The 288,358-nt window shown below is 33.8% G+C and overlaps 2 protein-coding genes and 2 long non-coding RNA genes across 4 annotated transcripts; 3 read left to right on the top strand and 1 right to left on the bottom strand.

The window, feature by feature from the left end:
* Positions 1 to 25,044: 25,044 nt before the first annotated feature.
* LOC118683754 (uncharacterized) lies at positions 25,045 to 25,760 on the top strand. The gene is made up of 2 exons (XR_004979629.2): positions 25,045 to 25,283; positions 25,341 to 25,760. It is a non-coding gene; the product is annotated as an uncharacterized lncRNA (long non-coding RNA).
* Positions 25,761 to 38,200: 12,440 nt separating this feature from the next.
* On the bottom strand, positions 38,201 to 40,771 carry Mco3 (Multicopper oxidase 3). Its single transcript, XM_036378020.2, has 2 exons — positions 38,593 to 40,771; positions 38,201 to 38,525 (listed from the first exon to the last, which is right to left on the bottom strand). Exons 1-2 carry the CDS (start codon positions 40,369 to 40,371, stop codon positions 38,286 to 38,288), a joined length of 2,019 nt encoding a protein of 672 aa, XP_036233913.1. The 5' UTR covers positions 40,372 to 40,771; the 3' UTR covers positions 38,201 to 38,285.
* Positions 40,772 to 77,522: 36,751 nt separating this feature from the next.
* Positions 77,523 to 99,636, top strand: LOC138857428 (uncharacterized). Its single transcript, XR_011396502.1, has 3 exons — positions 77,523 to 78,341; positions 87,602 to 88,351; positions 99,518 to 99,636. It is a non-coding gene; the product is annotated as an uncharacterized lncRNA (long non-coding RNA).
* A 22,346-nt stretch (positions 99,637 to 121,982) lies between these two features.
* cpo (couch potato) lies at positions 121,983 to 283,405 on the top strand. The gene is given in 10 exon segments (XM_070113101.1): positions 121,983 to 122,072; positions 148,246 to 149,397; positions 265,826 to 265,903; positions 268,047 to 268,100; positions 268,219 to 268,281; positions 270,905 to 271,049; positions 273,948 to 274,147; positions 274,267 to 274,580; positions 276,389 to 277,406; positions 282,402 to 283,405. Coding segments are annotated over 10 exon segments (3,141 nt in total). The 3' UTR covers positions 282,429 to 283,405.
* Positions 283,406 to 288,358: the final 4,953 nt, after the last annotated feature.

Below are 288,358 nucleotides of genomic sequence, written 5' to 3'. Positions count from 1 at the left end.
TGTTTGAAATTGATCAAGTGGTTCTGAGATGTAGGATTTCACCTAAAAGTAGGCGGTGCCATGCCCATTGTCCAACTTTTACACCGGATTCCATAAAGGCCTTCTCTGCCATCCTGGTTGTGAAATTTAATGCTTATAGCTCTTTCATTCAGTGAGTTATCGCACTTTTAGTAACTGTCAAATATAACCGTTATATGGGGAGTGAGCGTGGTTATTATCTGAGTTTATACATTTTCACATTGTATGAAGAGATGTTGAAAATACTTCTTCTCAGCAAGTTTGGCTGAGTTAGCTTTAGTAGTTTGGAAGATATGTTCATTTAACTATTTAGAGGGCGGAACCACGCCCCCTTTAAAAATTTGGTTAGTCCACAAGTGCCTCACACTACTGCGATCCCCTGTAATTTTTGTTTTGTATCTTAATTAAGTGCTTAGTTTTAATATTATATCTTATAGATATTCATTTAAGGGCATTTTGTGAGCGTGGCAGCGTCCGATTACGACCATTTGCAATACCAACCCTCCTTGGGTGCCAAGAAACATACGTACCAAGTATCATCGAGTTATCACAATTTAAATAATAGACACTCACCCGATTTTTAACTCATCTCGTTATCCTGATCATTTATATGTATGTATATGTATACCATATATAACCTTATAAGTAACTCGATTATCTTTAGGTAATACAAACAGCCGTTATACCTATGAACAACACTATTTTATTCTGTGCAACATATTGCGAGAGTATGGTAAAAAAAGTAACAAGTGAAAACTCCTTCAGCTTTCAAGCGACTTTTGCGATACTGAGAGGCTTACCCATTTCAATATAGTCTTGAAAAAAAGACAATTACATCTATAACTTTAAGTCAAGCACGCGCCTATTTTAGTTAGTTCGTGACTTAAGTTATCACTTTTAAAAATCGAAAATTAATGTTATCATAAAAATTCAGTGTAATCGACCATAGCACATCTTCTGAGTTTGATTACATGCTTGCTTTTCTAAATCAGTAATAAATTATTGAATTTTAGCAATTTAGCAACTAATTGATCTCAATTAATTAACTGTGCAATTAATATTCAGTTAATAACATATTAATTAAAAGTAAATTACAATAATTGTTTTTTCCTCAATTTTACTCATATTACTCTTATTACACGAAAGTCTTCATCAAACAGCAACAAACGTTTCTTAAACTGACAAACAAATTTAGACAATTTACAACTTAATTGTCCCACTTAATTAAACAGTATGGAATATGATGAATATGACCATTCATTATTGTATTATTACAAATAGATTTCATAAATTTTTGAAAGAAGGTAATCTTATGTCTCGGTACGTTGAGTGGTTTTGTTTGATATTTTTATTGTTGCTTAAATTAACTATTGTAAGCTCGAATAAGCTGGTTGAATTTTCAATTTCATTATAATGGAAGTAGTCGTGATTGTGCAGTGATTAGGACAATTTTCGATTAGAGAGTTTTGTAAAGAGAGCGAGGTTGGTTAATGTGCTTTTGATTCGTGGTTTTTGGCGAAAGAGTATTCAGTGCCATATAGTCAAATTATGAACTGATCTATATGCATGGTATATATGTATAAACATACTCGTATATTTGGACTTCTAATTTTGTAGTAAAACGAATTTAAGCAAATCAAGAATAAATTATAGTAGGACAATTAACTGATTATTTACATTTATGATACTTACATATATTCGATCTCTTAAGACGGCGTTGTGTATTCATTCGTTGTTAGTTAAGACTTTAAATTGTAAAACTAGTTAATATATATAATATGTTCATATATTTTTATTTATCTAATGTGTAGCGGGAGCAGTAGGTATGTACATTTAGTAAATATAATGCCATTAGGTCTGTCTAAATATTTATCAAATTTAAAGAGTACATTTATTTTTCCAATATTTGTATGTAGTATATGTATGTATATTTATTTTGTTTTTTTGGTTTCAATTAAATTCATACACCATCACTATATATTACACATAAATATATAAAATAAAACGAATTTTGCACACATGCATACATATGTACAAGGTGCGTTTTAAAGTAAACAGTAAAAGAGTAACAAAGTAAACTCTAGTGGCGCCATCTATATGTCGACTAGTGCGTTAGAATTTGCTATCCTTTATCAACTTACAGTAAAAATTTCATGACATTTCATCTATTTTTTTGTCATCGGTGCGAAAATGCGCTTCGAACAAAGAGCCAACAATAAATTTTGTTTTAAAATTGGTAAAACTTTTACCGAAACATTTTAATTGATGAAACAAGTTTATGGCGATGATTGCCTATCCCGTAGCAGAGTGCACGAGTGGTTTCAACGTTTTCAAAGTGGTCGTGAGGACATAAATGAGAAATGAGCCGAAACCCAAAAAATCGCGCCTGGAGAAGTCAAAAGTGAAGACAATGCTGATTTGTTTTCATGATTCCAAGGATATTGTCCACAAAGAATTTGTTCCACCCGGCCAAAACGTTAATGCGGTATTCTGCCTTGGAGTTTTGAATCGTTTGGTGCGCCGTATTCGACGTGTTCGGCCCGAATATCGCGAAGATGGAAATGGCTTTTTTTGCACGATAATGCGCCGTCTCATCGATCGACGCTTGTGGCCGATTATTTGACCAAAAATCCCATTTTGACAATCCCCCGTATTCACCTGATATAGCACCGTGCGATTTCTACCTTTTCGGAAAAATGCATTTCAAAAGACTTGCACCGGCATACTGGCGGCCATAAAGGGCAACGAGCTAAAACACTCGTTCGACATGCTTTTGGACCGCGAAAAAAGCTGTATTAAAGCAGAAGGAGACTATTTTGAATAAAATTAATTGATTTTGCCGATAAAACCATTTGTTCAGTCTTTTTTTAAAAGTCCTGTTTACTTTGGAAAGCACCTTGTATCTGTAAACATTTATTTGCAAAATTTTTTTGCGTATACTTTCAGCAGATCCACTTCCAGTGTGTAAGTATTTCATATATATTGTTTTTGTTAGAAAGTATCACTTTCCACATAAGAATTTTTTATGTTGTCACATTTTTTTTTAAATTGGCTGCCATTTGCGATTTATTTTTTTGGTTGTTGATATAATTGTTTTTAGTGCGAAAACACTCATAAATTTTTTTTTAAAGTGTTAATTATTATTATAATTGGTATTGGCAGAATTAAAAAAATAAACTATTTATGTTTTCCATGTTAAAAAATAGTTAGAAGCATAACTTCCTGGTACTGTATAAAATCTGTCCTATTGTTTGACAAAATCATGAGTTTCTTCGAAAAAAACAAGCATTAAATTTCTAAGAATTCAATAAAATAGAATGAACAAACAAAGAAAAATCAAAATGTGGGAAAATAATAATTCAATCAAAAAGTATACTAAAAGGCAGCATTTCAAGTGAAATATACTAGAATAAATAAAGAAGCGCCCAGTTAAGGTGTAATTACAAATTTTATTCTTTCGTAAATTGCAAGAATCAAAGGCGGGGAAATATTTTCAGGGGTTGTCAATACGTTTTACTAAAATGCGATATGCGTTATTCGATAAAACTGTGAATGTGAACTGTGCTTTGCGTTATATGCGTCCGAGATATTTATTTAGCAGCCAAACTAATTAGTTCTCTGGGATGTATATATGATATACATAATTTTTAAATCGAAATATTTAATATTATGTTAATTGAAATATTCCGGCTTAGTATCATTGAAATATATTGCGTTAATTTCATGCGATTAAAACTCCACTAAAGGAAAGATATTTAATATATTTGGTATATGAGGGAATAGTTAACGAGCGAGATGAAAATAATTATATCAATAATTATTAAAGCTTTATGGCAAACTCGGTCAAGTTGGAGATCACTATGATATAAATATTAGGGATAGAACCAGTTTCGAGCTGATCGTTTTTACTTTTGGCATTATAATAAAGTATACTAGAAACCGTGATATGGTGGGTGGGTTTTATTATTCAATTTCAACCGATTTCACATTCTATGAGCAAGCTAGAGCTAGAAGAACTTGTAATCAGCTAGTTTGGTTGGTGAAACTTTAGTATTGTAGTTTAGGTGAATGCCTTTCGCTGTTTTTGTTGACCGGCATTTTTTGGGCCGATTCCGTTTAAATTAAGTTTCATCTGAAAATCTTAATTTTTACTCAAGTTATCGCTTGCAAGAACGTACCGACAGACGGACAGTAGCTCGTCTCGCCATTATGATTAATTTTATATACATATCTCTATATCTATAAATCTTGATTAGATTTAGATGTTGCTAATAAACGTTAAGAGAATAAAGCTATTCTACTATGTGCAATATGTTGCAACAGTATAAAAAATATTTTCAACGGTGGCACTTTCAAGTGAAAAATAATAAAATTCAAATTATTTTTTCGAAATTCATTTTTTTATCGCCCTTCAAATTAGCAAACCTTTTCTTGTTAAATTAGACAAAAAATGTATGTTTCTCTGTACTATATATTCACTATCATTTAACCTTAGCTAGGTCCAAATATAACAATAAATACAATGTTTTCACACTATGCAAATATGCACAAACTTTTAAACACTGAGAGTGTTAATACTATTTCCCGTTTTTAAACCGTTTATGTGATTGATGCGCGCGTAACTGGTTGCCTTCATTGCTGATTACAGTGCTTTTATACACAATCTACAACGTTTGAATGTACATACATACATATGTATGTAAGTATTATGATTCGTGAACCGAATGGACTTTTGTCGGCGCCAAACGGCGATTTCAAACTACTTAAACGTCGTGCTGGGGTTAGTGCTACCGATACGATACGAGTGGAGCTGAAGCTCGTTGCTGACTAGCACAATGTTGAAGGTGATGGCAAATGAGTTGCCTTTGTACATATAACTTATGCCTATGTGTGTGTGTGTGTGGTAGAATTTCACGGGGTGCCTCCGATAAGGACTCAGATGGTGGGGATAAACTGGCGTAAATATTCGTGTATTGCCACTATTTTTTGGCATTCGCTGAGCAATAGTGGTTTTGGCGCATTTGAGAGAGCGGCAGTTGAAGAGAATGGGAGCAGTGTGTTGAGTTCGTAGAATTATTAAATAGTGGGAAATCATTTGCGCTGATTTTCTTAGTAAAAATCTTTAAATTATGTTTGTAGTTATATTAAATAAATAAACGAAAAATGAAGAAGAGAAATTTTTATATATAATTTTTACCCCTTTTTTATTTTTTTTTATATTTTTTTTTAGTTAACTTTCTTATTTTTAAATACTTTTTCGAAACTTTTTTATTTATTATTATTATTATGTTTTTTTTTTAATTCAGCTTGCTTATTATTTTTAAAATTATTTTTTATTAGCCAACTATCCTTTTTTTATTTTATTTTCACATATTTCTTCTTCTTCTTTATCAAACTTTCAACCATTATGCTTTCATTATATCCTTAAACACTTTTTGCACTATTCTATTTCTAATTCTAATTATTTATATACGCTTTTTCGTACGCACACATTTAGCCTAATATTTTGTATACAACTTGTCTCTTGGCTCTCGAGACCACTCGCTTGCTCGCATGCTCCTCTAAATAACACTCGTGTTTTCAACTTGCGGCACATCAACTCATCAACATATTAGTAGATATTATAAATTTTGTCCTTTTTTTTATATAATTATGTACTGTTATCGCGTTATTTTTGCAACAGCTGCAGCACTGTTACTATTGCTTATAATATTATGATATTTAAAATTTCATAATTTTATTTTAAATTTTTTTCCCCCTTAAACTTAAGCCCTTGGCTTCACAATGATTTAAATTTTCTTACACGTTCTTTTTTTTGGGCTTACTATATTTTCGGATCTTCTTCGTAAGTATCTTTGTGACTAGGCCGTTGGGACAAATATTTCATGGACAATTTTGGAGCGTATGTGTGTATGTACTGCAATTCTCTGAAAACAAGTATTTTCAGTGTGAATTTTTCATATTATTTTATTTATTTGAGCCTGTGTGCGCCTGTTGTGCAGAAAAAATCGAATTAACACTGAAATTTGTTGGTCTTTGTGTTCCTTTCTATTATATATTCGCTACGTATACATATTTATATTTTTCAAGAGTAGGGGGCAGGAATGTGTGTTTTTGCGTGTGTGTGTGTGTAGAACGGCTACGTCACAGATTTCAACAACAATTTAAGCACTGCATCACAAATTTATATACATATGTATGTATTACAAACAAACACGCGCACATTTTCTTAAAATATTGTTTTATATTTATAATATTTTCTATTTAATCACTTTTTCATATTTTTTCGCTAGAATTTTTCTTCTCTCGCACTTTTTTCCACTAAGTTCGTCAACTCTATGTGTGTGTGTGTATGTAGCGCATGTTTGTGTGTTGCTCTGATATTGCTATATGTGTGCATTTGTATATGTGTCTATATATATATATATATCTATATATATATATGTATATATAACTACGTATGTATATGTAGTGAGCAGTTGCTCTTCTGTGTTCCTTGGTGGTTAATTCCTTAAACGCTGGACGAGCGCACAACGACGACGACGACGACACCACTACAAGACAACGACTACTGCGCGACGACTCTTCATGGCCTGGCTATTTGAGCTGTTGGTCTCGTTAGCTTTCGCCGACTTTAATATTCCTGAATTGGGAGTACACATATATGTAGGTACTATGGCATGCCTGTATGTGTGTGTTGTATAAAAGGTGAGCCCAACATGTTGTGGTGAGTATACGCGCGAGCATAAAAGCAGCTGTTCGCTGTGCTCTTCTACTCAAACTGAGTTCCCTCACCCCACACGCTACTTCAACTTTGTGCTACTTCACATTCGCAGCCACAACACGCATCTATACATACATATATAGTCTGTGGGTGGCAGTTTGGCATTGGCACTCTCTGCGGCCATTGTGCCTACGCCTGCCGTTGCTCAAGTGTGAGTTGGGAACCTGCGCAATACAACTACAGCTGCGCCCATGCTAAGTGAAATGCCGCCACTCCACACCACTCTACTCCACTCACCACAAAAGTTAAGCGCTACGCTAGTATGTGTGTGTGTGTAATAGCATCGGTAGGAAAGGCGGTGAAAATGGCCACTTTGTGCATGCTTATCGCTTACCGTAACACATTTACTTTGTTGTTGCTGTTGCATTATACACTTTGTCCACATTTTTCCATTTTCCCCTTTATGCACTCCGTTACTTTTTAATTTCTCACCTCGCTGCCTGTGCCACTGTTTTTGTTGTCGCTGCTTTTGCCTTTAATATATGCATGTATGTATGTGCGTATGTGCGTATATGCGTATATGCCTGTTGTTGTTATCGTTGTTTGTTTGTAAACCACAAAGTATGATTTTTTTTGTGTGAACGCGCCCATCGTGTCGCGCCCCTTGCGTGAAAATATATATATGCGCGCCACATTTTTTTTATATTATTTTATAATATGTTTTTGTTGTTGGTTACTACTGTCTATGCTGTAGGAATTCCTATTTATAATTATTGTGCTGAATTTCAAGTGCATCCGTCACTCAACCGCCTTTTTATATTTTTTGTTTTGTTTTGTATTAAAAAGCGTTTAATACGTTAAGCTTATGGCGCGGCAATCGACGCACATGCATAATACAGTTAGTGCAATTGCTTTTAAAAGCTTCGTTTAAACTAACGCATGTGTAGGCATACATGCGCGAAGACTTAGCAAATGTAAACAAAGAATTTAGTGGAGTTAGTGTCCACTTTTGAAATATATTCTGGTATTATTCATTGAATCAATTACAAGGATAAAAGGCGGAGTGCAACATAATGTTGATTTTAAAATGCAACGCTGAAACTCAACGTGGATTACTCCAAATTAAAAAATATATTTTTTCCTGATAATACCAAAGTTTCTGCGTATTAAATGTGTTCTTAATTTTAATTGAAATCCAAATTAAAAGCTCAAGAGCCTGTTGCAAACTTTATGCAGCTGCCAAGTTTTGACTACATTGGTAGTTTTTATTTACAAAGTCTATCAAGTTAGTAAAAAATGTTAACTCTACCCGCACGTATGTATGCTGGATCTATCTGAGATCTTACTTCTGTTGGATTTCTGCATTAAATTTTTTTATAACAAAAACAGAAAAAAAAACATGCAAAAGTCGCATTTTTTTCAATTCTTTACCAGAAGTCCAATTTTCGGTATATTCATTTGAAAATAGTTCATTTCATGCATTTGGGCTTACAGATGAAATTGTCGCTAATTTTTTTGTTTCAGATAAGGCAATCAGCCGGAATCTTAAAGGAAGTGCGAGCTCATTTTTTCAAGGAGAGGGTTGTTCAGAACGCTGCAACTCAACTTTGTTTTAGCTTAAAATTTGTATTTATACTGGCGAAATATATGTTAATAAATGATAAATGATAATAAACTTAAAGCTCTATCTACTTACTGATCCCAGAAAAAAAATGTTAAAAATTCCCTAAATAACAGGCCGTCACATGGAATGATGCCCCTTAATCTGTCATCACTACATAACTTATACGAACATCGACCCTTAAATAATCTTGAAAATAATGTTATAAACAAGTATATTTTAGTAATTTATTATTCAATGTAACCAAAAATGTAATTAATATAAAATCTTGCACTGAATTTCATGACCCATTCAATGAAAGATATTAACTTTCTTCGATACAATATAACAGCAATAAACCACTTTAGTCTGGCAGTTTCAAATTTTTTGCTCTACAAAAGAGTTTTAAATAAATTTTTTTATAACAACATTCCTTTAAAAGTTGTACGCATTTCAAGTTATGTACACAAATGTACTGCATTCATACAGTACACCACGCCGTATGAGTAACGCAGAATGTAGAAATCACTTGTACGAATGTTTAGTACATTTGATGTAGAATTTTAACTACGTATAACTTTTAACGGAATGTTTTTATGAAAACCATTAATACAATCTTTATTGTGCAGCGGAAAATTTCGTATGAGAATATTACTTTTTCAAAGTTGTAGATTTGCTTGCTTAATGCAAATTATCAAAAAATCCTATGTTATATACTAGTGACGGACACCATAATATTATATATGTACACACAAAGTAGTTATGATTAAAAAAATTTATTTAAATATCAAATAATTATTAAATTAATGACCTTGAAAACGAGTCACACCTTGACAACGCACACGTAAAAGCTTCATCCAGATTCATTAGCGTTTTCTTATATATACATACATTCATGCTCAAAGATCGGCACGCATGCCAGGCAATTGCTAAGCTTCTTTATGCGCACCGGCACACTGAGCTGTAAATTCAAATCGGTTAGTACAAGAATAAATTAATGTGGGCTATCTCGCTGATGTGTTGTTGACGATTGTCGCGCACACACTTTATTTATATATTACGAGTATTTGTCGCTTTTCGCTTGTTGACGGTTTAAAACTAAAGTACGCCTATGTTCATTATTATGATTAAAAGGAAATGTTTACAAATATAATATTATTTTATGTTCATTAATAATTTAGAGGGAGTGGGCAAAAAGACAGCTGAGCTTTACTTTTCAAATGAAAAATTTCGAGTTTATCCAGCACTACTGTCAACTTTGTAACAATGAGAGATTTTAAAATAGTACCTACTTAAAATAATCATACGTTATGGTGCTGGTTAATACTCATAGTATCCTGAACAGATTGATATTGGTTAGCTCCGTTACAAGCGTACTTCATCTCTCACAGGTCAAAGTATACTACTATGAATGTTGGCACCAAACGACATTATAATGGAAAGCAAAATTAGCGGTGAAAAGGTGTTAACTAATAGTGGTGTTTTTACGAGCTCTCTCCTGCATAGGAACATTGATCGAACTACGAAAATCGAAACTCATTTGGTGGACCAACAATGCAAAACGTATAGAATATAGTATATTCAGTGATAAAAAGAGTAGGGAGGGGGAAAGATCATAGACAATTTCTTACGTGCCCGGAGTTCTCAGGGGGACCCATAAGGCCGTCGCCGGCAGGTACTCACGTAAATCAACAACGAAAGTTGTCCGCGAATATCCAAAGCTACGACAATGAGTTAAAGTGAGGAATTTTAATAATCTGTCAATAAGTGGTGCAAAGCTCTGGTCCAATACAAAAAGCATCAATCCAATCAAAACCATTTTCGATAGCATATCACTATAAATATTTGACTTTGCAGCGCTACTATTCGCAAAATCAGTAAGATGGTATTTGAAAGCGGTTTAAACAATATCAACTAATTTATCGAAATTAAAAAGTCTCATGTAAACGAACTATTTTTTGTTGGAATCAGCGTTGCGAATTTTTTAATTAAAAAATTTTGTATTAATAAATAAAACATCGGGAAATTGATTCAATTATTTTTTGATTAGAGTGAATTACGATTTTATTGAATTACGCAAATGCGGAAAAAAGTTAGCTCCCCAAACAAACTTTAATCATAAATTGCGTACATGTTATGGATTAAAAGTATGCAGTTTTTCAAACCGGTATATGAGAGTTTATTTATTTATTTTTTTTTTTTTTAATCCGGTATATGGGATTACAATATAAGAAAAAAAATTTTATTCAAATATTATTTCAATTTACTTTTTACATTATTTGCAACTTTGTTTAGAATAACTCTATATCATGGAATAAGCAATACTTTTACTCGTATATTTAATTCTATTGTCATGTAATAAGCACAGTTTACAGCGCATACGAGCTTTATTTTTATTTTTGTTTTTTAATATTTTACAAATAAAACTGATTACAAAGCCTCGTGCTAAGCATTAATAAAATGTATAAGTGCGATGGAGTAATACTCGTTTCATATCAGCAATTAATTGATTTATTTACAGTAGCGCACGTATTACACTAGACTAAATAAATACGGTTTGTTCAGAGATCACACGGCATATGATTAATACGGATTATGCAGCACAATTTAGCAGCATATTCAAATCTGCTTGTATTCTCGGAAAACAATTAGTGAATTGTGTATAGAATACAATAATTTACACATATATTTAAAATTATATTTTTTTGATTTCGGTTAGAATCTTTTCATTTCGTCATACTTTATTGCGCGAACTAATTACACTACTCAAAAAATCTGATGGAAAAATTTGCCACTGATGTGCTAAGAGGGGGTATTTGAGGTGTACTGATTACGAATTTGAATTCAAAAATTTTCCATCACGTGCAGCTATTTTTATCATTTTAGTAAATGTTGGCGGTTCGACCCCTACACCGCTTGACTACAACACAATTAATACTACGTGTTAGGATATTTTTACTATTCTTTTCGGTTTTAGCAACCCAAAATTAGCAAGAAACAGCATCTAACATCACATTCGCAAAATGACTGTAAAGTAGTATTATTTATAATTTTGAATATAATAAAATATATGCAATTTGTTAACGCAACTGTTAAAGCGTCAGTCAATATTTCGATTTTGTACAACATTTGTACAAAATAACGCAAAATGTTCTTCAATGAAACTCCAACACATTCACTTACACGCATTCATTTACTATCTTTGTTGCAGTTGTTGTTCATTTAGCTACTTAACCACACAAGTAGTCACGTGCTTTGTTAGCCATGCTGCAGTGCCTTTGTTTTTTCGTTTTCGTTTTTGTTTTTTCGTTTTTTGTTTTTTTTGTTGTTGTTGTTTTTAACTGATTACGATATGTATCTCTTGCGGTTCCTCAATCTATGAAGTGTTGCTTGCTGTGTTCTGCTTCTGTTCCCGCTTCATGCACTCGGCTGACGTCAATGAGCTTTTTCATCGATTTTTTACGCTCGTCAGTATGTAGCGTTCATACCCCAACACCGTCCTCAGTTACCAAACAGATGTCCGACTCCTAGTACTCATATATGTATGTGGCATACATAGACTAAATGTTGGGAAGTTGCGGCAAATACTTAGCCATTTATACAATTACAAATATATCGTGTAGATAAGCGTGTAAAAATATTTATATGCATTGTCATATATATGTGCATACGCTGGTAGCTTTGATTGCATATTAACAACTTTGTTTGCGAGAGTGTATTGTTTGGGTCTAGTAAATGCTGAATTGTTGTTGTAAACATAATTACTATGCATGTTTATGCACATCTATTTGTCGTGACAAACAATTAAATAACAAATTGTGTAAAAAAATAAGCAAATGGAACAAATAAGTTTTTATTTATTGATATGTTAATGAAAAAAACTCCTTAAATTAATAATAATAATAAATATTAGCTAAGGAGTCCACTTAGAAGTCTTACACTGTCAGTAATCATAGAGCGCATGCTAGGTTCGAGTTAATATTCGTTGTATATAACCTTGAATTATACCGTTTTGATGGCGTACTTGTAAATACTTAAACTGCGTAGTATTGGATTACAAAACGAGCCAAAACTTTAATTAACTAGTTAATTTTACTTTCATTCATAAACTTTAAATATTTGCGTACTTCGTAAAATTGGAAATTAAAGACGTCATTTTAGCTGCGTGCGTGGCCTGACTAATCGAAGCTGACAACCCGATGACTTTCAAAGAAGCTATCATATTTGTCAGCAGCAGCAGCCGTTGCTGCCGGATTTTTATTTCTGACGTATTAGAGTATAACTGCTTTCAGTTAATTCTTCGCATATAATTGACTATGGCATGGAATAGCGCTTACATCTTGACAGACGTTAGAATGAGTTTCTTGGTTTTACTACGTCCATTCACGTTCTGGTAAATACAATTGCCTGCAATTAACTTGCATTTTTATTGATATTTTCCGACTATAAAGAAATTTTCTTAAACGTAATGTTTAGTAACTAAAGCCAGTCTTTCTCTGAAGGTGCAGAACAAAAGCTTAAATATACTTATATTTTCTTGTTAATTGAAAGCTTATAGCGACGTAAGTTATATCGAAAATATATTTTACCGTTAAGTCTAATGCTGCAGGTTATGATGAATACAGAAGTATCTATGTGCTAGGGAGCCAGAATTAAATGTCTTCTATACATTTTTGTACTTCTAAGTGTGTTTTTTCATTAAATAATCTTAAGCCTTATGTGAGCTGTGTACAAAAATTCCGTCTTGGCTTTGCCTATAAAAACAACATCAGCAATCCTTTCACTACAGACGGCAATGCTGCCCTTTCTCTATTTTCTCTTAGCAATGTTTCTAGGAGACGTCACGAGCACTTTCACCCTATACAAGAACAGAGTCATTGTATGGAGTGTCATTCGATAAATTAATACTTGGATTTTACTTATGACATTTGTTTCTTATAGTATAAATTCTCTGTCATCCAAGAAAATATCAGTAAAATAAATTGAGCTGGGACGCACTTAAAATAAAAACCGCAAAAAACGAAGGGCGTGAAAATAATATCATGCACTCCAGATGAATGTTAATAAATATTGCTGCAAACAAGATCGAGTTCGACGACAGATTCAAGCAACTACAGCAGCGGATACCAACTCTAGGATGAGCAAGACATAAGCGGCGTTTGGACGACTGCAATCGGTGTATGTAAGCTTATAAAATGAAAGACCCTGGACAGTATCACGAAGTAGTCGAGTGAAATAAGGAAACAGAAATCACCGCCAACCGAAAATCACATGGAGAACGTAGGCACTGCGCGAACTAGTTGATGCTAACAGCCCTTAGTTCTCCAGAGAGGAAAATATCAAGAAGAAAACCAAACAAATAAATAAATGGAAATTAATGAAATGAGTTTGTAAAACAAAAACTTAATTATTTCCATATTTGGTTTTGCTTTTCCTGGTAAGACCATGAGTGTTCGAAGGCAGCGTCAGCTATTTACTCCCGCTGCACTTGTACTGCATGGTAAAGATTCATTAACTTTTAAACTTCTGTAAAAACCCACGTAGTATTGATTGATAATTGCAGATAATGAAAGCACAGCACAACGATTGATAATACTTTAATCTATCATTTCTGCGAAAGCATAACACAACAAGTCATAAGTGACTTGGACGGAAAGCAATTTTCACTCTGTGTGCATATATCCGCACTCAGCCACTAATGCCTCTTTAGAGGAATAATTTGTAGGTGTACTTCGCCATCTTCAAAACCTAGAAGTCGTCAGTTATTACAGGCAAAAATGGCATATGTAAAATACATCTGTTTTTCACTATATAATATGTAAAATATATAGATATGTTACATATGATATATATGTATATGAAATTATACTAGCAAAAAATTGTCTGTAAATATTTCTACTCAGGAAAGTACAAAGTTGTTAAAGCAAGAAATATTAAAGGTATGCACCATTCTTGCAAGTCATATGAAAAGCTTGCTTGGATAAAATAATAATCTAGCAACTTATTCAAACCAGTTTAGCGCTAACATTTTTGTTAGGTGCAAAACAAAACTACATTTTGTATTGATGGTGTGCGTCTTGACTTTATCAAACAAAATGGAAGGTCTGTAAATTTTAAGTAGCCGCGAAACAGTTGATATATTCCAGATGAAATTTTATCTTTTTAAACTTTGAAAATGGTAAAAGGTTAAACAAAAAACATAAGATAAGGGTGTGGTATTGACTTTTAATCTATTTTTGGCACTACTACATATTATTAACAGAAAAAGATGCTTTCTGAGTTTCATTAAGGTACCTCACATACCATCCCCAATGTATAAAAAATTAAGTCAACTGGATGTTTGAAAATCCTGATATTAGTTACATAGTGTATAGGACAAGCTTTCACCCACCAGGCATACAAATGCACCGTTATTAAAAAATACGACCGCTCAATTTTATTAAGGTAATTCTCATATTGCCCGATATATGCGGTATAAAGTCAGCCAGAAGTTCGAAAATCTTTCTATTAGTTATATGGAGCTTGAACAGTTATGACCCGATTTTGACAACTTTTAGACTTGAGATGGTATGTCTTGAAAGTACTCTTTTTGCAAAGTTTTATTTCAATATATTCATTAGTGCTTAATTTGTATACTGGAAAGTCAAAAAATCAGATGGAACTTAAATTTGTGTTATATGGAAAGTAGCGTGGCTATAATCTGATTTCGACAATTTTTGCACTATAATATAGACAGGATAATTTTACTAACCAAATTTAGTTGCAATCGGGCAAATAGATTTCAAGATATGGGATTTCACCTAAAGGTGGGTGGTTCCACGCCCATTTTCTAAGTTTTGGTATTGACTTTTATGAAGCTTAATTTTACTAAGCTAAGTGTCAAATTCAAAGTCAGTGACTTGTTTATTTAATGCGGTATCGCTTTTAAAGCATTTTTTTAATGAAAACCGTTATATGGGGAGTGGTCGAGGTTATCACTCGATTTCATCCATTTTCACGCTGATTTCTACACGTATCGTCGTCCTGCTCATATATGTATATATATTCCTTAATCTAACTCGAATAGTTTGAGGTGATATAAACAACTGTTAGGTTAACAAAACTATTATACATTGTAGCAATATGTTGCAAGAATATAAAAACTAAAATTTGCTAATTTGAATTTTCACATAAATTTTGAGGTTACATGATAAAAGTGTTTTATGTTAACAATATGTTATTTGTTGACTTGTTGAACAACAGGTACATGTTTATTTTTTAACACTTCAAAATTCAACCTCCAACCACTACTTTTTTTTTGTCATTTTATCCTCCTAACATTTTTCATCTTACTATTGTTTTGTTTTTCTTTTCAAAGATTACGGACCTTGATCTAATACTAAACTTAAACTGGGAGCCTATGGGTTATAAATTTTAGAACACTTAATGCCACAAAATTACATAAACTTCGGTTGTCGTCAAACTTACTCGTGCTTTTATTGCTTTATTTGAAGGCTTATTAACGAATGCACAAACCATCGCCAATGCAGTGCAAATTCTAAAATAGGATAGTTAAGTTAAAAAGCTTGAAGCTTAAATGTACTAGATTTTATTTCTATACCTTTCCGCTGTCATGCGCATTATGCGCAGAATGTCAAAAGTACAATTGCAACTGTCAAATACGTCAAATTTGACATTTGAACAAGCAGGGAGAACAATACGCTCACATACCCCAACTCTTCATATATATTTATTTGCACTATAAACAACCCCCAAAAATGTAAACATCGATTGGTGAAGAAGCAATTATGAATTTTCTTTTGTTGGGAAATTTGTACATATATGGATTTTAAAGAAATTATCTATAGCACAAATGTCGCTTAAACTTTTGGTACAAATAAATACTTTAACAATTATGTTAATTGGAACGTCCGGCAAAGGGCTCATGCTTCTATAGCGCAATTAAAAAATACTCTCGCGATGTATTTGTGTGTGCGTGCGTCCACCCCCAAACTACAAACGCCAACGCTTTTACTCTCACTATACGAAATCTCCACACGCCAAAAGTCGGATGAAACGTCATGAAGAATTCATAAATGTAGGCTTAGCATCTTGACGCAGACACAGCATCAGTGAGTAATTCGGCGAAACCGACGGTCTATCGTTTTGGTAACATTGTAGGACCTAAATAAATGAAAAAATTAGTACGGAAACACAATTTTTTTTAACAAGTTAAATTAGCGCTAACTAAATGTGAGCCCACTTCAAACAAATTTTGCAAAAGTGCCGTTTATTTGTGTTTATTGTGTAACTAAATAGCACTGCATTGAGTGCAAGTCTAGAAATACACCGCAAAAGTATAAATTAAATGTGAATGAAAATATGTGAACAGTAGACACGCACACAAATACATTATAACAATTCTGTATAAAAATCAATTGTTGTGAAGTGCGCTTTTAGGCGCTAGTGCATTGTTTTAAAAGTTTTAAGCAGTGAGTTTAAAGATATTAGTGCTTGCTGATGGCCATAAAAATTGAAATTACTTAAAAAACTATGAGCATGAATTATAAAAGCGTGTTTGTACAAATTGTAGGATTTTTTTCGACTGCTCCACCTGCTTATACCGAAAAATTTAGGCGAACATTTTGTATTAGCAACTATTTTGGAAACGAAAAAAAATTTGATAAAAATTACTTTAAAATATGCAAAAGAATTATATGTGGCATACAAAGACAAAAGAAAATTTGTACAGAAATAAAAGCGGGTGTTCGAAAAGGGAGCTTTAAACAGCACCTTCACAAAACCATGAAGTATTGCTGTGTTGAACAAAAGGGGTGTTTCATCGACAGTCATACATATGTATAAATTTTGCGAAATTTGAAATTGGCCTAAATGGTAGTGAGACAAAATATAAGAGAGTCTGTAATTGAAAGAACGTAAGCCTAAGAGAATAAGTTTGTCACACACTGCTCTTCTTTTTTGCCGCTGCGTTATAATATATTGGTGCGAGTTAAAAGTGAAAAGCCGATAGTAAAATTAGAAAATAAGTGAAATATAAAAGTTTTGCAAATATAATATGTATAATAGTGCAATTAAAGGAGAAACAATGACTATATAATAATTTTTATATACAATTAAATTGCAGCAAACTCAGCAAGATGCATCTTACACAATAATTGTACACTGGGTTTAGTCAAAAAAACTCATAAATGAAATATTTTTGTACACAACAGTTTAAAAACGCCATTTTTTTTATTAATTTTTGGATATATTAGGTCTTAATTAAAAAGTTTGTGTCTTATTGATTGTTTAACTAAGCGAGTTTTTCAAACAATTAAAGCTGATGGTATTTCGCTTTTTTAATTAAATCTAACGCATACAATCGGTGCCACGCTAGAACTATGTGTTGAAGCCATATATTTTACTCTAAAACGCCATTCCTATATGATTCTACTCTATTTCTTTTCATTGGTCTAAAAATTCTAAGCTACTGTAGTATGATTATGCCGGCTTTAGCCTAACCCTACTTAATAGAATTTACTTTATCTACATTTAGGCTTTTTTTTTTAACCCATAAGAAACGATAGTCAAAAGTGTGCTGATGCAGTAGTAACATAAATGTTAAAATTACTTTGAATTCTTTTACACATATATCAACCTTATTGTATCATATATCAATAGAACTATTTACAACAATATAGCAAATGAAAAATTAATTTACATAAGACATTATTTTTTTAGAGCAATATACATATCAGAAATCATATCAGCTTTTAAAAGCAACAAATAAAATAAGTTTATCAGAGGAAGGGAAATACTATTCGTAGCATTCCAAAAAAACATGTTTAAATATTAAAAAATTAAATTTAAAAAATCGTACAATTAAACAAACATATCACGCGTTATAAGCTTTAATACATATAAAAAGTTCACAAAAGCAAAAAAAAAAACAAAAAACTAAAAAGTAAACACCTTGACAAATACATGACCCAGTATAGTTATACATATGCATTCAACCGATTAAGTGGGGTGTTCCCTGTTAACTTTTGCATAATTAAAGTAGAGATTAAAGTCGTGGCATACAACAACGAAATATGTATCTTCGTTACGGAAAGCCAGCATAAATAACTGTGAAAATACAAAAAAACATTTGAGTGTAAGTATCTGTGAGTACAATTGTAAATAATTTCTTATTTTGAAATAGATTTTTTATATATATATATATATATATATATTGTAGCAAATTACCACCTTGAACTATATTTGAATTAAATATATATTTTTTTAGTTGTTGTTATATGCAAAACTGAGCTTAAACCTTAGTTTGGTAAAGTTTAATGAATCTAAAGGCATAACAACCAAGCAACTAACAAATATTTATTCTAAGGTAAGCCTATCACATTTCCTCCTTCCTCTAAAATATATAGCTTACATGTAACAATACAGTGTAAGACTATATCCACTTCATCCTTGGTTAGCTTTTCTGCTACTCGCAACAATAAGTTATCCTGTCACTTAGCGATTCGGAAGCAGCATTCCGTTTCTTCAATTGAAAAAACCTATATTCGTAGTGCAGGATTGGATTTTCTTAAAGTAGCGCCTTATCTTCACCGCATGCATTCTATTAGAAAGGTGTTTGAAGAATTGAAGACAGTTTAGTAAGTCTCACGGTAGTCGTTTTCTTCGAATAACTGCTTTAAAAGTCTTAGAAGGGCTCTCTTTAATGTTAGAAAATAATTGTTTAAAAATATTGTTACGGTTTTCTAACCGAGAAACTCCAATATGAGATAAAAATTCTCGAAGCTTTGAGACATTGTTTTCTGGGATAGTACATAACATACTTTCTTTAAAGAAGAACCGGTATTTTAGTAAAAACGGTATATATTCTTGTTTGAATATCCACTAATGCTTTCGATTAACTAGAGCAAATTCAAAATATATATAGAAGGATCCCAAAGATGAGTTTAGAAAAGCGTGAGGTTATTGCCTCGTATACTTTGGATCTAGCAATCCTTGAAAGTGAAATCTATTCGACGTTTGAATTTCTTTGTTTGAAATTTGGAATACTCAGATTGTGATTCCACACTTCATTTAAACTTTTGGCAGAATAGCAACTGATAAAGTTAGGTAGACTTTGTAGCACTAAAAAACGAACATTTACGCTTCTGCTCATTGGCGTCGTTTCAAACTCAGCTAAAACTAAAAGAAATTGTCCAACATCGAAGCGATGATATCATGTTGGAATGCAAAACGGTTAATAGCGCATATTTGTAATGAAGGACGACAGTAAAACATCATAACAACCACAATAATTTTAAATATGTCGTTGATTGTTGTTGTTGCTTTAAGTATAGCCTTGTAATTGCTGTACAAAAGAAAGACGGTTAAAAGTGAAAATGTAAACATTCGGACGCCAAAATGCCTTCACCCACTTTGCATTTTTTGCTTTTTTAGTGAGTTTTAAGTAGGTTTTGCGTGAAATTTGTGGCAAACGGAAAGTATGTAGCGCTGTTGCCAAGAATTTTTGAGACTTATTTACTTTGTTGTACCAGTTTCGCAGCGAATTAATGCGGCAAACCGCAATTGGTCGCAATTTTTCACACGGTGTGGCGCAGAAAGGTGGAATATTCGTGCAAATTGGACGCTTATTGTGCCATAATTTATTGTGTTTTCTGGGCATAATATGTATATCGGACAGTCAGGTGACTGCGTCAATGAATATCGCTTGAGAAAAGAAAGCACATATTCATATACATTTATTTTTAACTTTTATGTATTATTTTTATGATGTGTTTGTCTTTTAATGAAGATTTGGAACTATAAAGTACAGTTATAATTAATAATCTTAAAATTTATAACAAAATCATTTACACCGATTTTCTTTCGCGACGTAAATTTATTTTCAATGGCATTAAATCGATATTTTTGGACCTGGAAAAAAATGTATAAATATTTTCCGAGAAGTTTTTAGCATATATCGACCCAATGTTTGCTTAATTGAACAGATAATTTAGCGATGCAATTTTCATTGTAAAACATGAGTTTTTTTAAAATACTAAAAAATGTCTTGCATATGGTTAGCGGAGCTCTAAATAATGTTACGTGGTCTTTTAGAGGTGAAGATTTTTATACAGGGACAGCTCTAAAACTAGCTGTAAAAGTTGGCAAATTTGTTTCAAATTTGCTTTCAGTATAGCTTTGCCTAATTATCTGGCAAAGGCTTGCACATTGCAGTATTTGGAAAAGTTTTGCTTTCAGAATAAGTTATTCGTCTTGTTAGACCTGAGGATGGAAGCAATGTTAATGACAACCTCTACAGAGATATTATTAATAACTTTCATCGAAAAGTCAATATAAAATAATTAAGTAGGTCCCAGGTGAGATCTTCATTCCGACGACCTTTAATCGTACGAATCATATCAGAACAAGAAAAACTGTTAGCTTCGGTGCAACCCTTCACCCAATATAAAGAACTTAATTTTTATCGGTTAGTTTCTATGTCAGCTATATGCTATAGTAATCCGATCTAGACAAATTTTTCGGAGATTGTACCGTTGCTTTAAACCATAAACCATGCCAAATTTCGTTAAAAGATTTTGTCAATTAAAAAAATTTTCCGAGGTGCGTCAACATGCGATAAAAACATCGAAACAGTGAAAAATCTTGTTTTTGAAAAATCGTCGAACCACTATTAGGACAGTTATATGGATTTTGGCATATCTATCGTCTTATCCCATTCAATTTTCTCAAATGTGTTGGGCAACGTGTAGTAGCGAAGGTTGTTCCGAAATTGCGATAATGCAACAGCTCACACATCAATGCTTATTTGTGATTTTTTGGCCAAAAACAAAACCGTAATCATGCGTCAACCGCCGTATTCAGCAGACTTGGCTCCCTGCGACTTTTTCCTATTCCCAAAACTGAAGAAACCAATGAAAGGAAAGCGTTTTGCCACAATTGATGAGATGAAGTCAGAATCGAAGAAAGAGCTGATGGCCATACCGAAAAGCATATTTTAGAAGTGCTTCGAAGATTGGAAAAAAGGTTGGCACAAGTGTATTATATCCGAGGAGGATTACTTTGAAGGAGAAAAAAATGTACATTGTTGAATAAACAAGTACTTTATACGGTTATAAACTTAAGTCTGCGTATTTATACACCTTTTAAAAATATGTTTGTGCAATGTATTATTTTCAATTTATATAAATAACTACAATCTTCTAATTTTCTTTTAGCCCCTGCATTCAACAAACTCTTAAATCATCATACATATCAAGTAAGTAATATAATATTAGTTATTCTTAATGTTTAGGAATCTTTAACTTGCAAGCGAAATTATTTCCAAAGTCATTAGAAATCTAAGAAATATAAATCAACTCAGTTTGTTGATCCTAAAGTAGCAGCGTTACTTTATCGGCCAGTGACAAAGAAAGTCTGCTTGAAAAAACAAAGTTGGGGTAAAGCAACAACACTAACTTGGCTAGTTTTATGAGTTTAGCTGTATGGATACAAAATGAACTTCAAATAAATTTTATGAAATTTTCCTACACTCCACTCAAAATTCTAAAAACTTACAAAGTATTCGTTTTTTGACATTACGAGTGTGACGGGTATTTTTGAATAGTTTTGCAGAAACTACTTATATTTTAGTGGAAAATTTGTTTGCCAATCACTTACATAAACCTTGTCACGTATTGTAACTTAAAAGATATGACATAAATTAATAAACTACAACTACAACTTTTATGTGAACAATCGACCTATTTATAAGTACAGGAAACACATGCTTATAATATATATTATTTTTAAGAGCAAAAGCGATTTAATTATATTTGGTCTTCCAACATGTCCAATCGTAATTTGCATGTAGACTACGCTTTTACTACACCTTTTGTAGGTGGATCTGCCAGAGGACAGTTGTATGCCCACATGCAAGCGTACGCAATTATTTTTTCGAAACTCGTATATACAAACGCATTAAGGCCACGTTTGTGGGAAAATTAATTTGCCAACAGTTTGTCGATGATAGTGATAGGTAGGCCGGAAAAGCGTGACATGTAGTTTCAGCCTCAAAGGTAACGGATTTTTTTAGACGTGTTGTTTTCAATGAGACAAACCTTTTTTCGGAGTTACTTTACTGTTACTTTACATACATATAATATATACATACATATACTCAGTTTGGTTTGCCATCTCATAATGAAGAGGCTCACTCTAGATTACTCAGATAGGGCAGGAATGTGGTAACTGCATCCACATGTTTGGCTTATTCGCACTATCCTAGGGTTATAGAAATTTCGAAATGTACTGATGAGTAGCAGAGCAGTGGACCATTAGTCGAATCATTGGACTGTTGGAATTACTTTCTCGACAGGATTTTACACGATAATTACATTGGGCTTTATGAGTGAGGTATTATTGGCTTGATTCTTCTCAGCTTTATGCCAGTAATACAACTCTTGACCCGATCTAGGCGAAAGATTAATTATATAGTATTCTAATCAGCCTAATTGACACAGCATATTATATAACAATTCTACACATAATGCGTATGTTAGGCCTTAAAAGAGGCTTGTATTTTCGTATTCCAGTTTGTCAACTAACCTTCTTATTACTTCTTACTTTGTGTTAAAACGAAACGGTTTGAGTTACTTTTGTCTACTCCCACACTAAAGTACACTTTCAGTTAAGAAGTAAAAAAATAGCCCACTTTCTGGAATAAAATATTCAAAATATAATATAATGCACAACTGAATTTATGTATGTACGAGTTTGTGTGTACATGGTCGTGAGCACGTTACTGTGGGGCATAAAGCACCCTGGCAGTATCTCCATGATGCAAAAATAACCATGCAAAAAAATCAACAAAAAACCGCAAGTACATAAAAATGTCAAATAGACTTTCTGGCATGCCTAGCATGTTACAGTACATTATCTATAATGATTGTGTTGTTGGCTGGCTCCTCAAGGGTTTTCACTCTGACAGACGCATTGGGATACATTCGATGATGAAAATGCAAATGTAAATACAGAAATGAACAAAACTTCGTGCTACATTAATTTGAGTTAAATAAAATTTTTGATTGCTTTGCCCACAAATACTTTTACTTTCATTTTATTTTTCATGAACTCAGTATTTTAGGATAATTTGAATATAAAGAATATATTAAAGTTGCGTTAGCGTGCACTTATTCGATGCTGCTTAATTTTTACATGCAAAACACAGATGAGCAATGGGTCGCAGTAGTTCTTTATGAGTGCCGTTATTTTCAGTATTTTCAATGCTCCTCTATTGATTCGAACATGTGAATCGCCTATTGGAAATAAATACGTGTGCATTATTTAAATACCGAGCCATATAACTATCACGAATAATAAACATATCTTTCACTTAATGTCATGCACGCTCTTCACGCCACGTCGGTTATAAAAATATATTGATATCTGAGCGCATTTACTTCACATTCACCCAAGTTGTGGCACTAAATCGTCCGAAAATGTATGTAACGAAAGAAATGTACAAAAGATGTTAAGGATATCGATTGAAGAAGTCTGTCGGAGTCTCAAAAAGAACAAAAAAAAAAAAAAAGCCTAAAAAAAGATCACGAGCGACAACGCAGTTTTTTAATGCTACCGCAAAAAGTTTTATGCATACATAGACAGTATGGTATGTATTTGAAAATGGAAATATTAAATCAAAAGTAAAAACAGTAATGTAAAAAAATCAATAAACTACTAAAGAATGAACGTTTACAAAATATGTACTTATGCGATTGATCCTGCAAGTTGTTTTTCATATACTGGGTGTGTAGTTTTTTTTTATATCCCTATGTAAGCCCATGGGACAGCACGAATGTTTGTTTGTCCTGAGCTTTTCAGAGATTCGCGAAATGCTGCTTTGCGTTTCGTTGAGTCTTAAAGAGCCTCATAAAAGGAAGTCAGTAAAGGTCAAACCTGGATATACGTTGGCTGTACCCTCTTTTTGATGAAGACATCCAGGGAATTTTCTTTGAAGGATTTTCTCGGAAGGATTTTGTTAGAATTGTACAGAATTGAGGTTTCCGTAAAATGTAATATAAACACATTTTATTTTATTCGCAATTTAAATGACGCATCCTGTAAGTATACAGCCATTACAGTATCATTTAGTGTGACGCTCATTTTCCTGTCGCCAAGTTAATTGCTATTGACGTGGGTCGCCATCCATCTCCAACCGCCTTCATGCACTTATTTCAATACCCCGCATTGTCCCTGGGTGATACGTTTCGGAAAATTGCTGTCTCAGTTGTTACTAATTTGCGAGAAATGCTGATGCTTTAATTATTTGTAAGACATCTTTGTTCTAGCACAACAACAATATGTTAATTGACACAAATAACCCTGTTTTCCCCTTTTACCTGTGTTCTTTCAGCGAAATCCTTTTGCTTGGTGCGCTTTAAAATTATTATTAATTGATATGATGGAAGGCATAGAAAATATTGACTTTACGCTTTTTCATTATTTTTAAGTACTAAATGACAACATTTTTTTCCTTTTAGGTCAATAATAATTTTAAGAGAACTTTAAGTAATTTTATCAATTAAAAACAATCCTTCATTAACTTAAATTTATTCGAGGTAGTGGGCAAAATCCAGTGCTTTGTGTGTAATCAGATTGTGTATGTCGAATTATTTAAAAAATTTGAAAGTTATTGGATCATTTGTCTTCGAGTAATCACTAAAACAATTCTAAAAAATGTAAAAAAAAAATTTTTTTTATTGATTGACGGTTGAATTGGCAACTCTCAAATAACAAAATGTGTTTTACATTTGGACTACGTTAGCAAACCTAAAAATTCTTCAATTTCAATTCTTCTTTTCAATTACTTAGTTGCCAACCCAATAGTTTGGAGAAAAACGCATTTAAAGACGAGCCGAATGAACTGAGCGGCCACACTTGGGAAGGCTGTAACTCACAAACTATGTGAAACTCGATTTAATATTACTGGTATGTTCTATTTAACGGTTCGATTTTTTTTAGATTTTAATCTAGGTGCATCCCTTAACCCTCAAGTCCTTACCGAAGATTGAGGAAATATTTTCTCATGAACTAGACTGCAACCAAAATGCAGTCAGTTGGCGAAAACTTTCAGGTTTCTCATTCTTTTCAATAAAATCTACCGAAGACATATAACGGAGATATCGTTAACGAAATGGAGTATCGCAATGCTACGTCATAACATATTTCCAATTGAAAAGTCTGGTGTGAGCTCAGCATAAATAGTGAACACGTATTCCCGTTAAATGCTAATATAGAATTATTGTCAGAGCTCTGAGATTATAGAACACCGTAGAACACTTCGAGGAATAGAACTGAAATAGGGAAAAACAAAATATAAAGTCTAGTAAAACAAAAATCCATTATTTTTGCGTTATTATGTGTGAAAATATATTATTTGAAAGTGCGGCTTCAACAATTTAATATTTAACAAGAAAAAACGTTAACGGCAGCTGCGCCGAAGCTGTAATACCTTTCACAGGTGCATATGTTATAGCGTAAAGCAGTATAAAAGGATTTTTTTCTTGATTTAGCAGCTATATGCTATAGTGGTCCGATATTGGTTTCGACAAATGATCATCAACCTTCGGACTCGGTATTTTTTCAAAAAAAAAAAAAAATCGTGTTTTCATTGCTCTCAAGATAAGAAATTTTAATTTAATTTTAAACTGCTTCGTAACTGACAATCGAACTCACTACCTACCGAGTGGATACTCACACACCACAGCCATTCGACTACGCCGAACGTCAATAACTTGAAATACAAAAATAACCAATATTGAGACAATGCTTCATTGTCAGCCTGTCATTTTGTCACTCAACCAAGCAATCAGTCAGCTAATGTACCTGCCGATGCACAAACACAGTCTCATAATGCCAAGCGAATCATCGTACGACGTGTCTTTTAGTCGGTCGGTCACCTCCTGGTAGTATCCACTACTCGCAGAAACTAAATGTGGGTTTAGTTAATTTTTTTAGTGTTTTGTCATTACCGTTGTTTCCATGGTGGCGGCATAAATAAATACATGAACATAACATGTTGTCTTTTACATAAGCACATGCACTTAAATGTGTATATATGTAAAATCTTGGATATTATATACATAGGTATATAAGGTTTTTCCTTGCGTGCAGTTTTAGTGGAGTTTGCGATTCAGTTAGGTTTGCGTGTATAACATGAACGATATGCGCATTTTTGATGGTAAGCCTTGATGCCTTTCGTTTTGTACATACATATGTATACGTCGCAGTCAATACAAAACATTTAAAATACAAATTTGTAAAAGTTCCTTAGGGATTCAATAGTCAATATTTCACAAATATTTTCCATTTGCATACCAATACTGCTGGGTATACATACTTGTATATTAGATTTATTAGTCGAACTCGTTGGTTCATTTTTATTGATAAACAGAAAAAACTACAAGCGCTCAAAAGTTTATGTACAAACTTTTGCACTATCAGGAACCTGTTTTCGTTAGATATTGGTCGTTTAGTTCCACGAGATTTAATTTAGGGACTTTTTTCATACCAAACTCATAAGCTAGGTTAGGTTAGGTTACGTAAAAAGGCTGATTTATTGTGAAGCCACGAATAATCGCACTGCTTGAGTCGCTTGTCCGTTGTGATGCCCAGAACTCCTAGTTTGGATCAAAAAGGCCTTCGCATATCGACAAAACGACGTTGACAAGTTGTGCCCTCCAAAACCTTTAGCCTCACCGCGTGAGTGCCAATGGGACAGTATCCAGTTAAGGCGCTTATCATGTTAAGTGACCATGCCAAGAGCTAGCAGTTCCGTGGACCGTTACTTTCTACTTTGAGCCAGAAGGCTTAGTCAATCTCACTAGAATTTGGATATGGATATACTTTTTTGCAAGTTCAGCGCATCATTTGCCTGGCACCCAAACAATTTTAGTATGGAAGTAGCTCGATCATGCTGCTAGCGAGATTATGCATTCACTCATGCACTCTTTGACTAGCCTTAACCACACTGTCAGCGAGCTCAATGCATACCTCCCTAAAAGCAGCCACACGTCGTACAAGTACATATGCTGCTACCTTGATGACTGCAACTTCTGCTTAAAAGATACTACAATGGTTACCAATCTCATATAGTCAAAGTTATAAAATGTCTACTTGTTTATTATTATATAGATGAGAACCATTTAAATGAAGCTGTAATTTTTTGCCAAAGCCTTCCCGTCAATTCTTAGCAGTCGATATCCATCGTTCTCTGACTATCTTAAAATCACTTATGCCGAACAACCGTTTTCTCATGTTCATACAAATACATATCTATTTACATATCTACATATATACAAAACTAAATCACTATGTATGATTATTGTAATGATCACGTTGACTCGCTTGCATTACTTCCTGCGGGCCATTTAGTTATGTGCAATTTTAATTAATTGCACCGTTTGTGGCAAGTGCTATTTCTATTGTTATAGTTTTTATATATTTACAGCAAAAAAGTTTGACTCTACTGTAGTCATTGTTTCTGATTACATTTATCAATTAATCTGCCCTTCAGCTTAGATAATTTAAGTACTAAATGAAGGCCTATTTGTGTGTTTTATCTTAAATTGCATATTTTTGTGATGACATTGAAGTTTTACGAGGAACGCTATTGATTTTACCTGTGAAATATGTATCTAGATATTAAATATATGTTTCTTTGTGAGTAATATGGTATTTTTATAATTTCGAGACACTATAACCTAAGATCTAGTTATTTGGTCTAGAAAATAAAATTACATGCCGAAAATTTTTCTCCGACGTTTCCTTCAATGAGCTACAAACATTTTGGCAAACTTAATGCACTGTGTATAGGGTGTAATTTTTCTCTTATTTTTTGGAAAAAGTAATATAGTTCATTTAGTAGCTAAAGAGTAAAACTATACATAATTTGTAGAACCTCTGCTATATCTATTATACATACTAAAGCAATAGTTAACAAGATCAAATTCCTATTTTACGGCTCAATAGAGATGGATAGATGATTGACGCCTACAGTCTCTTTTGACTTATCCTTTATCGATGCATGCTTTAGGTATATCAGTTTCGCTCTCCATTACATTAACCAGGAAACCTCTTGCATTTACGATTACAAGATAAACTTTTCGGAAACAATTAGCTATCAAATGTGTCAACATTATTTTCTTGATCATTATATAATTAGTTAAGAGATCCTTTACTTTACATATACATATATCCACTCTTATATTTAAATTACTGTACAAGTATAATTTCAAGGTGCTGTCGAGAACGATTAGATTATCAAAATCGTTATTGATTCCATGACTTTCGGGATATATTTGTTTAAATATCAGACTACTTTAAGTTTACTTATGAATACATTTGTAGTTAGAGTTGAAGCAAATGTAAAGTGGAAAGAGAAATCAACACTATAGCTTCGGTCATATTCAGGAGTACTTAAGTACGATTTTTCGTAAGTTTCGATTATCGAAAGATTCTTCGCCCATAGTACGATCCAGAATTTTAAATGACCCCGAAAATGTTTAATGTTTACAAACAGTTTTCTTCAGCCAAGGCACATTATATAGGTGGGTAGAGAAGAATATTTGTGGGAGTTTCATATTCATCCAACTTAAATGGTTAGCTATTGCAGTCCTGTTAATAAAATCAAGGTGTGTTCAAAAGCTTTTACATATAAAATATGCAAGTGTTTCTTGAGAAATCATAGGTGCGTATTCTAGAGAACACAAAGGGAGAACAGGGTTGCGAATTTTTCAGTTCAAACATTTGAGTTGAAAAATAAATTTTTTTTGTTTTAAACCCGATGAAATTGGGAACTTATTGCAGAAATAAAAATGTATAATTGAAAGTTACCACTTTGAGGGAGCGCAGTGTCATATTCGCTGTCTTCGATTGATCATTTCTCTGCTCGCTTTTACTCTCTTTTGCAAGCAACAACAAAACTATAGAGTTGAATTGAAGCAAGAGAATATGCCGATACTTACCGTGTTGGTCATGGAAAAATATTTTGACACTATCTTTGTTTGACATGTTCGAGCTGGCGTTTTATTTCGCAGAGCATCGCGTGCCGATGCAATGCCGTGCTAAAAGCGAAATGTTTTCTAAACAAATTTATATTCTGCGGACGGTGACAGCTCTCACATGAAATGGCGGTAGTCGGCGGACATCACTTTTAGTGCTTTTAGTGACTCGACGCTTAATAAATTTATACAACTACTATACTTTTATATGCTTAGCATATACATATATATAGTGTGTATGTGGATATCATGCACCAAATGCAAACAACCAGCGCCAGGATATCTGCTTATGAGAAAAGGAGGAGCAAACGTGTTTTTTCTTCATTTTTCTTTTTAAGAGAGTTTTATTGATACCTGCAGCAGTTAAATGACTTTGTTTGTTGCCATGACATGACATGACATGACTGCAGTGTTGTAAATAACAATTTTATTGACAATAAAAACGCATAATAAAGCAAGCTATGAGAAGTTCAACGTGTTGTTGTGAAATTGCATTATGCCGTTAGGCGAAAGTAAGAAGCAGCATGTCATCAAAAATGTATTAAAATCTTGAAAGATAGTATGCGCTACTTTAAAAGTTTTTTTTCTTCAAGCGCAAACACCATACAAAGCTATTATCCTTGTTAAGCATCACAAAAACGCGCAGAGCCCAAAACTTGTTTTAATTTTGTTAAAGATCAAGTCAATGCTTGTCATAAGATACACACGTAGATACATACATACATACTTATGTAACAATGTATATTTAATGCACAGCATACAAGGCTTGAACATCAGCACACACACACACACGCACGCAAACATACACATAAGCGCATCATTATATAGCAACGACTCATGCCGATGGCAAATTGACATTTTCACTAATTTCAACGTGAGTAAAACCGCCATATTGTATTTGTACAACAACAGCCTGCCCTCCCGCTCCCCTTCAACTTGCACAATCGACTGCGCGCTACGACCTTGTTGCTGCGATCGGTGTGAGGACGAATAATTGCGGCAGGAAACTGCATTGTTTGATTGGCCCACATTCGTTAGCCAACATTAACCGACTCTACAACAATGTTGCGCTCGGCCAAGCATATAACCGTTATTGTATTTTGTCTATGAATATGTGCGCATGTGTATTTTCTGTAGAAATATACACATACATAGTAGAGGTGTACACTACTGAAAGTTAAAAGTGAAATTATGGCTTGACTCGGCACTCGAAGACAATAGCTGCTAGCGCTTAGTTATTCTCCGTAACGTCCAATAGAAACAAGTACAGCTGCTTATTCACAGCTCCACTAATACATGCATGGAAAACGTGAATTCACCACTAATGGCACTCCTACAAATGTGTCGTATGGCCACACATACACACGCCTTGATTTGTTTTGAAAATTGAAATACTTTTACCGGGAATTATCTGACAATTAAATGAATTTCAAAGTGGTCTCAATAATTAATGGTCATGAAGAAAATGTCATTCAAATATACCTAAGCATATACAGGGTGTCCCAAAATTAACGCATGATTTAAAATTTGCCGCCATTTATGCAGTAAAGTGTTGACAACCCTAAAAGAAACAAATCGACAGCTGATGCTCTAGGCTTAGTAAAAATGGAGCGCCACAATATAGAACAACGTATCTTCATTATTGAACAATATTTCAAATATAATGAAAGCTTTTCCGCTGCAGTCATATAGCCCATGAAACACTTGAATTACTGCATGACATATTTCCAGGTCGTGTACTCTGTCTCGTTTTGATGATCAGAATTTGCCCCTAGTTTGTGTGATTTAACACCATTATATTTCTTTTTATGGGTTTATTTAAAATCACAGATCTATTGCAAACAAGTGAGCTTTAAAGAAGCAGATTCAATGTTGCATCAATGAAATTCAGCCACATTTTGGCAGAATAGTCAACGACAAACGAGTGCGTTTGTCTATGGAAAGCCTTGGAGGCCATTTGCCCGACGTGTTACGACGTGTTTCATAAAAAAATTACAATCGAAAGACTAAAAACTGTGTTTTCTATTTAAGTCCAATCTTGCATTAATTTTCTGATACCCTGTACATATGTACCATATGTAGTAGATATGTGAATTAATAAGTACCAAGTACATATTGGTACATGCAATAATTGTTCGATTCCGGAAAACCTTATGTGGTCTGCAATAATTTTCAAATAATATATGTACTGATGGCTGACCTGAACATTAAGCATTCAAGTCATTCTTTTTGTTACAGTTATGAAATATTTATGTAAGAATTCTCATCTGAATGTAACCATCCAACGTTTGAAATAGGCTTGAAATAATGCCTTACTCAAGCCTAAATGGTAATGACAATTACTTCGTATTGAGGATATTTTATGATCTCGTCCTAAATACCTAAAATTATGTTGCCAGAAATTCTAAGACCTAAATGTTTCAAAGAGCGGAGTTTTCAAAGCTCAGGCTAGACTACATAAGGGATGATATATATGACGAAGATTTAGGCCACCTATCGGACACAATATACTTCGATCAGATTGTTTAAAAGGCAAAGGCGTATAAAGTTTGCCACGAACTTTGTTACATCCAAAATTAAACGAGGCCCTATATAAAATATATACAAATGGTCAGCGTGTTGAGATAACTCGATTTAGTCATGTCCGTTTTTCCGTCTGTCGGGACCACTAGGCACATAGCTGTCATCAGTGGCGAATCCACGCGTAGAGGGGTTTTGAGAACCCCCGAACCCCCCAAATCTCGAAGAATGATAGTTCGGTAACAATAAAAGATTGAAGAAAAATTTCTATCAGAGGAAAAATTGAAAGATGTTTTGTTTACAATGTCTAACGCATCGAATGCGATTCGGAAATGCTTGCTGAAGTTGGCTGCTTTCACATCTTAACCTTCATTCATCCAAAAAGATGTTGTGAATTTGCTGCTGGCTGCCATACAAACTAAATGATCAAAATCAAGCCCTGGCATAAAAAATTTCTGTATTTGAAGAGATATCTACACAAAATTTTGATGAACGTTAAAAATCTAGATAAAGATTTTCATAAAATACCCTTTTTCCTTATAAAATAAACTTAATTTGACTTGAATGTTGTTTATATCAAAAATGGGGGCTAGAAATAAGTGATAAGTTTTTTCCAGTAGATGCAAATTATTGGCCGGTAACTTTGTCAGATTTAGTTATACAAATAGTTGCTATAAAAAATGCAGCTGTGAAGGGAATACCCTATATACCCTATATAGTTTCGTTGCTGTCGAAATGATTGTTTTTTCTTATTTTATAATTAAGTTAACTCTACGCTCTTAAACAAATCATTTTTGGCTATGTCTCTCTTTCTGCTCGGGATAAAACTTGTTATCATAATGACCTATGATCATCAAATAGCAACTATGTAGGTTTATTGTTGGTAATATATGTTTTACCATGAAGTGCATTTACACATTCACATTAATAATTCGCCACTTCATTTCATTAATTACATCACAAGTGAAAGCGTCCTTTGAATGTGAAAAGGCTTAAGATGATTATTTAGCACATAGATAGTAGTATATAATACATAAGTGGACATTCACTGAAAACTACATTATCATAAGTTGCGGCTTTTCAAACCGAACGCCGAGGTGCGAAATCAACTATTTCGGTCTCAAGAGACCCATATACCTCTGTTAATTATCTTATATGCCACTTTTATATATAAATAAGTAAGTGTTTTTCTGTTAATGTTGTTTAATTTGTTGTGTAAGAAATTGTACAGTTAATTTCATGGTTTACAAATTTAACGCTGTCAGGAAAATTACATAAATTCTGGTGAACAAAAGGAATTACTTCGAAATTTTTTTTTGATAATTTGCTCCTTTCAATATTATATTCCTTGACAGTTTTACCCATTGCTTATTATTTTGTTATATTAATGATGATTGACAGAAAATACATACTTTGCTAAGTCGTGTGTTTACTAAAACCACTGTAAAATTTTATTATGGCGTTTAGTAAACTCTGAGTTTAATTTGACATCTTTTGAGATAATCTCATTTGAAAACTTTTCAATCGCGCGATCCGACTTCGTTCTAAAAAAATACTAGCGAAAAATTGGTGTTTAATGCGAGTGTAAAGAAAAAACTTTACAATATACGGTATGCTTACTAAGTAGCGTTCAATGCGAAATCATCCAGATGGATAATAAACGCGGGAACTGAGAGTAAGTAGTCCCTTTATTGTCACTGACATTTTCCCAGCACAGTTTTTTAGTTAGACCGTGATCGACGTGATCTGGCAATACACACTCGTATATATTTTCGAAGTTTTAACACACTTTTGGGTTTTACTCCAATACAGATTAATATTGATAATACTAGATAACTCTCTTTAAACTCTCTAATACTCTTTTTAAATTACTTTCTGACGGCTAATTAATGTCTACCGCCTAATTTACGTTGAACTAAATTTAATTTTAATGAGAACATAGCAAATTTACGCGAATGACACTTTAAGTTTCCTCACTTAGATATACCATAACGTGTGATTAACTCACGAATTGATCAAAATAAATTAGAAATGTCAGTTAATGTCCTAATTGAATTTTCAAATTGTAGTTAACTTATCGATTTTTAAACTCACTTCAATTACAATGGCGAAATGTAGGCTACAAACTTTTCAGTCCATACGAAATTTCGCTTATTAGTGGTAACTAGGATGAACTGAGTGGCCTGATAGTCTGAAGCATAAACCTTTTAATCGAGTTAATTGTTTAAATAATGGCAGCATAATTGGTATGACAATTGAAACGGGGAAAAGAGAAGTGAGGTAGGCAAACCTTAACAATAGCCAGGCACTTTAGCAACGCTGGCTGTCCAACTAATGAACGAATGGAAATGCCTGGAAATAGAATGAGCAGCGTACACTGAGCTAAAGTTAAATATTAAACAAAAATAAACAAATTAATGATGATTCGAATATCTGAAGGAAGTCAAAAAATTTGAATTCATTTAGTGCGATGTATTTCCATTGAATGCTCTATGCTCGTGAAAGTTGTAGCGAAACAAATTAAGTGAATAGAAAAAAAAGAAAAAACGTTAACTTAGGTTGCATCGAAGCTATAATACTCTTCACAAGTATATTATTTATAGTATAAAAGGCTATTAAAACATTTTTATTCTGATTTTGATCGATCAGTTTCCATGGCATCTGTAACATATCGTAATCCGATCTGATCAATATATTCGGAGATTGCAGCCGATAATACTTTGGATAATAATCTATGCCACATTTTGTGAAAATATCATGGCCAATAAAATAATTTTCCATACAAGGCCTTGAGTTTGATAGGTAAGTTTGTATGTCAGCTATATGCTATAATTGTTTGATATCGGCGGTTATGACCAATGAACAGTTTTTATGTATGTAAGGGACGTGTGGACAATTTTCGAGCGATATCTCAAAAACTAAGCGACTAGTTCGCGTATATACAGACAGACGCACATAGCTCGCCACTTAGCTGTTCACGCTGATTATTTATAAATATGTTTTTATAGGGTGGGTCTCTGACGTTTCCTTCTGGGTGTTACAAACTTTGTGGCAAACTTAACATACCCTGTTGAGCAAATAAAACGAAAACCTAAAAGCACACAGAATCAAGTAGAAACGCAAACAACAATAACATTGGAGAAAGGCATAAATAATAGAAAAGTACTGTAGTAAATGCGAAGGCGTAGTGCCACAGAATTACAAACGAACAGTCAGAGGAGATCAGCAACGGCGACTGACAAAGCAGACATCAAATAATAAACAACAAAAACTAACTAAGTATGCAAGAATCCAGCCGACCAATTTGAAACAATGGCAATGTGGTTAGGCAGATCTTTCAATTTGTTATCGATGGGTAATGCTTCAGTTTGTACCAGCTACAACAACAACCTTCAAAACTTGTGAACATACTTTTTATGTATATACAAGTATGTATGCGTTTCCTGCTCCAGAAAATTTTGTTTTGTCCGTAAAACTAAATCATTCCTTTGATAAACAATAAACTTGCAGTTAGGATTAATACCTAGTTTTAATGGATCAAAACTGGGGGAAATCCTAATTAATACTACCTTTAAAGATACCGAAATAATGATTAGAGCGACCAGTATGTGTTGGCGCTAAAACTTACAGGTGCATTTCATAAGATATCCGATAATCTAAGTTTGTTCCAGATGAGAGCTACGAAAGCACACGGCTACAAAGTTACGTACGAGAATATAAAAGACGTACATTTCTGAATTGTAGCGATACGAATAAACAACTGGCATAAATGACATATACTGACTATTTGATTATACTCTCTTGCATTGAATTCCATTGCTTAACTTTGTTATTGCTTTTACATGTATTTTTTTTCACAAGAAAAAAGAGCTTATGGATTATGAAGAGAGAAGTGGTAAGTCGAATCGAAACGACTTTTGCGTTGTTGAATCAACAAAAGAGTCAAATTATCATTTATACTGGCATAACTTGTCGCATGTGCGCGCTACCTCACCTCTCACACCCTTCTCCGTCCACTCTTTGGCACTAATGCTAAAATACAGTTTATGCTATTAGAGTTTTTTTCGGTTAACTAAATAGTTTGTGCAGTGTTGGGTATGCTGACGCCCAGCTATAAAGGATGATGACGGCTATTAGGGGCCGCACCACACCTTGGGAAAAATTAAACGAAAGTCATATTTGTTATTACCAAAACGGCGTCATGACAACAACTAGCCAATAACACTGGCAAAACACAATATAACGATTTTACTATATAGCCAATTGCTAGGATACGCTGTGGGCAACACCCAAAACAATAGTCGCGTCGTGAACGCAAAGGAAGGCGCGTGTTTTATGAGCATTAAACGGCTGCCGTTTTCCAGTCTAGTGGAATCATACAGTTTCTACACTTCCAGACAAAACATAAAATGTGAAAACTATTGTTGAGAACAATGGCAGACAAGTAGAAACGTTAAAATTTGCATAAAACATTTTTAGGTGACATTCAGTCAGCAGCTGGTACGAAATTCACTTTATTTAATTTAGTCTCGCGTATTTTCGCACAAACTAACACAGTGCAAACTAAGTGCAAAAACTGCGTGCAGTTATTGTATGGCCCACCTATGGCCGATGTGTAAACGGGGACTATGTCGTTGAGTCAGAAATTGTATAAAATTACGAAATTCACGAGAAGTGTTTGCAAAAAGTTCACCAAGAAAATGCGCAAGGATAACGAAAATGCAAAATGAACGATATTGCGTTAAAACTCTAAACAAAAACACTCCAAATTGATTAAACTCTTTGCATACAAGTGTTGTTGGTGGCGTGTATAAAGTGTTTCACAAACGAGCAAATCAAGTGTTTCTTTTCCCATTACTTGTGAATTCTTATACACAAGCACGTACCTATATGTGTATGCAACACTGTAAGTATCTATCGTACTGTACATATTTGAGTTTGTTTAATCGATTTTGTAAGTTTTTCTACACGACGACAAGAGTAGTGTGTCATCTCAGGCCAGTAAAATAACTTACAGTGTTATAATTAAGTATGTGTAGACTATTATGCAGGAGAGAAGAATTTTCGCGAATTTACATACCTTTACCTAATATAGGGTGTTAAAAAATATCGATTTACAACTGCATAAAACCAATACTATTCATACATAATAATAATAATGTGGTCAAAATACCTTTATTACAAAAGTCTGCAATTTTAATCCAATATTTGTAGATAAGCTTTATATTAAGTCAAATGAAAACAGTTACAAGATAGTTTTATAAATTCACTATGAACTCGCTTAGTGATAGATAGATAGCTATTATTTTTGACTACGTAGTTACTAGTTATTCTTCATGTGCAACCTTACATAACTTGCAGTACATTCGATTATCAAACAAACCCCAATTTTTATGTCGCAGGCATGATTTTTGACAAAAAAAATACTCTTTTAACAATATATTCAATAAAATATTTTTTTATTGTTTTCAGAATTAAAAAAAAAAAATTTTTTTTTAACATTTTGATATATATTTAACATCTTGATTAAGGTTGTATGAATTTTCGACCTCGAAGAAATTAGTACTGTTACACCGGCTTAAACCCCTTTTTTATTTGATACCTCTAAATATTCTAGACTAAAATTAGAGCCTCACAGTACTTCAAATCGATCACAGTTACTGACAGAAATCCACTTTTTTTTTTGTCAGTAACAGTTTCCCTACTTGTATAAAGACAAGGGTATTTTTTGCCTAATTCACTCAGCTGTCCGGACTTGGCTTAAAACTTGTAGGTTCATTAATTTGGCTGAAAAACTCCTTAGATCTACCTTAAATATCAAAGACAGCAAATATAGACTCCAAATATGAGTATATATCGTCGACTGTGTGATGGATCACTCTATTTGGATATATTTTTTGAAAACGCTCTCATATCGTATCTGAGTATTTTTTTGAAGCAAATGTTGAGTAATTAGAAAGAGATGGACTCAAATATATATTAGCGCTCTCTCCGTGGGACGAAACAAGTTACATATATAGACACGAAACAGGTTACATATATACCTGCTATTTTACTTTTCTGTAAGGTTGGCAACCTTGTGCACCATATTCCAACACATAGAAATCGTTTAAAAAGTGGTACGAAATTTTTATTAAAGAGGTTATGCTTTATGACTCTAGAAAGATCTTTTCTATTTTTTATATTATATTTTTTAACAGAACGTATTTATAATGATACAGTAAAAAACGATATATAAATTTTTTTCAATAAATATTGAAATTTATTTAAAAGCATTAGAAGAAAAAATAAATAGGCTAACTTAAAAAAAAGCCTCTGTTATTCTGCTGCTGACGAATGAGTATAAGAATTCATAAATCACTTTCAAATGCAGACACATTTTGATTCAACAGCGCAAACGTGGGGGCACCTCTTTTATTTGATGATCTTCACCGACTTTGAAAATGCCAATCATGCCACGCACGGCCTGACTATCCAAGGAACTATGATACATCCAGTAGCCGGGATTACTGCTATAGAAACGTATGATTGCATAGCCGTGCGGTGGCACCTGCACAGTGTCCTTTTGGATGGGATAATCATCGTTTGAACGTTGCAGCAAACCTCGTCTATCGAGATCTATTATCTGCACGTAAATAATTTTCAATCAATAACAAAAAATCTCACTCCTAACTCTATAACGGAAATCTCACCTGTTTCTCGTTTACTATGCCATCCAAAACATTCTGACCGACCAAACGCACAGTGTAGCCATGCAAATGCACCGGTGTCGGTGCATTATTATTATTGACCAAAACGATTTCTATGGCACGATAAGCTGGTAAATGCACAACATTCGTGCATATGCATTGCTGCGTTTCACACTTTTGACCCTTTGCCGCGAGCATCGAGCGATTACAGTATACGCCTTTCTCATTGTAGAGACCGTTAGTTTGCAGAAGTGAAATTTTCGACATCTTAAAAGTGATGTCATCAATTTGATAGGATACATCATTGGCAGCAGACGTTACACGCGAGCCAAATAACGAATAGTATGTGAGAAATTCGGTGTCACGGTTCCATGGCTGTTGCTCCAAAGCGCTCAAACCAACTGTGGCAACATTCGTGGCTTTGAAGTTAGCGCGTGTACATGCACTTTTCTCGTATGATACAGTTTTCTTCAGGTGTTGCTCATAATCGCCTACGGTGAGATATTCCTCTTTATCGTTATCGCAAAACGAGGTTTTCACCATCGGCTTTTGTGGCAATGCTCGACCTACAACGCTTTTATAGGTCAATATAGCGCCCTGATAGAGGTTTTCCTTGGCGCAATCCTCATAACCGCGGACCCTAATCCAATAGCTACGCGCTTGCTGATTTGCCTGCAGCACGAAATCGAAACGTTCACCAGCGGTCATGAAAAAGCTATCGGCTAGCACTGGTACAATGTCATTGCCATCCGTACTAATCATAAGCATTCGATGGTTTTCCACTGAGAACTCAACGGGACAGTTGAAGAAACTATTGTAGATGATACGGAAGCGGTAGCGCTTACCATTAGCTACCTGTAGGCGCTCATAGCGATGTCGCGGATCGCGATCGGAAAGGCTCGAAGCATGATTTCTACCCTTACCATTGATGAGTAGATTTCTCACACGACTCATATCATAACCGTATACATAGTCTTGTATGAGTAGTGTGTGCTCCGGCAAATCGAAATCGTATAAGTAGGATTGTGGATCGCTTTGTATGGGCTGTCGTATGATGAAACTGCCGCCCACACCCATGTTACGCTGCAAACCAACATGACTGTTATACCAGACGCTGCCCACACGTTCTGCATTAAATTGATAGCGATAACCCTCAGCTGGCTGTATTGGATACTGTGTAACAAATGGTGCACCATCCATCTCGGGTGTACGGAACATCGGCATGCCGTGCCAGTGTATGCTGATCGGTTCGGTAAGGTAGTTGATGACATCAACCACAACAGTGTCGTCCACACACACCTCGATTGGTGGTGCGGGCAGCATTTGATTGATGGCTATTATGGGCGTGTAAACACCATCGCCGTAAATGCATTGCTGTTGCGGACAGGCCGCTGCGTTATTAAAGCAATGTTCACATTCGGCGTTCGACGCCTGGTAATGATGCATCACCAAGCGGTAATAGCACGTGAGCGGTTGATTATTTTGACAGCGACGTTCGCAGGAATGACGTCCCTTGTTATCTGCTACACTGAAATTAGCTGACTTGAGGTAGTGGTTGTGGTTCGCAGTGTCTAAATTGCGCGATATTTGCTCGAAATCAACGGCAAGTCTGAGCTTGTCATCTGTAGCGTTGGCGGTTGTGGTCACATTCTCTTCTCTTCCAATGTGTTCTATTATCTTCTCCTGCGCGGCTTCTTCTAATCCTTGCGCCACTGTTGCCAAAAGTTGGACTATAATCATAAACGTGGTTAAGCGTTGTAGTACACATGCTAAGGTCTGCATTGTATCGTTGTCTAATTAGTACTGTTGCGAATACAATTTGTTGTCTCAAAAGAAAGCTTTAAATTTATTCATTTCACTTTCGCTCTTATTTTTATTCGCCTTTATTTCACAGTTTCTTTAAAATAATAAAGAAAAGCTGTGAGTATGTTTTGCCATTGGTTGTTTGGCCTCCAATTGGTATGCAGAAGACTGTCGCTATTTACCGCAATCGCTGCGTGGAATCCGCAAAAAGCTGGTGTGATGTCGGCATACTAATCAAGCGTCAAAGAAATTGTTGTTTTGATAACTTTTTATGCCTCGAAGTTTATATATATTTTCGATTATCGAGTTATTTCTCTCATTTCTAGTATTGTTGTACAATGTACATTCTTCAAATGAAGATTCTTTTATCAAGAATTCAATGCTTGTTTACGCTACTACAAGTTGGCGCAATCTTTAGGTTTTGACAGTTGACAGCTAGACCAATTGTTTGTTTATTAGTGAGGTAATGAGTAACAGCGCCGCATTTTTCGAAATTTGCGATTTCGTAGTCCCTAAGGAAAGTTTAATTTCCGTTTATTCTAAAAATATTATTTTTCAGTCTGGTCGTGACATTTTCTAATGGACAAGTAAGACAATTTAATTAGAGTGAAATTATACTGTCTTAAATCAGAGGACAAGTTTGAAGTTTTGGAAAATGCCTTCCAATTCCGTAGCCCGCAAGAACGTCATGGCAGGGAATGCTGAAATATTTAAATATATATATATTTTTTGTTTTTTTTTAATCGTTAATTATGAGAGACCAAAAACCAAAAAAAAAAAAAATGAAATTTTCAGCTGCTAATTGTTTGAAAATGTTAAGTTAAACAAGAAACAGCGTTAACTTCGAACAAAAGGTTCCTTAGAAGAACTTGTTCCGATCGATTAGTTTGCATACCAGTTATATGCTATACCGATCCGATCAGAACAATTAATTTCTTGGGAAATTCCATTATTGTCTTAGGTAATAATTGGTTCCAAATTTCGCGAAGATATCTCGTCAAATGTAAAAGTTTTCCATACAAGAACTTGATTCCGGTTGTTCAGTTTGCATGGCAGCTATATGCTATAGTGTGCCGATATCGGCCATTATTTCAAATGGGCAGCTTGTTGGTAAGAAATGGTCATGTGCTAAATTTAAGATCGATAACTCAAAAACTGCGGGACTATCTCGTAAATATACAGCCAGACGGATAGTCTCAGCCCATCATGCTGATAATTTGCATATATACATTTTATAGAGTCTCCGACGTTTCCTGCTGGGTGTTACAAAATTCGTGGCAAACTTAATTAACCCTGTTCAGGGTATAAAAATTCGGGATATAAATAAACACAATATAGACATTGATAACGGCTTTAAGTAAACAAGCTTTTTGAAATATTATATATTCCGAAATAGAGTTGCTCTGTCCTTAACAAATGATTAAAGTTAACAGTTTTTTCCGCCTGAGATAATTTTTCGCAATGTTGCCAGCTGTTTAAAAAATTATTTCAAAAATATTTTATTCATTGATATCATATTATGAAACGTCTCTTTTACATTTATTTTGACTCTACTCAGCTGTCACTTAATAGTAACGCAATATAATATATGTAAATAATAAACTGGTGTTCATTAGCTGTTATATCTGTAGTCTGATTGGTATTTCCGTCCAATGTATGAAATACATATAGTCATTTTGCACCAATTATTTTAGTAGAAAATGATAATCAACGTTTTTAATATCTACAAGACAACAAATGTCATATATATAAATCCTCTCCTCAGTGTAATCAAAGTTTTCGGTGCTGCTAAAGAAGTTGGAATTTTTGAAATATTATTACTTGTTACTATTCTCAGTATATTAAAACTACCAAAACAATTAGTTTATTTAAATTTAGTTCTTATTTGTATCACCCTGTGTTCTTCAGATTAGTGTACCCGTATATATGCGCCTAAAAGTATGTAATTACTTACTTTACATTAGTGTCGATCAGGCAACGTCAGCCGTTACATTAATATATCTATGTATGCATTGCATTTAAAAGTCACTCTTAACACTATAGAACCTTAGCCTATATTTTAAGTAATCGCTTAAGCCAATATATAATTTTTTTTTACACATCGAGTTTTGGATAAAATTCCTAAACGCATACCATTCTCAAACACTTTGTGTTTGAAACAGAATTTTGTTAACAAATGCAAGCATTGCAATTTATTTTCGCATCCGAAGAATTATTGTGCCATAAAAATTGCTTAATGTACCTTTAGATCATATGCTTTTGACAATTGCACAGTTTCTCCGACGCATATTGCACGAACATTTGCTCGAGTATCTTATTTACACCTACAAACATGCACTTTCATTTAAATATATTTTTGTTGTTATGTGTGTGTGTATACATACCTATATGTATATTTACATAAGCATTAGTTGCATATGCCGGAGATATTGCGCTGAAGCACGTTCATCTTGGCTAACTCCTTTGTTATGCAATGCAAAGAATTTTCTAAGTGAAATTGCATGCACTTTTGTTGTGTATGTGTGGGTGCCAGAGTATTGTAGGTATGTACATGCATCTACAAGTAAAGATATGTCTTTTTTAAGCTTAATATTTGTGGAATTGTGCATGATATTTATGCTTTGTCATTTTTGATAAAGTAATAATAGTACAAACCATGCAGAAGATTTTTTGTTTATTTTTATGTTAAACTGTACTTTTGCAGCATTTTTGGTTGCTATGATATTATATGATATAAATTTGCTTTAATGTGCCATGGCAGCGGAATGTATTTGCATATGTACGCTCTTCAAGTATACCGACATAACAATTTGTAATTTTTCCATTGTTTGGAAATATTTTTCACTCAAAAACTTTCATGTCCTTTATTATACGTTGAACTGTGTATATCAAGTTTGCCACGAATTTTTTAACACCCAGAAGGAATCGTCGGAGACCCTATAAAATATATATGTAAATGATTAGCATGACCGGCTGCACACGTTCTTTTCTCAGCAAGAAGTTGCTTATTTGTCGGAATCACCGATGTCGGAGCACTATAGCATATAGCTGCCATACAAACGACGCGATAGGAATCAAGTGCTTGTATGGAAATCTTTTTTAGTTGACGAGTTAACTTCAAGAAATTTGACAAGGATTATTGCCAAAAGCAGTGGTGTAATCTCCGAAGAAACTGTTCAAATCGGTTCAGTATAGCGTATGTATGCCATACAAATTGAACGCACAAAGTTTTTGTAAGAAATGGTTTGTATTTGTGAAGGGTATTTAGCTTCAGTGTAATCGAAGTTAAAACTTTTTCTTTTTTTTATAAATTTTTGATAATGATTGCAATAAAATAAGAGTTATTGAAATTACGTTTATTTTCAATTGAAAAAAGCTCGTCTGAAAAACGTAAAGTTCGCAGAAAGCTTTACATTGATCTACACCTTAAATTATTAAATTAATTTAAATAAAATATCATATATTTTTTTATATTTTTTTTTCGAAAGTCGTATTTTTTTAATGTCATATTATTTTTTTACTTTTTCTGTCGAGAAGTTCTAGGAGAAGTTCAACGCGTTGGCAAAGAAAAAATTACCAGTTTATGACAGAATTAATGCACCAGCCTTTAAAGTGCCACCAGGAAACGTAAGCAGCATGATGGCCAAGCTCTCCAATGCTCTGCTCAGACTCTACTAGTTTCCTTCTCAATGGAAATGTTTTGCGATAATTTTGATTCCGTAGCCTGTTAAATCTGAGCATCTAGTAAATGCATATCGAGCGATTAGACTACTGGTAATTATTTCGCAAATATTTGAAACATTATTTTTGCGCAGACTTTCGCCTCTGCTAGAGGAGAAACAACTCATTCCGGTTTAGCATCAGAAAGCTTTATGGTACAACTCAATTACAACTAGCACTGCAATATGTTCTTTTATTCACTCGTTTATATATTTTTGAGGAGTTTTTTCATATTTTTTATCTGAATTTCTTGTGTACTCACTTTTCTTTTCTCCCACACACTTTCCTTTACAAGAGTTATATAAAATGTATGCTAGCAAGAAACTAATCAACGTTTTACCTTTTCTTAGCGTTTGCATACAAAGGCAGATGTAAAATATGAAGCGTTTCACGGAACTTAACCCTATAGTAACACACTATAGATGAAATCATTGCTATTTTGTACGAGTACTGTTTTCATTATATACTTTATAATAAAGATCGTATATTAATAAATTTTGCGAAGGCTAGAAAGCAATAATTAATAACTGGAATGGAAAAACTTAAATCAGTTACGAGTAAAGTACACAAATTTCATACTCTTTCTGTCTTGATTACCAAATACTTTTTTGACATTTGATTACTTACGGGTTTTGAATGTAACTAGCCTTCTCTTCGACTAAAAATGCGTTTTTTTCCAGTTTTGAGTATTGAGTACCTTAACATTCTACTAAATTCATGCGAGGTCTTAAAAATAGAATATGATAAATCTGTAAGTTGACGCAACGGCTCCCATGCACAGTCGAGCTTTCGTAAACGGAACGAACAGGGACTTATACCAAAACTTTTCATTTTTCCGCTATAACAGCAACAATATAACTTCTTGCATCTTATTTAGAAATGTCTAAGATCAGCGTGGTTGTTGTGGGCCGTGGCCGTGGAACCGGCATTCAAACTCAACTACCGACAATTTCTTATCTTCGAACTCGTCCTCTATGGCTTCGCACTGCCACAATTTGGTTGCATGCCACTAGCACGCCACTTATTTTCTTGCATATACAGTTATTTATACGAGTATATACTTGTATAAAGTAAGTTTTACACGGCGATTTGCCTGAATTTTGATTGCAACTACATGGATGCAGTGCAGCAGCGGCGGAAGCCTTTTAAATGTCAGTTCAGCAGGATGCCGTACTGCTGTGGCAACAGCAAGTTACACACCGATTATCACATACTATTTTACTGACTCAATCGGCAACTCTTGGTTATCGAGCTGAACTATATACCCGTAAATATACATGTATACTTCAACGCAGACTTTCATAGATACTTTTAGCAATCTGCTTTATATTTGCGTCTATTGGCATTCGCTTGGGGCTATTAGTGAAATCGTTCTTCTATTCACTCACCTTGCAACGCCTTCTGGCCATTGCTTTCATTTTAGCTGCCACAAGCTTACGTGCGCACTATTATATGTAAGTGTGTTTGTATTGTTTTGCATGTGTATATGTGTGTGTGTGTTGGCTTTGTTTGCTATGTTCGTGCCACATTGCCACACCAATTTGCAGCAAGTACTGGCGCTTATAATCACGCTGTGCTACAACAACAACGCATGTATACAGTCGTCTATAAAAGTGCAGCATACAAATAACGGCATATGCCGATCCTTGCACCCAAGTGTGTGTGTGTGTGTTAGTCTTTTCCTGTTCCTGCTTTTCCTGCTTGCCGCTAGTATTGCTGCTGCAGTTCCGTGTTCCCGACTAACGTGCTCCGTTGCTTGCACTCCTGTGTTTGCATTCTATAAAATTAGGTCAAAGTTCAAATGCGATAAAAATCGACAGCACAAGTTGTTGAAAATAGAGTGAACGTATGCCGTTAAAAAGCGCGTACTCAGAAATGGAAAGCCGAATGGCGCCGCTAGACGATTGGGATCTTCCTCAGCGAATATACTCTTTCCTCGAATATACCATATGTATGTAATCATACATATATATGTTTGTGCGCCGTTAAAGCTCTGTAAAAGTTTAATTTCAGCATTTTCCTTTTGCAACTATAGTCTTATGGTTTTGCCGGTGTACGTGACTGCGGCGTCGAACTCTTCTTCTTGTAAATAAATATGTGTCAGTTACTTGGCACGTATTGCCCACTGTGAAAATGTTTACGATATTGTAAAAGGACTATTCTTACTGTTTATTTAAGAAGAGTTCATCGCCCAGACAACATCAAAATGGAAACGTTTTAGAATCTGACGCATTGTAGTTACATTATACGTCTTATATAACTAAGAAACCTTTTTAGTAACATCCAGTGTTCGCTAAAACTTTTTCCACGCCAATTTGGTAACGCTTGTACATAAGTCATTCAGAATGGAAAGTCTCTAGGTGACTATCTCCTTGTTTTCTACACAGTTACACACACCATAAGACAACTTACATTCTAGTGTCATTCTTCCATATCTGATTGAGAAAGCCTAGCGAATTTGCTTTCTCACTGTTAATTTGCTTCCAAAGCATCAATCTATACTCAGAGTATGTATATGTGACCTTTGTTGACCTCTATAAACACTGTGATTGGGCTGCTTCCGATTTTTGGTCAAGAAGAGCGAAAGCTCTACTCATACGCATGGAAAATCGTTAAAAATTACCCTTATTTGGCTTTTGTCCCTAAGATAGTTTAGCAAGTCAAAATTTTCACGACCAAACGCTTATGAAGTGCCTTTATGTTGTCAGGGATATACGTAGGTTGCATTTTATATTACAGGATTTGGCAACCCCAGTATTGCAATCTGGCAACTCATAACATAATTTTTGTTGTACGTCATTCGCGTTGTTTACAGTAACTAAAAATATTCATCTCTGCCAAAAAATGGAATAACTCGCGAACATTTTCGCGTGATTATTTTTACAACTTTTGCCGTGGATTAATTCAGTAACAGTGTATCGATGAACTTAATTAAATTTTTAACGTTAAAGCTCCATCAAGAACCAGTGTTTATCGATGGTATAGTGAATTCAATCAAGGTTGTAGAACACTACAAGGCGAATCTCGTGAAACAAATTTGTTCACATTTTGAGTGGGCATTTGTCAATTGATCAAAAAAAGGCTTGTGTCGATTGTTCGAGAGACATTAAAAAATAAATAGATATGATAGCGGTGCTTTGAAACACGTTTATGGCATCATGACAGATGATGAGTAGTGGATTTACGTGTGTGAGCCCGAAAATAAACAGCAGTAGACTGTATGGGTGTCTCCAGTTGAGCGCGCACGAAGCACTTCCACAACTAAGTTCCCGCTGTTTCTCAATAAATGGATCCAACTGTTAGTGGTGAACGATTTTTATATATCCAAAACGTGATAAACTTAACCCAGGCATTAGAAAAATAACAGCGTTTCCACATTAGTGACTTTGTTTATGTGTTATATACTTTTGGTTGTGCGAATATGTTCGAGTTTTTGCCAAATAATTGAAATTTTAGCGAAGTGCTGAATTTCTTCTTTCAGTCAAAGAAATCGGCGGCTAAAGCACATCGGGAACTCCAAAAAGTTTACGGAGGTGCTGCCTCAAGTGAAACAACGTGCCGTGATTCGTTTCGTCACTTCAAAGACAGCGATATATTGGGAGTCACCCGCTAAGCCATTTCAAAGCGATTACATGCGAAAAGCTACCTCAATACCAGGATATGCAGGGAAAAGGGATTCTGCTGCATGACAATGTGCGGCTACACGTTGGCAAAATCTGTTAAAACCTTCCTGAAAGCGCTTATATGAGAAGTCCCTTTCACACGCAATATTTCCCAGATATTGCACCGTGCGGTTGTTATGTATTCCGTTTGATGGCACATGGACTGGCTCAGAAGCAGTTCCACTCACAAGACGACATAGAAAAGTGTTGAACAGTTTTATCGCAATAGTATTCGAGATTTGTCAGTAAGATGGGAAAAAGTTGTAACTTGCGTTTGGCAATATTTCAAATAATTCATTTGTAATCATTTCCTTACAATAAATTAAAATAAAAGCTGGGCTTGTCGCAACCACACCAGTAGAAAAATGCAATACAGTTAATTTTGTGTGATACACTACTATTTGTTTGCCAGTTGACTATCAAGAAATGCAGTAAACCAACCGTCGAAGAAGGATCACTCTTCAATATGGCAATGCAAGCGCTCACACATCGACTGGTCAACAATTATGCGATTATTAATAACGTATAAGTGTTAAAAAATTCAAAATTTAGCTGGTAAGTTATTTAACCGTAAGTGGCGCCCACGGAGACATAACACAGATTTATTGAGATCGTTTTGAGTAGAGTATGGAGATGGTGTATCATTCTATAACTGATTTTAAGAGGTATTTCAATATGCTGCCACTCACATCGTTGCCATAGTTTCGAAAAATCTCCACCGAGCTACCTAAAAATTCGAATTTGAGCCACCAGAAGATTGGATTAAACACGGCCTAAAGCGACGCGATAATAGCGATTTGTATTGTAATGCCAAATTACTATGCAGCCATTGATTCGCTCTTCTTTGAATTTCTCGCGCTCTCATCTTAACTTTTTGTGTCCCGTTACAAACTGAGGCCTAAGTACAATTTCTTTAATAAATTTTTACAACTAATCTTACTAAACGATACAATTTATTTATATTATAAAGAAAGATATACATATGTATATATATGTTTAGCATAATCCCCGATTAATCAAATGGGCGTCATATACAGTTATGTATTTTGCCATATTACATCTACCAGCGCAAATTATTTAGATACTAGCTTATTCTCACTGTTTCTAGATTTCGACAACAATTTCATTAAGCAAATAGCTGTTTCATATACAGTTAGTCGTATTTATATGACACTTATACTCTCCCCCTTCCCACTCGCAACTCATGTCATGGCACATCCTGCTGTCTTGCCTCAGTTACGAAATGAAGAGGCGGAAAATAGCAAACACACTCGAGTCTCTTTGGTTGCGCGTACTTATGTGATTATCCACACAAGCGCACGAACACTTGATAAATGGATTAGTGTGGTGAAATTGAATTTCTGCTGGAGATATCATTCCATTCGACTTACGCTTCTTATGCCATTTCGTCGTTTCTGCCGCTTAGTTTCTATTTACCGTTACCAGTTTTTTTTGTCATATTTATTTCAACCGTTTTCACTTTTTTGTCAGGCACATCAAGATTGTGTTTTGTTTTTGTTGTTGCTGCTGTCATTATTTTTTTTACATATTGAACGTTGATTGGGTAGGCGGCGCACCTGACACTCACGTGTCACTAAACGACAGCCAGCCATACATATCGTACATACACATACGTAAGTCTCGTAGCGGCAAAATAAATCTCTGCAACGAGGCGTGACACAGTGGCAAACAAAATTCAATTCAAAATTGAGGATAAATGTAGGAAGCAAGGTAAGCGGAGTAAAAGCGACGTGCAAACTACATTTCAGGACATTTAGAACGCTTAATGCACTTTTCTAATTAATGACTGAGTGCTGGCTAAAAATCTTTCGTTAACGTGTGAATTCGCCCATGCATTTTCATACATAAGTGTATATACACTTTTTGCTATACTCTTGTATACCTTGTTGTAAGCTCAAGCTGATTGGTTGTAGGATCATATATATTGTGACTTTTAAAAACAAAAAAAAAAACAAGCTCGTTAAGGTTGCATAAGACGAGAAATTCCAAAAAAAACATAAAAACTATTTAATTTAGTATTATTTGTATTAGATTCTAAAAAATACTAAAAACAACTAATATTTCTCCCCACCTCCTTATTTGCCTTATAATATATACTGAAAATTATACTATTTGGAATGAAAAATCTGTAGTTTAGCGAAAGAGCATTTTTAAATGAAAATATGGCTTTATTTAACGATCAAATCAGTTGCATTTATTTTAAGGCTCCTTCACCTTTTTGATACCGGTTCGATAGACGTTTCTTTCTATCTTGACCTTCTCATTTGAGTGAAATCTTTTTCCCAGAATCTACTTGTTGAGCTAAGCATAGCGTTCGGCGTGTGTTTTGAAAATGAAAGACGTTTGTCTCTTTGATAAAGCAAATCCTTTTTTTAAATTTAAACCACTAAACTTCGTTTTAAAAGACTTTGTCTCGCTCATGCTAAATAAAAATTATATTTCCAGCCAAATATTCATATAAAAATGTCTCAGTGATATTATAAAAATATACAGGGTGTGCCAACTTTTTTGTCAGTATGTAAACATTAAGCAGATTTGAAAACATTGGAGAAAAACTTAAAAACTTGCATGACACACATAAAATTTTCATGTGTCAACATGACATATCATAAATTCTTATTTTACATATTTTGTATAATTAACGGCAACATTACAAGTTTATATGTAGATCACTTATAGTCACTTCTCTAACTATTCCTTCTCACATTTTTATATCCTGAACAGGGTATAATAAAGCGCCACGAAGTTGGAAATACCCAGCAGGAAGTGTCGGGGACTCTTTAAAATATATATATATATATGTATATAATTGACTAGCGTTGTGAGCTGGGTTGATTAAGCCATGTCCGTCTGTTCGTCTGTCTACATATACGCGACCCAGTCCCTGCTTTTTTGAGATATCGCTCTGAAATTTTGAATAAATGCTTTTCTTCTGCAAACTGATCTATAAAAATCAAGTTCCTTGTGAAGGGTGGTATATTCGGTACAACTGAAGTTAACGTTTTTCTGTTTTGTCTAAATGATTGTTTTCCAGAATTTTTTTCACATGACACAACAAATTGTTTCGGCCTACTTCCACCACTGCCATCGTTTTGTGAAACTTTGATTTCCCTGCTGTTTTTATTATTATTTATTTACTTGGGATCGTTTTCTTCTGCATATATTTTAATTTTTTTAAATTTTCTATTTCTTTTGCCATTTTTATTGCAGCGCATTTCAAATTCCATTCAATCTTATTCGCCTTGAATTTCTTCAGTTCCATTTTGTTTAGAGCTTTTGTTCGCATTGATTAAATTTTTAGTAGCTAAATACACTCGAAATTTATACATCTCCTTTTCAACAATAGTGAACGCTTAAGTATAAATATGTAGGTACGTATGTATGTACTTATATATGTGTATAAATGTACGTAAGAAAGTAGTGTTCTACAAAGAGCAACTGCAGTTTAGGGTTCGTCGTCGTAACTAACGGCAATGCAGCATATGGTTGAATGCATTCTAGCTTACGCTCCAGGACAAAGCTCGTTAACTTACTCAAAAACTGACGGTGGAATGTCATGACCCAAATGCTGTGCAGTAAAATGATGCTGGTAATGCAATCCATCGCGTTTTTAATTACTTAGATAAATGGATTTCGTATTAAATTTTTTGATTATTTAATATTTTTTGGGCAAATTAAAGATTTTAAATTTGTTAGCATAATTAATTTTATTGTATTTTATTTAAGTACATAGGTAAACGTGCTTAATATAATTTTTTCATTACCTTATATCATATTCAAAGTGATCATATCTTTACAAAAATAATTACTTTACCACACATAGTTCGTCAAGTAAATACTTGTATGTCAGCTGTGATTTTTATTTGTCTCATGACTGTGACACGCAATCAAGGTCCCAATAAAATCTCTTAAGTGATCATGTTGGATATATAGACTTACCCTGTAGCTACAAAACTTAACTATTGAAGCAAGTTGTATAAAGAAACGCTTTGGAAGATATCTAAGTTTGATCTTTCGGAAACAAAGTACTAGAAATACAAAATATTGCCTTGCATTTTATTATCTTTCAAACTTGTTCAGTCTTCGAACAATTCTATCATCGGAATTGAACTTCAGCGATAAGTGTACTCTGATAACCATTTCTTTAAGAAGTTTTGTTGTTTGAAAAATATTTACTTATTCTAGGGTCTAGGAGAGTTCTGTTGCATAGCTGATTTATATTATTGATGTTTGCTTTCCTACTTAAAAGACAATGGATTTTTCCAATAAAATGAAATAAAAACGTTAACATCGGCTACACTGAAGCTATAATAAAAAAGTTTTCATACAATAACTTGAATTTGATATATTTTATATATATATATATATATATATAGCGGCCTGACAAAAATCCCTCAACCACCAGAGGGAACTTCCTTCACCGCATACGCAGATGATTATACGATATTGACGTCACGTAAACAGCTATCACTCCAACCTTTCTTGCTTCTTCTCTGCTAGGAGTTTGATACTCTCATCCACTAAAGCCACAGCGACCATATTCACTAACTGAACGAAGGAGTAAAGACTGGATCTCAATATCACGTCAATGGCATTAAAATTCCGACTGTCTATAACCATAAGATTTAAGGTGTTACACTCCACAGCCTGTGCTCCGGTGCGCTTCTCATACGACCGGGTTTAAAGCAAAGCACAGAGCCGCAATAAAATGCTCAAGTCGCTAGCCGCCAGCTCATGGGGAAAGGACAAAGAAACGTTGTTGGCAACATACAAGGCAGTCGGCCAGTCAGTCGAAACTACGCCGCACCAATGTAGTCGTTTGGATGTAGTGAAACGCACACGAATTCGTTTCAGATGTGTCTAAATACGGCACTTCGAATGCTTACAGGATGCCTCTTGATGTACCCAATTGAAGATTTACACAGCGAGGCCCGCATGCTTCCGGTCAAGGAACATATTGAATTCTTCTCCAAGCAGTTTCTGCTGGGATGTTTTCGTTGAAACCCTCTCCCTCTCAGTGTACGGCGTACTTTGCGTCTAACCACCACCAATTACAGACGAAAAGCTTAAGTTGCCCCGAGAATCCAAAGTGACCATTGCGTAACTTCATTCTGAATTTTGTAGTAGGTTAAGCTCCTACTTATCCAGAATCCAACCCGATATATCAAATATATGTCCATTCGAACTTTACCATCTAAGAGGGAAAAAACTGCTGCAATAACAACAACAACAATAATAATCTAAATTTGATGAATATATCTTCTCAAATAAGAAATTTTTCTATACAAAAACTTGTTTTTGATCGTTCAGTTTGTATGACAGCTATATGCTATTGTGATCTGATAGGAGCGGTTTCAAAAAAAGAACAGAACAAATTTCGTGTAAAACTTAATATAACCTGTTGAGTGTTCTTGGTTCTATCGGTTAGCTATTCCTCTGACGGACTCGTTCAGCTACTTAAATTTAGTTTTATTTGGTGCTTGTGGATATTGTTTCAGCATATACTTGTATACCTAGTTGCCACAACATTTTTATAAGAAAAAGTTCTCAAAATTTTTAATGAAATTAATTCTTAATACTAAAACGAGTTGCTTTCTTTAATTACATATGTATTTTTAATGAAGCTATATGCTTGTCTACAAGTTGGAGATATTATTTATCACCGCAAGGATTTGGTGGATTTGGCCACATTGGTGCATTTACTTTGTAATGAAGTCATTCATTCTATAAGTATATACCATATATGCAGCACTACATTCATTAAAGCATTTAAAAATCAGTCGACAAAGCACAACCAGGCAATAAAGTGGAAAATTTAAGTGCCACCACATCGAATAGAGTCCATACATACATACAAATACCCGCTCATTCATATAACAAAACAAAGATATGGCCACTTATAGTATATGGTCGAGCATTGAAAGCTCGAAAGAAATTCAAATGACTATTACACACACAAAAACGTACTTACAGTACATAAGAATGCACCTGCAAAAAACACATACATACAAATATAGATAAAATTAAAATAGAAAGCCACATTGAGCGCAAGTTGTGAATTCAAGTAGCCCTGTTTTTGTGAAAACCGAAAATTGTAAACAAAAAGTGGCAAGTGTGCACCTATTCAGGCAGGCAACTACGGTACTCTTCCGTGCTTCCATCTATCTATTCACACATTCTTTCATTCAACCGGACAAACGAACCTTCTAAATTCTAAACTCTCGTTCAAATGCACGCTTTGCTCGACCAAAAATAATGCCTTCCGAGCACAACTGTAGTTACTCAAATACATGTGTATGTGTTTGTGTGTTGAATTACATATTTACTTAATTTTGTGAAAACTTCATTTAACCCGGCTAGTTTAAATAGTAAAAAGATGACGGAACTCACAGGTTGCTGGTATATTCGGTGCTGTTGCTGTTGTTTTTGTTGTTGTAGCCAGCATATGGCACTAAAACTTCATTAAAAATTTAACAACATATGGTAAATTTCCGCTGAGAAATGAAAATGGCCAAACTAGCAGGAGCAACGTGAAAGGATCGGCCAAAGTGGCACTAAGAAAGCGGGAAGAAGAGAGGAAGAGGCTAAAAAAGAACACTGCTCTGCTATATTTAAAACATAGAGATACACAGAAAGTACTCATAAGTATACATAGAGGATTCCAAACTCACGTGCTTCCATACATTGAAGCATTTGAGGACCCAGCAGCAGCTGCTATGGCACCCTTTAAAAACACCCTTTGTTTGTTGTGACTACTCGTCGCCTAAAAGCGTTTGCATTGCATAGTAGTAAAAACTCCAGGTAATTGCAGCAGTTGAAGAAGCTTCACTATTCTATTATATTCTATTTGCATTCTCCATTATACTTATTTACAGTTGACCAGCGTTGGTGGGATTCGTTTAACCGCGCCCAAAGGGTTGTGCATTTTATGTTGCGGTATAGTGTGGTGTTCTCGATGTGGTTAAATTATGTGGTCAATAAGAGACTGAGCGGCACTTCCTTGCGATCATATAATACATATATTTTCGTATGTTAAGCTTTAAATTCTGTTTTGTGGGTGGTTAGTGAAATATTTCGTAGTTGAGAACAATTTGGGTACAAACTAGGGTTGAGTTAGTATTAGAGAATTTTGACACTTTATCACTTCGTTGAAAATATTCTCGGCTTTTTTTAGTAGTTTCTTTTGAAATATATCTACGGTAGTGCTAATTTTGTTTCTGCACGAGGATTTACTAATCAACTCTTCGCTTTTCAACTATTTTCAATATATCTTTTTTACAGTGTTTTCTGCATAGAAAATAGTATTAGGCGCAGAACAGCAGTTAAGGGTGATCGATATATACAAAACTATAACCCAGACATTTGTAATAGAAACTGCGTTTCCACATTAGTGACTTTGTTTATGTGTTATATACTTTTGGTTGTGCGAATATGTTCGATTTTTTGTCAAATAATCGTCATTTGCGGGAAGTATTGATTTTCTTCTGTCAGTCAGAGAAATCGGCGGCTGAAGCACATCGGAAACTATAAAAAGTTAACGGAGGTGCTGCCTCAAGTAAATCAACGTGCCGTTATTCGCTTTGTCGCTTCAAAGACGGCGATTTCGAAGTTAACGACCGTCCGCGTGAAAGAAGGCCAAAACCCTTCGAATATGGTGAATTGGAGACATAGTCAAACTCAAGAAGAGCTTGCTTCAGCAATAAGAGTCACCCACTATGCCATTTCAAAGCGACTACATGCAAAAAGCGGCCTCAATAGCAGGAGATGCAGGAAAATTGATTCTGCTATGTGGTACAAATAAACAATTATTTTGGAAAATTACGATTTATTTTTGAACATAGTCTGCCTTTAGTTCGAAACACTTGTTTCAGCAATTCTCCAACTTCATTCTGGAGGTCTTCAAAGTCTCCATAACGACGATAACCATTTGTCAAAAATTTCTGCAAGACGAATAAATTAGTCGAATTTGTAAACAAAAAGAAGTTGTACGGAGCTAAATCTGAAGAATACGTTGGTTAGGGCGGCAATTCGTAGCCTAGTTCGACCAATTTGGCCCCGACGACGGCAATGGTCGGAGCCGATGCGTTTTCATGTTGGAAGAAGACTTTTTCTTCGACAAATGGGACCACTATTTCTGTAATACGTCGTCCTATCGGACAAATAACTCGACATAGTAACGCCCTGAGAATAATTTGCAAGCATCCAAGCAGTCGATGTAGATCGCACTTTCGAAATCTCAGATGGTTATCAACTTTCTGGACGTTAGGAAGATTTACTTACTTGTTATGAGGAAAATGTGCCAAAATTGCCATTAAATCTTGATTACTGCTAACAAGTTAATCAGATATGAGTTCAAAGTATAGTTCCAGAGAGGTAGTGCCCAACTATATCACATCGACCTCTATATCCATTTCGATTCTGTTAAAGATCTACAACAAATAAGCAAAAAATCTCTTAAATCTAACGTTAGCGTTACTACTCATTCTTCTGACAAATTGTCGGACAGACATTCCAGATTTTAAAATATTTCATATTTCATTTCATACAACAATGCATTCAAATATTAATTATCTGTACTATATATGGCTGAATGATTATTGTATGGCATGAAGCAAATTTCCTGTCATGCCCATTTTCCAACTGAACTCATTGACAATCAAAAGTAAATCACTTGCAAGTCATTAGATCATAAAGCGATAACTTAAACGGATTTCAACCGGAACGCAAATAATAACTTTGCTCATGCAAATAATGAGTGAAAATAAAGCAAGAGAGAATAAAATGAAAACACATTTTTTACTCGCACAGTAAAAAAAAAAACTAATTGTTAGAGAACGGAACAAAAAACGGTGCGATTTTTTCAGCCGATTTTCTTTTCTGAAGTCAACTCGGCAGCACGCTTCAAACTTTGGAGATATTTCTTTTCGCTTACCTCTCCATTAGCCGTGCCGCTAACTGGAACTCATGAAAATGCTCCAGTGACATGACTTACATAACTGTATACATATATATACATAAGATATATTTATACTTACATTATGTTTTTGCTTTTGTTTTGTTTCTTGTGTCTGCTGGTTTGCAACTTTGCTATCTGGTTGTACGTGTGGCAGAGCAAGTTAAGTTTGTTCACTTTTAGTTTGTGTTGTTGTTGTTAGTTTAGGAATTGTATGTTTTTATTTGAAGAAATACGGCGAATAGCTAAAACTAACATTAGTTGAGTAGGTTCATGGTAATGCCTTAGCAGTTTAGCAGTTAATATAACTACATGTTCGAAGAACAAGTTTATGCCACAATTTGTGGTGCAGCGCGTGCAAGTGCCGAAAAATATTACAACTTTTAAATGCAACTAACCTGCAGAAATATGATTTGGGTTCATTTATTAAATTTCATTTAACTTTTATTTCATTTTTCTCTTATTTGCAGAGTTAATTGCCATTGAACGCATGCAACAGCAGAAAAGCCAAAGGGAAGCTGAAGAGAAAGGTGAGTGAATCTACTTTCTTATATACATATAATATATATTCTCTTCGAATAGAGCGATGGGCTGCGCTTACTAAGTGCTCTTTTTGTGTGACGCCAGAAAGTCGACAATATTCACTTCACATTCGACAATAAAGCCTGGCTTCTATTCCGTTACTGCATTGGGTCAGATTATACTTCGATACTTATTGTAGGCCTTAATTTTTTGTACAAAATTTTCAACTCAACTTCATAAAACTTCTTGAGTTTCAAGAAAACTCTTCTTCCAAAAAGTTTCCTTAGGCAGTTTCTGATTGCCTATAAAGCTACAAAAGTTGCTCATACAAGTAATTCTTAAATCTTCTATAAATTGTGGATTTTGGTTCAAGAAGAATGCGAATTTCCTGAACCGAAAAATTTAATTTGTTTGAAAATTAATGGTGGACTATAAAATAAAATAGTAGTTTTCTTATATTTGAACATAAAAGAGAATGAACTTCTTACTGTTACTTTGTTGTAGCCTAAGATTTCATATAGGTATGTTACGGTACTAACAGAGCATATGCAACTTAACCCAAACGCTTTGAAAGCTTCCACGGAAGGTTTCAATCTTTCATAGTTAACACAAATTTTTCATAATTCTTTGAAATTTGGCAAATAATTTTAATTAAAGTCAGTTAGTAGAAATTAGTGTTCCTGAAAACTAATTTCGGAAACGTGAAAAGTGGTCTAAGTGATCACAAGCAGTTCTATAGCAGATATTCTCTACGTAGATCACACGTTGTTCGCTTAAGATAACCCTTTTGTAAAATTTTAATCATGTAATGTTCTACCCTTTCTTTAAGGTTTCTCAAAAACTGCTAATTGAAAAAACATTTTAACAGTTTCTTCTTTATTTGCATAAGTTTTTGACATCTATTTTCCGTACGTAAAGTATCATAAGCTTTCATCAACTGACTAAAACGGCGTAACTTATTGTTACTGAAAATTGTTATAATCATAACTTCCATGACACATATTATCTTAAATATTTATAAACACAATTCTACAAAAAAAAAAAAAAAAAAATTAAACACAAACGCGAGCAGTTTTTGCCATTATTGTCACAAACATGTCTGTATTATATAATACTAATACTAATAATATAATAAAGCGATTAATGAAAGCACAAATTCCCTTGTAACTTGTACTTTTCTCATAGTTACTCACTTTAATCCGGTTTCGTGCGAAAATAAACTGGTTGCGCATTGTTTTAGTTTCGTTTGACATAAAAGTCAGTTAACAACGCTCACATTGTGCTTTTGTTTTTGTAATGGCTGTATTTGATTTTCATTTTTATTGCATTTATTACAACATTATTCGCACGTTGATCTTGTGTATTTGGTCATTAAAGGTGTGATTCAATATGTACCGCATAGTTCAATTGCCGACAATTTGTTTGTTTATTAAAAATATTTTATATTTTTTATATAAAATAGTTGCTTTTTCTAGCATTTAATATGCCGGAAAATGTTAAAATTATCAGTGCCAATTTTTGTGAAAAAACATTTAACAAAATTTTATGATATGTCTTACTGCATTTTAACAGAATCACGTCATTTGAAGAGACATTTGTTTACATGCTTAACTAAAATAAAATATAAATGTTTCTCTCTCTCTGTAATATTAAATTTCGAATTTCTATGTATCAATAGTAGTGTTACAGGCCATTATACGAGCTAAAGTTTTCAACTTGAACATTAAAAAAATACGTTCATCTACTTTCAAACGCACCTAATAAAAAAAGCGCCATTGTTTCATTACTACGGATTGAGGGAAAAAAAAGGTTATTATGATAACTGTATCTGTCGTATTCAAGTGTTTACATGGTTTACAGAATTTTAAAATGGTTATCAAGATTTAGATGACGTTCAAATGTTGGCTGAGGGAATGCAAGTAAAAATACTATTTAGAGAATTTTAATTGATGATAATTTAATAGAAAGGTCTGTGTGGGTTTTGTTTCACATGAAATTAATGAAGGCCATAAAAAGTGTGGAGCATTCCAAATACATTGTTGAAACTGCTGAAAACGGTTCAAATTTTCTTTGTTTGATCATAACTGGCACTCAACCCAAGGGTCAATCTGCAGAATGTAAATCCAAAGGCGAGAACAGATATTTTCAGAAGTCTTAAATAAATACAATGTTGATTACTTTTTGTGATTCGAAACGTATTTTCCTCAAGGAATTTCTTTCTGAAGGCTAAACTGTTATTACAGAATACTATTTAGGCAGTTTACATCGTTTGTGGAAAGGAATTGGTCGTGTTAGACTTGAATATCGCGCAGGAAAACAGCCGTTTTTAACACAAGATTAAAAAAGTGAACGAGATTTTAATAAAAAAAATCGGATTTATCTCATTAATCCACACACTCCATGTTCGCCTAATCTATTACTATATGACTATTTTCTTTTTCCAATACTGAAAACCAACACGAAGGGATAATTTTATGATGATATTCCAGGCATTCAAGCAGCCAAGGAGTTGAAGAACATTCTTAGCGGCCACGCCATAGGCTCCCGACGCGAGATAATAGGATCGCTAAAAGTTTTTTTAAATAAATAGTTTATTTCGTCCCACCGTCTTGTTCGAATGAAACGTCGTAAACATCAACATTCTGCAATCTAGGCACGAAAAAGTAATCAATCATGGCTCTATAGTGTATATATGGTTATATGGCCCATAGATCACACTAAACAGTGAATTTTTTTAAGGATGAACGGCGTCGCCATGGCTTCTGATTTTATACGATTTACAAAGGTAGTTTCAAAGTAAGTCTGTTAACAGCTGTCGAAGAGACCAACTCCGAAAGAAGAATTAAAATCAGAGATTTTCAGAAGTTGTGAACGTCTTTTAAACGTTGATCTTACAATCGATATGTTTCAGAAAGCTTTTCGGTTAAGTGGATTAAAATGAACGCTAGCAATGACCGTTGAAGGTTTTAATTCTTTCTGAGTATACAAGAATCAACTTTAGTTGAGTTTTATACTATAGCTTATTCTTCGGACTTTTGTAAAAAAAAAATGCTTTCGAATAAGAGAAACAGGGATCTAATTTTGGTTACTTTAATTTCTAATACGTTTACCTCTTGAAAAAAACACTAATTGGACACCAGGGTTCGGCAAAAATTTCTTGGAAGCGCTTATCATCAATACCTTACTTTAACTGTGCGTAACCTTTGCGACAGCATCTGCCATTCAAGTCAACGGTATTGCAGTAGAATTTCAACGGAAATTAAACTTCAGTTGTAATACTAGCGATAAGCGTTCGTTCTACACTACAATGGGCGCCAATCCAAGAGGCCCAACATGTGACTAACAGAGATAAAGTTCTTGCAGCACGATGCAGAGTACTTGCAACAATTAAAATTCGCCGTATGAATATAGCGCTATAAATAGCAAACACCTACAATCTACACCGCGCATATGTATGTGTGCATACAGCAGAATTGACGCCAGAACCGTTGATGCTCTGAGCGCTGTTGCCTTAGCTACAAAACTCCGGTGGCCACAAGAAATGTAATGTCTCGGTTGGCAGTAAATTTCGAATTTGCAATCAATAAACTGGCTATTTACAAGGAGCCGAAAATGCACACGGTGCTGCATGTGACACCAACAATGGTACATAATCACAACGATACAACAATGACAAAGCCAATAACAACATGAGCAATAACTTGCCACAGTTATAGAAGCTAAGAATCGAGCTCGAAACTGAAACTGCAGCTGAAGCTGAGGCTGATGGTGAGGCTAGGACTGAGGCCGCCTCTCCGCCGAAAAACTGTGTCTCTAGGTGGGACTGGTAGTTGGTGTTGCCGCCTCTGCTTTGCCTGTTACGTGAAGCGGTAAATGTCTGATTCTGTTATGTTTGATATTGGTTGCCGATGTGATAGTTGTTGTTGTTGCAATTAGTTGGAAACTGCAGCCACTATTCATTTACTGCGCTAACTAACGTTGCTATTTGTTGTTGCAACATACATGTTTGTTGTGGGCCCAAAACCGGTTTTTGCTGCATTAGAAACTCAGATTATATTTCGGCTCAAGCAGTTTGCATGTCAGTGACGTTCGGGGGAGGGCGGGCGGCAAAACACAGTCTACATATACGCACATACATACACATAGACAAATCTGTTAATATTTCTGCCAACACGTTATATATCGTCCGTTTGTTGCCTTTGTTTGCTCATATATGTTATGCTACTAGATGTGTGTGCGTGTGTGTGTGTGACAGTCTGCAAACTCAATAATATGACTGCATGTGTATGTAGGTGAGTACGTGCGACTGGCAGTGCCTTATTCTCTGCTTTGAAACCGTCAATGCTTGTTTGTTAGCAAATTATTACTGCTATTGTTGCTTTTGTTGTTGACCACGACTGAGATTAGCCGATATATGAATGCAAGCGTGGCTTACCGCATGCAACATGCTACATACTTCATTCATGCAACACGCCACATATACGCTATTCTACGCCAACAATATACCCCATTCAACGAATCTGCATTGCGCGCGTCACTCTCCTCCTCCTCTTCAAAAGTCGCCAAGCCAATAAGCAAATTTATGCATTTAGAGCTTAAAGCTGGTTAGCCATTGGCGCGGCAGGCAAAGTCGCATTGGATTACTTTGTTCGGACTGGACCAAATTTTATCACACAGCGGAGGGTTTGCTTATAGATTTATATGTGTTTGTGTGTGAACTTATATTAAGTAGCGCGCAGCCAGATTAACTCTGCTTTAGTGATTTTTATTTCAAAATCTCTATTAATGTTTTCATCGTGTAATAAATGCCGTATTTGCAGCGAAATTAAACACCTAATTTTAAAACGTTGTATGTATTGTTGTTTTTGTATTGCGTTCGGTCAGAGCGCGTAGTTGTAGATTACTTTGGGCTAGATTTCAGTTAGGCATACAATTTGTATGCGTACAATCACTCTGCCATTATGGTGGCCGCATGAGTGGTCACATGGTCGTGTTAACGCTTTCAGCTCTGACTCTTTTTCCGAAATTTTTATTTTATTCTAGTAATCTAATTCTATGTCATGGGAATATGAATCGTAAATATTCAACAATAAAAATTTCTATAAGCTTCCACACTAGCCTAAGAATATATGAGCTTTCATTATTTTTCTAAGTTTTCTAGATAAGCTAAGATCAACTTTTTAGGTGTTTTCACTTTTGTTTGAAAACGCTGAGTTTTCACTCTTTTTGTGGTGTGAGTTCACTTTCTTATTTACAGAAAACTTTACAATTGCTTTTAAAGCTTTTTTCGAAGCTTTAATTTTTGTCACTATGCGCCTCCATCTAGGTTTTTAGGGAACTTTAATTTTTATCGGCGAGCTTTCATTTTTTAAGAGCAGTTTTTTTTTGGTAAACTTTTTTTTTTATTTTCTTCCGGAGAAAGCTTCTTTAAAATACAAATATATGTCCAAAACATCAATTTTACTGATTTGCGCTAAAGTCAAATTTAAATTTATATTACCATGAGTATACCCGCTGAGTTTGAGTTACGTCATTATCCCAATTAAGTTTAGTTTAGTGCATGATACCCAAAAAAGATCTTGTGCTTTTACAAAACAACTTAAAAACAACTTTTTGAGATTCATCATAAAATATGGAAATATCGTTCAATAAACAGTTAATGCATTCGTGACTCTTTGCTTTCTCTAATAATAACGTTACCTGGTCTTCTTTACTTTCGGCCTTCTCTCATCAAATTTCTAAAGTAAAATTCCCTATCGATGGAAAACCAATATACCTCTAATGTTGTCATGCGCTGAGTTATATACTCCATTAAAATGCTGAATACTCCCTATGCTCTTCATTTAGTCGCAAGCATAACTATGGAAACATTATCTACAGAAAAATATAAAAATTTTTGCAATTGTTTGTTGCTTTAAGCATGCTTCTTCTTCACATCTCGCAAAAGCAAAAGCGAAAATTTTATGACTTTTAAAGTGAGTAGGTCTTTGCCGCAAGCAGAGTGGTGCTTAAACGAGGCAAATCGCCCAGAAGCATTCTGAAAGTGTAGCCATGGCAACCAATACACTCTGGTTGACTTACGGCTGGACATTGCAAGCTGACCGGCAATGAGTGAGGGGGTATGCGTTTAAATGAAATGAATTGTCTCCAAGTCGACGCACACAGACACTCCATTATTAAACATAGGTACATACAGTGAAGGGCGGCTTAGCCAACTTTGGAGCGCTGAACTGCCGACTGGTCGAGGCTGAATGAATGAATATGAATGACGAAGGCAAGCTCGCGTTGATTTTAGACGCTCTTGCGTTGGAACCAATATAAACATATGTTTGTAAAAGCATATATGAGTACATCTGTTGACTCTACATATGTACATTGCAGGGGCAATTAATGAAGACTGAAAAATACGCAGTTATGTAGTCATAAATTTATGATGACTTTTGTTTGTTTGAGATTTCCAGCAGCGCCGTGTTGGCAGCAATGACATATGCCAAATGACTCGTAGGGCTAAAGGAGTCGTCGCTTGTTACAAGCATGATTCATAAATAATTATGTAGTTAGTTGAGAACACTCAGTAAACATTCTACATGCTCATAAGTGTTTAAGCCTGAAATATGAACTAAGCGTTGTTTGTGTGACTTCTTTGAGCTACACTGGTGCTTTGCACCAGATAACGGTATGTCTGACCATGGAAAATGAACCAAGAATACATAACTGCTCTAAAAGGTTAAGTGAGGCATATCCATATACATTTCATATATGTATATCCGTTTTTTGGTGCTTAGTTTATGTGCTACATGTGTTTGTATGTGCACAAAATTTACAGAAAAATGTAAAAATATGATTTGCAAACATACTTACTTCTGCTAATTCAGAGTCAAGCTTAAACTAATGAATATAATTTTTAGTTGATTAAAACTTTTTTCAGTATTTGCTTGTTTCTGAAATGATTTAACCTCAAGTCAAGCCGGTTTGAACGCTTCAATAACGATAAAACACATTTGGCATCTTCCTACGATTATTTTTATTTTTAGACTTGTTTAGTGTACGCTGGACTCCTCTCTTTTACATGGAGTTCGAGTAAACCATCTCTAGTCGTGTTCAAATATGAGCGAGAATAAGTCAACCAACAGCCAGCTGATATTACAGATCATACTGTTCAGAACAAGACAGAGCAGCTGCATACTTAATTTTAACTTAAAACCATGCGACCGTTGAAGTCGTAGATTTGGAAAACATGCTCCTAGCTTATTTTATGGGTTGATTGAAGAAAATTAACGACAGCCTTTAAACTTCAATTACTATTGCATTACTTTTTAATTAATCATGTTAAATTATTTTAAAAAAAATTGTTTTTCCTTTTAATCCCCCGAGTTCATTGGAAACGTAAAAATCCTTCCAGTAGTACCGATTGCGTAATCAATATAGATGGAATTGACGGACGATCTGTATACGGTATTCTGATTTTTCTACTCGGTTTAGCAATCCTCTCACAACTGCCACGGAATATGTTGGTCCAACTTTAGCTTGTACTGATTCATGCAAATGCAATGGTAACTCAGCAGACTGACCTCAAGAAGTTGCGAGCCACGTTATGGAATTACTACTCCGACAGTTATTGAAAGAGTGTTCATTTGTAATTCTTACCAACTAAAAAATTCACTAAGGTCACTTCAGTGTGAAAGAGAGTACTTGCTACTCTGCAACCATTGCGGGCTCTGTTAGAAGAAAATATAGCTCGTAGATTCGAAGGAATTGATCAGCATTGAATTTCAATATTTTCAAAGCATCCATCAAATTTTTGTAAGCTGTTATATTCTGATTGTTGGTTTTCGCGGGGGTTACTAAAATAACTGTAAAACTCAAATCTACATATTGAATACTCGATAGTGGTTGGCTTATTAGCAAGGGTCCGTTAGGGGAATTATATAATATATAATAGACATGATTAACATGAAAGAGCTCGGCTGTACGAAGGCTTTTGTATTTATGAATGCCAAAGGCGATATTGCAACACATTGTTTTAGCTGTTAACGCTTCTCGACTCATCCAGCTTTCATTGCCTACACACGCAAACTTAATTAAGGTCAAAATTCTCTATTAGTAAATTTTTGAAAATTTATTGAAATTGAATTCAAAAATTAGCGCTGGTTGCATTTACCAGCCTCCTGGTACGCTGCGCTTCAGTGCGTCGACTTGTCCAATCGTCGTTCGTCTCGTCACACATCCGTTCACCCGTTCGACAGACTCTACACATCCGTTTCCGTTGTTAACAGCTTCATTGTTGTGTTATTGAATTTGCAATAAGCCAACAAAACCAAAAACACCACAATCCACACACACACACGCACACATATACATAATACAAATAATTAAACAACAAAATGCAATACTTTGTGATTTTGAGGCTGTCGCCGCTGCTAAAATTGTAGTGTAATTTACATTATCATCAAGCATAGCTTAACCCCATTTTATTAAAAGCGGGCACAAACTCATTTAAAAGTCTCGCCTGCGTCGCACAGCTACCAATTTGCGCAGCTTAAAAGCAATCGGCCGGCCAGCCAGTCAGCCACTCATTCGTAGCCGTCAGCACCGGATTTGGTTACCGGTGAAACGCGTCAATGCTTTGTCTTCTGTGCGGCAACGAAACGGAACAAAAATGTAGATAAATATATGTATACTAGTATATATGTTTATACATATATACACATATAAAAGTATATATTAATGTAGACAAATATATACAGCTATAAAAAGTAAAAGGTACACGTCAGGCGCAGCGAGGTTGACAGCCAGTGGCTGTCAGTCAATTATGTTAAATGATAACGAAAATGTCATAAAGGCCAACAAAAAATGGCGAACGGTCGAAAAATCATCCACATGAGAGCTTGATATAAATGCAAGCAGTAGTTCGTAACGCACTAACATATGCAGAAGCTATTTAATACACGCCATTACAATTTCTGAAATCTACAAACACACAGATATATTATCTCCGCTACTGCCGATATTGCACCCTATCTACATTATTTGAATTAAAGCAACTACAATCTCTGTTAAAAAAGAAATAAAAATAAAAAATAAAAGAAACATTTGTCTGGGGTGAACAACGCGCGGGCGAGTGTCTACACAAATGCGCAACCGACCGTAACCGGCAGTTTGCAGTTTGATGGACGGCTACCCAGGTGTGACAAATAATTACGCGAATAATGTGCACATGCCGGAAAGGAAAAAGTTCATTAAAAAAGTCAAGCTAACAGACACAACAACAAAAGTTCTGTGAAATACCCGTCAACATGAAAACATTTGTACAGGAATGAGGGTAAAGTCCGCACACTATAAATCGGGTGTTTACAAGGTGATTTCGCAAATAATTGCTAGTTCTTCCCTTATAAAAAAAAAAAATATTTTATATTTGTCAACTATTTCAGTTATTTTTTGATATAGACAAATATATGAAATATTTATATAATATTAAGAGGTCCTCAAAACCTGCACAGCTTTGGGCTAATTTTATCCTCAAATTTGTGCTATGCCTTTTCATAACTATTATACGTTTTGTCTAGTCCCTGCATTGTAACTAAAAATTTTGTCGAACGCCAATTGGTAAGATGAAATTATATTGTAACAGCTTTCTCAAAACTAAGTTGGAAACCGCTTCTATCCCACATCTTTGGTATTCCCCGGCGAACTAGCTAAAACCAAATTAGTCGGCTCAACAGATTTGTGACCAATGCAAGATACAAGAGGGTTTTGTTCATCTTAACGAGTTTTATACCGTGAAACAGTACGAAGTTTGTAACAACCAGATGGAAACGTCAGAGACCCTATAAAATATAAATACACATATGATCAGCTTGACGGGCTAAGTTAGCCATGTTCATCTCGTCCGTCTGCCCGTCTGTCTGTATATACGCGAACTAATCCCGTAGTTTTTGATATATCGATCTGAAATTTTAAAAACGGCCTTTCCACGCCAAAAAACTGCTCTTTCGTCGGATTCGCCGATATCGGACCACGATAGCATATAGCTGCCATACAAACTGAACGATCGGAATCTAGTGCTTGTATAAAAATCTTGTAAATTTAACGAGATAATTTCACGGAAGTTGGCATGATTTATTGCCTAAGGCAATAATTGCAATCTATGAAGAAATTGGTTAGATCGGATCACTACAGCATATAGCTATTATGCAAACTGAACGATCAGCATCAATTTCTTGTAAGAACTCTCTAGTATTTTTGAGGGTATAATGGTTTCGTTGCCATCGAAGTTAACGTTTTTTCTTGGTTTTGATATCACAAATTAGCGGTTTAGAAATGTATGATTCCAATGATCTCCATCATCAAAATCAGCCTCCATATCTAACCTAATTTTAATCAAGAGACTAACTTCAGTGAAGAAATGTTTTTTAGGGTCTAAAATATAAAAAAATTTCAATTTCCATAGTTTTTCTTGCGTGCTCAGCTTACTCAGCTTGGTTGGAACCAACGTTCACAAACTTGGAGATAACTATCTGTTAATGCAGTGGGTTATAACATATTTAAATATTTTAATAGAATGTTGCCGAGTTTACACTCCTTTAATACCAATTCGGGTCCATCTTGATTATATAAAAAGTACTGTCATGCGATGAGAAACATTTATAAGTGTCAAAACAATAGTTGAAAATAATAAATTTAATTTTCTATAATTCTTTGTCTTCTCTGCTAAATTTATAACAAATTTTTACTATAGTAAATTTATTATATTATAATACTATTAAAATTTAGTTTAATTGGCTTAAGAATTTGGTTTAATATCATTGTTTGCCAAGCATAACCACTTAACTGCAACTAAGACACAATAGAGCTGCTGAGAAAAAAATTGCAATTCTATGCTATAAAAAATTATTTCAAGAGATATATGTTGCTTTTACTATGGATAGCAGATTTTAGATTATAAAGTAGGATTTGGAACTTCAAAAATTACCTTTGAAGTAAAAATTTTGGAATTTGCAAAATTTGGTTTAATCTGTTATTTCATAAAGGAATAGATATGTCTGTTTTATTCTCTTGTTTTTAGTATAATAAGCTGTTCAGAAATGGCGTTTTGTGAACACTGACTTAAATTTTTTTAGTGAACCATAAATCGGAATATTTCAAAGATTTAATAAATGAACTTATATGACATTTCATATAAAATTTTGGGGTGCATATGCTGGACTTTCAGCTGGATTTCTTTCCGGCAAATTTGGTTGCTGTGAGTGACAAATACAGCGAGACGTTCCATCAGGATATTTTCTTAATATAGAAGCGCTATCAAGGGAAATGGAGCGCCGGAATACTAGCTGATTATTGTTAGAGACTTAAAAAAGACCTTGGAGAAGCCACATATTCACGAAAGTCATAAATATTTTTATTAAGTAATATGTAATAATTTCCCCTTAATATAGCTAATATTTGTACTCTTTAAGGTAATATATGTTTTCATGTTGCTGACATGGCAATTTTTTTCTTTCCCATATTAATGTTTAGTGGTCTTAGTACATTTAAAATTTGATATGAGTTTTCAAATAACAAAAAAAAGTTTACAATTTTATTAACCAGTGTAATTTTTTTATTGGTAATTACCAGTTGTATGTATCACATATCATATGCAAATGAATAAAAACAAAAAATTTCTCACCAAAATATGCATTTAAAGCCGATATAGGCTTTTACAGTAATTATATATATAACCACCCCCAATATGTTGCTTGATATCAAAAATAAAATTTTACACGCAAAACAACCCCAACGAATTGAAATAATGAGAAGAACATTATAAAAGAAAGCAACGAAAACAAAAAGAATCAATAATAAAAATGCGTCAGGAAGACAGGGAGAAGGGGCACACTCACGTGTGTCATATACTATGCCATTTTCTACATAGCGACACACAGTTACAAATTTACTTATATGTATATACATGTGTATCTATGTAAATATGTATGCATGTCGTTATATCATTTCAACCATTTATTCTGACTCGCCTCTCTGACGTCATCTTCAACGCATCGCAACTTGGCATTTAGCAAACACCTGCTTTTAGGCGCACAGCAGCGTTGATGCGGTCACCATTAATTTACAGCCCTTCCACACGCCGCTCTAGCACATGTTCTATTTGGCCAACAACGCATACGATTTTCTCTTTTCATCAAGTGAAGAGCGTAAATTGTGAGAAATTTTAGTGTTAAGAGAAAGACGGTATGGATTAAATAAAGCAGAAGTAAAAACGTCGCAAAGCATTCGGTTACAGAAGAGACAATCGAGCGTGAGCATGTTGACGTCTGCTTGACAGATGGTTGGCAGATATGAGTAGAAAAAAGCATAAACAGGCTAGTCATTCATGATATATGCCGCTTTCATACATACATACATATACTGGTATTATGATATATGTACATATATATAACTATAGAATACAAAAAGAAGAAAATCAAATGAGAAAATAATTTGAATCTAATATACTGTATCTTCAATAGGCGTTTAACGTAAAGATGTGTTTGTACGTCATCAAAGCTTGATTTACAAATCATAAATACATGTTTCAATTAAATCAATATTATGCGTGCATAAGATAAAAAGTTCAGAAGTCAACCTTGAATATATTAACTATATTAACTTTGATTTTCTGACTGTGATCTACTAAAGAAAAGTGACCAAAATAGTAAGCATCGATGGATGCCACATGTACCAACCTATTTGTGTCTTCTGATCGTTTTAAAATCTTATGACTAGATTAAAGAAGAAGCACTATAAGGAATTATTAGCTTTGGAGTATTTTGGTTGACGCTATCTCTACATCTTTGTAAAAGTACATAGAAGAAGAAGTTACTAGCTACCTGAAAGTGTTTCTTGCTGTGTTTAAAGCAAGCACTTAAATTAATCGAAGAAAATATATTCAGTTCGCTTATTAATTTCAAATTAATTTGTTTTCAAGACTCGAATTATTTTATTCATATATAGTAGAACACAATTTTCCTTGTTTTGGGAGTGCTCATTGTCATACCGGCTGGTCGTAGTATGACAATGAGCACTCCCAAAACAAGAAAATTTGCACCGTTCGGTTTCTTGGGACATATACTGATTAAGTAACTTTAACAACGACTTGATATCTAATACTGCAAAACTCCTAGATACCTAAAAGAGGTGTGTAACGACGTTACTTATGCCTTTTCGGCACGCATGTGATGACAGTAGGTTTTAACCTGTGATTAAGCCAACAACCGTCCTTCAGTGCTTTCGAGACCGTGTGAGTTAAAAGCATATGTGACTTCTTCGGTGCTCTTGCACATCATCTTGGTGATGCATGTCCTTATGCCATTTTCTCTCGCCCTGATCCGATTTTCAGGCCTTACGAAAATTTCATTGTATATCGTTTTTAGTGACTTACGTATTTCTTGTACTTATTATATTACTCTACATTGGATTTCAATACTATTATGATTTTCGGTATTTATGCTCGTTCACAGTTTAGTTACTTCTAAGTGTTTGTGGTCAGTACAGTAGTAAAATACAGTGGAGCTAAAGAGCGAGCGCACTTACTATTTGCTCGATGGAAAAACGATAAAGTTCTTAATCCAGCACTTGCTTAACGAGTTCTGCTTTTTAAACCAGTTAAAATAATTAATTAAGTTCAAAAAAACATATATGTATAAGAACAGGCATATCGATCTGATATTTTACACCCGTCTTTTTCTAAACGAGAAGCTGCTCATTTGTCGGAGGGGCCGATATCGGATCACTATAGCATATAGCTGGTATGGAGCACCTTTTGCTTTGACCAGATATCTTCATCAAATTTTGCATGGTGTATTAGCTGAGGCAACAGTGCAATCTTCGCAGGAATTGTTCAGCTCGAGGCACTATAGCATAAAGCTACCATACAAACTGGCTGTTCAAAGTTCTTGTCAGGAATCTTTTGTATTTGTGAAGAGCTATAATAAAGATAATGCAACCAAAGTTTACGATTTTTCTTGTTAATATTCAGCTTTTCAATCTATATTTGATAACACATATATCTTATGAACGCCATATTTGTAAAGAATGTACTGCCGTTATCGATCAAACAATTTTCTGTCAACTTCTTATTTGTTAAATGCAAAATAATAATGCAAAAACTACATTTTTCCCATATAAACATCTATTTGAGGCATAAAATAAATATAATTTTTATATGGCATAAGCACGATAACTTACCAGCGACGCTACTCAGTATTACAATAACAAAATAAACTATCTATAATTTGATAATAATTGCAGCTTGTCAGGACATCAAAGTTGACAAAGTCAAAACAAAATTGTTTGGGTTATACTAAATAACATGTTGTAATGTGGTAGGCGGTTATCTGACAAAATACACAAGTGTATAGATATATATATATATGTATATAAGGGAATTCATATATTATTTAAGCGCATATGAACCTTCGAAAGGCAACTAATGTAGCTGCAATTGTTAAAATACAAAAAAAAAAAATGTAAAAGTTAATTTGAATAAAAGAAAAAAAACCGTTACACTTAATGTTATGTTTGATCGATATGAGTAATCGCTTTTTTTCTCAGTTGACAATTGCATGTCACGAATATTTTGACAGCGTAGTTTCGACATGATTTATAGACACTCTTTTTGAAAATTCCGGCGACATTTGCTGAGCTAATTTGCAACTTTACCTTAGCTATTAATTGCATGAAAAAAATATATATGTATTTACATAACATAACATAACATAATTTTCACGAAACTAGAAAAAACCACAGTTGTAGCACAAGTAGCTAAACTCTACACGTTTAGGCGCTCACAAACTGCCGCAGTTTATTTGCCAAACTGGAACTAGGTGAGGACCTGACAAAACGTGTGCGGCCAATGAGGTGAGGAAAGTGCGTCAAGCGCATATGCCAAGCCGCCACCACAGCAGTCAGCGGCAGCAGATAGGGCTGCTAAGCTGGTTAAGCCGTTGCAACTTGCCTCGCTGACGAATACGCAGACATAGCGACGGTAAGCAGAAACTTGTGGAGCTAACCAACCAGAGAAATAAATAAGAATGCGACAAAATGAGAAATATATAAATACATACATACCATATACGCCCGAGGCACAGGGAATCCAGTCAACTAAGCGTATTTGCAAATTTAATGCCGCAACTTACACTCCCCCCTTACCGCTTGTTGCAATGTTCATGCCAAGTCTTAAGAAAGAGCACAGTTACACTAAATAAACCAAATAAGGTATGCGGCAGAACTTAACTTAGAACTGCCACTGGCGTTACAACAACGCTATGCTAAAGCCAACTAAACTATTTCAGTTTGGCCAAAAGTGCGTCAAGCCAATTTTCAGTCAAGTGCAACACACAGGTGCAGGTATAACGTTGCAGCAGTTTGTTGCAATGTTATGGCGTTAGCGCATATCGGTATGTAAACAGTTAGGCGTACGGGTCTTTGCGGCGGGGGTGCATTAAGGCGTGTATGTGTACGCTTTTGTAGATTTGTCTAAAATATAAATAGAGTTTAGTTAGAAACGAAATTGAGCCGGCAACAGCAACAACAACAACAGAATGTTGTGGCACAGAAATGTCAAAGCAATATATTCGCTAGCGGCTGAAAGGAAAGTGCAAGTGCATTGCAGAGAAATTGCTGCATGTGGGAAAAGTATGACTGAAAGCAAAAATGTGTTATGAAAGGCATGTCGGTTGTGTAGTTGTTGTTATTATATATATACTCTTCAATATAATACAATAGTAAAACATTTTTGTTGGAAAAAAATTGTATTCGCAGGTATGCATTACACCGCCGGTTTGGTGCGAGCGACAGGTGAGAGCAGAGTCATTCTACAAGATCGTTTGCTCTCTCTCTAAAAATATTTGTTCTCTCTGTAGGCGATTCCAACAACGTTCTTGAATGTGATGTCAACCTCTCTGTTGGGCTTAATTATGTTACACCTATTTTGAACAGAGATGTATAGCAAAAGCTAATATAATTATAGAAAAAAGAATATATAAAAGAAAATACCCAATTGTACTTTCTGTTACTGTGTAAAGTAAAACGCTTTTGGATAAGTCAAAGTCATCATAGTTTCTTATTTGATTTGGTGCTCTTTAAAAATCGTCTGTATTCAACTTCTCTGCCGTGAAGCATTCCAACTTTGGCAAAATGACGAAACTTGTATTTGAACTAGCCGCAACTATTTTTAAAGAATTTTTTCTTATCTTCTCGTTTAGAAAAAAAAAGGGTACATAGCTTATCTAATGCAGTCCTGAAAGCTCTTATAAAATACTCTGCATTTCCGCAAGAATTTTACGCTCTTTACCGAATATCAATCTAAATTAGAAACTCTCTATTTACCGGTTTAAAATTCTAACTACCGACAATATATACTTGTATTACTATCGGTTTTTAGAAAATATTAAACTTAATTCTAACGGGAAGAACGGAAATTTTCATACTTATTATTTTTTGGTAGCTTTTATAATCGATTTGAACAGCAATAAAAGAATTTTCTGAGACGTTTCGCTCCAATGGAGTTTTGGCTCTCTAGAGGGTTATTACCAACAGTGGCAGAAGTTTTAACCATCCCTTTGATCAATGGTAATATTCGTCAACGAGGTTTGGGGTGTTCCAGTGAAATATTGTCATAAGATTGAACGCAATATCAAGCCAGTTCAGCAAATCAAAAACCGGACCGCAACATTGTAGACTCACCGGCCTAAAAGGTATTTTTTACTATAACAGTAAGTAGTAACAGTGGATGAAAGAGGACGTCTATTTCATTTTTCTTTGTAGCAAAATATTATATAAAATATGTCAAAGAAACAAAGTAATGGCTCGCTAGTAAGTCGCTGACTAAAAACTACTATGTAGACCAAAAAAGAAAGAGCTGAAAATCGGAAATAGAGAACCTCGACACAAATCGGCTTTAATTACTTAATACTTACTGTACATTTATTTATAAATAATCTGTCGTTTATTTTTCTCACTTGTTTAAAGTAACCCAAAGTTGCGGCACTTAACTTTTTACTGTCTGCAAATACCATAAATCTAAAATATGTGCATTTCCAAGTACTATTTTAAACGATTCCTTTTCTTTTCATATTTCCTAATTTTCCGCTTTTCCCTTAAGGACTTGCACAATTTCCTAAGCCATCCTCAATCTTTAAAACATGATGTTTTTGTTGCGATTTCTACTATGATTTGTTGCGGAAGCGTCCAGTTGTCCCAGCTTGACGACAGTACGGGCATATTGACCGAACATCTAGCTGCCAAACGCAGAAAAGCACACATATGCTTGCAAGCGGAAGTACACAAATAGATAAATACTCACACTCTAATATGTATGTGTGTGTTGGTATATTTCGTTCAATTCACTTTAAAGAGGAAATAAATGCGTAAAAATACTTTAAGCATACGACGCCGATGCGAATGTCTTACGCTTCAAGATTGCCTGCAAGAAATTTTGGTGCATACTGTATTTGGTCCCACTATACAGTTATTGTAGCTGCTATTGAAGGAGGCTAATTTTGTCTATACCCTTTTTAATGCAACAAATAAAATGTAACACACACTTGATTCTTGGCATACTTGGAACTTATTGTCTCGCAATCCCCAGTTGGCAATTGAAAGTCACTCACTTTCCTTTTTGGGCTTTTTACTAAGCATACTTCGCTTTGCGTATAAATGTGTCCATGTGTGTGTGTGTGAAGTGGACTGTCCCAGCATGTGTGCACATTTTTCACATTTTATGCGCCAGTGTGGGTTCTGGCTATTTGCTGCTTTGTCGGTAGTGTATTTTCTTTTCGTTTTTACTGTGATGTTTTAATTTAGTGCTTTGGGCAACTGCTTACACTGGTGTTGTTGGAAAGATTTTTACAGCTCTGAAAATCCCTCGTCGCTTGTAAACACACTTTAGTTCGTATTTAAAGATGTTTTGGTAAAAAAATGATCAAATATTAAAGTGAAAATGTTCAATAGATATTTCAACTTATTTAAGTAGCGAATATTTATTCAAAATAAAAGTATTTTTGAAATCAAAATTTCACTTTTTGAATATTACTTTTGATATTTAAGTTGATTTATAAAAAATAACAAGAAACAACGTTAAGTTCGGTTGAAACGAAGCTATAATACCCATACAAGCACTTGATTACGATCGTTCAGTTTGAATGACAGCTATATGCCACAGTGATCTGACATCAGCGGTTCCGACAAAAATTTCATAACAATATCTCAAAAACTGAGGGACTAGTAAGCGTATATACAGACAGACGGATGCTGATCATTTATATATACTTTATAGGGTCTTCAACGTTTTCCTCGAAGTGTTACAAATTTGGTAGCAAACTAAATATTCCATGTTCAGGGTAAATAAAATTATTCTATCTAGGTTAGGTTAGTTTATGACGTTGATGGTAACAGGAATCTTACTTGAACAGCTTAGAACGCTAGTCCGTTGTGTTACCAAAAACTACTATATATGGTAATAGATAATAAGCCCTTTTGAAATCGATAAAGCGTTTTGAGCCTATCACAAATTTGTATGGAAGAATAGTTTCAGTTTCGGCTATGTCTGCAGGGTTCGCCGAAAGTAAAACCACCGAGATGTTTCAACCTCAATCTAGCAAAGGCTGGACAATGGAGGAAAAATTGCCTATATGTTTTTTTCACACACTTGCAGTCGTGGGTCGCCGACGAGCGTCTGCTAAGCGCTAAGTGCGAGGTATATTGCTGCAGTGCTAGAATGCAAACTGCCAATGGAGAACCAACTAGGTCCCATTCCAATGTGAGCGGCCACGTCACGTTTTGTCCAGTGTAAACTCCTAAATTTAGTTAGCCGATATCAGTAAAACGTAGCACACTTTATTAACTTTGACCAATTTAAAAGATAATATATTTTATATCTCAATTATGTTCGAAGTCAAAGCAGCTCAGAAATAATATATAATACATATTTCTAAACATAAGCGCTTCTACAAAATTCAAAAGAATTATTAATTAAAAAAGTTTAAAAATTTTTAATTTTAAAATTATTAATTTTCAGTGAAGTATTGTAAAATGTCGAGAAAAATATTAAATCTGAACAATCAACGCATTGCACAAAAAAATGAAAAATTTAAAATATACGGAGGAAAAAAAATTTTTCCTCAAAAAGTTTACCGGAAATACGCTTGAAGTACCCATTTTAGTTGTGAAGTGGTGCTGTTGCAGCAGACTAGTCCCCAGAAGGCTATATTTTGCCATTGGATTAACTTATGCAATATCTATAAAAAAGTTTCAAAACAAAACATATCAATTTTCGAAATTTTTACATTTTTAATTAATTTTGGGACGTTATGGGAACTGTACGTTGACTTTGTGACTTTGTCGAATTTCCAAAATTAAATATTTCTAATAGACCAGGTAGATAATTTTGAAATTGAAAAGATAAAAAAACAAGCATTAAAGGAAAATTAATTTACATGCGATCCTTATATATATACTAATGTATGTATGTATTTTTATTCATATGTAGTTACCTATCTATTTACATACATACAATATATATATATATATATATATATATATAATATGAAATTATTTTACTGGTACAAAGAGAAAAAATTAACCTGCTACCCACCTGCGATTTGAAATAGCTTCCACACAAAGCTACATGCAGACACCTACAATTGTGTTTGTGTAGATAAATTGCAGCTGCATATATGACTGCTCAGAACTCACGCATAAATACGTGTAGATAAACGCATATATAAGTTAACAGCATACTGATAGTTTTAAGTTAATTCGAAGCAACCAAAGCAACTTCCTGCCGCAACAAACCAACCACTCAAAGAGAGTGTGGAACGCAACTGAAATTTGCTCTTAGCAATTTATCTACCGAATATGAAAACCACAACAAAGGCGGTGATGAAAATTACTAAGCAGAAAGTAAGCTATTGCGGCGGGTTGCCATTGCAGCTGAAAGTTGATAGTGTATGATAGCATGGAGATAGCTAACTTTTACTAAAAAAATATTTACGTTTATATGAAAAATCTCAAATTAACATTTTGTATGAATTTTAAACATAAATATGTACAGATGTATGTATATGAAAACTGTATGCCAACACCTGAGTAAATGTATTTGACCACCCATTGGAAAAGGTAGTAACTAATTGTAACCAAGAGCAACGAAATGTGTTAGTAACAACCAAACAGCTGAGCGCCAAACTTTGTCAGCCGACAGTGGAGCATACACACACACGCTTGAAAAATATACGTAAATATATATATGTATGCATGTGTGTGTATATAGATATTGTGGAGCCGAAAGCATATGGCAACAAACGAGGGAGCGAGCACAACCGAATTGGCGCAACGATGGTGGCGCTGACACAAACGAGTGCGCGAACGAATACGTTGAAGTATACCCGGTAGATTTGTGGATGAGGCAGGCATCATACATATATACATACATACATATATAGGTATATGAAGGCTTGCATTCGCACTCGTTGTTCGCGGCGCACCGTAGATACTTTATCCGTCGCAGTTATACGAGTCGTCAGTCTAGTGTCAGATACGAAGTTATTCAGCTCAACGTGCGGAAGAAAATTTTTCATTCTCACACATTTGCTTATTGCTAGTAATGTTCAAATGTTTGAATGAACGACAGCAATTGTAGTAGAACAAAAATATTGTTAATAATAGTAAAAATTTCACAATAACTTCAACAGTGTGAGCAATTAATATAACAACAAGCACTAGAACTGGAAAAGTGTAAAAAAAAATTTCGAAATAAATTGAAATACAAAACAAATTGGAAGAAATCTAAGCTAAACATAAAGTGGAAGCAAAATTCAAAAGTAGCGCCACGCCGAGCCGTTACAAAGTGTAAAAAGTTTACGAAAACAAATTTAAAAATTTACAAAAATATTAAAAAATTAACTGAAAATTCACAAAAAAAAAAAACAACTCTACTTACATAAACTAATATTTTATGTGTTAAATGTTTACACTAACTGTAAAACCATTAAATGTATCGTGTTTTAACTAAAATTTCCAGCTAAGAAAAAAATAAAGTAAGATAAAATTTTTTAGCTAAAATATATTAATAAAAAATGTATTTGTTGTGTGCCGTTAAACTAAAAAGTTAAATTAAATAAAATTTAATACACATTAATATATTCATACGGTGACTTTAAAAATAATAATATTAAAATTGTATGCAGTGCAAAAATTTTAATTAATTAATAAATTTAAAAATAATATTATTTTTCAATATTGAAAATAAAAAAAATCACAAAACATAACAAAACAAAAAACGTAATAGATAAAAAAATAAAAATAATATATTTATATGTATAAAATATAAGCCAACAACAAATAGTTTGCGTCAATAAAAATTTGTGCTGATTTGTAGAATCCAACAATGAAAAGTGTTGTTAAATGATACATTTTTTGAAATAATATCGTAAATTCGCGTATTTTTATATTTAAATAACTGCGCTCAATGTTATTCAACCGCGAAGAGTATATGTAGGTTTTTATGCTTCGTTTGATGCGCCTCAGAAAAAATTATTTATGCTTTTCTTATACTTTTAAATAAAGTTTCTGGTACGCCACGCTTTGCTATTTAACCAACCAAGCGTTATGGCGGCGCTTTGCTGCTTTTCTAACGGTATTAATGTGCTCTTGAGTTCAGTTTAAAAAGCAGCCAACTTCGCTGCGCTCGCTTACATACATACATATGTGCGCGTATTAGTGTGGCAATTTGTGCGCCAATTGATTACCCTGCTTTGTTACGGTCAAGCGGGAATACAATTCAAGGCATATGATAATAAGTGGATATGGAAATGCATAATTAGTTAGTAATTATGAATATATAGATAAATTTGTATTTATTTAGCGGTAAGCGTGGAGTAAATGATGCAAATAAAGTGTAACTTATGAGAGCGTGGAATTTACAAAATATAATAGTTGATTTTAAAAAAAGCGATTTTACTTCAAAATAAACCATTTTCAAAGGAGGCTTAGAGGCTTTTCAACTATTTACACTCCCATGATTGTTTTTAGTTAGACCAATAGACTCAATTTTACATACACTGTGGTATAACTTTTTCGATTTCAATTCGAAATATTTCCAAATGCATGTTAACCTCAAAAAAGGCTTCATTTAATTTGACAAATAAACATTTCTGCTCGAAATATATTAGCTTGAAAATAAAGGTTAGAATTTCTTTGATTACATCAAAATGTGTTTGTCAAAAACCAAAAAAAAAAAGAATCTTCATTAATTTAGTAACTTATAATTATTAAATAAACAAATGATCCTTATCCAAAAATATCTCTCTTTCTTTCAATCTTTTCAATTTAAAACCATATTTCTTGCAACTATTTTTTCTCAGTGCATAATTATATTATATTAAACACAACTTAGTTTACTCATCTCTAAATCCACTACGAAGAATGACCTTATTTAACAACAACTACTTGCATATATGGAAAACAGCGCCCACACAACTGAGACAAAGCCAACTTTCTTATTAAAATATTAAATTTTATAAGTTTCTTGACTTCGAGTGTAAAGCTGCTTATAATACAAAATGTTACAAATGTTGTAGGTATTTATCGTAAATGAGCAAGACGCTTAAAGCTAGGGAAAAATCGTAGGCAAATCATATATGTCGTTAGCATATGGCAAAATATACAATAAAACTCTCATGCTTGAGTAAGAAAAAAACTTATTTGTATATACACATATGCATATAGAGTTGACACATGCATTTACATATGCAATAAAATTACGTGTAAAATAAATATGTGTATATTTTAGGGTATTTGCAGTATTTTTTATGAAATGTAAATGCAGATAGCTTTTTATAGCCATTTCAGTGTTGCACTGAAAACAATTCGAAAATATAAAATTGTGTCCACTGGAACTTGATTTACACTCCCATTGTACTGACAGTCTGAAATTCTTTAATGATATTAAGAAACATCTCTCTCATTTCAAAGTCAATATTAAAGAGTGTAATGAAATTTTTTGGTCCCACACGGCGACCTTAAAAAAAACAATATTTTTTTTTTAAAGCTGATATGCTTTTAGCACTTAACACTAGAACTCTTTCTCTCTGAAAATTAGAAGCGTAGAAGCGTAATAATCTATAATATTATTCTATACACAAATTTAATGAAAATCATAACATTATCGTTAAATATGAAATAGGTATAAAGAGTAAATGCTATAAATAAATGATGCAATCGGTCATTTTGACCGGTCGTAGTTTTAGTGTTAAGTACCGCCCTATTCGCAGCAAAAATCGATTTTATATATAATTTACTTGTAATTTTATATATAATCTTGGATTTAATTACATATTTTTGATGCTTAAGTACTTTTAGGTTATCTTTAATATGTTGGTATAAATATTTGAAAAACTTTGTTACGACTTTTTCAAAAATTGGAAAATTTTTTATATATTATATATTGTAAATAATAACTAAAAAAATGTTATTCAAATTAAATATGCTTCACAAATTTGCCACCAGTGGCGCACAGTAACCCATTGAAGTTATGCTTTTATAATGTTATGGTATTTTTTCATTTCTAAACTACTTTTGCAGTTTCCGAAGCCATTTTTCACTTGCTATTTGGTTGTTGTTTTTCCAACAATAATTTAGAAATTTTGAAGAGCCCTGCCGTGTTAACAGTGCTTGGCCGTATAAAAATGCTGAACCGTGTCTGTTACGAAGATTTAACTGCTGTGGGAATGAACGCATGTCACGGTGGTCGCTCAATGAGAGCTATTAGTGAAAACGGTTGGGCAAAGGCGATCAGCTGTTAAATAACGTCAGAAGAATAGCTGATTGCAATTTGCTGAAGCTGCTATCAAACAGTTATTAAATTAATATTAAATTAAAATGTAAATTCATTATTGATGAGCTCTCTTTTTCATTTTGCGGTACAGAAAAATTTATAACTTATAATTACTATAACTGATAACTTAAAGGAGTTTCCAATATTTATCAAATAATAATATTACAATTTTTTCCAAGAAAATTTAATAGTTGTGCTAGGAAATAATTTTTTTGCACTTGTGCATATGGTTGACCACCCTAATGTAGTACCAAAGTCAACTCCCAACTCCCAAGCGAAAAGGAAATAAATTAATAAAAAGAAAAATACGTTAAGTATGTACGTATACTTAAATACTACACAAACTAGAAGTGTTATTTCGAAATCGTGATCGCGTGCAAAAGCGGAGCAGAAAGCAAATATAATGTAAAGCCACACCGGTTGCTGGAAAAATAATTTTTTACTCTTTATATTAAGATAAAAAATTTTAAAATAGAATTTAATGTTCAGGCGAAATATACGTATATATATAAATTTATATATATGGTATACCATATATATACATAGATGTATAAATATGTATGCTATACATACATAACACACATAGTATATCTAGCACCCAGCGCGTTTTTACGTAATAGTACATCGCCTTCAAACAAGCACTGATTTGTAATGGTCTAGACTTGACTATTTTACTGTTCTTTGTTTTTGGTACATACATTTTATATAGAAAAAAACACTTATATACCAACATATATATTTACATATGTACATATACATAAGTGAATATGACTATGAATTTTATTTTAAGTGCGCGCCTGCTACATATGCGTCTAAATTTATTGTTGAATGGTTATTATTCTTCAACTTTTTTCCATAATGCCACAATCAAGTAACTAACGGGCGGTCAGTTGAGTTGAGAACGAAGCAATGTGGAAGTAATTAAGTCTTAATTAAAGTAGTCAGACACACATACACATGCATATGTACTTTATGAAGCACAAATAAAGCTTTGCATAAGTATGTGTTATATACAGCATTATTTGTGTGTAGATATGTGTGCATATATGTGTGTATGGAGCTTGTACATTGTCCGCAAGTAAGTGCTCGCATTCGCACAAAAGTCGAACGGAAGGCGCTTGTGTAGAAACTCAATGAATTATATGAATTATAGGCAAAATCCATAGCACATAGCAAAGCTTAGCGTGAGATACAGTAATAAGCTGAAAAAGTATGCATATGCAGAAATTTTTTATGTGCTTCAGTATATGATATATACATACATACATATTTACATGTATGCATGTATTTGGTCAATAAAGCATATGACTTACTAGCTCTAGCGCTAAGTAGTACTTATGGTATATAATAAAACATATATTGCATTTACTTATTTACTTGCTGATAGTCATATTAGTCATATTAAGCGACATTAAAATACGTTGCGCTGACCTGTAAATGAAAGTATTTATTTGAAAGGCGCCTAGAAGCTGACTTGTACTGCGCAGGTAATGTCGTCATTCCGATGAGAGATATATCAGTTATAACCTTCGAATATATAAACAAAATAAAGCAAATCCTACGAGTCGGTATAGAAAGGGTAATTTTTTTAAAGCAAGTATAAAAGTGAATGTCTTATATACTCACACCCCACATTCAATATTAATTAAGCGAATTGGGGATATTAAAAAATATCAGTATTAGATGAAGACTGGTCCTTTTTTAGGGCGTTGTCCGTAAAGTGAAGTAATAATCTGAAAGTGAAGAAAAGTATTGATCTTTCAGGGGTGTTTTTCAATAATTATTTATCTGAGAAATTAAATAATTTTTAAATTGATCAAGTATGTAATTTTTTTTTTATTATTTGGTATTTATTATTATTTTTGATATTTGGCTCTGTTATTCAATTTACTTGACGCTGGATCCCAATATATGTGTAACTCGCTTCCCAGAGAGCTACGGTAGAAGGGAGGAGTAACAGGACGTAAAAAAGCAATGGGTGCTCGATGATATTTTTCTTGTGTTTTGTTGGCGAATATCTCTTTGATGGTCTCGAGCAAAGTCCTTTTTGCAGAAAAATTCTGATATTAAAATATTATCAAATAAAAAAGAGATGTTTATAAACACTTTTATACAAATTTTCCGAACACAATGGTTTCAAACCGTAATTACGATCACGTTTTCTGTGTTTTAGTCGTTAAAGATTATTGAATGACTAATTTCAAAGTTTGCTTTAATCCGCAGCTTGCTCTAAATGTGTTATGCAACACATATCTTGTATTATCCATAAATATGGTTACCTAAAATAATTTTACGGCAGCTGTGTAAACTTTCGTTAGCTGTGTCTCACTGACATTTTCAGGCAAGTAAATCAGTTGGAAAGGGTTGAATTTTGAAATAGAGGCCTCTAAGTTTATTCTGTTTCTCAGCCTCAAAATAATCAAGAGATTAATTTGAAGATCACATTTTGAAACAAAATGTTTATGTCTGAATTGTAATTCGAATTAGAAGTCTAGAAACTGAAATAAATAATGACTGGCAACCCCTCGTAATAAGCTCGTTAGAATGTCGAATGTTAAATTAGAGAAAACCAAAATAAAAAAAGAGATCAGCAATAAGGCATCCTTTGCAATCTAAGCTTGAATGAAAATTTACATCGCTTCAACAATTTAATGCTATCTTTATTAATTTACCGTTACACAATTGCATTCATTTAAACAACAATCACATTAGCAATGCATTGTAGCTGCAGCGTGTTCGCCGCTACCATGGAAAGCTATCCTGTTAGTTGCAATCTTCGCCACTGCAGCAAAACTTTTTCCTTTCGACATTTCAACGCGCAAATCAAATGAAGTAAATTGCCGCAAAAGTCGAAAACGCGACAAAAGTAAAGAATTTCCGAAGAGTAAATGAAAGGGATGAACTGCCTAAGAGTCTTCGACGCGCCAACTGTTGGGAATATTTAATTTCCGCAGCATTTGTACGACTTTCCATATACCTACAATTGTGTGTGTGCAAGTTTTTTTTTTGTTTTTGTTTTTATAATTTTTTAATCAGATTGGTACAAAATATATAAGCCAAGTTCGCCAACATAACCGCAGACCAAGCCGTTAAGCGACCTGGGAGTTAGCCAGCTGGCCTTTTGGGCAATGGTCACCGCGCCGTTGTCGTTGCGATCGCCGCTCTTCCCTCCTTCTTCCCCTTTGTCGTTTTGGCATTTCATTTCGCTTAGAGTTCTCACTCTATGCGGTGGCAGCTGTTGGATTGACGGTAAGCGGTTGCCACGATAAAACGAATGTATTTGCCTCTCTGACTTATTGTAGACATACACCTGTTCTTTAAGAAATGCCCAGTAGGGAATTTTTAAGGCTATTATGTATATGTATGTATATGGTATAAATAGTATTCTTTCTTTTGCCGTGAGCACTTTTCTTTGTGAATTGACATGCATTTTTAGTCCTTTAGAATACTTTTCATATACCCTGAAAAAAAAGAAACCCGTATAACAATTGATCTTACCTTCAAACAAAAAAAAAATTTACAAACATACATCAATGTGCTGTTAGTTTTTTCGCTTTAGTTCCACTACTTTTCTACCAATTAGTTTTTCATTGTAATTGAAAAATATTTTTCTAACCACTAGTTTTCCTACAAGGCATTTGTAAACATATTTGGTGCTCTCATTTTGGTGTTAATCCTGTCAGCTGTTTTGCTGACATTGAAATCTTCAAGTTTCAATTTAGCATATTGTTTTATTTCTTTTTTCATTGAATTACAATTCCGTGCGCTTCTAAGCATTGAAACCTCAGCAAACCACTTAATTTAGTTGTTCGTCGTAACACGAAATACTCAATTTTACATTTAAGTTAATTGTAATTACTTGTATTAAGAAAAGATTTAATCTCGATGCCCTTTTTGTGTTACCTTGCCGTATTTGCCATTTTAGCCATCTGTCTGCTGTTCTAGTCCGCCGCCCTCTAACTACATAACCTAAAAAACCGCTCGGCATTTTGTCCAGGATGTGCAGGTACGACTATATATGCATTTATATATGAATGCAATTTACAGCTATTTATCACTGTGTCTGCAGCTGGCGCCCCTCTTCGATTCCTGCTCCGCTTGTGTACTTACCTCGACAGCTGCATCGGCAAAAAATAGCTAAAGATTTGCAGTCACGATTATTTATCGTAAGAAAAGTAATAAATTTGGTGTTAATAAATATAAATTATATATTAGAAAAGAATTAAGGAGCTCCAATGATTTATTCCGTTTTAGAAGTAGCAGATTGTTTCAATTTCAAGCTATGGATATTTATCTAGAATATCCGAATGTTCTAACTGAGTTTATTAAGGATTTAGGAACAGAACAGTAGCACCTGACAATATATAAATATTTACTCAAAAACTCGTGTTTATAGTCATTATGGTGTTTAACATTTTAAATTGCTCTCAAAGTGGAACTTTGCAGTGCAAAATCGTTTTCTTAACTCGCCAAACCCAGCATTTTTTTGATTTTTTGCTCCGTATATAATATATTATATAAAAGTTCTATAACACCTCGATTATAGTTAACTGCTATCAATCTCAAAATCTTAAACTCGAGTTTATGACACACGGTGACTGTACTGCATGTTGATTGGCTAGAGGTAGAATAGCTAGATATAGAATAACAAACTTCTAACATGGTTCTTAGAACTCTCTTTATTTTTTATGAAGTTATGGAGAGTAATAAAGGAACATCTGTTATCAAAAACTATGTGTTTTAAAGTCAAAGCTAGGCTTACAAAAATATACTTAAGTGCTTAGTACTAGTTTACATTATACATTTGTTTGCTCTACGCCAAAAAAAAAAAATGTTCTTCAGTATTTAGGTTTGCTGAGCATTTCTGTAAGATTGAACTATTTTAATTTAGTTCGGTATTTTGGTATAGCGGCCAATGATACTTCGCCTGGTAACCCATGAATACTTATTTAGTATATTAACTTTTATTATTACGGTGTTTTGTGGGATATGAAACGCTTTTGACAGACCAGGTAATTTGAAGCTCTCAATTTAGTAGCGCCTTGTATGGCGATGCATTAGAAAACTCTTGCCATTTTCTGCTTCAAATTTAGTCATTCGTGGGGTGTCTATCATTTAAGCTTATCTTCAAAACCTTTAGGCGGACCAAACATCAGCTAATTGACTTCGTTAGCAGCAAATTTTTTACTAAGACTGAGTAAGCAATTAAAGGATGAGTATTACCTTGCTGTTAGGACACTTCGGATTCAACGCACATAACCTCTACCCCCAAGTCGTTTTGTAGATATGTTAGTGCACGTGTTTGATAAGCCAAAATAATAAGTTTATATATACATATGTATATGGTATATACCTTTACATACATTACATCTTCTACAAATTACCAAAATTCTACTTGTGAAAATATTGCACAATATAATTCGATTTATTGCGTACTTCATGAAAACAACCGAAATACTTTGTGTCATTAATTCGACACACGTCGTCGTTGACGCTGTGACTGCACACCATTACATATTTATGGTATTGTTTTAAATTATCTATATGTATATGTATGTGTGTATGTAGGTGTTGGTATTAACGCGAATGTGCCGCTAATAAAAAGTCGCGCACGTAATGCGAGATCTTGACAAATTTGACACTTTTACTTTCAAGCGTAAGCTGATGTTTTTGATTGTTGTTTTAATGTTGTTGTATTATAAAAAATACAAGCACTTGTCTGCAGCTTGCTTGTGCAGCGCGTACAGCCACATTTTGCGTTGTTGTACAACAAGTATTGAATATTATTTTTATTTGAAGATAATAAAACTTAAATAAAATAGAAAATATTGTTGTTGTTGTATTTAATATGTGTGTGCGGCAGCTAAATGAGGTAGCAAATGGCTAAGCAGTTAACCAGTTTCTGCGCGCCAATCAATTAGTAATTAATCAGATGTAGTTTGGCAAGAACCGGTTGCCGTCGTAACTGGGCTAAGGCGCTCAACGGCTACAGTGCATAAAACATGAACTTGTCTATTTTCGGCAGTCGTGTTGATTGTCGAAAATATTGTTTATATGCACATTACCAAAATATTAAACACAATTCCAAGTGATTTGTGGTGTTTGTATAAACTATTACTCAATAAAAATTTAAATGGCATATATGAAGGCACGTTCGACAAGAGCATTAAGGCAAATAGCATGAGAATAAAAGCGCTTGTCCAATAACTATGCGCATAAATATTAAATAATAATAAAATCAAATCAAATGACACCACTTTTCAAAAATATAAAATTCATAATATCGCTAAGTGATTCGTCAAAATCAACAAAAATTTCAACTGAATTTAAGCGATAAAGTATATACAAGTAAACAGCACAAATTTATGTTGAGCTTAAAAAGTTTGCGTTGAAATAATTTAAAATATATGCAAAAAAACATCTATATTTCGCCAATAAATTTTTTGTTTTTTCTATTTTCAGTTTCACACAATTTTGCATTTCAATGTAGAGAAATATTCAATATTCAAATTCAACAAAATATTAATGGGCATCGTAAAACATACCTAAAAACACCTTAATACCAAAAACAAAGCCAAGCTTAAAATTATTTAGTGCATATTGTGATAAATAGAGAACAAGCGATAAGTGGAAAGCGGAAAAATAAGCGCTTATTAAATTTACGAAAAAGCTGAATATTAAACAAAAAATACAAAAAGTTCGCTTTAAGTGACACAAAAATCGCTGAATAGTAAAAACGCGTAGCAAAACCAAAAAGCCGTAAAACAACTATTTGAAAGTGTAGAAAACTCATTATGTTCCATGTTGAAAAAAAAATAATATTTCAAGATAATTAGTGGCAAGTCAATGATGCAAGTGGAAAAAATACATTAGCAGTAAACAACAAAAAAATCATAAAACATAACAACAAATAAATTGCTATACAAAAAAAAAAAATATTTAAAAACCAAAATACTAAATACTTACAAATATATCAGTGTAGTGTAGTTGTGCATTGTGTAAAAATTAAAGCCGATTTGTCGGAATTCGATAGATTAATGGTGAAAACATTGCGAAACAAAATTAGTAACGCAAAACGAAAAGAAAGAAAAACAACAAATAGAAATAAAATACCACTCAGCAGCGATATAAAAATCGTGAAAATTTTAAACTCTGTAAAATAAGCAGTCAAAATATATCATATTGAAATACGAATTTATTCGAGCATAAATGGTAAATAATTTATTTTATTAAGCTTCTAAAAAATATGCAATTTTTTAGTTGTATCTATTACTACTTGGAACATATTATACCTATATAATGTGACAGCTATACAAGACTAGTTAAATGGAGTTCGCTACTGATTGCATGTTAAAAATGAAAAAAGTTAACTTCGGTTGCCCTGAAACTATAATATAATAACCTTTACAAATAAAAAGTTTTCCATAAAAGAACATGATTTTGATAGGTCAGCTTGTATGGCAGCTATATGCGATAGTAATACGATCTGTACAATTTCTGCGAAGATTGTAGACTTGCCTTGGAAAATAATCTATGCTAAAGTTTGTAAGATATCTTCTAAAATGCAAAAGTTGTCCATACAACGACATGTATTTAAACGTTCAGTTTGTATGGCTCAACAAAAATTATAGAGTTGCCTGGAAGAATAATCTATGCCAACTTTTGTAAGATAACTTCTCAAATAAAAAAATTTTCCATACAAGAACTGGATCATGATCGACTAGTTATGCAATGCAGTAGTGGTCCGTTCTAAACAATTTCTTTAGAGATTGCTCCGTTCCTTTGAACAATAACCTATGTCAAATTTGGTGAAGATATATCGTCAAATGAAAAATATTGTATGGAAAGCACTTCATTCCAATCGTTCCGATATCGGCGTTTCCGACAAATGAGCAATTTCAGATCAATATCTCAAAAACTGAGGGTATATACAGTCAGACGGGCGGTAGAACATGACTGAATCGACTCAGCACGTCATGCTGACAATTTATGTGTTTATACATTTCATAGGGTCTCCGAAGTGTACTACTTGATTTTACAAGCTTCGTGGCAAACTTGATATGTATACCCTGTTCTGAGTATAATAATGGATTATAAGCGTTACTCTTCGTATTTTCATATTTAATGGATTCTATTTCTTTTCTAATATTTTCATGATTTATTACACGTTCTTGTTATGGATAATTTTGGTGTTTAATATTGAATACTATTCTCAAAACGACATCATTTAAACTTTTTATTTTAATTCGGCTGCGACACCTCTCATTTTTGGTGCTGCTGGATACGAAGATTATAGTGAACAGGTTAGTTAATGAATGATTATGTCAAGTATCAGATATTTAGTTAAGCCAAAGCCTTTTAAAATACTTAAATTAAAATTTGTGCTTTTGCTTTATAACATGTTTGCATTAGCCAAAGTCGGGTTTACTGATGATTTTGTCGTTTAGCACAAAATATTACTTTCAAGACCATCCTATGTAAAATTTTGTTTAACTTGTCTTCGACACCTCAAATATTTGGTGTTTACAGAATGTTCGCATTACTCCAAATTTTGAGGTTTTCCATATAATTTTGTTCCTTTAACACTTTAATGCGGTTATTGTATATTATTTTTTCGAAATGATTTTCGAACACCAAATTTACAAACATTTACCAAACATTAAATTTCTTTATATAAATTTTGTCATTTAAAAATAAGCTGCTTCAAATTGCTTCTCGCGTATAAATATCTAATAATAAGTAAATATTTAACTTTTATAAAAAATTCATTATCTTCGCGAGTTTGGAAAATGAAGTGTGAGGCGTAACAGCGGCAGTCAAAGTATTAGTTTATTTATTTAAACAAGCATACCTAGTATTTGTTTATAAATGAAATAATGAGAACCAAGACTGAGACCGACACGCCGTCGCAAGTGTTTTTCTGTTTACATATACATACTCGTATGTATATATTAAAAGAAACAAATAAGCACATACATACATGCATATGTAGGTAGAAATATATGACGAGTATATACAATAATTGTGGACAGTCACTCGCTCACTTGCCGGATTGCAATGTTTTGCGTCTTTAAAAAATTTACAAGCCAAGTGGGTGAACGTGTGGAAATAAGCTCATTTTTCGGCGCTGAGTGTGCCAGTGTACATACATATATTTATATACATATATGTGTATATATACATATTATATATATAAATTGATATCTTTATGTGGGTGTGTCTTTTATTTGACTTAGTATATTTGTTGATTGATACCTTTTTTATGAATTTTCTAACCTAAGCGCATTTCTTCTTTAAAATAGGGGTTCCTAGGCATTGTGAGCCAATATGATAGCGACATATGTATGTCTGGTGACAAGTTCCCATGCACAAAAATATCTGCATTATGTGCATGTATTTATATACATTCTTCAACACATCGTTATACATACATATGTATGTATGTTATGCTCGTAGTTCATTTTAATTGACTTCGTAAAATTAAACAATTTTCGCTTTGCCATTTTGCTTTTGAAAGCCTTGCTTGTTTTGTTGCTTTGTAAGCGTTTATTCTGAGTGTGCGTTAAAAAGTTAATGATAGAAAATACATAAATAAAAGAATTGAATTGTAACTATTGATGCCGGCCAGAGATCATTAATTGAATTAATTAAACGAAACTGGCGAATAACTCTGGAAAATGTGTAGGTTTTATTTTATTTACATACATATTTATATATATATGGAGCTATATATTTATAAAATATAAATAATTATAAATAATAAAAGCTTCGGGTAATAATGCTGTTTTCTATTGTAAAGAAAACATAAAAAGAAAAAAAGTTAACTGCGGCTGTACCAAACCTACAACACCCTTCACAGGAGTATTTTTTATACCCACGGTCCAACAAGGTCAAAGGAAAACGTTTTGCTAGTTCTTTCTAAACAAGCTTAAAATCGACTTAAGGTTACTTAAAAAGGAACAAATATCGCTTATGGTTATCTTTATCTTGATTTTGATCGGTCAGCTTGAAGGGCAACTAAATGTCATAGTGGTACGATCTAAACTAGTTTGTACTTGTAACTTTGAAAAGTAGTACATGCTAAAATTCGGGAAGATATCTTGTCAAATGCAAAGGTTTTTCATACAAGAACTGGTGATCGATTACTTTGTATAGCTGCTATATGCTATAGTGGTCCGATATCGGCGGTTTCGTGCAGCTTCTTAGAGAAGAAAGAAAAGGTGCAAAATTTCAGATTAATATCTCTAAAAATCAACATAGCTCTTCCCGCTGATCATTCAACATATGTATATATAATCTATAGGATCTTTGATTATTCCTTCCGTGTGCTACAAACTTCGTGACAAACTTAAGGGGTTACATGGGTTTTACAGCTTAAAAACGTCGTTTTTTTTTGTTGTCTTATTTAATTATATAATATATCTAGAATATTGTCCTAAATGCTTAAGCTGCGCAGAGTGCTAGTTTTGTAGATACAGCCTTGAAAAGTGGCGCACTCGAAGTCAGCTATATGCTTTTAGTCAGTTAAAACTTTAAACGAGTTTTTCTCGAAACTGTGTTTTCAAAGTCGGTTGTCAAGATTGCTCCAGAACTACTCGACCGATCTTAATGAAATGTTACACAATAATTCGAGATATAATTTAGAAGGTCTTAAAGGAAGAAGTTTTTTCTGTCACAACTATTTAAAAATAAAAATATCATCGGGAAATTTTCACCAAAAAAAAACGTCTGTTAAAAATACAATTTTCACTTTTTTTCCCATCGTCCAATACCTAGTTTATGCTCTTAATTAAAACACATATTTTTTTTTTTGTATACTTGTATATATATATATATGGATATGTATGTTTATATTAGGAATAATACAAAGTTTGAATACAATATTTCATGCTTTATATGAAAAAAAAAATGATTGAAAATTTTGTGTTCTTGTCGAGGGTATAACATAATTGTAAATAAAGTTCAGTAGTGTAAATTTGTCAATTTCTCAGAGAGTTAGCATTTACTGCAGTTTTGAGCGATATGTGTGAAGTAGAGAGATTCGAATATAACCACTTTCAAAAACTTTACTTTCTACTTTTGTTGCAATCGTATTGCTATCTAAACTATAATTTTTCTGCTTATGGTACACGTTGTATATGCATTTAAATTTGTGTACAAAAATTTTACGCATTTTGGTGGGACTTATCAGGCTTATTGAGTGTAGCGATAAGATTTGACGACAACAACACTATAAGCATATTTGCATAGTTTAGTAAATAAAAAGAAATTACCTTTGGAACACATTTGCCACTTTTTATATAGAAAGTTATAAGTAAATTTAGATTTTTGCTATCAAAATAAAGATTTTTAAGTTTTTAGATATTGAATATAGTTTTTCGTCTGTTTTGGATTGTGTTAACTGCGAAGTTAAGGCTATTTGTTCTAGTTTGCTTACTTATTCTTGCATGTCGTAATGAATTTTTAGAAAATAATTTTATATAAAAAATAGTTTGGCAGAAAAATTTATTTTGCTCCTAAAAAAAATATAAAATATCTATTTGCTATTAATTGCGCTAATATTTAGATAGAGACTGCTAGTAATTTCTATAAATATAGTATATGGCAATATTTGTATCATATATATTCATATTTGCCACTAAAGCATTATTTTCGAATTCAAACTGCAATTGGTTCATGTCTAATAAGAAAAGGATTCGATAATTTCTTATGTGACATGTTTACTTATTAAAATTGGAGATAAATTTAGCTTAAACCTGATATATATAATAATAATAATAGCAACAACAACAACAATAATAACACTCAAGCACTTTTGATAAGCTCAAAATACAAATAAACTGCAATAAAATTAAAATCGCTACCAGGTGTTCAAAATTTTTTCTTTCTACAAATCACAATCGATGTAGTCATAGTAGCGATAAAATTTCTGCTAATTAGTGCATAAACGAGCTAGTAATTCTGAACAAAAGGTATAAGATATTTGTATGTAGATAGGCATATTTACTCACTTGTAAATATGAAAGTATACATGGCATAAGGCAATCATAGGTTTATCGGCAGCAAAAAAATTTTTTCAGGCGAAACACACACACAAGTGCATAGGTATCTTAATTAATAAAGTTAATCCATTTCATATAAATATAAATAGCTCTTTTTCGGTTGAAATAAAGCGTTTGCTGTGATTTGGAGTAAGTATGCCTCTGTGTGAGTTTGCGCCTGGTGTGCTGGGGGTACTACGATGACGGGCCGTAATTTGCGGACAACGTCGTTATCTCTCGTTAAGGTGTTTCAAGTACTTTGATATTCTTTAAGTGGAAGTAGTTTCTGCTTGAAAGTCTCAGTTAACATATTTGTGCAAAGTCTTAAATTTCGCTTGAACATCCAACATTTGTTTCAAAGTGCAATATTTCGACTTTACTTGTATACCCAACTGGATATATAAACGAAAATGCGGACTTTTTTTTACCAATAAATCAATATAAAATCATAAAATAATCAAAAATGTGTACGAGTATATATGTATAAGATAATAATAAAGCATGAGAAAACAATAAATACGGCCGCACCGAAGCTAAAATACCCTTCACAGGCGCATTTTAGTAGCATTAAAGTGTATAAAACATCGTTATTCTGATTTTAATCGTTCAGCTTGTATGGCAGCTGTTTGCTATAATCTGAACAATTTATTCGAAGACTATAGCGATGTCTCAGATAATAATCTCTGCTAAATTTCGTGAATATACATTGTCAAATAAAAAAGTTATCCATACAAGAACTTGAGTTTGTTCGGTTAGTTTGTATGGCAGCTATATGCTATAGTAGTCCGATATTAGCGGCTTCGACAAACGAGCAGCTTTTTGGGGATGTAAGAACATGTACCAAATTACAGAACGATATCTCAAAAACTAAGACACTTCGACTGAACTCGTCACGCTGATCATTTATATATATATATATATATATACGCGAGCTATCTCGCTCTTATGTTAGTTGATTCTCGACAGCAGCAGAAAACTTTTATATATAATAGAGAGATATATATTTAATTGTTCGGGTCGACGAAGTTTTCTTTAGGTTGTTACAAACAGCGTGGCAAACTTAATTCAGGGTTAAAGAAACTCTGTAGTGCCGCAGTGTTTCACAAACATTTTTTCTGCCCTTAAAGCGCAATTGTATCACATTTCTTTATCATAAGCCATGAAAAATTAATTAGTTTTACTATTGATACATGTTAAAGTGTTAACTTCATTATAATTACCCTGCTCGATTGCACATTGTCAGGTCAGGTGATATAACGCCGGAAAAATTTAAGCTGCTTTGATTTTGACATATAATTTTTTGAGCTTTAGAGGGGTAATGAAAAAATAGTTGACTTTGTAGTACTATGCTCCTTTTCTCCAGTATTATTTATTTTCTTGAAAATAGCAATAATACTGTTATCGCTGCGTATCGTTGTAAACAATGAATTAAATATAATAATCTTAAAATTTGAATTCAATTTTGTTTTTATTTTGTAATCCCAAATACTGAATTAAAAAATAAAAAACTTAATCCCGCATACCGGATTCAAAAAAAATTTAATACCAAAAACTACATTAAAAATTGAAAATAAAAAAAGGTGTATTAAAAATTACAAATTAAAAATAAAAACACTTATATTAAAATTTATTTTTAATTTTAAATCTCACATACCGGATTGAAAAAGAAATAAAAACATTATTTTTTTTAGAATTAATATTTTTTCGCGATCATTCAAATCAAAAAGTAATATTTTCAATTTTAAGTTTTTAGTACCAAACATCTTGGATTTTTATTTGATTTTTTTTTAATTGAAATATTCGCAACCCTGTCGCTGTATAATTTTTGGTAAATTCAAATACCAAATAAATATGAAATATTTTTTTAAACTGATAAGAATTGCCATTTTATTTATCTGTCTGACAAGAAAATCACTATTTGTTGTTGCTTCTTGGCGCCTATGATAAACTTACAGCAGTTTGCATACACATGCATACAAATACACATATACGACGGCCACACGCAGTAAACCCCAAATTAGTCGCTGCCGGCATGTGATTAATGTGTGTACACATACACACAAACATACACATGCATAACTCAATTGTCGTTATGTAGTTAAGCATATACGTATAATTTTTATTGGAAATTTTCTGCGGTTAGTTGTTAGGTCATACATATTTGGTTTATTTTCTTTTAATTCAATTAAGCGCCATTACTGCCACAGATGCAACACGCACACACACACCCATACATGCATACATATGTACATAGAAATTGACTGGCAATAAATTTTAATTGAATTTCATGAAAATTTTCTCAGCCACTTTTTGTAGTTGCGCACATACAAGCGTTTACTTGCTTTTAATTTTTTTCTCTCGTCATTATTGCAATCGTTTGCCGCACAGGCAATCGCATATTGTATATGTATGTAAGTTGGTATGTATTGGTACCTACATGCATACGTACATAAATTCAATTGATTGATGTGAACGTGTTGCCGAAAGTCACAAGCTTCGAACACGGCCCATCAATGACTAACTTCGGGGGTTTACGTTTGTTTCTCAACCATTGCATGGATAATTTTCAACTACCAATGTAGTGGTGACCTTTCATAACACATACCACTTGTATATATTTTATTTTCAATTTTCATTTTGTGTACTCTTAAAGTTGTCATAATTCTTTGCCTCGACGCGCGCTGACATCTTTCCGTGTGGCTTGCGCGCGAACTCCAAGTCAAGTTAAGTCAAATTTTATCATTTGATCTCTATGATCTTGACAGGGTGCTGTCGCTGCTATTATTATTGTTCTTGTTGAACAAATATTGTTCTTGTCACTACGGTTATTCACTTTATATGCTCAAGTGTTTAAACAGTTATTTCGAGTATTCTTGCGCTCTGTTTCCAAAAGTCTCTTCACCCTTGCCGCTCTGGCTGCAACCCACCGCTTGCTTGATGTTTGTGATAAATTGCTTTTGCACGCTCGCAACAATTTGGATATTTTCAAATGCTTTTCACATCTATGGCAAATATACACACATACATCTATGTATCGTGTATATCGATTGCATTGGAAGTTTAATTGACTTTGCATTGTTTGGGCGTGTATTGAGTTCAAAACATGGGTCAATCGAATGAATTGCTCTCTGCGTTGAAAGGTGCATTTCGACCCACGTGTGTATTGTGTAGTTGAAATGACTGCTAGGTCAGCTAAACATATACAAGGATCAGCATGATTGATTGCAAACAATTATTATTTATAATGAAAATTTATGCACAATTTTACTCAAAATGAAATAAAACTTATGTAGTAGTTATAATATAGAAGATATATTCATGTACCTGGCACTTCAAAGTTTATATATATTTAAAGAGAAACATTTTGTTTAAGATTTATTGTTCAAAAAAGTTGCAATCGAGAGCTATACACCCACTATAGCTTTATCTAACTTTTCAATACCATATTTATGATCACATAGAGAGCTTTTGCTGCAAAAAATATCTCAGTCTCGGCAACTACTTACTCAAAGTCGCTAATTTCTTTCCAGCAATCTTTCTCTAGAAGTCTGAAAAAAGCCAAAAGTCGCGAGGTCAGATTTAGAAGCAACGGTGCACGGTGCATTGCCACATGGTCATAAGTTCTCTCGGCGCAAAGCCTTCGCATGCCTAAATATTTTTGGACGATATTTTCGACACCTCATCTTGATACTTTTAGAGTGGTTTGGAAATTTTGTGGATGTTGTTATGTTATACTTGTAAAGCCTGTTTGGAATTTAGAAAACTAATTATGAAGAACTTGTTTCGTCTGGCGCAAAATTTTAACAATACTAATCAAACCACTTATATTATATATGGATCTTTTTAATGTGCTGGTTACTTTACTTTTTCTTTGTTACCACAAACTTTTAACGTAAAAAATAAAAACACTCAGACCGCGAGACTAGTAATCATTAGAACAATTTTTCGTAGCCAGCAACACATCTTTTGTTTTGAGCATTTGTAACATAAAGTTAGGGGTTTCGAGTCCTCAATGCTCATTATTGCTTCTTTGTAACATTCGAGTGTTTATAAATCTACTTCTCCCGGAGAAACATCATCGACAATTTTAACTCCTTAGCGTTATGTTTGCTCTAATATAGTATAACGCCGAGATGTTGACCATGAAAAATGTGACGATTAGAAAAAGAAGCAGAAAAGCAAAATTCGCTTAAAGCGTAAAGTAACCAATATACAGGAGTAGTTTTTGGTTTATCACGAAGTAGTTAAAGCTACTGAAATATATCTATTAAATAATATTGTAAATAAATTATCTTGTGTTTTCAATAAAATCATTGTATGAACCACAATGGTGTGATTTTTGCTTGCAAATAAAAATTTTTTTTACAGAACTACACTCACAACCGAAAAAATTTTGTAAAACTGTTTTTAATGTAAAAAAAAGTGAAAAAATTTTGAGGTAATAAAACAATTCGAGAGAAAGATTTATTGCCTCAAAACAAATGCAGCATTTTTATTCTATATATACAACTGCAAACATCGTGAAGTATCGCCATACACTTGCAGAAGTACTGGAAGTATATAAATATCATTTTACATACCTTAAAACTTCACAGTGTGTATATTTATTATTGCGCCAGAGGTCAGCGCTATAACTTCCGCTACACCTTTATTTTTACTTTCCTCTTTTATTTTTATTGTACTTGTAATTTTCTTTTTTATATAATTTTTGTATACATTTTTGTTTTATGTTTTACTTTTCAACTTTGTTCTCATAACAACTGATCCCCACCTGATAAAATTTTTCTGTGCATCTGTCAACTGCGGAGGGTATAACCGGCTGTTGTACAACACAATATGTACATACATAGTTATTAAGATGGTTCAAAAGAGCGAATATTTGTTTTCTCTGGGTACTCTGAATTAAAGGTTCTTTGATATTTCTAAGTATTTGCTCTTGATTGTAACGGGAATGTGCTCCTCCTTATAGTTCCATGTTTTCTTCTTATTAAACTTGAAAAAATATTTCATTTAATAGATTTTGTGTTCTACAAAACTGTATCTTATTTTTTGTTGTATTTTTTTATTTTTTTCATTTTTTTCATTGATTTTTTACGCTGTATATCTTCTAAACGCTTAACCTAGTCGAGAAATTATACTGAACATTTGTGCAGAGCATTAAATTTCCTACAAAACCGTTTTGCAATTAAAAATAACTTTTTTTTATTTAGTTATAAAATTCATAAGAAAAAAATTTAACATTTGCCCTAAAATAATCAAACTTCAAATGTTCTTACTTTTTAAACGGAGTTTAAATTTCCTACAAAATCTATGAAACAAGATCTTTTTCAAGTAGTTAGAAGCTAGATATGAATTTTTCTATTCGTTATCTTTTTGACCCACCCTAATAATTATACAATATGTGTGAACGTCAGACCCCGGTCTATATTTCTTTAACACGCGCACCGCCAATCAACGAACCGGCTAACAAGAACTGTCGCCGGCGAGCATTTTGATAGAATTCTTATTTGCTAAGGTGCACAAATGCATGCATGTAGGTTTAGGTATGTGTGTGTGCTTGCTTAACATTGCAACAAATTTTACGCTGAAATGCAGTTCAGTGGCCTTTGGAGTTTAGTTCTCAATACATACATATATGTGTATACACTTATATGTACATAACTCAAAAATGTAAGCTATATAATATATAATGCTATATCAAATACTATATAACTACGTACGTAAATTTTTGGACAAATATTATCAGCTGTCAATAAAAAAACTCGCTGCATGCATCTTTACCCAACGACGTCGAGTGTTTGAAAGTTATAAACGGCGTGTGTGAACGCACACCTACTCCATCGTTCGTAATAACCCCAGCTTTCATGGAATGGCTTTCATGGCACTTTATGCAATTCTCAGGCTCATTCACACATTTTAAACCTGTAATGCACTTTTTCCGCCAGTATGTGTGTGTCTGTGAGCCTCTAATGCACTTTTTGTGCCGGTATGTGTGTGTATGTACCTATGACTGTGTGTCCGCTTGGTTGTCCACACCATTATCCTTTTACCTTTAGGCGGTTACTTGATGGACTCGGCTCGTACATTTTGATCGCTACGTATTTTCCGCACATTTTATGTTAGCACGCAACCTGAAAATTAGTGATAAGTAGTTTTGTTATGGACGTGTTATATGTTATCGCACGAGGTTATCAGCCAAAAATATTTCACACTGAGCACTCGCCGAATTTATGCTCTCGAAGGCCGCCTGCTAGGTCTTGCGTTGTCTATGTATTTAGTGTAGTGCTATAACCAAAACACATATGAACAACGAACATATTTTTTCCTCCAACTACAGCTTACAGTACTATTCACAGAATCGGGGCATCGAAGCTATAATACCCCTCACATATACAAAAGGTGGAAAATTTAATACGCCCAGGATATAAAAGGATTCTACCACGTAGTACTGGTTCGTATTGAAGTAAGTATGCTAATGGTTTGCGCAATAGTATTACTTAATATAACATACGGCTAAGTAGCTCAACGTGTGCAACAAAAGCACATAAAAGCGGCGCGCCCTTAATTGTTTCAGTTTGTTAGTGTGCGTGTCGACTAATGTGAAATACTGTGTGAGTGTCCTTAAGCTAATGTAATTATGCCATATCCTAATGTCCTGTTCGTGTTTGTTTGTTGTGCGCGGTCGATTTTCTAATTTACCGTTTTTAAGGTGTGTCACTCACCGACTTATTTAATGATACACACACAAGTTGTACATACATACATATGTATCTCCGATAACAAATATACATATTTCGGGAGAGTAAAAGTCAGTTTGTGCCATCTGCTGGAATATTGTTCTAAAATAAATTATGGTTTATTTTTGTATTTTTTTACCGCTTGGATAAAAACAGAGAGTTTTATAAATTTGCAGTAATTTTTTTTTTAACCAAAATGACTAGAATGAGAAACTGTGCAAACTTTTCGTTAAGGGGATTCAACGACAATTATTTTGTAAGTAGAGAAACTGCAAGCTTTGCATGTCTCTCGACTAAAAGAGAGAACTCTAGTGAGCTTCTTCTGAAACTACACCAACCTTGCAGCTGATTTCCACAACAGAATTTCGCTGGCAGATAAAATATGGGTAACATATATACAACATTTCAGATTCAGCCAACCGCTCGACTCCTATCAAGGCTTGGCAGAACCTACAGTGATTGCGTGGTTTAAAATTGAATTCAGAACGGCTCGTGACAATAAACTAAAGTAGAGCTGCAAACCATTTGCGAGAAGTATATTAATGCAAGTTTTCCCTGGATAAGGTTAGGTAGGGAAACGACGGACTGGAGCTTCAGATATGAATGAATGAGATTATGCCACAGATATATGCATAATGAGACTTTTGAGCTTAACTTCTCCAGTTCTAGCAGGATGCCATATTAAGTGATATTTTTGATATTTTTTCCAACACTTGCTTCAACCCAATCGGCCGCGGCCGATCTAACGCATAGTGGTCTACAAACTGGGGCCGTCACTTGATCTGCACTAACATACTTATTGCTCATAGATCTTATGTTCTAAGGGCTCTACTACGGTCTGCTTAATCGATCTTTCCCTAATGCATGAGAAAACCTGCAGATGTTTATTTCTTCTGCATTTCCTGTTATAAGAGATTATAAAATATATGTATAGCGTTTTGCTCGCTGCAAAATCTTGCTTAAGTCATCAGCATTTGCATGGTCTTTCAAAAAATGCCTAGCCATCCAGCTTATAGCTTTTCCTATTTTCAGCTGATCTCTACAATAAATACCTCACTCATACTAATTGACTTCTTCCTCTTAAGTTGAATCAAGCGCCTTGATCCAACGAGACAAAGTAGAATAAAAAGCGTATATGTACCCAATAAGCAATATAATGGGAAAGGTGTGTGAAATAAGGAAAAAGCTAACTCTAAAGGTGGGCAATATCGGCAAGAACAATGAAATAGACTACAAACTCACCCCAAATACTACACAGCGGAGGTACTTAGCACGCTCATCAATTGCACACAACAGCGGTGAAGACTAACGCACGTTGACAACAGCGACCAGCAACAACCCGCCACCGAAGCCAAGCATAACGCTTTATTTGCGACTTAGGGAGTATGAGGTGCATCAGGCAATGCAGCCGCCGGCAGCTGAAGTGGAACAGCTACATTCCTCCCTCGCAGTTGTGGCGACACAGAATGAGCCTTGCAAAGTAGTTTCCTTCAAGTGCACTGTTAGCCTACAAACTGGAACAGCACATGACGAGAAAGATATCGAAAGAGAAAAGAACAACAACAAATGCAAAACCATTGCAGAGAGATAGCGAGAGGACATAGGGGCGCACCACAAGGATGTGCCGACCGCAGCGTGTGTTGAGCCAAAGTCGGATTTCAACCCCTGACCAACAGATCTCGTTCCATTTAAAGACCGCTTACATATCTACACACATTTATGGTTATATGTGCGAAGGGTTTTTTTTTTTTTTAGTAGGGGGAAGCCGAAGGGCGGAACATTAATCTGCTAAACCGAACCTACAACCAACTCTTGCCTCTCGCACGGAACCACCGGATTTAGTATTACTTCATATTAGAGAAAAGATCATTTAAGTCTCCTCTACGGTACGGACTGACTGGCTCCTAATCTGTTGTAAAAATCTTAGTTTTGTCATAATTAGAGCTGACGCTTCGCTGACAGCTTTTCATTTATCAGAGGACTGACACATATGCGCTGCCAAAGTTTCAACCGATAAACTACCGCTAAGTGTGAATTTTAGCTATGCCCTAATATTTAAAAAACTGGGGCACTGAAAAAAATATGGGCTCAGAGTCTTCTATGCACTCTGTGCACATCAGACAATACGGACTAACGTCAAGATGAATTTGGAATAGATACCTTCTAAAGCATCCATGCCCACTCAGTATTTGGGATGTGCGTGATTTTCGTTGCGGTGGCATGGAAGCAATTAATGCTGCAAAGGTGTTGCAGCAGTCCAAATAGCATCGACCAAAATAGCTACCACACAACAAGACACAATATAGCGCCACAACAACGCCGCCGTGGCAGTGTGGAGAAAACGGTTAATATAAGCAGTTATGTTGAGCATCTTCTGCTCATCCTTCTGATGGCAATTTAAAGTTTTCCACTTAAAAGCAAAGCCAACCACAGAACACACAAAAAAATATAAGCACCGAAATGCAACGACAAGAACAAAGGCGTATGCATGGATTTATTTTCGTTTAAAGCGTGTTTGAGCAAAATGGAAATTTAATGACAGAAAAGGGCGACGAGTGAATTTTTCAATAGTTGCCAGAAGTTTGTTATGAATCGCTCATGTACTACGCACTCTACCGGTGCGGGTGAATTACGAAGTTCTGAACATCATTATAAAAATTAAATGGAAATTAAAAGTTCATCAGTGTGCTAGCAGAATGCAATTTGCTTAAATGTGGTTGTAGTGATTTTTTGCAATTATCAACTTTTCGACTTTTTAAAATGGAAAGATTAAGTGGCTGTAATGGTAGCGTGCAAGCAATTATTAAATCAAACAAACTAGGAAGAGCTAGGCAGTAGCAACATGTTGCAAGAGTATAAATATGTTTCACTAAAAATTAATATGGTCAGGCGTTTCAGCTTGCCTTTGCATTCTTAAATTTAATATGCGTAACTAACTTGCAACTTTTGCAATGAATGTCAGCTACCTAATTTCACATGTCGTCATTCCAAAGCAGAGAAGTCTTATCTTTACTCTGTAATATCTCAAGATTTGGTTAGTATTCTTCAACTTCGTAATTACTTTTTGAATTTTTTACTTGTTGCCTAATAAATAAATAATACCATCCATACAAGCACTTGATTTCGAGCGTTCAGTTTGTTTAACAGCTATATGCTATAGTGGTTCGATCTAAACACTTTCTTCGAAAATGACACTATTGTCTTAAGAAATAAAGTATGTCAAATTTTGTGAAGATATCTCTTCAAATGAAAAAGCTTTCCAGAGAAACTAGATCGCGTATATACAGATAGACGGAGAGAAAGATGAACGTTTCTAAATTGACTCAGCTCGTCACGCTGATCATTTATATATAATATATACTTTATAGGGCGTCCTACGTTTCCTTCTGGGTGTTATAAACTTTGTGGCCGTTTTATTATAACCTGTTCAGGGTTTAATGAATAAAATAATGATATCTTGAAGAAGAACAATTTGGCGCCATTCACTTCTATAAGCTAACTTTTTCTAAACTTCCATTTTTGTATTTTTATCTCTCGAGCGAATAATTAGCAAACACCTACATGCAGATACATCTTAACAACACATATACGCATATACACATATTTAAGTGTTTATTTTTGTGTAATTTCTCAGCTCAAGCTCGCCTTCCATCCATAAAACGATAATAAAATCGCTTTTTAAAAACTTAGTTTCTGATTACATAAATAAAAACACCTACACAGACACGCGAATCGCCAGATGATCGAGTGATTTTTCAACTTTTCTATTAGCGCAGAAACGGAAACAATTCATCATGTGTAGATTTGTACAACAGAAAACAAAAACAAATGCAAATAATTTATAAACTGAACAGAAGACGCCTCAGTAGAATCAAGGCTTCAACAAGTGGCATAAAAAGAGCCTATATTTCTGTAAGTTATAAGCGCATTAAGCGTTTTATATATACTACTATATATATACATACCTGTGTATAAATATATGTATATATGTTTAACTGGTATATATGGTATGTAGAAAAACATCTTTACAAAGCATTTTAAAACAATGCTTTATCACCTTTGTAATTGCCATACCGATATGTGTTGCTATTAAGTGATTGATTTGTGGAAGAAGTTAAGCTCATTTAATCTTATATAATGTTATACAAAATTTTCAAGTTTTAGTTTGTTAATAAAATAATGTTTTCTCTATTTTTTCAGGTGAGTGACTCAGCGGTTCAATACTCGTATATTGGAAAGATGTGTAAGTTTAATACTAAAAACATTTCGAAAATGAAAATTATAGCCGAGATCTATATATTATAGTAGACTTTCTTAAGCGATTATGGTGAACGTTTTTAAAGTATATATGCATATGCATCTATAATAAAAAAATAGAATCCAAGAGTAATTTAAAGAGTGAATGAAAACCCTTTTCTAAGTGATCATCCTTAACAACGTACATTTTAATATCGATAATAATTATCGATGTAATATCGATAAACTTTTGTTTTACGAATGTTATAAGATTTTTAGGTTGCCAATATGTAAATGCTTACTTTTCTTCAGACCATTTTTTTAGAAAAAAATATTTTAGATCGAATAAAAGTCCATAAAAGGTCAAGTAAAACTAGTAACTTTTAATTTATCGATTGAAAATTTAATAACTTCTCGAGATAAGATTGCGTCAGCATACTCAAATAGAGATACAATTTGCTGCTCACATATTGCATATTCTCAGCAAACTCTTAGAGTTTCCCAGTTAAGCTACTACTGCAGTTACAATTTTAGACTCAACTTATCAGCGCTTACTTTTATGCGTTTTCAGTCGAACTTCAAAGAGTAATTACAGAAGTATTTCAATAGCAATGCACTGAGCTCACACCCAAGTATTTAAAAGTGTTTTCTCTCTAAACTTGTTTTGCGCATTCGTGATGCCTTCTACTTCATTCACATATTAATTTCATATGTTTTTTGTTTCTAGCATATTTATTTTACAACTAATTTTTCCCTTTCTGACCTTCAATGCCACGCCACAGCTGTAAGCAATATGAATGCATGCACGAATATTACTTGAGAAAAAATGAACTCTCTATGTGTTAGTGTATATAGAAAATATGCAAATAACTGCGTGTTTGCATTAGGCTGAAGCAAAACTTATAAAAAATTTAAAAATTTAAAAAATGATCTTTCCAAATTTTTTTTTTTAATATTTAGGGTTTCCTCTTAGTTTTCTAGACCGAAAAAACTAAAAATTAAATTTTTTTTTAATATTTAAAATTTAGTTTCAAAATTATTTTCATTTTCAAAAAACTGTGCTTTTATAATTTAAAATTTTTAGTTTCAAAACTATTTTCGCTTTCAAAAAAATTTATTTTTTAAATTAGATTTAGCATTACTTTAATATTTAATTCCCCCCTAACTTATTATTTTCATTAGTTGTATTTTAACACAATAATTTATTTGGACTCAGCCTAAGGTTGTATAATCAGAATTTTTCTAATTTATTTATTTTATTAAAAAAAAAACTTAATTTACTGAGTGCTTTAGCATTTCTTTTCAACTCAAGTCTATTCAATGCATTGAATTTCACGTTTGTTTATGAACCACCTTAATGATCATAACACACATTTGGTTTATCACGTATCTCATTTCGCACACACTTTTTATATACGTATTTGGCACAGAATCTGCTCAGGTGTCTCATTTTGCCTTCTATTTTGATTTGATTTACGTACAGTTTTTTATAGCATTGTAGCGACTACAATATTTCCCTTCAATAAATACAAATAAGCAATAATAATGAAGATAATCAAGCGGGAAGTGAGTACAAACACACAAAAAAATGAAAGGGCAGTAAGCGAATGACTACGTCGCCCTACGAAGAGCAATGCGAGACGGTTGTATATAATTTATATTACATACATAGATACATATGTGTATGTATATATATGCATGCGTGTATATGTGCGTTTGCGGGCTGCGACTGAACTATCAGTCCGCTTGCAAAAGCCAAATATGAAATTTGATGCGAATATTGACAAGTTTGCTGGGCTTCGATAGCTTTATAAGTGTAGCCAACACGCTAGCGCACACTTACATACGCTGCCACACTCACTTACACATACATGAATTTTCATAACCAACACATCTGCTAGGAATTTGCATACAGTTGTTACCACTGGTTACCGTTGATTTCGCAAAAGCTTTTCTTCGCAGAAACTTGCCACAGAGTCAGCCTCACGGACAAGTGGCTTCCAGACCAAAGACATCACAGAATTGAAAATAAAGAATAAAAGCCATACTCAAAGTGGCAATTGTATGGATTGATTGCTGCCACATCGTGTAGCAAATGACAATGGCAGTAACAACAACCGCGTATGTAATAAGAAACAGCAAACCAGCGATATTGGCGATAAAAAAACATGTCAAAAGCAGTTTTTTTCCTCACTCTTTTATTGCTTCAACTTTTTCCGTAAGATACATAACAATTTCTTGCTGGCGCATATTATTTTCATTTCATTTTGTTTTCTACTCTTCTTTAATGTGGCATACTTGCGGCAATGTTGCAATAGTTTCCATTGTTCCGACTTGTCGAGTACCGAAAGCATAGATAATGTGAAGCGATCGAGGTGAATACTCAAATCAAATGGCAGCAGCTAATAGAACAATAGCAACAACAATAAAAAACAGCAAAAAAGCTGCAGCAACAGCTAGCACCACGATTAGCAAGTGACCCTAGCCATGGTATTGGCAATTCACGTGCAACTTTTATTATATACATATGTATGTAGATATATGGACCCATATCTTCTCTACGAAATTTACTGAAAATGGGTTTCGATATTTTCTTTGTAGAATTGAATTTACTTCAGAACATAAATCTTATGAAAACTCAAAAAGTTCGCTTATTTGACCTATTTCTTAGGCTTTTAGTATAAATAACTAGATCGAAATAGTTGCTACCAAAGAGTGGCGAAGCAAGAGAACGAGAGAAAAAAGTAGAAACCAAACGTTTCTTTCTTTTGGTGGTGTTCATGATGCTGTTCTCTGGCAAGTGGAGGGTCCTACTTGTTTTTAGTCAACCTCGAAGAGATTATGGATTTATGATAAACTTTTCGGTTATAACAGTATGATCAAAGTTTAAGTTGCTGGCCGAAAAGCGACTGCTATAAGATATAAGTTTGTTTGGTACTGTTCGAATCGAAGATGGAATCTCAGTTGTTTTTTCTTATAGCGGCAGATCCACACAGATTTTTTAGGTATACTACCAAGAATTCTCGGCCGCATAGAACCCTCGTCTATTTCTGTTTTTTAGACCCGACAGAACTGCTCGAAGCCTGTTTCGGCGTAAAAGTGTAAAAATACTTTAACAAATTGGAACCTCATCATATCTAAATACTAAATATATTTGCTATTTTAGAAATCTTTAAAAATCATTCGAAAAACATGTGTTAAAATTTTCAACTTGACGAAAGATTAAGCCAGTACTTGTATATTAAAATTTTCTTAGAAATATCTATATCGTGAAAGATGCAAGCGATAAATACTTGCATGTTATTTTTCATATTTTCATACTATTATATAAGAGTTTGGTTAGCACAAAAATATAGACAATTTCATAAGTCAGTGTTGAGAATCGAATACGCTAATCATCAAAGCGCAGCCGTTAGAAACCTATTAAGTTGCTAAAAACTTACAACAAATCACTGAACTTGTACATATGTATTTATACACATATGTTATGTAACTACGTCACTTAGTCACATATGGTTTCCAGGAAGGGGAGCTATTGGTGAGTGTTGCCGACTCACTAATAGCCACAGAAAACACTGGGAATAAAGTGGGTATTGCAATAAACAAAGCCGCCAATAACAAAAAAAAAAAAAAATTAACAACAACTACAATGCAAAAGTGCGCATTTCTACATAAACAAATACGAGTAAACCCACTGAGAGACACATAAGTATATATACATTTACTTGTATGTATATATATATAAGTATTTACTGGAATACATAATGCACATTTACTAAATATCACATTTCCATTGTTTCACGCTCGCATTAACACGCTCACGTTATTCGAAAGATTTAGCAGGCCGCTGCCGGTGCCATGAAAAGTACAAAATAACAAAATAACAAATTAATATATTATTGTTTTGAATGTATTTCTGCGGACTTATGTTATATAGGTATGTAAGTAGAAATTATTAATTCAAAAATTTAAGTTTAGACTTAATAACTTAATAAAGTGAAGGCGCAAATGTTGACTGCCTCAAAAAATGTGACTGTTTCCAAAGCAGTTATATAAGAATGTCATTTATTCTACTTGTTAACCTATTAAAATAACTTTATTAAGACATTTTTTTCCGTATATTCTAATATTTGGCTCATTTGATAATTTCAGTCAAATTATTTGCCATCACAGTTTTTTTCACAATTTTCTTATTGCACACCTTTTTTGTATCTTTCTTCATATAGTATTTTGATTTTGTAAAGTAAAATCACATAAATCAGTGTGTTTTCAAGCGCAAATAGCATATTTGTTTTCCACTTCTTGTTTATCACACACTTGGTGGATATCTTTCATAGAGGTGTCAGTGTAAAATTAATTTCACAAGAAACTCGCTAAACCAGGGGTGACTAAAAAAAAAAACACACGACCCATATGACAACAATATCAATAAAAATTACATACTTCGCAGTATGACCAAAAAGACTTCGGCTCAAAACTATACTTCAATATTTCTATCCGACATTAATGACAAAGCAATATTTGCTAAAGCTAAATGTATGTGCGCCAATAACACTGAATTAATGACGATTATCGTGTTAGTTTCGAGCGATTCACCGCGAAAAGGACCCGGCCAGCGCAAGTGAATTCGATCATTTTGCGTATTGTTCTTAAAAAGTGCTTTAATTATTGCAAGATGTTGTTGCGAGCCACACGGAGCTAAGTGAACTATGGCCTGAGCACTGCTGTTGTTGATAACTTTTCGGAAGTAAATTTAAGTGAGCTTGCTCCTGCCATCACTATTTTATGCTCCGCGGTTTGACAGACAAGGTGAAAGCGCTTTACTTGCCATAACTGATGGCGCCTTAATGCTTGTACATTTACTTTTTTTATGGCGAAAGACAATACTTGCTGATTTTTTTCAATATAAATTAAATATGTGGCAGCACAAAGTAAGTTAAGTAGTTACTAAGTAGTTTCGAAGCAATAAAAGTTAAATGTTACACTTTTACTATTTTAGTTGAGTTTAAAAATTAAAAAGGCTATCGATACATTTTTTTATATCTCAACTTTCAAACGTTTGTTGGTGGCAACGAAAGTGTTGAAATAATTCAAGATAAACGATCACTGATTTTGAACTTAAAATTGTTGCAATTGTAGCAAACTTAAGCACTTAACCTCTGATAACATCGTTTACAAAACAATTAATTAATTTAAAAATGTGCCGTTAAAATGTACGAGTCATAATAAATGGCTTCTTCGCTTCTTCACCACTTTGTTGTTGTATATAGCTTGGTATTACAAAGCAAATATAGCCGCAAATTCAAAGAGTTTATACGAATATGCTTATAGATATATGTATACGTATGCCTAACCACACTTTCAAAACAAAAACAAAACCAAAACCCGAGGCGATAAAACGATTAGGCTGCTGTTGAAATGATAACGCTAATTGGTTTCAGTAAATAAACTGAAGCACATAATAACGTTGCATTGCATTAGTAACCGATGTTAAAAAACTGCGTAACCCTTTAGACAAAAAAGAGTCGTATAATAATTAAAATAAATGGAGATAAGAGATAGTGAAGTGTTTACGGCGGTGCGTATATAAAAAATGTGTACAATATTTGAGCATAAATAAAACAAATTTTACAAAAAAAGTTCACTAACCAATGATGGTAAAAATACATAAAAGCGAGTAAAATTCAATTAGCAGGTGTCAAAAATGTAGATTTTAATTGCTATGAAATGTTAAGCCTTCTACAAAACATATACTTTTTTTTTGGTGAGTTGTGAGTATTAAGACAAATTGTCTCAGTTATTAGAAAAAATTAAAGCTTAAGCTATTTTAAAACAATAGAATTTTATGCCTATTAATTTTTAATCGCATAGCTTACAATTACTTTATAATACAATATATTTTTAAAAATATCATGAGACTTTGTTTCTGATAAATTAAAATTTAAAAGTTACGCTTTTAAATAAAAAAAAAAATTTTAGCTATAATTCAGTTTTTTTATTTGTTATATATATAAAATGTTATAATACATATGAAGAATTATGATATAGAAATTTAAAAATCAGCAAAAAAAAACCAAAAATTCTAATTTAAAACACACTGTAAAAACTACAGAGGATAGCCAAAAAATTAAAAACAAAAATCTATTCACGGAATTAGTAATATACGAGTAACCTAATATTACAAAGAGGAAAGATTTAATTGTTTGTTTGTTTGAATTGAATATTATTTCACCATTAGGAATATACACTTTCCGGTGTACATAGGCTATATTATGTTTTCAATATATTCAGTTAGGGATCCTTGCTAAAGCGCATATAATTCAACACAAGGTGTAAAAAAAATTACCTAAAAAATTGCTTACATCGCGTGTGCTGTGAGTACTGTTGATTACAGAACAAAATAATGTATTATGACTTTGGAAAATATTATATATAATTATACACAAAAAAATGTCGCGACAGAATATGTCTAACCGTTATAGTTACGTCACAATAAATGTTCTCTTATTTAAAAATAATAATTAAAATGCCGCCTCAGCTCTTTATTTGTACCTTGTACTTATAAAAATTAATTTCTTTATATTAAACGACTTATTCAGCACCTTTATACAACTTTTTGAATTATTCGATTCGAAAGATATGATGAATTTTAAAATGTAAATATTAAAAAAAAAAGTCGCGTGCTAAGCGGCAACCCGGCTTGACTGCAATATAATATGCGATGTAGGCGTCATTGGGCCACGTTAGATAAGACAGCGGTCGTGTGTGGAATTGAATATAGATAATAATAAAAGTTCATCTCATCGTCAATATGAGGTCATTTTCCCCCAAGTGGGATGGCAATTGGAGTGATATGTTTATAATGAATATTTGTATAGCAAAAAATGTGTTGAGCGCTCTTTTACATATTAAAGCTTATTTTTAAATTAATTTTTTTTTATGTATAAAAAGTAATAAGTATTATTAAATTTTAATATTTGTTGCGGAAATTTGAATATTGTCAATTATAAGCAAAGTTTTTAAGCTTCTTTTTTTAGTAAGAATTCTTAGAAATAGTTTTTAGTAACGTTTCAAAAATAATAAAATTTTGTTTAAATATGTGAAATTAAATATAATTGAAATATAATGCCCAATAATTTTTTTTAATCTTAAACTCTACGCCAAAAATTCCAATTTCATTATATTTGCAAAGTAAACCCCCCTTACCCTATTCCACCTTTATACAACCGCCATTACACTGTGTGCTGACCGCCTTATTATTGTTAAACTAGCCAGAGCGAAGTAACATAAATTTCGATTTAGCTCATATCAATCAGTTATGTGCACATAAACACACATATATACATACTTGTATGTAAATTGTGAGCGATAAATAAAGCAGTCGCTGCTGAGTAAGCATCATAAAGTGTATTAAAGCATAACTTTCGCACAACGAAAGAAAAGTTGAGAAATTGAGAAAAAGCGAAAATAAATGATTACGAAATAAAGCATTATTAACAATATTATTTGGCAAAAAGGTTCATTAATAAATGTATTTGTCAGCATTTCATTCGACACATAATGATTGATAAATACGAAAAGCGCTGGCTTGAGCTTCGGCAACTGCTGGCAAAATATTGAAAAATACTCACAATGCAAGCGCATAAAAAAGCTGTAAAACATTAAAGTGTCAAATAAAAATTAAAATCGTAATGAGAAAGACGCGAATACAGAGTTTTTAACAATAAATCATATTCATTTGGCGCAACTTTTGCTAGCGCCCGGCTTAAGTAGCGTTTTAACTGTTTATTGGTGTTGTTGGCTGCGCGAAATGCACGTGCCACATTACAAGCAGACGTGGCTTTTCGAGTGCGAGTCCAGTTGCGGGTTGGCCATGAATTATGAATATCAGGCTTAAAGCTCCACAATCGCACTAATGGCAATAACGCTGTGCACAGATACGAATACTCTGCTTTGTGTTGCAACAACTTAATGTGTGTGTTTCAATAGCTGCATCGATTTCGATTTGGCGCTATATGTATGAAAGAGATATGTATATATATATATATTGGTCACATGCTGATAACGATGCATATATATTTATGTGTATAATCATAAAAAAACTCAAACTTCAGGTGTATTATTAAGGAAATAAATATAATATGTCATTATGTCTCCAAATATCTATATACATGTGTATGTATGTGTGCATTTTTATCAGCATGAGAGCTATTATACGCTTAGAAAGCGTAAGAAGTCCGTAAAACAAGTATATGCTTTTCAACGTCTTTGCTGTATATAATTTGGTAGCGGTGTTTACTAAAATTTTGCCATTCGGAATTGTTTGACAACGTCGCCGTGGGCACTAGAAAGCAAAATTACAGATTATGACTTGTTTAATTTGCCACATTCGTTCAACTTAAGTCGAAGATTTTTTTCCATATTTATTAAGGTCATGATTTCTGTGATATTTACATAAATAAAAAAATTTGAATTTTTCGAACAAATTGATTTTTAATTTTTGTCAGCCGTAAAATACTATTATTTTTTTTTGTACCCTGCACAGATCGTATTAAGTTTGCCACAAAGTTTGTAACGCCCACAAAGAAATATCGGAAACCCAATAAAGTATATACCTATGTATAATATATAAGGAATCAGCGTGACGAGCTGGGTCGATTTAGCCAAGTTCGTCTGTCTGTCCGTCCGTCTGGCTGTATATGTATATGCGAACAACGGTGTGAACTTCGAAGAAATTGTTCAGATCGAGTCACTATAGCATATAGTTGTTATACAAAGTAAGAAATCTTTGCATTTGTGAAGGATATTATAGCTAGAGTGCAACTGAAGTTTTTTCTCCCTTTACAAAAATTTAAATAATTTTTTAAATTTTATTTTTTTACTACTTTTATTTTCTAACATTTAATATGTTTTTAAGAAAAATGTATTTTTTTTTTTGGGCCAATTCTGTTTACATATAAACGAAGAATATATTATCTACCAAATCGTTCTAAATTTACCTTTTATACGTTGGTGTATGCTTCTTAAAAGAAATGTATAACCACTGGATGGCGCTGAGCACCTTGACACCTTGAAGCAAAGAAATTATGTAGAAAAAGCTTCTCGTCGTCGAATCATTATCGGGAGTAAATTTTTGGTTCGATAGCAACTACTTATATATATTAGGTCAAGCAAAAAGTTCGTTCGGTTTTTTATTGATTTTTCAAAAGATGATAACTATGTGTACATTTGTCCGATTTCAAATATGCGTCGTTTTGTTTATAAACTTGTTGCCAACGAGATGCCATTGAGAGGCCAACTTCATTATACCCCTCTCGTAGAAGGCTGCGTCCCTATTGGCAAAAAACTTGGAGAGCCAACTTTCACAGGCCTCTCTTGAGGCCAACTACTCACCATTAAGCTCGTTCGCATGTTTCCACTATTTCCATGATTTTATCGCAATTTTCGACGACAGGCCTCCCGACGCGTGGTGCATCTTTGACATCGAAATTACCGGAACGGAACCTAGCAAACCACTTTTGTTCTACACGTTCGTTTACAGTATCGGGCCCATAAACTAAATTAATTTTTTCAGCCGATTTGGCTGCTTTTTCTCCTTGATCAAAGAAAAATTGTAAAATATAGCGAATTTTCTATTTGCTGGTGTCAATCTTTGACGATAATGACTAATATTAACAAAAATATGTTTTAATGAGGATAAAAATTAATTGAGGTTTAGTAGAAGAGAACATTCTGTGTTTGCCGACGTATAATTATTTAATATGACGTATAATTAGTTAATAAGTAAAGATTAATTAAGAGAGGTTTGTTTTAAGTATTTTACTTGAGTACTACTCCGGTCGCCTCACGATTATTCACGTAGTTTTAAGGGAAGAAGAAGATTCGAACTTAACTAAAAGTCATATTCCAACCAAACAGATCACAGTAATACTACGTCAGTTCACTTTCTCTATTTTTTATTTTCTCCATATCAGCATTTTGTAACACTAAATTCGTAGATATATATAGATACCTAAACGAGATGGTCGTCGTTTTTCAATATTAAATCGCGTCATGTTTCATACCCACTAATCTCTTTTGTCCTACAGTTCTGACCTCAAACAATTCAAAATGCTGCAGATAAATTATTTATTAAATATAATAATGAATAATTTTAATAAAATAGAATGAAATTTAATAATAATAAATAAATAAACTATTGTAAAATAAAATAATAAATAAGAAAAATTATATATATCAAAATAAAATAAAATATAATAAAATAAAATAAGATAAGTAGAATAAAATAAAATAATATATAAGAAAAAATGTATATATTAAAATAAAATATAATAAAGTAAATAAAATACAACAAAATAAAATAAAAATAAAAATAAAAATAAAATAAAATAAAATAAAATAAAATAAAAATAAAATAAAATTAAATTCAATAAATCAACATAAAATCAAATAAAGGAAATGTAGTCATAACGTAGTCTCAAAGGGTTGGTGGTAAGTCACATATTTTTAATAATTTTCCTGTTTTCCTTATTTATATCTTAAATTTTGGCTTAGTACATAAAAAAAAGATGAAATGTATTTTTTATTTCTATCTACCGCTTTAAGCATGAAATAATACATTCTATGTACATATATGCATACTATACCTGTACCTATATGAAAAGTATACACATAAATATTCAAATGGCAAGTGGAAAAATCTATTTGCTCATTTGCCATCTGAAGCTCTACAATCGACACTCAAATTTCATTGTTGAAAATACAAGAAAATCAAAGCAAATATTGTTAAGCGTTAGTCAGCGCACGAGTGCTGTAATAGAGAAATAGCTGACACTATTATCCTTAAACAAATAGCTACGCACGCAGAAATACATACATATGTAAATTTGTATATACACAAATACACCCACGCACACAAATGCAGTGAAGTGTGTAAATTTTGTCAGAGAATTGACACTCACGTACGGTGGAGATTATTTACAAATCATTAGCAGCGCACGCGCTGAGTGCTTCCATACCTATAAGCATGCCACATGGAAGTCGCTATAGCGCATGGCATAGCTGTGTATATAATTTTATTTTTTTTATATAATAAAGCAACACCGAGAGTCTACAACTAGGCATGCTTATTCTCATAATTTTATAATTTTAATATGATAGCCGCGTATTTGCTTATATATACATAGGTATATATGCATACATACTTATGTTCATATATAAGTTAGGTGATATGCTTTATATGCATCAAACAGCCAGCTCATTTTCTTGTTTGTCTCAATTGACGTTCTGCTCCAAATATCCTGACAAAACTTACTCTAATGACAACTGCCAAGCACCGCGCCGCAGACAATGCGCACCAACACTTGACCGGCTTGTGTGCATAGGTTGTGGAGCCAACAATGCGATGCGAGCGTCTATGTAGCACTTGTAATGCTATTTAGTAACACAAATCAAAAATGTGTACTCTTTTTTTTCAGTCTTGCCACATTTTCACTTTTGTTTCCTTTGCCGCTTTGACAAACAACAAACACATGCATACACACAGCTAAACATATTCAAAGCTATAAAAATAAAAGTAGATGTAGCTATTATGAGAGTCTGCTTGTATTATTTACACGTTCGCTCTCTACTTTATTTTTCCAACGTCATGGCGGAATTTTGCCAAAGCAAGCGTGAAATAGCGACACTGCTTGGGCGACCCTTGCTGTTGCAAGTGCCAACAATAGAGGCAGCAAACCTGTCTGCTGCCACACTGACACACACACACACATGCTTATGTAGTGGCAGCGCAAAAGCACGAGGGTAGCACGTTGGCTTAAGCAGCGTTGGTGAGGCGGTGAATTGTGCACAAAATGGAATGAAAAGAAAGGAAATAAAATAAGATACTAAAATATTAAGTTATATTCGTAAGCTGATATGCTTATATGTTAACTAGTAAATGCTTAGTTATAAGCAACATTGGTACAACGCAGTTGTATGTACGTGCAACAAACGACCCTTTCTCATGTGTGCAACTTTGTGTGAGCTTCACGCTGGTGATGTGCAAATTGTTGATCCTTGTATGCGCGTACCCAATATCCTGTTTTGCTGCTGAGGGTTATCAGCGATTGCAAATAGCCCCAGTAAGTGTGTGCTTCTTGCTTCCGCCTTTTATTTATATTTTTGTGTCTGACGATTTTATTTTATTACCAATGCGTACGCCTCTACATTTTGTTTTGCTTGTTGTTTTTTCTTTCTGTGGGCGTCTTGTGTTACATGCTGGTGGTATTACACAATTCCTTCCTTTATTGCTGCCATCCTGTGAAGAGCGGACGCGCAAAGTGTTGTTGTTGCTCACGTCTTATGGCTAAACACTGGTATAGCGTAGGGGTTGCTGCCTTCCGCTTGATTTGTGCTGCGGCGGTGCTGTTTAAGCTTATCTGTTCCTTCGACTTCGCCTTCGTCTGTCTCGTAACCCTTCGATTACTTGCATTGTAAATTTATGTCTTACAGGCTTTATTTACATTTATTTTTACTTCGCTAGCAAGCCGTTTAGGTAACTAAAGCGCTTAGGGTGCGCTACTTAAGCCGGGTTTCATCGTAGCTGTTGCCTTTGCGTTCAAGTCTTAGAAGGTATTTAAATTTCTTGTTGCCCGGTTTTTTAAGAAAGCAATTGTTATGATGTTGAAAATATTTTTGAGTATTAAATATGAAAAAAATATCTTCTATGTATCTCGAAGGTATTAAGAGAGCTTTAAAAGTTTTAATTTTCGTTAAACTTCAACACCAAAAATTACTTGAATACACCCTTTATATAAGAATATGTATATAAACACAACGTTATGCTTATAAACATACACATATGTATGTATATAAAGCACTAAAGCATAACACTTACAAATCTGTATCTTGTAAAGTTGCTGTAAGCAAAGTTATTTGCAAATAAATCTCATCTCATATTGTTGTATATAAAAATAATGTAAAAAATAAAAACTCTGTGAAATAGTATTGAACGATGTGCTGCTGATAACGTGTATCTGTATTGAATTATTAAAAATCCCTTAGACATATACATAAGAGACTTACTTGTATGAGAGCGGTTGTGTGCAGTTAACTGCATGTGTGATAAACATTTAATATATTCTATTGCATTTTATTTGCGTATTTGCTGGCTGGTTTTAACTTTATTTTTAAAGGCAGAAAAGCATATACACAATATATAATTGTATATGTAGCTTTGAAACATACATACGTATCTACTTGTATCCCACTTATCCTTTTCCTTATTGGCATTTTGCTTTGTAATAGTCCTCTCCATAAGTATCTAGGTGCTGTTGTCTGAATAGTATTATATTTTTACTCTTGTAATTGTTGTTGCCTTTAGAGCTGTTCAATGAATTTGAGTATAATTATGTGGAATGCGACTTTGGCTACACTAGTTGAACGCATATGAATACCTCTCGAATTCGAATAGGTATACCTGACTATTTTACACTTTACTTAACTGTTCGTCATTGATTTGAAGTTCCGATTCAATGATGAAATTCAATCATCCAATCATTCATAGCATGAAAGAGTTGAATAAATACCATCTATGTTACTGTAACAATAAAAACCAGTCCGCATTCTGATATGTTAGCGTTACAATGCCCACAAATTTTATTACTACGATTCATGCAGAAACGCTGAAAGTACGCCTTCTTTTCTTAGCTGATGCTGAAAATAAAATAACAAATAAGTGCTCAAAAGGAAGTGTTATCCAATCTTTGATAGATTTCTATAAAAATAATGCAAAAGGAGCATAAGCAAACGAGAGTTAAAAGAAATTTGAAAGATCTCTAATCCAAAGAGCGTTACTTAGATAAGAAAGAAAGAGCGGAATTTCTTTTGTGAATGTAAGGTCATGAAATGACATTAGCAACGATTAAACAAAACAAGAAAAAAATTTAACTGCGGCTGCACCGAAGCTATAATATCTTTCACAGGTGTATTTTTGTAGCATAAATATTTTTATCGCTCTGTTCTAATGACAGCTATATGTCCGATCTGAACAATATATTCGCAGATTCCATACAAGGACTTGAGTTGGATCGGTCAGTTTGTATGGCAGCTTTTTTTTTTTTTTTTTTTTTTTTTTTTTTTATTTTTTTTTTTTTTTTTAAGTAGGGGGAAGCATCGAAAGCCGAAGTGCGGAACTTTAATCCGCTAAACCTAACCTACTCCCAACTCAAGACTCTCCCACGGAACCACCTGATTAAGTATTACTTCGTGGGAGTGATAAGACATTTAAGTCTCCTCTATAGTACGGACTGACGAACGCCTAATCTGTTCCATATGTCTTAGTTTTGTCATGATTGAAGCTGCCGCTTCGCTGACAGCTTTCCAATTCTCACTGGACTGACACATAAGTGTCGTCAAGTTTTCCACCATAAAACTACCACCGAGTGAAGTTTTAAGTTTTTCCCTTGTACTCGAAAAGCGAGGGCAATAAAAGAATACATGCTCAGAGTCTTCTATGCACTCTGTACACATCGGACAGTTCGGAATAACATCATGATGGAATCTGTACAGGTAGCTTCTAAAGCACCCATGTCCGCTTAATATTTGGGTAAGGTGGAAATCCAGGTCCCCATGTCGTCTGTCTATCCACGGGTGGATGTCCGGTATAAGTCTGTGGGTCCACCGTCCTTTGAGTGAGGTTTGCCACCGCTGCTGCCATATTGATAAGCTTTTGACTCTCTCTGCTCTTTTGGCTTCTAAAGACGACTCTGGTAACTCGTATACTCGCGCGAATTCGTCACCCTGGATGTCAATGGGCATCATACTGCCTATTACTTCCGCAGCCTCGCTGGATATCGTTCGGAAAGCACTGATTACTCTAAGTGCCGACAGCCGGTGCACTGAGTTTATTAGTTTGGCATATGCTTTAACGTTTAGCGCCTGGATCCATATTGGGGCCGCATATAATACAACCGATCTCATTACCTTTGCGAGTAAAAATCGCCGGCTGGAACGCACGCAGCCTTTATTTGCCATCATTCTTGATAAGGCGTTGAGGATTTTGCTTGCTTTACCAGAGGTGTATTCTAAGTGCTCCTTAAATTTAAGCTTAGAGTCTATTATTACTCCCAGATACTTTAGTTGTGATTGAATCTCACACTCCCCTATGGTGAGAGATATTCGTTCCTCCACTTTCCTAGTACTTATTAGCAGGACTTCGGTCTTGTGCTCGGCCAGAACTAAACTCCTTGAGGAGAACCATTGCCGCAGACTATTGACGCATTCATTGCATTTGCTCCGGAGGTCATCAAGATGTTTAGACACTGCTACCACTATAAGATCATCAGCGTATGCGACTAATTTAACGGCTTCTTGTTGGTTTATTCTTAGCACCCCATCATACATCACGTTCCATAGAAGGGGGCCTAAAACCGAGCCTTGCGGTACTCCACTCGTAATAGTGTAGGTCTTGATGCCTTCATCAGTGTCAAATATTAGTTGCCTGTTTTCAAAATAACTTGTAATAATGTTTACCAGATATTGAGGAGCGCGTATCTCATGCAGAGCTTTGATTATGTTTGCCCATTTTGCTGAGTTGAAGGCATTCTTCACATCCAGGGTGATCAGGGCGCAGTATTTTTTAGTCCCGCCTTTCCATCTTTTTCCACTTACTGCGCATTTCGCGGTGCCAACGACATCGTTTAGTGCGTCAATAGTGGACCTCTTTTTTATAAAGCCGTATTGTCTTTCTGATAATCCGCCGGCTTTCTGGATTGCTAACTCCAAGCGGTTTCTTACTATGCTTTCGAACACTTTGCCAATCGTGTCAAGCATGCACAGAGGTCGATATGAGGAGGCTTCCTCCGGAGGCTGATTTGGTTTAGGTAGTAGAACCAATCGCTGAACTTTCCATGGGTCGGGGAATATTTCTTCTTTTAAGCATGCATTGTACATTTTTACGAACACATTTGGTTTTAAACTTATGGCTTCCTTTAAGGCTCTATTTGGTATGCCGTCTATACCAGGCGCCTTGCTGATTTTAATTTTTCCCGCTATGGCCAATAATTCTTCTTCACTAACTAGTAGCGGTGGCTCTACAACTTCGGTTCGTGGTTTACCATAGGTAATCGGATGATGTTTAGGGAATAATGTTTCCACGATATTCTTCATAAAAGATGCGCTTTTGGGTTGTGTTGTCTTATTCTTGAATTTTGACATGCATATTTTGTACGCCGTACCCCAGGGGTCGACGTTTGCTTCCTCACAGATCTTTTCAAAACTGTTCCTTTTGCTGCGGGCAATGGCCGACTTTAGAAGCTTCTTTTGTCTTTTAAAAATTTCCCTGAGAGCGTTTGAATTTCCCCCGCCTTGGTTACGCTGTAGACGGCGTCTAGCTGCATTACAGAGCTTTCTGAGCGTTGCTATTTCTTCATTCCACCAATAGACGGGCTTTCGTTTGTTGTGGTGTACTGTTCTGCGCATAGTTGCGTCGCATGCTGTGACCAGTTCTTTCCGCACTGCGGACACCAAGTCGGTGGCGTCCCCGCCTGGTGTTGTTGCAGAGCTCCAGACTATCTCAAAAAGGTCGGCATCAAACTCCTTTTGTTTCCAGCTTCGTTTTTGGCAGCTGCCCTTGCTGCGGGGTTCCGTCTCTCCGGAAAACGAAACATCAGCAATAATAGCCATGTGGTCACTATTTGTGAATATATCCGACACCGTCCACTTAATATGCCTGCTTAGAGCATCGTTTGCAAACATGAGATCGATTATGGAGCCTTTGTTTCCTTTTTGAAAGGTGTTTTGCGTTCCGCTGTTCATTATAGTTAGGTTCGTTTGACTTAGGAATTCCAGTAGCAAACGACCACGATGGTTTGTGTGCCTGCTACCCCAAGCAGTTGACCACGCATTGAAGTCGCCTGCGATTATGACTGGCGATTTGCCTCTGATTTCTAGAGCAAGCTCCAGGAGGAAGTCTTCGAAGTCTTTGATTGAGATGCTGGGAGGAGCATAGCAGCTAACAAAGTATATGCCACGTATATTTGCCCATGTGTAACAGTTATGATCTTTGGAACAAGATATAAAAGGTTGACCTTTACAAGACCATATTGCAGCCTTGCCGGATATGTCTGTGGCCCATGTGCTTTCCGAACGCTGGGAGTATTGCTCGCTAAGTAAGGCGACATCAATGTTATTTTCAAATACTGTCTGTTCGAGCAGATCTTGTGCTGCAGCGCAATGGTTTAAATTCAGCTGTAATATCCTCATTTCCCTAACGCCTTTAACATTTCCAGGTACTTGGGGCAAGTCGTACTCAAAACTGTGTGTGCTCCTTTGCAAAACATGCAACTAGGATCATTGGTGCATGACTTCGCTACATGTCCACCGGCTCCACAACGTGTGCATAGAGACGATCTGTCTATTGGGTTGCAGCATTTGCGTGCCATGTGCCCTAGGTGAAAGCACCTATAGCAACGGGGAATAGGGGAGTATTCCCGGAGGCGGCAGACGGACCACCCTACTTTAATTTTGCCTACTTTAAGCGCAGTCTTGGCATCCTGCGCGCGCAGGCATATGATAGCTATTTGGGTTCCGCTTCGGGTCTTTCGCATACTTTTAATATTAATTTTCCCCAAATTTTGTATTCCGCACTCCTTTTGTAGTGCCTCGCATATCTCTTCGGGTGTAGTTACCTCATCCAAATCCTTGCACATAATCGAGACGTTGTGAGTTTTGGGCTGTATCACGGCCATTTCCCCGACCACTCCCTCTAAAGCGCTTTGGAATGAGTCTGCTCTCTTTTCTGCTTTACTCTTTAATTCTAAAAGCAAGTCTCCTTTCAAAGTTTTCCTAATGTATGTGACACTTGAACCCAATTCTTCTAATCCGCTGTCACTTTATATTTTGCGGAGAATTTCAGCGTATGATACACCATCCTTTTTGGTAAGTATGATGGCGTCTGGCCTCGATCTGATTTTTTTTTCGATCGGTCTTCTCTTCTTAACGACGTCCACCCATGTTTCGCCTCCGCCAGATATAATCGTGGTTTCTCTGGGAATTAATTCCGCAGCCTCGTTGCTGGTGGGTTACGCCGCTTTATTTGTATGGCAGCTATGGATACGCTAAAGTTGTCCGATATGGATAGCAAATGGGTAGCTTCTTGGTGATAAAAGGAAATGTGCAAAATTTCAGGAGCATATTTCAAAAACTGAGGGACTAGTTAGGGGCGTATATACAGGCGGTCAGACGGTAGGATATATTTTTAGTAAATATTAACACCAATGTTTTCTTCTACAAAATTATATGTCAAATTTACCTGCTTTTCGTTGCCACAATCCAATCACAGCGCGCTCTTCGGATAGATAATTTGAATGTTTGTAGCAGGCAAAAGTCATAAACAACCAAATCCAACATGCCAAGCGATGACTGTTTTAGTCCCTAATTAAAGAACTATGTATTGTTTTTTTTTTTGGAGAAAAATCAGGCTTAATGGTACCAACCAGGTATGGCTGAAGGAAGGTAAACTCTGAATCATTTGAAAATTATCGCTTAGAAATATAGAAAATAAAAAAGCCAAACCACAAAAAAAAAAAACGCGCTGTAATAAGAAATATGATCAAAAAGAAAAACGAATAGAATTATTTAAATAAATAATAATTGAATAAAAATAATTTAAAAAGAAGTTAACGTAGCGCGGATTCTATAGAGCTTGTGCTAAACTGATGTTAAGCGGGTCATATATAAAAAAAAATTGTAGTGAAGCTTACCATGTATGCTTTGAAACAACTTAGTAAACAAGAAGTTTTAAAGTAAGTGGTCCGGGTTGTTATCAAGCATAAAAGGCCACCAATCGTTTATGTTCATCTCATAGAAAGATGTCATATATTTTTATGGCATGCTTTTCTTTGAGCGCATTTATTTTAGAGCATATAAATGTGCTGCTTCTAATGCATATATCATAAATGCGTTATTTTAAGAAACTTACTATATATACTCGTACCAGCCCTTATACAAGTATGTATGCCTTTTCATGTGCCATCAATGAAAAGTTATATGCCTGCATTGCATTGGCGCCTTTTTCCGGCCATATGACTGTCGCTCCTGGTATGCGCCAGTTCACTTGTTTTATTGCTGCAACTGGCACCTGTGTGCAAGTGCCACACACACATACACACATCCTTTCAATAGGCGTCATTAAATAAGGGTGCATTTCTTGACTTTATGCTCATAAGAATTCATGTATTTTGCTTGCAATCCCTTATTTCCTCGTAACAGCCGGCTTTTGTTTATGTTGTTGCAACCTTGATGGCATATACACACGTATGTATTTACATATTTATGCATTATTCACCTGTTCGCCTGTGAAACGGTTTCCCTTACAATTTTTCTTCAGACGTACTTCGTTCGCACAACCTACACTTATCAGCATCTTTGTGTATGTGCGTGTGTTTATGTGTGAGCGCGTGTGAACGCATTTCCTTTGTTGCCACAACTCTTGGTAACTGCACAACAATGGCAGAGTCGCGCGCCGCATTCGGTTTATCTTTCACAGATGTACATATACATATATACGTCTATACATGAGGGCATATAGAGGATACTTGATGCGTTCTCGCTGTTGCCGCGCCGCCTGCAAACACTTCACTTGCACAATTCTTTGGCTTCACATTGTACTTGTATTCAACGGTGTTCGCCGACAAGATTCCTTACATGTGCCGGCTTGTCTTACTGTCTTATTGTGCGATTGCATTCACTTCACTTGTTTGCCTTTGCTTTGCGCGTCTGCTTGCGCACACTCGTCTCTTTGTGTGTGTGTGTGTGTGTGTATGTGGCTTGCTTACATTTTCGGCTCAATTGCGGCTTTTGCAATGACGCGTTTATTTGCCACCACCGGCCGCTCTCTTACCGCTGTTGCTTACTTTTTATTGTTGTTGTTGCACAGCTGCGACTGCAGGTGTCTGCTGACTTCACATTAGCCTTAGTCTATTGTTTACACTCTCGAAACAGATGATTTTCAGAAGTTTTATCTATAGTGCCGCCAGTTGGCTGTGAGTTGTGTTGCGATTGCATTGCGGTAAAACAAAAACAAAAGCGACAATTGCTGTGTTGCCACCAGTTAATGCTGTAATTAAAATTCAAATTGTATTTACTCACAAACACAGTAAATGTTTAGATATTAGACAGTATTGTTCGAACGGCTTTGCGCATCGCTTTAGCAAAGAATTTATGCGCTTTGCTTTATACGAATCGTAGTAGACAACGCGTTCCAACTGGTTTCCGAATAGGTAATTAACGCATATACTGCGAGAAGACACAATCGCGTGCCAAAAACATTCTCAGTACATATAAAGTCTGGCGATTGTGTTTATCATTTGAAGGTTCTAACTAATTTCTTAGTTAATAAAAATTTGTGTAAGCCGGCTCGGGTCATTATACTGTTAAAACTTCACATAGGTCATATTTTTAAATCAGCATGGGGCTATTATGTTCCAGCACAATTCGGCCATATGCAAAATAATCAGTTATCTTACCAATTTCTATTCAGAGTTCATTCTGACTCTCTTCAAATAGCTACAAATGCTTTACATTTAAGTTTATAACTTTCATTGTGACGTAGAAATAGAACAGACATTCTATTTTTATTTTAATCCGATTGTTTTATTCCAAATATGTGTATGATTCAACACTGGATGATACGAAAGAACAAGTTGTTTTCGATATACACACATATTATATACAAGTATCATTGAGAGAGAGAGAGAGAGACGAAATGAACGCGCGATTATTAAATGTATTAAAATTGTATCTGTCAAGCCGCTCAACCGATTTGAACAAAATTTGGTGCACAGTAGTCATATGCTATTTTATAAAAGTGATGAGAAAATAAACAAAATCTGCTGTCAAAACCACTCCTATCTATCTATCACATATAATATCTATGTAAATTTCATCAGCTCATTTATTATTTAAGTGGAATGTTGAAGCTTTTAGATACTAGTTGCAAGTAATAGCGACATAACTTGTACTTATAAAATCGAAAGTTCTTGCAAATTTGACTGGAATCAGTCGATAACTGTAAGTTTTACAACGAGATATCTTTCCATTCGGTCACACCACCTCACAACGAGTTTTTTAAACAATTACTCAGATACTTGATTGAAAACAGTTGTCCAGTTATTCTCGATATAATATTAAAATCAGTTCGAAAATTCGCTAACCTCCGGATCGATATATGTATGTACATTTCTCTTGTTTCTCTGTAGGCGGCAGGCGTCCATAAATTTAAACAGAAGTCTCAGTATCGCTGAAATTCATTTGTACAGTTTGTTTGTGAGAGCATTTGCTAAAAAGTTGTGTCATCCTTATTTTTTGATGCACTGTTTATTATTTATCACAGAGAATTTACTATTGTTTTGAATTGGGAGAGCAGATAATAGCACATAGTTTCTTATTTAAGTCTCGTATACATACCTACTATACTTACATATAATTCGTTGTAAGCCGATTAATTTACGAAACGCTTTGAGTAGCTCAGCTGCTTTTTAATTCTATCAGAAATTCAGATTATTAAATTTATATCTCTTGAGAAGTTTTATGTCGCTTAGGTGTAAAAAATAGTTTAATTTTTTATTTCCATATTTTATTATTATTATTATTATTATTTCGAATCAATATCATAATTCTGAAAACAAAAAGTTATGTATTACTATCTTATTTGCTTGGTTTTCATGCTGACGTGCCTCCTCTATTTTATTCTATTTGCACAACTAACGATTGTCTGCATGAAATCAGCAAAAATTAAGTGTTCTACCGGCACATGCAGACGCAAAACTCTTCGGCCACCACTTGCCAATGCTTTTTTCTGCTTTTCTCTTTCATTTTCCCTCCACGCCATACAATTTAACCACCATGCAAAACCAGTCTGTCCGTCCTTTCATGCTCCAAACAACATCTTCATTTATTCAAGAATTAGTTGCTCAAAAGTTTTTGCTTGCAGTCGCATGGTTAGCCGCTGCCGTTGAATGAATGGCTGGGTGGTGGGTCGGTTGGTTGGTGAATCAGACCGTTGTTCGCTCGTTAGTCCATCTATGCGCGCTGCCAGTCACTTTATTGTTTATACATTTGTCTGTGCTCCGGTTTTTGCGGTGAGTTTGGTAAATTCTGAGCCAAGATAATCAACTTTCAAATCTTTCACGCAAACAATACATTTACAAAGCACATGCATACATGTAAATGAGCTACATTTAGCAACACCCAATACCATTTCCTACTCTTGTGTTCACACAGCCAGGCCTTAGCTAAGTTTTTCCTCCAATATTGGTTGAGATGGCGAAGTGGCAGCATTGCCAAAACAAAGCTACGAGTATAAAGCATTGTTATTGTGGCTAGTATTTGTATGTTACCAATTCTATTGACCGCCAATGCAGGCACATTCTACAGCCGAGATTTTAGTTCCAACCCACCCTAGCAATTTCTTTGATTGTACGCCTGCTGCTGGCACACAGCACAGTTAAAGCATCTTTGGAAATTGCTAGCAGTAATTGAATTTCAAAGTTCGGCACAATTGCAAATCGTTTCGGTTTATTGAATTTGTATGTGTTTTTATATGCTCAATGAACGAATTTTAGACTTGATTTTAAATTTGGGTTACGGTTGAAGATATTACAAATTGATTCAATGTTTTATTGATGCTTACGAATCAACTTCAAACGTTGTTCATGCAAATTTAATAAACCATATTTATGTTGGTTCTCTTTTTCTTTTCAGGTGAGTACTCACTCGATGTTGTGGTCAAGTCGATCGATTTGAATAATTTTTGCGGAGTACATTTTTTTCGAATTAAAGTAAATCGCTTTAAGTGTCTAAATGTAAGTATTTATTTGAAATTTAAAACATCGTAATAAAGTTCAGTATTAAATAGAAAAAATGCTGTTAGTTCTAGAACTTGTATTGTTGAGCCACACTTTTTATTGATATACTATTTAAAAAAAACCCTTGTGGCTTTCTTGTTTGGTGGGATTTTCTGGCTCTGCTTCATAAATAGTTCTCTTTGAGTGCTGATTGCATTGTGTCCAAAATATCGGCTTTTTTACGACACATATCCATGTCCCAAACTCCACCCTAGCTCATTAGGTAATATTCTCTGACCATAAACAAACCGCTACGGGGTTTCAGATCACTAGATGTGTATGATAGATTCATCGAGTTGTTAATTTAAATTAGCAAAAAATTATGCTTAGATTTTCCGATAATCGTACTGCTTCTGCATTGACTTTGGAAATGATGCAATATTTTTCAGGGTTCTTTAAACGTAAAGCGATTGATTTGTTTTTTTATGAATTCTGAGCAGAGCATCAAAAACATAATTGAATTAGCATCTTTTTTTATTTTGTAATCCCGAATTCGGTTTTAAAACACAAAAAAAAATATTTTACTCCGCTATGGATTAAAAAGAAAAAATAGATTCGCGTTTGCGTACTTCATTCAAATTAAAAAATAAAGTTTAAAATTTTCAATTTTTAATTCCAACATCCCTTTTTAAAAAATTATTTAAAAAATTAAAATATAATCTTTAACTCAAAATTTTGGAATTAAAAAATATAGACTCTCATTGGTTCTTTCTTACTCTCTAAGTCTTTCTCTCACATACAGTAAAAGTCATTATATGAGCATCAAAAGTTTCCGATTAAACATTAAATCTGCAGAAAAGAAACTGGAGTGTAATCATAACAAATTTATTACAAAACCGAGTATTTAAAAACTTTCTTCTAACATTGTATCTGTTTTTTGTACTTGTTAGAAAAACTAATGACATTAAACACAGAATATGCTCATAAATATTGACTTAATCTTTGCAAGCCATTGGAAGCTCATGCGAATGTATGTAAAGTAGTTATATTATTATAAACACATTTTTTTGAATTTTTTGGTTTACTTTTAGATAGGTTTTTGTTCCCGTCAAAAACATAACTCAGAAAAAGCTACAAATACATGTTATAAAATTGCCCACCCTCTCGTTGATCGCTTAACCAGCACACATTTAACAAATAACCCACTCATTTGCAAACTGTGAAAAATCAAAGTACTGCACACAAATAAACTTCAGTGCCACACACTTATGTACATACAAGTATATTCTTACAGCATTAAAAACTTTTAAATTAGTGAAGATTAATCGCTGCTCCTTAAGTTTTAGCACTCCGCCAAACAACTTCTTCGCCAAGTCCCAATTGACTGCGGCAGACCAAAAAGTAAACACTTCCAAACTATGTAGCCGTAATGAAAATAGAACAACAACGAAGAAGTTCGTTCGCTGTTGCCAAACATTATAGTCACCTAGCTGAAGCCATGTGGGGGAATGTTTTAAGAGGCCAATCAGCTGGTCACAAATAAAGAAACGAAAATAAATTTCTTTCCAAAAAGTGAGGAAATTTTGTTCAGCAAAAGTATGGATGGGTGGAGGCGTGAACGGGTGTTCGATTGTACTCGTATGTGCGATTGTTAAGCGAAAAGCAACCATGTTATACACACAGATGCGGATAGCTCGATACTAGTGAAATGAAAACTCAACTGGGGAGTACCTTTGATTTACTGACTCGTTGCTGGGAAGCTGGTAGCACAAACAACTATTAGCATTCAAATGAATATATATGCGCGACCTAATGTGCTCAAGTAGTATCAGTGTATTTGTAGTTAGTTTTGTATATGGCGCGAAGAACGCAACCCAGAATCGTCATTAAAAGTCATGAGAAGAAAGTGTTGCTGTGTCTGGTGCACAAACTTTCGTTGTTGTTTTACGCTACTTTTACGGCGTTCTTCTTCTTCTTTTATGCGAGCTTCAAAGCTAAAAGAAGTTCATATAAACATAGATAGTAAAAGTGTGTGTATATCGCCGACTTTTGACTGTGATTTCTTCATGCTGATGATCGACTCAAAGACGCGTAGAAATTACATACGCACCAATGACCTCTCCAAATGCAAAAACAACAAAAACAATAAAGAAAAATTAACTTCACAATCGTTTCTTTTTCTGCTACTAGTCGATTTTACACACTTCTCTTATTTAATTCCCAGTCGAGTGGTGCCTCCATCGCTTTGTGAGTGGCCTTAACCCATAAGTCTGTGGCATTATATCCATAGAAGGCAAGTAAGCCTTAACTATTTCTGCAGCTAAAGTGTGAAAAGTGGTATTTTCAATCGTTTCTTCTTTGATAAAAATATTCTAGTATTACTGCCATATTCTCTTCAGAGAAAAAAATAGTTTTTTTCCATTGCTTCGTACACGAATCGCGCTTCATTTATCACGTTGAGCCATGTCGGTCGCTGTAAAAACTATGTCCAGCTCAAAAGATCGCTTCAACAAACACTCACAAACATATAAATGTATATTTAATTTCTTTTCCACACACTCACACACACACTAACCGAGACGTCGTGCGGCGTGTGTAAGCGGTTGCCACTATGAGTGATAGTCGAAAAAGAAAAGATTTGTAATGGTCATAGAATGAAAAGAAAGCGGCGCATGGGAAAAAAGTGTTTAAAGCTTTAATTGTTTTCAGCGAAGATTAATTAATCTTTTATACCAAAAAATAAGTCTACAAAGATGAATTATGTGCAAATATAAAGCGTATAATTTTAATTTGAGCAACTAAAAACCCAAAAGCGAAGCTTGAAAATGTGAAGAAAGCGTAAAAATCGATGTAATGGAATTCTGTGTGACTATAACTTAAGATTTTAATTTTTACGATTAATTTTGTGAATTTTCGAAAACGATTAACAGTAAAGTTTAAAGCATTAAATGGTATTTCGCAACAGAATTAAATGCTTACAAAACATTTTATTACAATACTAATACATTAACAAAAATTCTGGGGACTAGAGAAAATTCTATAATGAAAATATTGAGTTTTTGACACTTCCTGTAAGTTTCGAACAAATATTGAGCTTTGTCTATAAAAGCTCAGTTTTTATTTTCAGATCGAAACTATCAGAAGGTATAAGAAGAAGAAGAGATTATAGAACATCTTCTATGCGAATGCAAGGCTTTCCATAGGAAAAGAGTCGCAACTATTCGGCGAGGGTTTCTTGACGACTTCTCGGAGCTTGCACAGACAAAAGATTTTGTACTGATGAACTTAATTAAGAACACAGGGTGGTTCCAAACGGACGTAATGGAGTGGGGTGATTTTAGTCCGGTGGTGGACATCCACTCTACCTACCTACCCAGTTTCAGATGCAATATGATTACTGATATGATTGCTGATAAGCTTCAGTTTAATTTCGTTTCAATAAAATATGATCCAGTTCTAATAGAAATCTGGTAGTTAATATACTACTGAGAATATTTTGACTGTAGCGCCATCTATTCGATTTTCGAAACACGCATTGCATTTGTTGTATGTGCATAGACTTGCCATAACTTATAAAATAGCTTTTACGTTGAATTATTTGCTAACTCACTTCACTTGGTATTTATGTTATATACCTTATGCTCTTTTCTTTCTTTTAAATTTCTGAAGTGTGAGATTTTAGCTTAAATGCTTCGGATATTTTTTATCTTTAAAATTTTTTAAGGTCTTCATTGCTAAGTGAGTTAGATTAAAACTACTCTGCATTAAACATTTTTCAATATAGAATATCCACAGCTAACCTCTGTTTAAGAAGCAGATGTCCTTTCGTGTCGCACGAGGATCCTTTGGTTAAACAATTTCTCATTTTACACCGTTGTATTAAATTTACGAGTATATGTTAAACACTTGTTACAAATGTATGTAACTAATGAATATTAAAACAATGTTTGCTACCACAAAAACTAAACATTTCATTAAATGCACAGAATATTTAATGAATTTTACTTGTATAAGGGGGAAAACACGTAACGGAATCACTCACTGCTGCAATTGTTGCACCAAAGCCAATTTGGCCAAAAACCAACTGTTGGCTTAATGGCTGAAGGGTGGTGGGTTATAGAGTCTCAAAGCACATTTATTGTGTCACAATGGCGCACAGGTACTAAAAGCGCACACACACGTTCACACAGACACACATACCAACGCATATATACTTCTGCGGTTTAACATTCAGCTGGAATGTGATATGTAAATTATTTAGATTAAAAATTACACAAAAAAAAATGGAAATGCGGGTACACGTGCGTACAAAATAACAACAACAAAAACAACTACTACAATAGCAACATAAGGGTTTCAAGGCAAACGACATTGCATATTTCCCAAGTGGCCTGCGACAAGGTGCGCCTCGACAACAATTTCCATTAACAAAAACAAAGCTATTAAAACAACAAATGCGTGCGTGTACATATGTATGTACAAACATTTATATTCATGTGCATAAACTATGTTACTTATGTTAGCATACTTAATAAAAAAATGCGAGAACACTAACAACGGCGCTTATGTCCGCCAAACAAATTACAAATATATGCGTTACAACAACAATTAATTTTTTGTTTGTTGTTGTTGTTTACCTACGCGCGTATGCATACAGCATGTTCGGCGGAGTTCCCTACGGCGGCTACGCCCAACGAAATCGCTGTCGCCTTCCGCACCAACAAAATGGAAAACGCCAAAGCCGAGTAGAAAATTAAATTGAGAAACGTGGCAGCGTCCTAACCACAACAACTAACCGTGCGCGGAGTGATCGAATGGCTGCAACCGACCAAACGAGCAAACGAAAAAAAGAAACACACGGGATACAGCAGCAAAAAGGCTGCAGCCAGCGACGTGAGTTGCTATCAAAACCGCGGCATTGTTGGCAAATTTATTTAGCTGCCGCTTGTATTCCCACAACGTATGTTGCCGTCGCACCGCTAGATACATAGGCTGCCTGTGGCTGTAGCGGTTGGTGGCAGCAACAAGAGTCGTACGCATTTGCTTTGCGTCGTGTTGCATGTGTCGTACTGCTTGTTGGCAACAAATATTGCCGCACGCGCACGCACACACACTGTTTTCATCGTCCCTTGCCGCAGCAGCTGCTACTGCTAGACTGTCAACCACGGAGCTGGCGCACTAAGCTAATTTTCATGTTGTTGCAACAATGCGTAACATGAGCAACTTAGCGCCTTTGTACATGCGGACACACATACAGCCGCGCATATACTAACGCACAATGATTTCATCACTGGTTGGACACGTCTGTCACTTGCATGACCAAAATCAATGAGGCGTCATGTGTTGCTGCGCCTAAATGCCACAGCAGCAACTTAGGACAATTCAGCAGCTAGGCTACGTAGCAGCATACACACTGGCATGTGGCATGTGGCGTTTACCATGTGGCATGCAGTAGGCAACGCATGTAACACTTGTACTTATGTATGTATGTGCGTATGTTTGGTGTACATCAAAAGGGGTTTGCTAAGTGATCCAACGCGTTGGCCCTGGCACGCAGGCGCAAATTGCTCGTTAGCCTGCCCGTTGTGCCACTGCTGAAATGTGGCTCACATCTTCCACGCCATCAAAGTGGGATTTGTCAACACGCGGCTCATAGTTCCTTTCATTTCTGTCATGTTGAATGTGCTTTTAATTGTCGAGGGGCGGCGCTCTCGGAGACTCAGGCGCATACGAGAAGCGTCGAGTGCAGAGGCGCACAACTCGTAATCAGTTATTTCTGTTGATTGATATGTCTGTGCAGCGCTTGGTTGGATAGTTGGTTATGTCCGTTATGGTTCGAAGGTGTGCAAACGCGAAATGAGGGGACTAATTTGAGTGATTTGTCAAAAGCAGCTGTACGCGTCTCCCAACTATACGGCAGATTAATAGACAGGATTTTACTGAAAATCAGTGCATTTCGTTAGCTTATGCAATTGTTGTTTGTTTGGAAGGTTGTGAAATGGTTGAGAGACAAGAAGGATAATTAAAGGCGGTGTGACTAAAAGCTTAACGTTGTTTTTGGGTTTAAGTTTCATGCGAAGATGTTACTTCTTCAATGGTGTTTTTTGGTGAACAAAATCTCATCCGCATGTTGGTTGTCATCATAAAAAAAAATACTTTTAGATCTATCGTCTTGCTCTCAGACCGTATGCATTTAGCAGGTGACAGGCATAGAGTAGAACGCAAGAGATCATCGCGCCGCTATCATGGGGTTCTCACTCGACACTGTGTACTTGTCATTTATGCGATACGGTTAAAAAATTTTACCCGATGCTAGCTGTCAAAGTTGTATGGAGCAGGGTGAGGTGGAAACATCCAGGCACTTTTCCTCCACTGTCCGGCTTTTGCAAGACTGAGGCTAGAACATCTCGCGAATTATACCTTCGGTGGACCAGAAGACTAAGTGAGACGGATATTAGCCATGATTAATGACTTTTTCCTGCCTAAAATAAAGCATGTTGATGCGGAAGACCTTTGGCTCCAACACGACGGCGTTTAATGCCATACAGCCAAAAAAAAAATTCAGTTATTGAAGGAAACTTTTGGTGAGCGCATTATCTCGCGTCGTGCCCTCCGAGGTCATGCGCTTTAACACCGCTCGCTGCACTATTTTTGGTGGGGTTTTGTAAAGTCGCTTATCTACGCAGATATGCTCGAGACAATTGACGTCTTGGAAGAGAATATTCAGCGCGTTTTGCTGAAATAGGGCGCTGATTGTTGCAAACACTGGTTGAAAATTGGCTGAGGCAGGAAATTTATTCGAGGAAGGCGCGCCGTCACTTGCCCGAAATCATTTTTAAAACACAATCGCAAACCCCTATTTTTATATTTTAGTTAAATTCTTGTTTATAACAATAAATTATATCAGATTAATTTCTTTTTGAAAACCGCATGTCTTAAAAAACACCCTTTAGATGTGGTAATCGACGCAGTAATGTATTAGCAAAATGCTATTGGCTAACAGTTAAAGCATTTTTTATTTCAGCTTCGATCAATGAATGTTTTTACTCCTTCATTTATTTAGAAGTTCTCTTAAAGATCGAATCTCGAATCTCGTTTAAATTTGTTTCAATAACTCCAAGCATTTGTCTGTTACACCGATACATTAACGCTTATGCTTTCATGCCAAATTGTTTCATGGCTTACAAATTTACTCCCCGATTGGCTCAACATTGCTTTTCGCGGTTTTATCAAAAATTTAAACTACTTTCCTTTAGCAAAAAAGTTTGAAATTCAATTGTATTCTCTGCAGACGCTAGGGTCCCCATTGTTCGTATATCTTTGGCATTTTTGTTTTGATCTTATAACAAAATAATGCGATGTTTATGTCATGACATAACAATTATGATGGTCTCTACCCGCTCTATCTCAATTATAAATTCTTGATTGTAAAATGTTCGATAGTTGGCGTTTTCCATAACGTGATGACCTCAAAGAATTTCTAGTGATTTTCTTGATACCAAAAAATTTTTGACATGGAAATTAGCCACTTTAATTCTTAAGAAATGAAGCTAAATTAAAATGGCTTTACTAGATTTTTTTTTTTTGGTCTTGAATAGATTTGTTAAATGTTATATTTTTTCTGTAAGACCCTTCAATAATATATTAAAGCAAATTTTATCTGTATTTTTTATGTTTATATTGGCATCACACTAAAGCGATCGCTATGTTATTGCACTAAACCTGAGGAAAACAAAGTACCCTCCACTGACTTCAGGAAGTCACAAATCTATACTTGTGGTTATAGTCACAGCAACAATCGCGCGTCAGTTACTGATTCGACGATTTGCCAACAATTGCAGCAAACCGCATAATATTCGAGTACCACAGCAAGTACCGTTGTATTGTAGATACAGGCAACTTCGTATACTACATTGCCATACTGCGAATTGATAAACCGCAAATCCAAGGCTTCCGTAACCGCATTTACCTACATGCTGTGCGCTGTGGCTGAGCTTCCTTCGCAATGGCAATAAACAGATACTTACTTTACAATAATACAAGGCAATTGCAACAACAACGTTGCATGCTATTGAGGGCATAAGCTGCTATGGCAGTATGTATAACAAAGCGCATGTGTTTATATGTGAATAAAGTCGAGTATACATGTAGTTTACACACCCAAACAGATCTGGCAAGTGCAGTTTATTTTGTTTTTGTTGTTTGTTTTTATTAAAAGTTTACACTGTTACGTGGGCAGCAGGTGCGGTGTGTGCGTCGCACCAGTTATTCGGGCTAGTTTTGCAACACAAAATGACATTCGATTTCTAGACGGCAACATATGCTTGTGTGTGCATGTGTATGTGCATGCGTGAGTGTGTGTCCGGTATTGTTCTCTAACTGCTAAGCTGTAGCGTAGCTGCTCTTAAAACCAGCGACTGACTGACAAATCTACGATGGTCGATCATAGGGAAATGCTGTACTTCTGTGGTTGCAGGTAAAGGCAATCAGTTATGACATTTCTTCAACTTTTTTTGCGGTTGAAATTTTAGCTTTTTGCCACGTAAGTTCGTAGTTGGCGCTTTTATTGTTTGTGCAGCTCCTCTCGAACCTAACTTGCCATGCAAATATTTGTCTGTATGTAGATATGTATGTATGAGGAAAGGTGCACCTTCATGTGCACAAAGCTTGTCCTGCAATTTACTGTTTGCTATTGTCATTGCGGTAGAAATTTGAGTTAACAATCACATATCAATATATAAATTATATATGTGTTTGTGTATTACCACAAACTATTTACATACGTATGTGTTTATGCGGTTAACATAGTTGAATACACAGAAGTACATGCAACATTTACAAATATTGTTTTCTCTAACTTTTGAGACATATTTATATAATACTCCGCTAACAAATCCGATATGCAGCGAAAGTGTGCTATTACTCAGGCTTACTGCCAGCGAGAAGAGGTTTTGAATTTACAGCGAAGCGATTTGCGCTGATCAATAAATATGTGGCAATAAGTTGTGAGAGAGGTCTGCTATAATGAAGACAAAAGTATATACATATATAACATATACATAATATACATATGAGACAGAGCAAGCTCAAAAATATATTAAGCGAGATATCGGCTCTTTTTTAACGGCGTTAATAACGCTGATTTGTGCATAAATTGTGTTTGAAAAGAACATTATTTTAGCTCATGATAGACAACAGAGAAAAAGTGTTACACAAAATAGTGCAATATATATATGCCAAATTTTTTGTAGATATCTCATCAAATGAAAAAACTTTCCATACAAGCACTGGATTTTGATCGTTCAGTTTGTATGGCGCTATATGCTATATTGGTCCGACATCGGCTATTCCGACAAAGCAGCAGCTTGTTGGAGAGTAAAGAACGTGCGCAAAATTTCAGATCGATATCTCAAGAAGACGGACAGGCGGCGTTGGCTAAATCGACTCAGCTTGTCATGCTGATCATTTATATATATATTTTTATAGGGTCTCCCACGACTCCTTCTGGGAGTTACAAACGTCGTGGTAAACTTGATATACCGTGTTCAGGGTGTAATAACAATAATTTTAATAGGTTCAAAGCTTTCACAAAACCCTTGACTTATATCAAAACTTATGACCGACCACCTGGCTGCTTTTCTTACCTAATTTTCAAAGCATTTCGTACGTCACTGACAGCTAAACGAACAACACTGTGCGCCTTACAATCTCTAGAAGACTCACTCACTTATATAATTTTTTAAATCCATTATGATTTCCTGCTAATTTTTTAACATGCTAAGTCTACTACGCACAACACACAACAACAATGGTAGAGGTAAAATTATTTACGCCCTTTTGATTTCTCAAAACTCGCAGCAGCTTTCCGTCAGTGACTTGCATTTCACTCGTACATGCCGTACTTGCCGCATTCTTGCTTGCCACAACGTGCTGCAGCGATCATATTGCAGCTGAACTGCATGCCAGCACTGCATCGTATATTTTTGTGGCAGCAACAACAACGCCGTCGACATCAATGTTCGTTAACTCAGCTGGCTATGTGGCAATTGCCTTTACATTTCCTATGCTTTATGCAAGTTTTTACTTCGTCGTCGTTGTTGTTGTTGTGAAAATGCAAATTAAATAAAACGACTATAGAACTATATACAACATTAGCTGGTATAGAAGGCGATACACCAAATGGAAAACAGCTGAAACAAAGCGTACGAAACGACAGCAACAGCTGCGCAATTGAACCACCGCGCACACTCAGCGACGGACAGTGGCGCGGCTTTGTTACATTGAACTTTTGAACTAGTTTCACTTTGAAGGTTTTTTAGCAAGAGCAACACCGCCAAAAGACACGTCAGTCCGACGTTACTTAGCCGGCTATATAATTTTCGACACGCTCCCCCGCCTTTACACAGTTTCACTATGAGGCACATAGTGAGGCGAATGCACGCTTGTATTGTTTCTAACCGCTTCTCAACGTCAAACTCATTATGTGCTGCTGATATATGTATGTATGTACATTGCAGTATGTACCTACATAATATACATAGGTGTATATATATTTACTACAACAAATGGAGTAAATTGGACTTTTCCCGCACTCACTGCTTACTTTTCTTTTATTGTTGATATCTTATTGTTTTTGTTATATTTTGTATTCTTCTTGCTTCTTTCTTTTCAATGCTGTCTATAGTTCAGATCTTTGCTGTAGATCGGCGAGCACGCATAAGTTGTGCATATGTAGGAAAGTCTGCATCGCCGTCTTAAATTACATTAATGATAGATCTACTTGCATTTATTTGCTTGTTTGCATTCGAATTGAAAGTTGAACTTTCAAATTCATGCTTTTCTAGCATTCAGAAAAAATAATTAGATAATCGCGTGTGTAGCAGCATTTCCAAATCGCGCAAATAAACGAACAGTTGGCATTGCATATGTTTAAGGCTGTCTATAAGTATCTACAGTGAGAGCCCGTTCTGTAATTTCCTCAAAACTCGTTTCTAATGCAAATTACAGCTCAATTATGCTGCTAAACACATTGCTGACTTGCACTGCTCAGTTTACTGGGTCACACGAAAAAAAGCAAACTCTCTTCGCAGATATCTAAATTTACTGAAAAGCACACAATATTAATAACCTAAAATTTTGTTTGAGTAAAAAGAAGGACGTTGGAGTTTTCAATAATAATCTTAATAAACATATTTGTATACTCAAAACAGTATTAGAATGCAATGAATTTTGTAACACACAGCAGGAAGACCCTATTAAAAATATATGTAAATGATCAGCATGACGAGCTGAGTCGTTTTAGCCATGACCGTCTGCATGTATATGCGACACTACAGCATATAGCTGCCATTCAAACTGAACGATCACAATCGAGTTCTTGTATGGAGAACTTGTTTATTTGGCCAAGAATATTCAGGAAATTTAGCACGACTATTTCGCTAAGGCATCGGTCCGAACTCCAAAAAAAAAATTTTCCGATCGAAGCACTATAGCTTATAGCTGCCATACAAACTGACCGATCAAACTCAAGTCCTTGTATGGAAAATTATTTTATTAGTCAAGGTATTTTCACAAAATTTGACATAAATCATTATCTAAATTATTATCCGATACGATATCTTAATTCTTACATTGAAAACTTGCACCTGTGACGGCTATTATAGCTGCGGAGTAGTCAAAGTTAACGTTTTTATCGGTCATTTCCATCCTTCAAACCTAACCTTAAAAATGCTACAAAATTTCATAAACTTATACGTGACTTAAAGAGTGTAAGCGTTGGACGAATGTATTATTTAAAATCTGCATTGGCTGTCGCCAAACGAACTGAAATTATGAAATTTTGCAATATTCAACTTATGTGTGCCCTACATAATAAAATAATGAAAATTGAAATGTTAAATAAATAAAATAATTCACAACAACAAGCATTCGGTCTGTATTGTAATTTGGTGTGATCCCTAAGAAACCTTCATATATAAATATATAATAGTTGTCTTCGATTCGTGATTTCTTTGCTCGCTTCTGCTCTCTTGTCCAAAAAATTACATGTAACACAGCAACAAATTTATGGTGTTGAATTCGTGCAAGTGAGTAATCGGATATCTCATTTAAGTGGTATAACCGCTAGTTTCAATGCTACTAAGTTTTCTTTTGCATATTTTAGATCAATTTTACTATTGTTAATGGTTATATGATTAATGGAAATACAAACTTCTTTTATTTTTTTGTATTTCTAAATCTTAACACTTGAAATCACTCAGAGTAATTTATAGAAACCTACAATAAAGAGTTACAGCAACATTTTTTAACCCGAAAAAAAAAATGTCTCCACTAAAAAATAATCATAACATTACTGCGTATGCGTCCGAAGACATGTTAGCGCAGGGTTGCACCTCAAGTGCTGCCCGTTTGTTTGAGCACATGGTATGATTTGTTCGATTCGATACTCCCCAAACCTTGACGAAGTAAACTATTTTATGGCCAAATTTCAGAGTACCTTGTTTAGAAGTGACTACGTAAATATACTGAAACTGTTGAATTATTTTTTTTTTTTTTTTTGATTTTTCAAGCATTCAAGCAATTATTCCAATTGCATAGTCAGCTGATATTTCTTGTACGATATATTTTGATCTTAACAAAATTTTGTGATGATTGGGGGCATATTATATTAATAGCTGTCTTGTATTTGCCCAAAGTTACAGAATGATGCTGAATCGAATGATCTCCACCAGCTGTGCAATTACGTTGGTCTCTTGTTCTAATTTATCCTCTAACACATACGCCAATAACCTTTTTGTAACTGCTTGGTTTCGAGCAGTGATTAGGCCTTATGTCATAGTTAAAAAATTATATATTAATTCAAGTCATAAATAGTTAATATCTGCAAATTAATACGTTTTTTCATATTTATGTTAGTTAATATTATGTTTGGTATTGTCACTTATGTCAGATATTTGACTATTGAGCAATTGAAAGTAGAAATACTTCCATAAAATCTGTAAAACAAAACTTGGTAGCATTGCTACCCTGCACTTTAAATTTTTGATAAGCGATCAACGCTCGTAGATACCGCACAGAAAGAGGCGAATCGAAGAGAACTAATACTTGCCTTCATATGGTTTGTATAAAAGTTCATATTGGAATTTGTAACAAATATTTTTTTTTATAACAATTTAAATATTGACAGTAATTAGCTACACCAATATACTGGAAAACTTAATATTTAAAAAGATTTGAGCACACATATGTAGCTTTAGCCAGCAGCAGAAACCTAGCAAGTTTAATAAAAACTCATTTTCGCTTTTAAGTAGGCAATAAAACCATTTTAATTGTAGCAATTGAGGTGTTAACTATTACTTTCGATGCGATTTTTAGCTTATTTCATTTAATTCGTTAAGATCGAAGGATTTACATTTGTAGATTTAAATTTTTTTTATATACATGCATATAAATATATTTATATATTTCCTTCTGTTTTATAAAATTTGAATGCATATTATTGAGAGATCTTCTAGGCAGTAGCACGAACTCAGGTCTCTTTAAGCTTGCAATCGTTTCTAATAAATTTGAAAAATTAGTTAAGCATACATTCAGGCGCTGAAACGTTAATTTTTAAAATTTTTTGTTAAGTTTTCTTTTTAAATTTTGTATTTGACAACTGCATGCTTCCGCATTTTAATGTTAAAATATTTATAAATGTTGCGGATTACAACTTGTGGCTTCTAGTTGGTTAAAAGGAAGGAAGTTATAATTGTACATACAAGCACAATACTTCCCAATTAATATTTAATTAGTTTTAATAACCGAAAATTTGGCAGCGCATTGATACTACAATATACAGACACATACATAGTAATAAATATGCACTAACGCTTCCAAATATTGCTGATTCATCATGATTTTCTAATCGACTACGAAACTCATTAATATTAAATTAAATGCACACGAGCAAGAAAATATAATACCAATAAAGAAATTATGCAAATAACGGTTTCTTAGTACATAACTATGGGTACAAAATACATTTAATAGATTTATAGTTGCATTATGTGTACCAGAGGGACACCATATCAAGCTGCAAACTGTTTTCTTAATATTTCAACTCATACTCAACCTCGCACAGCCCGATTCAGCTCGTTAATGGATTTTGTAATTTTATATCACTTTGAGCGGTTGCCAGCTCATTTTAAATGCATTTTGTTGTCCCATTAGGGAAGGGTGTAATATTCTTGATTGTTGAGATATGCTTGTAGGTTTACTGTTTGTACGATAGTGTAGTGGTATATGTGAGTAACTAATGTTATTGGAAGGAACACGAATCAATATGAGTAGTAAATACACGTATACATCGATATGTATGTGATAGTTAAATTTCGCTGCGTTGCTTTGAAGACAGTAAACTGATTTTTAAACCTGCACTGATGAAGAATAGCGAGAAGAATTTCATATTTCTTAGCTTTAGGCCGTGCCGTATTTAAATGTTAAAGATATAACGCAAAAAGTAAAAAGTGGCCTATTAGAGTGAACTTACTAATATACGAACTTTTCCGTTATCATGAATTTTCCATTGCTATTGCAACTGTTTAAAAAATTTTCAACCCTTCTTTGTTTGCATAATTTTATTCACAAGCTTGAGAAGACAACTGAGTCAAATTCAACTTTATTAATTATAATACATACAATAATTATAACAAAAACAACAGAAATAGGTCAGTGGTCTTTCTTCAGTTATGTTCCGTAATAATCTATGAAGAAATATTTATATACTTTTGGAAAACAATCATTAAAAATTGTCTTTTTAAATATTATTTCTCTTTAACCATTATATATTGAAAACAAATAGCTAAGTAGAAAAGACACAACTTTTTCAGAGCATTATTATATAATATTATTATCAGAGCAAGGTCTTTATGCCCAAAAGAACAACCAGAAGAAAACGTCGGAGACCCTATAAAATATATACATGAATGATTTGCGTGACGAACTGAGTTGATTTAGGCATGTCCGTTTATCTGTATATACGCGAACTAGTCCTTCAGTTTTTGAGATATCGAATCTTATCCTTTTCTTCTGAAGGAACTACTCATTTGTCGGAACCGGTGATACCAATCCAAAGCAGCGGCACAATCTCTGATCAAATGATTCAGTTCAAGTTACTATAGCATAAGTATAGCTGCCATACAAACTTACTATTCAAAATCAAGTTCTTGTATTAAATCTATTGCATTTGTGAATGGTATATAGCTTTGGTACAACGTTTTGTCTTAACTTAAGCCATACCATCTTCATATATCCGGTGGAAGCTCTTACTTCTCGTTAGCCACCTACTTGCTCAATATTCAATTAAACTTTCGTTATTTTTTTTGCGTTTTTTATTTTTCTTTGTTGTTGTTTTTCCGTTTTGTTTTTTTTTACTTTTTTATTTCTTTATGCGCGGCTTTATGGCTATGGGTTAGCACAATTTGCGTGTTGCCACTTGTTGTCATCATAATCAATGATCACTTCAGCAGACACAGGCCAAGCGAAACACGCGTGCTTTCTGCCACAATCCGACTTGCTCTTTACGACTTTTTTTGCTTCGTTTTTTGAGTAAGGAGTTTTTCAAAAGCTGCCACATACTTGAGATGCCGCATTGTTCATTCAGCCGTGGAGCAAGCAAGTGAAGCTACTGGACCCACGTGCGAAGTGCCTTCTTTTTTGTTTGCTTATTTGTTCTACACAAATAGCTGTAGTTTAAATTTTTCATGTATAAGGTATACCATATATATATTTACATATATATGTATATGTGTGTTTGTATTTGTGTGCACTTGTATTTAATTTTGCATTTTTCGCCAAGTGGTTTTATCCAAATTGACTGAGATTTACTGCGACGTGCCGCATCACGCGAATCCGTGGGTGTTTGTTGTTGTCGTCACATTTTTGTTTTCTCGTTGAAGTTGAATTTTTTGTGTAATCATATTTTGTAGCTTATTAAGTACGTTTGGTGGTTCCTTTGCTTGTATGCAAATTTTACATGAAGCAAAGTACTCTAAGTTACTTTAAGTCAATATAAAATGCTGTTGTGTTTTCGCTCGACTTTTTTCTGTCACTTAGCGCATATAAACTTTTTGTTTTGCCTCTTCATTTACTTACATACATATATAGCGTTCACACACAAATTGTCAGTTTACTTTTATCGTTGACATTGGGGGTCCAGTTGACATTTTGCATTCAGAGTTTATCAAAAGGTTTGTGTGTTTGACAAGTGTAGTGTTCATTTAAAGGCAAAAATCAATTTCATTAAAGCAAATTTACGAATAATTTTAGAAAATAATACATTTTGAAAATTGTGAATTTTCTTTAAAACCAAACAACAAATGTTATTGGAAATTACGCAAGACATTCTTTTGTGTAGATTCTTAAACTCAATACGATTAATGCTTTTTATACTTGTATGTATATAAGAGCGGGTTGTTTTATAGGTAGCCAAAAAAACGGAAAAATCGCGTATGATATGTTTAACGGATCATTTTGAACACCTTTGCTTAAAAGAATATGTGTCTAAAACCGGTTTCGAGCTAGCGATTTGTTTAGTGAAATTTTTTTTCGGGTTTATAAAAATTTCTTCGTCATTTGCTTTCCGGCTGCCTGCCTTTAACTGAAAAGCTAAGAGCTTGTAATTTTACAGAATAAACCTTTAGTAAATACCTAATAATGAAAGTGAAAATAAACAAAATCGCTAGCTTGAAACCGGTTTTAAATTCAAAATACTGAAACGCTCTAATGTACTTGTATATGTACATATTTACGTTACCGCACAAAGAGCTTGCTGTAAAAACCTAAATTCAATAAAACAGCACACAACAGGAAGTTGTAAACAATTACTCAATATTGAGTTGAAAATTGCTAAGCAAAAAAGTTTTCAATATCTGAAGTTGAGAAAAAATTAATTACAGTTTCCACCACAACAATGCTCATAGTAGAGCAAATAAATGAATTGATAAAGAAAGAATTAGAAATTAAGTTTTTACTAACTGTTGTATATTATTTTGTATGAGAATTGTAAGAATTTTAATTAAATACGAAAAGCTTTGAACGCAATCACACGAAAATAGGATTCTCAAAAGGCTAAACAAAGATTGGAATAAAATCAAATCATCTAGAAAGTATTTATAAGACAAAGTGGCGATCTCAAGAGCATTGCTATCATGAGAAGGCCACTTAAAACTTATAAGACCCTTCATTTGTCGAACAAAATTAAGCCACAAATTATAAATGGTTGCTGAGACCTGGCAAGATTCATTCATTCATAGAAAGTGAAAACTACTCTGAGATTAGAATTCATTAGATAAGAGAGCTACAATCCAAACTCATTATAATGACGTAAATTACATTATACTTGAAGAAAAGTCTTTACTCACCTTGGCGCATAAAAGTTTGAAGAAGTGACGGAAAAACAATGTCACGCAATATCGTCAAGTTCCCGAAATTCGAGCTGAGAATTATTTCTACAGTTTCAAATCTCTACCAATCTGGTCGTCTATAGTAAAATTATGAAATGTATTCTCTAGCTGCATAATTGCCATATTATTTTTCTCAGTGGTTAAAAGTATTACAACTGTCAAAAAAACCGTTATCTATGTTTTGCTTGCTCTCTCACAAAGCGCTTTCTGTAAAAAAAAACTAAATAAACACAAAATCCCAGCATGGATTGCGAGTGAAATTACCAATGAAAAAACATGACGGAACTTTCTTGAATAAACAGTTATTCCACTTATACCTTTGCTCTCTGGAAATCAGTTTACTATTAAGCTCCATAAGAGGAGCTAAATTAGCGGTTCTTTTTTAGTGTTATAAATGCTTCCTTCTTGTACCACAATAATGCTTACACTGTTGACAGCTCTGTCGATATCTACTTGTATTTGAATCGCTCTGTCGTACACTGCTTTCAATTCATTAATGTTGAAGAGACTGTTTACAACATTGGCTTTAGTGTCAGAAAGTCTTTCTTTATCGTTCAACTATATTTGTAATAATTATAATGCGTTTTCTATGGTAAATTTCTAAGTTGTAGACTGCCTCAAATTGCATGCCGCGCTACTTCAAATTCAATTTACTTACACTCGATACCGCTCGAAACCTTTCGCGCATATTTTGCATATGAAAACAAGCAACAAATATAATAATTTCGTATACAATATACAGATTTCATAAATATTTAATACTATCACATACAAATACGTTATTAAAAAAGACGAGCAGACACAAAATATGCGCCTCCAAAAGAGAGAAAACATAAAAGAAAACTTAATGAAAATAAAAACAAAAAAGTGGAGCGAAACACTGCATAAGTCATTAGTTCACAAACTATGGGACGCTCAATACTGTGATTGTACTTATAGCTTTTGTGTGGGTGGCCACCAAATGTACACACACATACACATGTACACTTTCGTACCTTTCGCCAATGTTGATAGCTTCGTAATGAAAACAATGAGTTCATATGCAATGAGCGCATGACAATAAGTTCGAATATCATTAAAGCGTGGATAAACCAAATATATGCACATACTGAGCGGAAGCCTCAGCTGCTATTTGCATACATACATACATACACTTTACATATCCACATTAGTTGACAGACTTGCTGATGTACTCGTATATTGCGACACAGATATGACAGTCAGAGCGATTATAATGTCAGCAAACGCACTCAGCGTTCAACTTATAAGTGGGTGGGTGATTGGGGAGGCAAAAAAAAAAGCAAATAATATAAAAATAACAGAAATAATAAATTTTACAAACACAGCAGTTCTTTGCGTAGGAAAATATGCAAAAATCACGCTACTCATCTGAAGCGGCTGATCGTTCAGTTGATGTGTGTGCTGGCATTGAATGACAACAGAGTTGAGTTTGCTGGAAAATTCAATTCCAGATATTATTTATTATTATTTATTGCAAAATATTCCTGTGTGCTTGTATGTAACTATTTGCGTAAAAGCACTTCAGTTGCACAACATATACACATCTAATGAGTACGTAATGCAGCGTTGCAAGGACATCATTAATTTCTTTTATTGGTTTTAAATATTAAAGAACACAGTTTGTCAGCAAAATTATATTCCATGGGTTCGACTACTGTATCAGTGCGATCGATTACTTTTTGATCTAACAAATATTTAATCAAAGAAATATAATATATCGTACTTAAACTTAGTTATTAGTATATTTCGCAAATTGCGAACTTTATATCTTTGAATTTAACATTTCTGACTGCTGCAGCTTCCTAATTACTTTACTTGATTACATTTATGTTATTGGTATTGTAAAAACCAAATAATTAACAATAAAACTTTTCCCGAGGCTCGCTAGAATTATGTTATTCATGAAATTTCATGAAATACTTTCATAACTAAACGATTAAGTGACATTTAATGATTTAAAAAAAATTATAAAAAATATCGCATGTGAGTTATACTCATACGTTATTATCTCATGCTACAAAAATTTACAATGAAAGAGGAAAATTTAATTGCAGCGTATGTCATTTATTAGTATTTAAATTAATAGTTTTTTGGCCGAACAATAGGTGAGCTCTCTTCCCCTTGATCTACTTGCAATATTTATAAATTTGGTTATATTTTTTAACCCTAAACAGGGTACATTAAATAAGCGAAGTGCGTTTAACACCCAGAAGGATATGTCGGAGATTCTACATGGTACATACAAGGTGTGTTCAGTAAATAACGGAAAATCTAAAATTAAAATTTCGCAGGTTTTGAGAGTTCAATTTTGAAGTTGTTTTTATTTTATTGATATACATACATACATGAAATACGAGAAACTTTCTGCTGTATACATTGCTTACTTTGCCTGTAGCAGCCGCTAAGGTTAGACGTGCGCTTGGCAATTTTTGTCTGTTAAAAGAAATGGTTTGAAGAATGTGTACGTGAATTCTTGGCCAAAAATAATACTGTAACAGTGCCTCTGCCTCCATATTCGCCAGACATGGCTCCGCGTGACTCTCTCTTATTTCCAAAACCTAATGACTAATTTGAAGGCAACAACATTAATGTAGATAAACGAATAAATATTTATTTCAAAAAATTTAAATTCATGTTAATTTTTGAACACGCCTAAATGACGAGCACAGTCATTTTAGCCATGTCCGTCTGTGTGTCTATCTGTCTGCATATACGCGAACTAGTCCCTCAGTTTTTGAGATATCGAAATTTCGAATACATCCTTTTCTTTGCCGGAGCTGCCGATAATGGACAACTATAGCATATAGCTGTCATACAAACTGAACAATAAAACTTCAGTTCTTGTATGAAAAAATTTTTGATTTGAGAAGATATTTTCACCAAATTTGGCATTTACTATTTCTCGAAGCAACGCCGTGATATCTGAAGAAATTTTTCAGATCGAACTAATATAGCATATAGCTGTCATACAAACTGAACCACCAAAGTTTAGTAATTCCAAGGAAACTTCTTTATATGGGAAGGTATTTCAGCTACGGTGCAGCCGAAGTTAACGTTTTTTCTTGTTGTTATTGCTTTCTGTCGTCGTTAAAATTTTTGTTTTTGAAAAAGTTACATCTCTATATATTCTTAAAAAATTTAAGTAACTAATTTGAATTAAATACTTAATCGAGCTTATTGCTCTTACAAGCCACGGTACAAGGTTGTATATAACATGGAGAGAAAATCGCAAACCTATAATCCCGCAGGTAAATACTTTCGAACCGACAATGAGAAATTCATGAGCGTTGATAAATTGAATGCTGGCACGCGAAATGATTTTCCATTGCGGTAAGGATAATAATCTGAGGCGATTAGTGTGGCCGCAAGCATACCTGCCACATACAATGGTGAAACTGCATATAACGTTAGTTTGTAGTAGCGACCGCAACCAATTTAAGCGGGGCGATAGAGAGTGGCAGTTGATATTAATGGGCAGCGAGATGAGTTTGCAAGAAATTTATGCGTACATTAGTTGACAATAATGTCATTTTGATTTTTAGAATTAGAACCAGTTGGAGTTTTTCAAGAACTTAAAGTGATTTACTTAAATCAACATGTATATACCAAGAAGACCACTGTAGTTTCTTTCATTTGCTGTTTATTTTTTATATTTACAGTTGTGCTGAATTTCCCATGTACAAATTGAAGGGTACTACTATACTTTTCCATTTAACAAATTCGTATATCATAAGGCGTAACGCTTGAGATTCGTTCGCAAGCCAGCACAGCAAGTAGAGTGAACGTGAGCGCATCTAGTAGCACATAGACAAACGGCACAAGATCACTACACCCCAGTCAAACGTTTTGAAAAAAGCCATCACCATTTCGTCGATTGCGATTAAACGCAGGCCAACGCTGCCGCAAACGCCAGCGAGTGCCCCACAGGTGTTATCGCCCAAGCGACAGTGCGCCACCGCCGTTTCGGTCATACCCGCCGCCCAACTGACACCACAAGTCCAGTACGCCGCCACACCAGCCGCCGCAGTCGCTCTCAAGGCCGGCCATCAATTGACCTTTAATCCCGCCGCTGCCGCCGCTGCTGCCCAATACGCCGCCACTGCCGCCGTCAATACACATCAACACCACCAACACCACCACCACACACAGGTCGCTGCCGCAGCTGCAGCTGCCGCCGCCGCAGCACAGCAACAACGCATCGCTGTCGCCGCCCAACATTATAATTCCTCGGCTGCTGCATTGTTAAATCAGCATTTGCATTCGGTTGCAGCTGCATCGCATTCATTGTCACCGGCCGCAGCGGCTGCCGTGGCTGCTGCCGCCGCACATCAGCAGCACGTTGTTTTACAGCAACAGGCGCAACAGCAACAACAACAGCATCATCATCATCACACACAGCATTCGCTGAGTCAGCAGCACGTTTATCAGCAGCAACAGCAACAGCAACAGCAACAACAACAGCAGTCATTGCGTCAGCAATTGCAGGCACAACAGCAACAGCAACAACAGCATTTGATCATCAGTAGTGCCAGTACAGTTAGCAGCACATCCAACAGCGGCACATCGCTAACCGCAACAGCGCCAACAGCAAATACAACAACTACAACAGCAACATCAGTTACAAACGCCAGTGTCGGCGCTCAAACAGCCACAGCTGTTGCTGCCCTAGCAGCCAATTCGGTCAACGAAACTTCGTCACATTCGAACACATCCTCTGCATCGACTACACCGTCACCGGCGGCAGCGACAGCAGCACTTAATACGCACGACAACAATAACAATACCAGTGTGTTGAGCAGCAGTCCAATTAGTAGTAGTAGCAACAGCAACAACAACAACAACAGCAACACAATCATTACCAACAGCTCGACAATGGAAAATCAAATGGCTCTAGCACCATTGGGATTATCGCAAAGCATGGACTCAGTGAATACGGCCAGCAATGAAGAAGAGGTAAGTGTTCTAGATATATGTAACCGAACAATTGAGGCTGTTATCCTTGCCTTTCATATCTTAGAATATAATATCCATTCTCTGTGAACTTTAAGTCCCCGATGATCAAGCATGATACTGAATAGATGAGCTCATGCATTGTTTATGAATAAATTTAGGGAAAGATGTTTTGGTTTGGATATCGCTTATGTTCTGTAAACAAAACTACAAGAAATATAATGCTCGTATACTCGTATATATATATTTTCCCAAAGTTTCTAGATGCCAGTCTTATCCAAATATTTCTGATTTTCAACTAATTACATTCATACAAGAGCTACGTAAAACGGTTTCTGGGTATAATCCGAAAGATCTAAATTCGTACACATTTTTTAGGTCAATGTTATATAATGTCCTTTGAAAGTAGTTAGATCAGGTTCCCGTGCACCTTCGAAGCCATTGCCGGTATCCGTTTAATACACATAATATGCCCTCCGAGCATTGTTCGCAAGGCTTTGAATATACTGGCCAGTTTGATAGTCTTTGGATCGATAAATTTCCTTGTCCATTCTATTACGTAGACCCGTTTTAACGCTATTTTAGGTTTTTACGTATTTTTCAATATTAAAGTTGCACCTTCTAACCTCAAAAAATGTATACGCTTTTCATATATTCTAGACCTTTTGTATTAAATTAGATAAGGTATAGAAGTGACGTCTTTCATGCCAAGATTGATATAGATGCCTAGCCAAGACGAAATTGTCAAACGGACGAAGTTGCAAGAAAAGGCGCAACTGTCTCATTATCAGTAAACTGAAGACATGTTAGAACTTCGCTTGCTTCTTTAATTTGACAATAGCTTTGCACGCGTAGTTTTAAAATCCTTCTGGCCCGAAGAAAAGCGCTAGAGATTTAGTGTGCTCCGCAAACTCAGAAACGGCTGCTTTTTCCTGGTTGAAGACGTTATTACAGGTCATATTACGATTTTAGGGATCGAACAGCCTAAGCTACTTTAACATGTAGAAATCGGAAAACCTTCATACAAAATTTACCTAAATTTTTTCTACAAAATTAAAAAAAAAATCTACGCATAGGAATTTCTTATAAAACCAGCAATTTCCCATAAATCCACAACTTTTATTTTCCGTATAGCATTTAATTTTCCAAACAAGAGCAACAACTACATATCAATTTAGTTGGTTGTTCCATTCAAATTATGACGTAGTGCATGTACAATCAAGTGCATAATCAGTTACATTGTGCTATTAATCGCCTTAAAGTATGCTATAAAAGTTTTTAAGTGCAAATTACAGCGAACGCAAGTTGTGGTAAATAATGTTGGGCGAAGCTGTATGCGACAACTGTGTTATGAGACAACAACACAGACGCTACGTAACAGTTGTGAAGCGTGCTTAAAACTTTAATGGCACTCTTTCTATTTGAAATGCTTAAGTGTCCTTGCGAAGCGATCATTTTCGATAACAAAAAGCTAAAAATAAAAAATAACAAAGCTGCGTAATGCGCGCGTGTGTTAGTGTGGATTTTTAAGTAAAAGTGATGAAGGTGTAAAAGTGGTTTCAAGAGTGCCTGCGAAAATTTATTGAGAGTGTATGTAAGTGTGGTTGTGTGCGTGTTGTTTTTAGACTTCATTTTCTGCTAGGTTAATGCTTCGTCAATTTTCAATATTAAATCGCCTTTATCGTGTAAGAGCTTAAAATATTTTGACAATTTTTCTGTGTTTGTTTTCAATTTTACAACGGTTCGTGTGGCTTGTGGTATACACGTCATAAGTCTACTGCAGCTACTTCATAGTTGCTGTAATTGGACGCAGGATATAGTTTAATATTTTTAACGTATATATATTTTGGCAGCATCTTTTTTATTATTTCGACATTAAGTAGGGCAATTCTTTCATTTGAGATATTACTTTCAAGTTATTATTTTTTTCATTGCTAAATTATAAATTCACTTACAAATTATAAAAATAAATATTCTCTTTGTCACTACACTCTCTGCCGCGCATGAATTAACGCTCCGCCATTAGCTTACAGTGATTAATAAATAAATATTACTTGCAGCTGACTGCCAAACAATTTTTTGTGCATAAAAAATTTTAGCTTTTGACTTTTCTCGGCACTTCTAATTAATATTTCATACGCTATACTAACGGCAGCGAACGTACACGACACGCCACGTAGTGTCTGTAATATGAATCATTCAAGTTGTCATGATTATAAGTAATCAAGTGCGTAAACTTTTGCCGCAACGGTAATTCAAGTCTGCGTGGCAAACGGACGCAAACTTTTTAACAGCAAACGCAAATAATTTTCGCTGGATGGAAAGTAAATTTGGTATACGGTAGTCACGTCAGCGCTGAATACTTTGAAGTTTTACAACTTTTTTCGTGAGTTTGTTAATGGCGGTGTATGTATGTATGTATGAGTATCTATATATATATATATTTCAATGTATATACATTTAAACATTTCAATGTCAAATTTTCTTCTTGCGGCAAAGTGGCAAGTGTCAGGTTTACATTCTAACTACTGACAGCGCCACTTTTCGTTATTTATTTCATTCAAACCGGTCAACAAAGTTTGATAGTCACCTACAAATACACATACACACACAACAACAACAAAGCTGATTTTTTTTATTTTGTTGTAAGCAGGAAAAGTTTAGTTGTGGAACTTATGCATGCTACCCCTACTAATACACACGCATACGTACATAAACAAGCGCATACACGAACAATCGCCCCTAGGGCTGTTGGCCTTTTAGTTCCTTGCTCTCAAATAAAAGTTACTTTTAGATATGACAAACAAACAATAGAGAAACAAGCAAAGTTAGTGCCACAACCTCAGCCCACTAAAAAAAACACACACACACACACATACGTACACTGTCCCATACACCAGCCACCCGCTTCCGTCGTTTAACAGTTAGTTTTTGCTTCATTTTGTTAACTCTACACCACTTGGCGCGCTACAACATGCCACTTCCAGGTGTTCACTCCTTCAGCTGCTGTGCGCGGGACGCAGAGTGCTCGTTATTGTTGTGCTAAGCACATTCATTTACATATGTACATATTTCCGCTCTAAACCTGCGTACAAAGTCAAAGTTTAATTGTGTGCAGCGTTTAAATGTTCCGCCACACTTGCAGTCGTGTTTTTTTTTTATTTTTTTTGGTTTTTTGTTGCATGCTTTCGGTCGTTTGACGATTTACAAAGTTTGCTACCGTCACCGCTAACATAGTTGCCTTCACTTGAACGCCTTGACCGCTCACGCATTGAAACTTGCCCCGGGAATCGGCGTAACAAAAGTGTGCGAGTATTTGTGTTGGCCATTGTCAGGAGGACAGCGTTTTGTATATGATAAATACTTCACTTTTACATTGTTCTTGAGGTACAGTTAAGGTTGCGCAAATTGCAAAATGATATGACACTTTGCTGGTAATAAATGTCAGTTCAGCGTTGTTGCCAATTTTTTTCATCTCATACTTATTCCAGTATTTGCATATGCCACGGTTGTCAATACGCTGATGTTGCGCCATAAACTCGTGTTTAAAATTTTATGTTTTTTAACAAGTGTTCAGAACTTACTGCAGTGTTTAAGTAAATATGAGTTTGAGCTTACTCACTAACTTGACAACACATACTGTTGTTTAATGTTCTGTGTTTAATAAAATAATGAGTTTAAACTAACATGAATGAATTAACAGCATAAATCCAAATCGAATATAAATCGAATCATTAATTTTCTGACTTTATAAATAATTTTTATGTGCTCCCATTGAAACGATTAAACACAGAACTTACAAAAATGCAAGTCTGCGCTGACACCATAAACACGAGTTTAAAGTTTTCCACTAGTCAACGAGTGATAAGTTCGCTTACTGAAGCGTTTAAGAGATTTTGAGTTTAAAGTGACTTACTTCGCTCAAGCTTAATGTACAACAACATGTTAAGCGATATGAACGAACGTTTCAAGAAGCTATGAGTTGGAATTTACTAACTGAACTGTTAAAATCAACTTTAATGATTTGTATAACAAAAAACTGTTGAGAGATCTTGAGTTTAAACTGACTGGCTGTACGGACACCACAAAGTCGCATGTTATTATTCTAACACTGTTATGTCGTTATTGTAATTTTTAGGAAATTGAAGTTTAAAACAGCCAAAACCGTGTAAAGACCAGAGTTTTGCATGATAAATTGCCCTGAAAAGGCTTTAATACCATGCAGGGACCTGATTTTTGTATGAGAAATGAATTAATTAACTAAAAAAAAAAAGTTTATGTTCGTTTCTAAAAATTTATATAAATACATTATATTGCGCTGAAATCATATACATATATTACAAAAACTTTTTTCCTTGATTCGCTTAAATTTTTTTTCACAAATCTACCTACAAACACTATCATGCAGTATCGAAATGTATAGCTCTTTGAGATTTAATATAGCACTACCACATATTATAATATATCACCACACTCATTTTCTCTGCCGCACACCTTGGCGATAGCTTTAAAATTTCGATATGCCATGTACGCACCCACACACTCGCACTCGTTTATAAAATAAGACTATCAAATGTAATTTCACAACTGTATGCATTTCAAAGGAGCCTAAAATATTCATCGCTCTCATTTATTATACACTTTCACGCTATCTGCAGATATCCGACGGTATTCCCCACGCTCAATCGCGTTAAGTGCGCACCTATACACATATGCAATGCTTATACTCGTATATATAATATATCGTATATATACGCACCTCATACATACATGCATTTCAACATTTGTGGGGTGACTGGGATTGGAATGAAGTTATGCGCAATTACTGGCTTTCAAAAAAAGTTGCAAATATGAATAAAAGTGGTTGGGCAAACTTGCACGCACATTAAAAATGTATCAATCAAATGCCGAGTGATTGCAGCAACATAAAGATGAAGCAGCGCGGAGATAATGTATGAGTGTATATATTAGCAAATATATTTTGAGATAGTATGCTCTCCGAATTTGGGTGGATACTACAGTGTTTGGAAATTTTTTTCGTGCTGAGGTCAAGAAAGGTTTTCGGGATCTTAAATTGCCTTCAATAACCACAATAATGATGTGATTACTGGGCTGATAGTGATATAGTTTTCAATATAGCGAAGAAGCAAATAGTTTTCACTTATTCTTTACAAATCAATTGTAAAATTTATAGACGAGCCTTTTCAATTCAAAATCCAACTACAAATACGACTATATAAAACCAATTCAAATGACGCCCTTTCAAAAAAAAAAAGTTTTAAAGTTTTCAATTTACTTGGTCTTTCAACAAGATAGCCTAAATTTCGTTCTACTGCAATAGCAGCATCTAATAAATAATGGTCTGCACCAATTACAACTAAAATGGACGTAACGGTACTTTCCCAGTTAAAAATGTAGTGATTAAAACGAAATTGTTCAAACACTTAGTTCTGCGCTCCGAGAATTTAAATATTGTTAAAAGTCGATTTTGAGGAGTTTTATGTTGTATTGATCTGTCTTTTTATAACGCTTTACCTGTATGTTTATATGTTTGTACGAGTATTTATTTATGTATGTTTGTAATGTTTTTAAGTGTCACTGAAACTGCACGGCAAAAGAGTCAACAGTTTGATAGGCACTGCAAACATTGTGTCATATTTTTCGTATATCGAACATACCACAGTTTTTTTTCAATAATACAATTATTTTTCGGTAAAATGTATTGTCAGTTTATGTTAAGATTTATTCTTCAATTTTCGGTTTTTTTAATATTTTTATTATCTAATGAATTTTCTACATCTCATATTTGTAAAACCTACATTCGTCACAGCACTAATATTATTGGGACGAACTATTAAAATTTTGAATTTTGTGACTTTTTGAAAGAAATCCATTACACAGGCTGATATATATTAATTGTCGCGATTTTCTGCTTACACTAAGAAGTTTTTACATAAGAAATTTGAAGATATTCGCTTTTCAAATAACAACAAAAATATTTTACACAAAAGCGAATACGGGTATACATACACAGCAAAACATAGTGGCAAGAGCAAATTATTGCTAATAGATTATATATAATATTAACCAAGAAATATACTAAGAAGTTATATAACATTACTAGATGGTATTAAAAGGTCTACATTACATGCTTGCGAAAGTAAAGAGCGTCGAGGAAGTGTGGGCGAATGGATTCAATAGTAAAAGAAATAGGAGAAAAGCGGTTTTTTTTGCTGGAAACAAAATAGTAGAAAATAATTTCGTTGGTAGCTCTGAATAATAGCCACTCAAGAAAGGAACGCTGGCACAATCTGCAGCAGAGAGGTATATAAGTGTGTGTGGGTCTTCAACAATACTGCCAGAATTATGTATAAGCAGGAAACTTAGTAATCGTACTTGTTGTTGTAATTCTTGCTAAAACTGCATGAAAGGCGTAAGCTGCAGTGGAAATTGCTATTAAAAAAGAAGCAGTAAAAATACCAAACTGAATAACGGCTTAAAGAAAAAACTGGCAGAGTTTAAAATTGCTAAAAAAAATAAATAAAACTAATTGGTTGCACCAGAGCTATGATACCCTTCAAAAATATAAAAGGTTTCTTAGAAGAACTTGATTCCGACTGTTCAGTTTGTATGGCAGCTATATGCTATAGTGGTCCGATATTGGCCATTCCGACAAATGGCCAGCTGTTTGGTGAGAAAATTATATATATACTAAATTTAAGATTGATATCTCAAAAACTGAGGGACTAGGTCGCGTATATACAGACGGGCGGACAGACGGACATGACTTAATCAACACAGCTCCTCATGTTGATCATTTATGTATATATTTTATTCGGGCTCCGACGTTTCCTTCTGGGTGTTACAAATTTCGTGGCACACTTAATATACCCTGTTCAGGGTATAAAAATTTAAACAAAAAATTACAAAAGCAAATCAATGAAAAAAACTTAATAAATAATATTATTTATAAATTAGACAATAAAAATTGTACAAAAGTATAACAACAAAAATTAGAAAAAAATGTATTTAATAACAAAACTAAAAAAAAAAAAATCCAATTTTATACATAAAACCAAAAAAACATCTTAGTTTAAAAAAATAAGAAAAATTAGAAAACAAAAAAATTATAATAGACAATGATATTGTATTAACAATGTTAACAGATAAAACAAAAAAATTAAAGCATTCAAGTAAGTAAGGAAAAAAAAATTAAAAGAAATTTGTTTTGATAAAAATTTTTAGCATACCATATATTTCAAAGTGAAGCTTCCACTGCAAGTATGCACTTCCTCTTCTTGCCAGAATAATCCTAATGTGATTTAAATTTTTTTGCACCCTTACTTATAACTAGTTTTTCGAACTTTTTTTCTGTATCACATTTCTCTTACGCCTCAACTTGTTTAATACTTCATTTGCTTACATTGCGGTATGTTTCTGAGAACTTTTACTTTCATTTCAACTTTCTTCGCTCTGCCAGCAAGAAGCACTCTCACAATTATGTAATCAAACAAATGCGAAGAGTGGTAGAAGAGGAAGAAAAGGTAACGTAAAACAAAGCAAATGCTGTAAGTGAAGTGATTGTTGAGTAGACATGAGACGAGTGTAGCCTCTTTAATGCTTCCCTAAACCACAAGTGTCTGTGCGCAAACACTCTATGCACTGTTTGCTGCTACGTATTATCCTTTGCGCACTTCCTACGCATATGCTCGGCATTTCACTCCACTTTTGGTTTTATTTTTATTTTTGATTACTTTAACCCAAGGCGTGTACATCACACATACAAACAAACATGTATTGTGCGACTTAATTTGAATTTTTTTGTATTCTTAATTTTTTTTTTTTTTGTTTTTGGTCTTTGCTTTCGAGTCGCACTCACGCTGCCCTGCTTTCACAAATCTGCCAATATATGCATCGAGCATATTCGAGTTTCATGTATACAAGTGTGATAGCTTGTGTGATCACTTACATGTAGTGCATATCCTGTGGCTGTCACTTTCAATCCCCTCTTTGTTTGCTCTGCCATCTGGTTATTCTTTGCAACTTTTTGTTTGTGTTTTATGCAGCCTTTCAACCCGTTCATGCGATATTGGCCGTTTGGGCAGTCAATCAGCGCCAGCAAAATATGCCAACACCATATATACACACATACTTATATGTGCATACATACATGCTAATATGCTTTTGTATACACTTATTTATATTTAACTGTAGCGACGCTTTTATGAACGTGCCACATACTGTACTTTCAACATGTGCATGAATAAGCTAGTCAATTAAAAAAGTATGACAGAGGTTGATTGTACGTAAATATTTTACTAGGCTTTTGCTATTGCCTCACTTACGCTCGTTACCCTTGTCACTTGGCGCACATATATGCATACACTCACACATTTGTATATATTTTAAGTATTACCTACTACAGCTCAGCTTAACTGTGCTGTCACAACTGTCAGTGCGCTGCACTCTCTTCTGATTTTCAACTGCTGTGTTATTTTATGCCTGCGTGTGTTTGTGTTGCACGTGTAGCAACCCTTTACATTTTCACATCAATCTTGCAACATTTTAATTTAAGCTCTTTATGCATTTTTAATAGGCTGCCGTGTATGCATTGATTTATAAACGCAAGCATTGCGCAATTGCAAGAAAAATAAAAAACAGTTGATTTCAACGTTTTAACTGTATATTTTTATGGAAAATTTTCGCTTTTGTGCATGATACTCGTACATGCACAATAACTAAATAGCTTGGTGTTCAAAACGGGCGCGCTTTTGTAGTAGTTGCAGCCAGTTTTAGGTAACACATTAGGCTTAAAGCGATTAAGAAATCTACTTATGCAAAACCTTTGAGAACACATTCAATAAGAGAATTTTTTTTGTAATTTCTACTTCTTCTTCAACACTTATAGTTTTGCTGCAACTCAATGCGACACGCTTGCCTAGCTTATGCATGTATTTGTTTGAGTACAGTAAGAGATTCTTGAGCGCTTGCATAATTTTCCACTTGAAATAACCTCATTAACCCACATCATAATTCTAAAGCGAAAGTGAAATCCACATACATATGTATATACAATATAACAGCTGTTCAACAACCTAACACACGACTCATTCAGCTTCTGCAATTGTATAGAAAGCAGTGCGCAGCATTCGGTCGCAAAGCATCACACACAAGTCAATCAATATTTCCAGTTTATACAGCATCTAGCACTGAAAGACGGTACTTATGCGGCGTTGTGTGAAAATTGTAGGTGTAGTCGTTGCAACACGCGACCGCAGCAGTGGCTCTAACACAATAATCACATAAACGTACATACATACACTTATACGCATATAGACTTGCGTCAACACTCGATTTTGCCGTCTCTTCAACATTTATGTACTTTAAAACAGTTTTGTTTATACAGCAAATACGCCAAGCTAGTAACTATAGCATACTTTACGGCGCTTAAAGCGTGGTGGCAAGCGAGTTGCTGCGCTAAACATTGCTGGCTAAAGAAAACATCAACAAACTAGCAAGTGTATACTCTAAAGTGTAAACACGACATTTTTACACATCAACACATGCAAGTATTTGCGCGTATATGTGAGTGTGAGTTAACGCTTGTATCCTTATTTGGAAACGAGCTTGTTTCGTATTAAATTTTAAATTTTTCAGCGTTAAGCAAATGTTAAAAATAAATTTTCCAGTGTATTTGCGCAATAATGGCATCTGCTGGTTTCGGTTTGTGTGAACTAGCTTTCTATACTAGTACGTAACTAGTTGTTTGGTTACTAGTTAAGTTTATTTTTTTGCTGTCTCGCAGTTTTGTAGTGTTTGTGTTTAATGGAAATAAAATAAAACATTTTAAAAACCAAAATGCGCTTTTTATGGTTGCCACCTGGTTTTAATTTTTTAATTATTTAACTTAAAGTGAATAAAAATAATTTATAATTTTCGACTTAATGGCAAATTTATGCAAATAATTAAATTTCAAAATTTAATTTTTTTAGTAATAATTTGACCGGTCTTTTTATAATATTAAAATATTTTAATTAAAAATTTTTTTTTTATGTTTAAGAAACCTTTTGATATTAAATATTTAATTATAAAATATTTGCTGATAAAATATTTGCATATTTTATATCAACACTTAAATGATTTATTCGGAGAAATTCTGTTTTTCCTCATAACTGTCAAGCTCTCGAAAAAAATTGTTGTGCTCATTCATTTCCTTGTGGCACATATAACACGCGCACAAGCATTCGCTGCCGCATTCAAGTCGAACGCTTCGAATTCTCACGTTATTATAATTCGCAGCATCGGCATCTTGACAAAACCATATTTCGCATTTGTGTAACTTCTATCAACCCGCTGCCGCACACTAAGCGCAAAACCCAAATCTTATCTCACCCCTACAGCCAATTTTGCGGCCTCCACTAGTGCAGTTTAAACTTTTTATGCGCTTTGAACAAAATTTTTCACATTTCGCTTTTTCAATGCACGCGCACACATTTTCATCTCTATTTGCTTCCTCAATCCATGAATAGTTGCGCGCAGCCTTGTCCGTTTTTGTTTTCTTTGTGCACGCAGTATGTATCACTCATAGCACGCAATGCCTCCACATCAAATGCTTTAGTACTACCATGCATATGTGTGTGTATATATATGTTTTTTTTTGTTTTTATGTATGTATGTGAGCGCGAGTCGAGTGTGTGTATCTAACGTTTGTTAGCATTCGCTTTTGTTTGCTTTTGTTCCTGCCATTGTTGTTGTAGTCCATGTCAGACGCTTGCTTGACTGACTGCCTATACAAGCAGTGCTTTTACACACATACACATCTGCGCGCGGATAAATATCTAGCGTGGCGTTCGCTGCACTTTCAATTGTGCCTTTACTGATGCGTGAAATATGCTTCCTTGCAAATTAAGTGTTGCACGTTTTATATGTTCTTATAAGTGTGTGTGTTGTACACAGACTCACTGCAAGAACGAATGACATTCTTTATGTAGTTGCGTAATTGTAATGAGTATATAAGTATTTAACAGTGACAATTGAATACAAATGTATTCACCACATAGTCTAGTTTTTATACGTCAGACTTTAGTTTTAGCTTTTAGACGAGCTTTGAAAAATAAAAAAATAAATAAACCAATATTGTAAGGGAGATTTATGTCTACTCTAAGGAAAGTATAATATACTTATTAATACCTTTTAGTGGTTTAGAGCCTCATTTCCTACGAGTTTTAAGTTGAATGATCGAAATCAAGTTATTGTAAGAAATACTTTTTTATTTGACAAGATATTTTCGCGAAATTAGGTATAGCTTATTCTTCAGGGCAACAATGTAATATACGAAGAAGCCGACCGATCAAAATCAAGTTCTTGTAAGAAAACTTGAATCTGGTAGGGTATTACAGCTTCGGTGCGGCGAAAGTTAATTATTTTTCGCTATCTCTTTCTCTCTTGCTACGTTAGGTTTAAATTTTTATGATGATACATGTATATATACAACGTCAATCTGTTGAAATAAAATTTTAAAATATCTTTTGTTTAATGGGATTCAGCTTTAGTTTTTAACATCTTTCAGGCATATTCACGTACAGAAGCAAGTCAAAACAATTTTCTATAGTCGCTCACAGCAGTTCACACTACCCCCAGTGTTTATAATACAATTTTTACTTTCTCTTCTTTCACACACGCTCAAGCGGCACAGCGTTTGCTTTGAGATAAATAGGTGAAATGAGATTTTTCTGCGGACTGCCGCTGCGATTGCCATATTGTACAATTTCTAAAAGGGTGCGTGTGTGTTTCGAGTTAGTATGTCGTGGTGAAACTAGATTTTTATTATAGTTAGTTTCATTAGTACGCCCACTCTACCCTCTTTATGTTCGTTAGCATTTACTCCAACTCAGTGCCGCGCTGTAGTGTGGTAGCCGCAGCGGGTCAGTGGAAACTATGCCATAACCTGCTGTCTCATAAATTATCACAAAATTTACTGAAAATAATGAACAGCTATGTGGTTAATGATTGTAATTACGTTTGAAGGTATTTAGCTGCGTTATTAAGATAGTAAAAATTAATATTAATGAACAAGTGTAGAATTTTGATTGCAAATATATTAAAAAAGTGAGTAATGAGTTTAGTGGATTGAGTTTTTGGGAAAAAACAATACAATTTAGCTTATTTTCGCATGGGTTCGTAGATGCGAATTAGTTAAACTTAACCTTAAGTATTTTAAGCAAGCCCTTAAAGGCTTTAAAAATAATATATTTTCAAATTTTTTGTTAAAGCATATGTGAATAGTAGCATTTGAATGGTTGCTTATGTTATTATTGCTTTAAGGTAACTGCAATATGACAAGGCCAGTTCTCTTAACTGAAATTGCTGTTACCAGAAATATGTGTACTAAATTGAAGTGTATGTTAGGTGATTTCTAAAAAGTAAATTGTTATACTAAGTGTTCCAAAAATCTTATAATATTCTGGAAATTTCGATACCATTAAAAAATGTCAAGCATTTATCAAATTTTATTGCATCGAGTAGTTTACAAAAGTCTATGCGACCTCTCATAGCAATTAAACAAAATAGGGAGCTTCGTAGAAATGTACTTATGCACAGTAGCGATTCGCAATTAGTCGAAAATACTTGTTATCGTTATGGTGGCATCGAATTTATATGGAATTTATACGTTAAGGTAAGATTCCAACGAATTTATATTTCCACATAAAATATTCTATGCACCTCGTTTTAGTATAAAAAAGTACGGCTTCAGTTTCTTGGAGCTATAGCCCAAATTTTTTGCTGTGTGCATATGTTTATTCTTTGTTTTTTTTTTTGTAGACCCTTTTGCATGTTATGAGTAAATAAAAAATTGTGAAGGCGAATGAAAACGTAACCAAACCATAAGACTGTCACATTCAATATGTTGCAGTTATGGCGCCTTAAGGTATGCTATAGGCAGTAAATGACCGAATTTAATAGTGTTGCTACCACTGACGGCACATTATTTGGATGAAGTAAATAAATTCCAACCGCATTGCTGTATTTTATACATAAATAAATAAGCATATGCGCAACACAAGCAAACATTCCAAACACACATACAAAGCATACAAATATATGCATGTAGTATACATATAAATTATTCAACACAGTATTGTGTTTAGCTGCTTCCTTCCGCTTCAAAATTGTGCAAGCTACGAACATGGACTTAGCCGCCTCAATGCTTTGTTGCATTGTCCAACTTTGTTGTTGTTATTATTACTTGCGTGAGTCCTTTCCTCGAGCATAATAGCTGGGGTATTTGTCGCTTGCTGTCCGCCTGTTGTGCCATCATTGACACGCAAGTCAAACAAATCACCAAACAAATAAAATAACAAAAGCAAATAAACTGTTACCGCACAACAACAACAACAACAACTGCAGTAATGGCGCACGCAATCAATTTGCGCCCCTACAACTAAACACGAAACGAACGGACAATGACAGAAAGCACAAAAGGTGTGTGCGCTGAGAATGTATTGTTGTAGTTGTAGTTGTGTGTGTTTCTTCGTTTTCAGGAAACTACGCGTGCAAATTTTACAGCTTTAAGATATTTACCGTTGTGAAAAAAGAGCAGCGCAATTATAGCGCCGCCATTGTGTGGCACTTTATACTTGTAGTTACAATAAAAGATATGGCGGTTGTTAACGTGTTTGCAGACAATTTTTTTTGTTGTTTTTTTTGTTGCTTACTTTTGATGTCGACGAAGGGTTTTTTGGTTAGCGAGTATTGGAAAAGGGTATGGTTTTATAGACATATACATATATATATAAACATATATATATATATATTATATAATATTATATGTATATACATTTACATACATAATTACGATTTCTATATTTAACATGTAACAGTATAAATTGAAAACAGCAGAATGCTCAGAGTGAGCCAGGAGCATTAAAAGTAAATTAATTTAAAATCTCTACTTGATAAGGGCTACGTTGAAATGTGACATTGAAAGGTATTATCAAGTAGCTATATACATGTATATATACATATATAGTATTTTATATATATGAGTATATGTTTGTACAATAATTATACATATAAATATTTAAAAACCACTTAACGCAATACCTTCGTTTTGCATTCAAGCAACAGCGTTTTATATTTGCTTAGTATTAATGACTACCGACATACACACGCACACACACACACACACACATACAATGAAGAGTGCAAAATGTACTGCTAATGCAAAAATCGTGTTGTTTATGTTAGGCATTAAAAAAGTGTAGTAATTTCAGCTTCAAGCTGCTGTAACCCCTGCAGGGCAAGGTGAGAGACCAATTTATAGTGAGGTTAACGGGTCGAGAAGAGCGTAAAGTTAAATAAATAAAAGATTAGATTGCATGAAAAATCTGCATGCTTCAATAACTTTTTATACAATAATTCGCCTTTAATTGTAATTTCTCTAATTAAATGAAATCATTTGACTGTTTTCAATGTACATAATTGGCTCATGTTACTGTCGCTTAACTTTTGAGTTATTTTATTTGCACTTATATAATTTAAATTTCCTTGTTGGCTACTGATTACATTAGCTTAAAAGTAAGAAAAACCGTTAATTTCGGTTGCACCAATAGCCTATACAAATACAAAAGCTTCCTTTGAAGAACTTGATTCCGATCGTTCAGCTTGTATGGCTGTTATATGCTATAGTGGTCCGATATCGAACGGATGGTTAACGAACAAAAAGTATGTAGGAATTCTTAAATTTAGTCATATTTTGGAATGGAGCTACCAACTTTCAAAACTGTTAAATATTTTAATATCGATGCAAAAGTGAATCATTGGAAAAATTTATATCAAGCATAGATTTAATCTTTTTTCGTGCAGAGTTGCCGCTGTTAGATGGGTTAGAGCTGTTAATAACCAGACAAAATGTACCTCTCTCATGAGTAGTTGGAAAAAGAACTGCATTGAAGTTATTGAAAAGGTTTGCGGTAATAAATTTTTTAACATAGAGTTACCACCTCTCAAAAAAAAGTAAAATTTTATAAGATCGAGATATTGTATTATAATATCTTTACAAAAGTGATTCATTAAAAAAATCTAAAATGAAGATCTGTAATATAAATTTTTTTGGACAGAGTTGTAATCGTTAAATGATTAAATAATAATAATAACGACACACAACGTGCCTCTTTCGTCAGTAGTTCGAAAAATAACTGCATTGAAGTTATTGAAAAAGTTATAATTTATATATATTTGAACATAGAGTTGCCACTATCGAGGAAAGTAAATGTGTTTGAAAATTATTTGATTTAAATAAAATTTATATTGAAGTTGCATGAGAGCGAAAAATGCATACAATTAATATCAAGCTTAAGGAATTAAGGCAAGCCTTCCAAAAAGTATTTGGATGTAGTTGCCGCTTATTGAAAAGCAAAACTCGAAATAAGGTTCGAACAATTTTCAATTTAGAAATATATTCACAAAATATTATGAAATCTACGTCAAGGCCTATACATTGCTATCGTTCAAAATATTATTTTCCACACTAAATTGGTGCCGAAGTATTGTATTTTGAATAAAAAAATTCATTCAAAAAAAAAAAAATTCAAACTCTAACAGCAAGCTAGCTCGCAGTTGTAGTTATTATTCGCTTCTGAAATGAGCTATTTGCAGTTTAAGCTGACACATATATCTTGTGCTTCAAAGGAGAAAGATGTGTAAATGGCAAAACAACATAATGAATTTATAATCCTAAAAAAGGTTGTCGAGAACTAAAAAACTCAAAATAAATAAGCGTAATGAAGCATGTATGGTAGAAAGCGAAAAAATTAAAAGGCGCCACTCAGCCGGCACGCAATGTAAAAGGATCAACCGAAGTACTGCGCGTTTTTCTCAACCTTTAATGTGCTTTTAGCGTTTCTACTTATATAAGAGTACACTAACACCACACCGTCATTCGTTGCATGAAGCTTTTCGGGTGTGTTAATATACATGTATAGTAAATTATATGGCATGCTTTTAGGCGCTTCCACTATAGACGTAGTGAATAAGAAGAGCGGCGGCTCTTATGCAATGCCATAAGTTCGTTTGCATGCCGAAGGCTATTTCAAAGGCAGGTAGCGCAAGAACAAGCACCACCATTCACTACAACACAGTTTGTGGCACACAATGACCGCATACAAAAAGTGCGCACAAAAACGAGGATGTATAAAAATCGATATGTATATGCATTTGTTGAGTGGCAGCGATAGCAGCATGTGCGCATGGCTTATAAAGAGCATGTTTGCGCTGGCCTAAAGTACGCTGGGCAGCAGTGGGCTATTTATTTAATTTCTTATTTTTTTCATGCAAGCTAAAATGTTATTGAGCGCTGTGGCAACTGGTGGCGGTGGCAGGAGATATGCATGTAAGTAGCTTATAGTAAATTAAATGGATTGCATGAGCGCAAAGTTTGAGTGCTGGCGCTCATTACAAGTTGGTTGAGCTGCTATCGGCTAAAGTTTTCCTCAGGCAAGCCACTGCAGAGAATGCATTCAGCCAAGCGCATGCTATCGATAGACTTAATGACCATAGTAAAAATCGAAATTAATGTACCAATGAATGCCAAACTTTAATGCATTTATCATAAATTTCTAGTGGTTTTTTATTTGCTGCTGTGCTTGTGAAGTAAATGAAGTGGTAGTATTTGCTTCTGCTTCTTCTACTTTGCTGTTGTGCAATGAAAAGTTTGCAAATAAATGCTATGTGTTAAGAAATATTTGCTGAAGTTTGTGTAAAAAAAACGCAGTTTAATTGGATTGCTGAAAGTGCTACTTTTGCCGCGCACACAATCTATCGTGGCAACGCCGAGCATTTTTTGTTGCGTATACGCCCTGTAGTCCTTTGAAATGCAATTTCTGTGTGTCTCAGTGTGTAAACACGACTGTATTAAGTTATAAAATTTTGCAAGACTTTTGTTGCATGCCACTGGCATCAACGCGTATTGTTGTTGTTGTTGTTTAAATTGTAAGTAAATAAAACTCGAGATAAAAACCTGTCAGAAATCATTGAATTGCATCAATGCATATGAAATATGCGCCAGCATCAGATGCAATGCAACACTCCACCAAGATACATACACACCCATCCTCACACACTCGTTACTTGACTTTTCATATTTTGTTTATGATTTTACATATTTTCCAACCGTATGTATTTTTTTCATTTGGTTGCCTTCAAGGGTATTTCACTTCACTCCAATTTTGGTTTTATTGACTGAATTTCATGTTTGCGCTTCCCATTCGCTTTTCATTTGCCTCGCAGTGCTTCGTTCGTTGCAACTTCGCTTGACTCTCATCTTTGCTACCTGATTTTGCAATGTTCAAGCAAAGTGCAGAAATAACCAAAACAAGTGCAAGAAATATTTGAAACTTGATTTCCGGGGCAATTGCAATGTGAACTGTTCAACTATAGAAATCGAAAAATCAATTGCAACTGCAAGCTATTGCTGAATTATTCCAAAAACAAGTAGTTGTTGCATGCTGCAAAGCAGCAAACTGTAAAATCTGTTGCGTATATATGCTTTGCTTGTCGATATCGGCACATTCGTCCAATGGCGGTATGATGTTTGTTATCTGCTGTCACTCTCTGCGTGGCAAGAATTTGTATAATAAAATCAGATAGACTTTCGGGCACATAGAAATTCGGGTTTATTTGCACCATTTTATATTTATTCTCACTCGAAACTCTGCTTGCGTGTAAATGCACTGTGTTTGGTTGTTTTTTGTTTGCTTGTAAAATCATAGGCTATATATGTACGTGGCTGCGAAGTTGCTACAATTTTATTGTTGACTACAAAAGGTGCTATTTCCGGCTTAAAGGCTTTTGAGCATTTAGTATTGTATATTTATTACTAATTTCGGCAACAAAATTAAACACATTGAAAAATCAACAAAAAATAATTATTAAAAAAATGTCCCTCACAATTTTGCTTCGGTGCTGCTTTATACATTAAGTTTTTTGATAACCATTAATAAAATTTAATTTGAAAACAATGTATATATATATATTAAATTAAATTTTTGAAAAATTGTTTATTTTTATTTTTTTATTTTTCAAGTTGAGCTATTCAAAAATATTTCTACAATAGAATTTTACAAAATTAAAATTATTTTCGGAGATATAGGTATTTTGCTGACCCAGCATCCATACTAATTTGTCCGGAGCTGAAGCTTTAATATCGTTTTGCTCGAAACAATTGCTCAGGTTCCACTGTACCGATTTTCCTGAAATTTTTAGTTAGTCTTCTTTACAGATTTTTCTATGTCTGAAACTTGATAATTGTACTATTTAAAAAAAATCGAAACACTCAAAAAAAAGTGATACACAAATTGTTTTTTTCGGGCAGTTGCCATTTTGTGAAAAAATATTTTTTTAAATTTTTCCGTAGTTCCAAAATATTCTTCTAGATTAATAATTTTTATTTTTGCTTTCAAATTACTATGTTGGTTAAAGCGTAGGTATAGTACCGTGCCAATTTTGTGAAAACTCCCACTTTGTCAGCTGGTAATCTTTGAAACTTCTAACTTATTTAATTTTTTGATTTTTTCTTTTATTATTCTAATGTTAACAAATAACAAATAGAAAAATGTATAATAAAATATTAATTGCTTTGTTGCGACATTTCAAAGATTACCTGAAATTCATGCCTTGTGACTAGAATATTTCCTTAATAAATTTCTTTTACCCCAAAAGTTGTTCAACTGAATAATCGCACAGCAGAAAAATTATGAAAGTTAACAGATAACAGATTAATCGAGTTCAATTAATATATATTTGACTACCTACTTACCTCTCGATTTACCACAGTGTTGAAAGTTTTACAAGTTTTCATTACATTACAATTCCAAAAATTTCTAAATTCAGTAACTTTATATGGTATAGCTGCTAGTAGGACTCTTCTTCTTCACGAAACTCTGATAACTTTGTCGATACTTTTCATAATTGCTTCTACCATTGTGGCTTATGAATGAAAATATGCAGGAAATTTAAAAAAAGTTCGCTTTTATGACAAATGGCCATCAATATAATTTCCTAAAATATTCGGAATCAAACCAAATATATCATAATTTATATTTTTTAATTTATAACTGACTACATAGCGATTTTAGCCAATACTCCATCGCCAACTATACAACAATAGTAATTTCATGAGCATCAGTGTCATCTAAGGTATAAAAAATTGTTTGATGATGATCATCAAATTTTAAAGCCTTTTAAATATTTTTATGGCAAATTCTTATTCACAAAGAAATGCACGCAAATTTATTTTTTGTACTAATGAAAATTTTATGTTGTCTACTTTCAGGTATGTGCACCGTTAAATTAAGTGCGTCAACATCAATCATTAAAGTCATAGGGCAGTAAGTAATCAAGGCTTTCGATCGATATTTATTTATATTGCAGCAAAGGCTATGAAATCAAAATTTTGACAAATAGCCAAGGCCTTGCTGAGCGACCCTCTTTAGCCGAAATCATATAAAATCATACAAAACATTTAATAAGCATTTGTAATAACGCGATTAAATCGACTATATTGCCGCAGATAATGTTAATGTTGCTGATGAAATGGCCAAAGTCAGCGAGCACTACAAATAATAATCATAATAATTGAGGGGCGTGGTCGGTCAGGCGATTGTGGCGTGCACAATTGTCATTGTTTTATTTCTCTACACACACACACACTCATACGCCAACAACCACAACACTTGTGATTATTTGTGTGCAATTGTAATTGCATGTGTGCGCATGTGCGTGCATGCATGCTCATACATTATTTCTGATAATTATTCATGTCGAATGTTAATTCTACTCCACATTGTCGACCAAAGCGCTGAGGGACCGCCACCCGCCGACTATTGCCCGGTAATTAGACGCCAAACACAGCAACAACGCCTGCCATGGCATGCACCTATGTGCGTGTATTATGCCGTGATGGCTTTGTAGCAGTACGTACAGACATTGGCGTGTTCACAAGTACATGCGTCGCCGCCAATTTCGCGTACCTTTAATCGTGTCGCACACAATTCGTTTAATTGTGGTTTTTCATTTTGTGATATCATTGTTAAATTTAATATCATTGATATTATGCACATGTGTGTGGCTATGCAGGTGTATGTGGCTTTAATGTTATTCCAAGCTACATACATATATACACTGTCTGCTTCGTGTGGTTTTTTCGCGGTTCGTCGCACATTTCTGCCGCAATAAACAACTCATTTGATATATATAAGCAATTACAGTGTTGTTGTTAGTAAATTTTCTTTGTTTTTTTTTTTTTGCCTGCTCTGGCGTCCGGCAAAAGCAAAGTTGATAGTCGCATGTAAGTTAACTTGAAAGCTCGTTAAACGGATGTCATAAATCGCAAAAATGGAGTTACATCAAAATGTAGTATAATTTCATTTGAAATAAGAATTATTTTGGAGAATATATAGGGTGCTTCAGCTGGAGTATAAACACAGTAATTGAATAATTATTTCTTTGTGATAGCGTCTTTAGTTGAGTTTATATGCTATTTTGGTGTTTAACAATAAGCACAACTCTAAAAGTGGTGTAGCTGAAAGCTCATTAAATGAAACTGCAAAATCATAAAAATAGAGTTGGTTAAACAAAAAGTAACTAGCTTTTATATTACTATATTTACTGTTTTTGTTATAAAATTCGCTTTGAAGCATATATAGGGCGATTCAGTTAGACTTTAGATACAATAATCTTATAATTTTTTGTATAGACCCCAGTATGCCGCACATACTAATGCATAATAAGGTATACATGTATAATGTATTGCTATACATTTATTTTAATTAACTTAACTTGGCTCGCCATGCCATCGCTCTCACCTCAGCGTTAACCTTCACGCATGACAGCACCCGCTAATGTTCTTCGGTGTTATTGTTGCTGTTGAGATACCATATATACAAAAATAATAATAAATACTACACTATCATTGTGTATGTGATTATTGTAGTCGGAAGGGAAGTTCGCTATTATTCGTTATTTCGACCACAATGCTATTGCGTTCTATTTGTGGCACCAAAATGATGACCACTTATAAAAAAGTACGAAAATATTTTAATGCCAGCATTGAAGTAAAAAAGGTAATTACTTAGAAATGATTGTGCAGATTATGAAAATGTCAAATCGCCCTGATACAGGACAGCAAATGCATATACCTACAATAGTTTTGTATTATTGCTTCTATGTGTGTGTCAACAGAGAACTCCTATTAAAAGAAATTTGATCTAACAATATTTTTTACTATAACTTTTAAAAATAGCTAACTAAGCTGACTTTACGGTATGTTTGTATGAATGTATAAAAGAAAAATGCTTATATTTTTCAAAATATTTCTATATTAAGTATTTTTGTTGTTGTCGTTCTCTGGATGAAATGCTTAACAAAATTCTTCCTAGCTAACTAAGAAAATACCTTCACTAAAAAAGGTTTAGGATCGTGATGAAGCATGCAATATTTATTTTTATTTTTAGTTACATCAACACACATACATTTGCGCTGAAACTGTACAATTTCTTTAAGCATTTTATTTTGATATTTCTAACACATATTTATTACAGTTTTAACTACTTTTTCAACTTTCAAAATATATTTTTTCATATTTCTACTTGTGCTGCTCACTCGCTGAGCTAACTCTCCGCTTTACGCCTCGTGTTTTTGCGTTTGTAAGCTTTGCTCTGCCGTTTGACATTTCTACATTTCTACAAGTATACGAGTACTTAGTAGTCTGCTTGCTTGGCTTACGGAAAGTGAGCATACATACTTGTATATCTTCAAAATAGCCATGCCATTGTGGCTGCCATCGCACAGCGAACTCGTTTGATATACACGAAATGATTTTATTGCAGTTGCAACTTTTGTTGTATTTATATTTGCCTGCAGTTTAATTTTTTTGCTTCTTGTTTTCTTTTTGTGTGTGTTTGTGTATTTTTTATTGTTGCCTGCTGATTTCGCTCCACTCAAATTACATGAAAACCACATTTCATTGACGCAACTATGCTAGTTTAGACTAGGATTAGATTCATCGTTAAAAATGAACAAAAGGTGACGTGGCATCACCATATACAGCGTATTTATATAATATATATGTACATGGAATAAATATTAGTATATATAGGATACCTTCTTGTTATAATAAATCTACAAGTATATAGCTGAGGAGTGTAATTTTTTGTTATAACTATACTAGCAGTTGCACAGATAGGTATTTCTTTTGCCATCTTTACAACATTGCACTGAATCTGGTGTGAATTATTAAGAAAAACATAACATATACGATTAAATATTGTTGTTTGCATAAATGAATCAAAATAATTATATCAACAGTCAATTCCTTCATTCTTAGAAGCAGTTATTTTTTTAAGTTATTTTAGTTTTTCCAATTCATTCCTTCTAATTATCTTAATTGACTCAATTTATGTTTCCGTAGCCACTATTCCAATTTCGAAAATAAGAGAAAACACCACAAACCCCAATCTAACAAACATGCGATGAATTTTATTGAAAAATATCTGTGTTGATAAAAGAATATACTTTATACATTTAACAGACCGTGTAAAATATATTTATAAATGAGCAGCGTGTCGAGCTGAGTCGATTTAACATAACATGTCCGTCTGTCTGTCTATATATATGCAAACTAGTCGCTCAGTTTTTCAGACGTCGACATTAAATTATGCACATATTATTTTCTCCTCTAGAAGCTGCTAGTTTATCGGAATCAGCAATATCGGACCGCAAAAGCATATAGCTGTCTTAAAAACTTTAATTGTTAAGTAATTAATCGAGTTTTTGTATTGAAATCTTTTTTATTTGAAAATGTATCTTCACAAAATTTAGCACATATTATCGAAGCCATCGCTACAATATATATATATATACAAGTATATCTATATAGAAAATTTGAACCTGTGAAGAATGTTATAGCTTCGATACAGCCTAAGTTAACGTGCAGGTTACTTTCCAACTGCAATCTTCAACACTTTTTATTAATTTTTAATTAATTCACAGCAGTCAAAAATATTTAGCACTCAAATCTAGAAGCTAATGTTATTCTCCATTGCGAAAAACTGCAGTCAGATAGCACTCAAATTTCAAATGAGATTTCGATATAACCCGGAGTGAGGTTAACTTCATGTTAAACACCAAAACTGAACTTAATAAAATCGGCATTGAGTTATGTCTGTCATCAGAAGAGCTAAAACTATCAGAACCCTGACATATAGTGGTTATAAAATGTAATCGTTTTAATAATATTGTCGAAACCTTATGATTTTAAGAATTATGTTGGACAATACAAATTTTTGAGTAAAATTAGTATAAACATCATTGAGTATAGTACCTCGTCAAAAGAACTGAGGCTCAAGGAAGAGTAAAAAATTATAGATGGTATAATTATATTACAATATTTTTAATTCCAAAATGACAAAAGCTAGTATTGTGATGAAGAGTTTTAAGTGGTTACAGCAGAGCATGTGACTTATATTTGCTAATTTAACCACAAAATGACAATTTTCAAGATTAATGCATATTTACTAAACGTGTTACTCATTCTGAATCTCTGTTCTAAAATCTGCTGCAAAAAATATTTGCTCTACATATGCAGGTTGGTTGAAAATTCTAAATTTTATAAAATTTTTTTTTTTCAAATTAGTTCATCTGCCGTGAGTACACATGCAAAGTAACAAGTTATTCCGTCAATTAGTTCTTTGTTTACAAGCCATTTGAAGTTGCGGTGTCAGAGAATTTTTTAATATGGAAAAAATTTAATATCGCGCAGTGATTAGATACTTTGTTTTAAAGGTTTACAAGCAAAGGAAATTTATGAATAGTTCTTAGAAGTATATAAGGAATCCTCACCTTCAAACCGCACCGTTGAGTTTTGGGCTGGTGAAATAAAACCGCAACCACACCAGAAATCATTAAACAAGTTCATAACATTTTTAGCGAAGACCCAAGTTTGATTAAGCGGGAAATTGCTAATGATATAGGCTTCTCAGATGAGCTAGTACTTCATATTTTGCATGGAGAATTACATATGAAAAATCTGTTTGAAAAGTTAGTTAGCACACGTTAACAATTCAATAAAAACTGGATCGAAAACAAATTTTGCATCATAATTTGGAGGGTTTTAAGCAAAATAAAACCGATTTCTTGCATCGTTTTATAATTATGGATGAGACTTGGATCTACCACCAAGATCCTAAATTGAAACAAACATTTTTACATGACATCCGTTTTTTGGGATGCAAAAGGAATTTTGTTGATTGATTATCTGCAGAAAGGAAAACAAACAACTCTGAATATTATTGCAGTCTTTTGAATCAGCTGTATAAAAAAAATTTGTGAGAAAAGATCTGGTTTGCCGCACAAAAAAATCATTTTTCATCAACACAATGCACATGCCAACAAAGGTATTTTAACAATTACAAAATTCAACGAATTAAAGTACGAATTGCTTGAGCATTCACCGTATTCACCATTTTTGTCTCCTAGCGAATAATACCTCTTTAGAAACCTGAAATAATTCCTTCGTGGAAAGCGTTTTTCGCCGAATGAAGAAGCTCATACAGCCGTGTATTTCACAGAGCTTCCGGAAAGTCATTAAAGCGATGGCATAAAATTATTGGAATATCATTGAAATAAGTATATATATATATATATATTAAATACAAAAATATATTTCATACCAAAAACAATATTTTTTCATTGCGAGCACAAAAACTTTTTAACCAATCTGTAGTATTTGATATTAATATTCATCTAGTTGAAATTCCGTATATGCCACACGGAGCAACAACACAACTATGCTATTGTGGCAATAACGTAAAGCTGCATACCACAACAGATTACTGCTAGTTGATAATGCCACTTCAGACACTTCCATCAAGGTTATCAGCGCAATTTAATCAGAATAGTGGCATACGGAAAATACATGTTTATTTTTATAAATATGTAAATAAATGTGCATACAAAAGCCTGCCAAATGGCCAAAATAAATAAAGAGCAACCAGCCAGACAATGTATTGTATGTGTGTGTGGTATAATGCAGTTCATGTGGCGGGCAAGCAAATAAATTGAGCGTAATGCAGCAGACAAATATTAAGCAAAACACAAAAGTGGCGAGGCGAGGCAAGGCGCTGCACAAGGAGCTGGTGTGGCATTGAACGTGCTTGAATCGCTAACTGTCCGCCTTCACTTGTCTTTCTGCCGTTATTTTGCTGAATAAACTATTTTTCCACCAGCTCATTTGCCGCGCAACATTTGGACGACCCTTTCAGCGCGCTTTCCAGCTAATTATTCAGCTTGTGCAGAAAGTTAGCTGTCAGATGTTTGTATGTGTGTATATATGTATGTGTTGTTTAGCAGCCGTTGCCGGGCACGCAGTTGTTGCTTTGTTATTATTACCTCTGCTTTATTGTTACTTAGTAATAGTTGTAGCTGTCAGAGTTCTAGTTGTTGTTGTTGCAGTAGTTGTTGTTGACTGATTTTATTATGCAGATCACAGCAGCGCTGTTTTATTACAAAAATAATAACAGCAACTGCTAAATAGAGCAAATGGTCGGCAGTTGAGGAGCGAACAACTTGCACAGCATCCGGTTTAATTCATTTCCGCCTGCACAACATTCGCCCTTTCCGCTCACGCATTGCCACAAGCACACCATTGGCATTACCCAGTTCGCAGTTGCTTTTTCTGTCTTCTGTTTTCCTTTTTACTTTTGCTGGGTTTAGGTAAGTTGTTAACATAGTTGTTGTTGTTGTTTGTGTAACAGCTCACACTTATTGCTTGCTGTCGCTCACCAACAGCTTTTCACATTAGTATTCAGCATGTGCGAGCGCATGTAGTTCGCACTGTTTGTAATATTGCTTTTCGTCGGCCACAACACTTAGTCATCTCTCGCATATTTCGCTATCTGCGTGCGTCAGTGTGTGCGGCAGCGCTAACACTAAACAAACCACATTCCAGTGGGAAGCTGACTTGAGTCAGTGTGTAAATTAGACACGAAATGTGGCTCTTGAGTTCTTGGTTGCATGCATATGTCCATAATTAGCTGTGCTCTTATTGTTGCACGCATCTATAAAATCAACAGAAAGCTAAAATAATAATGCCGACATATTATCCTTAGCGCTTTTGTGCATATTGTCAGGATGTTCAAAGCATACAAGTAGTTCTTAAGCAAAAATAGTAAAAAACAAGAAATAGCGTTAACTTCGGTTGCACCGTAGCTATAATAGCCTTCACAAATAAATGTCTTATAAGAACTTTGATCGGCCAGTTTGTATGCCATCTATATGATATTGTGATACGAACTGAACAATTTCTTCGAAAATATATCATATCAATATATCATTGCCTTAGGGAATAACCTAGGAAAAATTTCATGAAGATATCCCGTCAAATGAAAAAGCTGTTCATAAAAGCACTTTATTCCAATAGTTCGCATGTATACAGACAGGAGGGCATGGCGAGGTGACTAGTCACGCTGATCATTTATATATACATATACTTTATAGGGTTTGGACGTTTTCTATTGGGTGTTACAAACATTGTGGCAAATTTCATATAACCTGTTCAGGGTATAAAATAACGTATGTGTTATGTGCGTAATTTTTTATTTATTATTGATGTGACGCGGCAAAATGTTTTATGCCGCAATAAAAGTTTGCGTAAGCTCGTTTTTGTAACAAAATTTGGGTGCGTCATTTCAGAATGTTATATGTGGCAATGAATTTTATATAGAAGCTGCATGTTTTCTGTAGAAATAAATATATTTGAGTAAGGTAAATGTGACTTGAACAAAATAATTTATAGTTTGTTTCAACTGAGCAACTGTAAGGCTTTGAAGGTGATAGAAGCTGAGAGTGACCTTTGCGATAGAGAAGTTAGCAGTCAATTCTTTCCCCTTTCAGACATCATTTTTGCACCTTCAACTGTTTGAAGATGAGAAACATTGAACTTGCTTGTTGTTGTTGTAGTATAAGATATTTCCCGAATTGCTTTCGTGCACTTTAGCGTTATGAAGTATACCTCGACTGTCTTGTTGTCATATTCGAATTGGTATAGTTCATAAAAAACAAGCTAAAGTTCATCTACAATAATTTATTAAAATTTTTCGTTACATTTTTTAAACTTGGAGAAATCTGTATGGCGAGTTTAGATTTTTAAAGCATCGAAATGTGGTTTGGTTTAAGTTTTTATGTACCACCGATATTGTTGCAATAAAATAGTTTAGAACTAAACCAATACCTACATGCTGATTTGATTTCAGATTTTTTGCGCTAAAGTAAATTCTCCAAGACAAAAGGTTTCTGCAAAAGATCGCGTTTCCATTGGATACATAAGTTCAAGCCAAATCGTTGCTCAATTTTATTTTTCTATAACAATTGCCAACAAACTTTCGCATCGTAAAAAACAGCTGCCAAACACAGACCAATTCACGTATGGAGCACAAACTTCACATTAACATAAAAATAGGTTGTACCAATTTAGGAAAACAATTGTTATCAATTCGGCTTGCGCGCGCAGTTTATATGGACCAATGCAGGTCTATATAGACCTTATAGTACACACATTATATTTCTGTCAGCTAAATATTTTTCGATCAAGACTTCTGACGAGGTAAGCCAATGAGAAATTCGACATACAAATATACTCACACTTAAGCTGATTAGCAGTATCGCTCGCACAACGCCACTCGAATACTAATTTCAAGCTGCTATAAACCCTATTCATTGACCAAGTATTTCGATATGCACTGCACTGATATATATAATGCATATACTCACAATAGGTACGTATTTACGGCACAAATGCTCATAAAGGCATTATGTAATCGGATCAAATATACATGTACTGGCATAACTTCACTAAATCTGTGATGGCAGGATTCATCGCACTCCCGAAATGCTGCGCAAATACTCGTAATTAAATGGAGTTGTGTGGCTGGTGTATTATCCAAAGCCGATTAGAACCCAGATCTATAATCGGTGCAAAATTAATTTTACACTCACAAGTAGGCGACTTTATCAAATAGCCCCAACACTGCTACGACACTGAATTTCTACAGCGCAGATTGCCTGCTAAGCTACTGTGGATAAGACAAGTGTGCAAATTTTGTCACTTACATTGCATGTAAACATACATATACGCATTCCTACAGATATACATACAAGTATATGTGGTATATAGGATACACATATATGTACCCATCTCTAATCACCTACTGAACGGTGAGTGAAAGCGAAAAGCGAATACATGTGGCATGTCGACTGCCTAAGAGTCGCAAGTGTGCGTATGTGTCGCAGACGTTGGCGGCGGCAATAAAATGAAATTACACCAAAGCGCATTAAGCGTGTGCGCACAATTTATTTAAAACTATTTTAAACGATTAAAATAATTTCCACTTAACGCTTTCGCCTACTTTGTCGGCTGGCACAGCTCGCCAAATACATGCACATATTGGTATGTCTGCATGGAAATGTATATAAGGGCGTTTGTGGCATGTGTATGTTTATGTTGTTGGTATGTTTGGAGGTATTTCTCACATACCTATGGTATGTAATGAGATACAAACACATATGTAGCAAGTTTCGTTTTCAGCCTGACTTTGGCGCCAAAGTGGCCATATAAAATTAGCCATACACACCTGTTTACTTGTATGTAGATCTACCATATACATATATATGCTGTGTATGCCGACACATATGTTCTTTTTATGTGGTGTGTGGCAGCCAAGCTGCGCTGCAAAAATGTTAATGTAATTATCGGATCACTTAAGCAATTTTACACTTAGCAAAATTGCTGAGCCAACAAAATAAAACTGCAAAAATGCATGGCTTTCAATGCCAACAAAAGTTTTTACGTGTGGCTGAAAAGCTTTTGGCATTTAAATGGTCATTATTTCAATATTTAACAAGTGTTGCTAACGATGCAATATCAATTATGACTTCAATTATTGCACTGGCTAATTTAAGCTTTCTTTGCTCAATGTGTTCAGTACAAAATAACTGTTCTTTTTTATTATATAAAACTTATTTATGGTCATAAATATGGCTTATTTTAATAAGAGGACCTACAAACTTTCAAAAAACTTTTTAATTTTTGATATTAAAGCAGTTTCAAAATTGTTGATGAAAGCTCTTAAGCATAAAAATTAAGATTAAATGGGGTTTTAACTATTGATCAAAGCTCTTCAGTATAGAAAGTCATATCAAAGGGGTTTCTAAACCATTCATGAAAGCTGTTCAGCGTAAGAAAACCACTGCGTACAAACTTAAATTCGAAGTCCTTGAGGTTCTTAAGAAAACTAGTGATTTAGTTTCACAATAGTTTTTTTTCACAATATTCATTTTCTATAACACCAGTTATTTTATTGATGAAAGTCATTTCGAAATTGCGGAAACCTTGGAATTTTGCTGCAGCGTTTGCAGCTGCCAAAGTCATAATCATAACCCATTATTGCAAGTATTGCGATCATCAAAATATAAAAAATATCTAATAGAAACTTTAAATAATAAAAAGCTTCAGAGCTTTATCACAAAGCTTTAATCTTCTACGTGTTTAATTGTAATTCATCAGTTTTTTTATTCGATTAATTAGAGCAAGCTCTTCTATATAATCGAAATCTTTAGAACTTTTCGCCAGAGTTTTTAGCTTTCATGTACTCGCATATAGTTCCATATCACCAAACAATCTTTTTAACTGAATAAGGGCAGCAAATAAATATTTTATTAAACTAAGTTCATCCTCTTACAAATTAAAAAAATATATATAACAAAAAATAGTTGACTCTGGCGCACCAAAGATATAATACCCTTCACAGGTGTATTACTTTTAGCAACTATATGTATTACTAAATCTGTAAAAAACCCACGGTCTGCGGTCTTTTGTACACATCTCTGTCTTCATTTTCATCCGTCAGTTTTTTTGGCAGCCATATGCCGTAGTGATCCGATATCGGCCGTTCGAACAAATGAGCAACTTTTCGGTGAAAAGGGCGTGTTACTAGTTCGTGTATATACAGACTGACGAACGGACAGACCGATTTAAACATGGCTAAATGGACCAGTGTATGATCTTGATTTTTTAGATATATAGGTACTTCATAACGTTTGTGATGTTTCCTTTAATTTTTTCACAAACTATTTAATATACACCGTTCAGGGTATACAAATATTTCACAAAAAAAAAAATATAATTATGAAATTTCATTATTTTTGTCATTAAAATAATTGCGACATTTTCTTAATTATCTAATAACGGTAAGCTCTGTGAATGAAGCCACGCGGTAAACAACTTGCCTGCAGCGCTCAACGCAAAATAATAACTGATTTGCATGCCAAAAGTTCTTAAGTGCCTAAACAATGCTGCCAGCTGATTATAGGAAATAAGCAACAGCATTTGTAAATTGCAAAACTCCGTTGAGAATATCTGACGATGATAAAATGATGTCAGATAGCAAATAGTTGTTGGCCGCTATTGCGTTTGTGGCCTTACAGCTACGTTTGTGCGACGAATAACTCTACCAGCTGACAATGAGCTGCGACACGACAGCCGGGCGGATCAGCGGATTTCCCTTTCAACAAATCGCAAATGTAAAAAAAAGAAAACACAACTTGCAAAATAACAACAAATCAACTGTTTAACTGTAAACTAATGACAGAAACCGCTGGCTCATCAGCGGCAATCTGTTAACCAGCTGTTATTGTTGTTGCAGGCAATAATCGCACGTCTGCGCATTTAATATTCGTGCTGGTTGATTTTGCTGTTGTTGTTGCTGCAAGCTGATTGCTAAAAGATTTTGATTAAGGCAGCAGCCAATTGGCAAATATGTATGTGTCTGTGTGTGTGTCAATTCATCAAGATGAAGCAAAACTTAGCGTTCGTAAGCGCTGTGCGGCATATAAATATTATATGTATCTCCAATTGTTACAACAGCTACATAGCACTTTGTAACAAGTGTAGTACATACTGTATAGCCAGGAGCTGCTGACAGCCTACGCGCTTGTGACTCATGCGCACTTGATTGTCTTCCAATGTAATTAGCTGCTCGATAGCTATTTATCTAATTCGCAAATCATTTATATTGAAGTCATAATGATTTATTTGTAAATGGTTATACGTATATGGGTTTTGGTGTCTTCGACTAAACAGCTCAACACTTAAGTTAAGTACATATTATAATCTACTAACTATATCTATCTCTCTAGCTTACCTGACTTATTTCGTGATTTCGTCATGTGTATTTTCAATATTTTCATTTTCACGCTCACTGCCTCAATCTATCAATCTATAGCTCGACAACGCCACTCTTCCTCTAAGCGCTACATTTTCATAAGTTGTAGGTGTGGTTAGACTTCAATTAGATAGACATGGTATGACACGTTGCTTCCAAACGACTTCTGAGCTAATGTTTTTAAATTTTTGTTGGTATATATGTATGGGTATATACCGACAATATGCGAACAGCAGTCGGTTGTAAATTACATTTATGAGTTACTCACTAATTAAGTTAATTACGTACATCTTTTTCTCTCTCTTTCTCTCTATGGCTCAAGATCATTACGAAATTACAAAACGTTGACGGCCGCGAATAGTAAGGGCGAGCGTATTGCAACTCAACCATGTAAGGCAGGCTTTTTGGCATAAGTTAAATTTTATACGTTATTTTTTTTAAACACCGCGCGAATCGTTACCCATCATACCGGGTAACTGTGAGGATTTCTAGCTTATTTGCTTACCCACATCTCATTGGGTTGTCGGCGTAATTTCAATGACAATAGCACATAAGAAACTGTACAGGGTATCGAATGAGATTATCTGTGACTTTGAATTGTTTGTATCTCATTATATTTATTTAATGACTGACTGCTGTCGATAACGTACTTATTATAATTATTTGTACAGACGTTGTTTTTATGGTGTTTCTAATGATTGTTCTCACGAAAAATGTCTTTCGCGTGTATATTGCTAAACGAAAAGCAGAAAATATGGTTGCTCACTACATACATATGTGAATAAGTAGAATGCAATAATAGGTGTTTTTTTTTTTTGTAAAAGTTATTGTGGACTCGAGCGAGAATCAGCTGAAAATATACAATGCTTGTTCTAGCGAAAATAATCATGTAAGAAGTCATTCACAGCTAGTGTGGCAGCCTAAAAAAACGTCGATTTTGAAAATTTAAAAAAACTACCTCATCGATTTGTTTCTAAATTTTTAGGGTATATTTATAGATGTTTCAAGAATACACTGTGAAACTAAATATTTTTTGCGCCCTATGAGATCAGACGGCGCTTAAACAAAGGTCCTCCACTGCTGCAGTGATTCCGGCCTTTTCCATGGATGAAACCTAAAAATCAAAAATTCTCGTTAAACTAGAAGTCTTTCGCCGTACAAAAAAACACGAGCGAAAAATCAAAAAATTACATAATTAAAAAAAAAATTTGAATCATATCTTTCACACAAGAGTGTGCTCCTTAAAGATATTACATGGTTCAAAATTTATAGATTCTCGGTCTCTATGTTTCCAACGAAATCAAAGAAAAATTTGCCTGATATTATGATATATTATGGAAAACGATATCATAGCTGATCCAATTTTTTGCTGATGACATTTTTAAGGGGCTTGTAGAGCTAATATATTTATTAGGCGACAATTTAATATCTCCAAACGCGAGTGTTTTTGACTTTGCCAAGCGATTTTCTACATGCTTTGCCGTTAATTTAATTCTTTATGATTTCACACAGACACAGAGATAATATACATATGCATACATGTGTGTATGTTTTTTTGTTTTGCGCTAATTAAATTGTTGCTAAACTCTAGCAACGACAGACTGCTGGTGCGGCGCCGAAAGCTCAATTAAACTCATTTTAAGTAATTTTTAATTAAACCGTTATTTGTGCGTGCGTTCATGGATATGTGCGAGTGTATGTGCGCCTGGTAAACAACATGATATTAATTAAACGAATGGCATACACCCACACATACATGCCTAATATATAAACACTTATATATTATATATAAAATTAATTATTTTATATGGACATTTGCGCAGTGTTTTCATAAGAATACGTGTATGTATGTATGTACATATGTGTTTGAACAGATTTGAAAGCATTTAAAAAAATATTTCATGCCATGAAAAATATTATGTGTTATTTCCTAGCAAACATACTGTATATAGAACCACATATTTTATATATGTACATAAATATATTATCCTATATTTCAGTATTGTTTTGCCTTCTCTGCTACCATTCTAAAAAATATCACATGCGTAATTACTTCGCGCTTGGATATGGTTAAAACGCATCGCTCAAGACTCAAAATAAATTCTTAATTTATTAATAAAATTTATGCTACCAGAAACGCATATAACTCGTATAAAATATAATTCGAAACGTAGCCGAAGAAGTCCAGTATAATAGACTTTAACCATCTTTGATCGCGAACAAAACTTGTGTGGTTTATGTATCTTTCACTAACTACTTTTTAGGACCTCGCTTATGTATAACCTATACGTACTTATATGCTATGCTGTAAAATTTGTTATCTAAATATTAGCAACTAAAATTTTACAAAAAACTTTACCTCTCTCTTACAAAAGTTTTCTTTTTTAACATACATTTATAAATAGCCATTTAATTTTGTTTAAATACCAGTATTCTTTAACAGTTTTTAAATTTATAAAATTCGACCGTTTTTTTAATTAGCTTTATCACTCCAAGGTTTCCAATATTTTACAGAATATTAATGCCAACTTACAAACTAAATCCTTCAGTCGACTTTCAGCCTTTCTTGTCGCAGATTTATCGGAAAAACCTGTATACTTCGTGTCTTAACTTCTTGTCCATAAAAATCGATTGTATTAAATCGGTATATTATTATCTCTTCTTCACAAACATAAGCACAGCTAGAGAAACATTCCAAGGTTCCCGCAACCTACATATATAAATTATGCTGATCTTTATAAATTCAGTAACCTACTTCCTCGACTACTTTCCCTTTCATTTCAATGTCAAGTTCCCATTTCGAAGCCGATATGTATGCTTTTCTAGCGTGCTTATCGAATGCTTGACATTCTTTTAACTTTAGCAAAGAAATATAAGAGAAAACTTAAAAAGCGATTGAATTGTACTTAGCGGCAATGCTCATTTAGAAGAATGATAATTGAATTCCACATACAACTAACATACATTTAAGTAAGTGGGAAAAGCTGAGATTACTATACACATACATACAAACATATGTGGCAACAATAGAAATGTGTATGTATATAATTACATATATATTATATTATCTTGCTTTTGAATATGTATGTGTTAGGTTTGATTGCGTTGTGTTATGTCACAGCATTTGTGAAGGCGGGACGAAACGACAGGCAGAGCGGCTGATAAAGTGCCAACGTATGCGCCAACGCCAACATATGTTCACGCTTCTAATATTACTTGAGTTTCGCATAGCCCTGCAGAAAAAATATAACCAAAATATTTGCTTTCTTAAGCAATATATGTGTCTACAGATATATATATATTAAAAAAATCAAACAAATTACACGTACACCAACAACAAAGTTCTCGAATTGAATTTATTTGAAGAGAGTGTGCGGATAACTCATTATGTACAAGTGGTATAGCTGCTATCATCAGTGCTACCAGTTTCTGTTTTACATTTTTTAGAACAGTTTTACCATTGTGAATGGTTCAAATGTCAAATGAATATACAATTTTTTTTTTTTCGTTAATTTTTATAACTTAAGACTTAAAATCAATTACAATAATATCTAGAAAATAAAAATAAATGGTTACGACAACATTTTTGAAAGCGAAAAAAAGAATTTCTCCACTCCTTCATACGTTAGCGCAGGGTTGCACCACAAGTGTATCCAGTTTATTTGAGCATCTGGTATAGTTTGTTCGATTCGTTGGAGAGTAGTATCGAAGACATTTGCAATAAAAATGTCTCACGGTTATTCTTAGTATAGTTCATTTTTCCAACGACAAATTTTCTTACAGGGAACTCTGCTTGCACTAAATCTACTGCCGACGACGGTGATTACATGCACATACGTTCACACATGCTTACACATATATATATATACATATATATAGTTGTATGTATGCATGTAGCGCTGTGCAACAAAAGCGATAATGCCATCACCGACATATGTCAAGTACATTTATTTAATTGCCATAATTAGTGTGGCACTAAAACAAAAGTCTAACTTAACTGCTTTGCAAAGTGCAATATAGCGATGGCGAGCGAGTGAGTTGGAGTGCGCCTATTGTCGCTGGCGAATGGAAAGGCGCGAGCAAAATTTGCCAAAGTGCTGGAGTAGGCAAATGTCGCCAGCATGGCATTGTTGTTGATTTCCAATGCTGCCAGAGTGCCAAGTACAACTGGTGGCATGTACATATATACATACCGTTTACTATATATAATATATATATACTTGTATATGTATATGTGAATATATGTCTATATGTAAAGAGGCTTGGAGAAAACGAAAACAAAAGCACAATAACAACAATAAATGTGAACAATAGCAGCCGTCAACAGGCGACGCAGCAAATGCGAAGACGTTTGTGTGCAAGCATTCGAACAACAAACAAATCAGCGACAACAGAAGAAAACAACAACAACAACAACTTGCGCTTGGCATTCGTTTGAAGAATGTGAAAAATGGCTTCCTTTAGTGCTTTCGCAATTAAATAATAATCTGTGCGCACTAACAGTGCAACATACATACATACCTAAATACATACATTTATGCATTTTTACATACATACATGCGTACACATATACATATTTATTAATAAGCTTTGTTTGTGTAGCAACCGCGCCGTTAATCGTGTGCGTTTGTCCAAATGGAAATTGCGTTGTCGCCGCGTCAATTGCTATGCTTAATTGATGGAGCAATTGCTTTTGTCCCACACTTTGGCACTAATATTTATGTTGGAACGTTTTGTTGTTGTTACTCTCATGCTTTTGCTGCAATTTTTGTTTTGTTTTATTTCTATGGTTCTTTTCGCATTTTCCTCGCGCTCTGTTCATTGTGGCGAGTGGTCTAAGTCGCTTAATGAATCGCTGCCATTTGCGCATTGTCGGATTACCCATTCATTTGCATGACGCCCACCAACACATACACACACACACAAATTAAAACGCTTTCTGTGTATGTGTTTGTATTTTTATGTTGCCGCTAATTTCTGCTGTTGCTCATTGCTCATCACAAGCAATTTGCAACAGATGCTCTTATTTCATTGTCTAGTCGCGACGCGCTGCTGTGACACAGCTAGCACTTTGGCACACACCGCATGCCACATGCACAAGCACACACACACGCATACAAAGCGATCTCTACAATTACTTTAAGCAGTTGCTGATTTGAAGTGTTGGTTGTTGCTAGTTTTGTTATTCAACAATAAGACTGCCTTTGTTGTTGTGCAGGGAGTTGTTGTTAGTGAAAAACTTTTGTTTTTGCTACACCATGGCATACCATTTGCATTGTAAATACATATGAAGGTGTTTAGGTAAATATATGTTTATGTAACTGTGAGTTTTATCATTAAGTACTACAATGAGCTATTCACTTGTGCGCTTTCAGTGCTACGCACGGCTTTTGCACTTATTCACATTCTTGTTGTTGTTGCTATGTGCATGGCATCATTGCTTTAGGTTGGCAAATTAAATACCCCGCATTGTTGCAGCTAATTTCTTTTGTCGTTAATTGCTTCAACGATGGTGGCACAGATATGCTGGTACAGCGAAAAGTGAAAATTTTGCGACAGACTTTTTTATTTTTACACTTTTGATTTATTTGAGAAAATATAGCTGTATCCGAGTTAGAAAACCGTTAAGGGAGCATGAAAAACTGGTATAAATACTTATATTGGTAAAAAATGCATAAACAGCTAGTATAAATCACACAAACTTGTATAAATCACTGAAACTCGCATAAATCACTGAAACTTGTATAAATCCCTGAAACTGGCATAAATTACTTTAACTAGTATAATTTGCTTGAAACTGGTATAAATAGAACATATTATCATAAAGAAATAAAAAAAAGTGATGTCATTAGAGAAACTACAGCTGTCTTCGGGTTAGACCACTGTTGAGGGCACATGAAAAACTGGTATAAATCACTTATATTGGTAAAAAAATTTATAAACAGCTAGTATAAATCACACAAACTTATATAAATCACTGAAACTCGCATAAGTCACTGAAACTTGTATAAATATCTGAAACTGACGTAAATTACTGGAACTAGTATAAATCACTTTAAACTGGTATAAACAGACATAATATCATAAAAAAGTGATGTCATTAGAGAAACTATAGCTGTCTTCGGGTTAGACCACTGTTGAGGGCGAAACTGAAAACTGGTATAAATCACTTATATTATAAAAATGCATAAACAACTAGTATAAATCACACAAATTAGTATAATTCACTGAAACTTGTATAAATCACTGAAACTGGCGTAAATAACTGGAACTGGTATAAATCACTGAAACCTGTATAAATCACTTAAACTGGTATAAATCAAACATATTATATAATAGACTGGAATAAAACATTCAAATTCGTATAAATCAGATATACTGGTACCAATCACAGAAGTTGTCGTAAACCACATAAACTGGTATAAGTAACGCAGACAGACATAAACCACGTAACTAGTATAAGTCATATCAACCGGTATAAATACAGCGATCTAGCAAAAATAACGTAACTGGTTTTTAGCAAGTGATCATACCCATTTAACAAATGGACTACTTTGTTGTTGCTAAAAGAAAATTTTTTTTTCAGATGACAACTCACTAAGAAGTACCTTAACCAAGATGTTTACTCTAAGGCCTCTTATCTAAGATGGTTGCATACCTTTGTAGCGTTTAATCTTGTAGACTATATTTTGCAATGTTATGTACTTTAAAGTTTCCAACAGAAGTATTAGTTAAACTGAGTATATACTAGCAGGGTAAAACTTAAATGAGCGAACCACGTGATATATGTAATAAAGGACTGATTTTATTATTATTAAATATTTTACGAAAATTTCCAATCGAAAGCAGCCTTTACAGTAAAAGTCATACAAATTATTAAATTGGAAAGGAATTTGGCACAAACAATATCGTTTCTCTCTGTAGATTCTTATTTACAAACGCATATACATACATACGTATATAATCGAATTTTTTGATAATGACATGTGGAAAATTAATGCGAAGAATCAAAAATGCCGACCTGTACGTCCCAGCAGTGAATACGGTACAGTCGCTTTGATATGCATACACAAATATGCCATAACCGTATATAAATATCAAAATCAAGTTGTGCGTGCGAAGCAATAAATTTGATTTTATTGATAAAGCATAAATTAAGGAAGGCAAATAAATGTATCAGCAAAAAGCGAATAAATATGAATATTAATTTATCAATGTGCATTTGATAAGAGAAAGAGTTGGTGACGCACAAACGTACGCATGTATATATAACAAAATATTCGTAGTGTTCGGCAAATTGCCACAGTTTCAATTCACATATTATTAAGTTCAGTAAAAATTTGATAAAAAGGAAATTTGTCTTTTTGGAAATTAGAAACGTATATACCACTCTTACAATATATATCAACCTTTAACAATTAAGGGGGTATTCTGGTTTAGAAGCCCGAATTTCAGGCACTTCTTCGGACCCGATAAAAAAGTAACAAATATTTTTACTATAATATTTTATAAGTTTTATTTTGATATTGAAAGAGTACAATCATTTGCAATATTAAAAAAAAAAAAAAACCAAAAATCTAGGCCGGCAAAGTGAGGACTGATGGAAAAGTGGCGTGTCCTGGTGTGCAGGATATCAGGACGCCCAGTAACTGCAAATGGAAATTGTTGAGTGATCCTGAAAGAGTTTTTTTTCGTCCGAAATTTTTTAAAAATATAAAATAAATTTTTTTTTCAATGATCCTCCCGTCGTGCAATAGTATAATGTATAAAGAAGATCTGTATAAAATTTCAAGTAAATGGATTGAGTAGTACTTGAGATATCAAGCACACCGTTTCTAAAAAAGTAATTCAGAGAAAAATGAACTTAAAGCTTGCGCCGAGCTGCCAGTCGATTTTGTCAGCGCATCGCAAAATGAGCTGCCGAAAATAATTGAAATTTCCAACAAAATTTTAGGGTCAGATTCTAAAGGGTTATCGAATTTTTTAAATTTCTAAACCGGAATACCATCTTCATTTATTAATGCATAAATTCCACGCTTGTCGATGCGACAGTTTCGACAATATCATACAGCCACAGAATGTACATGTGTTAAAGCAGAGAACTGCAGACTTACATATAAAGGCAAAATCGCTTACCGGAACGACTAAAAGTAGCACTAGGGATACACTTAAATTTTTAAAAACCATTTGTTATACAAACTGCAATAATTATGTTAAAGTAAAACTCAAAAACTTAATTATTTATCGCTGATAATAATAATAATAATTTAAATAGTCAAAAATGTAGGGTATTTGGAAAAACCCAAATGATGAATGTATGTTAATTGTACCAATAATATTGTAATTTTTTTCCAATATATACTTTATTCAACTTTACTTTGTATTTGAATTATTTTAAATTACATTAATTCTCACAAAATTACGAACCTAATAAATAGTACTGTAAAAATATCCTTAAACATAAAAATTATCCTTAAACATAAAAAAGTCAAAATAGTGACAATTTGGTTATCTTGCATATACACACATACATAGTTGAGTAGAAGCGAGCATTAACCTCTCTATTCCAACCCTCCACTTACAAATGAACCGTACTTGGTTTTACTCAAGCAGTTTCTCTACTCAACCCTAACATTGCTTGCAGTTATGATAAATTATGCATAGCAAACCACTTTTCCCAAAGCACAGTTGGTGAGTCAGCTACCCTAACCAGTCACATTTACTCCTGATTATAAGCGAAAAAATAATAAAACTGAAAATAAAATAGGGAAAAAGCAAATAACTGTGATTAGTGCAGCAAAAAAGAAAAACTTAATAAATAAACGTGCACGAAACATCACACAAGCCGTGGCTGCTTTATTTTAGGTAAAAAAAATTAAACAACACGGCAACGGAAAAGTGTATAAGACTGTGGAAGTTTGCAAAAATGCCGTCACTCATACGCCATGCCGTGCGAGTCACACGGCAAGCACACAAATATGAGCATAACCGCCATTAAATCAACTCACACATACATTTACTTACTCACACTCATAACGTGCAAAAAGCAAAGTAATGTTTTCCCCATTTTCCGTCGCGCAAAAAAACAAAAAGCCAAATGAACGAGCAAACATGACCTTTTGTGCCACATACCGCAGAAATAAAAGGAGCGCACATTTTTTATCATTCACTTTCCGTTCGCTAAATGCGTGCATATGTTGGCGTATATGGTGGCATCCTTACACGGTATGTTGGCGCTGTATAAACGGCTTGCTATCTGTATTGTCGCGCCTCTGGGTGTTAATGGAAATTTTAAATAATTTGTCACCAGGCCATAAAATTTAAAAATTACGATTTCCTTCTTCAACAAATCTAGTTACACATACGTATACTTTGTGTGGCAACATTTTTGGTATGTGCACCTTTTCGGCGGCTTTAAAGTGATCTTGCACGCCAATACGCTGAAGCACTCATATACTCGTGCATCCATTTTATTTCATCTTACTTTGTACACTTTTTATGCGACTGTAAAAAGGTTATGTTACTTGACAAAAGGCAAGCGTGAAAGTGCTTGTTATTGCAACTTTTAGGTTTAAAGAGTAAGAAGTATTAATATAAAAATAAAATTATACTTAGCAAATTTTAGAATGTGTTTTTTTTTTGTAAAATTATGACCTCATCATTTTACTTTCTTAATTTTACTTTGATTGTGTTATTCTTTAGTGCGTTGCCCTTATTAACGCAACAATTTCCAGCAGGGTATGTTCACCTGTACTGCAATAACTTTTTACGCATACACATGAATACACATATACACTTGCAATTACTTGCATGTAATTAATTAAACCAAACATTGAGTGCAGCCACCAATGAGTATAAAGTCGTGGAAAACCGACGGTAAATCCAGGCAAATTAATGCAAGCAGGCAATCAAAGAGGGATTTGAAATGTTTATCGAAACACCGAAATCAGGAAAAGTGGTGTGGTGTATGCAGCGTGGTTATCTGACATAGCGATAAACTTAGATTACCACACATTAGAGACACATAATTGGAATAGAGAGAGCAATACAATTTTATTTAATTCGTCTTTTTTTTTTAGCTTCTAAGCCCGGAACGGCCGGAAGGCTTAGCTCGGACCCCGGACTATACCGGCCAAACCGGAACGCATAGTCAGCTAACGATAGACCCACCTATTTAAAACTGATTCCGTATAATATATTAAATGAAAACCTTTGTTATTACTATGAATAATATGTTCACAGCTTGACGAATACCGAACGCTATTTAAAAAATTATTTTTGAGTGGTTTGGTGTATAAGCGAACAAAGGTTCAGCGCATTGGTAGTGTGCTCTCTCCGCAACCATGACAGACAAAATATATTTCCTACATATTTGCTGTTCTACTTATGGCAGTTGTACTTTATGTCGAATCCGATAGTTTGCTATAAAGATCATTTTAAATGAATATATATGTGTTCGTCTTAAATACTATATTTAATAAAGCTTCAAAATAATTAATAAAAGATTTGTTAAAATCTAAGCTGAGATACTTAAAATGCCTATTATTGATTAAAACTATTTTCATTTTCTTATTTAGCGGCAGCTCCATGCTTCAACAATTTATTTACTTTGTGGTGATCATGAACAGCTTACAGAAACAACTTTTTGGCTCTCAGAAGTTGATTTTGTGAGCGTGGAAGACCAACATAAAGTACGCAGAGAGAGAGAGAAATAGTAGAAACAGATTATTTATCGTAATATTATTGAAAAATTGTGTTGCAGAGTGGACATAGACTTGATTTCGCTTTTAATATGCTAAAGAATTCCTTTTTTTTCATACAATTATTGATTCGCTTGCTCTTATTGGTCAGACAAAAATACAACCAACATCTCTTTTTTCTCTTTTGTGAGTTAACCTTTTTTATTCTTAGCGTAACATTTGCCTCAAATCAAAATTCGATTAACATTTCTGTTTATTGTGTGAGAAAATATATGTATATAAATTAAGCTTTAATGAGGTAAAGGACAAAATCAGAATCTCTTATTTATTTATTCTGATATATATACATATATAGGTAGTATTGAAGAAATCTCACCACAAAATTGACTAGCTGTTAACATCGTGTTAATTGCTACAAACTGACAGGAGCTGTAGTTAATTTAAGCTCTTTATCGGCAAATAATTCCAGCTCCCCCTGCTATGCCTACCTTCACACCAGATTTTATGTAAAATATCATTATTAGAGTTCATGAACGTGATTAATTTTAATTTATGACAGACGCGCAACTGCAGTACGAAATCTGTAAAACAGTAGTAGTTGAGGTGCTCTAGCGCATAAATTTTAAATAATTTAATTACATAGCTACATACGTATGTGTACATATCTGCAATATATGCAAACACTTGAAAACTTCCGCATAAAATATTTACTGTCACCATCTTCTGCGGCATACAACATGGCAGTATTAAGAAACCGCAAATCCCTGGTAAAGAACAACTTAAAAGTGCTCATTAAATCAAAGCATGTCTGGTGGTTTGGTAACTAAGAATCAAACTTATGCCACTTGCACACATAACGTACGCACTCACATATGCTAACAAACATTTCTTTAGCCACTAATTTTGTTGCAAAAGCCACATTGTAATGTTGCTCATGTCGCTGCTGTAGCTGTCGCATATTATATACATATCTTATATTACATAATATGTGTATATATATATATATAGAGATATTTATATATACATATATGTGTGTGCTTAGATGTAAATTGCTACAAATTGTGGTTGCATCATTAGTACTAACAGCAAGCATGCCATGAGCCAAGATACATACAGCTTCCGAGTTGCATACCTATACATATGCCTGTAAGCACACACTTAAGTAACTGTGTATAATACCACTATTTTAATAGATTCGCACACACACATACACAAACACCGGCGCTCTACATTGATTGCTCTTCGCGCTTTTCTACTTCAAAGGTTGTGCCCCGACTAAGTAGGGTTAAAAATGAGGCAAAACATCAACGTTTGATAAATATAAGCTGCGCGCACAACAACAATAACAACTCAAGTAGCATTTGTTTTGCTGCAAATATGTGTTGCTGTCTGGTTTATACTTGGTGTCGCTAGCAAAATTTATTGGTGGTAAGCAGCCTTACTCTCGCAACTCTCCTCATACATACTCACATACACAAACACAGGCGCACGCATGCTGACTAAAAATGTACGTGCTTCTTGGCTTGCCGCCTTATTTTTTTGCGCTGCTTATACGCGCCGTCGACATTTGGCACTCATACGCCCTGTTGGTCATGGTAAATGTCTTACATGAAGTTTGCTGTGGGCATTGAGCTCATGCTGGCCATAAGTTTGCGCCTTTAAGATTGCATTTTACAATGTTTTATATCATTATCCTTTCCAACTCATGTGCCCCCAACTGGCTAGGCGTGCTTTAGTGCTACATAACTGTGTAGATTAATATGTACGCTTGCGTAAATAAAGACCTATATGCTTCCGCATAGACGGCAAACTCAGCATTTAGCACGTCATGCCGTAAATACGCGCACACACACCTCTCGCTTGATATCAAAAATTTGCAGTGCAGGAAATTCATCAAATTTCGTGACTCTGTTGTTTTTACCACAAACTCAAACTTAAATATGTTGGTGTATTAGCTCACGTGTATGCTAGTGTCAGTAATACTTGTAGGCACACCATTATATATATCCTTACACACACAGCGGTTTGGCGATAAGTTTTTTAGCCTAAAGGGTTGCCTGCTGCCGTAGACTGTTTATATACTCATACATGCATATATTCATGATTATGCGCATGAATGAATAATTCCAATTACATTTATGTTGAGTACATACATATATAAAATGTATGCCTTTGCTTTGCCCGTTACTTCATCATATTTAGAATAAACCTGACATTTTAATAGACCTTATCATATTAATCTCATTCTTAGCTACTCATAATAATGAGATAAGTGTAATATGCTTAGGGCTGTCTTGTTTGACATTGCAGACACGTACAAGTGTACTTAGTTGTTGTGGTTGTTGTTTTTGTGTTATGGTGGCGCAAGGGTCGTAGCTTATAGCTCTTAAGTGCGTACAGCGTTAGAAAGTTGAAAGCACTTGTGACTGTTACTTAAAAAATAAATAAAGTTGAGGTCAACAAATTATAATCACTACATTTTGGAGAAATAGTTTGATGTGACAAAGTGATTATTATAAATACGAAAACTAAAACTACCTAAGCAGTGTGTTATATGCAAACATACAACACACACAACTAAACTAATATGCCTATAAATATATATTTTCTTCTAAACCATATATACATATTTATATGCTTATAAGCACATATGTTATATAAATAAGCAGTTGCGTCTGTGTAATGCGCTTAACTTTTATTAAATTCGTTACATTCTGCGTTGGTGCGTTGGTCATTAACGTACAATTTGCTCGAACCACTTGACTATATGCTCAAACCACTTGACTATATACATTATTATCATAAGTGAGCATCATAAATTGTATTTTCTTATAATATATATGTAAGTGATTGTCTGTAGGAAATTCAAGGCATAAAAAGTAGTCACAAAAGTATTTTTGAATGAAATAACTTTGATGCTAAAGGTGAAGAATGTCAAAACGTGCATAGCTTTCCATAAAAATTCCCCTACAAATATTTTGAACTAACAAATTTGTGTACTTTTCAATATTCTTTGTAATATTTTTACATTTTTTTTAAGGTAGTTTTATACAATATGAACATATTTATAAGAAATAAGAGAACGCGCCTAAAGTTAGGCAACGTTTTATATTATCCTTACCGTTTTATTTAGTAATTTTAGACTACGTTAATCATAGCAACAGCTTAAATAGAGTGTATGATTTAATGAAATCGCACAGACGGTTGAGTGTTAAATCAAAATAAAATATTTTAAAAATCTAAAATATCCACAACATATTGCTTATAGTTCGACTTCTTGATATTTTAGATAAATTCAGTCGTTTGTTGCCTACATTTAGGCGGTATTGTGTGTTTGCAACGATCTTAAAGTAAAAACTTATTTGTCAATCTATCCTCAATCTTGCGAACTTTTACTAGATGCTCGTTGAAAAATCAAAAAGAAATTCGTGAAGTACTTTCATTATTCTTTTCAGAGGGCGGAAAAAAGCATTTATCACTATACATATGGTGTAGCAACAATAAAATTTCCTATAAACATAAGCGGTCATTACGGTAAATTTTCTCCACTATGATATCTTCACATTAAATGTTCTATTAGTTATATGTGCATTCGATAGGCAAAGTTTACTTGATATTGCCTCTTTGTCGCTTATCTCCCAATGAAATTCCGTTTTTGTTTAGCCAAACTTAGTATATCTGTGAATACGTCAGTCTATTTGTAAATGTTTTGCAAGTAACATAACGGTTTCACATATGTTAAGTCATTTATATAACTAAAATTAAAGCGCGCACCGTCTTTTTACTGCAGATTTCCTTTTGGAATCATTTATTTCATTTTTTCTTTATTATTACATATTACATTATATACAATGTTTTAGGAAGTTTTACCTCACTCGACTTTTGAATTTTTAAGTGTAGTAATAGAAATTACTTGGGATCACCAATATTTAAATTAATATTTAAATTTTCTTAAAATGATACGAAAGCCGTCCGTAGAGGTCTTTAAGCCTTAAAATATATACGTTATCAGAATATCATTTTTTTTTGTTCTTTTCTTTATATCAAATTTGGGTACGCAATTACAAGTTTTAAACAATATTCTTTTGAAATACTTTATAGCTAAATTTTTCTATACTGGCAACCAATATTTATTAACATTATCTTGAATATTTTCCCAATCGTATATGTTGTTGTTAATTTATATCTTTCAAGCATTATCTTGAAAATCAAATAATGTTAATAATTTTCTTTTTTTTTCATTCACAGGTATGTTTACAAACAAATTTATTAATTCAAACTACTGATTTCTAAAAATATGGTAAGCGTTGAATAAAACTGTAAATGTTAAAAATTTGCCAGCAAAAAAAATCGTAATAAGAAATTTTGTTTATATAGAAATTATTTCCTGCATAAGTAACAAATGATGGAAACAATTTAAGGATTGCGAAGCTCACACTACTCGTCATGTCCCTTATTGCAAAAAGTCTTCTTAATGGCTTTATTACAAAAGCTTTTTAGGACTTCAGTAAAACCGAAGATTCAAAATTACTAAGAATTTAAATAGCTCAAATAGCTAAAAAGTTCACGCAAAAAGTGTATACGCCCTCATATAATTATATATATTATATTTTTTTTTTATTTCTGCTTAAAATCATTAAAACCACTAGAGAATTTAATAAGCAACAAAATTACTTTTAAATGTAAGTCGCTATGTAATATGTGTATGGGTTTTTTCGCATTCACATTAACATAACATAAAACAATTTAAAAAAAAATTGTGAAAAAAATGTTTATTTTTTAAATGTTCACATTTTTTATTGAAATCCATGCTCTCTATACTCCTTTTTACCACAAAAAATATTTAATTTAAATTTTACATGGAAAATAAAATATAAAAAGCATATTTAACCACAAAGAAAAAATATAATGTTCTTTATTTAACAACAGCATATTGCGTGCCCTGCCTTGCACACTCTTCTTGCAAATAATTTATTTTTTCATAATGATCGCCTACTTAAGTCCACTTTAGCCACCGCAGCTGGTGTCAAGTGTTAAACACGTCGGAAATTCGTTAAATAAAAAAAAATCAAAACAAAGAAATACTAGTCATTATAATAAAAAGTAAAGGAAATTTAAAAGTAAAACAGTGAAGTTAGAAAATGAAGCAAAGTTGAGAAGGAAAGTGTGTGTGTGCGAAAAAAATGCTCAGAGCAAAACAATTTAGCTTAACCGTAAAGAAGTAATGAATTTTTTATAAGTATTCCTAGCATGCGAATGACAGCCGCAACAAGAAAGCAACCATGCAACAAAGCCACAAAGAACAAAACAGAGACGAGCCGAAACGCTGCCCACAACAGCACCACTACATAAGTATATACGTGGGTGGGTGTGTATGAATATTTGTGTAAATATATATGTTTCTACCCGAGCTGAAGTCCATAAGAAAAGGTGAAATATGCCACAACAAAGACGTAAAAAATGCTCAGGTTTTGCTTCGATCATTTTATACTCATGGCAAATTTTAGCAGTGCCGAGATGAGCGCCCATTTCGAGAGCATACGCCATTTACCCGAACACAAAACACACTTACTTCAAAAACGCACTCAGCATTTGTAAGCGTTTTAGACACTATCCTGCTGCTTCCACTTTCTTGAGGTAGTTATTTAAGAGACTCGCTTGCTCACTGTAATGCATATAAGATGTTGCAATTTGGTGCTCGCATCTTATGAGTAGGAGAGACAACAAAATGGTGGAAAATAAGCGTTGGCAGGCTGATGAGTTTAGTTGCTAAATATATAACTAGATAGTTGGTTAAATAAGATAAAAAAAATATTTTCGAAACCACATTGTATATATACTATGTACATATACATATGTATGTTCGAAGGAAATTTTGTAAACTAAAGCTTGGAAACAAACAAAGCGCTGCTAAATCACAACTATATACTGTTTAATGACTCAAAGAAAAGCAGAAAGCATACGGAGTATTGTGACAGGGTATAAAAACTTATCAAACTCAGCGCAGGAAATTTAAAGAAAAGATACAGAAGACAACTTTGCACAGCCAAAACTTTAGCATTTCAAATGTGACACCTGTCACTTGTGTGACAAATCAGTAGAATATGAAATGTCATCAAAAAGATGTTGGGAAAAACTTTGCTTATGTACAATGAGCTGTAAAAATAAAACAGACTCAGCTTTACATCAGCAAAATAAATACATATATATATAAATAAAAATATATATTTACTTGATACCATATTATAGCCCAATACGTGAGTTATCATAGTAAAAGCGAGTGAGCGCATCTAATATACTAACAGTGTGTCTTTGCGTCTAAAATACAAAAAATTTTCACATGTTCTAGTCTACATATTAGTATTATCAGGATTTTCAAGCATCCGGTTGACTTTACTCCTTACATATTGAAGATGGTATGTGAAGTACCTTCGTGAAACTCAAAGAGCATATGTTATATAATATAAAATCGGGTCAATATCGCCCTTATCTTACATATATCTAATGTTATATTATTTCCCCTGCTGTTATTTATGCAAGTTGCAAGAGTATAAAATGTTATGTTACACCCTAACTTACATATATCTAATATTATATTATTTCCCCTGCTCTTATTTGTGCAAGTTGCAAGAGTATAAAATGTTATGTTACACCCTAACTTACATATATCTAATATTATATTATTTCCCCTGCTCTTATTTGTGCAAGTTGCAAGAGTATAAAATGTTATGTTACACCCTAACTTAGCACTTCCTTACTTATTTTATACAATTTCTTTACTAAGCTGCTTGGTCACTTTTTCCGCTTCACCGCCAACGAAGTTTATGAAATATACATATTACAAGCATATTTTATAGCACATGCTGCTCGCAGTGGAAATAAGCAACCACATATGGAAAAATTAAATGCCATAAACCCCGAGTGTGTTTTGTAACACGCAAACTGTTGTAGCGGCACAAGTTAGAACTGGGTATTTTACTTTGTGTAAACACATATATGTTTTCATAGTTTTCTGCGCACAGCTGCGCATGCTCACTTGGTTAACCAAGCGCAGATTTAATTGCTAGCCATTTTTATGTTTGTAAATACGTATAAACGCAATTAGAATAATTTCAGCAATCGCATAAGAGCATTTAATTCTTTATTTTTGCTCATTTGAAAAATTTGCGAATACTTTAACTTTGCATGTATGAGCTTTTGCGCTTGTATTGATATTTATTGCAGTTGATGAGTGAAATATGAGTGAATTACTATAAGAAAATATTAAGTTGCGCTTTGTTGTTTTTTTTTTTTGGTTAGTAGTTTAATGTAGATTTCTCATACAGAGTTGCATTTTCTCAATAAATTTACATTTTCACTCTGGACATAAAATGTATAATATGCTAGTTGGATGTATGCTAGAAGTGACAACCACTCACATTGATAGAAAACATTAGTATTATTTCAAAAGCCTCCCTTGCTACTCATATTTCTCTCTAATAATTTTGCTGAATTTTTTAATACCTTGTAATACAAGAAATATTTTACTCAAATAATATAAAAAACATTTTACTCAAAAACACAAAAATTTGTATTGCATAAACATATTTCCAATAAGTTCTGCATTGGAAGAGTGATAATCTGTAGAAAGTCGCCAGATCGTAACGAATCGCTATAATGATGACAAAAACGCTTGATAGTATATAGTCTGCTGAGTTTAGGAAATAAAACTCTGGTGCAGTGGTTTCGAGTCGTGATCGATGTATTAGTACCAGTACACATATCAATTGCTACCGTTGCTATGTAATAGAAAGTTGGGAAACGTTACGGTATTGAGTGAAGAATTCTAGGTCGAATAAAAACTAGTTTCTTTTACGTGCACCGTATATTGATTGGTAATAATTCTGGTTCAAAGAAAGCTGGTTGCGATCTGTGCTTCTATTCTGCACACAAAAAATTAAAAGCATCATATATAGCTCTAACCAAAATAAGGTAACTGGTGAAGGGTTGGTTTTGGACTCTTCGTATAATTTTCTATATTTATTTGCTGTGTTTTTTATCTCAATACAACCGTTGGCTTTGTGTAATTTGGTATCCCTGAATTAAACCTTAGTTTATACTAAAAATAGTGTATACGCTCTTTAAATTTTGATACTAAAGCATAAAATATATTATGAACTCCGAAGAAACAATTTCTACAATATTTGCTATCTATGAAAATTACAGTTAATCCCTACACTTGGCGCATTACCTTCAATATTCGGATTTTTATCCTTCTAATTGCCAAGTTTCCATTAATTAGCGAATCTCATTTGATGAAACTTAATATTTTATGCCCATAGCAACACTTCGCATATACTTCCTCATTATGAATTGTGGCAAAAGTTAGTTATGATAATGTTTGTGCGGCACTTTAGTTGAAACACTCACTCATATATCTGGTTAACAACGGTAGCCAAAGCTATGTTGCTGCGAGACAATGTTCCAATACAATAAAGTTGTTGTAGCTGAAAACGAATTAGTCAACTTTTTCCTGGTTTGCGCATGGTTAGGTTGTTTGACGAAGTTACTCGTATAATGCTGATTTTACAAGTTTGATATGGGAATCTCATTTGTCTGATTATTGCCGCAACATCAATTGCAATGCGCTATATGCCACCTTTGCACACATATTGTTTGTATATGTGTGTGTATGCTTGTCTTGCTACTGTATGTTGGCAAATTGTTGCTGCTGTTGTTTCCTGCACAATCGCTAAGAGCAATAAATTTTCCAAGCATACGCACACCGCCGCAAACATAATGCATAATACATATGTATGTAAATGATGTTGCTCTTTAAAGTGTGTGTGTATTAATGCGTTGGCGGCAGGTAATATGTTTTTTACGCGTCGTTGTTATATTGCTATATGCATGCATGCAGCTACATGCTGTCATAAGGTTCATTATTTTATCCAGATTGTGGTGTATGCGTGTGTACTAGCTACTTACTTTAACTGCCATTCTTAATGCTAATTGTTGTTGTTGCTGCTGCCTTTGGTGCTGTTGGTGATGAAATTGTCTTTTTTTTTTTTTTTGTTTTTAGTTGGCATGCAGCAAAGACGCGTCATAATTAGCATGCGGAAGCGCAGTGTTACGCTGCATTGCCCACACTCTACTACCATACAAGCATCAGCCATCAGTTCGGATTTACCTTGCGGTCGTTGGTGCGACTGTTGCAAGCACGCTGCGTTGCTTGCCGCATTTCGCAATGTTGATTTAACATTGTACAGATTTTAATTTTGATTTTCGTCTTATAATTGGTGCGCTTTGCGGTGCACTGTACTCATCAACCACTGGCTGTTACGCTCGCGCGCCTGTGTTGCCCGATAAGCTAGTTGACCTCACCCGGGTTGGTGGACTGGGCCACGGCAATGGCAGTTTTCCAAAATGGAATTTTTAATATTCTGCCAAATTGCAATTAACAGCGTACGCTTAACTTTAGTACAAAAGTCAACATTGGTGGCCGTTTAATGACAGCACACAGTTTTTCACATGATTTCAGGGATTTTATTGGAGTGAATTTTAAAGCAGCGCTTAATCCTCGGCCGATTTATGAATTGCGTTATTTATTTAATGCCAAAAGTATTAAATACAAGGGCAGATCGAAAAGTTTGACGATTTGGACAAATGTTGAGAGTTTTATATATTATGTTTTTGAAAAAACTAAGGATATAACCAAAATATATTAAAATTTTACACGGTTCGGTTTTTTGAATTACCAAACGCACTGTAAGATATTTGAAGAAAATATCGCAAGAAAAAAACTAAATAAACAAAATTATACAGCACTAAAACCCTTATCACCGGTAACTTATGGCTCAGCGATGTTTAATTAAATCGATAAACATAAGAAAAAATATTTTTCAAATTTAATTCCATTTTTTAAAACTGCCAAAGATCACAAACATTTTAGCGCGACCTTACGCACGTCTTACATGCAAAAGAAGTAAGAAATGTTCATATGCAAGCCGTTAAATATTTGGTATGCAGTATACGACTTGCAAAATCGCCACTCGCCAGATTGTCAATGCGGGCAGCCATATGGTATGAGCGACTTTTTGATTCACAGAAATAAAAATACTGAAAAAGCCAATAAAAACAAAAAAGAAAGCCACAAAAAGGCAAAAGAAAAAATAAATAAGCATGTACCACATTGGTAAGGTAAGAGGTAAAAAGTAAAATAACAACTACAACAAAAAAACAGCGCCTGCAAATGTTTATAGCAAACCTTGAGTGTACAAAAAAGCAGCTTTGGTGAACCTGCCAGAATTGCGTTTTTAATTATTTACTCATAAAAAGCAACTCATTAACATAATGTGCGGTTTAAGCTGCCGCTGTTGCTACACGCAGCCTTAATCCTGCATTCGCTGACAAGCCGATACGCCGCTTGCCACTGCCACTGTTATTGTGTTTGGGCAGCGTAAAATTGAAAAAAATTATTTAACTTTGCTTAAGTTAATGTAAATTAAGTAAATGTAAATTCAAGTGGCTTGCAGTGGTATGCCGTGTTGCATGCAGCCATAATGCCAAGACTACTGCTCGGCTTGACGAGCGGTAAATCAACTGCAATGCCGGTGGCTCAAAATACGCCACAGCTTTGCCACATTCCCTTTGGCATGGCTATGGGTGTTGGCACTGCACAATTTCGCACGCTATGCGGTTATGGTGATGGTTGCTGGAAATGCGGTTGCAGCGCCTGAGCACCAAGATTTGTTTGATAGCAACTGCAGTAAGTCGCAATAGTTAGCGGCCACGTGCGGGCAAGCGAAAAACAACTTAACTTCGAATTGGCTTAGTTTCTTGGTATAAGCTTTAGATTAGTGGCCTTAAAGCTATTTTAACTGCAATTCGTAGGACTTAGTAATAGTTTTAGAGGAAAATAACCATGCAAATTTAATAATCTTAATTGATTTTATATAAATTTTCTGACTAAGCACTTGGCGGCATTAAAAATATCTTGTTTTAGCAATAAATTATGCATAGTTAGCTCAAACCGCGTTTTATGTATAGTTTGTATAAAAAGTGTGGCACGTGGCAACTATTACATTGAAATTTCATTTCCATGAATTATATTCTATATTTTGTTGCTACTTTATTTATTTATTATTAATTGAAACTTGAAGACTTTTTTTATGCTTAGTACCTTATATATACTCGTTTACATATAATATTTCATATAAAAATTAAAATATGGCAACTTTTTGCAAGGAAATTAATTAAAAATATTTTAATTATTCGTAATTGAATTTCAATCAGTCAAATTTAACACATTTTAGAGAGAAATATTTTTATTAGGGTGGGTAAAAAACAAAACGATTTTTTTCACTTGATACCTAAAAAAAATAGGTTCTCAGATACCTCTAAGAAAATCTTTCCAAGTATGAGCTCTTGTTTGTAACTTTACAGTTTTCCATCGTTTTCTTATTATCAGATAGATAAATTCAAATCTCGCTTCCAACTACTTGAAAAAATATTTAGTTTCATAGGTCTTGTTGGAAATTAAATGCTCTATATAGTAGTCTCTTCTAATTTTTCGGTTTAGTTTAGCGCTTACGAGATATTCATCGTGAAACATTAATGCATATCATATATATATTATATTATATATACATATATATAATTTTTTAATTATCAAAACATAATTTGAATTTTTCTATTTGATAATAAGAAAGCCATACAAAACTTCAAGACAGAGGACCTTTTCTTTACAATTAAGATCTCATACTTGGAGAGACTTTCTTACTGTTGTTTAAGAACCTATTTTTCAGAGCACCAGCCAAAAAAAAAAATATTTTTTTTACGCACTCTAATATAATATTTATGATCAACGTTAATCTAGAAATTGTGGACACGTCCAGACACTGGTACAAGTAAGGACGCGATTTATTCAGAACTTTCACATAAATACACAGATTTGTATATGTATAAGTGTTAATAATGGCTTTTAAATTAATTGATCTGGTTTTGAAATCCTTCGAAAATTTTAGAAGAGTAAACAATTTAAGAGAATAAATAAGAAAAAGGTTGCCAGACGCATATAATTGATGTATTGTGAAAAGTAAGTATTTATTTATTTATCTGAAATCTAACAGTAATATTATAGAAAGAAGCAATGTTGGATTTTTTTATGCCTGATTTTTTTTCTAGTAAGGGTTCTCAATTGACTGTATTAAATTTTTTTGTAAATAAACTATAAAAGTTGACAAGTTGAAATTGACTGCATATAAACAATTTAAATTGTTTTCTTAACACGAATTTATTTTCAAATCTAAACAGAGTTACCATACTTATTTTAAATATAATTATTTTTAAAAAATACATATAAAATGAAATAATACAAACTCGAAAATGATGCAGAATGAGTTGCTTAAGAGTGGTATTATTACAAAAATATAAGATTTGTTGCTGACAAATTAAAGTTATGAAATTTTGAAATTTTGCAATATTTTAAATGTTTAAAGTAATAATATAAAATATAATAAAATCTTTTTAACTAACATGTTCGCATTAAAATGAACATACTAATTAATATTTAACGTTTATTGAACGTCAAAAATCTTTTACCGTCTTTTATCACTATGACAGCTAATTAGAGCTTAAACATGCAATTTCAAAGCCATTAGATACAATAATTGTGAAAAATTATACTACAACTGTACACGCATTATAAATAAAATACCAATAAAATAATTATATAAAATAAATTGAAATAAGTGCAAAATCAAAATTTTATTTACCTATTCACTCGCAATATCCATTTTATATAGCGGTTTAGAGTTACAAAATCTCACGCACATTAACGGTACTTGACATTGCAGTTTCATTAATTGTGGAGCCTACAAAATAAATTCGAAAATAATATGCGGCCATTATATTATATGTAAGTAAGTGCCAATGAAATTTCCAAAAATTATTTATTAAAATACATGCTATTGATATTTAACGGTATTTACGCTTTTTCACAATGCTTGTGGCAGACGTTAAAAACACAATTGAATTTGGAAAATGCGCTTTGGTGAAAAATATCAAAGCCGCACTGTAATAATACGGTACTTTGGCAATTTGATGCAATTTATTGCGGTAAGCGCTTAATATTGAAGGCTTTGTAGGCCAATTTGGCGTAAAGTATGGCACGTTTACGTACAAAAAAAAGTGTATGCAAATGCATAACTGTAAATGGTGTTTCGACATACATTATACATGTATGCAGTATGTATGTAAGTAATACCGTTATATAAGTATACAGCTAATTGCGTTGCTCTCGCGTACATTTTCCCTACAGGCGCGCATTGCGGTACTTAATTCTTTATTTCAGCCAAATAATATTTTATTTTATTTCAATAAAGTGGTAGGCATTTTTGTGTGCGCCAATTGAGGTCAATCGCATTTTAGCAGCATTTAAATTTAATAAAATATTCTTGCAAATATATTGATTGTGAATGAATTTTGTGTGTAATTAATTTATTTCATTTAAAAAGTATTTACTGCTAAGATAGTTCCACTTGAAAATGCAGAAAAGCTGTCTTAAAAAAATATGCTCACATTTGATCACCCTATAATATAGCGTAAAGAAATTCAGTGAAATGAAATTCAGAGTAACAATTATTTTGCAATAACTCACCAATTCTGCCGAATTCATGACACATTTCCACAGCAATTAAAAGTATCAAGCGGATTAGCAAAAAAAAAAAACAACAAAAAAAAACTCTCATAAGCTGAAAAAAATTTAATTGCATGAAAAAAACGCCTAGTGGGCAGCGCGTATAAATAGCTGGGAAATTAAAATTGACTCGCAATAATTACAAACATGTGTTCATCGATTAATTCTAAAGATAAAAATGTCAAATTACACGCTTCCTATTGCAGTCCAATGCGACACATTGCTAAGCGTTTAACGGATGTGGGTGGGTAGAGAATTGGTAGAGCATGCATTAAGGTGTGTCAGTTAAATGAGCATATTACAACAAAGAAAATGTAATAATTAAAAAATAAATAAAACATTTTAAATAATTTTATAGTTAAATATTTCATGGGACCCAGTTTGCTCTCAGTTTTAACTAAAGACGTTTTTACACGTTTACAAAAATAGTGGTTGCCACAGCTAATCAATGGCTTCTGAAGGTGGTGGATAACGTTTGTGGAGTAACGTTTGGAATTCAGCTATCCGACAGCTCTAGTGTTAGCTTTGTTAAGTTCTATGATGATTTTACGTCGCTATAAAACCTTCAGCTCTGATTTAAATGTCCTAAAAAGTATTTTTCTATAATATCTACATATTAGATCTACAGTTCCCAGATAAATAATGGAGAATCTATAAATAAAATTAAATATATTTTATTAAATCCTTACATACTATGTACATACATAAAATATCACTCTAAGTGAGTCCATAGTGGTATTAAATGTGCTAGAAAAGGTTAAATGTGGCTATGCAAAATATTCGTCTGATCATATTTTTCGTTACAACAAATATACTCTCATGCAATAAAAAATAAAATAATCATGTATTGAGATTATTAATCCGCATATTTTCAAATAAAAACAACATCCACCCTGTATAGCTATAAACAAGTTTCTCTACACTTAAAACAAAATACATACATACACATTTATAGATATACCACCAAGCATGCGAAACGTAACGTAGTAGTTTGTAATGCACAACAGTTTCAATAACAACAACACACGAAAGTATTATTTCAACGTGCGCTGGGGCAAATGGTGTGTGCAAAGAGCGTAACAAACTGTACGTTCAAAGCTAATGACACGCAGACCGACAATCATGATGCTTATTTATATTTAATTACACTCGAATTCTAGTGGATGACTATAAATTTTGAAACAATTTTGCGGCACTGCTGCTCCATATTCAATTATACCATATAAACTATTTGCTTTTTGTTGTATTCAAGCGCGTACATCATCAAGCTTTATACAATCAACGTGTGTATGAAACATGTAATGAAATACAACAAAAGTGACTGGCTCTCAACGTAATGCATCGCCGCTTTTGTGGCACGTCAATTAAATTTGGCTCTAACTAGTGTTGTATATGGAAAGTTTTGTATGACGTTGATGCCACACCTTTCGCCGAGAGTATGAAGCATACCAAATTGCCTGTATTAATTTACATGCCAAGCCAGAATACCGTTTGCCAACAAAACCAAAAGTTTTATTTATGTGGTGCAGGGACAATACAGTGTTGTCTTTCAACGCGCCACATTCGATATACGCACACGTATTGGTCGCTTGTGTATTGGCCATGTGCATGAGTGTGTGTGTGTGTGTTTTGTGCTTACTAGACACGCGTGTCAAAGTTTGTGCTCATATCCGGTCGGTTCAATTGTTATTTATAGTATAACACAAAAAGACATTGAATGCGTATGGCAACAAATGTGTGACAACAACAGCAATAACAGTTGCACTACTACCTGGCACAATGTGGCGCATTACGCGCAGAAGCCATCGGCAGCTATTAAATACCATTTAGTTGCCACATTACCGTCAGCTACTCGACACAAAACGCGACTCACACACATACACGTGCATACCACAGTTATGGCTAATGTGCAACTTCATACGCTCTATTACGTTAACAATTTCATTTATATGTTTGCATACTAATTGTTTGTGTGTGCATTCACGCACTGCAACACACCTTGAAATGTTGTCCGTCTCTCAGCGCCTCTCCTATGCCGATTTCTACTTTGCTCTCATGATTATATGTCGAAAATTGTATTGTGCCACCATGCAGAACGGCGCACCGGAAACCATTACCAGCGCTAGCGGTCCTCTATTACTAAGCATAGTTGTGTGTGTGTATTTGTATGCGCGGCACATGTGTCCACCACTAGCTAACTCGGTGTATTATGGAAATTGTATTAAAATTTTAATAACCTCAGCTGGTAGTAATATGCCAGTGAATGGCGCGCAGTGGCTTTCAGAAAAAATACTTTGTACGACTATTAACAGTGAGAGGAGGATCACTCTCTTGCATACCATGATTTAAGGCATTTATAAATACTGTCTCTTTCAATATGTATGTGTCGATAGCCCAGCAAGTAAGATTTTTAAATTTAAAAATTATATGAAATTTAAAATCGTTTTTATCTCCTCAGCATGTTTTGCAATTAGACTGTAAAATCAAAAAAATAAACATATCATATATCCTGAGTCATGTGTTTTATATTCCTCGCAGAGGCTTTTGCTCGTTCTGGGTATTTTGATTTGACTTTATGACTGAAACGTTTGCAACGCCATGTTTGCTTAATTTATTTGTCCCTCTCCTAAACTTGGCGGTGGCGCTAACTTTAATGTTGTTCCGCTAGATGGCTTTAATGAGCAACTAAATTTCACTTGCAACAATACATAAAATGTCTTTAAATTAGGTGTAATAATACTATTAAGGGTTATTGTTATATAAAGTAAATAAAATATATACAAGTATTTAAAATAAAGTGTATATATGTATGTATACTGCTTAAAAAGTGTATTTCGCTACGAAAGTTCTCCAAAAGTTGACTTCGCTTTCAGTAAATCACAATTCAACAAGATAGATAATCACCGCAATTACAATTTCTTTCCAAAAATATTCGACCAATAGCAATTCGGCCCCTAAATATGTAATTAGATAAGCAAAAAATCGAGTACGGACAAACAGTGCCAAAAATAAGCAATCATGTAAATTGAGGTTTCATAACGATTTCGTACCTGCGTCATTTGCCAGCTAGTAATGGAAAATCTATTATTGTGCAATAAACATCTGAACAATCAACCGCAAAATACCGGTCGGCCAGAACTAGCACTGGAGATAGATTTGCAAGAATAGAACAAGTAAATTCAATTCACAATTAAGAAGTTCAATTATTGGTTTCTGGTCTAAATAGATTATTTGGCTATTTAGAAACGGAAATTTGTAAAAATAAGGAGCAGTGAGTGAGATTGAGGCGAGAAGATGGTTGTGTAAAATGAATTTATTTCTTTATTGCAGAACTTTTAATCTTTTTTACTACATATCAAAAGCTTTTGCGAGCTGTCACGAATTTGCCAAAATTTGTCACAGTTTAAGGTCTTAAAATATTATTTTCAAAACGATTATTAGCTTTTATGTTATTAAAATAAAATGGCTGATGGTATTTTAAAACTTACTTTCCTTAGTAATAATAAAAAATGCATATATATATATAAAGTCATGTCTACTATTGCTAAAAGAATTTTTAATTTTCACTACAATTTCTATTTGTGGCTTTAAATAAAGCAAAATATGCCACACAAGTGCTATGAACCTAAACACTTTAGCACACAAGTATCTGCGCTCAATTAAAAAATTTAAATAAAATTGTAGCATACCTGCAGGCGCTTTGATAACTAAAAAATGTAGAACGAGTACACACTTCTTTTGTATGCATGCGTTTAAATATTTTCTAAACAAATATTTACGCCAGCCACCATTAAAATACAAGTAAAAGTGAACTAAATACAATTCAAAGCATACTTTCAGGCTACAAAGCGCAAAAGGGAAATTCAATCAGGCATACGCATACAAACGTACTCTTGCCATAACTAACAGCACCATAGCGCTATAACGCAACCCAACTACCGCTAGCACGCATGTGGCATATGTATGTATATACTAAGAAACATATATTCACACATACATAGTGAGCGTGTTGCATGTGATCACTTTCAACGTAGCGCATCATTTTTACCACATCTTTATATTTTTCTAATTAAGCTGCAACAACTTCCTGTTTATGCTTTGCATATTATAGTGCCACATTACAGTGAAAGCTCAAATAGCAATTAAGAGCGAACTACTCGGCATTACATGCAAGCGGTTGATGGTGGTAGCGGGTGGATGGTAAGGTAACAAATCGGCGTATTTTTTAATGCGAATGAATGAATGGAAGCTAGTCGCATAGGTTAAATTGAGGCAGTAACCTCTATCAAGACTAATATATACAAGAAAAATATATATATAAGTGTGTGATTACAAGAGTTTATCTTTGTGCATATATTAGAGTGAAATTAAAGTGACTACCAAAGTTAATAGGCAGCACTTCAATATGCTAAGTATTCGAAGAGGATTTACTGAAAGAGAAGTCTTATTTAAAATTTCAGCTAGTCTCGATGATGTCGAAGGCACAAAGCGTTACCATTAATTATTTTCATGTATAAAGCACCTATAACCATGCTTCTGCGTGTGACTTTGCGCCTTTCATTATGCGTCTGTGTGACAATCTACCTTTACGATATTAAAATGATATGCTTATTTTACAGCAACCATGTATACCAGCTTATTTTCTTCTTTATCAATACGCCGTAAAAGTTGCAAGTAGATAAAGAGAGACTATAATTTTTATGCTATAAAAAAACGCTATAGTAAAAAAAATTATATAATACTGTATATCCTTTATTCATAACATACTGTTCGTGTATTTACTATGCCCTTTTACTCTTGATAGAAAGCCTGTAAATCGCTTTCAACTTTATTGATTAAATTCTGTGGGACCCTCTTTGTTTGGTTGGTTTAGGTTCAAGTAAATTGTGTATATAAAAGTTTTTTGTTTTTACTCAAACTTATGCTTAATTGACATCTGAATAGTTAAAAAAAAATTAAATATATGTTTTTGTACTCCATACTCAAACTAGCAGTTAATTGGCAATTAAAATAATGTTACAAATTTAATTTTAGCACTTAGTAAATGGAGTATTGAGTGACAAGATAATATATCACGTAGTTAAACAATTAATTAAATTGATAACTAAAATAAATAAATAATTAAATTGAATAAATTAGTAAATTAAATTCTCAATGCTCTTTTTGTATACATATTTACTCAAACTGACACTTGATTATTGATTGATAATTAACAAAAGTGTAAAATAGTTAGTTGAGTTCTAAATAACATTTTCTAACTACAAGCGGACACTTAATTGTCAATTAAAAAATTAAATTATATCATTACGTATTGAGTGCACATATTGAATAGAAACTTTAAAAAGTTAAAAGTTAAGTTTGTTAGTTAACTACGTTAGGAATTACGAATTCTGAATTGTCACCAAATTTCTTTTGCTCATTAAACCAATTTCAAAAGTTCTTGATTGTCAGCTAATTTGTGTAAAATTTCAAATGTAACCCTGAGAAGCTTGTTTTGTGAAAATACTAATTAAAGTTCAACGAGCAGCTCATAATGGTTAACCACAAATAAAATTAATATACTAGTAATGAGTTTATGTCAATATAGTATTTATTCAATTTTTTTAAATTAAAATAAAAATGTTTTTAATTCACTGTTCTACAAAGTGCGGAGAAAAGCATTTTTTTTTTATCAATAAAAGAAATATTCACCAAACAACCAATTTAATTGAAATTGAACTTGCGAGTGACACATATTGCAACAATACGCCCACCTGCAAATCACCTGTATTAATCTACTCATCGCTACAACATTAAGCCACCGTAAAGCCACATAAAATCCATAAGGCGATTTAAACTTCTAACATATTTATAAACACATAATTTTATCAGTTGAAGCTAAACACCTACATATACATAAATAACTAACAGTTACACCTACCACGTGCCGCAAAAGCAATAAATAGCTGAACACAGCGGCACTCTGCTACTCCTTGAACATGACTTTAAAATTAGTTGAGATATAAACGTAAACATGTACATTTATATGTATGTACCTGTACATATACGGGGACACAAATACACACAACTGCGTCCATTGAAAGCTTAAATCATGCTGACAAATAATTTCATTAGTACTGCAAAAACAGAAAAGCAGGATTTATGCATAACCTGCGAACCCTAGGTGACAGGCGAGAAAAATCAAAAACAACAGCAATACAACAACAGAAATACAGCACAATGCAATTGAAAAAGCAGAAATATCAGCTGCTGCTGGTGTTGACTGTGTTGGTGGCCAGAGATGAGTACAATGGTGACATCAATAAATTCTTTCCTCATAGCACAGAGAATGCGAAATATACTGAAACGCGTTCAGTTGAAAAACGCGCAACAGTACAAAAACAATGAAAGCTATGTAAATTCTGTACATAACAAGTAAGATGGTAACCCCATAAACCCTTTCTGTTTCAGAATGGTATATGTAGGCTTATACTAGCAGTGAGTAGCTGACTCAGGGCGTCCTATGTCCATTCTCAATAGCTTCTCAACAGACGATTGAATTCTTAAATCAATTTTCAATAGTTTTTGGTACTTACATATAAGCCTGTACTGAAAGAAAGATCACCATTTGTCAGTTCTAAATATACTCAACTGACGATTGAATTCTCAAGTCAATTCTCAACAGTTTTTCCAACAAACAGTTGAATGATGAACTTTTAAGTAACTTGAGACTTGCTGTTGAAAATTATCGCTGTGAAAAATATTGTAGATATAATATATTTAAATAAAAATATATTTTCCGTTTTTAATGCAAAAAATTTGTTTTATTAGTCAACTAGCTAAATAACTTTTTATTATACCCTGAGCAGAGTATAATTGTTTGTGGCACCCAGAAGGAAACGTCGGGGATCATATAAAGTATATATATGGCATATAAATGAACAGCATGATGGGCTGAGTCGATTAAGACATGTCCTACTGTTTTTGACATATCGATATGCAATTTTTCACACATCTCTTTCTCACCAAGAAGCTGCTCATCTGTCGGAACGGCCGATATCGGACCATTATAGCATATAGCTGTCATACAAACTTAACGATCGAAATAAATTATTTGTATGGAAAACTTTTTCATTTCATGAGATATCTTTACAAAATTTGACATGGGTTATTGTCCAAGGCAATGTTGCAATCACCAAAGAAATTTATATAGATTATATTTTCAATTTTTAATCCCAAATATTTTAATTAATTATAATTTTTTAATCCCAACATCGAGATTAAAAAATACAAATTTAGACCTTAGTTTCCAACTAGTGAAATATGCCATATATGTTACCATAAGAAATCAGTGCGTAGAGCTTGCAATAGACAAGCTTGCAACTAAACTATGTAGACAGGAAGTAGATGTATATACACTGCTTATTGGTAGGGATGCATATTTAGTACGAAAATATATTTAATATTGTGTTAAAAAGTATATGTATGTGTGTGTGGAGAACGAGCAAAAAAAAATAGTACTATAACTGTGTGATAAAAATGTACATATAAATAAAACGAAATTCTGCTGCTCGACGAAGCATGAAAATCGTGTCGCATCCTTTGGCAAGTCCTTTGGGCACCCATCGAAATAATTTCTCATGTGTGTTGGCGTATATAAATAATACCTATATGCGCTTATATACACAAGCATGTATAAAAATGCATGTGTTCTCGTTAAAATTTTAAATAAATACGTGTGCTCTCCGTGTGCTACTCGGAAGTAGGAATATACAAATGTAGAATGAAGGTATGTATGAAGGTATGGCTGCCTTGGTATGTGCAGGTCAGTTGGTCGTTTTGTGTCGAAGTGCTTTGCGATGTGCTACAACTTATACGCTGGAAAATACAGATGTTTGTACTTTATAGCGCATACCAAAAAGGCTTTGCACGCATTAGCCTTGCTAGAGTATGAATGTATATGTAAATACATACAAATACACGCCCGCTTATATCTTATTGCATATGTATATGCAAAAATAACGCTTTCGAAGGAAATGAGTTTTAATAAAATTGACAGTGCTTGATGCTGATGAATAAGCGCATGCCACCTTACAAGGACGCTGTTATTCTTGCTGCTTTGCTGCGTTGAATGCCAGCTCAACTCAATTGTACTGAAGCTTCTCTGCTTGCTGTGGAACTGTGACTACTTCTGTACAGAGAAATCAAACAAAATAAATTATTGAAAAACAACAAAAAATTTGCAATGATTGCAAACGAAAAGAAACGAACAACAAAAACAAGTCGTATAAACACACATACATAACGGCAGTCATAAGCAAAGTTAATGCAGGCAAAAATCAGTCGAGCGGCGCATATCTTTGCGAGTAGCCTCTGAGCACAGCGGAAGTCTTCGTTAGCATAGTCAGAGTAACTGTTGACAACAGTTGGCTTGTTGCTGGTAAAAAGTTGTGGCAACAATATGAAAAATCGCCGCGCAGCTGAAAGGTGCAAGCAAGCAAGCAGTAAAGTGTAAAAGCTCGTATAGTTGCACTAACGGTATACTGTTGAAGGCAATACAAGCAGCACGCACACAATGTAAGCACCAGTTTGTGCCACAGCACTTGCAACAGTGGTGGCTGTAACAGCTGCTGCCTAAAGGTCGCATTGGAAACTGTCCAGTAACGAGTTTGTGCGCTCAACAACAACGCAAACACAACAATACTGCGCATTTGTTTATATTGCCGCCATTTTTTTTTTAAGTTTTATTTTCATTACTGATATTTTCAACAAATTCGTCTTCAGTTGCCTTTTTCATTAAACAGCGCACACCGTGCTATTGGTCATGCTTGCAACCTTCAGTACTTTTGCCTTCAACGAGCGGAAGCTGTCACTACAGTTATACGTGCCAACGCCGCTGGCGCTGCCTTCAAAGTTGTTGCCGCACCATTTTTATTGCACGTATTTGTTTTATCTCCAGCGACGACATCATCGTCGTCGCCGTGGTCGCCGTCGTGTTGCATATTGTTATTTATTGCCCGTTTAACTCCCATTAGGGTTATTTTGATGCATACTCATACATTGCAATGCGTTAAAAAACGACTGCAGTTAATTTTATTTCATGACGGCTTCGTTGAACTTAACATTGCTCGCCGTCAGGCTATTTGCTGCTCGGCAATTTGTTGCTGGTTTTCGCAATTTTATACAATAACAATATTATTGCACAGCTTCATATATATACATGTATTAAAATATACATATAATAGCATATACATATATTATATATGTGATGTATGTATATGTGAATTGTATGTGTATTCATGCTTTTCGCAAATAAATGGAAATGTGCACACAACTGTAATGTTTGTGGGCGATCGACAGCACGGAAGGATGCGCGCCAAGTTGGACAATTGGGTACAATAAATAGCGCAAGCGACATTAAATATGTATGAGCGGAAACCGAAGGTGGCGGTGTTGAGCTGTTGGAAAATGAATATTTGCAAGCAGTTAATTTTTGATTTTTCTTGCGTATTTGTTTGTTGTTGGCGGTGTGAAAATCGTGCAAAAATCAGAAATTATTATGACTTAAGCCCTTGCATGCGTTAATATTGCGTGCGAGCGCCATCGGTACATACGGTCATAATAAATAATTCAAATGACAATTCTTGTTAAATTCAAAAGGACCTGAAGTACTGTGTATAAATTGCAATTAAATTTTAAAATGGATAAATCTTTAAAATGCAAAAATGCAGTTATGCTGAGATTTTCTGACAAATGCAATAACACTTTTGCTTAAGTGTTCACGAATTAAGTATATTAAATTTATCAGACAGAGCATGCTGCAGAAAACGACGAAAGGAAGAAAGTAAAAAAAGAAAGAAAGGATTATAGAGGGATTCAATATGCGTCGCTGTAGTAAAAGCATTATTATGGAATTTATTATAGTCTTCAGCAAAAAATTAAAAAATATTTTGATATAGAAAAGAGAAACAGCTCCGTTATATCCGAATATCCCAAAAAGCACAAATTAGTTTGTACTATCCAGCATAGCACTCGTGAAGAGATTTATGGCAATGATAATATTAAACTATAGCGAGTAGAGAGTTTTTCTCGCTAATCTCAAGTTCTCTCTCTGCTGTTTCCTTCACAAAATGTAGTCAGCGTATTACTGGCGAAAATGTCAGACATTGCGAAAATGAACTTACATAATTTACAAAAAGTTAAGACCTTAATATACTCCCGTTCCAACGGCAGGCGGGTCTAAGTAACCGGAAAGGAAACGGATTTTTATCCGGTTAGGGATATATATAAATAATCAGCATGCCATGCTGAGTCGATTTTGCTATGTCGGTCTCTCCGTTCGTGTGTCCGCGCGTCTGTCTGCATATACGAACTAGTCCCGCAATTTTTAAGAACTCGATCTGAAATTTTACACATATCCCTTTCTTCCCAAGAAGCTGCTTATTTATCGGAACCGCGTATATCGGACAAATATAGCATATAGCTGCCATATAAACTGAGCAAGTGCTTTTATGTAGAACTTTCGCTAAGGCAAAGGTGCAATTTCCAAAAAAAATGTTTGGATCGGAATACTATAGCATATAGCTGCCATGTAAACTGAACGATCGGAATCAAGTTCTTGTAAGCAATATTTTATACTTGTGAAGAGTTATATATATGTAACCGAAGTTAATATTTTTTCTTGTTTTTATTTTCATTTCAAATACTTTTATTAGCAAATATATTGAATGAGCAAATATTTAACAATAAATTTTATTTTTCTTTCAGGTATGTTCTTGTTTGTTTTACGAAAATTAGTTGCATATAAAAATGGTAAGTTGACATAAATATTGTCAAAGAGTAGCCTCCTTGTTAGTAGTTTATGCTAATATAGAAATTTTTGGCTTAACCACTAGTTTCCTAAACCTAGGTGCGAATATTTTATATATATATTTAAGATCATAAGAATGGGTTCAGTAAAAATGTATTGTTTATGTGTTGGTAAGTTGACACTACCTTTATGTAGTTGCAAGAAAAACAGAAAAAACTACGAACAAAAAAAAAAGACAAAAGCACAAAGTAAAAATTCAAATCGACACGAAACGTGATAACACCATAATCACGCTTACACATAGCAGCGATAATACTCACAACAGCAGCATCAACAAGCTCAGCGCAATGCTGACGGTCAGTTGGCGCTGCTGGCAGTTGAATAAAGATTATACCATACATACATTTTTCCAATATTTATTGTTGCAGTTAGCTATGATATACCACGCTGCTGTAGACAATAACGATTGTTGGTGATACGCTGACGAGTGACAAGAAAAAAATCGGTAAACGAGTGCTGGCACGGCAATCACCGCAGCAAATGGCTGCTGATCAACATGGGTGATGATTGAACAAAATTGTTGTTGTGCAACAAATACAGCAACTACACTGGGCAGCATGCAGCATTGTTGTAGCGTTGATGAAAAGTAGTGAAATGATGCGCGAGGGGGGAGAGGGGAAAATGTCTCGTGCGAGAATTGTCATTATAAACGTTTAACTATTGATAGCTTGTTTGCCGGCGAGCGTATGATTGCTTGTCTTGTTCATGAGCAGTTTGCGATTAACTGACGATGTTTTATTGATGGTGTTGGTGTTGCTAGTGAAAATGCGGTGGAGAAGAATGAGCGAAATAATATAAATGATGTATGTAAAATGTTGTTTGCATGCCGAACGTGACAATCAGATTGACGCACAGCCATACACACATATGCATATGTATGTATGTGTGAAAACATCAAAGGATTAAGGATTAAGTGAAACAAAAGAGAATTTCATAAAAAGGGGTCTTATATTAAATTTACTGTCACCATCTTGCAAGAAAATTGCTTTTATGTTTATGTCATATGTCCGCTGACCACACTGAAACTTTAATTGAAATAAAAACGTGCTTTAAATTCAATTTTTTCCTTACCACATATCTATATAAATAGAATTTCATGTAATTTCTAAAAACTTCTTGCCATATCACTCACTGCTTTACGTATAATGCAACTTATCCTTCGGCACATGATCACGTTGCTGAAAATCCGTTATGGCATGAACATGTTCACACAAAAATTACTTTTTCCTCACTACTTTCCGACTTATGTACACGCAGACTTTGATGGAATAAACTTTGGCATTTTAATATTTTAAAGATGCTTAGTTACTTGCGCTATTGTTGTTGTTCTTTGCTTAACTTTTTTTGTTGTTGATTGCATTTTTTTTTCGTTTTGTCAACGCTTTGCGGTGAGGCAAAGAAAAGTTTGCGGTGTTGTCCCAAGACAAGCCGCGCTGATAGAAAAACTAGCGGAACGATTCTAAGCAGGAGAGAAAGAGAAGAATAAACAAGTATATATGTATATATAGAGAGAGTGAAATAATGCGCTGCATTGCTATACTTAAGCGCTTTGGCATCGGTTACACTAAATAAGCATTGCAAAAAGTTGTAATAACTATTTTTGACACGTTTTCGTGTTGTCAAGTCCAAATAGTTTTCGCTACCGCAACTGTGCATAACTTCTATAAAATATCTTTAGACATATATTTTTATTTTTCATACGTTTTGCAACAGCGAATACATGACAATCATAGGGTGTTTTTAGCATTGTAACAACCATAAGAGGTCAGATTAATCCAAGACTAGTTCATTTGTGGCAACACTGTTATTCAGCTTATAAATGGCAAGATGTTTTTATATTAGCAGTTAGTTTTGATTTTTTCAGTCTATGAAAGCTTTTCGTATCAGCGAGGCTTTTTAGAAATTTAACTGCTTTTAGAAATATATGGTAACTATTTCTGGTCAAAAATATAAACTTTCAAAGGAAATAAGTCGCGGATGAATTTGACACCCATAACCCATCAATTCATGAACTCAATTAGTTCTATATGATAGGAGTTCGTTGTCAAAATCATTTTAAGATAAAGAAAAAACGTTAACTTTGGTTGCACCGAAGCTATAATACCCTACACGGATATAAAAAAAATTCATTCCGATCGTTCAGTTTGTATGGCAACTATATGTTATATCTCATAAAAAGTTTCCAGAACCTAATATTTGCTGTTTTGCCTGAGCTGAATTTTTTACTTGTGTTTTGCCACAAAAGTGAAGCAACCAAAGCATAAAGCTGATGAGAAGTAAAAGCAACTTGGCACGTTAGTGATCTCTGCTCTCATATATAATATTACAGCCATGCTAGTACTTTTCCATTTTTATAACGGCAACTACAACCCAATATAAACGTCAAAAACGGGAAAACTACGCCAACCGGGAATAACGATATTTCAAACAACAAACACGATTATGTATGCATAGTTGAACAAAAATGAAAGGAAATCAAAATAAAAATTTATAGTTTGCACATTTTAGCTTGACACCTTTTTTAGCGCGTATCACATTTTCTATTTTACTTTCATGCCAAAAAAAAAAATTTTTTTGTTGCAAATATCTAAAAACCGAGTGAAAATAAACAAATTTGTTAAAATAAATTTTTTTCAAAACTAATGCAGAAGCTTACATTCTTGCAGAGTGCTTGCTTACCAAGATCCCCAAGAGGCTTGTCGTCAACTATCGTGTATGGTTCTGACAGCTAAAACTATGTTAAGATCAAATAAGTGAACAGTACGATTTCGATAACCCGCAGACATAACAAGAACAATTCCCCTAGCAAAATTTGCGTACATATAATATATATGGTAACGGTACATAAGCTAACTGCTTATTGTGAAAGTAGCAAGTACATTGAGCGTACACCATATACTGTCGCATTAGAATTTCGTAAACTACATTCCAGACAATACTTCTTGGTTATAACGATGAAAAAAGTATAAGCTTTACAAGCCTTGTTACTTTCGCCCTTGCTATACCATATAACAATGCATATGTATGTGTATAACTGCATACCTGCCACATTCAGGTAAGCAGTCACTCAATCATGATTCACTTGCTGCTGGCGCCTTTCGCTATGGCATAGCTATGACGCCGTGAAGAATGCGAACAATCACTTTTTTGACATGAAAGTGACAGCTAAGATGCGCAATATGCGGTTGATGTTGAATCAACGTGCATAAATGGCTGCGACATATATATGCATATACAAAACCACACTTTGCCCATACAAATATCTATGTTTACGGTTTATACGGTTTACGTGCCACTTCAGTAGCGTGTTCGTAACAGCTAACAGGGTAGATTTGCAAAAGCCGTTGTAGTTGTATTCTTCTTTTCATGTTAGGCACGCTTCGCTTTCTATCCTGTGGTGCATAAAAAGTGTTAAACGTAAAACGCCAATGTTTGACATCAACAATTGGAGAGCGGCTTTGTTGGAAAGTAACTGTGACTTTTGCAATTTAAACAGATTTTTTTTCATTGAGTTATAAAATTCATAAGAAAAAAATGTTGCTTTAAAATAATCAAATTTCCACCGGTAATATCTTTTAAGAGGTTAGGTTTACGACAAAAATCGTGAGAGATCAGAGCTTTTATAGAGGATTTAATTTTCTACAAAGTCTATGAAACAAGATATTTTTTCAAGTCGTTGGAAAAGAGATATGAATAATTCTCACTAATATCAAAAAAGAAATGATAAACTGTAAGCCGGAGAACCTTCACGTTACGACAAAAAGGTCGTACTTGCAGAGATTTTTGTACTGCTGTCTAAGAATCTGTTTTTCTGAGTACCAAGCGAAAAAAAAAATTTTTTTTTGGCCCACTCAAATATGTGTTAAAGATTTTATATGTATTTCATCTGATCTGTAGATTATAGTTCTATATTCTCTTCCATATCAGTCTTAATTTGGTAGTAGTCTCACAAATAATTCCTACAGTGCTTTCAAAAGACCAAACTACTCCTACCATAATCAGTTGTTTACTCACTTATTTTTCTGCTCACATGTCGGGTAAGCACTTTGCTCCTGCACTACATATGACTTTACGGTATTTTATGTGAATAGATGAGATTACCACTCTTTGATTTATCGTTTTATCTCAACAACTTGACTTCTGGTGTTTGTTCTTTTTTCGTTGTAGCAATCTCAGTGACAGGAAATGATATTTCGCTTTTATAGCATAACTAAAGCAAATATTTCTGGCATTTTTATACAAAATAAAATATTTAATATATTCGTATGCTAAATGATATTTTATATGAAATCTGCTTTTTTCGTTTCAAGTAGTAAATTTTAACGATAATATCGCATAAACAAGCATACATTTTTATGTGAAAACAAAGCAGCGTGTAAGACTAAAGGAATTTAAGCCGTAAAAAAACCTATTTAGATTAATTACATGATGATTCATTTGCTCAACTCAAAGTGCATATGTTTGCTATTTTTTGCGCAAATTTTGTGCAAATTTATTAATATACATTAAAATCGAATGAAATTAATAATTTCCTTAGCATTTTAGTATTTTATTTGAGATTCAGTAGAATAATTTTCAAGCAAAAAATTTTAAATTCAGTAGAAGACTAAGGACAATTTGTTTAAAAAAAGACTTACAATATTCTAAATAAAAATTTTCCAACATGCTGCAACATTTATTACCAAATTTATTGTAATAAAATCAGAAATTGCTACTTACCTCAGCGAATATGCACGGCTGTTGTCTACAAATGAAGCAGAAGCTTCTAAATGCCTACACAATTACCAAAATGACGATTTCGTTAGCTTTCGTAGCTATAGCGTCTTCATTAGTCCCATATTGATCTAAAAATAATTCATTTTATTTTTATTTTCAAGACGAAATAATTGTTTTACTAACACAGAAACTATCTTCGAAAATATCTCTAAGCAAAAATTAACAATCTAAAATATAAAAGAAAATTATATAAAATACTTTTTTAAGTCTGATGTATACAAATCCCAAATTAAGGCCGCATAAGCCGGAAAATATTTTTTTTTTTTTTGCATTCCAACGCTGCATCTTGAATTTCTGAAATTTAAAAGCCCTTTAACCCTTCTAACTGATGTCATTTATTTCCATGCCACATTATATAAAACCAAATGCCGAACTAAGCAGCTGATTTTACTGAATTTTTAGTTTAATTTGAAATTAATTTTCACAACTAGACTTACACACTCAATTATGTTAATGAGCATTTGAATTCTTACAAATATTTATATGTATTTTTTATTCGAAAATATTTTTTCAAAAGTGCTGCTTTCTGCTCATTTCTAAATTTTCTAAGTGCGTTTAACATTGTCGTTACACAAATTAATCGCTTTCACTCATAAAAGGACTCTAGAAAGCAGCTTAGTGCCAATAAACGACATAGCGAGGGTCAAATACGCTACTTTCAACAAATAACAAAAGGTAAATGGAAAAATTAGCCAGCAGTATTCACTACTGTCTGCTAAATATAATTTTGTTATTACTTTTACATTTTGCTAACCAAAAAGAAAGACAAGCAGGGCTTCTTTTTCATTTTATGTCAGTTTCATAAATTCACAAACGTATTAAATATTCTCGTCATATCTCGCCTTTGGCTGCCTTTTTATAATATAACGACAAGTGTCTCAACGCTCGTCTTTGGCAGCCATTTTATAAATTTATGTCTAAAGCAAACATGAAATACAACCACTTTGGCTGCCATGTCTGTTTTGATAGCTCCGGAAAGCTGATTGAAAAGGTAAAAACTATAATTTTATTTTATTTTCAAACCTTGCATGTTCCAAATTAGACAGCACTTGACATGTATATATTGATGTGCTCTTGCATAAAGAATATCAAGTGCAGCTAAAGTAATTCTTGGAAGGAAAACATGCTTATTTTCAATATGAAGTGAAATTGTTAACAGTAAAAACTGCTCTTTTGTAATTATTAAGCCTTTATTTCAAGAGATACTTGATACCATAAAGGTTACAATGTCTATCTATTGCATATAATAAATAAATAAATTGTCTTTAGATTCTTTCTCTCCCGCTTTCAACATCGCTGTTTACTATAATAGCTATTTGATACACACATTTCTTAGTTCAGTATTAAAATTAATTGAAAGAAACGCACAAGCATATGTATATGCCAGAAAGTAATGGTTATGCGACGACATGGCGTATAAGTAACGTGAAGTAGGGATTTTTAATATGGCATGTACATGGCGTATGAGCAATATTTGTTATATGAAACAATACAATACACACTAGTAAATAACAATAAATAAATTGCAATAAAAATTAGGAAAATATAATATAAAATTGCAGCGCTTTCGCAGTTTCACTCAAAAATACGTAACACAGTTAGCTGTTGATTAAAATGTTTAAGCTACCCAACCGGTGACACTACATTCGAGTAAATCTCAATTTCCATATAACCATATTTGCGCATACTGATTGCATTTTTCAATCCACACCAATCAATCCGATTTAATGACATTGCAAGCAGCTGGCGGTTTGAGCGCTTGAGCGCTTGAGCGCTTTGATTTGATCATCAGCCATTTTTCGCGCATCCGTACACACACTTACGCTTTCAGCGCTTTCAACTCCCACAAGCACACGCCGCCACACGTAAGCTATATGCATACACGTATGAAGGTGTAACGCAAGGGCAACCGCGGTGCTCTCGGCGTCAAACCCTGTGTGCTGCTCTCTGTCAATGCTTAATGTATATTCGTTGTTTTCCTCTTTCACTTCCGTTTTCATGCGCTTTTTTCCAACTTTTGTGCTCCTTATTTGCAACATTTCGCCATGATCAACTGCACAGTTAAGGTTAACGTCATTTCAATGGACCGCTATATGCATAGGTGTCTGGCTTGCACGTGTTGTTGTTGCATTTTATTTTTATTTTCTTGTGCTTGCTCTTGCTTAGAAAATGAAATCATCGCATTGACAGAGATATAGAGGCATTGACACAACAGCAATGGTGAGTCTTGTTGTTGCCTTGTTGTTGTCTGTGGTTGATTGCATAAGGAAATTGGCGGTTAGAATGTTGGCAACGAGAGAGTATTCAAACTGAATAAGCATGCCACAAAAACGTTAAAGGAAGAAGAAAAAAAGCCAAAACCAGCGGCAAAGAAATGAAAGAGTGGCGCTTTATTACAGCGAACCATTGAAGCGCAACAGACAGACAGACAGACAAGTGGTGTTACAGGGTGTGCGCGCAATCGTTAACATGGATAAATAATGGCACGTGCGACAGCCGTATGCATATGTGTGTAAGTGTAGGTAAAAATGTGGCATTTCATTTATGTAAATAAACTTGAAATTGACTTTACCTGCCACCGAGGTCAGAGGCAACCGCCGCCAATTGGCAACTGCAAAAGAGCACCAGGTCTACATGTATATGTGAGTATGTATGCGCACTTTTCGCCGCAGATAATGAAAACGAACGGCAGCTGCCAAGATGCAAACACCTATGATTAAGTAGAGTACTGCATGTTACGCCATTATAAGTCAGTGGCAAGTGGCAAGACTGGTAATATGCAATTTTTGCAAAGGCCAATGGCTTATTTATAGCAGCAGATTAATTTTGGTTTACCTCCGCGTGTAGTAGACATGCACAACATTTGCAACACACCTATCATTAGCATAGATGTCTGTATATGCCTTACATGAGCATATTTGTGGCACGCTAATTTTTTTTGGCATGCTAAATGCAGTGCCACCGTGCACAATATTTCAATTGAACCACAGCGCACGATGTCGCACGCCCTAAAAACATTGCTGCAACATTTTGTGGCAACTTTATAAATCGACGACAACTGTGCGAATTTATAATCGCCTGCAATGATTTGTGCCTTATGCGGCAGCTGTAGCGTCGGCAACAACGCTGCAACAGTGTTGTACTTAGTATGTCAATGATGCATTGCTGGGCGCTGCATTCATTGATAAATTGCGGCTATAATTTTAGCAGGAAACTGATGTGGTGACCCAATAGCAGTTTATTTATTCAAAGCTGTTCATTTTGGCAAATTGAATATTAAATTGTGTGTAACTAAAAGGGAAATTAGTTTGTGTATGTGAGCGTGATTTCATATGTGTGTGTTGCAAGCAAACTGTTGCGCCCAGAAAAACCGAGAATTTGTTGAAAATACAAATAGTATAAAGCAGGGAAAAAGCTGTGAGAGAAATCCAAATTTGTGGCATGTAAAAGAAAATTGCAAAAACAAATACAATAACTTAAATAATAGCAAACATGCTGTGGCAAGTGGTATGTCCAAAATCAAAAGTGCACATAGCAGTTGCAAAATTTGAACAAAACCAAACCTTGAACACACTTGCCACATGCTAAAAACAAAATTAAACTTTTTAAGCATATCACTTTAGCAGGAACAAGTACGCTCTACATACCAAGCAACTCATTTTCAATATATGCAACAGTGCTATTGTCATTTTCTTACCGCCATCTTCGGCCTGTGCAACAAAAAGCAATAAAAGTGTACCAAAATTGGTTTAGTGACACAAAAATAAAAACAAAAATAAAACACGTCGAAAATAACAGTTTTATACTTGCAACACTGCCAACGCCTAAAACAACAAGCCTAGCAACCAATCACATTTGTGTGCATTTTGTTCCATTTCTTACATACAGGCGGTCGCACTTGCTGCTGATTGCAGTAAAATGATTTTTAAGCACAAATATCATACGAGATCTCTCAAATTAAGGCTGTCGCCTGCGCAAGTGCTTTCGGCAGCAACAACACCTTCTCGCCTCGGTCACTTTCCAACGCCCACATCAACAATATTTAGTATTCATGCAAAGTTTTATTGTGCAGTCGAAAGGCTCAACTAAACTGCAGCAGCAGCAAAATTGCCAAAAGCAACAACAACCAAATATACTTATTGCAAATTGCAACACACGATTGTGCACACATGCTCAGCGAAAATTACAAGTATATGGCATGCTTTCGTTTACAAGTATGTGTATGTGTACGTGTGTGTGTGGCTTCCTTATAATTTTTATTTTGCTCTTCTTTGTTTTATTGCCACCTAAAAAGTCATTTTTAAAGAGTTTTATTGAAAATTTTTTAGTTCTTGTTTGATTTGTGCAAATTGTTTGGTAGATTTTTTTTATAGACAGCGAATGTCAGAACCGAGTATGTGTGTGTATGTGCATGGCTAAGCATGGCATGAATGCCAAGTGAAGCGGCATAAAACTTGTACAAATTTGTTGGGCAATTTTGTTGCATTTATTCGAAAAGTTTTATAAATATTTGTATAGAATAAATAATAATAATAAAAAAAATATTTTTCTCTATCTCCTATGCTTTGTTATGCATAAGTACTTAAGCTGCAGTGAAAATCTTTGCATAAAATGGATTCATTTCATCGTGAAGTATGACAATAACAAGTCATTTTATGCAATCCATACATATAAACAATACCTAGAAGAGCGAGTTGAAATTAGAATTGTTAAAATCATGTGGCGCCAAATTCTTCTTTGATGAAGTGTATCTTCACGATACAAATAATATTTAATGGAACATTTCATTGTGAATAAAAATAAATAAATTAATTTAAAAATTTTGTATTCGATCGTCCTTATATTTCTTATAATGCTTTCAGTTTGTAACAATATAAATATAATATATTTTATATGATTATAACACTTAAAGGTCATTCAAAGTTAAATCAATTAAAACCGGGAAGCTTTTTTAATAAAACAAGAAACCCCGTTAACTTCGGTTGCAACGAAGCTATAATAATCTTCACAAATACAATTGGTTCTTTACAAGAACTTGATTCCGATCGTTCAGTTTGTATGGCAGCTATATGCTATAATGATTCGATCTGAACATTTTGTTCGGATAATGCATTAATGGTTTAGGCAATAACCTCTGCCAAATTTCTTGAAGATATATCTTCAAATGAAAAAGTATTTCATACAAACGCTATATGCTACGATATCGGCGGTTCCGACAAATGAGCAGCTTCTTGGGTAGGTAAGGACATGTGCCAAAAATTTTTGATCGATATCTCAAAAACTGAATGACTAGTTTGCGTATATACAGATAGACGGACATAACTAAATCGACTAATCACAGCATTCTGGGGGTTATTAACTTTTTGGCAAACTTAAAGAGCTTTTAAGTCGTATTCTTTATTATATTTTTACAAATTGAAAATAGTGTAAGCTTAATGAAATGTGTACCGGTTATTACCATACAAACAGCATCTAATAGTTGAAAAAGCCATTTATAATTTAATATATTAATATTATTTTAAGTTTCTATGTAATATTTTATCGGGAATATATATTTCTACATAGCAATGGCTACCGCAGCTTCACTGCAAATATTTTAGCTATATACAATAGGCAGTCTTTTTCAATATTTTAGCTTTAACAAAAAAATACACATTCTTATATACATATATACAACTAAACAAGGTAGTCTAATTCAGCAGCGGCTCGCTTTTCCACTAAAATAACACACGTTCTTATATATTTGCCGACAATGCTGGCGCATATTTATTTGTGCCACAAAACCTCACCGACTACTCGAAAGTGGTAGTGCCAAATATGAAAGTTTTCGACTTTTGCATTATTTGTTTTACATTGAGTATGTGTAGTAACTGGATTTGTTAAATATGCATGACATGTTCGAAAAAAAGTGTCCAAAAATATTGCCTATCCCTAAACTGAATAAAAAAATGCTGAGAATATTAAACTGTGTTATGCAACGTCTGCTAAATGTTGAGCGGAAACATGAAACCGGAAATAGACTGGTCGCAGGCATCCAAAGCGCAGTGGTGAGCAAGCAAATGTATGAGAGCACATGTAGCCGTAAAAACTCATTTCCCCAGTGGGTTGCACAGGGAAGCGGGAACATTTTTGATGCGGAAAGCTTTCAAATATGCAGCCGCTTGTTGTGAATTTTAATATTTGAATATTTAATTTTGAAAATTTCTACATTTTATTAAATAAATAGTTTTTAATTTAATTTAAAAAATTAAATATTGGAAATATGAATCACATGAAATATGCATATTTAAAATAAATTATTTTTAAATTTATATACAATTTTTAAAAACATTCAAAGTAACAAATATTTTGAAATAGTATATACAAAAAATTTTTTATATACATATTTCATGTGAAAAATTCAACGCGCTTAAAACACTTAAAAGCAGTTCTTACAACGTCAGTCTACTGCAACGCTTTCGTTTGCTTACAAATCACATAACGGCAATAAGGTGCACCACAAATTTTTGGCACAAATTCGAGGCAACTTAATTCGCCTTTGATCAGCGCGCCAACTAAAAGTGATATCGCCGCTTTGCTGACACATACAAGCACACATATTATACATATAGTATATAAAGAACAGTATATTTATTTGTTGCTGTTGTAAGGGCATTAGCGCTTGCAACGTGCCGCCTGCTCGTAATGTCATGTGGCGTGTACGTCATACTAGCAACAGTACGTGATGCCGCATACAACATTGGCATCACACATACATTGCTGCGTATGTGTGCAGGTTGCTGCCTGCGCTCGGCACCATTGTGTGTACTTAAGTACGTGCCCCAGGCACTGTGTCATATTTATTGGAGCATTTACGGAGCAATGCATATTATTCGCAAATTGTGTTTGCAAAAAAATAAACGCAAAAAAAATATATACATAATATATCAGAAAAATCTAAAAATGATAATGCGCGCGCCAAAAAAAAAAAATAAATAAATATTTCGAAGAAAATCGAGCACCAAACGGAAAAGGCGCAATCAAATGCCGAAGACTTGCACGTACTAGGTGGCTTATGAAATGAAATTACATGTTCTTACATGTGCAGGTGTGTGTGTGTGTGCGCTGAACAAAGCTGGTAGATGTTAAGACAAAAATATATTGCAACAACAAAAAAATAACGCTCAACTATATAGCTCATTGACGATCGTTTAAAACCCAGTCCACGGCACATTCTGCCTCGTTGCAAGACCACTTAACCTGTTTCGCTTTGCAACGTGCCGAGTATATGGGTCGTCCGCCGCTTGATGTTTCATACGAATTTCATTTCATTTCCTTTCCTTTCAGAATTATTTAGTGTAGATGCTTTGCTGTCAACGTGCATTTTACCTTACTGGCTCATTTTTTCACCCTTTATGTGTGTGTACAAATGTATGGGTAATGGTTGTGCCGTTATCTGCTTTACGTATTTGAATGTGGATCTATTTGTTATATAACAAAATCGATAAACGCATCGGAAATTCAATGAAAACTATAAATTCTCACAAGCCACTCAATGTTCTTTATAGTTCTAATCAGTAATACTACATAAAGTATGACAGCAGAAACTAAATGTAAAAAGCACATATTTAGTTAAATGTACCGTAGTAAGATGATCTTCGGAGATTTCAGCTTTTAATATAAAGTTGTGTACATAATAAAAGTGAGGTTATGTAGATGTTTTTGGATCAAATAGGTACATTACAACATATGTACTTCGTATAAAAGACAAAATAGGAGAATCTATCACATACACATAAAATTCTGCAGAAACTCAAGTTGTTATTGAGTCCAAACATGCTTCTAGTCAAATTGAACATTCACCATAAGAAGGGTGTTTTTTAGACGTGTGGTTTTCAGTGAGGCAACATTTTTTTTGTGCTCATTGCGTGCAATTTTCGGTCGACATAATCGCCCAGCAGAGTCGGTAATTCGAGCAACCACTAAACGGTTTCGCTAATCTGCACTATCAGAGACGCCGTACAGTGTGCCTTCGATCTATTGCTGCTGTGGAGCAGAGTATCGAAGAAGACCCAAATGAGTCCAGCCGCCATCGCGCGCAACAACTGGAGCTGCACCTATCCACTTTACGGAAGATTTTGCGAAAGGATCTTGGTTTGAGGGCTTACAAAAATGCAACTTGTGCAAGAATTGAAGCCGAACAACCATCAAGCGCGTCGCGCGTTCGATGAATGGATCTGAAACCAGATAGGCACCGATTCTGATTTTCACAAGAATATTTTGTTCAGCGTTAAAGCTCACTTTTGGTGGAATGTGGGGAAGGCTAAATACCTGTGTTTAATGAATTTTTCATGTTTGAATTGGAAGGTGTTGATGTGGCCTCCACACCGTTTGATTAAACACTGCTGGACAATTTTTTGTGGGGTTATGTGAAGTCGCTTGTCTACGCAGATCGAAAATCGGGACTCTCGGTAGAAATATATGGCAAATTCTTATCTTTATAATAATGTTAAATTCTTGGCCATAACATTAAATAATTATTTCTGAAGAGCAGCTTTTGCTATACTATTTTAATACACTCGGAATCGCTTTCAGCAAAATAAGTATTCAGATCGTGGCAACAAGGGCGTTCTTAATCCTGCATAGCTTCCTGTGGTAGTTGTCTATTACCCCGTTTCTAACTATTTCTTTTTTGAGCTAGTTTAAGAGCGGAAAAAAGATAAGTGCTGCCAGTCTGTTTGAACAACTGTTTGTTTTTTCTCAACAATTCTTTAAAATGTCATCTAAAGTTATAATTAACTTGTTAAAAGCATGTATTAAAACATTGATTTGCAGCCAAACGTCAAAATTTAATTACATTATAAAAACAAAATGGACTTAGCTTGCCAATGATAATGATAAACAACCCAAGTTATAGTTTGCAAACCACAAAATTAACCAATACCACTTCAATTAAAAAAAAAAAAAAGAAGTAAATTGAGTTCAGTTTATTCGTGCAAAAGTTCATAATAATATTTCGCTTTCAACTAGTCGTCACTCAGTTTTTTACATATATATACGTATATGTATAGCACGCAATTTTTCAGCAAATTAACAACCGGCAAATACGTATGAAACATAATAGAGTTGTATGTTATGCGGCGGCTTATAATCATTATGCTGCCATTTATTTCCGCAATTTATTTGCACACACACACATCGACACATATACTCACTACATATATGGATTTATATGCTTTCCGTTGCCTACTTTACGGCGGTTTGGCCGTACTCCAATAAAGTTGTTCATGCGGAAAAATTGCTACATAATTTCATGAGTGTGGCGAGCGCTGATGCAGCTAGCAAATAAAGAACGAGTAGCAGGAAAAAACAAATTGGCTGCTGTGCACGTGCTGCCACATAGTTCGTTTCTATTATTCTTTAACTTTTATTTAAGCAATGGCGGAAGTTGTTGGCGCGAAAATTGCGAAAATTTATATAGAAATAATTGAACAAAGGCGCGCAATTAACACACTTTAGCAAGACAAATAATATAACAAAATGAACAGTAGCATGAAATAAATATATCTTAGCTAATGCATGTTATATGTGCGCACACAGTAGAACTTGAAACCTTTAAACAGTTGCGGAGACTAGACTTGGTAATGTGTGGCAAGCTCTATTTTCATTGCTTTAAACTTTAAATCCGTTAAAACGATTGCGCTGTGGCTATTTTTAGTAAATTAAAACGCATAACCAGCAAAGCGTATATATACAATGCAACACGTATGCATGTATGTGGCTGGGTGCAGGCAACAATATCTCTCTATCATTCGCCAGCATACGCGGAAAGCCAATGAAGTACGGCCAAGTGCCTGGCTTTATCCGCTAACAATGATGGGCAGCCGATTACGTAAATACACTGACAACACACACAAATACATAGTCACACATATCCTCATTCATGCATAAGCACTAACGACTGCTTTACTGCCTTCATGGACTTTGGTCGTAAGCCCTTAGGAATCACAGTGAATTTCGTTAGCAACAACAACAGCAACGACGGCATTCAACCATTGAACAACGGCCAGCAGCTGCTTCGTGCGATATATTTTCAACTTACGCCTTTTATCGTTTTATTTATGTGTGACAATTTTTCTGTTCTTACTTTTTTCTCTCCTTCTCGCTGCATTTTTTATCGTTGTTGATTTTATGTTTTTCTCTAGTATTTCTGCTGTAACCGCAATTTAGCATTTGCCAAAAATGTGTTTTTTTTCTTCTCAGTGCTTTTTACATGTTACCGCAATCAATAAAAATAAATGCACATTTCTTTAGTTTGTTTGTTGATATTCAACGCCTTGTAAGTCGATGGCGATAAGCTGTCAGTTTGGTTTAGTACTTGCTTATCTTATCTACAATGCTTTTACATACACATACACAAATATGTGCTCGTTGAATTTTAAGTCCAGCTCTTGTCTGTCGTTTGGGATTTTAAATCAAGAATTTTCGAATTTCGTTTGCGGCAAAAATGGGTATATGTTAAAGTGGTTATAAAGACTACCAATATATAATATATACTATCAATATGAAAAAAGAGAATATTTTCATTTCATAAAATTCCGATATTTTTAGTTACAAATAATGCAACAAAGGAACATGTAACTAATGGTAAGTTTTTTGTTTTCTTTTTATTTGAGCATTTCCTTTGAACAGACTAACTGTTGCCGAGATTTATAAATTGAATTTAACCTAATTGTATCCTAAATATATCTGTTGAAGACGAATTGTAATCCGGGTGTGCTCTCTTTAAAGATTACTCGCAAAACTTTTTATAGGGAGAAGCATTATGCGCCTAATTATAGGCAAATGTATTTATATAGTAAGATGATTTCAGTATGATTTAAAATTAAATTCAATTGATATTATAAAAGAAAACATTCAAGACAATCACAAGGATTTCATTGATCTTGATCAGGGTTACAAATAATTCATTAAAAGTACTTTGATTAATATTTTAATAAAATATTGTTTTTTTGTATACCCAAATATGGAATGAAAAAAAAAGAACAATTTTATTCCGCATATCGGATTAAAAAAAAATTAATCCCAAAAACCAATCACTATTTTTTTGCTAATACACCTTAGCAACAGTTATGGCCTTTCGAGTATAAAAAATAAGTAATAGCAGATATATTAGGTCAAGTAAAAAGTTCGTTCGGTTTTTATCTAAGAGATGGCGTTATTGTCCATAGTACTAGTGTTACGTGTCGCATCATGTCATACTATACGGCGCTGAAAACGTGTTTATTCGCGCTAAAAGTTTGTCTTTGACAGTTTTTCGATTGATTTACTCAATTCGTTGTGAACGCTCGTCAAAGACGGACACCAGCAAAGAGACAAAGCAGCCAAAGCGGCTGAAAACATTAATTTAGTTTATGGGCCCGATACTGTAGCACAAAAATGATTTGCTAGGTTCCGTTTCGGTAATTTCGATGTCAAAAATGCACCATGCGTCGGGAGGCATGTCGACGAAAATTGCGATAAAATCATGGAAATAGTGGAAACAGACCATCACGTGAGCACTTATTTAATTTCTGAGGAACTAAAGATAAGCCAGAAAACCGTTTGGAACCATTTGCATAACCTTGGATTCAAAAAGAAGCTCGATTTTTGGGTGCCACACGAACTAACGCAAAAAAACATGATGGACTGAATTTCCATCTGCGAATCGTTGCTGAATCGCAACAAAATCGACCCGTTTCTGAAGCGGATTGTGACTGGCGATGAAAAATGGGTCACTTACGACAACATCGAGCGCAATCGTTCGTGGTCAAAGCTCGGGAAAGCGGCCCAGATGGTGGCCAAGACCGGATTGACGGCCAGAAAAGTTTTGCTGTGTGTTTGGTGGGATGGGCAAGGAATGATCTACTGCTGCTCCCCTATGGCCAAACGCTCAATTCGGCCCTCTACTGCCAACAACTGGACCGCTTGAAGGCAGCACTCATCCAGAAGAGGCCATCTTTGATCAACAGAGGCCGAATTGTGTTCCATCAGGACAACGCCAGGCCACACACGTCTTTGGTGACTCGCCAGAAGCTCCTGGAGCTCGGATGGGAGGTTCTAATGCACCCACCTTATAGTCCGGACCTGGCTCCAAGTGATTACCATCTTTTCTTGTCCATGGCGAACGCGCTTAATAGTGAGAAGTTGGCCTCAAGAAAGGCCTGTGAAAATTGGCTCTCCGAGTTTTTTGGCAATAGGGACGCAGTCTTCTACGAGAGGGGTATAATGAAGTTGGCATCTCGTTGGCAACAAGTTTACGAACAAATCGGACAAATGTACACAAAGTTATCATCTTTTGAAAAATCAATAAAAAACCGAACGAACTTTTTACTTTACCTAATATCTGCCGATTAAACATCTGGTTCCAACAAGACGAGGCTACGTGCCGCACAGCACGTGCAACAACCGAATTATTGCGAGGAAAGTTTGAATATTGAATAATTTCAGGAAATTGTAACAAGAAGCCATCAAGAAGTTGTGATTTAGCACCATTGGACTACTTCTTGTGGGGTTATTTATATCATTGGTCTTTAGCAATAAACCAGACTCTCTTCAAGTTTTAGAAGTCAATGTTGAACGTGCCACTCATGGCATACGACTTTATTTAGTTGCAAAAGTACTCGAAAATTAGGTTTATCGAATTCGTTCCTGCAAAAAAAGCCGTGGAGGCCATTCGACTGATGTTATTTTACGAACTTCATTGTATCGATTATACGTCACATTCGCGATGACCATTTGTTTGAAATTTTGTTCAAATACCAATTACCATAAAATTATTCCCTAAATATTGACCACTTCATTAATATTGCAACATTTAATTAACAACCTCGTACATATGTAGAGTTTCACAGCGTGTTGAAAATTGCTTTATCTAATTTCCAGTAATCGGCTTTTGTGAAATTATATGCCATATACTCAATTATGTGTGAAAATAAAATTTTTCCTATGCAACATATCTATATCATATGTAACTAGTTAAATGACACAAATAAGCAGTAAAATCAATTAGCCGAACTTAAAAAAAAACTCTTTTCTCAATAGTAATGCCAAAGCAAATACAATAAATGCTCACCGAAAACTTTAAAATCGCTTGTTATTTTAGTCAAAAATGCAATTTCTATTGCTTTATTAATAGATAACCAAATTAAATTATCAAAATTGTCTAACAATTTCACCGAACTAAAAGTGTGTATGAAAGTACAGTTGCTACAATATTATTTAAAAGTTATCCGAAATAAAGGAAAATTTAAAATAGCTTGGAGTATAGCATTGCTTCAGTGTAAAATAATTATAAGCCATTATTGAACACTCAACGCAATTTAAAACAATTCTTGAAATGTTTACAATTTTAAAAATATTTAAAATAAATTTAATTTGTGGTTAAGAAGAAAAAATTACTATTGGGAAGCATTATTTTTTTATTTTTTTATTATTTTTATGCCAGTATGTTATTTGCTGCAAATGTATGTTGTTACCGTATATATAGATTAGACCCTATTAGACGAGATATCTTCACAAAATTTAGCACAGGTAATTTTCTAAAGCAATGCTACAATAATTTCAACAAATTTTTCAAATCGTACTAATATATCAGATAGTTCTTGTATGGAAACTTCTTTATTTGTGAAAGGTATTCTAGATTCGGTGAAACCGACTTACCGATGTTTATTTTTTTTTTTTTGCAAGCGACTTTCGTTTCAGTTTTTATCGCAAGGGAAAAAAATCCCATATTAAATAAAATAAAATAAAATTGCAAAAAACAAAAACAAACACTTTGGAAGTATCGGACACAAAAAAATTATACTTTAACTGTACATTGAAAATTGTTCAAAATTGCCGTATTTGCGGATACGAATTTATAGAAGGCGCTCGTAAACACAATGGAAGCCTCAGCAAAACGGATCTCATTTTGTAGTGGTCAATCAGTGGCACTTGATTGCTGTTGTATTAAAAAAAATAATGCAAACCAATTATACATCAACGTATTTAATAAAAAAAAAATCAAGATTTTTAAGCAAATTTATTTAATGACTATATATCAACAATATAAAATGTGATGTATGCTGTACACACTCGTAACTTTAGTGGTATATATTGCTTTATTCTAATTTGAAAATGTAGAGTGTCAGTTGAGCGCAAAATTTTAGCTGCATCGTGTAGCTATGACAATACAGTCAATTAAATTGATAAATTCAGGATTTTCATAACAGTGAAAACTTAACGAACAACAAAAACAGCATAAACCTGAGTAATTTGCACGTGCTAAAAGATGAAAATTTTAAATATAAAAACCACAAATTTGATTAAAAATCAGTAGACGCGCAATATGCAAACAAAAGTATGCTTTTTTTTTTTTTTTTTTATTTTTTTTTATTTTGTATTTGCAATGATAGCTGTGTTTATAACAACTTGCAAGTAAAAAAATCAATTGAAATGGGCTTTGAAATCTGCATTTATGACAGCTGAGAATTTATAGAATAGCAGTACTTATATTTGTACATAGCATTCGCATAGCAGTATGTATGTATATGTGACATACCAATGAATTCGCAGAGCAGCTGTGAATTATATTGCAAACCTCTGATATTTATATTAATATATTGTTTACCAAAAAAAAAAATATATAAATAATTTAACATCTGTATCAGTAGTTTATGATTTAATTTAATTTATAATGTCACAGCATGCATTTTTTTAAATTTATTTGAAAGCATATGTGCTGTGAGCAAAGAATTTATTATCACTAACATATTCGTTTGTAAGATTTTAAATGCCTGTCGAGCAATTTGCGTTTGTCAGCATGAATTTTGCTGGCTAGTATGTTTTAATCCTCAATTAGGCATTGCACATTTGTACTCATATATCATATTTGTTTAAAATAATTATTTATTGGTTTATTATTGCGTTTTATATTATAATTTTTTTTTTAAATTTAATTAACTAAATTGCATTGGAACAGCATACGAGTACAAAAAATTTATTTATTTATGGCTAAAATATTGCACAATCGCCACTAATTCAATATTCAACACATATGCTGAATATTAATAATTTATGGATTCTAGTAAATTATAAATGCATATATATTGGTATTGTGATTAAATTGCATTTAATTTAAGCATTTGCAAATAGTACTACATATTTAAAATCTACTCCATACAAGCACTTGATTTCGAGCGTTCAATTTGTATGGCAGCTATATGATATAATAGTACGATCAGCATAATGTCTTCGGAGATTGCACCGTTATCTTGGAAAATAATATATACCAAATTTGTGTTGATATCTCATCAAATGATCATGATATCAAATCAAAAAGTTCTCTATACAAGCACTTGATTCCGATGATTCAGTTTCTATAGTAGTGATCTGCTGACAAACTTAATATACCTTGTTCTAAGTATAATTATCAAATACAGCAGGTGTTCACAAAAAGTAGTATAACCGATTTCTTCACAATCTCTATTCAACTTCTTGCATTTATACCGGTTGTTTGTTCGATTCGACACTTTGTGGACTAAAAATTAATGGAAGCTTGAATACTACAATTAGAAAAATTCTAAATTGATTTAATTTTGTGGTTTTATTTTAATTTTATGGTATTTTCTTAAATCTGGTAGTCTCTGTTTTTAACATTTTCTTGGCAATAGAAATAATTCCAGCTTTATACTCTTACATTAACTGCTACCTGCTTGACTTAGGATCTCTATATAATATACTACTACTCTACTATATACATATGCTCAAACCAGTTAATTTTTATATCGCTTTATGCAATAAGCCTCTTTATCTGTACAGTTTGGTTTGTCCATACAAGTTTTAAAGCAAACTGGTACATTAAATATAAACTAATTTTAGAATTGCTGAAAAATAAGCAAAAAAGAAAACTTTACGAAGTAAAATTGCAACATATATAATAACTCAAAGCCCCGTTTTAACTTTCTCAGAAGCAAATTTTGTACCTAAGCTACAATGAAAATATATAGATAAAAATATGTACGTAAATTTTCAGCAATTATTAGTTTATATAATTAAAATCAGGTGGCAACAGCATATTGGTTTTTAAATAATACTGTTTTTTAACAAAATCTTATTCACAAACTTTTTCAAACTTTTCAATACATATTACATATTTATATATACAATTAGGTGGCAACATCGGTAACCTTTAAACTTAATTTAGGTTTTTGAAAATATAAATAGAGATTTTTATCGGTACAACTATTAACAATTTTCGTATTTTTTTTATTCCTACCCATTTTCAGCTTAGGTCTAATTGACAACTCCAAAAGCGCTTACATTTTAGTTCGCTTAATATTCTTACATCATTAGTAGAAAGCGGTTCGATGTACATTTATACCATTGCCGATTGATGCCAAATGGCTTTAAACTATTTATAGTTTCCATCAACATTTTGGTATGAATCGAAAATGCAATGCAGTGCAAAAATCTAAGCACTTCACCTCGGTGGCTGGCAAAACGATAAAGTTCTTGATAAAATAAATCTAGTTATAGTGCAGGATTAAAATCTGCCTAAAACCATTTTATTAAATTTCGTTTCAATCAAATAAAACTTTGCTTTGCAAAAATTACCCAATTGCCCTTCGCATGCAACTGAGTTTAGTAACAATTAAATAATGCTGCTTTCATACCTATATTCCACACAATTGTAGACGTTCATATTACAGTTTGCTTTACTTTTTTTAGACTTTTTGAATCAGTTTAAGTGCCATCACTGTGGATAAACAAAATTTAATTGCTTCGATTGATTCAGCTTTTAAACTTTATTTTTTGTACAATAAACAATAGGTAAATCAATCAGCCGAGATACACAAACCACTGCAGCTAACTCTTACTGCTACCGAACTATGATTGCCAGCTGTGTATGTACCACATTTGCTGTCAAATACAGGCCGATATGAACACAATTGACAAGTTAAGTCAACACTCGGCTCAACACTGCAGTGCTATGATAATAAAACAAAACGGCAAAAGATACTAAATCAACAAATCCAATTTGATTTTATTGCAGAAAATCGTCAGCATTAAAAGTCAAAATAAACAAATTTGTCAAATATGTGCAGTTGGAGCGAAAAAGTTAAAATAAAAATTAACTCCAACTCAAAATTCCAAAATGAAAAAATCAATGGAGTAAAAGCATGTGGAAGCAGTGTACTTTACCACACACACTCAACGTCAAACAACGCCCTGCACATACACAAACAGCTTTTTTGTGCGCTGTACTGCTGTGTCAATAGGAAATAGTGAGTCAAAAGCAGAAATCTGTGTACAATACTTCAAAAAAAACAAAAAACAAGTGTAAAAGTGAAAATCAATATTTCAAAAACAAACAAAAAGTCTACTGTTAGGGCAACACTACAGGTTCCACTAGCACATAACAGTTAAGCAGTTGAGGCGGCAGTATGGGCAAGCATGAACAGCCGGCACAGATGTAAAGTGAAAAAGCTTACCTGTCGAAGCAATGGACACAGCCAGTCAGTCAAACAGTCAAACAAACCTGCACCGCAGCCAACAGGGCGTATGAGCGACAACGCTATTACAAGTATGCACCTGTGCTCACACTTATTCACTTGTACACTTGACTGTGCGCGCTTGTATTGACAAATGAGCTTGTATACACGCTGACTTGCAATAATGCATGTGTATTCGTCCTCTTACAATACGCTGTGTATACATTGACGGTTTATGTGTTGCAGTGCCGCATTGTTGACATTACCGAATTCATTAATGTCACTTCCGCATTGGTCGTGCGTATGTTATGCGCTATTTTTTTTCTTTTTTTGTTCGCTTGTTAGTTGAAATTGCTTTACTCTTTTGTTGACTCACTTTATTTGCACATAGTCGCCGCTAGAATATTTGCATTTTCTCTCTCTCTTTTGTTTATATTCAATGCAATTATGAGCATGATTTTGTTTGCAATGCCTTTGTAGGGACTTGCATTGAAAAAGTAAAATTTTTCATTTATTAGATTTATTAGATCTCCCCATTCCTATCTCCCCCCACCTACACTAAAAACATAAAATATTTAATTGCACTTCAACATAATTTTTTTGTCAGTAAATTTAGTTAATGTCATTTTAGTAATAAAGCAGATTCTAAATAAAACTAAAACTAAATAAAAAATGGTGTATTTGCGCTTTGCTGAAAACAGTTAGTTCAACTGCATTTAGACTTTTCTATATATCTGTGCGGCTTATTGCTAAATTTTTAGTTTTTGTAGAGGTCTTAAATACTTATAGAACTTCTTCGACCAGATGCCCTGTGATGACCTCTACAATATTACTAAGTTCCCTTTTACCTAGAAGTAGAAGCCTTTTGGTCTGTCCACCATCAATACTACCCCAAAGTAACTTTATGCTATGCCCTGTTTTGCTAGTGCAGCAAGACCTGAGGTGTTCCTCTGGCGTCCATTGCTTCAAACAAACAAGGAGTTGAATGATCTGTGGCAGCTTAGCAGAATTGTGTTTCCGCTGCCCATAACACGTCCAGCTCATCTGCTTTTCCTTTTCTTTCTATTTTTATATGACTGGGTCACCAGATGATGCCTGCTTGCATAACCGAACGCAGTAAACGCCTTCACTGCCGCTTGATTATCTACTAGAAGGTTTATAGACTTGCTTGTTAGAGCTGAAGCTCTCTTGGCACCTTCTGTTATGCCCACAATTTCGGCCTGAGAGATTGAATTATAGTCATTTAGTTTGAAACTACCTTCTATTTATGGATTACTACAGAAAAAGCTCGCTAGTGTTAGATATTTTACTAAAAAAAAATTTTTCAAAAATTATATAAAACTTTAAAGATACAAAAATTAGCTAAAATTGTTGTGGTGGTCAAAATATTAGAAAAAAATAAATATGGAAAAAATTTAAGCATAACATCGACGATGTCCCTTACATATGGTATGTATTTACTCCAATACAATTTTTTTGAATCTTGATATCTTTCACCTGCGCTATGCTTACGAAAGCATAAAAGAGCTCTTAAATAGCTTGTAAGCTTGTTTACTAGTGATAAATCTAACAAAAGTCTATTTTCCTCAATAAAATATTGTTGAAGTCCTAAAAAAACATACACAAAGATACACCCCTTTAAGCTATTTTCAGCACTACATGGAATAATTAAAAAAGAATATGAATATGCCATAAAATTACCATAAATATAAAACCGCGATAATGAAAAGTAAACATACAAGTCAATTATTCTCGAAGGTTATGAAAATAAATTAATTACAGTGCATTCGATTCGATTAATAAGGATAATTTACAACAAAAAAGTGTTAACTAAACATAATCATAGATTAAGGTCAAAACTTCCATAGCTAAATTTACATACTCACACACTCGTATTTACAAAGTCCTCCATAATCAGTATGAAAACATAATTTAAGTGAATTGTACCGTGCCGTCACCGCAGAATAGCAAATTCAATGACAATAAGCCAATCAGCGAGCGCCTAAAAGCATCACATTATTATATGAATGTATTTATGGAAATTTGTGGTATAAACATTGTGACGCATTTATAGAGGAATTTGTCAATGCACACATTTGTGGTAGCGTTAACCAGAAAGCCAACCGATTTTAATTATTACCGCAGACATTTTCCAAAAACCACGACATTACGCAAAATGCTCATAGGTGTATTGAGCTAGTTCGCTGTTTTCGAGAAAGCACAGAAATAGATATTAGTAAATTTTCATTTATTGGCTACCGTGATTATTATTACATAACTATGTGTTGGTCATTTTGCATTGTTAAAGCCAATCTTTTAATCAAACTAAAAAGATTTAAGTTAGAAGTTTACACTAATTCACATAGACGAGAGTTGTTGTCTAAATAGCTTACAAATTTGCTAAAAAAAATAGTTTTGCTTCTACCACTTACACTTTTTTTTTTAAACACGAAAGTTTAAAAAATATTATTGGACATTTTAATTGCTGATTGTGTGCAATAAAATGAATCTGTGTGAACAGCATAGTGAAACACTCAATATATGACTATTAGCTCAAATTATTTACTTTTTCAGAATGCAATAAAGAGGCTAGAGATTATTAAAACGCAAAAAAAGTATTAAGCTCTATATATTTTACCTTTGCCCAGCTACCTAGGCATTTGTATAGTAAGTTTTAATAGAAATAAAATGTATAACAAAAGAACGTCTATTGTTTATAAGTAGATATAAATATTAATAGAAACATTTAAAAATAAATCATTAAATAAATCTCTTATCTTATACAAATAATGAGTTTGAGGAATATTGCTCATGAATAATTCTTTGCTCTTCGAAAAATAAATGTAAAATTACTGCATACTCCAAAACTTCACAATTTCCACATATGCTAAGACCAGTTTGAAATAATTTTATTTGAATTATTTAGCGCCAAAATTCTTAAATGCCAAGCGAACGACACCAGCTTGTATATATTGTTGTTTGTTATCTAATCATTACAACGCTCGTGCGGAGTTGTCATCCGTTGAGATTGACAGGCGCTGCAAATCGCTTCTTAGCTGATAAATATTGCACTAATTATAATTGGCAGCAACATTATTTCGAGCGGTTGTGGTATTAACACGACCATGCATACACAAACAAAAACACAAGCACACACAAATTACAATAGCACAGCATAGTTGTTGTACAACGTTACATTTGTATGTCGAAATTTCGGCTCAAGGCTTCCCAAATGCCGTAAGTATATAAGAACCTATGCTTATTTGATGCAACTTCTGCATAAATAACGATATGAGTGCATAGAAAGTTGTTTACTTCGACAGTAATGAATATGCAATCTTATTATGTACGGCATTCATTCCATATGCATTGCAATTAACCAAGATATTTGCTGATGTATGGCAAAACAAAAACAATAAACAGATCTCATAACTCTCTTAAGAGCTAAATTGATAGTCGCTGAAGCTTTCATTACGGTTTAAACAATGTTTTAGGTAACTCTGTTACTTGTCATATGCGCTACAATTAAAAATGCATATGTTTACCTTGCTTTAAATGTTATTTGTTTGTTATTGTTGTAATACAAATATTTAGAAATCTTAAGCGTTAGCACTAATGTAAATTGATGACAATCAAATCCCAATTATACTTGTATGTTAAAAATTAAGATTTCTCAAGTCGTCTTGAGAGTAGTGTACGACTTGTGGGTATTGTAGCTAATATACAATATATTATAATGCCAATTCGAAGTGAATATGTACACAAACAACTGTGCTAACGGTACAATAGTTTTTAAATTTGCTTTTTATATTTATGATGCTACTTGGCGAAAATGTTGTGGCTACGCACCAAAAAGTCAGCTATGCTTACCACGCACAAATGTATGAAAATTAAACTGAGCGAAATGAATTCGAAATTCATATTAATATTCACATTTTTATATATTCGAGCTTTTAGTGAACAGAAAAAATCCAAGCATTTTTTTTTATTAAAAACTCAATTCATGAAACCCAATTATTCCAAATTGCACTATTTTAGCATATAATTCCTGCCACATCAACCAAGTTGACTACTTCCTATCACCTACTCACAAACACACAACCTATTACACTCTCCTCTTTCATTAAAACTTTTAGTAAACTTCGATTTGCTGCAATTAAATTAATTCAAATTTATATACCCTTTCACCCCCGCTTAGTTAAAGTGCCATTGAGTTGCTAGCTGACTACTGCCACACAAAAATTGACCGGTACACTTCGCACAATTAGCCAATTTCATTTGCAAATGAAATTAGCCGGCGTGGTCTCTGTCAATTCTGCCAAGTCTGCTATGGCCACAAAGACAGTTGAGAAAGTTAGAGGCAAAAATTTGTTCAAACCATGTCTACATATACAATATATATCAGGTTGGAGCGAAAAAAAAAAATTTTTTTTTTGCTTAGCCTGAGGGTCAAATTTGTAGATTATAAAACAGAAAATTTTTCAGCAAAAAAGTTTCGAGCTAAAATTTGTATTTAAGTGTTCTGGAAGCTGTGGAGGGTCCTCTTTCTGGCCAATTAAAACTTATCAACTAAAAAAAATTGTTTGTGGTAATTATTGGAGTTTTAAAAAAAGTCTAAACCGACAACATGTTTTCCTTAAGCGTTAAAATAAATTTTGATTCAAAAACTGTCAAATTCGGTAATTTTTAAATAATTAAAAAGAGTTTAAACCAAAAATAAATTTTTTTTGTTCAAAAAAATTTTAACTAGAAATTTACTTTAAAAGTGAGAAAAGAAGAAAAAGTGTTTACTTTCAAAAATTTTATTTTTTTATAATCTACAAATTTTACCCTCAGGGTGATCAAAAAAAAAATTTTTTCGCTCCACCCTAATGTATGACATATATATATATATATATCTACATATATATATTGTATGAGTAGCCATTGCATAGGAGGCTAGTAGGCGGAAAGGAATTCCAATTGAAAACGTTTAACATCTTTATAAATTAATTTCGATTGAAATGTTGCGACAAGTGGCATTTGACCGAGTTCACTGCGAGTCAATCAAATTAATTGTCGGCAGGTCGCGCTTTATGCAAAATTTTGAATGTTCATTAAACTATTTATGCATGGACTTTTAGTTAATAAGTTATAAAAGGTTTGAAAGCGGAAATTACTTTTAACTGGTTTTTAGAATAATATTATGGCAATGGCAACTTGGTGATTATACATGTTTTAAAATTGTATGTATCTCATTTTCTGCATTATTTCCATTTAAAAGCGGAAAATAATATTTACTGTACTTTTATCACTTCAAAAACTTATGGAACTAAAAAATTTTGTTTTTTCTTCTCTTTGCAGGTATTTTAAATAAATAATTTCATATTATTTCAAAAACACAATGGCTTTCAAAAATGACATATCATAACAATGGTACTCTTGGTTAAATAAAATGGTTTGTAGAATTGTCTGCACTTTAGCTGTGGATCACTGAAGCGTAGAATTTATAAACAAAATTTTTATATATAATATTTTAATTACACCCTGAACTGTGCCCTGTTAAGTATGCCACGAAGTTTGCAACGCAGAAAAAAACGTCGGAGACCCTATAAACTTTTGTGACCAGGTATCTTCACAAAATTTTACGTGGATTATTCTTCAAATCAACAATATAATTTGCGAACAAACTGTTCAGATCGGTTCAGTATAGCATGATGTAGCCGTCATATGAACTGATCGACCAAAATCTAGTTATTGTATGGTAAACTGCTTTAACTGACAAGATGTCTTCACAAAATTTTGCTATATATTATTATACTGAGCATTACTACAATAACCGGACAAATTGTTCAAATCGAACCATCATATAGCTGTCATACAAATGAACGTACAAAATTAAGTTCTTGTACATGGCTTATTCTCTAAGTCAGCAATATAATCTTCGAAAAAATTCTTCAGATCAGTTCACAATTGCATATAGTTGCCATATAAACTGACCGTTTAAAATCAAATTCTTGTAAAATTACTTGATACTGTGAGGGGTATTATAGATTTTGCGCTGCTGAATTTAACGCTGTTGCTTGTTTATATTTAAATACTTTAACATTTTTATGGAAATAATTCAATAGAGACTTTTTTAGCCACGTACATTAAGACATTAAGCCAGTCGCTAGTTGTTTAAATATTCATATATATTATTTAAATTAATATGAAAAAAATCATAGCACAACTTAACAACGCATAGCATAGCTTCGCACAGCATAGCATTGCATAGCATAACATGGCACATAACATAACAGTGCAGTCTAACGTAATTCAAATTTATAACACTTCTTAATCGCTTGGCACTACTTCACATAGCAAGGCATAGCAGAACATAAGAAAAATTGTTGCACGGTGGCGCTAGGCAGTAACGAATCATTTTAACTTAATTAAACTTCAGCCACCACATGTAAACGGTCATTCGCCTACTTTGTGCGCCAGACAAAAACAATCGATCAATGTCAGAGACCAAAAGTGAATACAATTCACACGAAAAGTAGAACAAATTAAATGAGGAAAAAACAAAAGAGAAAGAAATTAAGCGCTTGCAACGCGGCAAAATCTGATAAGCGAGGTAAAAGTAAGCAAACAAAAACGAAGCGCCAACAGTGCAGCATGCGCACAAAGCATGGAAACAAAGCGCAGCGAATACATATAACTAAACGAATAAAAATTACAAAAAGTAAAGAGGGAAACGCTAATTACCGCGCACAATTGTTGGCGTTGCTGTGAAAATCCGCAGCGATAACAATGGTTGGCGCAAACAAACGCACACATACACACACACATAGCTGCACTTACATAGCTACCAACCATGGCAGAAACTAATATATATATATATATAATGTGTGTGTATGTATGTGCGTGGCGCAAATAAAGAGCTAAATAAAGCATTGCAGCGGCGTAGCGCCGATTCAGTGACACAATGCGACGGCGAAAATGTCAAGCACGATTATAGTCAAGTTGCATGAAACAAGCAGCCAATACACACACAAACACGCGCGTATGCACACGAATATTTATATAGGGTACTATAGTTTTGTATTGTATACAGTTCAAAAACTTCAACAATTGCCAAAAGAAAGCACAACATAGATGCTGCCACAACAGGGAATAATGCAACTGCCGTGCACTGTAGGAAAACGTGACAGAATAAAAGGTAAAAGAGAAAGGCGTGCAACTTTCAGGCGAAGCGCAAAATTGCCAACTAGCTTGCAAAATACCAGCAGCGAAGCAGTAAACGGGAACAGCGCCAAAAACAATAGCAAAGCAACAAAAGAATTTGCCAACAATGCGGACAACAATGACCGAAACAATAAGGCGCAACAACTTTTCCCCAAACACAGTTTAGAGGGAGGTGTGCGCGGTTTAAGTGTACAGATCCTTAACTACGTAGGGCTACTACTTGCGTGCCTTGATTGCCTAAAAGGCAGGCGTGGCGGCGTTTCGCCCAAATCGAAATTCACCGGAGACACAATCAAACTAATTGAAAGAAAATAGTCTTTCGCAATAGCGGCACTCAGCTGTTTTCCACTCCACTTCACGGCACTCCACTCCACTCCACTTAATTCGATTCGGCTCAATCGATTGCAAGCGCACAAAATACAAGTAGTATTGAATTTTAGGGAAGTTGAGGTCATTTACTGAAAAGAAACTCTTTTGTTCATTATTTTATCTATGAGACACAAGTGTGCCGCGTCAGCAGGCGCAGGTGGTGCAAATCCAACTAAATCCTAACTAAAAATGCCCGCTGCACACACAAAACACAAACATATTGTGGCAGTTGTCACTGGCTTGCGTTGTTTGGCTGGCAAAACTGTATACTTATAGATGTATGTATGTATGTATGTGTATATGTTGTTGCATAAAACAGTAGAAGACATGTCTACATTCTACAATCTGCTGGACTCAGCGCATCTTGCACATTGCATGGCTTCGAAGCGCTGTTCCCTGGCAGCTTCTTCAACTTCTTCTTCTAAAACTTTTGTTCGCCTTACTGTTGTTGCTGTTGTTCTGCTTGCTCTTTAGCAGCAAAAAATGCAAAAAAAAATGCTAAATTGCTGAGTAAATAACAAAAGGCAAAGTAAACTTAAATAAACATTTGACTTGTTTGTCGCTTTCTAACTATAGAGCTGTCCATGTCCGCAGCGCACCCAGTTAGTTGCTCATACGACATGGTGCACAAACTTGTTTGTTCTGCAATGGCGATGGCGATGGCGTGGCAGTAGCACGGGAAATGAGTTTAAATTTTTAATATTTACATTACAACGCGCATACAAGCCACCACGAATAGTTGGTGTTCTAGCAGCAGAAGAGGAAGATGGAAAGTAGCAGAAGAATAGCAGCATTTCAGTTAGCATATTTCACATGCTTAAAAGCTAAAATCTTTGCTTCCTTGTGTGCGCTCCGAGCGACAGTCTTCAAAAAATATTTGCTGTTTGTTGTGATTGTTGCATGCAATTGCAATTGCATGTTAGTTGCTAACGCCGCTATGCGTTTGTACTCGCTGTTATTCGTGTCTACTAGCGCTGCAGCTTTAGAAATTATTATTAAACAAATGTGGGACAAGGATAAGGACACTTGAAACAATCTGCTTTTGGTGTATGCGCCAGCTTTTCGCCTTGCTGCTGTCACTGTGTTCGCCCCGCGTGCTCCCTCTGCATTTATTGTTTTGATACTCGGCTTCTTATTGTTTCTTCACTTTGTTGTTCTTTGTCATTGTGCTTATTTTACACTTGGCACTAGTTATTTATATTTACTGTTACTGTTGCTGTTGCTGTTACCATTGCAATTGCGTTGTTTTGCTGTTTTCTTGTAACTATTTTGTTTATGTTTTCTTTTTGGTTTATATTATTATGTGTCTTTAGTTTGTTATTTTCTACTCTGTTGGCTTAACAAACTTACTTTTGCCAAGTCCTTTAAGTACACTTGAGTTAGATCAACAACAACAGAAAAACTCATATGCCAAAGATTTGGTGGCACATATATGATTTTAAATAACAGTAGTGAAGTGATATGCCTGCGTATATTTTTTTATACTGAAATTAAGCTATTTTAAAATTACAAAAAAAAAATATTTAAATATTCAGTAGCTGTATATTAGAGTGTCCGTTATTACACAAGAAGTTTAAGCTTTCGCTCCAAAACAATTTGCAATTTAAACGGTGCCTAAAACCTTTCTTTTTCCCGCATATTTTTATACCCTGAACTGGGTATATAAAGTTTGCCACACTGCTAAGCATCAAATGTGCTGACCGTATTCATATAGTACACCATGTCGCATGAGCAACACAAAATTTCTAAATCACTATGAATGCTTAGTACTTGTCACTTGCATATTCGCAACTACATTATCAACGTTAGCTTCATAATATAGCATTTATCAGTCGGTATCAAATTATTGGCCATTTGTAAATGTTTTTTTGGATTTTGGAAAAATTCTCACCTAATTCGTTAATCGTCAAACAAGGCATTGACTATAGCATTAGAAATGCAGAAAGGGACTTGGAACCTTTGATACGGCGACTTTTCCACCTCCGCTAAGCAGATATTCAATTAGTGCAACAATTCGGTGTACAAAAAACAAAAATACCCGAAAAAACCGTTCAAGGAAAGCAAATTCAGAAAAGCCAACAAACTCAAAATATTTCCACAACTTAACAAAGGCATACTCATTGCAATTACTAACGTGCTAATGACAATTGTGGCAACAACAAAAGAAGCACATCATTTAATACAACCACACAAAGCTTAAAACCGCAAACACATACGTAACGCATGTACACGTACGCACATGACAACTTGTTCGCTAGCTTTTGTGGCAGCAACGCACACAGTATCGAGTTGAGTCGACTTTTTCACAAGACTTAATTAATTTTCCAGCAACTAACGGAGCCAACTACGCAACTGACAGCTAAGCAGTTGCCATTTCAATGCGTATGCATATACGCACCGCCGTCAACTAGCTGCTGTGATTGTGAAGCTGTTAAAGTCATACCGAAAATTAGTTTATGTGCCACATTGACGATAAACAGCAATAGGTACGGTGCAAAGAGTGCGTCAAATATTGCGTATGTAGTTGGTAGCACTGCAGTGGTTAGCTAATTCAAATGTTGACTTTTGTTGCAACAACAACAGATTGCGACACGCGCACACACTCAATCCCTACTGATAGAGATTGAAGTTGCAATAGCAGTGCATTTCATATTCATAGATTTGCCGTGTTGCGGGCGATGGCAGGCCAGCAATGCCGCGCACATGCTAACAGTCATAACGACGCCGCTTGATGATTGCCATTTTCATTGCCACAACCAACGGTGTGCTGACTATGCCATTGTTATTGTTGTTTGTATGCCATACGTGCCGTCGTTGTATAGGCGTCAAAGCATGAAGGCATGTATATGTGTGTGTGTGTGTGCGTATCGCATACTCATGCAACTGAGACCTTCTTTAGCCTGCCATTTTGTCGTTGGCAGTTGCAGCTCCTTTGGCACACGTCACGGCAGAAGTTTAAGCATTTGTTGCATAATAAGCTTTTCTCTGATTATCTCTCATTAGTTTGCCTCAATGGGTACGTTGAGCACGTACTTTTGTTTGTGTGCGTCCACGTTTGCCATAAAATTGTGCAACGTACGAATTTTCAAAGGGAATTTACCGAATTGCCGCACTCAACTTCGAAATGCAACTTTGATACGAGTATGCGGTAAGCAGCCGCTCAGCATGCAACGCACTCTTACTGCAATAAATAACTATCGCTACAGCACGGATTTAGTTCTTTGCATCTCTTTCAGTTTGCTGATGACCCAAAATGATAGCGTTTTAGGGATTGGCGTTGGAAATTTGAAAGTTTGGTTAACTCCTTAAGCACCAGGCATTATAAAGCGATGTTGCTCAAATTTAATGATATTTTATTTCAGTTTGTTTTATCAGTTCAATTTATGTTTATTTGATGAGTTGCTTGGGAAAAGATTTTATGTTAGCGTTTTAGTTAAAAAAGCAAGCAGAAATGCTGGTACTTTTTAAAGAAAATCTACTTTATCTTGCAACATTAAACTTAACATTCTAACAATCATCTTACTCTTCGTTACAATAAATTTGTTTTCAATATCGTTTCATTTGATGTTTTATTCATAATGAATATGTATGTACAAAGCGTTCATTTGATATCACTAAAGTGCCAGCTATTTCAATCTAATTTTTTAGTCATCCAAAATAAGTTTGTGAAATTTTTAATATTTTCCACTTTTGGCAGATCATTGGGATACTCATATGGGGCTTTACAGAGTTTTGCAAACCAATTTGTCTCTTTTAACTTCATTTATGAGAGTTGCTTGTTCGTTTCGTGAATTTCTAAAAAAATGCTTGTTTTACCAAAATATTTCCATGTACACTGCAATATAGCAACCAATCAAGGTGCACATAATAACATTAGATGTGACTTTGCATTACAGAAAGCCAAATCATTAACAAATTACAAAAGTTTAAAAAATTAGAAGAAGCGGCAGGAGGACACTTATGAAATAAATAATGCATATATCATAAACGGATGCAGCTAACATATCTCCGACAAACTTAATGAAAACTATGACTATCTGCTGCAGTGCCGTGGTACAAAACTAGATAAGCTGCACTCATTCCTTAAATAATCGAACTTTTTAATAATACTGAAAAATCTCGCATGCGTGAAATGGTATTACTTTAAAAGTATTACAAAAACTGGCATGCGATTTTTTAATTATTTTTCTTAGCTGTATGATTTTATCAAAAAAACAATGCCTCATTTTAAAGCTTGATATGGTTCCGTCGATATGTACGTTAAATTTTTAAAAAAAAATTTCAAAATTTTACTCTAATCATTTGTCATCTCACATACAGATACTAAGCTTCAGCAGCGCGCAAAAATAAACTGGTTCAAGGCTCACAGAACTAATTCACAGCTTAGCAATAAGCAGTAAATCAAAATGTTAACTACCAATGATATTCAATACCGCACAAAAACAAAAGCAAATTCATAAAAAAATGCTACTAAACGCTGCCATAAACGCTTTGTCTTACAAAAATTTTAGAACACATTTTTAATCGTTGCTTACGGCAGCTGTTACTTTTGTTGCTTTTTTGCTTGTGCACGAGCGACAGCACCAACGCAAGCCGTTGAGCTAACACCACCACTGACAGCCGCCAATGACAGCTGTAAATCTTTGCGAATTCCTTGTATTTTCAACTCAATTTTGCTTTGCTTAATTTCAACTGCTAACAAATTGAAGTTGATCGGGTTACTGCCACTCGTGAGTGGGCAGGTGGCAAGCACTGTATGGTAAACAAACAAGCAAGTCAAACAGACATACCTACAAATACATAAAGATGCTGTAAATGTGGCGATATTAAAGGCAATTGAACTGTCAATCGACAATGACAGTGTGCAATAATTTATCTTCGCGCGGCAAAGCGGTGAACAAGGGTAAAAGACTGTTGCACCAAAATTACATGTATGTGTATACGTATGCGTACATAAAGGCGTAAATTTGCAACGCAATGCAATTCATTTATATATTTCCTTAGTTATTCGATCTTTCACGCCATGCCTCTTAGTTGCAATAAGGCAACATTTGTCATATCAGCAGTGTAGGTTGGACAGCGATATGACAGCAGCATGACTTGTGTTGCTGTGCAGTTGGCACTACGCATTTGAATGGCAATTTGAAGGTAATGAAATCTGTCATATTGAGTAGTAAATAAGTTTAGACTGGCTCATAGAGTGGTTTTTCACTCACCCGATGGCAATGCGATATGAAAATAGTGAAAAAAAGTTTGATTTAATGAAATATTTTTTGAAAATAAAGTAAAGGCAGTGTAATATATTCGTACTACTCAATTAATAAAATATATCAGAGCATTCTATAAAGTACTTAAGAGAAATTACTTTTCTAACTACTCTCAAGTTTTTTTACAATGGAGTACTTGTGAAAGCCGAAGCTGTTAAAATTGAAAACAAGAAAAAGTGTTAACTTCGGTTGCACCTAAGCGATAATATCCTTCACATATACAACAGGTTCCTTAAAAGAGCTTGATTCCGATCGTTCAGCTTGTATGACAGCAATATGCTATAGTAATCCAATCTGAACAATTTATTCAGAGATTTCATTATTGCTTTAGATAATAATTCGCTCCAAATTTCATGAAGATATTTTGTGAAATGAGAAAGTTTTCCATACAAGAACTTGATTCCGATTGCTCAGTTTGTACGGCAGCTATAAACTATAGTGGTCCGATATCGGCCATTCCAGCAAATGAGCAGCTTCTTGGTGAAAATCGGTCATACGCTAAATTTAAGGTCGATATCTCTAAAACTGAGAGACAAGCGGACATGACTGAATCAACCCAGTTCATTATGCTGATCATTTATGTATACATTTCTGCGGCACTCAGACGTTTCCTTCTTCTTCGTGTTACAAACTTCGTTTAGGGTATAATAAAGACCTTGTTTACATTGAATACTTTTTTCGCAAAAAAAAAAATCAACTTGCTAAATAACGCACACCCTAATACATTAATATATTTATGGAAAATATTTTCTATGAGACCAATAGATTTCATTTCGGCAGAGAGCTCAAGACGATATAATTTGATAGGGCCGAGTGAGCTATTGTTCATCACGAGTTTCCATAAAAAAGTTCTATACTCTTTGAGTTGCATAAAACTTATCCAAGAAACCAATGCAGCGTTATCTTGCCACTAAAGTGGTTCAAGGTCACTCAGTTGTCAAAAATCCTGAGGCTAAAAACTCAATGACTAATGTTCTCCGAATCCATTTATGTATGCATCAGCGAGTATTTCACTTTCGTATCGAAATTATTTTTGCATGACACAAGAGTTGTGATAACTTATTTTCCAATGGCTTTTCTTAAAAATACACGGCCAAAGCTCTACTGATATGCGTCTCACATAGAATGAATAAAAATATTTTGGTTCAGCAAGTTCTCCAATAGAAACTCTGCGGAAGAGTGAAGCAGATGTTTGGAATTTGTTATACAAATCGTCCAAATAACATATACATACATACATAAATCTCTTCGCTCAACTTCGAGCTCTGGCGTTCTTACTAGATCCACACTTGCCCAGCATTACCACAAGACCGGTGTAGCTTTTCAAAGTACAAAGAGTTTCTAGTCTAAATTCCTACAATATATTTGTGGTAAATAAAGGGTGTATTATAATTACTGCACTTAATTTTAGTATTCGAGTATTGTCTCACTCAGTGTCACCGAACCGTATTACCGTGTACTAAGTGTAATATTGAAACTATTTGTGGCATAAGGTTGTGGCCAAAGTGCTTTCATTACCTCATATATATGTAGATAAGTAGCACGCAACATCGGAATTTTTCGTATATTAGGTTTTGGTTCATCACAAGCAATTATTTAAATCCAGTAGATGTGTGATACGCTATGCTATTGGTCTGCTTTGAAATAACCTTAAAGCATGTATCGTAAAATAGCCACAAGTTGCCAATGCACTGTGATTCCTAGTAAATATGTCATCTGTTTGAACACATATACAAGTATGATAATAATTGACAAATTAATTATACAAATATTGACAGATAGGTAGATATATTAAATGAATGTCTTTGAGCTGTCTCCATAAATTGTTTGCTTGATCGGAATTTCGCCTGTAAGCTATCTTAGGCTTTATTACAATACATTCCTGTATGTGTATGTGCGTGTGTGCATATATCAGCAAGTCAATTTAACGCAACCTCTACTGGGCAAATTAATTATTAAATTCGAATGGGCTTTCGTAAGCAAAGCAAACCATTGGTCACTTGACCAGCTCCATAATACCCCAAACCAATTACGGCAAAACTCCTGTAAGCCAATAGCGAAACGAAGCAAATAATACGCGAAAGTGAACAGTTGTGGCAAGCAAATTTTGCGCATATGCAAATAGCTGTAAATTCCAACAATATTGCATTAAAGTGCGGCCGCATCTCCTCCTTGCAGCGCAGTTGCTGCTTCCTGCTTCCAACCTTAGTTGCTGCGATAAAATGTCACATAATTTAATAATTTATCAGCATCCTGAAAGGCAAAATAAGTTGCAGCAACAACACCAGCAATACCATAACTCCAACATAAACTTGGCTGTGGCACGCAAGACCGCTTGCTAAATTTCTGTGTTGCTGCCGCTAGTAAAACTCAAATTGTTGCTACACTCGAATGACGCACATGTTTTTCTCGTTGTTGTTGTTGTTGCTGTTTTTCTTAAATTTATGCAGCAGCTTAATCTTATTTGAAAAAACAGCGGTAAACGGCAAATTGTAAGCTAAAAAGTTGATCTTGCGAGAGTGGACGCTGTAACTTCAGTTTTCCGCACGCAGCACAGTTTCTACCTCCCCCTTTTCTACTTGGTCTACTTCTTTATCGTCTTCTTGGTAATATTAGAACTTCTTCTACACGGCGAAAGTGTTAATGAGTTTTAATTATTAAATGGCAATAGCGTGGCAGCATAGTTATGGTTGTTGTTGCAAGTACTTTTACCTTATACGATGCACACACAATTCTGTTTAAACATCAACCGCTGCTGCACCTTTTCCAACTATACTATTAATATTTGAAGCGCGCCAGACATGCCGCCCGCAAACTGCCATGCCACGTAGAAAATCCATTTTGGTTCGGTGGCTAAGTAGTCAGCGCCACAGTGGCACTGGACGCTTGACGAAGTGCTTAGCAAGTTTTTAGCTACGGAAAATTGTTAACACTGATTACTTGTAACAAGCAATTTTTCGCCGTTAACACCGACGACAGCCGGCAACGGCAGCAGCAACTTTGGCCAGCGTACAACTTACAACTTGGAACTTGCAACGACAGATCTAATAACACTGAGCAATGTATTTGCAGCTGCTGCTAGTTGCTTTAGATTTAAGATATTTATAAGTTTCATGGCTAAATGTACCGTTATACATATATACTTTTTTTAACTAGCTTAAACATAACACATATACATACATATATGTATATATGTTAGAAGAAATCTTCGATGTTCGGTTGCGCTGTTGCTTACAACTTTTCCCGTGAACTTTTTGTTGTTGCACTTCTCGACATCACAACTGTGGTCTTTCGCGGATTTTTGAAGGCCAATATATAACGATAATAGAAATATTTAAGAGCAATCTATTGTTATTGTTGTAAGTGTTGGCGTTGATCTATAAATTTCTAAACAAGCACATACAGTTAGATGTGTATGTGTGTATCTAGCGAAATTAATATTAATTAGTTTCAAACAATAGTATAATGGTAACACTCACTACTGATAACTAATTAAGATGCAATTTTAATGAGCAACATTGATACCTGCTAATGAATTCTGAAGTGAGTGTTTCCTCGGTGGAAGAAAACAAAAATAACAATCGAAAAGTTTTAAATGGAATTATAAATTTGAAATTATGTAGCAGCTGTTACTACGCAGCGAACTCTGAACAGAATATGAGGGTTGCCTTTTATATTTCGGGATTAGTTTTATTCACTTATTGTTTTGTAATATATTCTCCGTTCAGACCTATACACTTTTGCATGCTATAAAACCAATTTTCGAAACACTTTTGCCACTCTGTTTGAGATGCTTAGTTTCATTTTTACGTATGGAAATAAAAGGATGACATTCAGTGCCAAGTCAGGACTATACGGTGAATGACTCATTCAATCGATGTTTTGAATGCTCAAAAATGCAGTTTTTTCAGTCGATGTGTGAGTGGTGGCAATGTCGTGGTGAAGAGTGATCCGTTTTCATTGGTTCGTTTTTCTGATTTCTTCAAAGACAACTGGCAAACAAATGATTGTGTACCACTCAGAATTTACTGTTCTGCGTTGTTCTAGTGGTATAGTTGCGACATGTCCAGTTTTTCAAAAAAACAGAGAACCATTTGCTAGGAAGTGGTTCTTACTTTTGTAAGATTCGGTTCAACTGGAGACACCCATACAGTCGCATACTGTCTACTTTTAGGCTAAACCCCGTAAATTCACGATTCATCAGCTGTCACAATGTGATAGACGTGTTTCGAAACATCTCCCTAGACCAATTGATACAAGCCTTATTTTGAGCGATTGGCAAATGTGTGGGATCCAACTTGAACAATCCAATCGCCAATAATTGAATTAATTTCATCAATTCAATAATAAAGTTTTTTGCCGAGATGAATATTTTGAGTAACTGTAAACAACGCAAATAGCGCTCGTATGTGAAAACGTACTGAGCATGTATTTATAACATCAAAAATGTCAAACTTTACGATAAAGTTGTGAGTTGCCAGATTACAACACTATAGTTGCCAAATCTCGAAATACAAAAGGCAACCTACATACCAAGTTCAAGCCTATTATACAGCGATAATACCTATAATAAAATCTTTACGAGTTCTGGTAATATTTACTTTAAGCACAATAGACCGCATTTAGTAATAAATTCAACAAAACTTTATCGGCTTAAAATATAAATTATTTGGAAAATAGCTTTATTCGGCAAGTAATGCGCTATAGTAATGGTCCTAGACCTAAGTTTTCGGGTACTGTACGCATACAATGCTAAGTAGATGATTTCTGACTCCATATTCGTGCAAAGAACTTTCAGCTTTAATAATCATTCGTATAATATTGGTTCTCCGCAGCAATTAGTTAAGCCAAACTAATTCATAACAGTATTGGCTAGTTTGAAAAAGAAAACATCAAATTTTATATAAACTTCGATATGAACTGTGGGGCTACAAAAAACGTACCCTTTTCAACATTTTTACCCCTCGTCAAAATCAGAAATGTCCTCTTCAGAAGCTAGTCTAAAATTTGCTTTCCAAAAATTTGTGTTGTTCTCAATTCTCAGCAGTGGTAATTTTGAGTTATTATATCGAAGGCACTCTGTCAGAACAAATGGATTTTCTATATTATAAATAATTTCTGTAAATTAACATACATTAAAAATTTATCAAAATATTTCTTAAAAAAGAAAAGATATTAATTACGCTTTACCGGTGCATTTCTTATAGCATGAAATAGTATATTTATATTATATATATATATGTAGTTGTAGATGTGGAAATTTGTACAATCAGCAAGGAGTAAATTTCTGTTGAAATCACTACAAGCAAGAACAAATACACACAATATGTGATATGAAAAAGAAAAACAATCAGTAAGTCACATGTACGAGGACATAGTGAAATGTGAAATGCATACGATTTTGTTTGTAGGTGAAAAGATGTTCTTGCATAAATGCTTGGCTGTATGAGCAATCATAGCGAGAATCCAATGACAAAAGAGTTTTGCAAATGAGTATATTAGTTATTGTGGGTTATATACGTAACTATTAATCCAGTGAATATGACGTGTAATGAGATTTTCCAAGTTGTGTTTTAGCATGAACAACTTTTTTTTAATTTTTTCCAATTAATGAGTTGTTTCGTCAAATTACACACAGATAGTGTAACAGAAAGGAGATGCTTTCAAAAAAAAAATTTATATGTAATAGTCAGAGAGAATTTGATTAGAAACTTCAAAGCTTATAGAAAACTGAGTGTATTTACATAACTCTTTGTTAAGAAAAGATTACTGAAATGAAATGTATTTCATAAGAACATTGACAGGAAAACAAGTTGATAAACTTTTATTTGGTAACATTTAAAGTATCTTCAAGCCATACTCTAATCACAATATTTCGAAATAAATAGAAATCATTTATAAGCCCAAAAGCAAGCATTGTGTAGGAAAAGTATTATATATGTGGGTGTAAACATACAATATACAATTGTAATACAATATATATATGTATATACAAACCACTGTTAAAAATTTCGGCACACGCATTGGCTGTTTTTCCTGCAGGGTATGTATATAGCTTGCCAACTGCAACTACTATTGCTGCAGCACACCAGCAGCAAGTTGAAAAGTTAAAATACGTTAAACAAACACATGCTTTCCTCCCGCAAGCAGAAATGAAATCTGTTTACATATAACAACCCTGGCAGATGTTCAAATACAGCTTACGTAAGCGCGTATTTGTGTGCTAAAAGTCATTTGCATAGAAAATAATAAACCGGAAATATTTGCCACATACGCAGAAGCATTTTGCAACTGAAACAAATAAATAAACTGACTCAATGGAGTTGCTAGTTTTGTCAATGTAGAAAACCGTTAAGGGAGCCACAGTGGCAACAAGTCATCAACGTTTGTCCAAGGACATACGCACAAGCAAATGCAAATTAGACATTTATACACACACACACACACACACACAAACCAGCAAATATTGGCACCTTTGCCATTAGCTGAGCTGTTGCATTCAATCTTGCAACAATTTCTGTTATTGCAAAACTCGCAACCACATTGTAAACTACAAGCAAACAAGAAAAAACAACAGAGCTGCTGCATGTTTGGCAACTCTTGACACTGGTTGCAGAAGACCAATAATGAATGCCAACAACTATGCCAGTTATTCTCGCTGCAATGCTGGGTAATAAAAGCGCCGTTGATGAAGTTGCATACGACAACATTTACTAGTGCGAGAGCCAACTAAAAACAATAACAAAAATGGCATGCATAAAGTATTATATGGCAGCCAAGCCAAATGCTTTACTCCTTCCATCGCTACCTCTCCCTACATCTGCTATCTGCCCCTCCACGGCTTTTCTGTTCATGGTCAGGATCTGCGTGCAGCCATTAAACTCGACATATTTAAGCGCTTGAGACTGTTCACGCATACAGATATGGGTTGAAAATCCCATTCAAATGGTTAGCTCAGAAGCCATCAACCGGTCAACCGGTCGACCGATCGCCAGGCTGTTGACGTCAGCAGCAATACACAGTTACAGTCGCCGCTGTTACTGCTGCAACAGCGCTCCAGACGAATGTAGACATGGTGGAAACCGCATGCCCAAACACACGCTCACACGCTGCAGCACAAACAACCGCATTGAAAGCCACAGCCACAGCCACGCTTGGCATCCGGTCCTTCTTATTTCCCTTGGCACTCTTAGTCCATTTCTTCTGCTGTCTAGCCCACTAGCTGATGACGCCACTTTGTCTGGTTTCGGGCCGCCATGGTTGTTTGAACATTGCTCTGCCTTTGTTGGCTATTACGGTGTTTTTTTCTTCTTCTCTTTTAGAGACACTGCAGCAGCTTATATCCGGTGTCAGTCGGGTTGTTGGCCAACAAAGTGGCATTGCCACAATGGCTATTACCTTTGTCTTTTTATAGTTCTTTATTTATTTTTATCTGCCTACCAACGGTGCTGTGCAGCTTTGCGTTCACTTTATAGACATTTTACATGTTTAAGGTTTTCGCCAGGAATGTTAAAGTTTGTCTCTGAAGATTGATAAGAAAAACTAGTAAATGTGTAAAAACACATTTTGTGAAAACTTTTTATTTCTATACTCTGAACAGGGACAACCATAAGGAAACGTCGGAGACCCTATATAATACATGTATACTAGATCAACGTGATGAGCTAAGTCGATTTAATCATGTCTATATATATGGTATACAAACTAGTCTCTGTCCTTTCCTCACAAAGATGCTACTCATTTGTCGGAACGGCCGATATCGAACCACTATAGTATATAGCAGCCACTCACTCTCAACAATCGGAATGAAGTGCTTGCATGGAAAACTTTTTCATTTGACGAGATATCTCCACGAAATTTGGCAGGGATTATTTCCTAAAGCAACAATGTAATCTCCGAAGAAATTGTATAGATCGGATGACTACAGTATATAGCTGCCATATTGACTGAACGAACGAAATGAAGTGCTTCCATGGAAAACTTTCTCATTTGACAAGATATCTGCACGAAATTTTGCATGAGTTATTATAAAATTTCTTTGTAAGCAATCTTTTGTATTTTTGAAGGGTATTACAGCTTCGCTTCAACCGAAGTTAACTGTTTTTCGTTTTTTAGTTAAGTAGTAGTAGTTTCGCAGTTAAGTAGCCTATGGGTTAGGTTAGGTTAGCCTGGAAGCTTTCACCAAAACCAATCTTAACACGCACCTTAAACAAACCACAAGTTTCATTTCATATTCTCTCATACTGTCAGGCTAAGCGAGACTATGTGAGAATGTTTTCAAATGTGAATAATACGTAAGATACATAAATCTTTGAACATTCTGCTTTCTATATGCTAAAGTTATCGGTAAAAGGTTACTAACATAAAATTCTCAACTTCTTCATGTTGACACTGCTTTACATCAACAATAAATCATATTTTCGCTTGATTATACGAAGAATTTCCTGTTTAGGGATATGGCCAGGCTGTTTTTCTGGGTGTAAATAAAATATAGCATACATTTAAGCGCATTTCGCAAATCTGATTATAAATGTTTTTTCATTGACTTGAAGAATTCGACAATTAGCTAGTAGTACAGTAACCTGAGTCTATAAAATTAAATATTGCCTACATTTAGGAAACTCTAACAATTATAACGTAGCCAAACAACGTAATAAATATCTATCATATACCAAAATCTAAAATGTTTATCATACGCCGTGTCATCCATATTGATTTACTTAACATGTAAATGTATGCCTTTATCTTTTACTTAACTGTATGTAGAAGTTCACCGTTCAGCAAGCTTATATTATAAGCGGAAATTTGCACACACACTTGCACATAGCTCATATGTTTGTATTGATCACCTCATCTGCTGCAAATAGTGATTCGATTCCTATACGTGTGTGCGTGCAAGGCCATGCCGTTGGTAGTTTGCTGATTTTCCCAGATAAACACGCACCCAGTAAAAATTCTAAACATTAGTATCGCACTAACGCACGCAAGGATGCATGCATATATCTAGAGTCGCACAGGGTCATATGGCTTGCCATATTTAGTTGTGCGTGCAACGGCATTCTCGCTGAAACTATATTTTTTGTTAATGCTTACGAAATAACTTGTTTTGGTTTTTGTGCTATGGCAAGTAAGATTGAATTCTATTACTCGTCCAAGTTGCAAATTGACCTTTTATGACTGTATGCAAATACATTAATGGTCTGTGCTTTAGGAAAATTAGCTCCTAAGACTTCAATAAGTATAAATTAACCACTCTCAATATGAAATTATACAAAAATATATACAACATAACAATAAAGTCCTATGCGGACAGCACGAAAAGAAAATTTTACATTTTCTCATTTCTATTGGTAAATTTTTGACAATTTCATATACCAAAAACAGCGTTTTTCTTATTTCTTGGCACTAATTAATACCTTCATCTTTATAAATTACCAAGTATCGCAGTAAACTTTGGCCGAATATGTCTATATAATTAAAAAATCACAACAAATAGCTTTGTGATAGTAGAAGTCAAAAAAGGGCAAAATTTTCTCTTTGCTATAACTTAACCGCTCTTAACGTCCATTAGCACTAATTGGTAAATAAAAACCGCTGCCGAAGCGTTGGTGCGGACGGAACAACCAAATTATTTCATTCGGACCGCCACACGAAAGCTTTTGGCTAAGCACTCGCAAGATTAATTACAAATGCTGCCATGACGGACCAGTGGAGATTTTATGCGCAGCAAAGCGAGAAAATCATCAAACAAAAATAAATAAATATTTCAATTACAAAAACAAATAAGAAAAAATTTACTCGAGAGCTGAACGAGTATTTTAGTATGTAATAGGCTTTGTAAATTAGTTTAAATATTTAATTTTGTGTGTTCGTTTATTTTTAAGTTGTACTTTGATTCCTGTTACATTAATTTTCCACAATCATGGTGCCTAATTAGTCTTCCAAAATTACTCAGCAGCAGCTGCGAACTTGAAACTCTCTGAAGAACTATTTCGTTACAAACTAACACATTTCTATTTATATTATAGCACTCAGCTAAGTACATAGGTTATGTGTAGCAGGCGCTCGCGTTTTCTCATGCGATGTGGCAATTTGCTTGATTATTTTCCAAAAATTTTTTCACATCAAGTTTACGAAGTGTTTAAATAGTAAGAGAGACATTAGGTTAAGCATAACGAATTGAAAAATACATAATATTTAATATTTTTATTTATTATAATTTTTATAAATTAGTATAAAATTATATTTACTACAAATTTTACAAAATTTTTATATGTAAGTATTCAGAATTAATATCAAACTGAAGTTCTTTTATGGATGCTTTTGTATTGGTGAAGCGTATTACAGCTTCGATGCAACCGAAGTTCAAGTTTTTTCTTGTTCATATATATATTTTTTAAGAAGTCTATTGCTGTGAAAATTTAATTTAAGATTTAGAAAGTAAATTCTCTGCAACAATTGGTTGTCTAAATTTGCTCATTTAGCTGGCTTTCTACAGTTATATCGGATAAGGTCTAACATTTCGGTAAAACATAGCATATACTTAAGGGCAATCGCCTTAAGGTAGGCAACGGGTTTATAATGATAACTCGTGTAAAGGAAAACCTGCACTAACTACATTCAGAATGAGCCTCGTAAATTTTTATCTTTGACGCAATGAAATGAGACAGTAATTCTTCTTAGTTATTTTTTTTTCGACTAAGGTCTAAGAATTTAATGGCACATGTTAAGGAATTCTCAACAAAGCGCTGATAGTTAGAACAAGAAATAAATATCACCTAGATTTAAGAAAATCTTATTAAAGTGTTCATTTTTGTAGCTAACAAACTATAATATTGCATTTCATATCACCCATGAAACATATGAAATTCATGAGAGTCTCTTAAACTAGTTCTGAGACTTTAAGATCTCAAAACTAATCGCCAAGATCCGAATTATTTTATAAGCTAAATATACATAGTCACTACGGAGCACCCTAATGTATAAAGCATATTAGTATGTAGAGCAACCATATATTAATTCAAGCACTATATTTTGGCGTGTTCTTTCGCTGCATTGCACGAGTCTCGTAATTCATAAAAATTCAATTAAAACCATGTTGCAAGTCTACCGTCCATAGCGGCAATTAACATTATTGCAGGTGCGGTGGTAACGTATATACATACAAGTATTGTACTATATGCATTTAATCAGAAATGTTGCATTTTCCGCATGCTGTTGGGAATGTTCGAAACGGGAAATAGCACGTTACACATTCCGACTGCTGCTTGATTAATGATTTTAATTTCGTGATTTTCAAAAGCATAACACCACAGCGGAACGCATTTGCCACAAACTGTGGTAATATGAAATGACGAATAGTTATTTCAAATTACGTGCAGGCTAATGATATAAATTAGAACACTTTTCACATAAAAAAGAGTATTTTCAGCAACATTTTAAATCAATTTGCGCGCATGAAAGTATGGAAGATTTATGAACTCCATTTGTTTTTCTGTTTTTGTTTTGATTTAAGTGCTAAAAATTGCTGATTTTTGTGAGACTTGTTTAGCTTAAATAGTTTTAATTGCACGTACTCGCTGAATAGATGATTTTTTCGAATTTAGCAAATATCACAGCTAATTTGCAAATGCGTGGACTTCACTTCAAGGTGTCATTCACATCATCTAAAGTTAAAAGCTGATTTAAATTTAAAGCCATGTATTCTTCATGTAATATTTTAAAATAACAAAAAAGGCATGTTAATCAGTTATACGTACATGCATATGTCAAGTGCTGAGGCTAGCCAAAGGTCAATTTGATCTCGTGTAATGCCATCAAAATAAAGCTGTCAGATTTAAAACACTCGTCTGTTGAACTGTAAACCATTATATATGTATACTTACTTACGTTTTAACACATAGCTCACACAAGGCAAGCTGATGTCCTTAAACTCTTTTTGTTGCCTGCGATATTGAAGCCTTGAATGTATGATACATAAATGCTATACTAAAATTATTTTGTCTGTATGTACTCAGATATGCATGTACAAATAGTCATGGTGTCTAGGAAATTTCTTGTAAATAAAAAATATGTGAAAAAAAATTATTTTAAATAACTTTGCACATTACTATAGGTAGATACTGAGCATTTTAGTTATAGAGAAAGCATTTAAAGAAATGAAATTGTTTAACATTTAGCATGCTTTCAAGCGTGTTTCTTCAAAATATTGCTATTAAATATTGCGTTTTTCATTGCTAAAAAATTTTTCGGTAATGATAAAATTTCTGTTAGCACTTTTATTCTCTATCCGAATGCAACTAACAAAGCCGTTTATATAAAATATTTACTCATCAGAGCGCAAATGGGAGGCCACTGTTACCAGAGCATGTTACACATTCTGTGAAACTGTGGAAACATTCTTTAACATTCTCTGCTGTTATTGTCGTAATGTCATATTACAGCATTATGTTTAGTTAATGTTAAAAACTTCTATTATGTTAATTTTAATGCAGAAATGTTATATTTGTTATATTTTATGGTGACATTATTAAAAATAATATATTTTTATTATCGGTAAATTATTTGATTATCAGTAATAACATTGTTCGTAGCAGTTGCCATTACAAAACTAGTTTGTTTTAATAAGCTCTATACAAAATCACTTTCTTATTTTTTGTTTTTTAATTCTCAACTCATTTTACTTTAGAAATTTTACTTATGGTTTTTCAATGATTTTCCAACAGGATTCAAAGCATATACATACATCGGTTTACTCCACCTAAAAGAGAAAATATGTGCAAACAAAATTGTATATGAGATGTATAATAATTTTTTTACATTTCACATATTTATTCAATAGTTTTACAAACATTATTTCACTATAGCGGCAACAATGGCTTAAAGTATTAGTTGCGCGCATTAAAACAGCGCTGCATGGCACTTCAAAATAATGTCATAAGAGTGCATACAATTTTTTTAAAATTGTTGGATTGAGTTCTCTCTCCCATTTCTCTTAGGTTTATAATAATTTTACAAACGTATTAAGTATTTATATGTTGATGTATGAAAAGTATATATATGTTTAGAAGTAAAGTTTTAGAACTGATAAATATTGAATGAAAAATAAATTAACTGCAAAAAATTTAAAATTATGCTCAGTAATAATAACAGCGATTAAAAAAATTATAAAAATATGTCGCACTCATTATTTTAGATAAATTTAATCGAATTAAGCAAAACACTTTTAAATTTAAAATACTAGTTTAGAAAATTTGAAACAGTAACAAACTCATCAGCTGCTCAACAGTTCAAAACCATCACATTTCCTTGCATGCACAGGAAAACTGTGGAAACATACATACCTACACATAAATATATTTCTGTCTAAGCATGTATGTAGTGCAACATGTGCGTTGTGACAAGTCATCTGCTCTAAATTACACAACAGATTTCCCGATAGAACACGTTTTCCAGCTTAAACAAAATGTTCATATGCTCCACTACATACAAATTAGTACACACATACATAACGGCACACATGTGAACTCAACTCAACTTATGTTATTTATATATCATCTATATTAATATACATATATACATATGTATATGTATTAAAAAATATCAACGCTTTTTCACTTGTCTTTTGGCAATGTGTTGTCTATCAGCGTCAGGCAGCAATCATCAGCCAGAGGAATTCCATTGTCAACACGATCGCTATCAACAAAGGTGTTACATTTATGTTTCGCCTCATAAGCACACACATACATTGAATTATACCTACATACAGACATATATATGCATATGTGAGCTGCTAGCGGGCTTTATAGGACGTTAACGCCACACTATCTGCCCCCGAATCTCGTAAAGTTCACGCCCTGTTACCCTGTTACCCTGTTACCCTTTAGCGTCCCACCCGTAATTCGCTTAATGAATTCAACGTTTATAATGCTTATTTAGTTGGAGAGCTTCTTTCTCACACTTGGCATGGTAGCGCAGATGACACTGGTGGCTCGCGCATAGCCGCAGATACACGTAGCACCTCTATATATGTATATACTATATGTGTGTATATACAAATTATGTACTTAGTATGGCAAGGATTTTGGTATACGCGTCGAAAGGAGCGCAATGACAAGCGAAACTACATATACGCGCGCGCGCGTGTGTGTGTTTTTGTGTGAAGGCGTTCATTCGGTCATGATGTGACCCAAGTGATTTTACTGTTAATTTGCTGCACCACTCAGGCGCGCGCGCACACATACACACCCGCTCATACAAATATTCATTTATGCACATGCTTACATAATTGCTTTGCAGCTATTTCGGCTTCCCAATTGTAGTTTCTATACTTTTTTGTATTCTCTTTTGCGCGCTTGATATTGTTGTTAACATCACACATGAACTTTTGAGAGTGCCGAAGAGCACTCAAACATTTGCATTTTCAACTGCGCGTACGCACACATACGCTACACGCACTCAAGCTAATAGCGCCTTTTTGTTTGCATAATGTATATGTGTGCGTGCTTGCTGCCGTCAGCTGTCAGACGCGCTGATGTGTCGTCAGCGCGAAGGTGTGAGTTAATTACGCTATCGTGGAAAATTGCTTTCATGCATGTAAAGTGCAATGCTTAATTTTTTTTGCTGAACTTTGCGGCATTTTCCAGCTAAACTACGAAGCGAAACTGTATGCTTTTAAAATGGATTTTAGAGTGTGTAACGCGTTTTTGACAGCAAAAAAATTCTCATAAATTTGTATGTGTGTGTTTTCCACCACATTTTAATATAATTTTAATGTGTGCAACTAATATTTATGTATTATTTTCATTAATCTATTTTCAGGTTCGCACCCTCTTCGTTAGCGGTTTGCCAATGGACGCAAAACCACGCGAACTTTACCTTTTATTCAGAGCTTATGAGGTGAGTGGTGAATTTATTTTGATTTATAGCAAAATTACTTATTCATATACCAAAAAACTGAATTTGAAAATGTGTTTCTGTAAAAAATTAAAGAAGAAATTTTGTTTTTCAAAACGATAACAAAGATCAGAATCTTTTTTTTTGACATTTCGTATTATTGAACAAATATTAAGCAGAATTAAACATATATAAAAACATATATAATTTTAATTTTAGAGAGTATAATTTAAACCTCTAGCGCACGTCTCTAGTCGTAATAACCTCTATTTTATTCCTTTAACAGGTTATATTAAGTTTGTCACGAACCAAGAAGAAAACGTCGGAGATCCTAAAAAATATATACATAAATGATCAGCTTGATGAGCTGAGCTGATTTAGCCATGTCCGACTGTCCGTCTGTCTGTATATACACAAACTAGTCCCTCAGTTTTTAAGCTGTCGATCTGAAATTTAGAACATGACCATTTCATACCCAGAAGCTGCTCATTTGTCGGAATGACCGATATCGGACCAACAGAGAATTTGGAACAGATCATTATCTAAAGCAATAACTAACTAAAGCTCAATAAAAGAAAAAACTCTTTTCACAAAGAGCAAATATAAAATTTTGTGTTAAACTTAACAAAAGTTCCCTAACACCTACGAATAGTTGAAAAAGTGCATGGCTATGATTGTTTAAGTCGTACTCAAGTTTATATGTTGTTTACAAAATTTAAAAATGTTCGCGTGGATTTAAGTGACGACCAACAGTCAGATGGTCCAGAAGCTAGTGCTGAATTGGTGGAAAAAGTTCGTGAAATTGTTGGTATCGATGCAAATTTTTCTACGAGAATGTTGGCTAAGGGATTAAATATGAATAAAATACGATTTAGTGTATTTTAACTGAAGATTTTGATTAAATACTTAGGTTGACTTTTATATTTTGGGATATGGCAACCCTAGTGTTGCAATCTCGCAACTCCCAACTTTATCGCAAAGTTTGACGTTTTTGATGTTATACCATATATGCTCAGAACGTTTTGACATACGAGCGCTATTTGTGTTTTACAGTAATTTAAAATATTCAACTCGGTAAAAAAAAAAATGGAATTAAGGCGCGAACACTATCGCGTGATTATTCTTTACAACTTTCGACGTGGATTAAGTCAGCAACAGCGCATCGATGAACTTAATTCAATTTTTGGCGATAAAGCTCCATCAAGAATCAGAATTTATTGATGGTATGGTGAATTCAATGAGGATCGTAGATCCCTGCAAGACGAATTTCGTGAAGGTCGTCCAAAATCTGTTGTTATTCTGGAAACTATTAATGCTATGCAGAAACTGGTATTGCAAGATCGTCATGTGACCTCGCGTGAGATTACAACAACTATAGGCATTAGTGGGATTAGCACACACTCAATATTGCGTTTCTAAAAAAGAATTGATCGTGGTAGGTCTGAATATCCCACAGGAAAACAGTTGTTTTTATTACACGATAATGCACCAGCTCACGAGACCAATGTAGTGACCGAGAACAATCATCATGTCACTATTTTCTATTTCCAATACTGGAAACCAACATAAAAAGAGCATTTTTTGATGATATCCATTCAAGCAGCCGTAAACGAGGTATTGAAGTAAATTCTTATAAATGACAAAAAAAAGTCCATGTGCTGGTTGTTCGTTCCAAATGTTATATTGAGTCTAATGGAAGCTATTTTGATTAAATAACAACTTTGAAAGATAATATTATATTCATTTGATTTTATATACTAAATGTTCAGTTATTTTTGGGACACACTGTATACTTAAATAACCAAATTTTATTTTCTGAGCTAGGCAAAGAAGTTTTCATAGAGATAAACCAATATTTTTTTTGTTAAAGTGTCGCATTAAATGAGGATTATCATGACAACCTATTCTAACGTTAGCCATATAACTTAACTTAAAAAAAAACTCCGATTAGTCTTGGGATTTTTACGACATTGTCTATAAATTAGATGAATGCAACAATAATATTCATTTTTTAACACAACCAACTTTTTTTTTTTGTTTTATTTCTGTTTTTGTATTTATATAACAAAAAACTCCAACACCAACATTCATTACATAGATTTCGTAAGCATTTTTCAAAAACCACTGCCATATTTCTATCTTCTAGGGCTATGAAGGATCGCTCTTAAAGGTGACCAGCAAGAATGGCAAAACCGCATCGGTAAGTAAATAACAATTTTGATATTTATTAAGCGCATAAATCCAAATGCACTACGGCACGGCACTCCCTATAACCCACTATACGCCACTAACGGTTTTACTTCAATGCCAATTTACAGCCCGTCGGATTTGTAACATTTCACACCAGAGCCGGTGCGGAGGCAGCTAAACAGGATTTACAGGTAATATTAATTTTGAAATTACAAATAAAAACGAGCAAAGAAAAAAGCTATCACAATAACAAAAACATATTAAGCAAGAAAACAGATTTAATATGAGAATGTAAACTATTTTGTATGCAATTCCTACCGCTATAAAGACACACAACATTTGTTCAAATGCAATGAAAATTATTTTAACAAAAAAAAAACTGCAACAGCGCAAAAAAATGTTGCGTAAGCAAACCAATAGCAAGCAGGGTTGCTTCTTTGAGCAGCACACACTACTTAATTTACTTTTAGTACGATCGATGTAAAATTCGCATAACGCAGGCTTGGAGTGAACACACCAAATCTACAGATCAAAATCATCATGCTGAGTATAATAATAATGTGTGAAGGCAAGGAAATAGTCATTTTCAAGTAAACTGCAGCAATATTCGTATTTAATTAAAAGATGCGCGCTTTTGCATTTCAAAAGTACCCTTGTGTATGTATGTGTATATATTTATGTAATCACTTACAAGTGCAAATTTCATATATTCCATTAAAATAATGAACAAATATATTCACGCCTTGCAAATTTTTGTATAAACACACCGCCGTGGCTTGCCGCACACGATTAAAGCAAGCAAAGCAACAACAACAAAAAAACAAATATAAATGGAAAATATGAAATATTTCGTTAAATTATTTATTTTGAAAATGACTATTTCCAGCAACCACAAAAAGACACAAATAAGAAGCTAAAACAAAAAAAACAACATATCAGCGAATCCCAAGTGTACTCTCACACCAGTACTGCTTTAATTCCCTACATTTTCCGTTCTTTTTAAAACAGTTGTTTTCTTCTAATTTTTTTGTTTTTTTTTTGTTTTCAAACGCAACCAACACGCCTTCTCTTCTAATCCATTTTGTTTATCTATCTATCTATCTAACTTTCATTCAAACGTACAAATATGACAACACTTTTTGTTAAGCATCTCAACTTTGAAATATCCTTGTAGTAGTTTTTAGCTCTGGTGCATGTATGGGAAATGAAAACACCGCCACTGCCAACCACAACCTACTAGCAAAACAACAACAACAAAACCACACACTAAGCAGCAAATTCCCTTTTTTAGAAATGATAGTTTAAGGGGGTTGAGTGGAAACTCGAGCTTTCATGTGTCAAAGTTAATTTTTTGATTTATAGACTGTTGTTAAATAACTCTCATCTCATATATTTACGTATTTTAGTTATTTAACTAAGCTAATTGGGAAAAAGTTGCAACAGCTGTATTTGCTAAGCTTGCGAAAGCTCTAAAAAGGCAGCACAAAAGCTTTATCAATTGACTTAACTGATATTACAAATTTTAAAACCATTAAAAAACAATCGAACGCTTCAACAATGTAGGAAATCCGTAAAATTTTCATTTGAAAAAGTAGGCACAAGCCAATTTTACAAAGTTAACACCGTTAAGATAAACTTTCAACGAAATAAGTAAGTCACAGCTTTCAAGCTTAAGTCACTATTAATTGACATTGTACTAACAACTCGAAATGCAGATTTAATATGAGAAAAAAATTTCGAAACAATATACAATATACAATGGCATGAAGAATATACTAATTTTCTCTCATTTTTGAGTTCTTACTGAAGCATTCAAATATAATTCAAAATGTGCAATTCTTTTTTAATAAGCTCTCAAGTTTTAAGCACATGGACATACTTGCACTTAATAAATTTAAAATAATTAAAATGAGCTTTGAAATGAAACAGTTAAAGCTTGCTTTTAATATATTTTTAATGTCTAAAATAAATGAGTTTTGAAAGAAATCAGTTAAAGCTTTCTTTTAATATTTTTCTGTCTAACATATTTAAGTGAAAACTTGTAATTAATAGTAAATAAAGTAGTGAATCTAAAAATAAGTTACTGAAAGCTTTAAAAAGCTTCCAATTATTTTGAGTTAAGCGTAGACTTCTCAGTTTTTTTAAAGTGCTTCAATATGATCTTATTTACTTGTTTCATATAACTCATCAAAGTATTGAAAATGGTTAAATCTGTCCCACATATACACTAACAAACACAAATGGTTAGATGCGTTGAACAGTTAAAGTTTCCCAGCTAAAATATAGAATGAAGCTGTACAACTTTAGAAAAGTCTCCACCAATTTCATACTCCCATTAAAATACAAACAGTTAGAACGTTAGTGCTACATGCCTCCAAAAAATGTAAAAAAAAATATATAAGCTTGTATAGTTAAGCCAATTTCATCCTAATTGTGCCTTTTGTAGCACCCAATTTCACACACAAAAGTTTTTGAGCTAGATAAAATATTGTTATGACATATTTTTGGCGAATTGACGCGTTTCAAATCGAAACTACAAATCGATATGGTAAAAGTAAATAATAAAATTCAATTTACATAAAAAATATAATTTCAAAAGTACAAAACCAAAATCTCGCAATTCATTTTTGAGTTATCGCAAAAGAGTAATTTCGCGTGAATTTCGAATAAATTTTGTTAACAAAACAGTTTACTTTACACGACATTTGTTGTTTTATTAAATATATTGGATTTTTTGCTTAACAAAGAATGAAATATATGATTACAAAATAATTGCAAAGTCGATTACTATCCGTCGTACTCGCTCATTTGCAGCAGGGTGTACGTTTCGATCCCGATATGCCCCAAACAATTCGCTTGGAATTCGCCAAGAGTAACACGAAAGTGAGCAAACCCAAACCACAGCCCAATACAGCGACAACAGCCTCACATCCTGCATTGATGCACCCACTCACTGGACGTAAGTAAAGAATGTTTGAAAAATCAACAAAAACAAAAAAAAAAAAAATTAAAAAAATATATCAAAATCAGAATAGCAAAAAAATGTTAAGCAATCAAATGTTAAATGCAAATTTTTATTTTTGTGCTTTTACTTTTGTATATATGTATGTATGTGTTTATATTTGTAGTGCTTTCAACTATTACTGCTTTTTAGATTTATTTTGTATTATCTGCTTTTTATTTTATTATTAATATTATTTTAATTTAATTTTTTTATTTAAACAAATTTCTATTGATTTCAACGGCTTTCTGTGTATTTTTAAAGTATGGAAGTATTAATTTTATATAGTATGTCGTTGTTGTACAAAAACAAATTTATAACTTTGTATAACTTTGTTTACTGAATTCTATGACAAAAGCGCACTTAATTAATTTCCCATATTTACATGAATTAAAAAAAAAAAACAATAAATTCAAATCTAATGGAAATAACACACTCTCCCAACAACAAAACTGCTTTAGAGCACTTACATAAAATTTAAGTGAGAAATGTAAACAACAGTTTAATTGTAATGAAAATAAGTTTCCTTGTTATTTTGAGATAAATTAATATTCAAGCCCCAAGCAAAATGTTTTTTGCACTGATTTGATCACGTGGTATGTCACCAATCAACGCCACCCACCACCATCACGACCACAACCATCACAATTGCCACCGATATCATCACAATATGAAAACAACACAGTCACAAATGCAGTCTGCAGCTGTTACACTCAATATCTGCGTATAAAACACACTCACACTCACACACACATACACAAATACAAATGAAATTCAAATTCGTACAAAAACACAGTGATTTCAATTATCATTCATAATAATGAAATACAGCGTGAATTTTAGCACTCACTACGCATTTCACAGTACTTTTTTCTACTGACGAGTTTTTCCGCGTGTTGAAAATTCAAATTTTCGACAGATGTACCTGATTTATATGAAGTATTAACTAATTACTAATTGATAGGGAATGTATGTACTTTTGTTCTAATTTTTTTTTGGATCAAAATGAAAATTAAAACTAAATTAAAAATAATATAATATTAAAATTCAAATTCAAAATCAAATTAACATTAGTATTAAAATTAAATAAAAAATTATAATTAAAATTAAATTAAATTTTAAATCTAAATTTAAATTTAAATTTAAACTAAAAGTTTAGTAGGTCAAAAATTAAGCTTAAACATAAATTAAAATTAAAATTAAAATTAAAATTAAAACTAAAATTGAAACTAAAATTTTAGTAAGTCAAAAATTAAGTTATAACTTAAATTAAAAATGAAAATAAATTTAAACCAAAATTTAATTCTGAATTCAAATTTAAATTTAAATCAAAATTAAAATTATAATTATAATTACAATTAAAGTTAAGATTAAAATTAAAATTAAAATTAAAATTAAAATTAAGATTAAAATTAAAATTAAAATTAAAAATAAAATTAAAACTAATATTTAAATTAAAATTGAAATCAAAATTTCAGTAGGTCAAAATTAAGCTTTAACTCAAATTAAAATTAAAGTTAAACCTAAATTAAAAGTTAAAATAAAAAGTATATATAAAATTAAAATTAGAAATAAGATTAAAAATTAAAATAATAATAAAAATAAATTAAAATTAAATTAAGACTAAAGTTAAAATAAAAGTTAAAATTAAACTTACAAATTAAAATTAAAATTAAAGTAAAACAATTTTAATAAATTAAATTATTAATTATAATTACTTTAAAATTAAAAAATTTAGACTAACTTTAATGAATAAATTATAAATTTAAAATTTAAAGTTAAAATTTAGATTTAAATTAAACTTAAATTAAAAGTTAAAATTAATACTGAAACTAAAATCAAAAATCAAAATTTTAAATAAATTTTAGGTTCAAATTAAGAACAAAGTTGAAGAAAAATTAAAAATATTAGCTTTACTTTCAATTTTTTAATACTAAATTGGTATTTAAATACTTTATATTGAATTTTCAGGAGTATAGTCAAAACATAAATTTCATTTACCTAAAATTAGGTGTTTAATATATTTTGTTGGATTAAAAAATTTTAATTTGGCAATGCCATAATTATATCAATTCCCTGAGCAATATTTGTGTCAGAATAGAAATATCAAACATTATTATTGAACAAATAATCGTTTGTTATTGAAACCAAAAGACTTAAGAAACGAACTTGGTAATAATTTCACACAAAAGCTTTTATTTACCAAAAATTAATTTTACAAAGTAATAAAAAATTAAACAACTACTGTTAGAACAGATTTTGGAGCTGGAGAAGCTTACTAAATACTTGACAATACAATCACCTAATAACAAAAAAAAACTTTTTTTCTACCATATATTGTATATAAATTTATAAACAAATTAAAAAACGTTGGTATTTTTTTACGGGATAGTACAAATTTGAATCAGTTCACTGTTAAATGTGAGAAATTGTGCTTAAATATTTTATCGGTTAAAATGTATCAAACGACTACTTAATTGCCGAAAACTTATATATATATATATTTATATAATATATATAAAAAACGTCAGAAGTAGCAACATTTGCGCTTCATTCGACTAAATGCGCTCTTGTCATGTATTCTTTTATCAAACACGCACACAGTTGTCAATAACCTATAAAATATTTGAAATTAATCAAAATATAATAAAAATATTAAAATTAAAAGAAATATATATCTTTACAAAAACAAAAATAAGTTATTTCAACTGTGCATATATAAAACATAAACAATTCTCTTTTTGATTTCTTCCACTATTTCGCATATTCTACGTTTAGTTGCTTTCCATTCGTTTGCACCGAAGCGATATTGTTCTCTAACAAAAAACAATTTCTCTCTTTCTGCACAACACTTAGATTTGGGTGGACCATTCTTTCCAGGCGGACCGGAATTATGGCATCATCCGTTAGCCTATTCGGCAGCCGCCGCTGAATTACCCGGTGCAGCTGCATTACAGCATGCCACACTAGTGCATCCAGCTCTACATCCGCAGGTGCCGGTACGCTCTTACCTCTGACTAAATACAGATAAAGTTATCGAACAGCCTATGCATCAAGTGAGTATAACCGCTAACTCTACACCGTATTTATTATGGCAGCCGATATAACTTTCAACGATTTTTCATAAGTAATCGCATTTTTTTTCCCATCTACTCACAAATTTACACTCACTCAGACTCAAATGACCGCTATGACGCAACATCATCAAGCAACAACACTACATCCAACAGCTATGCATATGTCCGCTGCTGCTGCTGGTTTACCGCCGGGCACAGCCGCCACTGGCCCACCGGGACCGCCACCAACCGGTCATACAGCACATCATCATTTTTTATCCAGCCCCGCTTTGGCGAGTCCAGTTGGTTCCTCGAATAATCCAGCACATCCATCAAATCCACCATTAGCTGCGAACGCGCCCTGCTCGACATTGTTTGTGGCCAATTTGGGGCAATTCGTGTCTGAGCATGAACTTAAAGAGGTCTTCTCCAGGTGAGTGTTTTGTACACTTGAATAACGATTTAACTTGTTGTTTACAACATATTTGCAATAACTTGAGTTTTGAGCCAAACATTTGGTCGCCTTTTGAGTTCATCCTTTCTTACGGAAAGTTTCTCTTCACCTGCACATTAAATTCAATTAGGTTAATAACAATTTAAATTAACATGACTAATCACAATACATAAAATCGCACATTGAAAAATTATATATGTAATATTACTGCAAAAATTTTCTGCTAACAATAAGCATCACTTATTTCACAAGACTAAAATATCATACATATATTGATCAATAAATTATAGCACCAATTCAACCTCTAAAATTTACTACTCTACCATCCGCGGTGTACATCAGAAAGAAGTGTGTCCTTTTATATGATTGTAATTATTTTTTCAAGTCTATATTAATTTAAAAATTTAGTATTCTACTAAATTAAGTGAATGTAGATTCATCTAGTACTCTTTCTTAGGGCATACATATTTTTATTTTATAAGTATGTGTGTAGCTAATTTGGCAACTCAGTTGTAATACATATATATATTATATTATGGGTACCTTTTAAGGCTTGAAACAGAAGAATTTGTTTTAATCTTCGTATACCAAGTTTACAAACTGAAGACTCAAAACTGTGAAATGCACATCATACTTCTAGTTTACTCTCACCTCAAATTTTTCTACCCTGAACAGAGTACAATATTTATAACACCTAAAAGAAAACGTTCGAGACCCTATAATGTATATAAATAAATTATCAGAGTAACACGCTATGTTGATTTAGCCATGTGGAGCCACAAACTCGCGTTCATTGAGCTAAAACCCACGATGTTAACAAATATAGAGTTTATATGCAAAAAATATACAACTACCACGCTTTAAACAACCCAAACGAAAATAATTTCCTTAATTCTTAAACACTAAAATTTTGCTGTCCTTACAGTTCAAACATTTTTGCACAAAAAACCAATTTAAAGTTACGGTTTTCTAAAAATCACTACCTGACAATCATTTATTGACACGAAACCCTAAACTCGAGTTTTTTACAAAACGTGAACGTTTGCTTCTTAAGCACAACAATGAGAACATATGACAATTTTGACACGAAATCTTAAACGTGTTTAAATTCGCAAGCACAGATATTTTCATATAAATAATTTCCTTAAATATACATTAAAGTCTACTTTTCGTTGTTTACGTAAACACAAACGGTTGTCCGCCGGAAATTAACAACGAAAAGTAGACTTTAATGTGTATTTAAGGAAATTGTTGTATATGTACGAAAAATGTCATCACTAACTCAGAATTTCCCAAACAGACAAAACCTTAAGTTCGAGTTTTCTTAACTCTCTAATGCATCAAAGACTCGTTCGAAAATTAAGTTCATATAAAATATTTCATTAAATAAGCTGCATAAAAGAGTTATTCAGCAAAAGGGTTCCTTTATTTCCGTAGCTAGTAACATACATGTAAATTAATAACAGCCGATGCTATACACATACTCCCTTTATAATTATGATACAAAAACGTATTCATAATAACTGCAATTATATGCCTTTTGAAACTTAATTCCTTTTATATACAGGACTCTCTTCTTTCACACACAAATAAATAAATAAGTGAAAATAAAACATGAAATACTATATGCTATATGTCTGTAAAATAAATTTAACTATTACAGCAGTACTATTAAATACAAACATATGTACATGCATTTACTGCCAAACTTAAATATATTTATTGTATTTACAAATATATGTATGTATGATTTGTTACTTAAATATTCAACAATTGCACACACACAGTATGCCTGGCTTTTGTCGCCTCCGAATGCACACAAAAGGTTCGCACAATCTCACTTCTACTTCTACTACTACTACTTCCACCATCACCAATGCCACCAACACAAGCACCACTTCTACCAATTCCAATGCAACGGCCATTGCTAATTATCATGGAGTTGGCAACAATAACAACAACAGCAATGCCAACCATCCAGTTGCGTTTATTGAGTTCAAAGATACCGTTAGCGCTGCAACAGCAATGCAGCAATTACAGGGTAAATATTTACTCTCCTCCGACCGCGGCTCGATACGCATAGAATTTGCTAAAACCAAAATGATCAATGACACTATGACCGGTAGTGGCAGTGCCAAGCACAATAACAATAACCATAACAACAACAACAGTAACAACAATGAAGCATTGGCTATGCAGAAAGCAGCCAATGCCATGAACGCTACACAATTGCTCGCCGCCAACAACATGACGGCCGTTAGCCCCGCCGGTACCGCTATGACGCTTATCAGCAATCAGCCGCCGCAGCCGCAGCTTATCATACTGAATGGCTATGCACAACAGCAACAGCAGCAGCAACAACAGGTAATGCAACAACAGGTGCAGCAGCAACAACAACAACAGCAAGCACTATTGCAAACGGCCGGCGTTATGCAGCAGCAAACCATATTGCCGACACAACATTTTATCACCACAAATGGTGGCACTGCAACGGCTGTTGCCTATCCAGCAGTTGGCGGCGGTTTGCAGGCTATGTCAGCGGTGGGGCCATCGTTGGCGACCATTTTTACTAGCACCAACAGCACAAACAATTTGAACAACTTGAACAACACCACCAGCACTACTAATCTAAATAATAATAACGGCATCAATATCAATAATATCAATAATAACAATAACAATAACAGTAATAATAATAATATTGTGCACAATCGTTCTACCGCACTACCACCGCCTACTGTTGTTGTAAACTCACTACAGCACCAACTTCATCCAACTCAGCACCAAAATCATCTCTTTAGAGACGTACGTATTGGTTGTCGAAAGTCACTACTTCGATGACTTTCACTACATAATTATTTTTAGTTTTTAGTGTTTCTCTTTATTTCATATTTGTATGCTTGCCTATTAATATAATTTTTAATTATTTAGCGATATTTATTTAAAACTTACTCATTTTATTAGCATTTCGAATTATACAGCATTATTATTATTATAACTGTAATACATACGAATATTCATATATAATATTATATGCTTGCTTATTTGTGCGTTAAAATTAAAAAAAAATGCTTGCTTTACAATTCTACCAGCTATATTTTAAATGCAACAATTTTCATTCCAATAAACTTTATTGTTCCATATAAAATTTATTCTTATAATACTGAAGTGTAATAGCCTTATATTTAGCTTAACTGTGCCTGCACTAACAAATCCATAAACGGTTAGCAATTTAAGCATAAAAAGTACTCAGACAGATAAAACTTTATTCTCTATTATGCTGTTCGAAAACTGAGAGCGAACTGAAATTCTCTAAGGCATAAAATCAACCCTTATTGTTCCGCTTATTGCTTCAAACAGTCACCGACATTCCTCTCTTCCGTACTTACCGCGCGTATCAAACCAAATTTGTCAAAAGTTATGCCCGTAGTGTCAACGCAGAAATCAGTTGTTCTCTTTTGTTTTCATTTCACCAATGTTGCTATTGGTCTATTCGTATACACACATTTAGTTTTTTAGTTATAATTTTTCATAATATAAAAGCTCAATACTAAAATCCAACTATTAAAAATAGTTAATCTATTTATAAATAAATGTATTCGACTGTGATTTTGAGTTATTTTAATAATATTTCAAATATATTCAAGTTTTTTTTTAAATTACTACAAAATATCGAGACTGGCTACCTCTCTCTTTCTCAGCTCACTCGTTTCTACGGGAAACGCGGACCGTAAGGTCTGTAAAAGCGGACGGTAGAAGCGATGGTGAGTGTTCATTTACATTGAGAGGTCGTATCAGCTGATTCGATCCACGGTTTTGCGTCGGGGACTGTTTAAATCAGAAGTGAATTTTTCCGGTTATGCCATTTGATTATACGGTTTGCGAAACTATTCAAAGCATCAAGTAAACATAAATACCTCTCTATTTGGCACTTGAAATGTTTTATTAATATTACTCTCTTGCTACTATTAGAAATATACCCAGTATTGTTTACTATTTGTAAAGCATTGAAGATACCATATCACTTCGACCAACGCACTAACATGAAAATTATACAATCGTAACAAGCCTCGGCTTTTATCATTATTCGACTTATGTTATATTATTCATCGCATAGTTCTAAGTTGTTGATTTTGTTCGTCAAGAGCAGGCCTTTTTTTTTCAATTGTCTACTATGTTCAACATGTCAAAAGTTCATAATGATTAAATTTCTGACAGAATTTGTCTTCAGAACTCAGCAGACAGCTCACCTAATCCCATAAAAATTATATTATAATATATTTATATGAACCGATCAATATGCAGCCACAAGAGTTCGTTTTTAAGAAGGCATACGGTGAAATGAAATATCTTCTACGGCTGCCAAGGTTTCATTATAAAATAATTTGGCTAGCTGCAGCGTGTTGAACTGTACTAAGTTGGCACTCACTTGGGAACACAATGAACCTAATAATAGTTTAAGGTGGCCGCTTGAGTAAAGATTTCTTTTACCCTCTGCCCTCAACCTCCAATATAAATTATATAACTTTTTTTCTTTGGTATATTTACTATTACAGTTGTAGTACGATTTTGCGGTAGAGCAAACAAGTGCACTAATTGCATCTGCAAGCACCAGATTTCTGGTGCAATGTTGCATTAATGTTGACTTTTTGTTTCTGGACTAAAATCCATAGCGGATAATCTAATCCGCTCCAAAAAGAAAAGTTTAAAGTAGAGCAGGTAAAAAATATTATTGAGTTAATAGTCCCAGGCATGTTTGTTTTTAACAAAGATTACCTTACATAATAGCTGCAATACCAAAACAGAATTTGAAATTATGTTAGAATTTTTATTATTATTAGGTTTTTTTATTTAGAAAATTAAGTAGCAAAGCATTGTTCTACAAAATACAACACGCCACTTCCTTTTAAATTACAAAATTTCTCAAGCAAAAATATCCACTTTTCCAGCCATTTTTCTTCCAACGCTTGACTTTGCAAATGCACCTAAAGTTATTGGTAACGCAAGTAATTGGAATGCTAATGTGCTGCACACCTACCACCCCACTAATCTGCCCTTGCACCCGTTTCTGATTTAAATTTGCTGTGCGGAGGTAGAGCGAGTCAAATGCACGTTGCAGCGCCCGTAACCACCGGCACAAAGCCGAAATGTAAAAGCGAGCAATTTTTTTATGGCGTTAAATAAATACACACAGATAAAATAAAAATAGCGACGCTGAAACGCCTGAAAGTATGCTCTTAATACAAATAACACCCAGCAAATAGTATGTGCGCACTAAAAAACCTCGCTAATGGCCAACAGCGTTAACCGTTAGAATGCACACAAGCTTACAACCACTTTACCGCTATTTTATGTTTGATACGTTTTTAAAATACCAAAGTACATACCTTATAAATTTGTTTTTCAATTTGCACAAAAAGTTTATAAAAAATACAGCAAACTTGTGCGCCCCTTACCTTGCCAAACGAGCGTCAGTTAGCATTTACACCAATAGATTCTTAGCTGACTTAGCAGCGACTCGTCGCCTGCGCTTTATTTATATTGCCACATACCCATACATACACATGTATTCATAGCGGGAGTTAACCCTTCTGGGTTCGGCCGCAGCGGCGCTGAATTGTTATGATTGTGGTTATACCACAAACCAACAGCTCACAAGCACACATACACTTGCCACACATATATTTAGCACCGAAGCATGTGCGATATGTATAACGTTGTGCGCGTGTGTATGCCAGCTTCCCGCTTGCGTAAAAAGTGCAAAGTGTAGAAAACCGCTAGACAGTAAAATTTCCAGCATTACTCGTGCAAATAGTCATACACATATTTCGCTACCATATTGGCATGGCGGCAGTCCCCTTGTTGTCCCTTGAGTGTCGGAATCAATTTGCACGAAAGGTGAAACTTTTGCCGGGCGTGGGGGGAGACAAGTGCTTACTCAGCGATAGCGCGAATTACGATAAACAAGTTTAATAGTTTAAGTGGCATACATGCAAAAAGGTTCATAAAGTTATATAGTCATACCCTGTAGGAAGTTCTAAGTAAAGGGGTTTGACGACTGAAATCTATTAAGAAACTTTCACACTTATATATATATATTATATATTATATAATTATATATATTGAGTTAAATTTGTAAGAAAATGAGACTTAATATACGAAAATAATATTTTCAAATTCAATATTCCTTGCAACCAAAAATAAGTGTTTGAGTTACAATTAATTAATAACGAGTATTTTAATGTCCTCTTTGATAGTCATTCATTACAAATAAAAATATAACTTTGAAAATATAAATTTTCACTCTGTTATAACTAGTAATTTCTTAATTAATAAATTATATTAATTTAATTTGATTTAACTTTTTTTTAGCTACACTTTACAAAACAAAAAAAATAGTTCTTCTTGTTATAAATTTAATTTTTTTCAATTTTATTAAGCAAATAAAACAACTTGAAAATTTTTTTTTATATATTTTAAATATTTTTGTTATGTTTTAAACTAAATTTAAATCATATAAATTAATTTTTTGCTAGCTCAAAAAAAAAACTAACACAACTGAAAATAATATATTTGTTTAATTTTTTCCTACTGGGTAACAATTTCTCATTAGCACATACGTGCGTTGTTGTGGTTTACGCTTTTCACATATTGCACTGATGGCTGACTCTGTGAACTTTACATCACCCATATAATGTCGGGAATAACACTTACTATTAGCTTTTCACTAAAAATATACTAATAACACAAAGTGCTGCTCATTTCGTGAATATGAGAAGGTTATATGCAGATAGTAGAGGCATTCTAAAATATACAAAATAATTTTTAAATTATAAATGATCGAAATAAATGAATTTCATTATTCGCACGAGTTCATTTAAAGCACGTTTCAAAGCTTTTAAAAATAATACTGTATTTATATAGTTTTTAAGACTTTATTTTATTGAAAATCTAAATGAGGAACTATTGGACTAAATTTCGAATTTGTAGAGCGTTTTGATTAGTCTACTAGTTTTATTTTTAATTGGCTTCTATAGAGCTTTTATCGAGAGCTTATGGAATAACATTAATAAGCGCTTTCAGAAAGCTTTCAGTAAACTTTTTGAAAATGAGAAAAAGAACGCTTAACGGAAAGTCTTCGTAGGCAGTAAATAAAATCAAATAATCATTATTACATAGTAGTATATTTTGTGTATAATAGTTTACGACCCTAGCTAACCTTACTTAGCATTTCTGCAAAACTAAAGACTCTTAAAGTAAAACCCAACGGTTGCTGGGAGGCAACTTTAAAAATGTTCGTGCTAACTTGTTTGGTCCTCTAAGCAGATAACTGTGTTCTTAATTTACCAGAGCGGTTTTCGGTTTCAGAATTTTTTTTTTTGTTTTAAAATTATAAGTACTTGCTTAATATACTAAAATTTAATTTCAAGCTATAAGTATCTTTCTATCTGGTATCGACGCAATAGTTTCCTTTATATATTATTATAATTTTTATTATAATACATACTTTTTAATTATAACAATACGTAATAGTAAAAAGCACATCATAAAACCACACAATGCAAAAAAGCTCTTAAATTTTTTTTTTCCACTATCCACATACTTATACGGGAATATTTATACATATGCCTACATACTTATCTATATAATTAATTTAAATTTAACCAACATATAACTGTACATAGTTTCAGCTAACCGCTTTAAAAGCTCTACTAAGCCACAGTCTAAAATAATTGCTTATAAATAATAAAGAATATTCCACTAGCATTGGCTTAAAGTTGCTCCCATTTCATTTTACAGAGGAGCGGGTATGGAATCAAGGCATGATTTATTGAATAAAAAAGCCGAACGCGACTTGCAACATCATCAATTTTTAATGACAACACCGACTTGACCCGTTACAACAGCAGCGGCCGCACATCAGCATCAACAGCAGCAACAACAACAACAACAGCAAACGCAACAACATCAGCATTATACATCGCATTACCAACAGCAACAACAACAACAACAAGCAAACGCAGCGACACTTTCAACGCATCTTAATCATCACCACCAACACCAACAACACCATCAACAGCAACAACATTACGCAGCAGCTGCCGCTACATTAGCAGCCACACATCACATACCAACCACACTCATTTCGGGTGCCACACCAGGAGCGGCAGCTGCAGCTGGCATCTACTCCTACGTTTTGCCGGCAACAACACATATCGCAGCATAGTACGACAACATCATCGATGGCAATTACAGTTACTAGTATGTATAACAACAACAGTAACAACAAGAATAAAATATGGTCACCAGACTTTGTATTTACCATGCATATGATTGCGTGTGGTGGTATGACGCAAAAGCAACAACAACAATAGCAACAAATACAACCAATTGCGTCAAATTGAGCGACAGTTTGGGTTTATATAGCATGCAACAAGGGCTAAACAGAGAGTGTAAGTATAACAGCGTATAAGGCGCAGCATGCCACTGACTGGACATGCCATGCGCGTGGAGAAGAACAGAAAATTTAGAACATATCTATATAAAAAAACATACCAAATCAAAGTAATTAAACATAAAATATAATTATCAGCTAAAGTAATAAATAACAAAATACATACAAACACATACATTATATGATATAATGATATGTATGTGTGCTTAGTGTAGTATTGTACAATTTGGAAACATATGGAAGTTAAATAAATTAAAGCTATTCAAAATAGATGAAAGAATGAAAATACTAATAAAATATTATTTGCATATATGTATTAAATGCATTTTATGTGTTTTTTAAGTTTTGGGAACTCTTTATTAATTTTTTTAATTATTTAATAATTTTTTAATATATTTATTAGTTAATTTTAAATTTTTTTTTTAATATATTTACATATCTAATATTTATTTAAAACTAAATTTTTATAATTTAAAAAAAAATTTAATTAAAATTTTTTTAATTTTTTTTTTTAATTTTGATTTATAATTTTAATTTTTTTAATATCCTTTAAAGCTGTTTGACATTTTTGTTACTTTTACTACAAAACTAATATTGCTTTTGCAATACTTGTAACTCAATTAATGTTCGAATGTTTAAACTTTTTAACTAATATTTATTAAGTTTTGGAAGCTAAAAATTAATTTTCTTGAAAGGAATTGATAATATTAGACATCAATCTTGTAATTGCTTATCTTATTACACTTAAACGAAATTTATGAAATTTTTTGAGATATTTTAAAATTTAAATGTATTTGATTATCAACAATAACTAAAAATAATAATAATAATACAAAAATTGATTTTAATCATAAAGATATAGTAATGTACTAAAAAACTTTTTGTCATAAAAGAAGATTTAAATTAAAAGTACATGAATAATAAAGAACTATTTATAGCTTAACCGAATGTGCCCTTTACATAGCTCTCTTTCTAGAATTATATTAAAAATATAATTATTAAAAATTATTACAACAGTATAAAATAAAAAATGACAAAAACAAAACTAATTGGAGAGTCCCAAATATAAAACATTTTTAAATGCATTGAGCAGTTAAATTATAACATTTATTATTGTCATAAAAATTATGATGTAATAATTATTGCAAAAAAAATACAGAAGCTGCTGAGTAGTGTGCATAATTGCAGTAAAGCATGTAGAAATTTTGATAAAAAGCAAACTAGAGTTAGAGTTTCAAATAAATGCAAAACGCAAATAGCAGCAAGAGCATAAAGTAGGCTACATGAGACATAAATAAATAAAAAAAAAAATTAACAAGAAATGAAACTACCAACAAATCATAAGGTTTCCGAATTGTTTAAGTAAAATTTAAAAAACAACACACAAAATTATTGATTTTCTAAACAAACAAAAAAAAACACATATTACAAAGTATGTTAGAACCAAGTAGCAGTAAGTAGACAAGCATAAATTGATAACAGAGTACCGAATATCAAATGCTTACGAACAATATTTAAATAGACGTTTCGGTCATATTAACGCAGACAATTTGCTAATTGACCAAATTAAGGCGCTGTCTGAACGTCAATAACATTACAGCGTTGAAAGCAGAAAAAGCTGTCGCTGTTAAGCAGACAATAAGCGCGATGCTGGCAGCTGAATGACAAAAAAGTAACAAAATAACCCAACAAGAACAACAAAAAACAATACAAGCGGATATAGGAGAATGGGCTAACATACTAACTAACTGGAAAACAAAACTTGTATACTACTTATACTTTACAAAACAACGCTTTTCTACCACTTTAGCCGTTATTCATAACCAAAACATTTATGTAACCTGGCTGCAGACTACAGAACAAAGCAAACATAACGATTTTCTCTTAGGACTATAAAACAACTACTTACATACACACATATTTATTAAAAACTAACTTCCGCCCAGTTTATAGCAAAAAAAAAAAACAAAAAGCAACAAGAAGCAACAAACACTAACTGACAGGTTAAAATTCGAAGCTGACAGCTAGCAATGATAGCGAAAGCGACACGCATACATACATAAATACTTATGTATATTGTATTAAGTTATCGTGACTGAAAACTGAAACCAAAATTAAACAAATTTATGACAGGAGTTAAAGCATAAAAGCTGCAGCATTCATAAGATACGCCGAATACAATTAAACAAAATAACGGGAATTACAGATGGCGTAAATTTTAATAAAAACAAAAAACAAAAAAAAATATATATATATCATGACATATCATCTTGTGTAGTGTAAAAGTTTATACTGATGTAAGTAAAAAAAGTAATAATAAATAATTGCATGAATCGTAAAGCAAATAAGTAGAGCCGTAGATGAAATCTGGGCATGAGAGTGAAATTGCGTATATAAAAAACAAAAACAGCAAAAACAAGGTGGAAATAACAAGATACATACAGCAAAAAATTATTTAAAAAATATTTTTTCAGTAAACTTTAAATAGTTTTTAAATAATTTGCAATAATTTTTAAATAATTTTTTAAGAATTAATTAATTAAAAAATATTTAAAATTATTTTAAAAATATGTAGAAATTATTCTAAAATTAAAAAAATTATAATACATTGTTTTTTAAACGCCAGATAAAACAACTTTTTTCATTAAGTTATTGTATTTGAATAATTTTTGATTATCTTTAAAACATTTTTTTAATAATTTTTGAATATTTTTTAAATAATTATTTTTTAATAAAATTAATTACTTTTTAATGAAATTATTTAGAAAATATTAAAACCAATATTTTTTTTAATTCTTTTAAAAATGATTTTTAGTATACATATATTTAAAGATGACTAAGAAATTTAAATAAATTTAATAAATTTTAATAAATTTTTTTCAACTCAAACGCAAACCAAAACCACTTTATTTTAATAAATAGTTATATTTGTATTTAAAATTCATTAAAAAAATATTTTTTAAATCAATTTTTGATAATTTTTAAATTTTTAAATATTTTTAAATACATTTTTTTTTAAATTCTGTTAAAATTTTTTTTTTTCAATATATTTAAAAACTAAAGAAATTAAAAAAAAATATATATGTATAATATATAATATATAAATTTAATTCAAATTTCTTTTAAAAATAATTTTAAAAATTATTAAGAAATTTTAATAAATTTTTTTAACTCAAACGCAAGCTAAAACCACATTTTTCAATATATATAGTTGTATTCTGTATAAAATAACAGAGATTAAAAAAACATTTTAATTGTTTAACGTAAAAAATTTCTTCAACCGCAAACCTAATTTACTCGCCGCATCTCTCTCAAAACTACGCCACTGTGAACACGACTTTATTTGCGAGCGCAAATTCATATCAAATCAAGCGTTGATGCATTGCATATATAACTACATACATACATCATTTACATAAATATAATGCTAATCGAATGCAAATAATGCTGCTGATGATAATGCTGATTATTTGTAATTTTGTTTTAGACGATGTTGATATACAAATATAACGCATATAAAGGTATGCAAACATATATGTATATGCATATATAAAATATGAAATACATACATAAAGAAGTGTAATATATAAATATTTGTGCATACTTATTTTCAAAACATTCTTAAGTTATAAACTAAAAAAACAACAAAAAAATGTATTTTTAAAGTAGAATTTTTATGTGTTTTTCATTACCAAAGTTGTCCTTACTAAACAAACAAAGCGCGTTAAATAAAATTTTAATATATATATATATATACATATATAACATTTATTGCAATTTTTTGTATTAATTAATTGATCTATTATATAATTTACTGTTTTCTTAGTTTAGTACTAGACATACCAAAGCAAATTCAAATGGTTAAAATTATATAAAAACTTATATACTTACATATATATACTAAATATATAGTGTTATCTTGCAAACACACCTACCTAAATATTAGCATACAAACTTATATAAAAATATCAGCAGAAATTACCGTAAACGCTAGACATTTAACCAAAAAGGTGTTGAGAATTGTTGCGCAACACACGCAATAAGCGAAATTATAATTTTCACTTTACAGTTAGCGGTATTTAATTAATTTTAAAATGGCAACAAAACTTCAAAGAAATTTTGCAAAAAAGATTTTACAACAAAATGCAAGTAGCATTTAAAATATACGCATATATATCAAGCTACTCACACAGACATACATACATACATGCAAGTAAATAGTTTGTATACATATTAGTCGGCATATGCATATTCCGTCCAATAATACTTTGTTTATATATATTTCAAAAGCCTAATTGTAGTTTAACTTAGTTTTTGGTTTTTGTTTTTGCGCTAGAAATTTTGGTGACTTGCCTCGTTTTAGTAGAAAGCAACCAAACGGCCACTTGTGCGGCAGACACAAGACAGACAACTCTGTAGCAGTGAAATGATAACGGTTATGCATTATTAATAATAAAAATTTTCTCGTTTTTTGTGAGAAAAACTCTTTTTCTGTGACCATTCGTGTCGCCGAAGAAGTCAACTGACTACTAAATGCATATCATTATATTGCGCCTTTTTTTCCAAACCCTTAAATTAATTACTATTATGAAGAACAAAAAACACAAGTATATGTAAAAATATATAAAAACTAGTTTAGCGTGAACATTTTTGAGAATAAGACATTATAATTTTCGAAATTTTAACAATAGCTTTAAGAAGAAATCAATATGTTAGCGGGAAAAATTTACTAAAATGTCATAATTCAATTGTTATTTATAAATGTACACTTTTAAATGTTGCATATGTAAGTGTGTCATTTTAACTAAAATCAATGGCAAATTGAAGCAAATATTTTATGACTAAAAGTAATAAACTCGGTAAATTTTTAGTAAATATACAATAGTAATTTAGTGGTAATTGTAAAATAACAGTAAAATAATATCTGTTAATGACAGCGTTACTGTTAAGCAGTAAAAAGATAGCAGAAAATTTGTCACAGTTAAATAGAGTACTGGCATGCAGTACAGTGGTCGTTTCGGTAGCAAGCTATACAGAAAAAAACACGAATATTTGTAGCAACAGTTTTATGTAAACGAGTGGCAAAAGAACACGCCAGAATAGTTTAGTATAGAACTTTTTTCTTATAGCAATGGGATTACATGGCTGAGTAATATTCGCATTAAACTGCAAATAATGGTAACTAAAGTGAAAATTAAAACATTATTAATAGCAATTAAATTCAAATGCTTTAGAGATTTGCATTAACTTTTTAATAGATTTTTTTTTATTTTGTATTCCCAAATATAGCATTAAAAAACAT

Source organism: Bactrocera oleae, chromosome 2, assembly GCF_042242935.1.
Source record: "Bactrocera oleae isolate idBacOlea1 chromosome 2, idBacOlea1, whole genome shotgun sequence".
In the NCBI taxonomy this organism is placed as follows: domain Eukaryota; kingdom Metazoa; phylum Arthropoda; class Insecta; order Diptera; family Tephritidae; genus Bactrocera; species Bactrocera oleae.
This window is presented reverse-complemented; position numbering and strand designations above follow the sequence as displayed.

Excerpts from the sequence above, each read along its gene's own strand:
- Mco3 (XM_036378020.2), bottom strand. The coding sequence starts at position 40,371 with ATGCAGACCTTAGCATGTGTACTACAACGCTTAACCACGTTTATGATT. Across the intron at positions 38,526-38,592 it reads GCATAGTAAACGAGAAACAG|ATAATAGATCTCGATAGACG; the intron begins GTGAGATTTCCG and ends ATTTACGTGCAG.